This window comes from Anomaloglossus baeobatrachus, chromosome 2 (assembly GCF_048569485.1).
Source record: "Anomaloglossus baeobatrachus isolate aAnoBae1 chromosome 2, aAnoBae1.hap1, whole genome shotgun sequence".
Classification (NCBI taxonomy): Eukaryota; Metazoa; Chordata; class Amphibia; order Anura; family Aromobatidae; genus Anomaloglossus; species Anomaloglossus baeobatrachus.
Window position 1 is genome coordinate 232,863,540 of NC_134354.1, and position 288,358 is coordinate 233,151,897.

The following is a 288,358-nucleotide window of genomic DNA, read 5'->3' on the forward strand; positions in this document are numbered from 1 at the left end:
AAGTTGTTAACCCATCCGTGGGCAGGGATGGTGGGCCCGGGACCCGGTGGCTCTAGTGCAGGGGAGATGACGACCGCAGGGGGTGCTGGTGTACTCACTGTTAGTAAAACACACAAGTCTCTGGTAAACCAAGGTGGTGGTGGCTGGTGATCTCTATGCTTTTCCTGCACTGTTGTGTAAGGGGGTTTTTCCCAGTATAAAACTCAGGAGTCTGCTCCCGGCTGGATGTGGCCTAAGGAGCCGTGCCCGCAGACACTGGCCCGTGGGATCTATGGGCCCTGGCGGTGACCTCTTATCCCTAATCGGTGGGCTGTTGTCTTCTATGAGGGACTTTGGGTGGGACAGGACCTCTAGTCCTGGCCTCAATCGGTTAATTAACCAGTTGCACTAGTTTCTAGTTCATGGCTTCACGGTCCGAGTACCCCCCTTTTGTGCTACGGTTTCCGCGTCGGTTCCCCATGTCGCTACCGGCGGGCTACAACCCTGGCCTGGTCCACCTCGGTTCAGTTCAAGTTGAACGGTACCAGGGTAGGAGCCCTGATGCCTTGGCTAGGAGGCAGACGGTGGTCTCCGTCAGCAGGAGCCGTCTTCCTGTCTCCTGCTGACGGAGACCACCGTCTGCCTCCTAGCCAAGGCATCAGGGCTCCTACCCTGGTACCGTTCAACTTGAACTTCACTGCTGGAGCTACCCTTAGCTCCAGCCCACACTCCTCTCCAAACTGCTCATTTTCCCGCCCTGGACATGTCCCAACCACCTGGTCACGCCCACTGGTGTGTCTGTCTGTCCCTAAGGGGGGTGACTAGGGTTTTCAGGTTGGCTGTGTATTTCCTAATGAGGGAAGGTGTTATGCAGGGGCTTATTTGTGACTACCTGGTTTTGCCAGGGCGTCACACTTTTATATATATATATATATATATATATATATATATATATTCATAGTTTCATAGTTTTTAAGGTTGAAGGGAGACTCTAAGTCCATCTAGTTCAACCCGTAGCCTAACATGTTGATCCAGAGGAAGGCAAAAAAACCCCAATGTGTCAAATAAGCTCCAATGGGGAAAAAAATTCCTTCCTGACTCCACATACGGCAATCAGACTAGTTCCCTGGATCAACACCCTGTCATAAAATCCAATATACATAACTGGTAATATTATATTTTTCAATTAATGCGATCAGGCTCTGCTTAAATTTTACTTGTGAATCCCTCAATACAACATCATACGGCAGAGAGCTCCATAGTCTCACTGCTCGTACAGTAAAGAGTCCTCATCTGTGATTATGATTAAACATTCTTTCCTCAAGACGTAGCGGATGCCCCCGTGTTCCAGTCGCAGGCCTAGGTGTAAAGAGATCTTTGGAAAGGTCTCTGTACTGTCCCCTCATATATTTATACATTGTGATTAGATCCCCCTAAGCCTTTGTTTTTCCTAACTAACTAACCCCAAGTTTAATAACCTGTCTTGGTATTGCAGCCCACCCATTCCTCTAATAATCTTGGTCGCTCTTCTATCTACCTGTAAGATTATGCTATTTATAACCTTCTATACTTTTGCTAACAAGAAATGCATCCATTCCTCTCTTAAATTCATTCAGTGAGTTGGCCATCACCACTTCCTCAGGAAGAGAGTTCCAGAGCCTCACTGCTCTTACCGTGAAGAACCCTCTTCTATGCTGATGTAGGAATTTTCTTTCCTCCAATCGAAAAGAATGCCCCCTTGTTCTTGTCATAGTCCTTGGTACAAACAGATCATGGGAGAGATCTCTATATGGCCCTCTGATATATTTGTACATATTTATTAGGTCTCCCCTAAGTCTTCTCTTTTCTAGAGTAAATAGACCTAATTTTGATAACCTTTCCGTGTATTGTAATGCACCCATTCCATTTATTATTTTAGTAGCCCGCCTCTGAACCCTTTCAAGTTCAGTAATGTCTTTCTTCAGCACCGGCGCCCAAAATTGCACACAATACTCCAAGTGTGGTCTGACTAGTGATTTGTACAGAGGGAGAATGATGTTTTCATCTCGTGCCCCCAGACCTCTTCTAATGCATCCCATCACCCTATTTGCTTTGGTGGCTGCTGCCTGACACTGGGCACTCCAATTTAGATTCTTATTCACTAAGATGCCTAAGTCTTTTTCCATGTCTGATTTCCCCAGCAGTTTCCCATTTAGTAAGTAATCGTAGCATCTGTTTCTCCTTCCCATGTGCATAACCTTACACTTATCTGTGTTAAACCTCATTTGCCATTTTTCAGTCCAATTCTCCAATTTACTCAAGTCCATCTGTAGTTGCAAACTGTCCTCCTTTGTGTTAGCTACCTTACATAGTTTTGTATCATCTGCAAATACTGATATTTTACTCTGTAAACCATCCACCAGATCATTAATAAATATATTAAATAGTAGGGGGCCCAATACAGACCCCTGTGGCACCCCACTAGTAACCCTGGCCCAATCTGAGTATGCACCATTAATAACCACTCTTTGTTTTCTACCACTAAGCCAGCTACCTACCCATCTACACACATTTTCCCCGAGCCCAAGCTTTCTCATTTTACTTAGCAGTCTTTTATGTGGGACAGTGTCAAATGCTTTACCGAAGTCGAGATAAATGACATCCAATGATTCTCCTCGGTCCATGTGAGAGCTTACATCCTCATAGAAGCTGATCAGGTTAGTTTGACAGGAGCGATCCTTCATAAATCCATGTTGATATGGAGTTAAACAGTTATTAACATTGAGACATTCCATAATAGTATCCCTTAAAAACCCTTCAAACATTTTACCCACAACAGATGTTAAGCTTACCGGCCTATAGTTTCCAGGTTCCCTTTTGCACCCTTTTTTGAATATTGGTACCACATTTGCTAGCCGCCAATCCAGTGGAACAGACCCAGTTTCTATAGAGTCTTTAAATAAAAGGAATAGAGGCCTGTCTATCACATTACTTAACTCCCTTAATACCCGAGGGTGAATGCCATCAGGGCCTGGTGATTTGTCAATTTTAATGTTACTAAGTCGGTTCTGCACTTCTTCCTGGGTTAGGCAGGTCATACTTAATGGGGCATTTACATGATCACTCTGCATTTCCCCTGGCATATGCTTTTCCTGTGTGAGCACAGTTGAGAAAAAAGTATTTAAAACATTTGCTTTTCCCACATCGCTTTCTATGATTTTACCCTCATTATTCTTTAAAGGGCCAACACCATCAATTTTAATCTTTTTTCTGTTTATATAATTAAAGAATAGTTTGGGATTTGTTTTGCTTTCCTTAGCAATGAGTCTCTCAGTTTCTACTTTTGCTAAATATATTTGTTTTTTACACATTTTATTTTTTTCTCTATATATTTTTAATGCTTCCTCGCTGCCTTCTTGTTTTAGCTTTTTAAATGCCTTTTTCTTATTATTCATTGCCCCTTTTACATCCTTATTTAGCCACATTGGTTTTCTCCTGTTCCTAGCCCTTTTATTTCTGTATGGTATGGCTAGCTCGCAGTGGGTGTTTAATACCAATTTAAAAATTTCCCACTTATTTTCTGTGCTCCCATTTTTGAGGACATTGTCCCAATCAATTTGGCGAAGGTCTTCTCTAAGTTGATCAAACTTTGCTTTCCTGAAATTCAGCGTTTTTGTAACCCCCCTCCAAGGCACCTTACTAAAGGACAAGTGGAATTGTATTATATTGTGGTCACTATTCCCTAGGTGCCCATCCACTCGTACGTCTGTTATTCTATCTGGCCTGTTGCTTAAAATTAAGTCCAGAAGGGCTGCCCCTCTAGTTGGGCCCGGCACAAGTTGGGACAGATAATTATCCTTAGTTACTGACAGAAACCGGTTTCCTTTCTGAGATACACAGGTTTCAGTTTCCCAGTCTATATCGGGGTAATTGAAGTCCCCCATAATAATCACCTCATTGTGATTTGCTGCTTTGTCTATTTGTTTCAATAATACATTTTCAGTGGTTTCTGTTACATTTGGTGGCTTATAACAAACCCCTATGAGGATTTTATTAGTTTTCCCTCCTTGTATCTCCACCCATAGAGACTCCACCTCTTCATTACCCTCTTGAATATCTTCTCTTAGTCTGGGCTTTAAACTGGACTTTATATATAGACAGACTCCACCCCCTTTCCTTTTTTTACGATCCCTCCTAAACAATTCATATCCTTGCAGGTTAGCCGCCCAGTCATAACTATCATCTAACCATGTCTCAGTTATTCCTACTATGTCGTATTTCTCCTCATACATTACCAGCTCCAGTTCCTCCATCTTATTGGTCAGGCTTCTTGCATTGGTCAGCATGCAGGAAAGAAGTTTTGCTCCCCTTTTCTCAGCTTCCTTCTTAGTACCCTGTCTTGGGTCCTCTTTACGGCATCTAGTATCCTTGATTAGTTTGTCCTTCTGCTGCATGTTCTTGTCTGCTGTTTTTTCTCCCATCCCCTCTTCTTCTAGTTTAAAGCCCTCCTGATGAGTGTGGCAAGCCTTCTGGCGAACGTGTGTTTCCCAGGTTTTGTGAGGTGTATCCCATCTCTTGCGAGAAGTCCATCGTAGAGGTAATTCACTCCATGGTCTAAGAATCCAAATCCTTGCTGCCTGCACCACCGTCGTAGCCAGTTGTTCAAATCTAGCATCCTATTCCATCTTCTGACACCATGGCCATCGACTGGGAGGATTGATGAGAAAACAACCTGTACGTTCCGTTCCTTTATTTTCTTCCCCAGAATTTCAAAGTCTTCACAAATAGTTGGCAGATCATTTCTTGCCGTGTCGTTTGTTCCTACATGTATCAATAGGAACGGGTATTCGTCCTTGGATCCGAGGATAGTTGGTATTCTGTTGGCCACATCCTTGATTTTTGCTCCAGGGAGGCAGCATACTTCTCGTGCGGTTATGTCCGGCCTGCAGATAGTTGCCTCCGTGCCTCTTAGTAGTGAGTCGCCCATAACTACCACTCTTCTTTTCTTTCTGGACGCACTGCTTGTTGCTCCTGAGTGCTTTTGAGTGTCTTTTGTTTCTGCTTTTGTTGACAAAGTAACTTCTTTTGATGATACTGTGTCTTCTCCTGTAGAGACGGTATCATCCTGAGCTGTGCCATTTTCGTTCTCCAGCATGAGGGCTTCATATTGGTTGCTAAGCTGTGTGGGTGGTGCCGACCACTTGATCCGCTGGCTTCTTTTGGTCACATGTGTCCACTTTTCAGCCTCTGTATGTGTTCTGAAGCTTTTCTCACTTTCCATATCCTGAATTGTTGCTTCTGCCTCGTCCAAGAAGTCCTCATGTTCTTTAATTAGCTTCAAAGTTGCTATTCTTTCTTCCAGTCCCCGCACCTTTTCCTCTAAGAGGGCAACAAGTTTGCACTTTTGGCAGGTGAAGTTGAATTTCTTATGCGGCAGATCCGTAAACATGTAGCATGTGTTGCAGGTGACCATGTGGATTTTCTTCTCTTCCATAATGCTGATGTAGCGTATGACAGGAGAAAGTCGGTTTTGCGATGTCCTCAAACAGCGAGACCCGGCAAGTCCCAGCAATCGATCAGCTTACGGCGACTCTTCTCTTCTTAAACAGCTACAGTTATCACCACTATGAGATTGTGTTAAAACTATGCCACACTTATCTTCAGTCACCTCCCTTTACTTCAGTACCTCGCACTCTCAGCACCTCGCTAGCTCTGGCTGGTTTATATAGTTCTACAAGGACTACTAGAAGCTGCTAGAAGCTTCTAGAAACAGGTGTGGCTAATACTACTGACTAAATCACTAGACACACTTTTTTTTTTTTTTTTGCTTTTTCACAGTACCCCAGACAAACACAGACAACAAATCCCTAATGAAATTAAACAGTTACAGTTATCACCACTATGAGATTGTGTTAAAACTATGCCACACTTATCTTCAGTCGCCTCCCTTTACTCCAGTACCTCGCACTCTCAGCACCTCGCTAGCTCTGGCTGGTTTATATAGTTCTACAAGGACTACTAGAAGCTGCTAGAAGCTTCTAGAAACAGGTGTGGCTAATACTACTGACTAAATCACTAGACACACTTTTTTTTTTGCTTTTTCACAGTACCCCAGACAAACACAGACAACAAGTCCCCAATGAAATTAAACAGTTACAGTTATCACCACTATGAGATTGTGTTAAAACTATGCCACACTTATCTTCAGTCGCCTCCCTTTACTTCAGTACCTCGCACTCTCCATATATATATGTATATATATATATATATATATATATATATATATATATATATATATAAATGTTTGTATATAAATATACAGCACTATGCAAAAGTTTTGGGCAGGGCAAAAAAATACTGCAAAGTAACATTGCTTTGAATAACAGAAGTGTTAATAGTTTCATTTTTTTTCAGTTAATAAAGTGCAAAGTGATTGAACAAAACTTTTCTTCTCATGCACAAAGTTTTTAAAGAAACACAGCGGAGAGGTTGTTCCAAACATTTTGGGAGAATTAACTACATATCTTATTTGAATGTAGGATTGCACTAATCCTTCTGGCTCTTCATGTAATTCAACATAACACAAATTTGAAAATAGTAAGATCACAAGTCTGTTGGTTCGATATTGGGTAATTACTTCCATGACTTCTTGTTCTTCTTTACTCTTAAGATAGTTCTTAATGACATCGACTGTATGTCTATGGTCATTGTTCTACTGTAGAAAAAAATTAGGCACCAATAAAATGCCACCCTGACAGTAATTTCTGATACAGTTTCTCCTATAAAAATAGTTCCTGGTCCTGTATTATGGCAAGAGGAGTGGGAAATACTTTTATTCAATTGTTTATGTGATTCATACTGGATTGTGTTTTTATTTTTGTTTTTTGTTATTGTTGTATTTGGAAAATATTTAATAAAAAATTACTGACTGTAAAAAAAAGGAAGGCTATGTGTGCACTGAGAGTTTTTCGCGGCATTTTTGTGTGTTTTTCGGGTGCGTTTTTGTCCGTTTTTGGGCTCAGATTTGCATGCATGACTTTACTTCCCCAGCAAAGCCTATGAGTTTTCATTTTTGCTGTCCGCACACAACTTTTTTTTTTAGCTGTGTTTTTGAGCTAAAAAGAATGGACATGTCAATTCTTTCCTGCGTTTTTCTGCGTTTCCCCCCCATGCAATGCATTTGAAAAGCGCAACAAAACGCAGAGATCAAAAACGCAGGAAAACGCAGCCAAAAACGTACCGAAACGCAATAAAAACACATTAGTTTTTTACCTGTACGTTTTTGCCGTGGGTGCGTTTTTTGCATCTTTGTGTGTTTTTGCGGCCAAAAACGTACAAAAACGCAGCGTCAAAAAAACCACTGTGAGACAAGAGGAAAAAAAAGAGTATACCCTATGGGGATCACCACAAAAGGCTATGTATAAAAATATATAAACTTTATTACAAGGGCAAAAAACACATTACAATATTCAAATATTCAAGATATGTAAGTGTACAACACACACTTAGTGTAATTAAAAACATTTAAAAAGGCCAAAAGGCAACATTCTCCACCAAGCCAGAACCCTCTATAGCTTAGCAATCAATATATATACCAAGGTTAAATGAATTTCTCCCTTAGTCATCCAGAGAGCAATATGAACCAAATATTACAGTCATTACACAAATCCCATAGCCTAACAAATATGTTCAAAATATGGCAAAACAGGATTAGTACACAGACAGTCACAATGTAAAAACCCACAGTTTAGTGATGAGGTAGGTAAGCTTATTCTGAGGGGTGAAAAAGCAGGAGTGCAAATCTACGGTAAAAAGTAGACAAAAGGTACTAAGCATGACAATTTATAAATAATCATCCAGATTTTAGGGTTTATATCGATTGCTAGGTATTAGGAAATCAGATATAAAGTCCATATAGCACCATAGTTTGCACAGAATGGACTATACAGTTCACCCAGAGTATGACTAGACTAGCTATGAAGCCGAAAAACAAAAATGCAGTGCTGTGATGGTCAAAAGTGGCTGAATAATAATAAATATTCACAGCAGGTTACAGGTTGTGGATATCCACATAGGTGTTTACAGAGATAGAATAGTAGTATTCACACCTGACCTAGGTAGAACAATGAGCAGCATGTATGGCACAATGAGGGGCACTGCAGCCAGAAACTTGAGATGCTGCCCCCTGACTGCTGGCCCCTATGCATGTTTAAATAGAGGTCTCCCCCCTGGAAAGACACTGACCTGCCGCCCCCGCCTTCTGTGGTGTGACTGGCCTAAGCCCCGCCTCCTGGTTACATATCACTGTGTTGCCCTGCTTCCGGCCTCTCTGCTGCAGAACCCGGACCTGTTTGGGCAGCCGGACACAGGGACCCGCTCCTGGAGGCGGTAAGAGAGCTATCAGCAGGGAGGTAAGCGTTTCAGCTCACAGCGCTGTTAGCTGTGAGCGGCTGCCTCTCTGCTGAGGCACAAGCGATGTGTGCCGGTGAGCGCGGCGTTCTAAGGGAACTACCCGCCCGCTGGTCCGCTTGTGCTCGCCATTATTTAACACCCTTCCCCCCCCCCCCCCCCTCCCTCCATCCTCCCCTAAAATCAGCATGGAGGAAAGCGTCCTGCTCACGGCGCTTTTAGCTGTGAGCGGCTCCCTCCATGCTGAGGCACAAGTGACATGTACCGGCGAGCGGCGTTCTGAGGGAACTACCCACCCGCCGGTCAGCTTGTGCTCGCCGTCAATCTGCCCAAACCACCCTCCCCCCCCCCTTTTCAGCAGGGAGGGAAGCGTGCTGCTCATGGCATTGTTAGCTGTGAGCGGCTCCCTCCCTGCTGAGGCTTAAGTTATGTGTGCCGGCGAGCGGCGTTCTGAGGGAACTGCCCGCCCGCCGGTTAGTTTGAGTTGCTGTTAAATTTAAAAAGGAGCGCTTTGCGCGCTTTTTCTACGGCGCCGCCCGCCCGCCGCCCTATCACTGCCGGCACGGGGGGGGGGGGAGGAGTACGGGGGCGATCTGTGGGTTGGTGCGGTCCCTGTTGCAGGGGCAAGTTGGAAGCGCTGCAGCGGTGGGTGCGCTGGCCTGCTGGAGTAATGAGCTCCGCTCCCCTGTACCGGCCCCCCACCACCCCACATCTTCTCATATACCCCATCGTGACACTGTACGCACTGGGGCTGTAGGCAGAACAAACCGCCCCCCCCCCACCCACACCCTCCCTCCCCCGGGGTTCCGGCGTGGGATGGCGGCGGTTGGGATGACGTTGAACAACGTGCTATGCGGTCATTTGCAGGTACCCCGGCCATTGTGGTAGTCAAAACATGGTGCGGGTAGCTGCGGCGACCGTAGTCAGTCAGCCTCACGATAGCATCGGCGTGGGCATCGGGGCTCTGAGCATCGTCATGGAGGAAGAAGGAAAAAAAAAAAAAAAAAAAGTCACATCGGTAGAGATAGATCCCACCACTGCGGCGGATGGTCGAGGTCGCCGCGTGGCAAACGCATTCTCGTCCTCAGACTAAGTCTGGTGAGGTCCCGCTGCGGGACGAACAGCATCTGGGTACATTGGTCCGGACAGCGGAGTTGCCGTTGGAACCGGGCGTGCAATTTCCAGAAGTAGGGTCTGCTTTTTCCTGCATCTTCTGGTAAGTACCACTATGTGGAATTTGGGTGGGATAAGTGCCCCAGGGGAGGGGTAACGTGATGTCACCAGGCAACAGGATTCCCACCTAATTCTACATTCTTCTTACTGAGTTATGAATGACCAACACTGTGGATGGACGGTGGAAATCTCACACCCTGATATTAAAGGCAGTTGTAGTATCTGCTGTTACTGAATACTGTGGTCGGCATTCCACAACCTGACTGCTCTAACTGTAAAAAACCCTTTCCTATTTAATTTAAAAAAAAAAAAAAAAAAAAAAAAAGAAGTCTTGTGCCAGTCCTTTATACAAACAGGTATTTATGCATGAAAATGGGATCTCCATTATAACTTAGTGCTGTAGCTGAAAAGTTGCAGGTTTGGTACCTTTTCGCTGCTGGTTTGTGCTTCATCTTGACAGACATAAGTGAGCAAGTGATGTGCAAAATTTGCATCTTTATATTTTATTTAATTGCATAATTATGTCCACATGAATATCCCCTCAAAAAAAAAAAAAAAAATACTCAATTTTATTTTTTGATCTCAGTTATATAACTGACAAATGGCTATGCAATATTTTACCAGACGGAGATTATTCTAATATTATACGATAGAGGGTGCCGACTAACTATATTATTTGAAGCAATTGTATTTATATATATATATATATATATATATATATATATATATATATATATATATATATTATATAAAAAAAAAACAAAAAAAAAAACCACACACCTCTTATAGGATTTGCCTCTATTCGGAATGCTTGGCCACATGGAGACAGGTTTATTCACTATTACCCGTTACCTGGACGCTCTACACTCCATCTCTGGGAACCCACAGGGAATACTTTAACTTTGTAAGGTCGTGTCTACAGCATTAGTTTTTCCCATGTGCCTTTACCATGGCTACCAAGGGTATTACTAAGTGGCAGTGTTGGGTGGCCCGGGTTTTTGGTACATGTGTCCAACTTCAGGAGCGGTAAGTTTTAACTTGTGTTCCGTAACATGGAACCAGGATATGGGCGCCCCTAAATGGGGACCTGATGGTGTAGTGTAATTTCTCGTCAAGTGCCAATTGCCAATTTTTTTAAAAAAAAAAAAACAAAAAAAAAAAAAATGAAACCTTTATTTTATATAGCGCTCACATATTCTGCTGTGCTTTGCATGCGTTGTGGACGCTGTCCCCATTTGGGCTTACGGTCTGGATTCCCTACCTGTGTGTTTTTGGGGGTGTGGGAGGAGGCCGGAGTGCCCGGAGGAGACCCACGCAGACACGGGTAGAACGTGCAGGCTCCTTGCGGATGGTGTCCTGGGTGGGATTTGGGCCCAGGACCCCAGGGCTGCATCTGGCCACTGAGCCATTGTGCCGTGCCATAATAATTTCAAGAGCAGGAACAGACAGATTTGTAGGTGGATTATTTCCGGCGTTGCAGGGCCAGCTGTTTGGGATTATTTGCAATACAATGTGTTTATATAGTTATATATATATAAAAAAAAAAAAATAAAAAAAAAAAGAGTTCCCTATGCTGGGCCCGGCGGGCATGGTGCGGTAACCTAACTTTGATTGCGCCTTTCCCCCTATTTAGGTTCAGCTAAACAAAAGGGGGGGTAGACTGGGAAATAGGAGGATGACCAGTGGTTCGACGATGCCGGTGGGTAAAAGTCTTAACCAACTACAGCCCCCCCCTCAAATAAGTAATCAGGCTGTTTAGGTTTTTTGTGGCTTGGAATGCTTATGGGTCAACACAGGGTTGAAGTCAATACAGGCATTTGGTTTCCGGGTTAGTATCGCTCACCCTATTGCAATCCCAATCCCAGGTATTTTGGTAACTCCACCCACCAGCAGGATCAAGGCTGGGAGTGCGCAGCTAGATGGTGGGGTGTTCGGTGAAGTTAGGCTTATGATCGGGGCCCCCATTTTGCATTGACCTGACGGTTCTATGGTACGTTACGCAGCGGGTGTGTTTGGTGGCTGATGTGCGTGACGATTTCCCAAGCCACCCTTTAGTAATACACATCCTGTAGTATTCAGCGAACGTGCACCATTTTCGGTTGCAAGCAACCTGTTACGAGGTCGGTCTTCCCGTTTTTAAATTGTGGAACTTTACTGAAGCGATGTGGGTCTTGTGGGGTGTAAGTTATTTAAGGGTTGGATGATTAGCGGCAAGCGAGTGGATCACAGTAGGTCTATTCTTTTCTAGCCATGGATTATTCCAAAAAAAAAAAAAAAAAAGGGTGGGGATTGGATCGTTCGCCCCATTGCGAATCTATACCTTGATGTTTTGGATCTTTTTCCCTCACTCGGCGGGTGTCCCGACGTTGTCGGTTATGTCTCTTAGGCGAGCGGGCGTGATGAGACTAGTTTTTACCCACGACGACGGCCCTTCATTTTAGCGTCACGGAGTTAGCCTACATTTTGTTGGCTATTTTTGGTTGGTAATGTGACGGTTCCCCGTTATTTTGGTGTTTGCCAGCCGTGGTACCCGGTACGTACTCTACCAGAGTTGGGGCGTTCCAAGGCTTTGGGGGCCAGCATACATGAGAACAGTTTCAGTGGATTTGGTGACTGCAATTGAAATGCATTAAGAGGGACGTCAGGACTGAGTTGGTTTTTGAAATCTGGTTTTATTAGTCATGTAAGAAGATTCAGAACAGCGTACAGGGCTAATGTAAAATGACATGATTGTGATTTGTTTTTTAAAAAAAAAAAAAAAAAGTTTGTGGGTTTTGCCAGTACCTCCTTGGAGAGAAGAGGTGTTGGATGGTTACGAGAATTCTCTGTTCTGACATTGTTTTCATTTCAGATCCAAGTCGGCCTAGTGACTGGGTCCGAGGTTACGTCCATATATATTGGCTGTGAGGAGAGCGGATCTTCGCCTTGGTGGTCGGTTCCTTGTTCCCGTTACAGTGGATGTAATTGGAGAGGTTGCCGGAGCTTGGCTCAGCTGTGGGACTATCAGAGGCGATCAAGATTGCGTGAGCTCTCTTTTTCCAACCGACTTGGTGATACACATAGGCTTCAAGTATCTGGTCCAAGGCCGTCTAGCTAGGCCTCTTACCATTATCCGGTCAGAGAAGTACAAGTTTCCCTGTTTTAGTTCGGAGTGTTACAACGATCCGGTCGAAGGTAACCCTCTGGCCCAGGGGGCATGAGCTAAGGAAGAATGTGATAAGGATCTCTCCTGGCGCATGGTCGATCAGGGCCTACCCAAGTTGTGCTGTTAATAAAGTGTTTAAAAAAAAAAAAAAAAAAAAAAAAGAAAGAAAAGTTGTTGGTCTGGCACCGCCAGCTGGACAATATTTGGCTGTCCTTAAGCTTGGATGGGTATATCCCAAATGATGATGTTATGGATATGGTGGTTGCGGAAATGCCTGGGACGGCTCAGGTATTTTTTAGTTTTTGGGGGGGGTCGCAGCTTGCTGGTGCTGTGCTGCTCCTTGGCGGAAGGGGTAGGAAAAGTGGTGGTGAATTACCCGCGCCGGACGGCCGGAAGGCGGTACATTTACCTGAACCCCGTGATGTTGGCAAGTTAATGCCTGGTAAAAAGCTGCGACCAAATTTTATGCCAAAAGATGAGAGTGGTTTTTCCCCATGCCTCTCTCCAAAAAATGGAAAATTCAAATAAAAGTATTTTTAATTTATAAGAGAACGGTGTCGTGTCTTTCTAGGGGGGGAAAATGGTGGTAGTTGGGTCCTGGCAGTCTGAGGGGCACTGCAGCCAGAAACTTGAGATGCTGCCCCCTGACTGCTGGCCCCTATGCATGTTTAAATAGAGGTCTCCCCCCTGGAAAGACACTGACCTGCCGCCCCCGCCTTCTGTGGTGTGACTGGCCTAAGCCCCGCCTCCTGGTTACATATCACTGTGTTGCCCTGCTTCCGGCCTCTCTGCTGCAGAACCCGGACCTGTTTCCCACCCTCCCTCCCTTTTGTTTTTCCTATTTTGATTGAGTTTACGGTGTTTAAGTCGCAGCAGCGGAAGGGGTAGGAAAAGTGGTGGTGAATTACCCGCGCCGGACGGCCGGAAGGCGGTACATTTACCTGAACCCCGTGATGTTGGCAAGTTAATGCCTGGTAAAAAGCTGCGACCAAATTTTATGCCAAAAGATGAGAGTGGTTTTTCCCCATGCCTCTCTCCAAAAAATGGAAAATTCAAATAAAAGTATTTTTAATTTATAAGAGAACGGTGTCGTGTCTTTCTAGGGGGGGAAAATGGTGGTAGTTGGGTCCTGGCAGTCTGATTCCCTAAGTATGGCTTGTCAGACCTATACTCACTACCTGCAAATGTATGTAAAGCGCTGTGGAATTAATAGCGCTATATAAATGAATAAAATTATTATTATTATTATTATTACCTAGCCACATGGAACAATGTGGGGCTGGAATGCAGGGAGGATAGGTTCCGGTGCCATTGTAATAAAGTTTATATATTTTTATACATAGCCTTTTGTGGTGATCCCCATAGGGTATACTCTTTTTTCCTCTTGTCTTATACTGCCTTGTATACCGGGAGATCCCACTGGATGGTGCCTTTCCCTCTTCATTGTTCCCTAAAGAAACCACTGTGTGCGCAGATAGCCTTACTGCAATGTTTTTACATGCATTTTTTTAGGCTCCACATAAAAGTATCTAGAGAAAAAACTACTAAAACTGCACTGTTCAGCCCAGCGTCGGTCTGGCGTGCCGGGGTAGCGGGGAAAACGCCGGTAGACCCCAACCTTGTTTTCAAACTAATTTGTCCCCGGCAGCCTGCAGGGGCCCCCACTGGGTGTATTAACATCATCTGCAGCCGCGGCTCCTTAGACTGTCGGGCCGCCGCTGCAGGTGATGACACTGTATGCACTGCGGCAGGAGTCAGATTATGACAGTGCCAGTAGCTACAGGGGGAATGGGGGCGGTAATGGCCTGGAGGGGCACCTGGAAATTATGAGCAGCAAGCGCTGCAGGGGCAGAGCACAAGCTGCTTCTGAGAAGAAGAAAATCCATTCAGTGGTGGATCAGACATGACCTGCAGTGATGTCATGCTCATATGACCATATGGGAGGAGCCAGGCAGGAGCTGTCGACCAAGGAAGATGTGACCGAGGAAGATGTGCCCAGTGTGAGGGATGGGGGAAGGAGTGCAGGGTGAGTGGTATATGAGGGGTCCAGACTGTGACAGAGGGTTTTAAGGGATATTGTGTGTGTGATTTATGGGGTTTCAGTGTGTTTGAGAGAGGGGTGTGACGCCCCTGGACTATCAGGTCGTCACAGGGTATTGCACAATCTACCCTCCCGTGCAGTATCCACCTCCCTCTTGGTTATGAGTCCCTAACCAAATGGTGTTGCCTCCATCAGCTAATCAAATCCTAGATACACCCTGCACCACACCCACCAGACACACCAGTGGACGGCTTGAGTGGAATAGAGTCGCCCACCTGGGAGGTCAGGGAGGGGAGGTGAGGAGTGGAGTCAGTTGAGTTAGAGTAGAGTTAAGGAGAGGAGTGAGAGAGGAGCCTTCGAGCTGTGAGGAGCTCTGAGGAGGTCGGGAGCAGGGACTCCCATAAGAAAACTGTCTAGGTTGCAAACGGTGGTCTGGGCCTAGAGGAGTCGGACCCCCGGTCACAGGGGATCGTGATAAGGGGCTCGGATCTGTTGAGCAGGACAGCCGGCAGCCTTGCACCATCACCGGTCCAGGACCGAGGCACGACGGGGTACGTGGACCCTGGGTCGGGGAGCGGCTTCAGGCAACCTGATAATTTACCCGTGGAGAATGTAGCCTTCAAAATCCATACCCAACCGCTCCAAAATCGGGGCACTAGCGCAACGAGGGGGATAGGACTTTCCATCCAAAACGGTCCAGAAAATACCAAGCGTGAGCCCTGAGAGCAAGCTCCCACACTTAGCCATAGTGGGGAGCGGGACCCGGCAAGTTTCACACTACTGGGACCACCAGAGAAGTAAACTTAGTGCCAGGAGGCAGGTCCGGATCACCAGGCAGCACCATTGTGGACAGGACCTTAACTAGCTCCCCAGTTACCGCTCATCACAGGTGGCATCATAAGCTTTATAATCCCTTGTAAATACCCCCTTCATTTGAGAGGCCGCACGGCCCCTGGGTCCGGAGACTCTCGAGCCACTGAGAACCCGAATCCGAGCAGCTCGGCTGCTTCCACAGGGGCGGCACAGGTGTAATTCGGGGTACAGCCAGTCTGTCTGAGATATGCAGGGCATGAGGGTGCTTTGTGTGTGATTTGGGGCTGCAGGGTGTGTGCACCAGTCACAGCTGCGTAACTTGAGTGAAGTCCACACAGTAACCATATATCAGTAAGGATTAGGGAAATTGGGATAGCAGCAGTCAGAGCATGGGATGGGATTGGGAAAGCTGGGTGTTGAGCTGAGAGAAAGAGGCTCTCTTCCTCATCACCCAGCCTTTCTATATTTTGATAACCATCTTGTCCTCAGGTCCTCAGCTCCCCAGTTCCCAGCTTTCCTATTCTCTGATATCATGAGAAAGCTGGGTGCTGAAGACAAGATGGCAATCAGAACATAGAAAAGCTGTGTGGTGAGGAAAAGAACCGAGTGTCCAGAGTAATTATCCTGTACCCCAAGTGTCTTATCCTTTACCGAGAAATAAAGTGTCAGTAACCTGTACCCCCAGCGTCGGTGTCAGGATCCCGTACCCCCATTGTCAGTATCCTGTACCCCCAGTGTCAGTATCCCGTACCCCCAGTGTCAGTATCCCGTACCCCCAGTGTCAGTATCCCGTACCCCCAGTGTCAGTATCCCATACCCCCAGTGTCAGTATCCCGTACCCCCAGTGTCAGTGCAATTATCCTGTACCCTCACGGTGAGTGTTATTATCCTGTACCTCCAGTGTCAGTGTCATTATCCTGTACCCCGAGTGTCAGTGTCATTATTCTGTACCCCCAGTGTCAGTATCAGTATCCTGTACCCCCAGTGTCAGTGTTATTATGCTGTACCACCAGTGTCAGCATTATTATTCTGTACCCCCTATGTCACTACCTGTACCCCCAGTGTCAATGTAATTATCCTGTACCCTCACGGTCAGTGTCATTATCCTGTTCTCCGAATGTCAGTGTCATTATTCTGTACCCCGAGTGTCAGTGTCAGTCTCCTGTACCCTCAGTGTCTGTGTTATTATCCTGTACCCCCAGTCTCAGCATCATTGTCCTGTACCCCCAGTGTCAGTGTCATTATTCTGTACCACCAGTGTCAACGTCATTATTCTGTACCTCCAGTGTCAGTTTCAGTATCCTATAACCCCAGTGTCAGTGTCATTATCCTGTACCTGCAGTGTCATTATCCTGTACATCCAGTCTCAGTGTTATTATCCTGTACCTCCAGTGTCATTATCCTGTACCCTCAGTGTCAGTGTCATTATCCTGTACCTCCAGTGTCAGCGTCACCCCAGTGTCAGTGTCATTATTCTGTACCTCCAGTGTCATTATCCTCTACCTCCAGTGTCAATGCCATTACCCTGTACCTCCAGTGTCATTATCCTGTACCCCCAGTGTCAGTGCACTTATCCTGTCCCTCCAGTGTCATTATCCTGTACCCCCAGTGTCAGTGTCATTATCCTGTACCCCCAGTGTCAGTGTCATTATCCTGTACCCCCAGTGTCATTATCCTCTACCTCCAGTGTCAATGCCATTACCCTGTACCTCCAGTGTCATTATCCTGTACCCCTAGTGTCAGTGTCATTATCCTGTACCCCCAGTGTCAGTGTCATTATCCTGTACCCCCAGTGTCATTATCCTCTACCTCCAGTGTCAATGCCATTATCCTGTACCCCCAGTGTCAGTGTCGTTACCCTGTCCCTCCAGTGTCAGTGTCATTTCCCTGTACCCCCAGTGTCAGTGTCATTATCCTGTACCCTCAGGGTCATTATCCTGTATCCCCAGTGTCAGTGTTATTATCTTAGGCTATAAATAATTACTCTTCAGGGGGGCCTCTATATGTGATGATAGTACGGGAGGGGCCTCAAAATAATTATATGTAAAAAAAAAAAAGCCTGATCTGCCTATAGAGCAGTATTGTCAGAATACACAGGACTAGTAAAAGGTTTATCTAACATGTAAAACTATTTTAAAAACCATAGTGAAGACAAATATTCACCAGAGTCTCCACCTGGAAAAGTGTATTGGGTGGTAATGCTACACACCACCATATACTGACTCTTAGGGGTACTTTGCACGCTGTGACATCGCTACTGCGATATCGTCGGGGTCAAATCGAAAGTGACGCACATCCGGCGCCGGTAACGACGTTGCAACGTGTAAAGCCTAGATGCGCCGATAAACGATCGCAAAAGCGTCGAATATTGGTGATCTGTGTAGCGTCGGTCATTTTCATAATGTCGCACCAATAGGAGATACGATGTTATTCCTCGTTCCTGCGGCAGCAGACATCGCTGTGTGTGAAGCCGCAGGAGCGAGGAACATCTCCTTACCTACCTCCACCAGCTATGCGGAAGGAAGGAGGTGGGCGGGATGTTTACATTACATGTTTACATGTTGCTCATCCCCGCCCCTCCGCTTCTATTGGCCGCCTGCTGTGTGATGTCGCTGTGACGCCGCACGACCCGCTACCTTAGGAAGGAGGTGTGACGCCCTGGACTAGCCAGGTAGTCACATACATACCAACATACACACCCCCACCCTAGGCAGTTACAACAGTCAGACAAAAACCCTTGTTGCCTCCCTCCAGGGCCTGATGTCCACACCAGGTGGGGCGGAGCCAGGCAGTTGGCCCCACCCACCGAGGAGTTCACAGGCCTGGAGGCGGGAAAAGTGTCAGTTCAGTCTTGGAGGTGAAAGTGAGAGGAGTAAACACTTGAGGTGCCTGGGTAGGAGCCCAGGCACTGACAGCAAGGTTGGCAGACGGTGGTGGCCGTCTGTAGGAGTCGAGCTGTAGGAGTCGACTGGGGTCGGGCGTCGGCCCGCCGGTGCCGGACCGGGGAACGGAGTGAAGCTAAGCACACAGGCAGGGCCATCAGACCCCGACCAGGCTTGGAGCCGCCGTCAATAGTCAAATCCGAATGTGACAGGAACCCCAGGGGTTTCCTAACAACCAAGTCCCGATTGAAGGCAACCGTCCACCCAGAGAGGATATACAGCCACCTGTTACGAGGGGGATTCGGGGAAGCGTGCAAAGATGGGAAATGGACAGCTTCCGCCGGTCAAGGTCCACTGTGCGGTGTAAGGGACCGCTGCTATGGTCAGGAAAGAGTGAGCGGGTTGCTACTAGTGATCGTCTGGAATGTCACAGACGATCTATGTACACCGGTCCGCCCTAATCCGTGAGGGTTGTATGGCTCGGGGCTTCTCGATCGGTGTACCTGTTGCACGGGGACGCACAGAGGTGCCTACGCACGTGTGCCAGCGGGAGTCACAGGAATATGGCACGAGGGTAGCACAGAGGTGCCCACGCACGTGTGCTTTCAAGAACCAGGTGAGTCCGGTGGAGACTCGAGGAGCTCACCTGGGACAGGAACACGGCCTGTTGAATGAGATACTGCCGGAGCAGCAAGGCAGGGGCAAGACCTGCAAACCAGGTGCTGCCTGAGCAGCAAGGGCAAAGCCCACAAAAGATAATGACGTCTGTACAGTGGCGTGGCCGCACACTTCCAGACATAGACAGACGGCCGCACACCGCCATGAAGGCAGGGGGAGCTTTTAAGGAGGTGTAGCTCCACCCAAGGGCGGCCGCGAGATGGACGTAACCCAATCAGGATTTGTGACGTCTTGGCCCGGCCAGTCAGGATTCAGCACATCATCAGCCTCGTTATCGGGCCGTGTGATATCAGTGAGCGAATCAGAAGACGTCAAGTGGGGCACATACTCATCTTCCTGCCTCTGGGTCATAAAGGCGGGATCCTCGGTTTCACAATGTGCAGAGATAAGGGAAGTCTTGCTGCTTCCCTGACTATCCATCCTTTGCACACTGTGCAACCTCTCAGACCCTCTGTGATGCTGAGCAGGAGGGTTTGTGGCAGGCAAGGGATGGGAGACCGCTCCATTCCTTGCAAGGGGAGAACCACTAGGTGTCACCCTTATGCTGCATCTCTGAGGAGGCAACTCCTGCAGACTGCACAGTCTCCCAGACCTTTGGTGCTGCTGAGCAGGAGGGCTTGTGGCAGACAAGGAATGGGGGACCACCTCATTCCTTGCAACAGGAGAGCCACGAGGTGTAACAGCCACCGCCACAGGCTAGAGATCCAAGGGCCAGCGCCTGCAGGCAAAATGGGCACCTATACGCCGGGGAGCGGACTACCGGTACCGGTGGGCAACCACAGGAGTCAGAACATTTCTAAAAGGTGCAGGGAAAGACAGCCACCATCAGCCATCTGGGGAGAGCACAACAACAACACTGCTGCGGGATCCGTCCATCCGTGGTTCTGGGTGAATATTGCACCTGACAGGTTCCCTTTAAATCACATCCACTGTGTTTGTGTAACAGGGTGAAAATGTACATAAGATAAACTTGCATGTTTGTTAATGTGTATATATATATATTTATGCTATAACTTAAATGGTCACTAGAGGGCAGTCACACTGCTAGACAGTAAGAAGTTACATTAGGTTTCCCTGGTAACGTAGACACAGAGAGACGGTTGAAACATTTTCAGTCAGGATCTGAGGGACTGTGCAAGAGAAAGACGTCTGTCATTTTTCCGTGTTCGGATTTGTAGGATTGCCTGTTTTTTTTTTCTTTCTTTTTATGGACTGTTTACTTGTTTTTTTTGAGCTCCTACTGCCCCTGACGAGGGGAATTCATCTGAGTGAATTTTTCTCCAGAAACTGTTTGGACAAAATCAACTAAGAGTGAATCAGAAGCAGTCTGAGGGGACGGACGCCATCTTGAGTGAAAGACTTCAGTGAGTAACAATTGACCTGAGACCGATCGGTGTATAATAGTCAGTCAGGGACAGATAGATATATTGCTTCATCACACTGTCTGGGGCAGTGAGGTACCGAATATTGAATAGAGGTACAGGTATAAGGGTACATGTACATATATTTACTTGTTTCTGACTGTATATGGGAAGGTGGCCGGGTACCCTGATTGCATTGTAAACATAAGGGGAGGTGGTTGTAAGATTATACCGTTGGAGGGATCACGTGCCATTGTCTGTAGTAGTGCACCCGAGTAAGCCCCATTAATAGATAAGAGAGGGAGCGGTATAGTGGGGGAAATATAGTCCACTTCATCCCTACAGACCGGCACTTGAAGTCCTCCAAGTTGCATAAACTGTCATTGTTTATTCCGGTCTGTTGTGGCCCATACGTTGTAAGAGAACTGGTTTTTTTATATAAAGAAAATTGTTATTCACCATCTTTGTGTCCCTGGGTTTTCCATAGTGCCATCGTATCTTAATAGTCATAACGACTGGAATTCAGTCGTTACATTTGGACAGTTAGGCTGTGTGCCCACGCTGCGTTATTGCTGCTTTTTTTTATACTGCAAGGAAAAACGCATCCCAGCAAAGTCTATGAGAATCCCGACTTGCTGTGCACGTGTTGCAGATTTTTGCCTTGCAGGTTTTGGTGCAGAAAAAAATCTGCAGCATGTCAATTCTTTCTGTGTTTTTTCCTGCCTATATAATCCACTGCAGTGCTTGTGCTCGATCATTACAATGGATTATATCTTCACAGCACTGACGCTTCGCCTCACACACCATGCATCCGGCATGGTGTGTGAGGGTCTCTGTAGCTCAGTAACCCAGGATTGTCATGGTGACAACTCAGGGTTGCCATGGCAGCAATCAGGTCCCTGGGATCGCATTACAGGGACCTGATCTCCAGGGAGAGGTTCTCCCTGCCTCCTGAATGCTGTGATCACATTGATCGAAGCATTCAGGGGGTTAAACTACCGGAAGCGGAGCAGTCACCATAAATCAAAATGAACAACAGTGAGAATATATGAATACTATATAACTACATGAATATAATAATAGTCAAATGACCACAACTAGAACCAATTGGTAAGGATGCATGGACGAATATATAAGGACAAATCACAATTGTATTGCAAAGAAAAAAAGAGGAAACAAGCAATCATGCATATGTGAAGTCAGGTGGGTAGAAATTGGAGATATGCAGGTGGCAAAAATTATGACCAAGGATCACCGTAACACAACAAGATGCTAATATTACCAACAATATCATTCACCAACACTATGGCATCAGAAAATTCTATATATATATTTTATACTGTGCTATTAAACAATGGTAGCATCAAAATGGTCAATAATACAAATTGGATGTTAATTCAATAACAAAAACATATAAAGACAACAACCTTTTACTGCACAAAGCCAATATTAAGTCATAAAGACATTTTAGCACATAATTTCTCGATGGCGACCACACATTATTAAGATGCAGACTGTTATATGCAAATTCTGTGAATATAACTACCTAGCATGCCATGTGTGTGTGCCAAAAGGACCAATGCTAATAAAGATAGTGGGCTGTGTTACCTGGTGTCAAATTGTTGGTGGAGCGAATATAGTGGTGTCCAATCTGCACCCAAGGACCGGGGATCTAAAACAGATTGTTGGTGGATCAAGTGGAATAGTGTCCTGGCATGCACCCGACACATGTTTCGTCTGTCCTTCAGCCTTCGTCAAATTCCGTGACTAAGATGGAGAGGGAAGTGAAAGCCTGGTCCAGCTGTAACATCAGCCGGAGAGCCTCTGTGATCATCATGACCTAAAAAGACTCAGGAAAAAACTTCAGAAAAAAACACATGAAAAAAAACCATTCATTTTTTTCTGCTGCATTTTTCCTGTCAAAACACGTGGTTTTCTCTGCAGAAAATCTGCACAAAAATCTGCTAAATGGGCATATACCCTTAAAGACAACAGAATTTTTGTGGAAAAAAAAGCAGCAGAAGAAACCCCACAACATTTATGCTACATGTGAATACAGACCAGTGCTTTTTTTGCGGCGGTACGTGCCGTTATGGTGTACTGGAAAATCTGAAGAGCGCTGAGGGCCAGCACCTCTGGCTCTGTCCACATGGCTAATTTGTAAACTATACAAATTAGCCATGTGTGGAGTGGAGGCACAAGCAGAGCAGCTACTGGAGCTTCAGGACCTGCGATGATGTCACGTACATGTGACTCGGATGAGTGGAACCATGGAGTTTTGCCCAGCGGGAAAGAAGCTGGAGAAGATGGAGGAGTGCAGGGTATGTGAGAGAGGGGTGCAGAGGGCGGCAGGCTGTGCAGGGGGAAGAAGGATGCAGGGGGGATAGAGTGAGATCAGGGGTATGGAGAATTGAGAGATGAGGGGTATGGAGAATGGAGAGATCAGGGGGATTGAGGATGGAAGGAGCAGGGGGATGGAGGATGGAGAGACCAGGGGGATGGAGAATGGAGGGAGCAGGGGGATGGAGTATGGAGAGAACAGGAGGATGGAGAATGGAGGGAGCAGGGTTCATTGAGTTTTGTTTCGTCAAACCTGTCTTAGATGGATAAAATAATGCACTATTTCTTGGTCGATGCGGCTCTGGCACGCAAAAGACCCCGAACAGACGTGGAGACAGAAATAAATCAGATGATAGAGCAGAACGTGGCCACCGGTTCTTCAACTATCGAACCTGCATCAGCTAGTGTTAATGATCCTGATGAATTTAGTTGAAGTTTGTCGTTTCTTTTAGAATACAGCCTAGGTAAGTCGAAAACCATATTTTGCAAGTGAAAAAAATTGATTATACAGTATTAGTCATTTTTTATTTTTCTTTTGAAATCTGAATTACATAGTTTTTGATTGAAATTAGCATACAGACTACAAAACTGAATAATGAGAAACAGGGCCGCACCGTCCATTGGACAAGTTGAGCAGTTTGCTCAGGCGGCACTCTATTCAGGGAGGCAGCAATGCAGTCGGGGGGCGGAGCTGTATGAGGACTGCCGTTTTCCGCCGCCCAGTGCCTCAACAGGTAAACCGTGCATAGGATCTCCCGGCCGCCCGACAGCACGACAGCACCCCCTCCTCACTCCTCAATCTCGGCCCGGCCACCGGCTGACAGATCCCCCCCGCTCCTCAATCTCGCCCGCTGGCGCCTGACAGCGAAATCTCCCCCGCTCTTCGCCTCAGAGATGCATACCGGCAAAGCGCTGATACAGACTACGTTATATGTCTAAGTAAAGTGAATGAGATTTTATGATATCTCCACTCGCTAGACGTTCTTGAACTGTGCAGTTTTGGTGTTTTTTTTCCTACAAGTTTATCTGGGAAGCCTGAAAATAATAAGTAAAAAAAGACATTTTTAAGCGCAAAATCAAAGTTTTACTGTACTATTAAAAAAGCGGATTCATATCTGCACTAAATCACATCAGATAAGGGGGAAAACGCACAAAAGAAACTGAGAAAGCCAATAATCAGAGAAGTTTGTCATTGCATTGTGTGGTGCCGATACAGAAAATGTGCGGATATAAGGCCTGTTTCACATGTCAGTGAAAAACACAGACATTTTTCACTGATGTGTTAAACACGCATATGTCCCTCTGTGTGCCTGACACACGTGGGTTGTCCATGTGCACTCTGTGATAAAAAGTGATTGCACATGGACATAAACTCACCTGTCCTCACCTGCTGTCCGTGGTGCTGAAGAGTCCCACGGTGCTGCATCTGTCTCTCATTTCTACAGCTACTTCTGGGTCGGCTGTGTCGTGAATAATGAATATGGATGACAGTTGTGAGCCGTAAAGGGAGCAGCAGAGAAGAGAGGCAGAACAGAGCGTTGCTGCAAAAGGTGAGTTAAAAATGCTTTATATTTTCAATGTACAATTTTTTCTGGTACATGTTTCACGGACCACACCATAGTGTCGTCCATGGGACATCAGTGATGCCAGAAAAAAACAGACATGTCTCCGTGCGGCAATCCTGGACACGCATGTACGCCGCACGGAGACACGGTCAGTGAAAAATAACTGATGTGTGCACAGACCCATTGATTATAATGGGTCTGCGTATGTCAGTGATTCTGGTACACATAAAAACTAGCACATACGTAGCAGAATCACTGACGTCTGAAACAGGCCTAAGGCCTCTTTCACACGTCCATGCCTCCGGTACATGTATGGTCAGTTTTCTCACGTACCGGAGACACTGGCACACGTAGATCCATTAAAATCAATGGGCCTGCGCTCACGTGCGTATTCTGCCATGGACCGTGTGTACGTGTGGAGCATACGTGTGCCCGTGTGCTCCACACGTAGACATGTCAACGTTTTTTCTGGCATCACGAGTGTCACACGGAACGCAAACGGGTCACACGTAACACCAACGGACCACACGGATGTGTTCCGTGTGACATGCACCGGAGAAAACACATGTATCTGCGTGAAAAAACCCCCAACCTTTACTCACCTTCTCCAGCACTGCAGTCTCTGCCGCAGCTGTCACTTGCTTCCGACCACCGCTCATTATGCTCATTGCATATTCACTTCACTGCGGCCGGAAGCAGCAGCAGCGGGGAAGCGGCAGGACCGGAGACCGAAGATCAGCACCATAGAGAGCAAGGCCAGGCACAGGTGAGTAGAAAGTTTCCGTTCTCGTGTGTTATCACGGATAACACGGAGAACACACGTGAGCCATAAACACTGCTGACGGAGGGCAAAACGCACCTTTGTCACGTCCGTGAAAAACGTGCGTGGTTTTTGACGGATGTGTGAAAGAGGCCTAAAGCAGTGTAAAAAAACGCAGCATTTACACTGTGTGAATGCAGTCTCTGTTACATTTTTATTACATTTTTTTATGGTTTTAAGAGAGAAGTAATCAATTGCACCTTTTCTTTACACCATTTACTAACTACCATAAATAATTTAATTGCTGTGTTGTTTGGGTTGTTACGATTACAGGGAAACCAAATATATCCATGATATTTTCTGATATGGGATATATATATATATATACATATAAGCTATGAAACGCCCACGCTGGGGCTTGTAGGGCTCGCACGGTCACCAGGCCGGTGGTGTTCGGGGTCGAGCTGTGAGTGGCCCGACCCGGCTTCCGTGACCCCAGCGGTTTTCATTAAAAGGGGTTTCGACAGTCCAGTGTGACAAGGGGGTAATGGAAAGAGGGTAACGGGATTCCTGGGAGCACATCACCGGTTGCAGCGGTGACTGGGGTTTCGGTCTCCTCTGCCGTGGACCCCCTCTCCCTGCAACCCTTCTCTCCCCCAGGAACTGTATGAGACGGGAACTGGGTGTTGCAAACAACGCCACCCGTGATATGTGGCCAGGTGTTTAGACTACGCTGCAAAGTCTCTCTCCGGGGCAGGTATTACGGGCAGCTAAGATGGAATTGCTCCCCACGGGTGGAGCGGGGAAGCCCCGGGAGGTTGGTGAGAGCTGAGGGTGGTAGTCCACGGACGCAACGGGGCACAGGGCGGCGGCATTTACTCACAAGAGTGAGAGAGTCACTGAGTGCGGGTTCCAGTTCCTATTTATTCACCAGTCTTTTCCAACATCACACCCGGGTGCCGGTCCTCGCCATTGTAGCGTCCGGTCGGTCCCGGGCAGGTCGGAGGCAGGGTCCGGTAAGGTTATCTGAGGGTCTCTCTGTCGTGTGCGTTTGGTTGCCGTCCCTGTGGCATGAAGCTTCTTAGGGACTCGCCGCCTCTCTGTCTCTTTACCCTACCCTGGCAGCGCCCCCTTTGCTTAGCCACCACGAGGTACATTCTCCATGATCCCCCAGTACCTGTCCCCATTCTCTTCCTCCAGGTGTTCCTAGCCCTGGTCTGGCTGGTTCCCCTCTACAGGAGCTACCCCTGCAGAGGTACAAAGACACGGTGGTTGGATCCAAAGATCTCAAATTTGGACTCCTCAGACCAAAGCACAGATTTCCACTGGTCTTATGTCCATTTGTTGTGTTCTTTAGCCCAAACAAGTCTCTTCTGCTTGTTGCCTGTCCTTAGCAGTGGTTTCCTAGCAGCTATTTTACCATGCAGGCTTGCTGCACAAAGTCTCCTCTTAATAGTTGTTCTAGAGATGAGAAGGTGTGTCCAAACTTTTGGTCTGTACTGTATATATGTATATATATATATATTTGTTAAATAGCTCATTCACAATTGAATTATTTTAATTTTTACTTACTTTTGTAATTTTATTGGAAGAATACGGATACAATATAATCTGCTGGGGAGTCACAGTCTGCAGTGCGCCTTCAAAATTACAAAATTCTCAGTGACATCAGCAGAGCTTGTGACTCATAAATGTAGCTCAGAAATGAGAAAATTGCATTTTTACAATTAGAAAGAAATTTACATTTTTCCAATTGTTTTTTGTTTTTTCTTTTTTAGTAATTTATAGGAAGAAAACATTTTGATTATTTCTTCATCTCCAGAATACAGAGACATAGAAATACTATGTACAGATGTATCTCTATTTACGAGTATTATTTGCTTCTAGGTTTACTGACTGCACTACTGGTCAAGCATACCAAATTTTCCCATGCTCCTTTGTGTGGGCTGTGGCTAAGTGGTGCTAGAGCTACTGCCTACCAACATGGAGTTTCCAAGATTGAGTCTTGGGAAGATCAGAGAAGAGAATTGTTTATTTAAATTATGTATATAGGCACAGAAATTCCGGCCCTGCCCCGCTAGGAGAAGGAGCTACAGAGTCAGCGAGTGAGATGTAGTTGGGACAAATCTCTGACGTAGCGGGACTGAGCCCTCAAATCAAGACAGTTCTGCTGAATCTGGGATGGTTAAGAGCTATGCTGATTGGGATCTTCTTGGCTAAAGACATTACAGTGCTAAGAAGGTGGGACAGCGACACAAGGAAATTTATTTATTTAATTGTTTTGACAAATTACTGATTTTTTTCACCACTTAAAACAAAAACTATGCATGTTTGCTATCTCCTTAATCATAGTGACCTGGAGAATCATATTGCCAAGTCATTTCTACCATAAAATGAACACTGTAATTAAAAAAACCCAAAATGGTTGCACTTTTTTTTCGCTATTTCACCCCTGAGACCAGTTCAATAAAGTGTCTTATGCAAATCCTGTTAGTGGAAACTCTATTAAGAGTTTACATTTATAATTCCCTAGGTTAATGGCTAGCCTTCGGTCTCAGAGTGCCCAATTATCTAGGTAAGGAACACGTGCCACTTGTAGGCTCTTTGCCTAGAGCTTGCTTACTGAGCCCTGATCCTGGCCTGATTGCTGGATCTTATAAGCCTCATGCCGGCGTCACACGGTACGATATATTGGGCGATATGTCGTCGGGGTCACGTCGTTAGTGACGCACATCCGGCATCGTTAGATATATCGTACCGTGTGACACCTCTGAACGACTGTGAATGAGCAAAAATACTCACCTTATCGTTGCTCGTTGACACGTCGTTCATTACCATAATATGTTCCCACCATCTCTGCGCCGGTTGTTCATCGTTCCCGAGGCAGCACACATCGCTCCGTGTGACACCCAGGGAACGATGAACACAGCTTACCTGCGTCCCGCCGGCAATGCGGAAGGAAGGAGGTGGGCGGGATGTTTATGTCCCGCTCATCTCCGCCCCTCCGCTTCTATTGGCCGGCCGCTGTGTGATGTCACTGTGACGCCGAACGTCCCTCCCCCTTCAGGAAGAGGATGTTCGCCGCCCACAGCGAGGTCGTCCGAGAGGTAAGTGTGTGTGACAGGGGTTTAACGACTTTGTGTGCCACGAGCAACAAATTGCCCGTGACGCACAAACGACGGGGACGGGTACGATCGCTCGTGCGATCGCACGATAGATCGTACCGTGTGACGCCGGCCTCGGTCTCTCTGTTTTTCTCCCATGCAGCAAAGACAAAGCTACCTCTGATAGCAACATAGGAGACATCTGAGTTTTGGTCAGCGATTCGACCCTATGGTTTTTCTGAACTGTGAAATTTCTGTTTTCACTTAAGATCTGTTATGCTTTCCATTTATGCTACTATTGTGACCTGTTAAAACTATAGGATTATTAGAAAAATAATCCATGATACATATTGGAACCGAGCATTATTGAGAACACAGTTTATATTATATATTAAAGTCTGAATCCCAGGTTGATTATGAGATGGTGTGGGATCAGACATATTTTTTAAAACGTTAATTATTACCTATTTTGACCAGCAGGGGATGCTAGAGGATGGTGAATGTTCCTAGTTTTGCTCAATCAGGATTGTGGCCCACTATAGGTACCTGTATTACATGTTTTGTACTACTCTCTCTCACTGTCCTTTTTGTACTGTATTTCTCGATCTCTATCCATAGACAGCATGTATGAGAAGCTGGCTATATGATCTCAGTCTTGGACTTTTGACACTGCAGTATTTCAGAGGAAAACATATGTGACGCCCTGGCTAAAACAGGTAGTCACAGATAGGCCCCTACACAACACCATCCCCCACTTAGGAAACACACAGCCAACCTGAAACCCTAGTTACCCCCCTTAGGGAAAGATAGACACACCAGTGGGCATGACCAGGCAGTTGGACACGCCCACCCAGGGGTCTAGACAGCCCAGGGCGGGAAAACAGTAGCTAGTCTAATCTGTAGTTCAAGTGGAGAGAAGTGAGGGCTGGAGCTAAGTGTAGCTCCAGCAGAGGAAGTTCAAGTTGAACGGTACGAGGGTAGGAGCCCTGGTGCCTTTGGCTAGGAGGCAGACGGTGGTCTTCGTCAGCAGGAATCGGGAAGACGGCTCAGCAGAACCGAGGTGGACCGGGACAGGGTTGTAGCCCACCGGTACCGACACGGGGAACCGGCCCGGAAACCGGAGCATAAAGGGGGGTACTCGGACCCTGAAGCCAGAACCGGAAACCAGCGGCCTGGTTAATTAACCGATTGAGGCCAGGATTATAGGTCTTGTCCCACCCAAAGTCCCTCATAGAAGACAACAGCCCACCGATAAGGATAAGAGGTCCCCGCCAGGACCCATAGATCCCACGGGCCAGCGTCTGCGGGCACGGCTCCTTAGGCCACATCCAGCCCGGAGCGGACTCCTGAGTTTCAGACTAGGAAATCCACCTTACACATGTCAGTGCAGAGGAAAAGGATAGAGACCACCACCACCTTGATTTACCAGAGACTCGTGTGATTTATTGACTGTGAGTACTCCAGCATCCCCTTGCCGTCGCTACACCCTGCACCAGACACTGAGTCCCGGGGCAACCATCCCCACCCACAGAGGGGTTAACATCCAGCTGCCACTACATCTCCCCCGGGTGCCCCAAAACAGCAGCGTTGGTGTCCCAGCTCACCACACACCGTGGGTGGCATCACGAACTTAATACGGCCCAGCCCGTACATCAATGTCCCCCCATTTATTTGGCGTGTCCGCGAGACCCCCTGGTCCGGAGACACTCGAGCCACTACCCCAGCAAGCCTGGATCCGAGCAGCGCCGGCTGCTGGCACGGGGACGGCACACATACATTAAATGATGTCGGAAGTCTAGTTGGACAGCTTCCCCACGCATGATGCCACTGACTGACAGAGTTCTCCCTATACATGCAAGCAATAAGAAAGTCTGTGACTCTACGGAAGCAGGTGGGGAGAAGCCCCCAAGAACCCACCTGTGCACCTAGCCTCCTATGCAGTTTGGTCCTCAGCAGCTTTTAAAGTATGCTTTTCTCCAAAACACTGCAGCGTGACAGACTCAAAAGTACAAAGCTGAAGTTCAACAACCATTTCTGATACATGCTGTCTGTGGATCACGCAGCTTGTATCAGCTGTCAGGTTACCGTTAAGAGGATGCTCTGAAACTAAAATTTATTTTAATTCTAAATGCCTATTTAATGTCACAATCAAATCTCTTTTCTAATATACTTTAACATCTTCACGACATTTGATGTAACTTGTCATGATCGGGAAGGGCTTCTCACAAAATGACGTACAGTTTCCTCATAAGTAGTGATGGGTGGACTCGGACAGTAAAAGTCCGGATCCACGCGGGTTCAAAAGAACCCTAGCGCCAGGCCCGGTGTTCTCAGGGAATGGTAGGTAACGATCTGGATGCGGTCACCGGGTAATAAATAAATTAAAAGAAAAAGAGAAAATAAGAAGAAAGCAAGCACTTTATACTTACCGGTCGCCGAGCGGCTTTAACTCTGCTTCTGGGTCCGCTCATTCTACTTCTGGAGTCTCTCATTAGCTTCATGCATATGCACTGCTTTCCCCAACCACCGTGTTACGTCCCCACCAAAGTCCGCTCCAGAGCCTTCTGCTTCGATCATCATGCGACGCCGTGTTCTTGCCGTAGATAGGGCTGGTGGTGGGAGAGGAGTCGATGCCAGCGGCATTGGTGGGCGCAGGCTCCACTCATCTGCTGGGGTGGCTTTCCCTGGGACCTGCAGTACCACTGGCTGACTGTAGGTGGCGTGTATCTTCCAGCTGATGTTACCTTCATTCAGCTACAAGCAATGGGAAGACACCACATCCTTCTTATTCCCCCTCCTGTCTGCTGACCACTGCCAGAGATAGTTCTGTATTCCTGGTTCCTGTTCTGTTTGTATAGTGATTCCCGTGCACTGACCTCTGCTTGTTTTCTGACTATCCTCCTGCCTGTCGTTTTTGTACCTTGCTCCCAGTCCCAGATTTGACCACTGCTTTGTTTCCTCATTACGCCCTTGCCTACCGATTCTGTTCCTGTATTGCATTTCCTGGTTTTTGACCCTGCCTGACTATCACGGACTACAGCCTAACACAAGTGGTGATCTCTGGGGCTCTGTGTAATTCCAAATCCCTGTATGGGAGTTAAAGGGTTGCAGAGTTTTCGGGGTCCTGCTTTGAGAGCGGCTTCCCTCTAGCCTCACTTTACAGCTAGTCTAAGTCTGTGGCTCCAGGCAGGCGTTACACACCAGCAGTCCCAACGTCTCTGATTGCTTGCAGTCAGACAGCGCCCCCAGCCTGGGCAAAAGTGTGTCTGACTGCAACCAATCACAGGCGCTCTCTGTGTCCTGATTGGTGTAAAAATAAATAAATTAAAAAATTGGCATAGGGTCCCACCATATAATACAGGGTGCAGCTGGCAGCCGTGTGCGTTATTTTGTCTGTGTATCAAAATAAGAGGAACTGCATGCTCCATTTTTTAAAATTATCTAAATAAATAATTTTCTAAAACGGCGTGCGGTCCCCCCAATTTTGATACTCAGCCATGATAAAGCCAACAGCTGGGAGTTGGCATTGTCAGACTTGGGAGACCCATGGTCATTTGGCCCCTCCACCCTAAAAATTGCATTCTGCAGCTGCCCAGCTGTACCCAGTTCATCCTGATTGCCCAGGTGTGGTGGCAATCGGAATAATAAAGGGTTAATAACAGACCACAGCTGCCACTAAGCCCTAGATTAGTAATGGGAGGCGTCTATGAGACTCTTTCTCTTTATTAATCTGTAAGTAAAAAGAAATAAACACAAACACTGAAAAATCCTTCATTTGAAATGCAATAAAAAAAACACCCTCTTTCCCCAACCAATTTATTAACCCCCAAAAGACCCAGGTCCGACGTAATCCACACGAGGTCCCATGACAATTCCAGCTCTGCTACATCTGAAGTGACAGCAAGCAGGCATAGAATATAACCAGCCGCTAAGAACTTCAGGCAGAGAATGACTGACCAATAATGAGGAGACAGCTGGTCGACGCTTGAGCCTGCCTGTGCAACTCAGAAGCACCAGAAAAACCATTGTATGGAGTGTCAAAATCTGTAGTGTGAGCAGTGTCTAATACTGCCATGAAACTCAGCGAGTTTTGTGCCAATTTTTGTGTGACAATACCCTCTATGGTGGCCTCCGGACCCTCAGTACCATGTCTCTCAAGATGATGGCGATGGAGTGCCCTAACCAAATGCTCCACATGGATACCGAAGGCTGGTACCCAGGTTGTCTCCTCAGGACCATAACCCTGCCAGTGAACCAAGAACTGTAAAGAAAAAAAAAGGACATAAGAATCTAAAATTTTTCATATCTGAAACTCCAAGGAACCATCAACTAACACCGGAGGTGTAGGGACAGGAAGAGGGGGTCCAGAACCCATAAATTTCTTTACCAGAGATGTGGTGAACGTCATAGATTTTATATGATGTTGGCAACGCTAGATGGAAAGCCAACGGATTGATGACAGCAGAAATTTCGAATGTACCGTTGAACCGAGAACCTATATTAAGTTACGGCACTATAAGCCTAATGTTTTTCGTGGACAACCACACCAGAACTCACATGCGCGCGCGCACACACACACACACGCACGCACGCACGCACGCACGCACGCACACACACACACACACACCAGGCACATGTCTTATACTTTTAGCCCATGTTACAGAAGTGCTGCTGAACTTTCTCCCATGTAGATGATAGTGCTGAGCCCAACTGATCCTGATCAGATACCCCGGATGAGTGCTTCTCCAGAAATGTACAGAACTGGGGATGATGAACATAGACACAAAAGAAAGGAGATACCCCAGATGATTCATGGTGGTGATTATTGATAGCAAACTTGGCAAGAGGAAGGAACGAGGACCACTCTTTCTGATTATCTCGGACAAACAAGCAAATACTCCTCCAAATTCTGATTCATGCGCTCCGTTTGTCTATTAGACTGCAGATGGAACGCCGATGAATGAGACATTTTAATCCTTAACCGAGAGTTGAAAGCCCTGAAAAACTTGGCAATAAATTGAGTTCCTCTATCAGAAACAATACTAGACAGGACTCCATGGAGTCTGGTAATCTCACGTATAAATACATGGGCTAAAATTTTAGCATTGGGTAACAATGGTAAAGCAATAAAATGTGTAATTTTGGAAAACCTATCCACCACAACAAAAACGACTGTATTACAAGCAGAGTAAGGGAGACCCATAATGGACCCATAATAAAGTCCATGGAAATGTCCGTCTAAGGTTTGCATACTTAGGGGTACTTTGCACGTTGCGACATCGCTACTACTATATCGTCGGGGTCACGTCGTTAGTGACGCACATCCGGCGACTCCTAGCCTTGCCGGGATCCGAAAGGCCCCTGCCAATGGTGCTGGCTTCTCTTCGTATACCGCTCCGGCACCGCCGGGCCACCACCCGTCCACGGTCCTTTCGGCAACCTCCAAGCAGCCTCTCCTGCAGACGGTCACCGCCGTCTGCTAACCTTGCTGTTCTCAGTCCGGGGCACACACCCGGACCAACTTCATGCTTTCTCAACTGTCACTTTCTCTTCCACTTTTACTCCTCTCTCTTGCTCCTCTACCACTTCACTCTCAACTCTCACTCTCCCTAAACTGATCTGCCTGGTTTTCCCGCGTCCAGGGCTGTGAACTCCTCGGTGGGCGGAGCCAACCGCCTGGCCCACCCCCTGGTGTGAACATCAGCCCCTGGAGGAAGGCAACAAGGATTTTTGTGTAGCTTTGGTGTACCTATCCGGGGTGTAGGGTGTGGTGGTGTTATGACCTGTGACCCCTGGCTTGCCCAGGGCGTCACATTCCCCCTTAGCAAAATGCAGACCGTCCGCGGGCTGCCCGTCCAACACCGGTTTTATTTTTCTGAAAAGATAAAAAACACAAGACAAGTATAATAACTTCATCCCACAGCGGGAGGCACTTTTCTTAAACGTTACGGTAACATTTTAATGGTTGCTGCTGCCGCTCTCTCCCACCCAAGTAACCTGGCCCTGATGCTGCCCCTAAGAAACAGGCAGCACCCCTTGACCCCAGTCCTGAACCAGTTACCCGAGCGGGATCTGTCCTTCCCCTCCAGAGGGTAGCCACCGGTTCCTGTGGTGGCTGGGCCCCCAGCCTGCTCCACTGCGGGCCCTCCCTCCAACCTGCCTCTCCGGAGGCGGTAACGGTTAGCTGCAACAAAACATTTTTATTTACATGCCACTAACGTTTGTGGTTGCCCTGCAAGTTCTCGGGCCTGTTCATAGAGAGTTCCCTATGCAACTTTTTGAAGGGTCCCCACGGGGACAACGGTGCCGGCAACGACCGGTTCAATCACGGTGCTGACAATCAGGTTACTCCATCAGTTGATCACTTTCATTTTTTTCAAAACTTTCAACTTTTAAACACACACAGTGGTGGTCCCAACGGGGACGGTGCAACGGTGCTCCGCTGCCATCACTCAGAGTCCTCGACATCACCTGAGGGAGGGGGCTCGGCGCTCACACGGGACTCATGGCTGCCCCTTAACTTGGCATCCAGCGCGAACCACCCCCTCTCCCCACAGTGCCGGGTGTACTGAACTATGTCGCCCGGCATCAGGTTACGACCGGGGTGCTCCTCTGGCAGGTGAGCATTCACATCCCGCCGGGCTATAAACACTTCGGCCTCCAGGCCCGGTTCATAAATAAATCCATAGCCCCGGCGGACATCAAACCGCCTCACCTGCCCCTCATACAGCAGGCCCCGGACGCGGAAGGTAGCTTGTCTCAGGCTCTCCTTCTCCCGGATCATACGGGCCACCATCTCTGCCTTCTTTCTTTCTCTCTCACCGATTTCCAGGCCCAGCGGTATCGGCTCCCTGTCCCAATACGGCGCTGCTGCGAGCTCCGGCGCACGGGTCGGGCCCCGCGAAACCTCTCGGACGCTGCCCACTACTGTCGATCTGGGCGGCAGGTCCCGCGGTGTATTGGCCTTGGATGCCGCCTTGCAGCGGCAACCCGGCGCAACCTCAGCCGAGGTGTGGGGGATGGGCACAGGGGCTTTCCTCTGCTGGGCCTTCGGCACGGAGCGGGCTATCGGCTCCGGCTCGGGGACTCTCTCGGGGGACGCCTCCGGTTCGGTTTTCGGGGCTTTCCATGGCAGCACCTCCGGTCGGCTCCGGGCTCCGGCTGCAGGTCGGTCCGCCTGGGCGGACATGCTGGGTATCGCTACCGGTTGCGGTGGCAGCGGGCCTAGTGGCGGGGTCACGGCTTCCGGGACGGGTGGAGAGGGAGGTAGCAGGGCGAGAGGGTTTTGACCGGGTCCCGCAGCTGCGATGACTGGCCCTTCAAGGGCATCGGGTGTGGGTCACTCACCCTCCCTTCCTCAGCTTCCTCCTCGCGTCTCCGCACGGCCGCTATGACATCCGCCATGTCGGTCTCCCACTCCTCCATGAGGAGCTGCATTTTGACCTGCAGCCTCTGGTAGAGCTGCGCGGTCCGGATTTCCACCCACACCGCGGTTCCAGGCGCGGGGGCCACGGTGCTTCGGGACGGCATCCACATGTTGCTGGCGGCTTCTCCCAGGAACAAGATGGCTGCAGAGTCCTGGCGTCCCCGCTTTTATAGCCGCGGCTACATGCACTCAGTCGCCATTTCGTCCCCCTTAGCCTCTTTCCGGCCCCTCCTCTATCGGGGCGGGGTTTTGGCCTTCGCGCCTCTGCTACTTGAGAAGACGCTCGAGTGGGAACTCTTCGCGCCAAAGATGGAGGCTTCTGAAATTTTCCGGCCGGACACCTCCGGCGGTCACAAGGCGCACCTCTACCCAACGGCAGAGCGGTAAGATCCTGTTCGTGACGCCAAGTTGTCGCGGGCGGAGGAGGGGACGCTGCGCTCTCCCACTGCTCGGGTCCGGCTGCCGCTGCTGCTGCGGCCTGCTGCTGCTCGGTGGCTCGAGCGATGGGCCGGATCCCGGGGACTCGAGCGCTGCTCCTCGCCCATGAGTGAAAGGGGTTTGGTTTTTGGGATAGTTTATTGTCCGTGACGCCACCCACGGTTTTGGTGATTGTATGGACACCACCGCTGCTCTGTATGGGGATCCCGGGAGCGGTGACAGGGAGCAGCAAAGTTGTTGGTTCTCCCCTCCATGGGTAGGGGGTGGTCGTCCCGGGGCCCGGTGATGAGTTGGGGGATGAGGGATGGCGGGGCCGGTGCAGGGCTTGGTGGGGTGCAGGGACGCGAGGGCAGCGTTGTGCCTCACGGCACCGTGGTACTCACTCAGCCTGAGACGGGTACACAGTTCTCGGTAAAACACACGGCTGGAAAGACGGTTCCCACGGACGGCTGCTGTTGCTTTTCCCCAGTAGTTGACGGTGACGGTCCCTTTTCCTGCACCTAAGTCTATGTTGGTAGCGATGGGTTCCCACCGGTAACCCGCTCCCCGGCTTGGATATGGGCCGGAGGAGCCCCTCTTTGCCCACAGGCGCTGGCCCTGAGAAACTGGTGCCATGGCGGTGGCGGTGTCTCTCTCTAACGGTTGGACTGTTGCCTTCAATCGGGACTTGGTTGTTGGGAGACCCAGAGGTCCCCTTCACTGACGGATTTGGCAAATTCACGGCGACTCCTAGCCTTGCCGGGATCCGAAAGGCCCCTGCCAATGGTGCTGGCTTCTCTTCATATACCGCTCCAGTACCGCCGAGCCACCACTCGTCCACGGTCCTTTCGGCAACCTCCAAGCAGCCTCTCCTGCAGATGGTCACCGCCGTCTGCTAACCTTGCTGTTCTCAGTCGGGGGCACACACCCGGACCAACTTCAGGCTTTCTCAACTGTCACTTTCTCTTCCACTTTTACTCCTCTCTCTTGCTCCTCTACCACTTCACTCTCAACTCTCACTCTCCCTAAACTGATCTGCCTGGTTTTCCCGCGTCCAGGGCTGTGAACTCCTCGGTGGGCGGAGCCAACCGCCTGGCCCACCCCCTGGTGTGAACATCAGCCCCTGGAGGAAGGCAACAAGGATTTTTGTGTAGCTTTGGTGTACCTATTCGGGGTGCAGGGTGTGGTGGTGTTATGACCTGTGACCCCTGGCTTTCCCAGGGCATCACACACTCGTCTGTTTTTCACGCTCGTGTGAGCATACCCTAAGGATGAGATTTTATAAAATCTCATCCAGTCTTTGTATAAATTGACCGCCAGTGCACATTTGCAATCTAGAACATGCTGAAAATTTTAACTGCAGATTTCATCTTTTGCAATTCAAAATCCACATTGAAAAAAACACAATTTGGTGAATTTTTGTTGCTGGTGATTTTCATAGCAAATCAGTCTCAAAGAGTTGTTCCCATTCTCTGTACCGACTATCCTTTGTTTGATGAACTGTTATTTCTCTATGCTAATAGATCTGTTCTTACCATATAATTGACAAATACAAGAAAAGAACATGGCACATTACCAAATTGAGTTGTTTAAGACTCACCCTTCCTTGTCATAACACAATTCATTGGCATTAGGTATTTAATAATAAGCCTTTACATCAAAATGGTTTGACAAACATACTTTCAGTCAGGTGTGTCCAAACATTTGACTAGTACTGTGCCAAATATATTAATGTAGAAATAGAGGTTGCTGTATTTGTGCCAAATACTAATATAAAAATAAAGGATGCAAATCCACAAATAAGTAGCCGCATAAAGTAGTGTTACACAGAGCTGTGTATTTGTTGTGTACAGCTTCGCACAATTTTATATAATCTAATTACTGATAACTCAGGTCTACAAAAAAATTATTTTCAGGTGCCAATGTTTTTTTGAATGGATTTAGAGTATTTTGAGGGTGCTGCATTCAAACATCTCGTTATTTTTACTGACGTGATTCTAGTTTTTGGGCTAATGGACATCCATAAAAATAATGCATTTCCCCAATGCAACTCATGTGTTTAATAACAAATGGAAAATCTTTTGCGCTGTCTTTGACTCGGGAACCTGTCAGGTCCAATATGCACCAAGAACCACAAGCAGTTCTGGGCAGTGGCGTAACTAGAGTTTGATGGGCCCTGGTGCAAAGTTCGGTCCTGGGCCCCCCCCTCCACGTACACCGACACTTTGGGTACGGGATAATGATGCTGACACATGGCTCTAAGGGTGGTGTCACACATAGCGACGCAGCAGCTATCACGACCAGCGATCTGACCTTATCAGGATCGCTGCTGCATCGTTACATGGTCGCTGGTGAGCTGTCAAACAGGCAGATCTCACCAGCGACCAGTGACCAGCCCCCAGCCAGCAGCGGCGCGTGGAAGCGTAACTAAAGTAAATATCGGGTGACCAAGGGAAGCACTTCTCTTGGTTACCCGATATTTACCTTAGTTACTAGCGTCCGCCGCTCTCACGCTGCCAGTGCCGGCTCCCTGTTCCCTACACTCCTAGCCTAGTTAATTACCCGATGTGTACTCCAGCTACGTGTGCAGGGAGCAGGGAGCCGGCACTGGCAGCGTGAGAGCACACCACTTAGCGCTGACTCCCTGCACTCCTAGCCAGAGTACACATCGGGTTAATTACCCGATGTGTAGTCCAGCTACGTGTGCAGGGAGCAGGGAGCCGGCACGGGTAACCAAGGAAAGGGCTTCTTGGTTACCCAATGTTTACCGTGGTTACAGCTTACCGCAGGCTGCCAGAAGCCGGCTCCCTGCTCCCTGCTCGCTTCAGTTCGTCACTCTCTTGCTGTCACACACAGTGATGTGTGCTTCACAGCGGGAGAGCAACGTCCAAAAAATGAAGCAGGACATTCAGCAACGATCGGCGACATCACAGTAGGAGCAAGGTTGTTGCTGGATGTCACACACAGCGACAGCGACGGGTCACTGCTACATCACAGAAAATGGTGACTTAGGCTAGTTTCACACTTGCGTTCAGCGGAGTCCGTCACTATGGAAAATAGCGCAGTCCGTTAACGCACGCTATTCTCCATAGACTTGTATGGATGACGCACTGTAATGCAAGTGTCAGCGTTGCATCCGCCGGACGACGCAGCGTCGTTATTTTGACGCTGCGTCGGGCGGAAGGAACGCAGCATGTAACGTTTTTTTGAGCAGCGGAATCCTTTGGATTTCACGGCGCATGCTCTCTCTGGCTCCCTCCACCCGTAACCAGGGTACACATCGGGTAACCAAAGAACCCTGGTTACGTGTGCCGGGAGCCCGACACTTCCCCGCTCGGCTCCGCCCCCTCCCCGCACTCCGTATGTATACACACACACAATCGCACGCACACACACACACACACACACACAATCGCACGCACGCACACACACACACACACACACACACACACACACACACTCTCACACTCACTCACCTGTCCCCCAGCGATGCAGTCCCCGCGGCACTGACGTCCTCAGCCATGGCCCTGCTTGGCTCCACCTACTTCGCACTCCTCCCCCCGCTCCTGCTCCCCGCACACATTGTCGGCGACCGAACAATCAGCTGATCACCCGGTGGCCGGCTACCGTGAGTGATCGGCTGATCACCCGGCGGCCGGCTACTGTGAGTGATCGGCTGATCCCCCGGCGGCCGGCTACTGTGAGTGATCAGCTGACCACCCGGCGGCGGACTACTGTTAGCGATCAGCTGATCGTTCACAATAGTCTGCCGATGGTAAAACTGTAAAAAAAACCAAAAAACGAATTGCGTTGTTTTGCCGCATCCGTTGCATCCGTTGTGCCACTATATGCAACACATCCGTTGCATCCGTCACACAACGCAATGCAACGGATGCCGTTCAACGCAAGTGTGAAACTAGCCTTAGCAGCGACGTCGTTGTTGTCGTCGCTATGTGTGACACCACCTTTACCCTCAGCATACAGATTTCCCATGATCTGAAATCCCTCTATCAGCACCCAGATTTCCTATATTCTGATATCCATCTTGTCCTTGGCACCCAGCTTCCCCATGCTGTGCTATACATCTTTCCCTCAGCACCCAGCTTTCCCATATCAGAGCAGGGGAGCTGAGAGATGTATAGCAGAGCATGGGAAAGCTGGGTACTGAGGGAAAGAGCCCTTTTCCCTCAGCACAAAACATTCCAATCCCATGCTTGTATCTTTGTCCCCCTTGTATATAGTTCTTCAAATACAATAATGGCCCCTGCATAGCCTTCCATCTAATATATAAAGCTGAATGTGTGTATGTATGTATGTCCGGGATTGGCATCTGCACCGTCGCAGCTACAGCCACAAAATTTTGCACACTTGCACATCTGGACCCCGAGAGCATCATAGGCTATGTTGTGAGGCGAAATTTTAACCCCGTGTCTTCCAATTTACCAATCAATTTTGCCCCTATCTACATAATGGGGAAAAAGTGGAACAAAAAGTGTATTCGCACCATCGCATTTACACGAAAATTTTGCACAGACACCTCATGTGACCCAGGGAACATCGTAGACTATGTTTTGACAGGAAAATTTAACCCCGCGCTTTACAGTTACTCTCTAAAAAACATATGGAATATCCCAATAAAAAACATGAGGGAATATCCCAAATTATGAGCCATATAGTAAATACTCCACCAGGACACTTGCGTTGGCGGAATATATGCACCACTCGCAATAGAATTCAACAAATAGAGAAAAAACGAGTGTATATGCAGAAATTTATTTATTCAAAAAAAGGCACAAGCAAAACAGCAATAGAACAAGGATTAAAAACAACTACCACAAAATGAAGGGGGGCATACATGGTGAAGAAAAATACAGTATGTAGGCCGCCAGCAGTCATGGGAGAGATGAACGTGTGGTAATGTAGTACAAAGAGATACCAAGTTGGTTGGAAAATAGTAATACAATCAAATGTTCATCATCCCTATTAGCCGTGGGAAAAATAGGTGGTCAAAAGAGAAAAAAAAAAATAGTCAACCACTTATAGTCAACCAGTAACAGTAATTGGTAATATATAGCCGTGGTCAAGAGGAAATGCAAATTATAGTATCATTCTCTAGTCGTGACCTAGGCGTATGAAAATTAATGCATACACATAATAACCAAAGGCTTAATACAGTAAACAGTAATTAATGATATATAGGGGAAAGAGACACATGGGGAAAGAGACAGACAGACATGCAGACAGGGACAGAGACAGGCAGACAGGGAAGGAGGAGACAGCCAGAGACAGACAAAGATAGATGGGGAAAGACACAGACCTTGACAGAGACAGACGGGGAAAGAGACAGGGAAATTGAGACAGACAAGGAAAGAGACAGACAGAGACAGGCAGACAGGGAAAGAGACACCCAGGAAAAGACACAAAGAGACGGGGAGACAGACGGGGAAAGAGACAGACCTGGGAAAGAGACAGACCTAGAAAGAGACAGATGGGGAAAGAAACCGAGAGATAGAGACAAACAAAAAAAGAGACAAACAGAGAAAGGCAGACGGGGAAAGAGACAGATGGGGAAAGAGACAGACGAGGAAAGAGACAGACTGGGAAAGAGACAGGCGGGGAAAGAGACAGACGGGGAAAGAGACAGACCTGGAAAGAGACAGATGGAGCACATTACTTGGCCAATTTAGTTAAATCTGTGTGGAATATCTGTGGTATTGAAATATATGTTGTGAAATGCTTCTTTTAGCTTAGTTTTTACCTTTTAATAATTACATTTCTATTTGTTTTGTGGTATTTGTGTGCAGAATACATTTTTGTTAATACATTCTATTTTGTTAACAACAGTTTTTAACCCGGGCGAAGCCGGGTAGTACAGCTACTATAGTATAAAGGGTCCCACATAACCCTTCATATATTAGAATGCAGCTACATAGTCCTCCATAAATTATAATGCATTTCCCATAGTTCTCCATATATTATAATTCACCCCATAGTCCTCCATGTATAAGTAGCCCTCATAGCCGTCCAATTATTATAATGAATTTACTAAAGTTCTCCATGTATTATAATTCACCCCATAGTTCTCCATATATTATAAATCACTCCATAGTTCTGCATATATTCGAATGCACCCCATAGTACTTCATATATTATACTGTACCACATAGTCCTCCATGTTTTATAATGCACCCCCATAGTCCATGTATAACGTAGCCTTCATAGTCCTCCATATATTATAATGTAGCCCCCATAGTCCTATATGTATTATAATGCAGCCCCATAATGCCTTCATATTGTGTTATGCAGCCCCATACTCCTCCATGTATAATTCACCCATATAGTCCATGTATAAGGTGTCCGACATGTTGTATAATGCAGCCCCATAGACCTCCATGTATAATGCAGCCAGCCCCCCATGCTCCAAGTATAATGCAGCCAGCCCCCCTTGCTCCATGTATAATGCAGGCTGCCCCCCATGCTCCATGTATAATGCAGGCTGCCCCCTCTTGCTCCATGTATAATGCTGGCTGCCCCCCCATGCTCCATGTATAATGCTGGCTGCCCCCCCATGCTCCATGTATAATGCAGGCTGCCCCCCCCATGCTCCATGTATAATGCAGGCTGCCCCCCCCCATGCTCCATGTATAATGCAAGCTGCCTTCATGCTCCATGTATAATGCAAGCTGCCCCCATGCTTCATGTATAATACAAGCTGCCCCCATGCTTCATGTATAATGCAAGCTGCCCCCATGCTCCATGTATAATGCAAGCTGCCTCCATGCTCCATGTATAATGCAAGTGTGATGCCCTGGACCCCAGGGGTCACAGGTAATTACATCAGCCACATACACACACACCCCCACCCCCTGTGAGGTCACACACATGTCACCCGATTGGGAGACCTGATGCCTCCCCCAGGGCAAGTAGAGCACACCAGGTGGGCGGACTCAGGTGGAAAGACACGCCCACCGATTAGACTACTGTCCTGGGGCAGGAAGTTCAAACAGAAAAAGTTTGGAGTTGACAGTGACAGGAGGTGAAAAAGGAGAGAGACTGTCAGGGACGCGGGTAGGAGCCTGGGCCCCTTAGAGAACGTCAGGCAGGCAGGCGGTGGTGGCCGTCTGCAGGAGTACCGGTACAGCAACCGGCGGAACCGTACGGACCGGGCTTGGGTTGGAGCCCGCCGGTCCCGAACCGTGGAGCCAAACGTGTACCGGAGCACCAAACAGAAGAAGGGTACTCAGACCCCGTCCTAGCTTAGAAGCCACTGAGTATAGGCAAATTGACTGATTGCTGGTGGTCGGACCTCAGGGGTTCATCCACAACCAAAGTCCCGAAAGAGGGCAAAAGCCCACCGAGACCGGGTGAGCGCCACCACCAAGGGCCAAACACCCGATGGGCCAGCGTCTGCGGGCAACCGAGGGCTCCTCCGGCAGCTCAACGCCGGGGAGCAGGCTCCCACTGCTCAGGCAGGGGGGGCTGAAACAAAAACATTCAGAGGTGCACGGGAAAAGGGGCCACCATCAACCCCACAGGGGACCACAGCAGCCGGCCACGGGAACCGACCACTACCGAACTTTGGTTTACCAGTGACTCAGTGTGCATTAATCGTGAGTACACCAGTGCCATCTAGGCACGACACACTACACCGCGGCACGGCGCCCTGCACCCCGACTACAACAACCACCAACTTCTACAGTCCCCCACCGGGCCCCGGGACACACCGCCCCTACCCACGGAGGGGCTATCATCTCAGCTGCGGCCGTAACACCGATCCCGGAAGAGCCCGCCATTACCTCAGCCGCAGCGGTGGTGCTTCCCCCGTCACCATGACCCGTGGGTGGCGTCACGACCCGTTACCCGACCACCATCCTCCCACCGCCTACTTCCCCTTTAACAAGAGTGACGTGGCCCCGGTCCGGAGGCGCTCGTGCCACCGACAAACCCAAGCCCCGACCTCGAGTGGCTCGGCCCGAGCAAGCGGAGGAAGCGGCCGGGCCACTCTCAGGGCGGTACACAAGCTGCCCCTATGCTCCATGTATAATGCAAGCAGCCCCCATGCTCCATGTATAAAGCAAGCTGCCCCCATGCTCCATGTATAATGCAAGCTGCCTCCATGCTCCATGTATAATGCAAGCTGCCCCTATGCTCCATGTATAATGCAAGCTGCCCCCATGCTCCATGTATAAAGCAAGCTGCCCCCATGCTCCATGTATAATGCAAGCTGCCCCCATGCTCCATGTATAATGCAAGCTGTCCCCATGCTCCATGTATAATGCAGTCCCCCATGGCCTCTGGCCACCGTATATACACTGATTTAATAAAAAAAAAAAAAAAAACCAAAAAAACCCCAGCAAGTTCTTCTTACCTCTCTCCTCGTTCCAGCGCTGCTCCGTCCTCAGCTCTTCTCCTTCCTCAGCTCTCCTCCGTTCCCAGCTCTCCTCCGTTCCCCTGCTGCTGCCATCGGCGTCTTCCCGTCCTGCGCTCTGTGTTCTGAGCACAGCCGACGCACAGGAGTGACGTCACCGCGCAGGCACAGGGGTAGAATGATGGAGCATGAAGCTGCACTGGCTGCTCCACGCTTCATTGCTCCTGTGCGTGATGACGGGGGAGGGGGCCCGGTGCCGCCACCGCCGCTGACAACGGGCAGGGGGGCCCGATGTTAGCGGCGGCGGCCGCAGCGGGTCATATAGCGGCCGCGTGGTCAGGCCTAGATCAGCGCAGTTCCTCTCACAGAAAGGAGCTGGCCCCTAAGCTGCCGGGCCCGGTCGCAGTTGCGACCTCTGCGACCGGGGTAGTTACGCCCCTGGTTCTGGGTGCATATCGCTAATCCCTGCCTGTCAGTCCCTGTATACACTAGCATAGATAATGAGATCTTTAGAAAAACTATTTCTAAAGATTTTTTACCGTATGCTAATGAGCGAGGGAGCTAGTCTCATGGGCGTTAGTTCCCCTGGCTAGTCGGCTGCATTAGCATGTTAGTACACCCCTGTGGGCTCCTGTGGGCATACTAACATGCTAATGAATACGCAGCATCAAAGGATGATCTCACTCACCTCTCTGCTGCCATCTCCGCTCGATACTGGATTTCGGCTCAGTGCGCATGACCCTGGCTTCATAGTGCGCATGACCCAAACTCCGGTTTCATGCACACTGAGCCGAAATTCAGTGTTGGACGCGATGGCAGTGGAGAGGTGAGTGAGATCATCCTCTGACGCTGCACATTCATTAGCATATTAGCACGCCCACAGAGGCGTACTAACATGCTAATGGAGCCGACTGGCAAGGGAAACTGACTCCCAGGTGACTAGTCCGCTCGCTCATTAGCATATGGTAAAAAATCTTTAGAAATACTTTTTCTCAAGATATCTTTATCTATGCTAGTGTATACAGGGACTGACAGGCAGGAATTAGCAATATGCCCCCAGAACTGCTCGTGGTTCTGGGTGCATATTGGACCTGACAGGTTCCTTTAACAGTGTCTTAGTTAATGAAATATCCCATATAATTATTTTGTATTTTAATTTGTAGGCCTACAATGCTATAAAAGCGACTTTTTGAAGCCATAATTTAACTTTAAACTTGCTAATGAAAGATATCAACTACAGTAAAAGTTTGTAATCCCAGTCTTGGTTTATACCCAAAAAGTTCCAGTACATGTAAAATTATGACTTCATCAAGAATCCTGATCTATTCCTCTACATCTGTGGAGAGTACATGGTTGAAACACAAAGAAGAAATATCACAGACTTTGTACATTGAGTATACATGGATTATTTTGGAGCACAGCTTGGAGTTCAGGATAAGTATAGGGATACACATATGGTTTGCAAAACATGTGTGGAGCACCTATGACCAGTTGGCAAATAGCAAAAGAAAAAGTTTGAATGTTGGTGTGCCAATCGTAAGGAGAGAACCGAAAACCCACAGTGACAATTGTTATTTTCGTGTTGTAAAGATTAAAGGCTTTAATCATTACAAGAAAGCTTGGTGGGATTATCCTGCTTTTGAATCGGCGAGATGACCTATTCCACATGGCATTGACATTCTCATACCAGTGTTTACTAGACTACCAGAAAATCCACTATCAGAGTCTGAAGAGAGGCAGTGTCATGGGTGTGTCATGGGTGACAGACAGTCATGTGGTGTCTGGCAATAGAAGGTCACATCGTTTGGCTGTGCAAAATGCTCCCTGACTTTCTATTATTCCTGCTGTTAGTATTCATTGTACTAGGTATCTCCTCTGCTGGGTTTTCATCCTTTTCCCTTCAGGACCCTGCAGAGCTCCTCTTCCCTTCAGCTGTTAATCATCAGTATTTCCGCTTGGGTTTAAATACTTTCATTTTCTCTGGACTTATGATGGTGATATTCAGTTCCTTCACAAGCTCTAAATACAACCAGGCTGATTGCACTCATCTGTAGAATCATTGCTGCTCTTTTCTGAACTTCTTACTGAGGCATCTGGAGATAAGTTGCTCATGCGCTTTCCCCATGTGTGTGCTCCCTGTGTCTTCTTTAATGTTTAGTGGGGTTGGCAAAGAGCTCATCTCCCCATTCCCTATCTAGAGCCCAGCTTTAGAGTCAAGTGTCCGGCTTGGCGCATAGGTGCGGAGTCCAACTAGGGTGGTGAGGGACCCCAGGGGCCAACGGTAGGTTTGGTCAGGAGTCACCATCTCCCCCTTCCCTAGATGCAGGGTTTCCCTTCTCTTTCCTTTCGCCATTCACATGGTACTCGCCCGTACCTGGCGTGACATTATCACCAGCCATACAAAAAAAAAAACCTGACACCCTTTTTGTTTTTTTCTCATGGATTCCGTCACTGTCTTGACTGAGTGTCTGCAGGGTCTGTCCCTGGAGGTAGCTAGCAGACCTTCGGACAGTTGTTCAGCAGCAACAGCAATCACAGACTCCTAATGTTGAGGATTCTGCGGGTAGGCAGGTCCAGCCAGAGCCCAAAATTACACTCCCAGACAGGTTTGCAGGGGGTAGAGGCAAACATTTTGTCTTTAAGGAAGCTTGTAAACTGTACTTTAGGCTTCGGCCTTACTCCTCTGGAGATGATGAACAGTGAGTGGGGATTGTGCTCTCACTGTTGCAAGGGGATCTGCAATCCTGAGCTTTATCTTTGCTACATGGCTCTAGTTGCCTCCGGTCGGTTGATGAATTTGTTGAGGCCTTGCGTTTCATCTATGATGATCCTTACCAAGTTACTTTGGCTGAGTCCAGGCTGTGTCTCCTCCAGCAGGGGACTTGGTCAGCGGAGATATATTTTTCAGAATTTCATAGATGGGCACGTGGAATAACCTGACTCTTAGAAGCTATTTCTGTCAGGGCCTTTCAGAGAGGTTGAAAGATGCCTTGATGATTTATGAAACTCCTGAGTCCTTAGAGGCTGCCATATCCTTGGCTATACATGTGGAAAGACGCCTCTGAGATAGACTGGTTAGACCCACTTTCCGTGGAGACCCTATCCAGGGGCAGTACCCCATTGCTGGGGGAGTGATTTGGGACAGAACCATCACGCATGGGTTTGAAGGAGCCCATGCAGCTAGGGGGAGCCACTACTTTGTGTGTTCCCACTGAAATCCGCCAAAAGAAGGGGATTTGTATTTTTTGTGGTAAAAAGGGTCAGTTTATTGGAGACTGTCCCAGAGTTCCTAAGCAAAAAGGAATATCTGGAATGTGGCTTACCCTTGGTGGTATGGGGATGGACAATCAGGGTGTGGTTTGTCTTCCACATGTAATTATCACTATGTCCTGACAGCAGAGGTGGTGCTAGACAGCAAGACTGAGAAAAATTCTGTGTTTGTGGACAGTGGAGCAAGAGTCAGCATGGTGGATGCTCTATTTGTAAAGACTCATGGGCTTACCTGCAGTTTGTTAACTAAACCCATCTCCATCTATGCCATTGTAATGCTTCTGCCATTTGAGCTTTCTCGCTAATCTGGAGGTTATATTAAATGTATTTTGCTTTCTGTTGGTGCAGCAAGGGTTGATGTCAGTTTTCCCTTGCTGTAAGTTGCTACATTGAAACTCAGCTGCAGCCATTTATGGTCATTCCCCTCCCCCTTAAAAGGCCCATCAGCCATCTCTTCCTTGCGGTTGATAGAATCCCCTGCCATGGAGAGAGGGAGTCATTTGCAGCTTCTGGTGCAAGTGTTGCTGTTTGCTTGCTGTTGGTGTGGAGCTATCCTTTATCTAGTAGTTTCTTCCCTGCTTTGGTTTTCCCCCTTTACCATTAGTTGTGTTATACCTCTATGTTTGGGTGCAGTGTGACTGAGTTTTGGTTTACTCCCCTGTTTGTTTTTAGTGTGTGTTTAAACTCTTACGTCCTGGCCCTCCCCTGGGGTACTAGATTAGGGCTGGCCAAGAGCATCGCCAGGGTGGCGGCCCAGACATCCTCACCATCAGAGGTAATTCTGGGATTAGAGATAGCAAGGGACACCCTAGCCTGAGGGTCAATCAAGGAGCCTGGTTTCCCCCATTACCTCCATTGACTCAGCACCACTTGCTCAAGGATGCCTGACAGATAGTGATATAAACCTGAGGGTAGGACGCCTGTATTGTGAAGTAATTTCCTGCTATATTATGGAAGGCCTTCCCACTTCTATTGTACTGGGTCTACCCTGGTTGGTGAAACATAATCCTGTACTGGATTGGCAATCCAGGAAAATTGTGAAGTGGGGAAACTACTTTTTTGATAGTTGAACACTTCTCTCTCTGCGGTCTCTACGGAGACTTTAACTGCATTTTGTCTGGGTTTGACAATGCTTTTTCAGAGAGGGGGTGTCAGGATTTGCCTTCCCATCATGTATAGTACTGGCCCATTTGTCAGCTTCCTGAAGCAAAACTTCCCAAGTACAGATTGTATAATCTTTCTGGCCCAGAGTGACAGGCCATGAAAGATTACATTGCTGAGAGTCTTGAGAAGGGACATATCAGACCCTCTTCCTTGCCCGTGGTGGCAGGATTCTTCTTTGTTAAGAAGAAAGATGGGGGTCTCTGCCCTTGTTTGAATTTTTGGGAATGTAATCAGATTACTGTCCAAGACCCTTATTTTCTCCCTCTTATTATGGATCTATTCAATCAGATTGTGGGAATTAAATGGTTCTCCAAGTTGGACTTAAGGGAGGCTTACATTCTGGTTAGAATCAGAGAAGGGGATGAATGGAAAACAGCTTTCAATACACCTGAGGATTACTTTGAAAGCCTTGTCATGCTTTTGGTCTCACTAATGCTCCCGCCATTTTCGAGTATTTTGTGAATTATATTTTTCATCATTTTATGGTGGTTTATTTGTATGATATCTTGATCTACTCAACTGATATGCAAACATATTAGGTACATATTAAACAGGTATTACAGATCTTGAGAGATCTTGAGAGATAACAAACTGTACGCCAAACTGGAGAAGTGTGTTTTTACTGTCCAAGAGGTGCAATTTTTGTGATACCTATTGTCTGCTTTGGGTTTTTGCATAGATGCAGAGAAGGTCTGTTCCGTACTTGACTGGGATCATCCAGAAAATCTGAAAGCATTTCAGCGCTTTCTTGGGTTTACCAATTTTTACCCGAAATTTATGCAGAACTACTCATTAATTGTAAAGCCTCTCACTGACATGAGAAAGAAAGGGTCAGATTTCTCTAAATGGTTGAACTCTGCTCAGCAGGCTTTTTACTCTTTAAAAAGATGCATTTACACTGCACTTACAGTATACTCAGTCAGCCTGATGTTTCACAGCCTTTAATCATTGAGTTCAATGCATTTGAGGTGGGGGTTGGGGCTGTGTTGTCACAAGGTCTATCCCCTGGTAAATGGTGTCCAATCTGTGTGTAAGAGCCTGGAACTTGCCGACCATTATTGTTTTGGGTTTCTTAAGATCTTTTGAGTGCTATTCTTTTGTGTGGTGTCTGCTTTCCTTGGTGAAGGGTCTATCTGACCGACTGCATTTTATTTCCAATTTATTTTACTTTTTTACATGTACAGCTGTCTGGACTATATACATTTACTTTTTTAACTGTAACTAGAGCTTATTTTTGGAGTAAGGCTTATATTTCAAGCATTCTCATAAAATCCTGAAAAATCATGCTAAAGCTTATCTTCAGGGTAGGTATTACAGTTAGGTCCAGAAATATTTGGACAGTGACACAATTTTCGCGAGTTGGGCTCTGCATGCCACCACATTGGATTTGAAATGAATTCTCTACAACAGAATTCAAGTGCAGATTGTAACGTTTCATTTGAAGGTTTGAACAAAAATATCTGATAGAATTGTACACATTTCTTTACAAACACTCCACATTTTAGGAGGTCAAAAGTAATTGGACAAATAAACCAAACCCAAAAAAAAATTTTTTATTTTCAATATTTTGTTGCGAATCCTTTAGAGGCAATCACTGCCTTAAGTCTGGAACCCATGGACATCACCAAACGCTGGGTTTCCTCCTTCTTAATGCTTTGCCAGGCCTTTACAGCCGCAGCCTTCAGGTCTTGCTTGTTTGTGGGTCTTTACGTCTTAAGTCTGGATTTGAGCAAGTGAAATGCATGCTCAATTGGGTTAAGATCTGGTGATTGACTTGGCCATTGCAGAATGTTCCACTTTTTTGCACTCATGAACTCCTGGGTAGCTTTGGCTGTATGCTTGGGGTCATTGTCCATCTGTACTAAGAAGCGCCGTCCGATCAACTTTGCGGCATTTGGCTGAATCTGGGCTGAAAGTATATCCCGGTACACTTCAGAATTCATCCGGCTACTCTTGTCTGCTGTTATGTCTTCAATAAACACAAGTGACCCAGTGCCATTGAAAGCCATGCATGCCCATGCCATCACGTTGCCTCCACCATGTTTTACAGAGGATGTGGTGTGCCTTGGATCATGTGCCGATCCCTTTCTTCTCTAAACTTTTTTCTTCCCATCATTCTGGTACAGGTTGATCTTTGTCTCATCTGTCCATAGAATACTTTTCCAGAACTGAGCTGGCTTTATGAGGTGTTTTTCAGCAAATTTAACTCTGGCCTGTCTATTTTTGGAATTGATAAATGGTTTGCATCTAGATGTGAACCCTTTGTATTTACTTTCATGGAATCTTCTCTTTACTGTTGACTTAGAGACAGATACACCTACTTCACTGAGAGTGTTCTGGACTTCAGTTGATGTTGTGAACGGGTTCTTCTTCACATAAGAAAGTATGCGGCGATCATCCACCACTGTTGTCATCCGTGGACGCCCAGGCCTTTTTGAGTTCCCAAGCTCACCAGTCAATTCCTTTTTTCTCAGAATGTACCCGACTGTTGATTTTGCTACTCCAAGCATGTCTGCTATCTCTCTGATGGATTTTTTCTTTTTTTTCAGCCTCAGGATGTTCTACTTCACCTCAATTGAGAGTTCCTTAGACCGCATGTTGTCTGGTCACAGCAACAGCTTCCAAATGCAAAACCACACACCTGTAATCAACCCCAGACCTTTTAACTACTTAATTGATTACAGGTTAACGAGGAAGACGCCTTCAGAGTTAATTGCAGCCCTTAGAGTCCCTTGTCCAATTACTTTTGGTCCCTTGAAAAAGAGGAGGCTATGCATTACAGAGCTATGATTCCTAAACCCTTTCTCCGATTTGGATGTGAAAACTCTCATATTGCAGCTGGGAGTGTGCACTTTCAGCCCATATTATATATATAATTGTATTTCTGAACATGTTTTTGTAAACAGCTAAAATAACAAAACTTGTGTCACTGTCCAAATATTTCTGGACCTAACTGTATGTTTGGGGAAACGGGGTATTACCAAAGTCAACAAACAAAAGTAAGGGTAATTCCTCATACATTGTCTCAAATATATGTGTAAAAATTGAATTCAGTAACTGGACAATAAACAATGTCATTTTTGTCACTCGTGACCAATAGTTTAATACATGAGATTTTACAATGGCAAAGACAGGGACCAAAATCCACATGAAATAAATAACATTGTAGAACTTTTTCCTATATATACATTAGAAACGGTGTGCATATTGTCTCCTGACTGCAGCATAGAGTGTTATTGACTCCACAATCTTAGTGCTGAAGCCGTAAACACCTTGGCCATCGACATTCATTGTACTGTATTAAGTTGTAGCACAAGATGATGTATACTTCACATCTGTGGATAAAAATAATATTAATCTACTAGTATTCCCTGCAAAAGGTAGTTATTTAAAGCCTCTGATTTCTCATAAATGATTTTAATTACTGGCATAAATATTAAGTCGTCTGTACATTCATTGTTTAATTTGCAGAAAGCAGCATAAAATAATTACTTCTTTGCGCTTGCTTGCAAAGTCAACATTGGTCCAAAAAATCGTCAAGTTTTTACAGTGTCTTAAACCATTAAATGTTCTGGTACATACATAGTTGAGTTCACTGAAAAATATATTAGCATAAGTTTTCCATTTGCTTTTGTTTCCTTTATTCCATTTATAAGAGATCCTTGGGAGACACTGATAACATACGGTATTCATCCACAATAGGCACATCGAAATGGACGCATTAACAGTATCAGGACCGAGGTACCAGCAGGAATTCACTTTCCAAGCAGCTTTCAGTTTTTGAGCGAGAAACCACATCGTCACCTGAGTCAGTTTCTTTCTATTATTTTATTTTTTATTTTATAAGCCCTAGAGATAGCTGTTCCAGAGTTGAAGAGGGTAGATTTCTTGGCTTGAAATGGAGTTAGCAACTGTGCCTTGAAGACCCCAATATCATGATCCAATGATTTTAGAAGGAATAGAGCATTGTTTTGTCTGCAGAAGACCACTATTCAAATAAGTCCTCACAACGCTGTTTGGATTTCAGCCTGGAACATACTGCCAAACATAGCCTGAAAGAGAGATAAAATCAATGAAGTCAAAAGTACTAAGCAATAAAAATTAGGATTCTGATGAGTATTGGTTTTTATTCAAGAGATTCAGTTAGTCCATGGAAGATCCATGATGAGAAAATATATATAAAGTATCTCTTCTCCAGAAGGAAAAAAAGTTTCTCTTGAGTGTTATCTATAAGTAGTTAGCCTGTAAGATTGACTCATCAAAGAGCATTGAAACATGGCGAAGGGTCTGTGTTCACACAGACTGACTGGTGGCACTTACTAATCGACAGCCGTTTGTTAGCCAAACTGTACCGAAATGGCGGCAAAACCGTTTTTGTGCATTTTTTTGCCAAGAGATGTAGATTTGGTGCGTAAATTTATACACCATATTCCTACACCCTATCTGCATCTCCTGGCAAAAAAATCCTGGTCCCCATTACTAATCTAGGTCTTAGTGGCAGCTGTGAGCTGTCATTAAACCCCTATTATCTTGATTGCCATCCCACTAGGGCAATTGGGATGAGCTGGGTAAAGTCTAATGGATGCGACAATTCTGGGCAGCTGGTGGCTGCTATTTTCAAGCTGGGGAGGCCCAATAACCATGGGCCTCCCCAGCCTGAGAATACCAGCCCCCAGCTGTCGGCTTTATCATGGCTGGGTATCAAAATTGGGGGGGACCGCACGCCGTTTTTTTAAAATTATTTAAATAATTTTAAATAAAGCTGTATGGGGTCCCTATTATTCTGATACACAGCCAAGATAAGCACATGTGTTGTGAATTTCGTCTGTGTGGGTGATGTTTTGGAGCTCCCTCTGGTGGCCAGGAATGGTAGTGAAGCTGAGTCTGTGACTCAGACAGGTGTCGGCGTTAATTTGGAATTAAGGAAGTCCTATTGCAGACAAGCCTGGTATATATAGGAGAGCACTTTTTGCCTTGCTGGCTCCGGTGATAGTTGAATTTTCCTCAGTCTCTGAACCTGGCTTGCAGTTCTGTCTTCCCTGTCTTCCTGTGCTAGACCTCTGCAGATAAGTTTGCAAGCTTTTACTTTGCTTCCTAATTTACACCTAAGGGTGTTTGCTTTTCTTTTTGTTTTGTTTGGAATCAGTTTTCTTGCAGGTGAAGATTTGCTTTTCTAGTCTGGTGAGCATGGGGGTTCTGCCTTTGCTAGCTTTTCTGCACGAAAAGGGAGATTCTCCCTGTCAAACTTGATTATTTGCACTTTTGTATTTTTTGTGCTTTTTTTGGTATTTTGTTTCTCCCATTATTACAAGAGTACCTGATATAGTGGGGGTGAGGTCGTGTGACCTCCAGGGCCATTTTTACTATCAGGAGATTGGTATTTTTCTGCAGGTTTTTTTGTACTGACCGCAATCAGTTTCCTTTTCTTTCCTTTGTATCTAGGTAGTCGGGCCTCGTCTTTGCTAAATCTATTTTTCCTATCTGTGTATCATGTTTTCCTACATCACCATAATCTCTATATGTCGGGGGCTGCTATTCCTTTCGGGATGTCTCTGAGACAAGGTAGATTTCTTCATTTCTATCTGTGAGGTGTAGCTAGTTTCTCTGTCTGTGACGTGGAGTCTAGATGTTTAGGAACGCTCCATGGCTACTTCTAGTGTGATCTGATAGTTAGGGGATTGCAGTCATCTCAGGTTCCAACTACTCTTGTATTTCTTGGTATTTTTCTACTAATGGGATTTTTTTGTAATTTTCCATGGTTACCGGATCATAACACACATGGCTGGGGGTTTCAACCTGTAGCCATATTTTTTCATCTGTGCTGGGTATCATAATATGAGGGACCCTATGCCAATTTTTCATTTATTTATTTATTTATTTTTACACCATGATAAAAACGCAGATAACTTGTGTGAATTCCAAGCAGTTACTGACTGCAACCAATCACAGACGCCGGGACTGCAGGTGGGTGAGGAAAGCAGTGCATATGCATGAGGTTAATGAGTGGTCCTGGAAGTAGCGTTACAGACGTGCAGAAACTGGTAAGTATAACGCGCCTGCTTTAGGCTATGTGCGCACTAGAAAAGTGATTTTTCTCAAGAAAATTTCTTGAGAAACTTCTGGGAGTTGAAGATTATCGCACCTGCGGTAAAAAAACGCACCAAAACCGCGGGAAAAACGCATGTGTTTTTGCCGCGATTTTGCCGCGGTTTTTCCGCAGGTTGGGCTCTGCGGGTTTTTTATGCTGAACTGCAATAAATAATTAGATAATAGATAGATAATCGATAGATAGACAGATAATGGATAGAGGGAAAGATGGATAGATGAATAGATAGATAGATAGATAGATGAGAAAGACCTATATAATGTCCCACCCCTCTGCATATTCTAAGCTGGCACCCTTTAGTGACTTTCATGTGGCACTAAAAGGGTGCCTAGCCTTGTGTTTAGCCAAAAAATAAATAAATAATTAAAAAAAAATGACGTGAGGTCCCCTCATCTTTTGTAGCCAGCTAGGGTAAAGCAGACGGCTGCAGACCACAGCTGGCAGCTTCACCTTGCCTGGTAATACAAAACAGAGGGCACCCCACACTGTCATTTTACATTAAATAAATAATTTAAAACAAAAAACGTGGGGTCCCCCCAAATTGGATCACCGGCCAAGGTAAAGCAGACAGCTGGGGTCTGATATTCTCAGACTAGGGAGGTCCACTGTTATTGGACACTCCCCAGCCTAAAAATAGCAGGTTGCAGCCGTCCCAGACGTGCCAAACCTGGCGCTTCGCCTCAACTCATGCCGTTGCCCTGGTGCGGTGGCAAACGGGGTAATATATGGGGTTGATGCCAGATGTGTAATGTCACCTGGCATCAGGCCCTGGGGTTAGTGATGTCAAGCGTCTATCAGATACCCGACATCACAACCCAGTCAGTAAGAAATAAAAAATAGACAACAAAAAAAGTTTTATTTGAAAAAACACTCACCACATTCCCTCTTTCACCAATTTATTGACAAGAACAATCAAATCCGGGTCCGGCGTAGTCCAATAAGGGGGTCACATGCCGATCTATACCATAGTCACTGTCCCAGTCAATGAAGAACAGAATGTTCCCCATTGGCTGGGAGAGTAATGCAGTGACTTGAGCTAACATCAATAGGTCAGCCCAGGTCACTGCAGGGCATGACAAGTGCTGCTGTCAGGAGGTTAGATGAGATCATTACCTGCTGTGATGATCTCCTGCAGTCCTGCCATCAGCAGGATGTCACTGCCTTCTATGCCCGCCTCGTTCTCAGCAGTATCACAAGAGCCCGTGACGTCACTGCTAGTGATAGTTTCGGGCCGCGGGCATAGACGGCAGTGACAGCGGTGACGTCAGGAGGCAGGAGATCGTCACTGCAGGTAATGATCTCATCTCACCTCCTGACAGCAGCGCTCGGCATCCCCGCGGCTGCACGCACTGCAGGGTGACAAGCTGCTGATACTGCGGGCAGACACTGACACTGCAGTGCAGGCAGCCGTGGGGCTGCAATAGGACACAGACTGCACGGGCACCTGGAGGTCACACGGAAGTGCTTCTGTGCGGCATCCAGGGAGTGTGACGTGTGTGTGTTTACTCTGCTCCGCTTCCTCTTCTGTCATAATGACATCACTTCCTGCAAAACCGCAGGTAGCGATGAACATTACCGCAGGTAAATCGCGGCTATACCGAGGGTAAACCGCACATCATTTGCTACCTGCGGTATACCCCAGGTATTACGCAATTACATTACAGTGAATGGAGTGAAATACCGGGGGTATTCCGCAGGTACCTGCGGAAAAGAAGTGACATGCACATTTTCTCAAGAAATTTTCTTAAGAAAATCTTCAGAAAGAATTTTCTTGAGAAAAAAACGCAGTGTGCGCACAGCTATTTTTTTTCCCCATAGGTTTGCTTGGAAATGTCTGCAGGAAGATTACAAACATTTCTCAAGAAATTTCTGCAGCAAAACTGCGGGTAAAAACGCCTAGTGCGCACATGGCCTTATTCTTATTTTCTTTCTTTTTCCCTCTTTTTTTTTTTTAATTACCCAGATGGCCAGATCCGAGGAGTTACCCTGGAGTTTCCTGAGAACTCCTGGCTCGGGATCAGTGGACGGGTACTAGGTAGCCAGTGCGGATTTTTACAGTCTAGGTTTGCCCATCACTACTCAGGAGGCATGGGTATGTATGTAGTGCAATTAGTTTAAAAATGTTGATGAAGCCCTATACTAAAAGAGCTTTACAGAAAAATAATGCATGAATTTAAGTAAAGAAATAAATTTAAAAATTGGTCAAGAAGGTCTGTAAAGAATCAGTACCTTCAAAGATATGGAATCATTGTGGTCATTTAAATGGAATCTGACAGCTCAAAATGAGTGTTCAAAACAAGCACGGGCGCTCTGTCAACTCTTCATGATCTCAAACAGTTCGGTGTAACTTCCCACCTACTTGCTTGTTATCTATGTATTTTCGCCCTCCTCTGGCCCCTGTAAAGATTGGCGCAAATAGATCAAAAGCAAAAAGGTGGGAAGGTGGACCAAGGGCGTGTGGTTGGTTTGAACAGTCATTTTGTGCTGACAAGCTCTCTTTAAGGTTTCTGTCTAGCTGATAAACTTTATGTATATACGCATGAAGTCAGTTTTAACTACTTACCTTTTAAATAGCTCACAGCAGTTTAACTTTGTGATTTGACATAATTGTATTTTTTTTCATTACGTCAATCACATTGTTGATTAAAATCCTTTATTACAAGTCATAGCCATATAAGTTATACAGTAACGAAACACAAGGATTTTGAAAACTGATATTAGTATCCAGATTAATTTAAACAGTGTCCGCTATTGAGTTTATTTTCACTCACCTCTTCAAGATTTGGATAATCCTCGCTGATTTCATCTTGAGTGTCCTGCACACAAATCTCTGTGTCACCAGAACCCTGAAATAGATGCTGGTGTCATTATTGATGTATTGTAACATGTTGGTAGAGCCATTTAATTGAGAAGAAATATGATACCAGTAAAATATTAATATAAGTAGCTTACTAAGAAAGCATAAGTTAGGAAAAAGAAATTTCTATATTTCCTGAGCAAAGTTAGGTTCAGTAAAAGGACGTAGAATGAACAGATTCTGACTGAATGAATATTACTTGGAATAACTAATAAGATAGAGATCCTGACATGATATAAACTTTTTTTTAACAGTTTGAGAACCTAAAATATGAAAAATTTTGAGAAAAGTGGATGTATTAAAATTATTATTATTATTATTATTATTATTATTATTATTATTATTATTTATGTTTATGCCAGAAAAGTAGGTCAAATAACTTTGAATACTTGCAACATATTTGCACAATGTGAAGTTGCATAAAAATGTGGAACTTTTGACATTTTCATACCAGTTTCAAGAGGCTCTGCCGAAATGGGTCAGAATGGCATGTGTCTATGCCATTCATGGAAAGTGACAATATTTCTTACCCCAGAAATGTTACTCTGGTCTCTGACATGAGTAACATTTCTGGTGAAGTATACCGAGGCGCACACCACTGATAAGATACATCCAAATCATAAGGTGGCATGTTCCTCTAAATGAATTTGGTGCACCTCATTCCTGCAAGTGTGGTGCCCCTGAGGTCACCACAGAGGTACTGTATCTCAGTCAGAGATGTGGTGCCCCATCCTGGGTAAGGAAGAGGTCATCCACCGGTATGCATACAAAACACTGACACTCACTCAGCAACACCTCATTAGACCATGGTAAGGGCCCAGTGACAGCCCAAGGCCGGGCTGGAGGGTGGCGTCTATTTATTGGGAGCAGCCTTTAGAAAGTTAGACAGTCGAAAGGAGCAGTGGAGGAGTGAAGACCTGTGGTCTGGAGCTGGTGCAGCTCGGCCCAGGCACAAGTGAGAAGGGGCCCTAGAGCCCACGGGACGTGTGCCATATTTCCGTGGGCTCATTCCACATACCGACATATTGGAGTGGAGGGACTTGGCCACATACGAGGATCCGGTCCTTAGACTAGAGGAGAAGAACCAACCTGCTCATCTAGTAAAACTAAGGCTAAGGACACGTCTAGTACCAAAGCCAATTCCGCACACAAATCCACTGGCAGGTGACCACATAGGGCCAAGGGATAGAGCTTCAAGCCACCCGACAGGGTCCGCGGACACCAGCTCAGGGCACTGTGTGAGTAGGCGCGAGACAGGAGGGCAAGAAGTCAATGCAGGAAGACGACCAGGGAAGGAACATTAGAAGGGTGCAACGGTCTTAACCTCCGAACTACCCGGGATCGACTGGAGCTCATCACAGTGGAACCCAGAACTCCAAAGGCGGTCTACCTTGGAATCTGCTACAGTGAGTAAAAACCTTGAGACTGCATCCCTGTGTCGCTTCGTTATTCGCCTGCGCCTCCGGCCTGGCACCCCCACCATCACCGACTACTACTCCCAACCACCGTGGGGCCCATCTCTACCTGTGGAGAGCTATACTAACCAAGCTGCATCACCATTTGCCCCAGAGGTCCCATCCCGCAGCGTCAGCTATCTCTGGCCGAGTACCATAGGTGGCGTCACAAACTATTATCTCCCTTTTAACTGACACCGCCGGGGTCATGGAACCGGGCTTTGCAACTGCAGAGTCCCAGAAACAGAACCGTGGCTGACACGGCCCCGGTGTGGGTGTGTCACAAGCCCCTCATTAAGACTAGTTAGTCGTTTTGAATTGGGGCCACAAAGCTTTCATTGATTTAGTCCCTTTTCTGCTTTTTATGATCCATTCCTGGTTTAGCTTTTATAGGGGTTGTCCACTTTTACTTAGTTGAAAATTGGGTCACAATGATCTAACATTAAAAATCTACCAACCTACAGCCTCTTCTCCATACAGCTGCCATTATTCCCTTGGATTTCCTCTTGTAGTAGGGGTATAAGGTGACCATTGCAACCAGACGAAACTGCTGACCATCTCTTAAACCTTTGACCAATCATGTCTGCTTTAGCCAATCAGTGGCTACTGATCTTCTGCAGTGGTCACCTAACACTTCCCACCACAAGCATAAGTCAAGAGACTGGTAAGGGAGACTGGCAGCAGTATAATTTAGTAGCGGGAGATTAGTAGGTGCACATGTCTTTTTTTTTAATTTTTGAACTATCATAACCCCATTATTAAAGATAATGGTTAACTTTTTATTTAATAAGTTCGCTCAAGACTGGATCCTTAAAACAGGGAAAATATAATAGTGTATAGTTTATAATAATTTCTTCTAAATTTTGGCTCCAAAATACTGATTTGAAGCACTGACTAAATTTGCAGTTAATGGATGATGCCTAATCCCTGCTATGGGTTAGTTTGCTGGTGGAACGAAAGGCTAGAGACAAGAAACAGCAGAAGAAAAGTAGAAATAACACCACATTATATGATGCATTAGGAGGATACAGCATCTACATAGGGCCCATTAGATGTTTTCTAGTCTATCTCTATGGGGTTGTCCAAGAAGTAGACAACCCCACAAAAAATCCTTAAATTTCCATTGTCCAGTGAGAAAACAGTTATATCTGCTAACTGCACCATACAAACTCTTAAGCGGGCTTTACACACTGCGCTCTTGCTAGTGAGATCGCAAGCGATCGTACCCGCCCCGTCGGTTGGGCAAATCGCTGCCCATGCCGCACAACCTCGCTTACCCCCGTCACACGTACTTATCTGCCCTGCGACATCGCTCTGGCCGGCGATCCGCCTCCTTTCTAAGGGGGCGGTTCGTACGGCGTCATAGCGACGTCACACAGCAGGCGTCCAATAGAAGCGGAGGGGCGGAGATGAGCAGGACGTAACATCCCGCCCACCTCCTTCCTTCCTCATTGCCGGTGGAGGCAGGTAAGGAGATGTTCGTCGCTCCTGCGGTATCACACATAACGATGTGTGGTGCCGCAGGAGCGACGAACAACATCGCTAATAAGCAGAAAACGATTTTTTGTTTCAGGACGACCTCTCCGTGGCAAACGATTTTGACCGCTTTTGTGATCATTTAAGGTCGCTCATAAGTGTCACACACTGCAATATCATTAATGAAGCCGGATGTGCGTCACAAACACCGTGACCCCGACGATAATTCATTAACGATATCGTAGCGTCTAAAGCCCCCTTTAGTAATAACTAGATATAGAAGCAGTTTCTATTACTAAGGGTTTCTTTGATTTGAAAGGTGGTAAAAAATTTTATTTTTCTTGTGTCATTGGCTGCATTTTAACATATACAGTATATGAACCATAGGATACCTTCCCAGATGACGTTATTTGTCTTGTTCCTGTATTATTTGCCAGGGCATAAAGAACAGCATCATGTACAGTAAGGAAGAGGTGATCATGACTCAGTCCACCCTCACCAAAGACTCCACCAAGTTCAATGTCATCATATACTTGAGCTGAAAGAAAAAAGTATCAGACAAAAAATATAAAATATCATAACTTCATTTGGGAATCAGTCCACAGTCCTCGCATGTACTCCATAATTTATTGTTTGGTTTTGCCATTTCTATAGCACTATACAGCAGAGCATGGAGTCCCTCTGTACAGTCATGTAACTTCTCCACCAGGCACAATATTCTCCCCTAGGAGCAATAAGGAAAATGTGTTCATAACGTGGCATGCAATGCTGCAGTATTGCTGCTCAGTCCCATTCACCTAAAGGCCGCTTTACACGCTGCGATATCGTGACCGATATCGCTAGCGTAGGTACCCGCCCCCATTGGTTGTGCGACATGGGCAAATCGCTGCCCATGGCGACAACATCACACGGACCCGTCACACTACTTACCTGCCCTGCGACGTCGTTGTGACCAGCGAACCGCCTCCTTTCTAAGGGGGCAGTTCGTTCAGCGTCACAGCGACGACACAGCAGCGTCACTGAACCGCCGCCCAATAGAAGCGGAGGGGCGGAGATGAGCGGGTCAAACATCCCGCCCACCTCCTTCCTTCCGCATTGCGGGCGGGAGGCAGGTAAGGAGAGGTTTCTCGTTCCTGCGGTGTCACACGGAGTGATGTGTACTGCCGCAGGAACGACGAACTACATAGTTACTGCAGCAGCAACGATATTCGAGAATGGACCCCCATGTCACCGAAGAGCGATTTTGCACGTTTTTGCGACAATGCAAAATCGCTCATAGGTGTTACACGCAACGGCATCGCTAAAGCGACCGGATGTGCGTCACAAATTCCGTGTTCCCAACGAGATCGCTTGAGCGATGTCGCAGCGTGTAAAGCGGCCTTTAGTCCTCATTCAGACATCCATGAATCACATATATGTTCTGTCAGTTTTCACAAATAGAACACATACCCATTATTAAAGTAATAGAGACATGTCCAGTGTCTATGTCTCTGAGAAGAATCACAAACAGCACATGACCTGTAACTGACAATATGCCCTGTCCATAATGAACATTGTGATGTAAAGGAGAAACTGCAATTTATTTATTTTTTCACAAGTGCCAATTTTCTATAGTCTTTATCAAGGGTGTGGTGTCTTCAGGCTGCTCTGTATTAATAAACTTTGAGTCATGACCCTATGGAAAGACCATTAAAATGAGCACTTACAGTGCCTTGCAAAAGTATTCGACCCCCTTGAATTTGTTAACCTTTTCCCACATTTGAGGCTTCAAACATAAAGATAAAAAATTTTAATTTTATGGTGAAGAATCAACAACAAGTGGGACACAATTGTGAAGGTGAATGAAATTTATTGCTTATTTTAATTTTTTGTAAAAAATAAAAAACTGAAAATTGGTGCATGCAATATTATTCGGCCCCTTTACTTTCAGTGCAGCAAACTCACTCCAGAAGTTCATTGAATTCATTCATCTCTGAATAATCCAATGTTGTCCTAAATGACTGATGATAATAAATATAAGCCACCTGTGTGTAATTAAGTCTCCATATAAATGCATCTGCTCTGTGATAGTTTCAGTGTTCTGTTTAAAGCACAGAGAGCATCATGAAGACCAAGGAACACAACAGGCAGGTCCATGATACTGTTGTGGAGAAGTTTAAAACCAGATTTGGTTACAAAAAGATTTCCAAAACTTTAAACATCCAAAGGAGCACTGTACAAGCAATCATATTGAAATGTAAGGAGTATCATACCACTGCAAATCTACCAAGACCCGGCCGTCCATCCAAACTTTCATCTCAAACAAAGAGAAGACTGATCAGAGTTGCAGCCAAGAGGCCCATGATCACTCAAGGTGAACTGCAGATATCTACAGCTGAGGTGGGAGAGTCTGTCCATAGGACAACAATCAGTCGTACACTGCACAAATCTGGCCTTTATGAAAGGGTGGCAAGGAGAAAGACATTTCTCAAAGACATCCATAAAAAGTGTTGTTTAAAGTTTGCCACAAACCACCTGGGAGACACAACAAACGTGTGGAAGAAGGTGCTCTGGTCAGATGAAACCAAATTCGAACTTTTTGGGCACAATGCCAAATGATATGTTTGGTGTAAAAGCAACACAGCTCATCACCCTGAACACACCATCCCCACTGTCAAACATGGTGGTGGCAGCATCATGGTTTGGGCCTGCTTTGATTCAGCAGGGACAGGGAAGATGGTTAAAATTGATGGGAAGGTGGATGGAGCCAAATACAGGACCATGCTTACAGAAAACCTGTTGGAGTCTGCAAAAGACCTGAGACTGGGATGGAGATTTGTCTTCCAACAAGACAATGATCCAAAACCTAAAGCAAAATCTACAATGGAATGGTTCACAAATAAACACATCCAGGTGTTAGAATGGCCAAGTAAAAGTCCAGACCTGAATCCAATCGAGAATCTGTGGAAAGAGCTGGAAACTGCTGTTCGCAAACGCTCTCCATCCAACATCACTGAGCTCGAGCTGTTTGCAAAGGAAGAATGGGCAAGAATTTCAGTCTCTCGATGTGCTAAACTGATAGACGCATACCCCAATCGACTTGCAGCTGTAATCGCAGCAAAAAGTGGCGCTACAAAGTATTAACTTAAAGGGGCCGAATAATATTGCATGCCCCAATTTTCAGTTTTTTATTTTTTACAAAAATTTAAAATAAGCAATACATTTCATTCACCTTCACGATTGTGTCCCACCTGTTGTTGATTCTTCACCATAAAATTTTAATTTTTATCTTTATGTTTGAAGCTTGAAATGTGGGAAAAGGATGAAAAATTCAAGGGGGCCGAATACTGTTGCAAGTCACTGTATTATATACTCCAGAATCAAGTGGTTTAAGTAGAGTTCGGTGGCCCCTGTACGAAATTTGGACCAGAACCGCCCCCTTGCTTGTTGGGCAGATGTATGGCCCATTGTAGTGTATTAAGACCTATAAGGACATATGCATTGTCCCCACTATAGTCATGTCCCCCATCCTGTACTAATATCCTACATCTTGTACTAATGTCTCCCATCCTGGACCCATCTTGGTATATATGTGCCCCATCCTGGTATAAACTGTATATTCCCTATCCTGGTATATATGTTCCACATCCAGGGATATATGTCCCCCATTCTGGTATATAAATATGGATCATCCTGACATATCTGTCCTCCATCCTGGGCCCATACTGTATATTTGTTTTCCTGGCCCCATCCTGGTCTACGTGTCCTCCATCCTAGGCCCATCCCGGTGTATATATGTCCTATCCTGGTATATACAGTGCCTACAAGTAGTCAACCCCCTGCAGATTTAGCAGGTTTACACATTCGGAATTAACTTGGCATTGTGACATTTGGACTGTAGATCAGCCTGGAAGTGTGAAATGCACTGCAGCAAAAAAGAATGTTATTTCTTTTTTTGTTTTTTTTTTTTAAATTGTGAAAAGTTTATTCAGAGGGTCATTTATTATTCAACCCCTCAAACCACAAGAATTCTGTTTGGTTCCCCTAAAGTATTAAGAAGTATTTCAGGCACAAAGAACAATGAGCTTCACATGTTTGGATTAATTATCTCTTTTTCCAGCCTTTTCTGATTAATTAAGACCCTCCCCAAACTTGTGAACAACACTCATACTTGGTCAACATGGGAAAGACAAAGGAGCATTCCAAGGCCATCAGAGACAAGATCGTGGAGGGTCACAAGGCTGGCAAGGGGTACAAAACCCTTTCCAAGGAGTTGGGCCTACCTGTCTCCACTGTTGGGAGCATCATCCGGAAGTGGAAGGCTTATGGAACTACTGTTAGGCTTCCACGGCCTGGACAGCCTTTGAAAGTTTCCACCCGTGCCGAAGCCAGGCTTGTCCGAAGAGTCAAGGCTAACCCAAGGACAACAAGGAAGGAGCTCCAGGAAGATCTCATGGCAGTGGGGACATTGGTTTCAGTCAATACCATAAGTAACGTACTCCACCGCAATGGTCTCCGTTCCAGACAAGCCCGTAAGGTACCTTTACTTGCAAAGCGTCATGTCAAGGCTCATCTACAGTTTGCTCATGATCACTTGATGGACTCTGAGACAGACTGGTTCAAGGTTCTCTGATCTGATGAGACCAAGATCGAGATCTTTGGTGCCAACCACACACGTGACGTTTGGAGACTGGATGGCACTGCATACGACCCCAAGAATACCATCCCTACAGTCAAGCATGGTGGTGGCAGCATCATGCTGTGGGGCTGTTTCTCAGCCAAGGGGCCTGGCCATCTGGTCCGCATCCATGGGAAGATGGATAGCACGGCCTACCTGGAGATTTAGGCCAAGAACCTCCGCTCCTCCATCAAGGATCTTAAGATGGGTCGTCATTTCATCTTCCAACAAGACAACGACCCAAAGCACACAGCCAAGAAAACCAAGGCCTGGTTCAAGAGGGAAAAAAATCAAGGTGTTGCAGTGACCTAGTCAGTCTCCTGACCTTAACCGAATTGAAAACTTGTGGAAGGAGCTTAAGATTAAAGTCCACATGAGACACCCAAAGAACCTAGATAACTTGAAGAAGATCTGCATGGAGGAGTGGGCCAAGATAACTCCAGAGACTTGTACCGGCCTGATCAGGTCTTATAAAAGACGATTATTAGCTGTAATTGCAAACAAGAGTTATTCCACAAAATATTAAACCTAGGGGTTGAATAATAATTGACCCACACTTTTATGTTGAAAACTTATTAAAATTTAACTGAGCAACATAACTTGTTGGTTTGTAAGATTTATGCATCTGCTAATAAATCCTGCTCTTGTTTGAAGTTTGCAGGCTCTAACTTATTTGCATCTTATCAAATCTGCTAAATCTGCAGGGGGTTGAATACTACTTGTAGGCACTGTATGTCCTCCATATTGGACCCATCTTGATATATAGGTCTATCGTTGTATATATGTCATCATCCTGGTAAATATTGCTCATCCTGGTGTATATGCCTCCTATTTTGCCGTTGTTTTTTTAATGCATAAAACCCCCCAATTCTACTCAATTCTCCCTCCCCTTCACCAAGCATGCAGTGTCTTCTTTTGAGTCCAGCAACTGACTTTGGCATGTAAGTGATGACCATGTGCCTCCAGTCACAGGCGCACCGACTTCAGCTGCTGGTCTCTGATTAGCTGGCAGCTTGAATTGGTGTGCAAGGACCCGGGCGGGTCTCTGTGTAGAAATACATTACAGCTGAATGTGTATCTGAGGACGCACATCCAGCTAAAATTTGTGCTGGAGACAGGGGGCTCCCTCCCCCGCTGGTCACAACATTTATGACCGCAATTGTTACACCTTACCGAAATACAAAAAAAGGACAGTAAAGTAGCAAGAATAAAATAATAGCAAAAAATGGTCACATTTCACTTCATGACAAATCCACTATTTACCCCTCTATTGTAAATGTATTATGAAATCATTTGTGAAAATTCTTAACAAACCCTAACGAATGATATGCAAATATTTAATACCTTGTACATCTGCTAAATAGAAATTCACTCCGATCCTTTGGTAACTGGAACACAACTGTTGAAAGAGATAGAAATAAATGGATTCAATTAATACCGCTCATCACAGTACAGTGTCACATGCTCGCCTTCACTGCAGAGCGTCGCAAGCAGGAGCGATGCTCAGCTGTGACGAGCGATGAAACTCCGCCAAAAGCCCAGTCACTCAGGGAGATTGGGGCCACCTCGGTGATGTCAGGTCAACTGGAAGTTGATGTGACGGACTGCAATAGCGCTGCTCAGAGGCAGAATTTCCTGAACAAGGTATTTAGAAAAAGCCTTCTCTATCAGTTTTACATAGAGGTGGCCACTATTGCAGAGAAGTGAACCACCTCTTTAATAGCCTCTTAAAAGATAAGCCATTGATCCCAATATGACTACAAAATGATACTTTAGCAGCAAGGAAGTACCCTGCTTTGGGGAGTGACGATGCACTTACAGCTTCTTAGCCACTGCTGTATTCCTGAACTTGTGGCCAGTGTACTAGAGCAAACAACCTGTCTATCAGCCAATGAAGGTGCTGCTAGTTCAGGACTAAAGTAGAGGCTAAGAAGCTGTAAGTGCATCGTCACACCTCAATGTACTTTTAGACTGAACTTAAAATCACGATTAATTGCCAGTGAAATAGCACAAAATAAACATTAAGGGTTCAACTGACTTATGCTTTAAAGCCTACACAATCATATTAATGGTATGGGGGGGGATTTAAACATTTCTGACAGGTTCTCTTTATATAGGCATGACAGTAAAGGTGACCAATCCTCTTTAAGCCTCTAATCATAATAAAACTTAAGGGGGAGTATTAATCAATAACTGTATACCAGTTTTCTACCACTTAAGTTGAAGGCTTTTGTGTAAACCCATATTAGAACAAAAATGTGCACATTTTATGGTTTTCTTCCACGTACTTTTTCAAAAAAGCATTCAGAACTTTGGATAAGGCTATGACCAACAGCAACCTTACATTATAGCTTAAATATATGCTAGTTCATAGCTGGTGTTGATATTGGTTTGCATTGCGCAGATGTCACAAAGACGTGGCTCTTAAGAAATTTGGTTGACCTTATACTCCAGTGAGATTTTGATCAAGACTGTCTTGATCTTCATGAATTCCCCCTTTTGTGTGTCATAATCATAATTTTTGTCCGTCTCATAAATAAAAATTCAAGAAGCAATTTGGTGACTTTAATTAAGTACATACCTTTCCTAATGCTTTGATACCCATCAGATCAATGAAACACACACCACTCATGTCAATGATAACAGTATGGAAATGAACAATTGGAGGTGCCATGATGATGGGATCCTCAGTAGGAGCTTTGGTGGATACACCATTTGGAATAGAGACAGGTGTTGGTGACCCCACTGTCAGAGTATTTGAGGCTATGTAACTGATGGTACTGTTTGTGCCGCTCACTGTGCTGTTATTGTTAGAATCGGTTGGGGATGTACCATCAAAATCCTCTTGTAGCTCTTGCAGTGATAATGTCTGCATAACAAAGAAAACAATAAAGAATTAATATGCTCTCATGTGTTCTCCTTTTCCTGATAAACATGGTGATCTGAATGTTTGTCCTATATATGTTGTTTCTCATCTGTAGGAAGAATGTTATAGAGCAGGAAGAACCGATTGGAATGATATACATTTTGTTGGAAAAGATTCAGGATAACTTGTATTTTTTTCATTAAATTCCCTGGTGTTTGTATGCTTATGAGTCCAGTGGGCGTTCCTATTCAGTGACTGACAGTCTTCCCTGTATGTCTGTGCAAACAGACATAGCTGTCAATCACTAGGTAGGACCGCCCACTGGACTCATAAGCATAGAAACACCAGCGAATTTAATGAATAAAATACAATTTGTGCTAAAACATTTCCAACAAACCTATATATCATTCTGGTCAGCTTCTTCTCTATACCATGCTGGCCACAGATTGGAGTGCATAGACAATATGACAGCTTCCCTTTAAAAGAAATAAGTTTACCATTGAAGCTAGTGGTATCAGCTGTGTAAGTGCTACTACAATGATTGGCCTGTTTTGTAGTAATCCAACATGCCAGTGATCAGAAATTAAGCTATGAAGACACATGTAAATTAGCTCAGAATTGTACAATGGGGTGTGTGTATCAATGCATTGACAGACATACAACTAAATTCAATAGCATAGTCTGGATAGGTTCCATTTAAATCTATATATTACAGTGCAACATTGTGTGCAATTTTAATCTAAATAGGTCCAAAGTTTAGTGCCTGTAACCAGTTATCATTATATCATATAACTATTGAAAAATAGAGTTCTTATCTATATATATAATTGCCTTATTCTGTCTGTCTGTCTGTCTTGCTCCAAAATTGTGTCCTTACGGTGACAAACAACGGATTGGCCGCTCGCCTCGCCTCGGCTTCGGCCCCCCCGCACGGATTGGCCGTTCGCCTCGCCTCGGCTCTGCCCCCCCGCACGGATTGGCCGCTCGCCCAGGCTCCGCCCCCCCACGCATTGGCAACTCGGCCCCGCCCCGCCCCCCCTCACGCATTGCACGCTCACTCTGGCCCCGCCCCCTGCACGCATTCCCCAAAGCGATACGGAGCCCCGACTCCCAGGTGAGTGCTGTACCCCCGGGAGCCCACACCAGCGTACGCCGCCATGAGTGCTGTACCCCCGGGAGCCCACATCAGCGTACGCCGCCAACCCAGCCGACACATACCCTCGCATTGCTGGGGTTGCCGGCGTACGCTGGTGTGGGCTCCCGTGCGAGCGGGGGACGGGGTACGCTGGTAACCATGTCAAATTGTGTAGCATGGTTACCAGCGTACACTGGCTCCCAGGTGAGCGCATCAAGGTCCTGCAGCGGCGGAACACACACACACGCACACACATAAGAACAGACACACACACACACACACATCAGATCACACTCACACACACCTCACACACACATCAGATCGCATCCACACACACCTCACACACACATCAGATCGCATCCACACACTCACATCATCCCGTGATATCGCTTGCTTCTCAGCGGCGATACTGTGCGTGCAGTGACCTTCCAGGACCTGCCGGAGGATCACATGGCCAGAAGCATGTAGTACCTACGGATGTTGTGAGTGTGTGAGCGCGTATGTGCGATATCGTCAGTGTGTGTGTGCGTGTATGCGATAGTGTGTGTGCGTGTATGCGATAGCATGTGTGCGTGTATGCGATAGGATGTGTGCGTGTATGCGATAGGATGTGTGCGTGTATGCGATAGGATGTGTGCGTGTATGCGATTAGATGTGTGCGTGTCGGCAGAAGGCAGAGGAGCACTGCGTGCAGCACAGCTGCTGGGACCGCACACCGGAGGGCACAGGCAGAAGTGGGGTGTGAGTGTATGCTGTCTGATGTGTGATTGTGGAGCACGATGGGGGGTGCACAGCATGGGGGATGGAGCACGATGGGGGGTGCAAAGCATGGGGGATGGAGCACGATGGGGAGTGCGCAGCATGGGGGATGGAGCACGATGGGGAGTGCGCAGCATGGGGGATGGAGCACATTTGGGAGTGCGCAGCATGGGGGATGGAGCACGATGGGGAATGCGCAGCATGGGGGATGGAGCACGATGGGGAGTGCGCAGCATGGGGGATGGAGCACAATGGGGAATGCACAGCATGGGGGATGGAGCACGATGGGGAGTGCGCAGCATGGGGGATGGAGCACGTTTGGGAGTGCGCAGCATGGGGGAGGGAGCACGTTTGGGAGTGCGCAGCATGGGGGATGGAGCACGATAGGGAATGCGCAGCATGGGGGATGGAGCACGATGGGGAGTGCGCAGCATGGGGGATGAAGCACAATGGGGAGTGCGCAGCATGGGGATGGAGCACGTTTGGGAGTGCGCAGCATGGGGGATGGAGCACGATGGGGAGTGCGCATCATGGGGGATGGAGCACGATGGGGAGTGCGCAGCATGGGGATGGAGCACGTTTGGGAGTGCGCAGCATGGAGGATGGAGCACGATGGGGAATGCGCAGCATGGGGAATGGAGCACGATGGGGAGTGCGCAGCATGGGGGATGGAGCACAATGGGGAGTGTGCAGCATGGGGGATGGAGCACGATGAGGGGTGCGCAGCATGGGGGATGGAGCACGATGGGGGGTGCGCAGCATGGGGGATGGAGCACGATGGGGGGTGCGCAGCATGGGGGATGGAGCACGATGGGGGGTGCGCAGCATGGGGGATGGAGCACGATGGGGGGTGTGCAGCATGGGGGATGGAGCATGATGGGGGGTGTACACCTCCCCCCAAAACACACACACACACCGCCACACACGCACTGCACAACACACCACACACACACTGGGAACCACAAACACCGCCCTACACAGACACCCACACACACAGACACCGCGGCACACACAAATATACGCACATGCCGCACAACACACACATTGCACAAAACATACCTCCCACCAAAACACACACACACACACCCCACACCCACACAAACCGCGCAACACACACACACAACGCTACAGATACAGCGCTCCACAAACAACGCAACACACACAACGCAACACACAAATAACACCGCTCTCACCCCCCGCCACACCCAGACAACACCCAGAACATGTACAGCGCCCTACACAAACACTTTGTAATTACACACAACAACATCTATATATATATATATATATATATATATATATATAAAACAAAAATCATACATTAACTACACAATACGTAAATTCTAGAATACCCGATGCATAGAATTGGGCCACCTTCTAGTCCTATATAATGGTGTAATATGAAACTAAATAGCATAAGATTTTTTTTTTCATATACAACCTCTTCAGAGAGGAGGAGAGGAAGCCTAGTGCCAACTATTGGAGACAGCAATCCTGAAAGTCAATACCAACTCTTTAAAGCAGGGCTCCCTAACCTGTGTGTAACGCTTGTGGCCGGTGTAAAGGTATTAGTGGACCCACTGGACCACAGGGGGGAATTGGGCTTACCGTTTAGTGGGAGGTGCTTTACTAAGCACCCAACGCGAGGCAGGCGCCAGGTACCATTTCCGGGGCAGTGACTGGGAGTGTGGCAGCTAACCCTCAGACAGTTGACTGACTCAAGAATAGCTGGGTACAGGTGGGATGACTGAAGTAGGCTGGACAGGGGGGTATGGACAGGAATGGTGGGTTCGGCAGGGGTAGTCAGGTATGGGAAGGCAGATACTGGAGACGGACACAGGGATAACAGGACAGGAGCTCAGGACCTGACAACTAGCTAGGTAGCAGACTGGAACATTGACTGACTAACTAGAGGCGTTGTGCAGGCACCTCCCTTAACCCCTTCACGACCTAGTACATACCGGTACGTCCTAAATCATGAAGGGGTGATCACCACTGGCTGCTGCGATCAGTCAGTGGTGATCCCCGCACATGTCTGCTGATTTGAACAGCAGACATGTGCCTCGCAGGTGCAAGTGGATCCGCGATGTTAACCACCTGTTAACCACTTAAATCTTGCTATCAAAATGTGACAGCGCAATTTAAATGGCCGTGACAGGGAATGTTTCTTTCCCTGCCACCATTGTAGGCCCCATGATGTGATCAGAGGGAGCTGATGTTTGCCATAGTAGTGTGGCTCCCTGGACAAGCCAGGGGCCACAGAGAACAACACCAACACACCCCACACTCCCGGTCAGGCACATCAAAGTCAGACACAAAATCCTTGTTGCCTTCCTCCAGGGGCTGATGTTCCCACCAGGGGGTGGGCCAGGCGGTTGTTCCCACCCACCGAGGAGTTCACAGTCCTGGAGGCGGGAAAAGCAGGCAGATCAGTTTGAGAGGTGAAAGAGAGAGGAGTAAAGTGGCAGTTAAGCAGCCTGAAATTGGTCCGGGTGTGTGGCCCGGACGGATCAGCAAGGTTGGCAGACGGTGGTGACCGTCTGCAGGAGTGGCCTATCCGAGTTTACCGTAAAGACTGTGGACGGGCGGTGGCCCGGCGGTACCGGACTGGTATGCAAGGAGAAGCCAGCACCACCTGGCAGGGGCTTACGGACCCCGGCAAGGCTAGGAGTCGCCGTGAATTTGCCGAATTCGTTAGTGAAGGGAACCTTCTGGGTTTCCCAACAGCCAAATCCCGACAGAAGGCAACAGTCCAACCAAGAGAGGGATATATTCAAAGCAAGAAGGCCTGCGGAGACACCATCACATGTTTCTCAACGCTGGCAGGAAACTAGCCAGGTCTTTCACCGGGAAGGAACAACCACAGGAAGGGCAGTCTCCAGTCAAGGAGACCACCTATGCCAAACATGGTATCCATCCACAGACAGCCGTTTCGGGGTATTTGCCCCTCATCAGTGTGGAGTAGGAATCTGGCTAGTGGGACATTGCCTAGTAAAAGACTATGTGAGCAAGGATGGTTGACCTTAGGGAGATCAACATCCACCACTGCGGAGACACCATCACATGTTTCTCAACGCAGTGATTCTAGAGCAATGCCCCCTGGGAAATATTCAAAGCAAGAAGGCCTGCGGAGACACCATCACATGTTTCTCAACGCTGGCAGGAAACTAGCCAGGTCTTTCACCGGGAAGGAACAACCACGGGAAGGGCAGTCTCCAGTCAAGGAGACCACCTATGCCAAACATGGTATCCATCCACAGACAGCCGTTTCGGGGTATTTGCCCCTCATCAGTGTGGAGTAGGAATCTGGCTAGTGGGACATTGCCTAGTAAAAGACTATGTGAGCAAGGATGGTTGACCTTAGGGAGATCAACATCCACCACTGCGGAGACACCATCACGTGTTTCTCAACGCAGTGATTCTAGAGCAATGCCCCCTGGGAAATATTCAAAGCAAGAAGGCCTGCGGAGACACCATCACATGTTTCTCAACGCTGGCAGGAAACTAGCCAGGTCTTTCACCGGGAAGGAACAACCACGGGAAGGGCAGTCTCCAGTCAAGGAGACCACCTATGCCAAACATGGTATCCATCCACAGACAGCCGTTTCGGGGTATTTGCCCCTCATCAGTGTGGAGTAGGAATCTGGCTAGTGGGACATTGCCTAGTAAAAGACTATGTGAGCAAGGATGGTTGACCTTAGGGAGATCAACATCCACCACTGCGGAGACACCATCACGTGTTTCTCAACGCAGTGATTCTAGAGCAATGCCCTCTGGGAAATATTCAAAGCAAGAAGGCCTGCGGAGACACCATCACATGTTTCTCAACGCTGGCAGGAAACTAGACCTGGCTAGTTTCCTGCCAGCGTTGAGAAACATGTGATGGTGTCTCCGCAGGCCTTCTTGCTTTGAATATTTCCCAGGGGGCATTGCTCTAGAATCACTGCGTTGAGAAACACGTGATGGTGTCTCTGCAGTGGTGGATGTTGATCTCCCTAAGGTCAACCATCCTTGCTCACAACCAAGAGAGGGAGACACCGCCACCGCCAAGGCAACCGTTTCTCAGGGCCAGAGCCTGCGGGCAAAAGGGGCTCCTCCAGCCCATATCCAAGCTGGGGAGCGGGTTACCGGTGGGAACCCATCGGAACCATCTACCGTACATAGGTGCAGGGAAAGGCAGTCACCATCAACCTGCTGGGAGAAACAACACCGCAGCCGTCAGTGGGACCCGTCCATCCAGCCGTTTGTTTTACCGAGAACTGTGTCCTCATCATTGTCTGAGTGAGTACCACCGTGCCGTGCGGCACAGCGCTGCCCCCGCGACCCTGCACCTCGCCAGGCCCCGTAACCCACCTGCCATCCATCCCTACCCCCATCACCGGGCCCCGGGACAACCAACCCCCTACCCACGGAGGGGAGGACTAACAACAAAGCTGCTCCCTGTCACCGCTCCCGGGATCCCCGTCTAGAGCAGCGGTGGTGTCACCAATATCACCACAACCGTGGGTGGCGTCACGGACAATAACCATAAATCCCCACAATCAATCCCCTTTTCACTCACGGGCGAGGAACGCCGCTCGAGTCCCCGGGATCCGGCCTACCGCTCGAGCCACCACCGAGCAGCAGCAGCAGCCGGACCCGAGCAGTGGGAGAGCGCAGCGTCCCCTCCTCCGCCCGCGACAGTAGCACAGGATCATGTGATGATTACTGTCGCTATCATGACATAGTTCCTGTTCCTGTTATCAGGAGAATGAATCAGTGATCAGACTGCTGATTATTACGGGGACTAGTAAAATAAAAAAAGTAAAAAAAAAGTATAAAAAAATAAATAAATAAAAACACCTAAAAGTTCAAATCACCCACCATTCGCCCCATTGAAAATTAAAGGGCTAAAACAATATATATAATATATGTAATATACAAAATATACACATATTTGGTATCGCCGCTTTCAGAAATACTCGATCTATGAAAATATAAAATCAATTAATCTCATCAGTAAACGGCATAGTGGCAAAAACATTCCAAACGCCAAAATTACATTTTTTGGTCATTGCAAATTTTGCGCAAAATGCAATAACAAAAAAATGGTAACATTAAAATCATCAGTTTGAGATGCAAAAAATAAGCCGTCACTGAGCCCCATATGTCAAAATATGAGAATGCTACGGGTCGCAGAAAATGGCGCAAAAGTGCGCCACTTGTTTTGGACAAACTTTATAAAAAATGTTAACCCCTTACATAAAAGTAAACCTATACATGTTTGCTGTCTACAAAATCGTACCAACCTGAGGCATTAGTTTTACCATATATTGAACAAAATATCCCAAAAACAATTGTGCAATCGCACTTTTTTTTTTGAAATTTTTCCACACTTGGTTGTTTTTTTGCCGTTTTACAGTACACTATATGGTAGAACGTATGTTTAATGAAAAGTACAACTTGTTTTGCAAAAAACAAGCCCTCATATAGCAAGATTGACGGAAAAATATAAAAGTTTCGGGTCTCGGAAGAAGGGGAGCAAGGAAAAACAATGAAAAATGGAAAATTGCCTGGGGGTGAATGGGATAATGGGAGGATGCCTTAAATACACTGTTCCTCTCAGCCTACGGCACTTCCTTGAAATAGCACACCGGCCCTTTAAGAGAAGGACCGGCGTGCGTGCGTGTCTTAGGTGCACTCCCGGGAACCCTGTGCGGCATATACAGGGCCCAGGAGGTGAAGGAGGCAGCAGCACACGTGGATGGTCAGGGAGTGCGGGGGAGGACACGACCCGGCCGGGACGATGAGTAAGTCGGTGGTACACTGTGGATTGGGCGCCACATGTGGCTCGCAGATCTAGAATGTGTGGCTTGCTGCTGGGTGCATTACCAATCAGTTATGAAAAGGTTTACAGATAGTGACTTTTCTGAGTAGCCTCACAGAGAAGAGCAGATCTGAATGTGTATATACTGGTGGGGGGCAGTGGTAGGATATAATTGGTACACTGAGATAGGATGATACTGCCAGTAAGAAAGGTGCATGATGCTAAATGTAAAAGTGTATTGGGTGTGCTTCATCCAAGAATACCAAATGGGGGTGAAGTGGGAACCTCCGGAAGTAAGTATAATGCTTAGAAGTAAGGGGGGCACAAGATCTTGGTGTGCTTTTGGTGGTGAAGCTTTGGTTATCATTATACCAATAATGGGGGTCTCTGGTTGTCAATTCTGTGGGGGTGGTTAGGGTCCTGATTGTGACTTGTGGTCATCTCTTAGAACTGAATGTGGATCTCAGTGTTTGCTCACATCACATACGCCAAGCACAATTTGATGATAAAAAAATAAATTGAATTTCACTTGCATTGATTTTATTTATTGAGGCAATGCTGATCTGCAATTTTTTCGACTGTATTCAGCCAGAGAAAAAAAATATCACAGAATGCTGTATTTGGTTGTGTAAAATAGCTGAAACTCTCCAATGCAAGTCAATGGGTGCAAGAAAAAAAATCAGATGTCACACAGACCATCCATATGCCGTCCATATTTTACATTACCATTCTGAGGCATAAAACACTGTAAATGGTCCTGTAAATGATTGTTTAATCATAGCTGAAATGAAAAAAAAAACGAATTGCATGGATGGCATAAGGATGGTAGGCGAAAAATACTCACTCGCATAGCACTCACACCATATACAGAATACCACATGGATTTCACTCGTTCTATTCTCCTGGATGAAAATGGACGATTTATTATACGCAGATATGAGCGAACCCTCCAGGTAAGAAAGGTTGGGAGCCACTGCTTTAAAGGGTCTTGCCACATGACTTAGGATAAGAAGCCTAACCACACACTCCTTTTTTTTTAATCACAGACTTGCCTTGCTTTTCATGAACACGGACCCTCTTTGCCTTTTAAGTTCTTCAGCTTCGTGCTTCTTCAGGTATTTCTTCTTCGACAGATAAACTTTGCAAGGATCCAGTCCCGTCTAGAAGGTAAAGAAGATCATATCTAGATATGTTTGAGAATGCTATAAAATTCTAAAATACTAATAAAATCTAGTCTAATATTATAATAGTGACATATAATCTGAAAGTGACTGTCACCTCCTATCGCAACAGTCAATTTCAGGAGAATCAGAATTTAAATGATTTCCTGCAGCCATCAGACAATTGTACTTTCCTGAAAATGTACAGTATGTATACAGTATATGTTCAGAAGAAGCAGGAATTCCACTACTTTAGCTATATATTCAACATTCCCATATACAATGTACATACAGTATATTATGCTGTAATCCAGGGGTGCACAACATTTTTTTGGCCCACAAAGTCATTCTGAACCAATGTGGAGGCCGCACTAAATTGAAAGATGAGCTCCTGTGACAATAGTATATACCATAAATGCCTGATAGGTCCAAATTCTACTTACAGACTTTTACAAATCAGCATGCTAATAATACGGTCATAGAGTTGGTTTTTTTTTTACAAGGATTTAGAAATAGATTCTGCTCCTAAATCCACATTAAAAAAGCATCAAGTATTCTTTGAATAAGTTTGCAACTGATTTTAATGGGAAAAGCTCCTATACAGCATACAGAGCTTTTTTTCCCAACATTATTTTGAAAAGTTCACAGTAAAACTAATAGGAAGCTTAATCAATGGGTACATGAAGCATTTTTTGAATGTGGATTTGCAATTAAATACATGTCCAAATTCTCATAAAAAACTGTGTGAATAAGCTCTAAAGAAGAAGAGGTGGTGAATGCTCCTGGCTCTCTTCAATAGACAATGGGTTTTGTGCTTACAAGTTAATATTTCAGAACTCCCATAAACTACAGTGAAGCGAGACGCAGACAAGTAGGCCACCTGTCTTTCTGGAATGCTGAACGGATGATGAGGTTCCAGACAGTCCACCAATTAGTATTTACCAGCCATGCTCTTAAGCGGCTTACATATAGTTAACCTGTTAGGCAGGCATTTTTCTGTCCATATGGCATAGCATTCCGCATATGGCCACCTGGCTGTAGGTTCAGCACTCCTGTTTTAGTCTATCAATCCCACTTTCAATGTGTGATAGGACTTTCAAGTACTTTACTATCTGCTGCATGAAATAACAGAAAGCTACTGTTATGAAATTTACTATTAAGGCATATGGTTGGTGACCCCCCCAGAGAATGGTAATCATGTGCTGCATATGGCCTCCTGGCTGTTTGGATGTAGGTTCTGCACCCCTGGTTTAGTCTATCAATCCCATTGTCAATGTGAGATAGGACTTTCGGGTGTTTTACTATCTGCTGTATGAAATAACAGAAAGCTACAGTTATGAAATTTACTATTAAGGCATATGGTTGGTATAATCGTGGGACACCCGTTATGAACTGAATGGTAACCATCAGAGATGGGAGAATCGATTCACAAGTCACTGGTCCATCGGCTAGGTCAGGACTTTGTGACTGCTGGACTGAAGGCCTGTAAATCTCCTCTAACCTTCTGGCATTCCCAGCTTTTTTTTGATTAGCCAGTCATAATTATGGAGTGACGCTCCCCCAATGTCACATCAGCTCCGCTAATCAAAAGAAGAGCCAGGAATGCCAGGAGGTAAGAGGAGATTCACAAGTCTCCCGCCCAGCAGTCACAGATTACTGACCTAGGTGATGGACTGGAGTCCTATGAGTCCATTTCCCATCTCTAGCAGCAATGTGATAATAGAATATTCCTGCTGCTAAGAATGTAAAGGTATTACCTGGCTGGCTGCTGCTTCCCTCAGTGAACCTTAAAACGGTGGCAGGTTGATTAATTCAACAGCTGCATTCTGATAGGGATTGTCTATGATAAGACAGCCCATAAAGGCCCCTTTACACACTGAGACTTTCTAGCGATCCCACCAGCGATCCCAACCTGGCCGGGATCGCTACAAAGTCTCTGGTGAGCTGTCAAACAGGCAAACCTGGCCAACGACGCAACAGCGATCTGGACCTGCAGAACGACCTAGCAAGTCATTGGGGACGTTGTAAAGCAGCTTTTTGAAAGGGAAGTCGCTAACAAAGTTGCTGTAAAGTCCTTTTACACACTGAGACTTTGCTGCACAGCGGGAAACAAAGGACCAAACAATGGTCCTGAACGATTTGTAGCGATCAGCAACTTCACAGCAGGGGCCAGGTCGCTAATGTGTTTCACACACTGCAATGTCGCTGGGGAGGTCGCTATTGCGTCACAAAACCGGTGACGTTACAGCGATGTCGTTTGCGATGTTGCAGTGTGTAAAGCCACCTTAAGAGTACTGACCAAAACCCTTCTTAGTTTGAAGTCATCCCAGTGATTATTCTCTAATCTCCAGGAGAAATCCTTATTTTTCAGACTCATAAAGGGCATTTCTAAAAGGAGGGACTCTCTCAACAATGTCCACTTGCCAGAAGGAGGCTGTCCTAATGGGACATGCTGAAGTGACTAGCCAGGGAGGCCTCTGGCTGTGTAGTCGTGGCAGCACTATTTTCAAGGCACATCCCTGACTCCATCACTTCATTAATGTTGAGAGAGAGTATGTCTGTATCTTCATCGGCCGATACACAAAGAGGCTGCAGGCAACAGTCCAGATGCAATAAAAACGACATTTATTCACAACGATAAAGAGAAAAACACTCCGGTCAGCGGATTTCGGCAATATTAGTGGAGCTGGGGACAACCTGCCCAAACGCACCCTCTGATGGGGATATGCCCAGAGTACTCCTCCCACTCTTCAGCCAAGCATACACCGGACCCACACCGGCAGAATAGGCTTTGAGGTTGCGCCACTGGACTCCCACTCTTCAGCCAAGCATACACCGGACCCACACCGGCAGAATAGGCTTTGAGGTTGCGTCCACCTCCTTATCTCCGGTGTCCCCTGATGTTCCGCTCACACAATCGCACTTGCCGCTGCAGATGTTCACACTCCGCTGACCCGGATCCTCTCTCCCCACACACATTCAGACCTTGCCTAGATATCCGGCCGACTCCTCCTCCCCGGTGGCAACAGCCGTCCCACCCGGCCACTAGGGGGTGCCCTAACACAGCACATAACAATATAAAATTCAACACTTTTAATAATCACAATGCCGGGTAACTATGTTAAACTAGTAGGGGGTAGGCCCACCCACTACATGCCTCCCCTCTTAAAATCCGAGCCTCCCGGCAAGGCTCTTAAACACATAAAAACATAAACACATAAAAACCTTTCGGTTCAGTCCTCAACAGCGGCACCAGTTCAGCGGCGCTCCCGGTCTTGAGGGGCGCTTGATGGCGCAACAGCGCTCCCGGTCTCTGGATAGCGCCCGGAGGCTCAACAGCGCTCCCGGTCTTAGATGGGTGCCCGGAGGCTTCAGTAGCGCTCCCGGTCTTCGCTGGGGGTGCCCGGAGGCTTCAAGAGCGCTCCCGGTCTTTGCTGGGGCAACAAGCCCGTAAAACTTTACAACAACAGAGGAACTTTCTGCCGGTCTGGAACAACACCGGTCTCGGCAAGTGCTGGAGGCAACAACTTACTCTGGGGGCCAGGCTCTCTTCCATTCTTCCGCTTGAGCCTGGATGTAGGCCCCCAGAGATTGTCCCGGCTGGCGGCGGATTCGCCTGAAAGACACCGGGGCGTAGGGCGGTTCCTCCGGCACAGCTGCTGCAGCTCCTCTTGGCGGTGATGGCGTTTCTGCCCGGGACGGTGGTGGCGCGGCGGGCGACGCGTCCAGCATGAAAACCGGTCTGTTGTTGACATTTTGCGTCACCGCTACCACGGCTGGAACCCTCTCCGGATCGGGGGTCGGTTCAGCCACTGCCTCTGGGATGACAGCCTTGATGCGCCTGGGGTGAGAGGGCTCAGACAGACTCGGCCTAGCGTGACTCCGGCGCCGCTCTTGCTGCTCCTCCCACTCAATCTCCTCCTGCCACTGCTCCGCTTCCCGGGAGGTCGGCATGCGGGAGACACAGACAGCAAACAGGCCGCGGCTACCGGCGTCCGGCAGAAAGGTGACTTTCTCGCCCGGCCAAAGGGTGTGCAATCGCTTAGGGAGTCCTTCGACATCGAGATGAACCCGGTTATAAAAATAGTCATCCCCGGTCTCTACTTCTCGGATGAAGCCGTATCCCTCTTGCTGGTTAAACTTGACTACCACCCCGGTCACAAACTGCTGGGCTAACTTCTCGCCACCGGAACCGGACAGCATTTCCCGAACAATGGTCTCAGCCAGGAGCCGTTCCTGGACGGGGTCAGGCTTCGAGGGCGGAACCCTGGGATGCGACTTCTCCGGCGGGGCGATGATTGGGTCCCAGAAGAAGCCCAGGTGGTCCTCCTCTAGACGCCCGGCTAACTCCTCAGCCGACTCTGGCGCCGGGACAAATGGGGTGGCGGCGGCGTTAAGCTGCGGGGTGTCCCATGGGAAAGCAGCAACCCCCGGACGGCTTGGCATGGGCGGGGTAGCATAGGTCACCTTCACCTCTGTAATGGTGCTCCCGGTTTGAGCGTCCCATGAGGTCTTCCAAGAGACCTTGTCCGGTCTTGTAGAGCCTCCCGGCCCAATGGGAAGATCCGCTATCGCGGCCTCGCTAGCAGGGGCGAACCGGGGTCGGCCTCGGCCAAGGCTGATGAGGGCCATAGTCGTCGCCAACTCCGCAGGTTGCCCAAAGTTCTCCATCTCGGTTCTCAACAGAATCGCTGGTAATAGCGGTGGTGTCGACGCTAAGACTGGAGGAAGTGGAGGCGGGTCTTCGTTTCCCGCTTTTAAACGGACTCCACCCCCAACCTCACGCATCATCTTGACTCCTCCGCTGAGGTACTTCTTTTTCCTTTTCTTCTTCCGTGCCCTGGAGCTGGCGCCTCCCCTCTTTGGGCGGAGTACTCCATGCTTTCTCTTCGGCACCGGCCAGCCCCAGGCTCTTCTTTCGGCGCCAATTTTCCGCGCGCTTTCTGTTTCTTCACAGACGACGGCCATCTTGCCGCCATTTTGTGCCCGGTCCAACGCCTTGGGCACTTCTTCCTCCCACCATGGGACTGGGAATCTTCTTTCATAGTCCGAATTCCGTGCTTCAGGCACTACTTGGTCTTCAGACTCCTGGTTCTCCGGCAAGGGACTCGCATCCTGCCGACTACGCCACATGAAGTGACTAGCCAGGGAGGCCTCTGGCTGTGTAGTCGTGGCAGCACTATTTTCAAGGCACATCCCTGACTCCATCACTTCATTAATGTTGAGAGAGAGTATGTCTGTATCTTCATCGGCCGATACACAAAGAGGCTGCAGGCAACAGTCCAGATGCAATAAAAACGACATTTATTCACAACGATAAAGAGAAAAACACTCCGGTCAGCGGATTTCGGCAATATTAGTGGAGCTGGGGACAACCTGCCCAAACGCACCCTCTGATGGGGATATGCCCAGAGTACTCCTCCCACTCTTCAGCCAAGCATACACCGGACCCACACCGGCAGAATAGGCTTCAAGGTTGCGCCACTGGACTCCCACTCTTCAGCCAAGCATACACCGGACCCACACCGGCAGAATAGGCTTTGAGGTTGCGCCACTGGACTCCCACTCTTCAGCCAAGCATACACCGGACCCACACCGGCAGAATAGGCTTTGAGGTTGCGTCCACCTCCTTATCTCCGGTGTCCCCTGATGTTCCGCTCACACAATCGCACTTGCCGCTGCAGATGTTCACACTCCGCTGACCCGGATCCTCTCTCCCCACACACATTCAGACCTTGCCTAGATATCCGGCCGACTCCTCCTCCCCGGTGGCAACAGCCGTCCCACCCGGCCACTAGGGGGTGCCCTAACACAGCACATAACAATATAAAATTCAACACTTTTAATAATCACAATGCCGGGTAACTATGTTAAACTAGTAGGGGGTAGGCCCACCCACTACACATGCCGTCAACCAAATGTGGAGATGTCCTCTAAATGTTCTTTATTTTCCAGTATTTTCAATATATTCCATGTATAGATAATAGAAGGACAACTTTATCAAAGCATTTAGGAAAAGCAGACTTTTCTGATACAGATACTATTTACATTAATGAAAACAGTCTGTACCTTGAGATTTCTACATAAAATCCAATGATAGTAGTATCAAAGGCTTTCTTATTTCAATGTGTTATGCGCACACAGTACACTGATAAGTCATGGCCGCAGTATGATTGATGTAGTTTTTAGTATACACTTATCAATCTCACACCACATTATTCACAGTGTGAATGATGCCATAGCACTAAGCAATTAAAAATATAAATCGGAATATTAGAGTATCATTACAAACCTGCATAATAGGGGGCAGACGTGACAGTTGCATCTGAGCTTTCGTGTCTGATGAGCTCAAAAGTCCAATCTGCCACGTAATTGTTACCATTAATGGTACATGGATGGTGGGAGCCCTGTTCCATTGGGGCCCTATAGATCACATTATACCCTACTTGTCAGTCCATACATGGTAACATAAAATGCATTTCTGAGTTTACCTTCTTAATAACCTTTTGCCTGAATATTTCTGAATTTGCAAAATAAAGTGGAGAACAGTAGTTGACAATCTTGATCCCATCAATAGATTGAATCTGAAACCGAGAAAACAAGAAAAGTAAGTAAATACTGAAATTATTCAAATTAACACTCCACCGTTTTTTTTTCCACCACTGGAGCAGTGCTTTAAATCTAAAGGGCACTTTACACACTGCGATCTCGCTAGCGAGATCGCTAGCGAGCGTACCTGCCTCCGTCAGTTGTGCGTCACGGGCACATCGCTGCCCATGGCGCACAACATCGCTAGGAACAGTCACACATACTTACATGTCTAGCGACGTCGCTGTGACCGGCGAACTGCCTCCTTTCTAAGGGAGCGGTTTGTTCGGAGTCATATGCGACGTCACTAAGCGGCCGCCCAATAGAAGCGGAGGGGCGGAGATGAGCGGAACGTAAAATCCCGCCCACCTCCTTCCTTCCATATTGCCGGCAGCCACAGGTAAGGAGATGTTCCTCGTCCCTGCAGTGTCACACATAGCGATGTATGCTACCTCAGGAACGAGGAACAACCTTGTTACTACACAAACAACGATATTTGGTGTTTGAACGACCTTTCCAAAACCAATGATTTTTACCACTTTTGCGATCGTTGAAGGTCACTCGTACGTGTCACACGCTGCAATGTCGCGAACGACGCCGGATGTGTGTCACAAACACTGTGACCCCGATGATAAATCGTTAGCGATGTCGCAGCGTGTAAAGTACCCTTAAGTCTCCTGCCCCCTGTATTATATTCACCCTCCGCCATTTGTATCCTTTTTTCTGTGACACTCGGGTCCACAGAACCGTAACCTCTGATTGGCCAGAAGTCAGAAGTTATGTAACAAGTTCTCAATGCAACTCTATGACAGCCATAACAAGGCTCTCATAAAGTTGTATTGAGTTGTGACCTCTGGCACACTCCATGAAACACTGAAGATGTCGGCAGGTCACAAATCACCGACAACCGACTGAAGACACCCTGAAAAAGGTGAAGCCTCCAGAAGGTGAGTATAAGACCAGGGAAAATGGACTTACATTTAAAACACCACTCCAGAGGGGAAATACAAACAAACGCTGGAATGGTGCTATATTAGTATCATATTTATAATAGAGCATTCAGCTTATGACTTTAATTAGCTTATATTTGGGATCATTCACACATGAGTTTTTCTCCAGATATCACACTGACATCTTATATTCTATGGGCTTATGTGACGCCCTGGACTAGTCAGGTTGTCACAGGGTTCTGCACAATCTTTCTCTCCCCATGCAGGACTCAACCTTCCCATGGTTCTAGGTCCACATCTTGCAGTACTGCCTCCACCAACACCTACAAATCCTAGTCACACCTCGCATCACACCCTGTCAGACACACCAGTGGGCTGCTAAGCTGGAATAGGGTAGTCCACCTAGGGGTCAGACAGATTGGTGGAGGGGGGAAGTCAGTGAGGGAGGAAGTGGAGAACAGAGCAGAGCTGACAGGCAGAACAGTGGTAGCCCTCGAGCTGTGAGGAGCTCGGAGGGAGCTGGAGCTCCCAGGTGAAAAGCAGATTAGGTCGCAGACAGTGGTCTGGACCCGAAGGAGTCAGAGACCCGGTCACAGGAGATTGGGACTGGGTGCTTGGCTAGTCTTGGAGGCTAGCCAGCAGCCGCAGTTCAAAGCCGGGCTGGGACCGAAGGCACGTCGGGGTACATGGACCCTAGGTCGGGGAGAAGCTTCAAGTAACCCAGCAATTAACCTGCGGAGGACACGGCCTATATGGACTGTTCCCACGAAGCTCAGAGATCGGGGGCACTAGCGCAACGAGGGGGATAGGGCTTTCCAAGCAAAGCAGCCCACTGAAATCCCAAGCATGAGCTCCTGAGAGCAAGCTCCTCTGCTACTCTTAGCAGGGAGCGGGGCCCAGAAAGCTGCAAGCTGACGGGCCATTTGGACACTCTAAAATTACTGTGCCAGGAGGCAGGCCACAGACCACCAGGCAGTGCTGCAAGGGACGGGACCCGGACGAGCTCCCCAAGAGGGCAGCGGCACCCAGAGACTTGGTTTACCACGTTGTCGGCGTCTGCTTTCTTGCTGAGTGAGTACCTGATTAACCCCTGCAACCGGCGAGCCTGCGCTCCTCCTGCACTCCATTCCACCAACCAGGGTCCCGGGGCCTTTCCCTACCCGTGGAGGGTAACATCATCTAGCTGCCCTACTCCATCACCCCGGGTACTCCCAATGGCAGTGGCGGTACTCCCTATTACCACAGACCACGGGTGGTGTCACAAACTATATCTCCCCTGTAAATAGCCCCCTTCATTTGGGTGTGACCCTTAGCCCCGGGTCCGGAGACCCTCAAGCCACGAGTAGTGACATCCGGATCCGAGCGGTTCGACTGCTGCTGGAGTGGTACATTTAGTCACATTCACTAATTTTTATGATGGTCCTCATAAAAAAATGTAGACATGTCTTACATTGTTCTGATTTGTGGACCAAACTGACTCATTTAAGTAAGGGTTAATGTGAAAGTTCTGTAAGGATTTACTCAGACATTAGTTATTCATGTATGTGTTCTATCCAAGGTCTTCATGGAAAGACGTCATACCAGTTATCTGCTATGGAGTTGTTCACATGTCCATACATGTCGGTGTGTCAATCTCACCAATGCAAATCTATATCTGTCTGTCAATCTTACCAATGCAAATCTATGGGTTGGTGGAAAACTGGACAGTACTTTGGTGCCATCTGTGTCTGAATGGGGCCTTAGTGCTTTCATATACAGGAAACTTAAGCGGGCTTTTCACGCTGCGATATCAGTACCGATATCGCTAGCGTGGGTACCCGCCCCCATCTGTTGTGCGACATGGACAAATCGCAGCCCGTGCCGCACAACATCGCCCAGACCCGTCACACTACTTACCTGCCCGGCGACGTCGCTGTGACCGGCGAACCGCCTCCTTTCTAAGGGGGCGGTTCGTTCAGCGTCACAGCGACGTCACAGCTGCGTCACTGAACCGCCGCCCAATAGAAGCGGAGGGGCGGAGATGAGCGGGACGTAACATCCCGCCCACCTCCTTCCTTCCGCATTGTGGCCGGGAGGCAGGTAAGGAGACGTTCCTCGTTCCTGCGGTGTCACACGGAGCGATGTGTGCTGCCGCAGGAACGAGGAACAACTTCGTTACTGCTGCAGTAACGATATTTGAGAATGGACCCCCATATCACCGATGAGCGATTTTGCACGTTCTTGCGACGATGCAAAATCGCTCATAGGTGTCACACGCAATGGCATCGCTAATGCGGCCGGATGTGCGTCACGAATTCCATGACCCCAATGACTTCGCATTAGCGATGTCATAGCGTGTAAAGCCCCCTTTAGTCTATATTGCTGCTCAGATGTCCAGATTTTTTTTGTGGACAGAGTGATCTTAAACAAAGAAGTGAGCAGAGTTCACTTTTTCTGCCTTTGTATATACATTTAAACGACTGCCAATTGGTAAAACCGATCAGACCATGTAAATGGACGTTATGGGTCTGTGAAAAAAGTTGGATAGCACTCAGGAGGCGTCCTAGGTGCATTCTATTGATGCGTTGTTCACTGTCTAATGCTAGGAGAGGATTCAGAAACCACTGTCAATATTAGCATACAAAAAAAAATGATACTAAAAAAGGACACACAAGACAAACACTGACAAAAATTAGTTGTTTTTCTCATGTATGAATAAGGTGTTAATGGTCAGTGAAAATAAAAACACATAGCACATGGATGCCATCCGAATTTCAATCATACGCTTTCTAATTTTCAATGACTGGTTGCTAAAAGAAGCTTGGGATACCTCCCATGAGGTTTTATTTGTTTTTCAGACAGAAAAAAAAGTGTAAGACCTTATTCATGCTTCAGTAATTCTTTATATACCAGTTTTAATCAGTATTCTGATTCATTTGTTTTTGATCAATATGTGTCATTTTAACTATCTGTAAATGAAAAAAAGATTAATGAAGCTTTCCCAAGGTTCTCCTACAAACCAGTCATTGAAAAACGCATGGCACAGAGATGCCAGATGACCTGATGCCTATGTGATGTCTGGGTATAGTCCATTGTGCACACAGATGGCAAACAGATGCCAGATAAGCTGAGGTGTGTGTGACATCTGGGTACAGTCCATTGTGCCCACGAATGGCACACAGATGCCAGATGAGCTGAGGCCTATGTACTGTCTGGGTACAGTTCATGGGGCACACGGACAGCACACAGACGCCAGATTAGCTGAGGTCTGTGTGACGTCTGGGTACAGTCCATTGTACACACGGACAGTATGTGGACGGAAAACACAGCGGTCAGAACGAGGCCTTAGGCGGGCTTTGCACACTACGACATCGCAGGTGCGATGTCGGTGGGGTCAAATCGAAAGTGACGCACATCTGGCGTCGCAGTCAATATCGTAGTGTGCAAATCCTTTTTGATACGATTAACTAGCGCAAAAGCGTCATTATGGTATCATCGGTGTAGGGTCCGACATTTCCATATTGCCGGTGCAGCGGCAGGTACGATGTTGTTCCTCGTTCCTGCGGTAGCACACATTGCTGTGTGTGAAGCCGCAGGAGCGAGGAACATCTCCTACCTGCGTCCCGGCTGCAATGAGGAAGGACTGAGGTGGGCGGGATGTTTACATCCTGCTCATTTCTGCCCCTCCGCTGCTATTGGCCGCCTGCCGTGTGACGTCGCTATGACGCTGCACAACCTGCCCCCTTAGGAAGGAGGCGGGTCGCCAGCCACAGCAACGTCGCAGGGCAGGTGAGTGCATGTGAAGCTGCTGTAGCGATAATATTCGCTACGGCAGCAATCACAGGAGATCGCACCTGCAAAGGGGGCGGGTACTATCGCGCTCGGCATCACAAGCATCGGCTAGCGATGTCGCAGCGTGCAAAGCCCACCTTAGAGTGTATTGGGGTTGATTTGTCAAAAATGCCAGCTTTCTATTCTTACTACAAAGCACAGAAGAAAAATATTCAGTAAATCTCTTACCTTACTGTAGACTTTTGGGTTCTTATATAGATCAGTGGAGGTCACCTGACCCAGAGCTGAACCATTTCGACTAAATTGGGTGAAAGAAGGGAACAAAAATTGATATGTCTCTGAGAGTAGCTAGCTATTTTTGTCAATTTTGATTTTCAATCTATAAGCTAATATATTGTGCATCTATCTATCCATCTATCTGTCTGTCTGTCTGTCTGTCCATCCATCCGTCTATCTATCTATCTATCTATCTATCTATCTATCTATCTATCTATCTATCTATCTATCTATCTATCCATCTATCTGTCTGTCTGTCTGTCTGTCCATCCATCCGTCTATCTATCTATCTATCTATCTATCTGTCTCTTTGTCCGTCTATCTGTCTATCTAGCTAATCTCCATATGTAGCCCTATCAAAACAAAGTGGTAGAGGTATAATTAGTAGTCTTTTGAGTATGGAGAGGGACACGAGAAGGGGCAGTGGTATTACATGATAAACTGGTATTACATTTGATATGGAGTCCCATTGGTTCCATATTAAACCCTTGTATATACTATGTTGAATTTTTTTAAGGAAAGCAGCTAGGGAGCCATTCCTCAACCACAATGTTGCGTCCGGGCTTTATCATTTTATACCGTAACAACATAAAGATTCAACTTACAATTGTGTGTTAAAGATGACAACCAAGATGGAAAATCCTACACCGACTGCAACTCCATATGGAAGGCCAAGGATGAAGGTGGAGAGGAAACTCACAACCCAGACACACTATGAATACATAGAAGAAACGTGTCAAAATAATGAATACTTGTCATCACTTTAGACGTTGAGATACCAGGCTGGATGATAACTGACAGGTTTTTTTTTATGGTTCTTCTTAAAGCAAGAAAGGAACTGCACTTTACATAATGACTTGAGATTCTCTGGTAAGTCGTAGACAACACTAGTAAAGTAATAGTTATTACTATTGGTGGTTTGGCACATCGTTCAGACATAAGATCCGATAGGTCAACCATGACCTGAGTATAAGATGGCTTTATACATTTCCATAGTATAAGGTCTCACCAAAGCATATAAAATATCCATCTCAGTGCAAAATAACTAAAATAATGATGGCCAACATGTTTGACACAGGACTTCCAACAGTGGTCATCAATGAGCATCGAATGTTTTTTTCTTTCATTACTGAGGGAAGATGCCTGCCTCTTCCTGAGCATGATGTGTATAGGGTAGTGTGAGACTATTGCAGACATTTTGTAGACAGGCAAATGGGATTTTGGACTGGATGATTGCTTTAACAATGATGTAGCACCCACCATTTATTCCTGTTCATGACTTTTTTCAACCTGACCGGATATAAGTTCAACTAGTAGTTGTGTGCCGAATGAAACAGTGTTTTTTTGCCGTTATTAAAGGAAATCTGTCACCATGTTTGGCTATATGATCTGAGAAAACCATGATGTAGTGGAAGAAACCCTTATTCTAGTGATATGTCATTTACTGCGCTACGTTTTGCTGTTTCAATAAAATCAGAGTTTCATCAACTGGAGATTATCACTACAGGACGACTGACCTCATGCTTATTAGTCCAACCATGCTCCGAGCACTGGTTAGCAGCATCCTGTCATTATACATTGTGCACAGAAAGCCGCCAATCAGGGGAATGAGCTGAACAACTGAGCTCTGCTATAACTTCTGGAGATAAAATTGTGATTTCATCTCAATAGCTGCACCCAGTAAACTAAGTGATACATTGCTGGATTCAGGCTCTCAGTGAAGGTGTCGCAACGCAACCACATTCACATTCTTGGTGCAGCGGCACGCTCCTAAATTCCGATATGGGACAGCTGTCTCAGCTAAAGTCGCCATCTTTTTCATCTGAGTTCCATGAAAATCAAATTGAAACAATATTAAATGAGCATAGAATTGCTAGCGAGCTAGTTATTTATATGGCTATGCTCTTATGCCTACAGTACAAATCTCCAGGACTTTTTACCTTCCACTCGTGAAATATTTCTCATTATTTATTTGACCTATTACAAATCTGGAGTTAAACTGATAAGAGACAGAGCTGAGATCCAGACTGTTGACCGGCACCATTGAAATCATATGACCTTTACATAATATACCGAGAAGCTGCCTATAACAAATAATGGCTGTGTAATTCTTTCAGGCCTGCAGCATAGTGCTTTGTGAAATCTAAGAATCTTCTGATAAGAATTTATATACTTTCATACAAGCTACAGTGAAGAAAGACAGATCCTATTGGGATTGATGATGTCATGTTGTTATTTGGGTTGGGTTTACAAATTAAACCTGTGATCATTTTTTTGCAGTGATTTCCTACAATTCGAGAAAGCTGTTTAAGAAATTTTTTTCATGGTTTTTACGGACATAGGCAGATTATATAGACTAATCTGGACTAAGGCGTATGAGATGTATGCCAGTATATAGGGTCCTATATGGCATCTCACACTGTATATAGGGCTATTTCAGGGCTCATACTTTATATAGTGGCTATGTAGGGGCTCATGCTGTATATAGAGGCTATGTGTGGGGTTCATACTTTATGTAGGTCATATGTGGGGGTTCATGATGTATATAGGGTCTATGTAGGGGGCTCATGTTGTAAATAGGGGCAATGTGGGGGCTCATTCTGTATATTGGGGCTATGTGGAGGCTCATGCTGTATATAGAGAGTTATGTGGGGGTTCATGTTGTATATAGGGGCTATGTGAGGGCCCATACTATATACAGGGCCTTTGTGGGGGTTCATGCTGTATATAGGGATGGTCATGATCCAGGCCAGCTTTTTCCTGCTGTGGTTACACCCAGCTCTGGCCTGGTCATGTCACAGGTTAACTTCCCTTGCCTCGTTCTGCATCCCACGACACTATATATTGCCTCTCTACCTATGGCTCAGTGCCAGTGATATTTCTGCCTTGCAGCTTGTATACTGGCTCTGGTGAGTGTTCCCAATCTGTTCTGCCTCCCTGCTACTGTGTCCTGACTTGTACCCTCCCCCGTTTGTCTGCCTGTTCTGGTCCCTGACTTCCCTCTCCTGTCAGTTGTTTGTGTTTCCCTCTGCATACCTGATCTCCCGGCTTCCAACTCGGTTCTGTTTTCTGACTTGATATTGATCCTCCCTTTGCAGTGACTCAACTTTCCTGGCTAGACACTGACTGTTAGACTACTCTATTGCCCCCTGTTGGTTCGCCTGTTAACTGCCTGCTGAAGTTACTCTGCTGTACTTCAGCTGCCTTTCCGTTACAGTGTTTCTTTGTCTCTTCTTCACTGCTCTGCTGCCACCTAGTGGGGATTACGCTGTACTAGGTCTTACTAGCATTTGTACAGCATGACAGGGGCTATATCTGTATAACAAAGAAAGCATCCTGCAATTAAAATAATTAAGTAAAACAAATAAATGTATTGTATTCCTTAAAATCCATGATGAACAGAGAAAAATTGCTTAAAATCCATAAACAGATGTCTTGTCATAGGAGATCATTAGTCATATCTTACTTATGATCCCAAAAGGGTCATCTGTTTATGGACTTTGATCAATTTTTCTCTGTTCCTCATGGATTTTAAGGAATACAATATTTTTTTTTGTTATACTTAATTCTTAAGATTGCTGAATACTTTCCTCATTATTGGGACCTTGCTTCCTCTGGTGACCAGCTGGAGCAGATTTCCGAGCAATCCCTCCCCTCCTCACTTCCTTGTCTGGATTAAGACACTGACAGTGCACTGGTTGGGTTGATAAATATTGCTTTTATATTTCATATAGGGGGCAATATGGAGGCTCATGCTGTATATAGGGGCTATGTGGGGGCTCATGTTGTATACAGAGGCTATGTGGGGGGGCTCGTACTGTAAACAGGGCCTGTGTGGGGGTTTATGCTGTATATAGTTGCTATGTGGTGGTTCATACTGTACATACAGGCTATGTGAGGGCTTATGCAGTATATAGGGGCTATATCTGCTGGGATTGGGAGAGATCGGGAAAGCCCACATGAAAGTCAGGGAGCCAGCATATGACATACCAATACATCATGTGTCAGTTAGGGGATAAAATACAGCACTTCTGTGTGGACTGGAAGTCACTTTCTCAATGTAAGTCTCTCAAATGCTTACATTAAGAAACAGGTAAAATATATCTTTGTACCGTGTTAGCCAGTAGAGATAAATTGTTTAAAAGAACTGAGAGTCCTCAGGGGTTGATACCTTTTAATGGCTAACTGAAAAGATGGTAATAATAGCAAGCTTTCGAGACTACTCACGTCTCTTCTTCAGAAGAAGAGACCTGAAGACACCTGAGTAGTCTCGAAAGCTTGCTATTATTACCATCTTTTCAGTTAGCCATTAAAAGGTATCAACCACTGAGTGCGGACTCTCAGTTCTTTTAAACACTTTACATTAAGAAAGGAACTAATGGCTATGGTGTGAGATGGGAAGAAAAAACTACAATGACAACATGTAGAAAAGGACTGGAGAAGTGACTAAATGTCAGGAGACAATGACGAGTAAGCATTTTAATGTACACACGAAACATAAATTATTAATAGCTGACAAATTGTGAAATAAAATAAAACCACAGAAATGAGGCGTTAATTATAGTACTGAAAACCTGCACTTTCTGAAAGTAAACTTTGTTTCCCTCTAATGTGTTCTCATCTCAAGAACTTACACAATCAAGTTTGCTTTTCTTCCAAAGGTAAAAAGGGTCAGCAAGTTGCTTTAAAGAATTCTTTAGGTTCACTGCTATCAAAGCTCCTAGGACAGCCTGAAGGACACAAGCAACAATGGAAGGTGAAGTAAAACCACAGAAACACGTGGTACTGGTGGAGAGAAGAAGCAATATCATATCACATTTATACTGTAGTCATGTGCATAGAATTTCTTTGGTTAAAAGTTTGAAATATAATATATATATATACAGTACAGACCAAAAGTTTGGACACACCTTCTCATCTCTAGAACAACTGCTAAGAGGAGACTTTGTGCAGCAGGCCTTCATGGTAAAATAGCTGCTAGGAAACCACTGCTAAGGACAGGCAACAAGCAGAAGAGACTTGTTTGGGCTAAAGAACACAAGGAATGGACATTAGACCAGTGGAAATTTGTGCTTTGGTCTGATGAGTCCAAATTTGAGATCTTTGGATCCAACCACCGTGTCTTTGTAGAAAAGGTGAACGAATGGACTCTACATGGCTGGTTCCCACCGTGAAGCATGAAGGAGGAGGTGTGACGGTGTGGGGGTGCTTTGCTGGTGACACTGTTGGGGATTTATTCAAAATTCAAGGTATACAGAACCAGCATGCCTACCACAGCATCTTGTAGCGGTGTGCTATTCCATCCGGTTTGCATTTAGTTGGAACATCATTTATTTTTCAACAGGACAATGACCCCAAACACACCTCCAGGCTGTGTAAGGGCTATTCGACCAAGAAGGAGAGTGATGGCGTGCTACGCCAGATGACCTGGTCTCAACAGTCATCAGACCTGAACCCAATTGAGATGGTTTGGGGTGAGCTGGACCGCAGAGTGAAGGCAAAAGGGCCAACAAGTGCTAAGCATCTCTGGGAACTCCTTCAAGACTGTTGGAAAACCATTACCGGTGACTATATCTTGAAGATCATCAAGAGAATGCCAAGAGTGTGCAAAGTAGTAATGAAAGCAAAAGGTGGCTACTTTGAAGAACCTAGAATATGACATATTTTCAGTTGTTTCACACTTTTTTAAGTATTTCATTCCACATGTTTTAATTCATAGTTTTGATGCCTTCAATGTGAATCTACAATTTTCAGAGTCCTGAAAATAAAGAAAACTCTTTGAATGAGAAGGTGTGTCCAAACTTTTGGTCTGTACTGTGTGTGTATATATATACAGTTAGGTCCAGAAATATTTGGACAGTGACACAATTTTCGCGAGTTGGGCTCTGCATGCCACCACATTGGATTTGAAATGAAACCTCTACAACAGAATTCAAGTGCAGATTGTAACGTTTAATTTGAAGGTTTGAACAAAAATATCTGATAGAAATTGTAGGAATTGTACACATTTCTTTACAAACACTCCACATTTTAGGAGGTCAAAAGTAATTGGACAAATAAACCAAACCCAAACAAAATATTTTTATTTTCAATATTTTGTTGCGAATCCTTTGGAGGCAATCACTGCCTTAAGTCTGGAACCCATGGACATCACCAAACGCTGGGTTTCCTCCTTCTTAATGCTTTGCCAGGCCTTTACAGCCGCAGCCTTCAGGTCTTGCTTGTTTGTGGGTCTTTCCGTCTTAAGTCTGGATTTGAGCAAGTGAAATGCATGCTCAATTGGGTTAAGATCTGGTGATTGACTTGGCCATTGCAGAATGTTCCACTTTTTTGCACTCATGAACTCCTGGGTAGCTTTGGCTGTATGCTTGGGGTCATTGTCCATCTGTACTATGAAGCGGCGTTCGATCAACTTTGCGGCATTTGGCTGAATCTGGGCTAAAGTATATCCTGGTACACTTCAGAATTCATCCGGCTACTCTTGTCTGCTGTTATGTCATCAATAAACACAAGTGACCCAGTGCCATTGAAAGCCATGCATGCCCATGCCATCACGTTGCCTCCACCATGTTTACAGAGGATGTGGTGTGCCTTGGATCATGTGCCGTTCCCTTTCTTCTCCAAACTTTTTTCTTCCCATCATTCTGGTACAGGTTGATCTTTGTCTCATCTGTCCATAGAATACTTTTCCAGAACTGAGCTGGCTTCATGAGGTGTTTTTCAGCAAATTTAACTCTGGCCTGTCTATTTTTGGAATTGATTAATGGTTTGCATCTAGATGTGAACCCTTTGTATTTACTTTCATGGAGTCTTCTCTTTACTGTTGACTTAGAGACAGATACACCTACTTCACTGAGAGTGTTCTGGACTTCAGTTGATGTTGTGAACGGGTTCTTCTTCACCAAAGAAAGTATGCGGCGATCATCCACCACTGTTGTCATCCGTGGACGCCCAGGCCTTTTTGAGTTCCCAAGCTCACCAGTCAATTCCTTTTTTCTCAGAATGTACCTGACTGTTGATTTTGCTACTCCAAGCATGTCTGCTATCTCTCTGATGGATTTTTTCTTTTTTTTTCAGCCTCAGGATGTTCTGCTTCACCTCAATTGAGAGTTCCGTAGACCGCATGTTGTCTGGTCACAGCAACAGCTTCCAAATGCAAAACCACACACCTGTAATCAACCCCAGACCTTTTAACTACTTCATTGATTACAGGTTAACGAGGGAGACACCTTCAGAGTTAATTGCAGCCCTTAGAGTCCCTTGTCCAATTACTTTTGGTCCCTTGAAAAAGAGGAGGCTATGCATTACAGAGCTATAATTCCTAAACCCTTTCTCCGAATTGGATGTGAAAACTCTCATATTGCAGCTGGGAGTGTGCACTTTCAGCCCATATTATATATATAATTGTATTTCTGAACATGTTTTTGTAAACAGCTAAAATAACAAAACTTGTGTCACTGTCCAAATATTTCTGGACCTAACTGTATATATATATATATATATACACACAAACAGTATATATATATATATATGATCCACAATGAAGAGATGAAAGGTCGCACTCCAAAAGTCGAATAAAATATTTTTCTTTTTATTCCACGATCACATCAGGGGTACAGGTAGTGAGGGAGGATGAGGGTGTGCCACGTCGGACGACGGCAGCCGTTTCGCAAGTAACCTTGCTTCTACGGGTCCAGTGCATGCAAAGGTGCTGCATCCACCCTTAAATAACAGGTGAATTGGGTGCAGCATCCTTGCGTGAATGAAGTGCAAATTAAAAACATATACCAGCTGCACATATATCAAATTCACATAGAAACTTATTACATATCAATTCCAAAATGGATTATAAATAATCGTAACATACATGGGTATAGTTAGAGTAAAAAATTAAATATAGTGTTCATTATAGTTTAACCAGAGACATCTCAAAAAACACTATAAAAAACAGGCTTATAGGAAAAAACCAGCATTATAGGAACACTGACAAATCATTTTTGTCGTTCAGGCCAAGGGGACCGAGAGCATTTAAGTCTATAATCAATCTTGATTCCTTTCTAAGTAAAGAACGGTGCATATCACCTCCAGTGGGACAGGGATTAATTTTTATTACGCCTGCAAATTTTAAAAGGCGTGGATTACCACTATGATGTTCCTGCATATGGGCAATTAAACGTGGAGAACCTATCCCGGAGGTTATAGACTTAAAATGCTCCCTAAATCGAACATATAAAGGCCGAATTGTTTTACCTATATAATATTTTTGACAGGGGCAAAAAATAACATATACCAGATAATTAGACTTACATGTGATAAGATCTTTTATTTTGAATAGCTCAGTACCAATTTTTAAAGTGTCTCCTGTACAATGATATTCACAAAAGGGGCAGCCGCCGCACCTATGGTTTCCTTTGATTTTATTTCGGTCTAACCACGTACCTAGTTTGGGTGTAGTAATACGATTATTTATCAGAACATCTCCTATGTTTTTGCATCGCCTATATGAAATCAAAGGACCCTCGTTTGTCATTTCACAGAGATCCTTGTCTTTATTAATTAAATGCCAGTGTTTTTTGATGCTTGATTTTATTGCATCATACATAGAATTAAATTTAAAATTAAAAACGCATCTATTTGAACTTTCGATTTTTGTTTTTTTCGAAATGGCATTTACATTTTTATTCTTATTTCCACTTTTATTTTTGTATTCTTTATTCTTATTTTTATCATTTGGATCATAATTTAAGGATTTTTCGAAGGCAGAATTGATAACTGATATGGGATATCCTCGTTCTAATAGACGTTTTTTCAAGTCTGATGCTTGATGCAGAAAGGTTTCAGAATTATTGTGTACTCTTTTTAGCCGCAAAAATTGTCCATATGGAAGGGCTCTCTTTGTATGGGAGGGGTGCGCACTATTAAAATGCAGCAGAGTGTTCACTGCAGTTGGTTTTCTATATACTTGTCTGTCAATAATACCATCCGATATACTGAGTGTGACATCTAAAAAATCCAATTTTTGGTCCCCAAAAATATGTGTAAAGTACATGTTGTAGGAATTATCATTATTTAGATATGACACAAAATTTTCAAAATCCTGCGCAGAACCGTCCCATACAAAGAAGCCATCATCCATGTATCTGGCATATTTTTTTATATGTTTCAGATATGGATTTTTAGGACTGTAGATAAAGTCTTCCTCAAATGCTGCGAAAAAGAGATTTGCAAAAGTACATGCGGCGGGGGTACCCATCGCGGTACCCCCGCATTGCAAGTACCACTGATCGTCAAATTTAAATGCATTATGATGCAAAATAAAGCTTAAGGCTTCTGTGATGAAGTCTACTAAGATTGAATTCTGGTCAAAATTCAGCAAGACTCTCTTAATGGTCTGTACACCCTGATCCTGTGGGATAGGGGTGTACAGACTCTCAATATCCAAAGCGGCAAGAGAGAAACCTTTCTGCCATTGAAAAATATCAAGCATTTTAATTAGATCTCCCGTATCTTTTAAGAATGAGGGGATGCGGGTCAATAGTGGTTTAAGTAGCCATTCTAGGTAGTGAGATAAGGGCTCTGTCACTGAACCTATTCCTGCCACAATAGGGCGGCCAGGGGGGGAGACACTGTTCTTGTGAATCTTTGGCAGATAATACCAATGAGGTTTTTTCGGAAAGAGAGGGAGTAATTTTTCAGCAGTTTTTTTAGAAATAGTACCTAAACTGACATATTTATGTAAAAGGCTTCTACGTTTTTTAACAAAAGACCCAGTGGGATCATTAGATAATTTCTGATATACTCTTATATCTTGAAGTTGCCTATTGGCTTCTTGCAAATAGGCTTCTTTTGTTAATAGAACAGTGGCGCCCCCCTTGTCCGCTCTGCGGATAATAATATCTTTTTGTGACTGCAGGATTTTTAGTGCCGCGGTTTCCCCCCGAGTGAGGTTCTGAGGAGGAGAGGGGTATTTTAGAGCTTGTATATCTTTTATTACCAGCTCCTGAAATAAGTCTATGCTGTTCCCAGGGGTTAGTGGGGGGCAAAAGGTAGATTTTATCCCTTTATTAAAAAATGAAGAACTAGATGTAGGATTTATTTGGGTACTTACAATACCTGAAGAACCGGGTTCAATGTGACTGGGGTCCGCTATACTTAAAAGAACAGACGCATCTTTTTCAATAGCAGTATATTCATTAAGCCTTTAAGGGCTGTAGAAAACTGCATTTAAAAAAATTTTATAGTCAAAAGAAAAGCTTGCCCACTTCTGAAGTAACCGATTTACAATGTGAAATAGGTCCACTTGGCTTTTTTGGTACAAATAATGAATATACTGCTATTGAAAAAGATGCGTCTGTTCTTTTAAGTATAGCGGACCCCAGTCACATTGAACCCGGTTCTTCAGGTATTGTAAGTACCCAAATAAATCCTACATCTAGTTCTTCATTTTTTAATAAAGGGATAAAATCTACCTTTTGCCCCCCACTAACCCCTGGGAACAGCATAGACTTATTTCAGGAGCTGGTAATAAAAGATATACAAGCTCTAAAATACCCCTCTCCTCCTCAGAACCTCACTCGGGGGGAAACCGCGGCACTAAAAATCCTGCAGTCACAAAAAGATATTATTATCCGCAGAGCGGACAAGGGGGGCGCCACTGTTCTATTAACAAAAGAAGCCTATTTGCAAGAAGCCAATAGGCAACTTCAAGATATAAGAGTATATCAGAAATTATCTAATGATCTCACTGGGTCTTTTGTTAAAAAACTTAGAAGCCTTTTACATAAATATGTCAGTTTAGGTACTATTTCTAAAAAAACTGCTGAAAAATTACTCCCTCTCTTTCCGAAAAAACCTCATTGGTATTATCTGCCAAAGATTCACAAGAACAGTGTCTCCCCCCCTGGCCGCCCTATTGTGGCAGGAATAGGTTCAGTGACAGAGCCCTTATCTCACTACCTAGAATGGCTACTTAAACCACTATTGACCCGCATCCCCTCATTCTTAAAAGATACGGGAGATCTAATTAAAATGCTTGATATTTTTCAATGGCAGAAAGGTTTCTCTCTTGCCGCTTTGGATATTGAGAGTCTGTACACCCGTATCCCACAGGATCAGGGTGTACAGACCATTAAGAGAGTCTTGCTGAATTTTGACCAGAATTCAATCTTAGTAGACTTCATCACAGAAGCCTTAAGCTTTATTTTGCATCATAATGCATTTAAATTTGACGATCAGTGGTACTTGCAATGCGGGGGTACCGCGATGGGTACCCCCGCCGCATGTACTTTTGCAAATCTCTTTTTGGCAGCATTTGAGGAAGACTTTATCTACAGTCCTAAAAATCCATATCTGAAACATATAAAAAAATATGCCAGATACATGGATGATGGCTTCTTTGTATGGGACGGTTCTGCGCAGGATTTTGAAAATTTTGTGTCATATCTAAATAATGATAATTCCTACAACATGTACTTTACACATATTTTTGGGGACCAAAAATTGGATTTTTTAGATGTCACACTCAGTATATCGGATGGTATTATTGACAGACAAGTATATAGAAAACCAACTGCAGTGAACACTCTGCTGCATTTTAATAGTGCGCACCCCTCCCATACAAAGAGAGCCCTTCCATATGGACAATTTTTGCGGCTAAAAAGAGTACACAATAATTCTGAAACCTTTCTGCATCAAGCATCAGACTTGAAAAAACGTCTATTAGAACGAGGATATCCCATATCAGTTATCAATTCTGCCTTCGAAAAATCCTTAAATTATGATCCAAATGATAAAAATAAGAATAAAGAATACAAAAATAAAAGTGGAAATAAGAATAAAAATGTAAATGCCATTTCGAAAAAAACAAAAATCGAAAGTTCAAATAGATGCGTTTTTAATTTTAAATTTAATTCTATGTATGATGCAATAAAATCAAGCATCAAAAAACACTGGCATTTAATTAATAAAGACAAGGATCTCTGTGAAATGACAAACGAGGGTCCTTTGATTTCATATAGGCGATGCAAAAACATAGGAGATGTTCTGATAAATAATCGTATTACTACACCCAAACTAGGTACGTGGTTAGACCGAAATAAAATCAAAGGAAACCATAGGTGCGGCGGCTGCCCCTTTTGTGAATATCATTGTACAGGAGACACTTTAAAAATTGGTACTGAGCTATTCAAAATAAAAGATCTTATCACATGTAAGTCTAATTATCTGGTATATGTTATTTTTTGCCCCTGTCAAAAATATTATATAGGTAAAACAATTCGGCCTTTATATGTTCGATTTAGGGAGCATTTTAAGTCTATAACCTCCGGGATAGGTTCTCCACGTTTAATTGCCCATATGCAGGAACATTATAGTGGTAATCCACGCCTTTTAAAATTTGCAGGCGTAATAAAAATTAATCCCTGTCCCACTGGAGGTGATATGCACCGTTCTTTACTTAGAAAGGAATCAAGATTGATTATAGACTTAAATGCTCTCGGTCCCCTTGGCCTGAACGACAAAAATGATTTGTCAGTGTTCCTATAATGCTGGTTTTTTCCTATAAGCCTGTTTTTTATAGTGTTTTTTGAGATGTCTCTGGTTAAACTATAATGAACACTATATTTAATTTTTTACTCTAACTATACCCATGTATGTTACGATTATTTATAATCCATTTTGGAATTGATATGTAATAAGTTTCTATGTGAATTTGATATATGTGCAGCTGGTATATGTTTTTAATTTGCACTTCATTCACGCAAGGATGCTGCACCCAATTCACCTGTTATTTAAGGGTGGATGCAGCACCTTTGCATGCACTGGACCCGTAGAAGCAAGGTTACTTGCGAAACGGCTGCCGTCGTCCGACGTGGCACACCCTCATCCTCCCTCACTACCTGTACCCCTGATGTGATCGTGGAATAAAAAGAAAAATATTTTATTCGACTTTTGGAGTGCGACCTTTCATCTCTTCATTGTGGATCTTGTATCGCCTTTGCTTTGGGACACGCACCCAGGTCTCCACCTGCCTGAAAGCACAGCTTTGTCAGCCATACAGGGATCAGCGGTGCCCGGTATCCTCCACTCAGCTTTATATATATATATATATATATATATATATATATATATATATATGAATGTATATGTATACATATATAGATAGATAGTATCATATGAAATATTATATAATAAATAAGTAATATAAAAATATGTATGGTATAGAACTGAAAGGCACAGATCTACGTACCTTAGGAAGAGGTTGTAGGTAGGTGCCAAGGGCCAGCATTGTCACCATAACCACCATCATTACAAAGAAACTAGACATCTAAACAGAGAAAACCCACAAAAAGTTATGCTCTATGTTGTTTGTTATCCATACATGTTATGGGGTTTATCATGTGTGATTGGTCTTTTTACACTTCATACATTTATAAGGAGAACAGTAGTCTGTGACTTTGTACACCATCAGGATTTTCATATATAAAGTAAATCCAGTGCCATACTGGCGCTAGAATGCTGAATGCAATCATACATTTAGTTCACAGATTGCATGCTTGATTGCTGAAAAATCTTTAATCCAAGTTTCAGAAATGCACTGCTTGTCTGATTGGCGTGTGTAATGAGGCGGGGCTATGTGGGTCAGGTCTTGCATTCTTCATCTGACCTTGTATGCTGGCCTGGCCTTTTTCCCCCATCTCTGCCATTTTATTTATGTCCGGCGCATGCGCAGTATCAACTAGAAGTGTTTATTAAACTCTTTACTAAGATGGCATTAGAGTCAGCACCTGCGCATAGCGCTATCTCCGGTACCATCTTAGTAAAGAGTTCAGGAAATACTTCTAGTGGCTACTGTGCATGCGCCGGAAATAAATGAAATGGCAGAGGGGGGGGGGGGAAGGCCAGGCAAGCATGCAGGGGTGGATGAAGAACGCAAGACCACATAGTCCTACCCACATAGTCCCACCCCGATGCACACGCCAATCAAACGGGTATTTCTGCAACTTGGATTAAACGTTTTTCAGGACTCAAGCTTGCAATCTATGAACTCAAGGTATGATTGCATTCAACATTCTACCACCAGTATGGCACTGGCTTTACTTAATATATGAAAATTCTGATGGTTGGTTCCCTTTAGGTAAAACTACTATGCTGTTTTTAAAGAATTGGTGGTTTTGAATGGGTTAACATCTGGCACTAGCCAGTCGAAACCTACGGCATCATGCGGTCTGTTGCTCCCACAAAATTAGTTCACACACCTAGCCAGGACCACATCCTTCATGTAGCATGCAGGGGTATGAGAGTATAGCACCTTGCCCATGACTATGTAACGACCGGATGCCGATTGTTATGACTATTAAGATACGATGGCACTATGGAAAACCGACGGACACAAAGATGGTGAATAACAGTTTTCTTTATAAGTCTAAAAAAATTGACATAACCAGTTCTCTTACAACTTATGGGCCACAACAGCCCGGAATAAACAATAACAATTTATGTTACTTGGAGGACTTCAAGTGTCGGTCTGTAGAGATGTATATTTATTTTCCCCTTGGCTATACTGCTCCCTCCCCTATCTATTAATGGGGCTTAGGGGTGCTTCACACACAGCGAGATCGCTGCTGAGATCGCTGCTGAGTCACGGTTTTTGTGACGCAGCAGTGACCTCATTAGCGATCTCGCTGTGTGTGACACTGAGCAGCGATCTGGCCCCTGCTGTGAGATCGCTGCTCGTTACACACAGCCCTCGTTCGTTTTTTTAGTGTTGCTCTCCCGCTGTGACGCACAGATCGCTGTGTGTGACAGCGAGGAGAGCGACGAAATGAAGCGAGCAGAGAGCAGGAGCCGGCATCTGGCAGCTGCGGTAAGCTGTAACCAGGGTAAACATCGGGTAACCAAGGTGGTTACCCGATATTTACCTTCGTTACCAGCCTCAGCCGCTCTCACGCTGCCAGTGCCGGCTCCCTGCTCTCTGCACATGTAGCTGCAGTACACATCGGATTAATTAACCCGATGTGTACTGTAGCTAGGAGTGCATGGAGCCAGCGCTAAGCAGTGTGCGCTGCTCCCTGTACATGTAGCTGCAGTACACATCGGGTTAATTAACCCGATGTCTACTGTAGCTAGGAGAGCAGGGAGCCAGCGCTAAGCAGTGTGCGCGGCTCCCTGGTCTCTGCACATGTAGCGACGTTATGATCGCTGCTGCGTCGCTGTGTTTGACAGCTAAGCAGCGATCATAACAGCGACTTACAAGGTCGCTGCTACGTCACAGAAAATGGTGACGTATCAGCGACGTCGTTGTCGCTGTTGCTATGTGTGAACCCAGCTTTACCCGGGTGCACTACTACAGATAATGGCACGTGATCCCTCCAAGGATATAATCTTACAACCACCTCCCCTTATGTTTACAATTCAATCAGGGTACCCGGCCAACTTCCCATATACAGTAAGAAACAAGTGAATTTATGTACATCTACCTCTATGCAATACTCTGTACGTCACTGCCCCCGACAGTGTGATAAAGCAAAGGCAGAATTGTCTGTTATTATCAGCAGAATACAGCTTAACTTCTGATAAATTTCGGGTTAGAGCAAATGCCTCCGGATAAACAAGCAAGCACAGCTCCTTGTCAGCGAACAGTCTTTCAAAGAATAGTCTTCCTTAAATGTGTTTTTTTCCTATCTGTCTGTCCCTAACCGACTATTAGTACACCGATCGGTCTCAGGTCAATTGCTACTCACAGAAGACTTTCACCCAAGATGGTGTCGGTCTCTTTCAGACTGCTTCTGACTCTTAAGCCTGCTTTACATGTTACGATTCTGCATACGATATTGTATGCAATCGTAACCACCCCCATCGTATGTGCGGCACATTCAGTTTGTTGAATGTGCCGCACAAACGAGTAACCACCGTCACACATACTTACCCTTCCATATGACCTCGATGTGGGCGGCGAACGTCCACTTCCTGGAGTGGGAGGGACATTCGGCGTCACAGCGACGTCACGTGGCAGCCAGCCAATAGAAGCGGAGGGGCGGAGCTGAGCGGGATGTAAACATCCCGCCCACCTCCTTCCTTCCATATTACCGGCCGGGAGCCACAGGACGCAGGAAAGATCTGTTCATCGTTCCCGGGGTGTCACACACTGCGATGTGTGCTACCCCGGGTATGATGAACAATCTGACGTTCAATTCATGAGGAATGAACGACGTGCATGCGATGAACGTTTTACAGTTCAATCGCAATCGCACGTAGCTGTTACACACTGCAATGTACCTTACAATGCCGGATGTGCGTCACTTACGACGTGACCCCACCGACACATTGTAAGATACATTGCAGCGTGTAAAGTGGGCTTTAGATGATCTTATCCAAGCACTTTCTGGAGAAAAGTTCATTCAGATGAATTACCCTCATCAGGGGCAGTAGGAGCTCCAAAGAAAGAAACAGCCAATCCTATTTGTCCAGAACATAGGAGTTCAACAACCAAATCACTCTCTCGCAGTCCTCTTCCTGTCACTCTCCTCTTTCTCGTGCAGTCTCCAGATATCAACTGAACTTTTAACTGTCTCTATCTGTTTATGTTGCCAGGGAAACCTAATGTAACCCCTTACTGTCTAGCAGTGTGCCTGCCCTCTAGTGACAACCAGTGGCCATTTAAGTTATAGCATATATATGTCACGCTGTACTCTAAGACGTACAATAGCAGTACAGCGCAGTAATGTGGGACTGAGAGGATTCCTGAAACTATCTGAGAAGGTAGTTAGCTGGTAAACCACTAGGGGGCGTAAAAGTGGAGGAAACATATGAGCAGGGAATTCCCTAGCAGAGGTAATACTAGTCAAGCCCACCAGATGGCAGTAGAATCGTCAGAAAGCCGTGTCACAACATGAGGTCTTGTAAGTACACAAGGGCAAAGTCTAAACGTAGTCAGAGGGAAGCAAATCGTCAGTAGCCGGGAAATCAGAGCCTAGAAGCAAGGGGGAGTGGGAAGACAAGACAGAATAAAGGTAAACAGATAAGGAACGAACAGGGAGACAGCGGGAGAGACACTGATGGAAACAGACAACAGAGGAGGTTACCAGGTCAGGTGAACACGGAGGTCAGGAGGGGGCAGGGCAGACAACAGGTCACTCAAGAGCAGAACACAGCAGAGCCAGAAGTATCACTGGTGAAGTCCAACAGAAACAGTGCTCTAATAAAGCAGCCTGACCTCCAGAACGAGGCAGAAAGGATTAACCCCTAACGTGACTTGCATCAGAAGTCAAACTAAAACAAAGGCTCAGCTCCAGCTGAGCCAGGAGTCAATCATGACAATATATATATACAATACTTCATTAACAAACATACAAGTTTATCTTATGCACATTTTCACCCTGTTACAACTACTAACTCACGCCACGCTACATGTTCAGCTCTGTTCTCTGCTTATATCCAGCTGGTTTCAAATGATTATTGGGGATGCTAAAAGTCATACCCCATTGATCACCTATCCCATCATCAATATGTCAATACTGAACAACCTGTATAAGGATTGCACTTAAGCCTACTTTACATGTTACGATTTCCCATACGATATCGTATGTGATCGTAACCGCCCCCATCGTATGTGTGGCACGTTCAATTTTGTTGAATGTGCCGCACAAACGATTAACCCCGTCACACGTACTTACCCGTCCATACGACCTTGATGTGGGCGGCGAACGTCCACTTCCTGGAGTGGGAGGGACGTTCGGCGTCACATCGACGTCACGCGGCAGCCGGCCAATAGAAGCGGAGGGGCGGAGATGAGCGGGACGTAAACATCCCGCCCACCTGCTTCCTTCCGCATTGCTGGCCGGGAGCCACAGGATGCAGGTAAGATCTGTTCATCGTTCCCGGGGTGTCACACACTGCAATGTGTGCTACCCCGGGTACAATGAACAACCTCACGTTCAATTTATGATGAATGTACGATGTGCATGCGATGAACGTTTTACCGTTCAATCGCAATCGCACGTAGCTGTTACACACTACAATGTACCTTACGATGCCGGATGTGCGTCACGACGTGACCCCGCCGACACATTGTAAGATATATTGTAGTGTGTAAAGCGGGCTTTAAACTATATTATATTCCAATTTTTTTAAAGTTACGTAAGTATTTTTGGGGACAAAGTAAGCACATCCTTTTCAAATTATATCTTTTTATTGGGAAAACATTTATTTTGTGTTTATTTAGCCATTATGTAACCAATTTGGATGTATATATTATACTGTTTTTAGATATTTTATATTATTATTAGTAATCGTTATAGTTCTTTTTACAATAGATTATAGTTTGCAAAGGAATGTAATTAAGTGGAACCTTCTCTGTCAAAAAACATTTTTAACCTGCATACAGTATATGGGGTTTTATCAGGTAAATAGTATTCTAAAGCTGTGCAGCTGCTACACTATGGGTCCGGCTGCTGGGAGAAATGGAAATGTATTCTTCCCAGCAGCATCCAGACTTCAGTCATAGAGGCAGGGCCGCTGCAGCTTCAGTCTTTATCCCAAAACAGATTGGGTAAAGTCCATAGCAAAGGGCGTGCAGCCCACTCATCCCTACAAAGTCCCTCAAATCAGCAGAGGGGTGCGCAACATGTGCAAAAAAAACTTGAGGGTAAAACAAACTGCTTCGGCCATCTGAGGGCAACACAGGGGAGTCCTGGATAAAATTAGATCTTAGACCCCTGGCCTTTCAAGTACTTCAGTCTCTACACTGTTGCTCCCTACACAAGACCCCGAAACTTATGGTGTATTAGGCCTAGGAGTTGGTGTGCCGCCCCCGCGTCAGCAGCCAGGCTGCTCGGATCCGGACCCGGGGGTCGGGGTCGTGCGGCCACTCGGATAAAAGGGGGAGTATTTACATGGGACGGTATGGTTAACGTTTGTGGCGCCACCCGTGGTGCGTGGTAAGATGGAGTACCACTGCTGTGATTGGGAGTATCCGGTGGCAATGGTGTGGGCAGCTAGGTGTTTTAACCCCTCCACAGGTGGGGGATGCCCCGGGACTCGGTGAAGGTGATGGGGAGGTGCCGTTGGGATGGAAGGGTCACTTGTGTACTCACTCAGTCTTATAATGTTGACACCGACAACAATGGTAAACCAAAGTTCTGGACATCGCCCGCCTGCATCCCGTGCCCGTTGGTGTTGCCTGTTAGTCTGTGACCTTTGCTTTGGCACTTAGTTTTCTGGTTGGTCTCTCTAGTGTAAAACTAATCGGGTCCCGCTCACTAATAAGGCTAACTGGGTGAGCTTGCTCTCAGGGTTCACGCTTGTGATTTTCTGGACCATGTAGTGGGAAAGTCCTATCCCCCTCGTTGCGCTAGCATCCCGATTTTGGCTCCATCCTTGTTGGGTAAATTGTCATGATGCCTGAAGCTTCTTCCTGACCTAGGGTCCACGTACCCCGTCATGCCCTGGCCCCTGCCTGCCCAGTGATGGCACAAGGCCGCCGGCTGTCCTCCTCGACAGTCTGTGCCCCTTTGCACAATCCCCTGCGACCGGGGTCCAGCTCCTACCAGGCCCAGACCAACATCTGCCCTCTAGTAGTCTCAAGGAGCCCAGCTCCTGACCTCTCCTCTCGAGAGTTGCCGCTTCACTAACTTGTGACCTCTCTTCTTGAGAGTCACTGCTCAACTGACTGTCTCCTGATACTCCTGACCTCCCCTTCAACCAACCCTCCAAGTGGGTGACCCTATTCCACTCAGGTCGGCCACTGGTGTGTCTGGTGGGTGTGGTGCAGAGTGTTCCTAGGATTTTGATTAGCTCATTCTTGGCAAGACCAAAGGTCAGGGACCCGTAACCAAGGAGGAGGTGGATAATGTACAGAAGGGCAGATTGCACAATACCCTGTGATGACCTGATAGACCAGAGCGTCACATTGGCATTTCCTGTGGGACCAGCACTGCCACGTACTGTCTTTCAGCCTCCAGTTCTGTCTACACTCTGGTCATGTCTATCACAAACCATCCTGGGGACTGTCCTTCTTTATGAACTGGACCCTCTTGCAGAGCTGTCGACTGGGACAGCAGCAGAGGGATCTGGCTTTGAGATACACCCTGTCCAAAGTACGTTCCTCCAGCATCAAGTCAAAGCCACGTCTGCGATCATAGTAGACTACCATTTCCAGCAGCCGGCTCCCGATCGCTCCCCTCTTTTAAAGGGATATAGGTTTATCTCTTTATATTTCCTTGTACAGGTATTATATTGATAATAATGAATATTATTTGATGGAAAGGAAAAAAGATTCAGCTCACCTGCCAGCCAAACTGCTCAAATCCTTAGGGTGCAAGGGTCCGCTGGTAGGTCCACGCCAGCATGGGATAAGCAATAGCAAAATGGAAGGGAAGGATCCAGCACAAATTCCTTATTGATAAAAAAGTTTTTCTTATGCTTTATTGAAGTATTAAAAGCAAAAACAAAAAGGAGACCGAAGATTGGAAACATACATTAAAGCATGGGTGCTCTTAACGTGTTTCGGACTTTAAATAAAAACAAACTAAGTCCTTAGTCATAAGTGACCCATACTGTGCAGAGTACAGCTCTTATAGACTGACTAACAACATCTAAGTTAGTTCCACCCCTAACTTAGATCTTGTTAGTCAGTCTATAAGAGCTGTACTCTGCACAGTATGGGTCACTTATGACTAAGGACTTAGTTTGTTTTTATTTAAAGTCTGAAACGCGTTAAGAGCACCCGTGCTTTAATGTATGTTTCCAATCTTCGGTCTCCTTTTTGTTTTTGCATTTAATACTTCAATAAAGAATAAGAAAAACTTTTTATCAATAAGGAATTTGTGCTGGATCCTTCCCTTCCATTATGCTGTTGAATATTATTTGAGCATGCTCTAGGTGTCCTGTACATACAGTATGTTATCTGTGATAATTTATACTGATTCAGCTACATGATCTGTGCCACTCTGAGTATCCCCTTTTGTACTCTGGCTATTTTTGACAGATTGTTCCCTGTGTGCATATTATGCTTTGTATTAGGGAGACATTTAGGATGTCCGGACTGTCTTTTTTTGTGTTATGTTTTAAAAGATTTTTAAACTTTTTACTTAATAAAATTTTTTTTTTAATATATGTGGACATGTTTTTGATATATTGAGAATTGATGTGATACCAGTGCCCGTTTAGACACAAAAATTCCCCCTGTGTTTTTCTCTATATGCCCATTGTGTGGTGCATGGAACTGTTCATTATCCTTCTACTATTATATTGTAGTAGTGCAGACCCATTTTCTTTGTTTTTTCTAAGACTGCCACTTCCCGGGTCAGACGCTGTGCGAACTCTTTACTGTGGCTGTCCAGCTGGGCTCGTACCCACTACTTTTTTTCTTATCTTGGATCCCAACCTCAATCGATTCTTTCTGAGATTCTTTCTTACAGAGTAGTGAGGGACTCCCCCTCAGGGGCAGGTATTCTCAGGGGGTCGGGGCTTCTGGTGGAGTTCTTGGAAAACCTAACCAACTGGGCCTGTAGAACCTTCAAACGTTAGGTGACCTTCTCCACCAGGCTACCCAACCTTAGCTCTTCAGACATGAGGGTCATCAGCCTTCGCCATCGTCCTGATCCTACTCTGGCTGGCTTGCCATACCACAGGTCTTCATTCACCATCAGAGGTTTTTGCGCCATTGTATGACTCTTTTTTCTCTCAGATTTCCATTCACAAAATAGCACAGTTCAAATCACTCTTCAGTGTCCTGCATTACAGCTCTGCCTTTCATTGGGTGAAGTCTCACTATCCCATTGATTACAGGTCTCTGCTCATTCCCTGTTGTCACTCTACAAAGCGTGGACCTTCGCTCTCCACTTTACCCTGTGGGGAAGGGGACCTCTCACTCTGAGCTAACTCTTCCATATGCGGCTTTCCTCCCTCCGGCAAGTGTAACCTATTGAAAGCTGGCCATATTTTTGTGACCTTCCACTTCTCCGATGTTCATGAGGGGCGGGACCTCCTTTTCGCTCTGTAACACTGTCCGCCATCTTACAGTTTGTGCACAGGGCCATCTTGGACCGTTTAACAGTCGCCATCTTCCAGATATTCATAAGGCAAGGCTCGATCTTATCTACTATGCCAACTGTAGCATGGGACAGGGCAGTAGTCATGGGTCAGGTGCTCTTCTCTAATGCCCCGATATGCTAAATAAAAGATGGGGTTTTGTCTGGATGTATGGACTAAAGTCGTGGAAGTGGTACGCTCGTGCAGACAGCATGCTGCCATTGGCTTTGGCTGTCCAGAACCAGATGTTAACTCATTCAAGAAAAGAGACCACCAGTTCTTTAAAAACAAAATAGTAGCTTTACTTAAAGGGGTGTTCCCATCTCCAATATTTTATCTCAATATGTAGCAGGTGTAATAGGAAGAATATTAGCAAATACCTCCGTTTAGAAATGTAGTCTAGTTTTCCTGATAAGCTATTTTACTTACCGCATGTGCAGGTATGGCAGTAGCTTAGGTATCCATGGTTACGACCATGAGTACTAACTAACTATCCCTATATGTGTGGCCGTAACCTTGGAAACCTAAGCTACTGTAATGTCCTGCACATAAGGTAAGTGACATAGCTTTTCAGAAGAACTATACTACATTTCTAATTGGAGGTATTTGCTAATATTCTTATTATTACACCTACTACATATTGGGATAGGATCTTGGAGATAGAAATATCCTTTTAACAGTCCTTTCCTGACAGCTATGTACACAAGATAACAGGCACACAACTTTTCCATTGTCACAGAAAAACTTCAAATACACTTTCTTTACTTCCAGCTAAGTTGTTCCTGTACCTTCTAGTCTAGTTCTTTTCACCACTACCCAGCCTAGCACCACTAAACAGTTTGTGAAAGTAATTATGTCTTCCCACGGCTCCACGTCTGATTCTCCTCATAAAGAAGAGAGTTTCCCAATATGGCTGGATTCAAGCTTCAAGCCCTCTGATGCCTAGGGAACTCCCAACCAGGACATTCTTTCATCGTAAGACCTAGTCCATCTTGACCCATTACTTTTAGAAGCCATAAGCTACTTGGTGCATTTCTGTTAGACCACCCTTCTCCAAACCCTAACAAATAGGTCACTCTGCTCTATGGTCAGTCCTTGGACCTATTGCTGTCCTTCACGCTGGGATTCTACCACTCTCCTTGTGTCTCTGTCCTTAAGGATCACGCTGTCTTTGTCTTGGTCTCCTTGCTCCTTTTTCACCATAGGTCACCCACTGCATGCGGTCTTGATGATCATTCAGACAGGAGTTTATCTATCACTTACTGGGCCTTATCTGACCTTCCCACAGAAAATTGTCACATTCCCTGCATCCTAGCCACTCTCCTAATGGCTAGTCCCAATTATTAACTACTTCTGACCGTGCTGTCATACTAAAACATAACGCACTACTACACATTATGGAATTCCCATGACATATTTCTTCCACAATGACGCAAGACATAACTAATATTACAACAAAATGGGGGAAATGGGGGGAAAATGTGACCACCAGTCTAGCTCCTTACAAACATTGCAGAATAGCTGCTAACTAGTACTACACTTTATCTCCCATGCACTTGAATAGGAAATAACCTGCAATACTCTGCATCTTTTACTGTATTTCACAGAGAAATAATGTTAGGGATGTGCAATAGCAAAAAATATATTTATTTTAGTACATTACATAATTATATAAAGAAACCATTCTAATTATTTTCTACAAATATCCTATTTATGGGTTAGAATATTTTCTTTAACATTGGGTTTAACATTGGCTTTGTTGATATTTGTAGTGACAACTATCATGGACAATGGAAAATGGATCCAAATGATCTTGCCTCAGTGAAGAGACCTATCAATATTGTCACCTACCTGTGATTTTCCTCCAGCCCCATCCACTGCTAAAGTTACAGAAAGTGCACAGCAAATTACATGAATGAAGAAAAATGATCCAAAGAAATTGCTACAACCGAGGGCCAGCATTTCCTGTAAAAAAATAACATTGGTTATATTGGATACACTAATATAATGCATATAATGAGAAGTAAAGAGAAGGCATTTAGAAAATAAAAATGGAAATCACTTTTATAACTGGATCTATTTTTACATTTTTTTCCTAGAAACAGTGCCATTCTTGTCCATGGTCTTGGCTTGGTATTATAGCTCCGCCCAGCACAAACTCTTGAAAGTAGGAACAAACTTTATAATTTACCTGTGGACATCTTATCTGGTATAAAGCTGTATAAGATATGTCTTATACCAAAAGTTTAGAACTTGGTTAGTTTAATCCTTTTGCCCACAAAGGTTGAGCAATTTTCTCATAACATGTCCTTACAGGAGGCAATTTTGGCATAGGAAATCTAAATTCACTTGATAAAACAAACTACTGTATTCATGAAAGTCATACCTGGTTTGGGTCAACATCATAGCCATGTTTTCCGCCTAAAGTCCTGCCCATGGCAAGGTTAATCACATAGCCAACAATAGCAAGGGAGAATGCTGTGCCAATCATATCCCCCCATTGACTTACAGTAGGTAAGGTAGGGGAAGGAAAGCTGAAAATAAATAGACAGAAAATGACTGCTTTAGTAGTGTATATGTAAAGTAATATATGTTATGTATATGAAGGTGATCAAAATATTAAACATTGAGAAAAAGGATATAGCCGTTCTTTTAGACTACGCTATTATGAAAGAGTAGTAGTTCCCAGTGTAGTAATACTTCAAGTAGGATGATGGCAGGATGAGTTAGTCCGAGTTCATAGATAGCAAATATGCATAGTTTTTTTATGGTGAAAAAAAATACAGAAATTTGTCCAAAAAAAAAGAATTGAGTTTTTGTCGCCATTTTCTGAGACTCGTAATGTTCTCATTTTTTGAGTTATGGACTGCATGATGGCTTATTTATTGCGTTATAAGTTGATGTTTTTAATTATACCATGTTATTATTGTACTTTATTGCAATGTTGCGGTGGCCAAAAAAAAAAATTCTGGTGTTTTGATTTTTTTGGATTGGTAGGGGTCCGACACTTAGCAACGACACCGTTCAGTAATTATTTGCTCCAGTGTCACCGAATGAAAACAGATTGAACAGAACTGCTGTTACGTCCCCACCGGAGTCCACTCCAGTGACTTCTACTTCCATCACCAGGCGACGCCGTGTTCTTGCCGTCAATAGTGCTGGTGATGGGAGAGGAGTCGATGCCAGCGGCGCTGGTGGGCACAGGTTCCACTCATCCACTGGGCTGGGTTTCCTTGGGATCTGCAGTACCACTGGCTGACTGTAGGTGGCGTGTGTCATCCAGTTACCATCATTCAGCTATAACCAATGGGAAGACACCACACCCTTCTGATTTCCCCTCCTGTCTGCTGACCACTGCCAGAGATAGTTCTGTATTCCTGCTTCCTGTCCTGCCCTGTTCTGTTTAGTGATTTTGGTGTTCTGACTCCTGCTTGTTTCCTGACTACCATCCTGCCTGCTGTTTATGTACCTCGCTGTCCGATTCAGATTTGACCTCTGCTTTGTTTTCTGATTACGTCCTTGCCTGCCGATTCTGTCCCGGTTTTGCATTTACCGGTTCGACCCAGCTTGACTACTACTCTCATCGGACTGCAGCTTTCCACAGGGAGTGATTACCGGGGCCCTGTGTAATTCCAAATCCCTGTATGGGCTTAAAGGGTTTCAGGGTTCTAGGGGTCCTGCTTGGTGAGTGGCTTCCCTCTAGCCTGTCCATTACAGCCCGTCTGAGTCTATGCATCCAGGCAGGCATTACAACTGCAAAGCGCAGCTAAATTCATTGTGTAATGACTGTCAGATACTGCAGAATAGCTGCCATCAAAACAATAAAATTTGTTCTGCAGCACCCAGCTGAATGGACCTGTGGTTTGCAAACTCTGTTCAAGATATTTATATCTAGAGCAAATAACAGCTGATCGGTGGGTGTCCTGGGTGAACATCCACCAATCAAATATTTATGACCTTTCTGATGCTTATTTCACTGAACAAGTCCCTTAATTTATATGGTAATATAGTAGCATAGTTATAGGTTGAAAAACGACCTAGGCCCATCAAGTTGAACCTTCCTCCAATTATACATTTTTGTCACTAAATCATTTATAACCCACAATGTTGTGTGTACTGAGGAAATCATCCAGCTCTTTTTTAAAAGCTGTTATAATATGCGCCATTACTACCTCTTGCGGTACGGCATTTCGCAACCTGACTGTTCTAACTGTAAAGAACCCTTTTCTATTTAGCTGCTGGAATAGCCTTTTGTTCCACTCACAGTGAGTGCCCCCTGGTCCTTAGTACTGTCTTTGGAAGGAATAAGTCATGTGCCAGTGCTTTTGTGTTGTCCACACATGTTCAGTATTTATACATATAATATATATAAATATAATCGGTAATTCATGTATAGGGAAAGTGAATTCACCAAATTACCTTTAACTACTTACCCTAAAGGTATCTGTCCTACTATATTCATTTGATATCTGTCAGGAAGGTTAAAACTGCCAGAGACGGCTGTAGCAATTATGACCTAGAAGAAAATAAAAAGCCAATGGCTCCTGAGATACTGCGGTAATGGGAAATAAAATGAACACAAAGGGACATAGTTATCGATATTGTAATTCTTCAATTTATGTATACTGTGCCAAATATATCAAAGTGGTTCACGCTGTTTGATAACACTATCATATTTCAGGACTGTCAAGTCATACCAAGTGACTAAGGGGCATAATAAATATAGTTCAAGCCATATAATACAGTTTTTTTTGGCACAAATTATGGGTCATTTAGATTAATAAATATATCCCGATATATTTATATTCATTGGTAGAGATAGAATACATACTATGATGATCTCCATTGGAATAGGAAAGCGAATCTTATGCATGTATTTAAGGTTCAGCTCTTTGACGATGATAAGCAGCACTATGCTGACCAAAGCAAAGACCAAGGATGCCACGTTGGTTTGCGGGAGTTTCTTGCAGATGTCTATGAAGGTCTACAAGGAACAATATGCAAGGGTTTATTTTTATGGATAGGCTAATCTGTCATTTTCAAGCTGAGGTTAAGTAGAAATACTTACATAAATTATAGCCAGGGTACCACTGTATGGCGGCACTGTGATTCCAAATATATATTTAAGCACAGATATGAGAATTTGCAAGCCAGCTGCTGTCATAAAACCACGGATGAAAGATTCAGATAAATATATGGCTACAAAGCCAAACTGCACAAAGCCCAAGGCAATCTTAAATGGAAGACAGAATAAAGGAATCATTATAGACAATTACATATTTAATTAATTGACCAAATAATAACTTAAAATAGTTGTCCATTCTGCAGTTACTCTATGTACGAACTTCCCAGAGTGTGAGCTGTCAGAATTCTCCGGTGCTGGGAGCAGGCAGTTGTGTTACCACAAATATGTAACTTGCATACTTACTGACACATTCTAACTAGAAGTGCACAAGACCGCATACGTCTAGTTGGCCTGTGACTGTATGTATGCCAATCACATGCTTGTGGTCATGTGCCTGCCTGCGCCTAGCACAGGAAAATTCTGAAACGTTGCACACTGCGCACTGTGAGGAATCAGAAGTCTGCAATCACATAGAGTGACTGCAGACTGGCGCACAAAGCCTGGACAACCCTTTTAGTAAACCTTTAAATATACACATCCTATAAATGAAACTTCTTGTCCTATATGTAAGATTATACTGACCTGTATGATTGCTGTCAGACATGCCAATGTTGCGGAAACCTGCAGCCTTGCCAGATTCATCTTCTCTGTGTCTGTTATGGTGGCATTTGTGGTCTCATTCAGTTTCTGATAATCAGACTCTGGAGCAAGCTGCATACACACATTTCCCACTATTATACTAATGACAGCAAACGTTCCTATAATGAATTAAAAGATTTAGTTTATAGGGCATGACATAAAATCATGTCCCAGATACCAGAGGCCAACTAGAATGTCTTACCTGGCACCATCTGTGGAACTCCTCCCAAGAAGAAGTAAGTCACAAGGGGATAGAAGGAAGAGTACAGTCCATTCACAGGTGGGAGGTTAGCAAGAAGGGCAAAAGCCATTCCTGCAATCAAAATGAAAAGGACAAACTCACAAGATCTGTCTAAATGACAATGAGGATAATTAACCATATGTTTCTTGTAAAATAAAGAACCACCTAACCTTGTGGGACCTGAATGGTGCCAGCGCTGATACCTCCAAGCACATCTGGGAGAGCATATTCTTTTAAGTTATATTTGGGTACCCAAGTAAGTATAGGAAAGAAACTAAAGATAAGCGCTTTGAATTTGGCTGGCGTCCAACTGAAAGAAACATAAATAAAGAATAATATAAAAATGTGTTAAAAATTCTTTAAAAGTTGTTGTCTAATACAATGCCTCAAAAAGCATACTAATTATGTTGGTTGTTTGCATAAATCGGTATTAAAGGAGATTCTGGTCAAAGTACAAAACCTTTAGGGGAGTATAACTTTGGAAATCTTAAAGGTATGTATACATATTGTAAGGATTCTGCTCTGTCTGACAGTTTCAGCTGTCATAATGTGCCCTCTGGTATGAAAGTCGCATACAGTTAGGATTCCAAATGTTATGCTCCCCCGCAAACTTTGTACTTTGCCCAGAATATCACTTTAATATGAATAAAGGAATCTCTGTAATAGCATTTACACTGAGGCAATAGTTGCTGAGGATCTGAAAAAACCCAAACTCTACTCTGTCTAGTGAGAAGAAACCATTATAGGAGGCATCGGGAACCTGTAAGTACACTTTTACTACCGTTACATTGACGATATTTTAATCATCTGGACAGAGTCTGAGGAGCAGTTGAAGACCTTCCATGAACACTTTAATCAGTTTCATCCCACCATCAACCTAACACTCAACTACTCCTGCACTGAAATCAACTTCTTGGACACCATCATTAAACTACGGAACAATGAAATAGAGACATCCCTGTACAAGAAGCCAATTGACCGTCCAACATACCTGAAATGGGATAGTTTTCATACAAAACACATAAAAAACTCTCTTGTATACAGCCAGGCTATTAGGTACAATCGGATATGTTCCAACAGTACGGATAAAGACAATCACCTTGAGGGTCTCAGAAAGACCTTTCTGAATCAAGGCTACCACCCAAGAACAATGAAAACCAGATTACAATAGCCACCAGAATATCAAGAAACCATCTCCTACATTATAAAACTAAAGAAGAAAACAACCAGGTCCCTCTTGTAATCACCTACAATCCACATCTGGAGATGTTAAGAGGAGCTACACGGAAACTACATCCATTACTGCACATTATTGTCAAGAATCTGCTGATACTGAGTTGAATCCATGCGACCCTCAACTTTAACAAGATTCCCGGTGCCAGCATTGGCCACACAGCCCCAAAGCATGATGGAACCTCCACCAAATTTTACTGTGGGTAGCAAGTGCTTTTCTTGGAATGCCGTGTTTTTTGGCCTCCATGCATAACGCCTTTTTGTATGACCAAACAACTCAATCTTTGTTTCATCAGTCCACAGGACCTTTTTCCAAAATGTAACTGGCTTGTCCAAATGTGCTTTTGCATACCTCAGGCGACTCTGTTTGTGGCGTACTTGCAGAAACGGCTTCTTTCGCATCACTCTCCCATACAGCTACTCCTTGTGCAACATGTATTGTTGACCGATGCACATTGACACCATCTGCAGCTAGATGAAGTTGCAGGTCTTTGGATGTGGTCTGTGGATTGTCCTTGACTGTTCTCACCATTCTTCTTCTCTGCCTTTCTGATATTTTTCTTGGCCTGCCACTTCTGGACTTAACAAGAACTGTACCTGTGTTCTTCCATTTCCTTACAATGTTCCTCACAGTGGAAACTGACAGTTTAAATCTCTGAGAAAACGTTTTGTATCCTTCCCCTGAACAACTATGTTGAATAATCTTTGTTTTCAGATCATTTGAGAGTTGTTTTGAGGAGCCCATGATGCCACTCCTCATAGGAGATTCAAATAGGAGAACAACTTGCAAGTGGCCACCTTAAATACCTTTTCTCATGATTGGATACACCTGCCTATGAAGTTCAAAACTCAATGAGGTTACAAAACCAATTTAGTGCTTTAGTAAGTCAGTAAAAAGTAGTTACCTTTGTTATGGTTATTTATCGCTGTGGATTATAAATTGTACACACTATTTATGAGACAGTTTTACACTCTGGTCTTAATTATTGTTATTTCGGTGGGGTGACTCCTACCGAATGTACATTTGTGCTGTGGATTACTAACTTTTACATCATATATGGGACAGCTTTCTCTTTTGTCTCAACGAGTGTTATTTCGGTGGAGTTGTTACTACCGGATATACAGTGTCCTTAAACTGGGTAATGACAGGAGCCTAATATTAGCTCCAATCTTTGGTTGGTTTTACAACCGTTTATGTTGTGTGGTATATAAAAATTTTAACTTGGATATTAAAAGTTACATTTTAATTGTGACCACACTTGTTTAGTACCTTTGCTTTGCTGGTTATTGACTATTTGGTAAGCAGCGACACATCCTTACTTGATTTATATTCATTGGAATGGCAGGCTTTCTCACAACTGGCCTCGACACGGGTAACTGGGCACAAGAGGCCAAGGATATTTTTTCGGAGAAAGATTTGTCGCAACCCAAATACACTCCTACCTACACTGCTGCCTTCAAAGAGCTCACTAGAGTTTATAAAAATCAAATCACGTCCTGGTGGGAGGTTCAAAGTCTTGAAAATTATATAAAATCTGACATTGTTCCTCGCCATCTTAGAATCTCCCTTCTTCCAGGCCTCAGATATAAGAACTCTACCCTGTTGGATAAATAGGAGAGAGAGGCCACCAATAGCTCCGTACAGTTTATGAAGTTACTGTTGGAGGAAGAGAGATCCACACTATCTGTTCTTTCAACTCAATTGAAAGAGCAGATTGAAATCACAAAAAAGTTTTCCAGTGAACCGGATTTTGCCTCTAAGGAAGCATCTTTGCAGGGTCAATTAGAGAGGTTTCAGTATCACTTGAAGGAACGCAAGCATAGATATTTCGTCCGAGATTTGCAGGAATTCAAAGATAGGAGGGCGTATCTTTTTTCCACCTCCAGGAATACTCCTGCTGGCCTTGAGACAGATTTTTCTTCGACTGATACTGAGGCCTCGGACAGTGAAAAATGGAATAAGAACTCTAGGGGAAGGCAGCGTGGTAGAGGAGGGAGAGGAAGGGGTAGGGGGTTCCACAACGACAACTCAGGAGTGCGTTTTTTAGACCAGGGATATTACCTGAGGAGTCAATCGCGCCCATCCAATCAGACAGACAACCACAGGTCCTGAATTTATCTTCACGTGCTTTGACTACTGAGGAGATGTGCGTGCTGAGCAAAGGCCTTTCCTTTGTTCCCACTTCAGACTTCCAATTATTTGATGGTATTAAAGATCTGCATTTATTTGCTAGGAAGCTGAAGTGGCATAAACATTTTGTTAAGGAAGAAAAGCGCACTAGTAAAGAACTGGGGGTACCTGAGGCCCTTTTGGGAGACATACGCTTGCTTTATCATTTGTCAGACGTAGACCCAAACCTTTGTGGCGAAGGTCCGTTTACTTCTCTTAAGAACAAAAGCAGCCGTATGCCTCCTAATCTGTTTGATCAGTCCACGATAGATGTTTTGTTGAGCAAGTTTCAATGGATTTTGAGAATTTGGCCCGCCAGAAAAAACGCAAAATGTTTAATTTGACTAGATTAGAAGTGATGGCCTTGCAGACCCTGGAACGAGACCGCTCGATCATTATAAAAAGTTCTGACAAAGGGGGCAATATAGTGGTATAGGATGTGGAGGATTATAGGAATATGTGTTTGACTATTCTTGAAAACAACAGTAATTATAAGAAATTCAGAAACAATCCTCTCAATGAATTCAAAGCAGAACTTAAAATACTTCTATCAGAAGGTTTGGAAGCCAAACTCATAGACAAAAATGAATATGATTTCCTCTTCCCTCCGCATCCTACTTTGGCCACTTTTTATTGTCTCCCTAAGGTTCACAAAGGCCTCGCACCCCTTAAAGGTAGACCAATTGTGTCTGGGGTGGGAGGCCTTTGTCAGAACATTGGCACTTATCTTGATCATATCCTCAAACCTTTTGTGAGTGCTCTGAATTCATTCACTTTGGACTCTACTGATTTTTTGAGGAAGATTGACGATGTAGTGCTGGATGACGATACCATCCTGTGCTCTGTTGATGTAGAGGCCTTGTACTCCTCGATCGTGCACGAGGATGGATTGAGAGCGGTGGAATATTTTTTGAAGGGGCGTGGCTGTCACTTCGCTAGACACAATGCGTGGTTAATTAGACTGCTCTCTTTCTGTCTCATGAAATTTTTTTTTCTTTTTGACGGGTTCTTCTTCCACCAACTCAGGGGCACGGCCATGGGTTGTCCAGGTGCACCATCTTATGCCAACTTGCTCCTGGGTTGGTGGGAAGAGAACCTTATTTTTGGGGAGGAGTCCCCTTATGATTTGGATAGGATTGTGCTGTGGACCCGCTACATAGACAACGTGTTCGTGCTATGGCGGGATACCAAGGAGACGTTTTTACAATTTGTCTCCGAGATCAATCACAATCCTCTTGGGCTGGGCTTTACAGCCCAATGTGATGAGAGAGAGCTCTCTTTTTTGGACATTCTGGTGACAAAAAATGTTGATGGAACCCTAACGACCAACACATTTCGCAAACCCACTTCCTCCAATGCACTCCTACGTTGGGAGAGTAATCACCCTCTACCTCTTAGGGCAGGCATCCCCAAGGGACAGTATCTGCGAGCACGACGGAACTGTTCTACCCCCTTGAACTTCTCACGACAAGCGGAAGATCTACGCAATCGGTTTAGAGAAAAGGGATATCCGGATCACGTCCTTTCGAAAGCCTTCCAAACGGCACAATCCAGGGAAAGATCTAGCTTATTAGTCCCCTCGCACAAAAAGAATGAGACAATGGAGGGCAAATTTCGTTTTATCTCTACCTTCACCAATGGGTCCACGGAAATACGCAAGATTTTGGAACGGCATTGGCCAATCCTGAGAATGGACGTGGACATTGGTGATGTAGTAGGAAGCCATCCAAAGTGCACTTATAGGAGGGGCCGCTCTATCGGTGATAGGGTAGTCCACAGCCACTTCATTCGCCCGAAAGAGAACACCTGGCTACGGACTGAGCTTAGAGGGTGTTTTAGATGTAAGGGGTGCGTAGCATGCCCGCACATTGAGACCGGAAGGACCTTCTCTAGCTCGGTTACGGGTCATTTTTTTGACATCAGAAATTTCATAAACTGTTGCTCGAAGGGCGTTATCTACAAAGCAAGATGTGGCTGGGGACTTGAATATGTAGGTAAGACGAGGAGGGAGTTCAGGAGACGTGTGGGGGAACACCTCAGAGATATAGCCAACAAGAGGGATACTCCCCTGGCGAAACATATGGAAATAATGCATAATGGTGACATCTCAGGTTTGACTTTCATGGGGATCGATCTCATTAATTATCCGACTCGAGGTGGGGATTGGGATCGGTTGATCCTCTAACGGGAGTGTAAATGGATTTACACATTGAAGACCCAGACACCGCTGGGCCTCAATGAGACACTTAGTTTTGGGTGCTTCCAGTAGAACCTAGGGCCCTGTTAGGGACTCTTAGGGACAGCCACCGTGGAGCGGGGGCACCCGGTCCTTTAAGGTGTTGTTACACTCCGTTGGTAGGTAGGGGATTGATAGGGCTGAGTAGGGACTACTACAGGGGGCCCTTGTAAGAACATTTCATTTTTTTAATGAAATTCTCCCCTTCCCCCCCCTCAATAAACCCTTGTATGGGTATTTTATTTGCCACTTGCCTCATGTCCGTGTCGTCTGTACCTTTTGTGGGTGCCTGCCTTAATCCAATTTGTGTGTACTTTTGCTATTTAGGACAACTCTAGTATTTTGTATTTTCAATTCCTTCCTACATTACAAATTGAAATCCAACCCCCCCTTCACCCTCCCCCCCCCCGCCAACAAGTTCATGTTTACATGCCATGCCTCTTTTTAAACATCTTCTAAACACCCTCTCATTATAGTGATTCTTATATGGCAAGTATTTAGGGGCGTTTTTTCAGCCCAGATAATGTTTAGGTGGGCGTAATTTATATCCATGGCTCCGGTTCTATTATAACTATGGGCGTTCTATTTACATTGCGATAGCGGTCCTTGTGACCGGTCATGTGATGCGGAAATGGGCGGTGCCTTAATGACGTCCTGACTCAGGGCGCTGCATCACATGCCCGGATGTGCGCCGGGTAATTCCGCGCAGTTCCGGTCACATGGCACTATGGGTAATGACAAGATGGGTGGCGCCGGCATGACGTCACATGAACGGATCACATGACCGCCATATGCGGGGACGTCACCTAGTGACGGCTCTCCGTTTATGGCGCCGATTGGTCTCTAAGGGCCGGGCCTGAGTGACGTCCACCACTTATTGTGGTTAGACGCTCTGGTGGGTGGCACACCTTTCTGATCACTTGCCTATGGCTGATCAGTTCTGGTAGGGGGGTGTTACCCTTCCAGTTTGGGGGCGTTTATTATGATAAGTGGGGCGTTCCGCCCACAGGATATTTAAGGGCGGCAAGTTTGAAAGCCCAGTGCTTTATGCCAGCCCGGACACATGCTGGATGTCCGTCTTCTAAATGAAGGTAGGAAGGAGATCTTTTTTGAGAATGCTTTTGTGAACTCTTTAGTAGATCCTTGCATTGTTTAATCTGATTATAATGTTTATCTTTGCAGCTGTAATTTCTTGACCACAGTCCCCTGAGGATTAAGCTAAATTAAGAAACGTGTCGGGAGGTCTAAGAAAGTATCAGGTCAGATTGTTGCCAGTTAAGGGGTATTGTGAAGCTGATTGCCCCCCCCCTGTTACTGGGCAACTATTTTTGCTTCATTCTTTACAGTGAGACCTTTGTTATGGTTATTTATCGCTGTGGATTATAAATTGTACACACTATTTATGAGACAGTTTTACACTCTGGTCTTAATTATTGTTATTTCGGTGGGGTGACTCCTACCGAATGTACATTTGTGCTGTGGATTACTAACTTTTACATCATATATGGGACAGCTTTCTCTTTTGTCTCAACGAGTGTTATTTCGGTGGAGTTGTTACTACCGGATATACAGTGTCCTTAAACTGGGTAATGACAGGAGCCTAATATTAGCTCCAATCTTTGGTTGGTTTTACAACCGTTTATGTTGTGTGGTATATAAAAATTTTAACTTGGATATTAAAAGTTACATTTTAATTGTGACCACAATTGTTTAGTACCTTTGCTTTGCTGGTTATTGACTATTTGGTAAGCAACGACACATCCTTACTTCACTTAGATGTTTCCTTATTTTTGAAAGAAAAGCACATTTTTTTTCAATGAAGCTAACATTAACTTACCCAGAAATACACTCTATACATTGTTAATGTGGTAAATGCTAGCTTCAAACGTCTGTTTTTTAATGCAATATCTACATAGGTGTATAGAGGCCAATTTCCAACAACCATTTGTTTTAATGGTACATTGTGTTTGCTAACTGTGTTAGAAGGCTAATGGATGTTTAGAAACCCCTTGTGCAAGTATGTTAGCACAGCTTAAAACAGTTTTGCTGATTAGAGAAGCTATAAAACTGACCTTCCTTTGAGTTAGTTGAGAATCTGGAGCATAACATTTGTTGGTTCCATTAAACTCTCAAAAATGCCAGAAGAAGAGAACTTACATGTGAAACTCGACAGTCTATTCTTGTTCTTAAAAATGAAGGATATTCCATGCGAGAAATTGCCAAGAAACTGAAGGTTTCCTACAACGGTGTGTACTACTCCCTTCAGATAAGAGCACAAACAGGCTCTAACCAGAGTAGAAAGAGAAGTGGGAGGCCCCACTGCACAACTGAGCAACAAGACAAGTACATTAGAGTCTCTAGTTTGAGAAATCGACGCCTCACAGGTCCTCAACTGCAGCTTCATTAAATAGTACCCACCAAATGCCAGTGTCAATGTCTACAGTGAAGAAGTGACTCTGGGATGCTGGCCTTCAGGGCAGAGTGGCAAAAAAAAAGCCATATCTGAGACTGGCTAATAAAAAGGAAAAAGATTAATATAGGCAAAAGAACACAGACATTGGACAGAGGAAGATTGGAAAAAAGTCCCGACCAAGTATTGAGTGCATTTACTGTACATACTTTTCATATAAAACCGGAGGAAAAAGAGAGATAAGGCAACAACCATGTATAGAAAATCTCATTTTATTCATTAAAATACATATGAATTAATACAAAATTGCATAGATGGAAAAAGGTCAAAACTTGCAGTGGGGAAAGAGGGAGGAGGGTGTGTGGGGACAACCCCTGCCACACAGGACCAACCAATAGTAGTTGCTATTATGCAAAAACTGCGATGCCATTAATCACATGGAAGTATCGTGTGGTAATTTGTGGCAAGAAGAGCAGCCCAGAGGGAATATAGTAATTGCCAATAGTTGTCCAGGAGGAACGTGTGCCTGTATAGAGTCCCCCCCACCCCCCCAGGGACACACCGCAGTCCCAATATGAAATGGCTCAATCTCCGCACGGAGCCACAGACAAGGACAACCAAAGCTGGGATATATCAGCATCAGTATGCATATAAGTTCAAGCCTGGTGCACCGTGCAACTAACAGAGACATAGTGTGATTCAAACAGAAAGTTCCTGTAGTGGAACTGCGGCAGTGTAACCTGGGGAAGGCTATAGAACCATACACATATGTATGTGCAGTAATGATGCACAGGCTGGCAAAAGTAAATAGAAGTTCCCACTGGGACTGGTAAAGCCACAATAAAATGTTCGGTCTGACACCGCACAGAGCTGCAGGGAGCTGTAAGGGAAGTATAAGGGAGCAGTGTGTAAAGCAATAATATGCTGTCACTGTGCAGCAGCCTGGAGCGGTGCGCGGTCAGACGGAAACTACATGCGGTGGAGCAAAGCAGATAAAGGTACCTGATGGTTGCTTCTGAGGGCAGGGAAACAGCCTCCTGACAGCTGTTTCGCAGCATTGCTTTTTCAGAAGGCGCCAACATTTCTGAGTGTAAAATCATTTTTTTAGTTATATAATCTAATTTTCTGAGATAATGACTTTTGGGTTTTCATTGGCTGTAAGCCATAGTCATCAGCATTAACAGAAATAAAAACTTGAAATAGATCACTCTGTGTTTAATGACTCTATATAATATGTGTTTCCCTTTTTGTATTGAATTACTGAAATAAATTAACTGTTTGATGATATTCTAATTTATTGAGATGTAACTGTATATACCACCAAGAGTCCATACATTCTAGGTTCCCCCCACCACACACATACACAGATACAGACAGACACACACAGATGTATACAGAACACATTACACACACACATATATGTCTTTACACACATATATATATATACCACGAAGAGTCCATACATTCTAGGCTCTGCCACACACATAGAGGCACACACACACACACACACACACACACAAACTCTAGGCTGACACACACACACACACATAAACTCTAGGCTGACACACACACACATAAACTCTAGGCTGACACACACACACACACGCACACACACACACACACACACACACACACACACAGACAGACACACACACATATCCAATCACATCATTGCGCTGTCTGTATTATATAGGACGGCTCCTGCAGGGAGAGAATCTCTTTGTAACCTCTTATACTTTGATCAAGACATGGAGATTCTGAACAGAAAACTCCTTATACTAATTAAGAATTACCTAAACGTGTTTCATAAAATAGGGTTTACAAACTGCAGAGTCAGTAAGAACATTTTCATAAGATCATCTTCTTAAATATAATTTTTAACAAAGAGCTCCTACATACTTCATAATAAAGGTTTTTTTTTATACAAAACAAGTTACATTTGAACTATAAGCACCGTCCTGGTGTTCCATAATCTCTATGACAGCAGTTCCTGTCTTATGTTGTTATGGGGTCACTAGGGTGGTCACTAGTGGAAATTTTGAACTTGATGCCTTATTGCTCTGCCTGACTGATAACTGTCTACAAATCTAGGAATTAAGGAGGTACCCTATCCCTAATTACATTTTATATAATTGATTATTTATTAAATTTGTTAGTAAACCCATTATGACCATCCGAAAAATGACGCCTGCATGGAGTGCTAAGGTTGCTATTTAATTGCTATTACAAGGGTTTTAACCCTTTCATCTACGGGCAATTTTTCCTTTTTGTTCTTTTCTCCCTTTCTTCCAAGAGCCATAACTTTTTTATTTTCCATCCACATAGCCATAGGGCTTGTTTTTTGAGGGACAAGATATACATTTGAATGGAACCATTCATTCTACCACTCAGTGTACTGGAAAACAGGAAAACAATTCCAACTTCGTTTTTTGAGATTTTTTAATTTACCATCTTGATTTTATGGTAAAACAGACTTCACAATATGATTATCAAGGTGAGTATGCGTACGCAGATATTAAACATTTATAGTTTTTTGTTTACTTAAGTGGTAAAAAAAAATTTGGAAATTTGTAAAAAAAAATAAAATAAATAAAAATAAATAAATAAATATTGCTTTAGTCTCTATTTTCCGAGACCTGTCATATTTTCATTTTTCGGGATATGGACTATTGGGGGTTATTTTTTGCGCATTGAGTCAACAATTTACTGACACTAAATCGGGGCAGATATGATGTTTTGATTGCCTCTTATTGCATTTTAATTCAATGTGGCAACGGCCTAAAAAAAGTAATTCTGGTGTTTTGAATTTCTTCTCTTTATGCCGTGTACCAATCAGAAAAATTAACTTTATATTTTAATAGATCAGACTTTTATGAATGCAGCAATACCAAATATGAGTATTTTTTTATTGTTTTAATACTATTATCAATGTAGTTCCTGCTGTAGACAAGTGAGTGGGGGCCCTGGGCAATTGAAAACACGGGCGCTGATGTTTAGAGATGTGCTCAGTATTTAAGAATTAATCTATAATAATGCAGATTATTTGTCTGTAAAGAGAACAGATACAAGGATAAATAATTTCCAAAGTTTTATTGGGATGGTAGTAGTTGTGTTCATGCTACATTTGCTACACTAAGCGAAGGTACTGTATACATTTTTTAATATTTATATTAATCAATATACTACTATTACCAAAGGAAATAACTAAAGGTTTTGATATGCTGTTAGTCCAAGTATGCTCTGTCAGTCAGTAGGAAAGGGAATCTGTCATCGAGTTCTTGCTATGTAATCTGAAAACAGCATGTTTTAAGTGTTAAAAGACAGAATTCAGTGATGCATCCTTTATCAGACTGTGTGCTGTTGTTTACCTAGAATGAAAGTTTTATTGCAAGGTGGTCATCATCACAGCCCTGACTACAGATCACACTCCTGCTTGACCGAACAAACAGCCTCCTCTGATAAGCAGCTCACTGTCAATAAACAAAGTTCAGAAAGCTGTGGTGTGGGAGGGTTCAGCTTTCTAAGTTTTGCTACATGCTACACCTAAGAACTCTGATTGTGTCACAACTACTGTATCCAGTAAACTAAGTGATACATCATTGTAAACAGAGTCTCTTTTTCTAGCATATGCTCCTCTCACATGGGGTAGGAAAAACCTGAGGACAGATTCCCTTTAACTTTTAATTAGAGGGAAGTGTTGACTAACATACATGAAGACAGGACCCTATCTGTCATAGGAAGATGATGTTATGGGGTGCTTCTGTGACGCCCTGACAAAATCAGGTTGTCACAGAAAACTGCATCCATCTTTCAGATGCAGGATTCTCTCCTCCTTGGCCTTCCAACACAACCCCACACAGGTACATACACCAGCCACAAAAGCCTAGTCACCCCCGCAGGACAATAGGGACACACCAGTGGGCGGGACCAGGCAGATGGTGACGCCCACCTAGGGGTTCTGAGGTGTCAAGGGGAGGAAACAAGAGAGTTAAGTCTGGATGGTCGAAGTGAGAGGAGTGAAGTGGTAGTCGGGGGTTGTAGCTCCCGGACTACCGGAATACCTGAGCTGACTAGGTGGCAGACGGCAGAGCAGGGCCACAGGCGATGGAGATCCGGTCACAGGAGACCTTAAGTGGACCGGGGCAGGGTTGTAGCCCGCAGGTGCCAACAGCGGGAATCCAGTCCGGAGGCCATGCACAGTCTGGGTACCAGGACCCTAGGGCAAGGACAGCTGCAAGCACCTTTCCAATTAACCAGAAGGGGGCAAGATTTCAAGTCTTGTCCCACTAACAGCCCAGATAGAGTGAGACGGAAGCCCAATGTGGGGGATAGGGCGTCTGCAATTGCCTGCTAAAATCCCACATCTCAGTTCTCGCGGGCCACAGCTCCCACAGAAAAGTCACCGGGAGCGGACTTACCCCGTTTCATGCGGACTAGTCAACACACAAGAAACCAATCTAAGTGCAGGAGGAAGGACCCCTGTTCTGTCCACCGGTGTGCGGGACCCGAGCACACCCCTCCGGAGGCTACCAGTTGCCGGCAGTTGGTTTACTATCTGGACTCTGTGTGACTTTATTCAAAACAGTGAGTACACCAGTACCATCCGGTCCACCCCCACAGACTGTGCCCGATAACTCTATCTCACCGATACCTGGGCCCCGGGACAACATCTCCCCTACCCGTGGAGGGGATACCATCCTGCTTCCCTGATCCATCAGCCCTGGGCACCCCATACCAAGGCAGCGGCGGTGTCACCAACAATCACCGCAACCCACGGGTGGCATCAGTGACAAAGCTCTCCCCTGTAAATAAACCCCTTTTTTACTTGCAGGCGATGGACGGCTGCACGAGCCTCGGTCTGGCTGCCACTCGAGGCACAGCAATCGCCCGGATCCGAGCGTCTCGAGCAGCCCCCCTGCCGTGGTTTGTCTCCCGCCCGCAACACTTCTTCTAGTAATCAGCCAAAAGGACCCTAGGTATAGAAGGTGCCAGTGCCTCTCATGAGATTATTTGTTCCTTTGAGAGTCTCTCAATAATTCAATATCCTGAGGGACAATATCATATTTGGCTGATTAAAGCATTTATTCTAATTAGGGAATTAAGGAAGATAGCAATTAGCCAAATAAAGATTCAGGCTGATCTTATGTGTATTTTGTACCTTAACTGACTCTCAATGTCTCAGTGTATTGCATCTGATGGAACTTCAGCCTGTGTCCCCTGCAGTGGTTTAACTTGAAGCTTATGGTCCCCAATGGAAAATGTCTAATAGGAGCCCCAACTAATACACGTCTTTAATAGTATTTGACTTTTCATATAGGCCAAGGAAACTTTTTGTGCTCGCTAGGCTCCAGGCCACTGCTCCTATTATAAATACTCGCCTGCTCCTCTGCCTCCTGCTTGTTGTAGGTTTCTCCCTGTCAGCTTTACAAGCAAAAAGCAGGCTAAAGCTAAATCACACGGGATGTACTAGAAATTTAGCACACAACACATAATAATATATAATATATTTTTTTTTTATTATAGTACAGTTGGAATAAATCTGTGAGTTTGCACTTTTTATATGATGCATCCCAATTTCAGATCGTGCTGGCTCCTTTTTCCCTGTTATGACTGTAGTTATTCTACAATTTCTGGTGACTGACCATCACCATACCATGCACGCATGATTTTTGTTTGCAATGTATTCCTCCTGTTGGTAGCTGTTCACATTCAGTTGCCTCACCCCTTACCCCTTTCCACAGGCAATGCTAATTAAGCACCATACTTGGATCTGGTCCGCCTTTATCAATGGTTGCTGTCTGGCACTGGGAGGGTCAGTTCTGATATAGTCCGGGTATGTGTAGAGCTTGCTCCACATACTGGGACCTGGGCTGGCCACTATCCATAATTGCCTCTTTTGCAACATGGAAGCGGCTATATACAGGTTACAGGTATGTGTGCTCCATTATGGTCCTGCTTTTAACTTTATCTAGGAGGCCGCATGGCACATGAAATACATAATATAGGTTAGGACCCCCCTATTGAGATTTGCCGTGACGTTGGCAGGAGTGGCTCAAACAATTGATCAATTATTTGCTAAAAATCTCATTTTTTATTATAGTACAGTTGGAATAAATCTGTGAATTTACACTTTTTATATGATGCATGCCAATTTCAGATCGTGCTGGCTCCTGCTTGTTGTAGGTTTCTCCCTGTCAGCTTTACAAGCAGAAAGCAGGCTAAAGCTAAATCACACGGGATGTACTAGAAATTTAGCACACAACACGCATGGTAGCATGAACAAGCAATGTGAGTAAGGAAAGCTTTATAACGACAGTTAATTTCTATGTAGAACTATTTCACTGCTAGGTTATAAAGCAGAACTGTTACCTTTAGCTACAGAGAGTATGACAAGGACTGCACTTTTAGGCAAACTGGAGATGACATGACTTAGATGCCAATTTTTAAGGTATTAAAAATGTTTGGATGCAACTAGTGATGAGCGAGCGTGCTCCCCACTGCTTGTTACTCAGTTCAGCATCAGGGCTCTCAGGTACGAATCAAGTATCAAATATAATGGAAGTCAATGGGAAACTCGAACATTTTTAAACTCAGATGCTCGATAGAGTAACAAGCTATTGCAACTTATCTGGGATGTAAAATTACATGAAAAACTAGTGTAGTACAGCATTAAAGTCTCCTTAAAGCTTACATGATAAATAATAGAAATTGTTTAGCTGTTACCTGAACAATTTCCTTGCTTTCCCGCCCACTGGGTAGCTGCGGTTTTTCTTCTCATATTCTTCATTAAAAAGGTCAAGGGAGTACGTAGATCGATCAACTATGTATCGAGGACGAGCTTTATTCATGGTTTGCCTCCTATCAGTTGAGGTGACAGATATTCCTTTAATAAACTAAAATATAAAAAGATATAAAAGAAGGTTTCTATAAGTATATAAATTGAAAACTATATAATACAGTGTTCCTGATATATGTAAGCTCTGCGAAATACTGTATGTTAGCGCTATATAAAAATAAAGATTATTTATTATATTTATTTATATAATGAAAGGGTTTAAAGCTTTTTGGAAACATAAACTGTATAGTTATAAAATATAAAAAAAGAAGTCACGTAACTATGTCTAGTTTGCACTATTTTCTACTTCAATGAAGACAATCACAACTGTGAATAATAACTTTTTTTTTTATTTTGACTGCTGCAACTGCTGCTCCCAAAGGCAAATAAATCTGATAAAGATTTTCCGTTATCTGTGAACCTTTTGCTATAAACTCCTAGCAGGTGAGCTTATGTACTTGTTAGTTCAGCCATGCATTTAGTTTTGATTCCTTTACTAATGAAACACTATTGGTGATGTAAACAGTAGTCACTGATAGCGGTTCTTGTGATGAAACAGGTAAGCAGTCATAGGTATGCTTCATTCACATTCCCTGGCTGTGATATTATTTTAGAAGACGCTTAATTATAGAAATTACATAATAATTTTTGGTGAGGTTTCCAATTTTAAACATTTTTTTAGAACAATCTGAATCTTTCAATATTTCGGCCCCAAGCAAAGACATCATTAATCTCAAATACACAACCTCATTTAAATGGCCTAGGAACCAGATAACATATTTAGGAGTCCAAAGCACAAAAAACCCTAACATGCTATACCAGAAGAACTTTCTCTCTTTAATCAACAACACCAAGGCACTTCTTAAAACCTATGACATCCCCTACTTATCATGAGTTGGCAGAACCAATGTAGTTAAATCTTATATACTTTCAAAAATATTATATACTATGACTATGCTTTCAATTTACCTACCCCCCTCCTTCTTCATTTCCATCAAGCAAGTAATTTAACATTATGTCTGAAAGTACAAAAAAATCCAGGCTTCCTTATAGATTACTCATTCTACTTAAAAGCTCAGGGTGTGTGGGGCTTCCAGACATCCTATCCTATCACAAATTCATCCATATTAGTAGGTGGCTGAAACTGATCTAACACCATAAGCATGACCCCAATGTAGACCCTGAACTAATATTACTAGGAAGCCAAGCAAACAAGCATCTATGGTCAGCCAGTGTGCCACCAAGAGCCTCCATTTTAGATAACTCCACAATCACGACAAGGCGTAGTTTAGTCAAGACCCTCTCTCTCTCAAATTTAATCTTGGAAACGTCACCTATAGGTTCAATTCCTTATTTACTAGACAAAAATTACAAGAACGTATACGACCTCTTAGCAAATTTGCTGATACTTGCTATGTCTCAATTATGAGCTAAAAAAATTCCTCTGGAAAATTCCTGGCTGAAAGAGGCCTTGAAAAAACCTGGTAATGTTGTACAACAAAACATATAGATCATATACTGTATTAGAACAATTCAAAAGAACTTTCCTCCTCTCTTGAGATTGGAGATGGTTGGACCTCTTTGCCAAACTACCTTCCCCATCCCAAAACTGATATCTAAAATATATTCCCGTCTGATCTCTCCTACAGACTCCTTCAAACCCTTGTTCTTGCTTTCATGGCAAAAAGAACTCAACATCACACTAACAAAGTCACACACAAAGTCGTAGGGATCCTAGCCAACTCCCATGGTTTCTCTAGATGTATGTTATGCAGGAAAATTCATATAAAATCTTATCCTGATGGTATAGAACTCCAGAGGCGTTACATCTATTTGGATTGACCAACTCTAGTCTTTGCCAGAGGTGCAAAGCCAATACAGGAAACTGGTCTCACCTTTTTTGGGCACTGCCCGGATTTGAAGTTGTATTGGACAGATGTATACAATACACTGAAAAATCTAGGCATCTTAAAACAAGATTTGAAGGCAAAAGAAGTTCTATTGTCCTGCCCTGCGGTCAAGCTTTTAATCTCTCTTCATTGGAAGCAACCCTTTCCTCCAACTCTTCAAGAATGTAAGAAGGTTCATATGAGATATAGATTAGAGGAGCTTTCTTGTTGGGAGATGCACACAGATCCCACATTTAAAGAAACTTGGCCCAGCAAATATATTTTACAGACTTCGTAGCTATCCCATGTCATTGAGCAACCAATAATTTTTCACAAGACCATATAAATATTTCATCGTCATGTGTCTCCATACCCTTAGTTCTTCAAGTCCCTCCAGTTCATCCCCACCTCATGGATAAGCCTCATACAAATTCTGCCACTAAAATTGTTTGCCGCGATGAGTCCAAGTATTGTCACGTAATGTTTCAGGATTTCACATATTTTTCCAGTCTAAGCTCCCGCCTCTTCAGATTTCTGTTCACTTGTCTTAGTTCAAGTGCCACTGCATAAGTAGCTGGAGTGATGTTGTGTTTATAAAATCTTAAAAAAATAATTTTTAAAAAAAATAAATGACATCCTAATAATCCAAAAAATCCCTCAAAATCAACTTGATACTTTAACCCTTGTCTGGTACCATGAAATAAAAATCACTACTTGTACTAATCTGCATAGGGTCATATTGACCCCATGGTACCAAACAAGGACTTTTTAAATGAGAAAATATACCATAATATTTTCACTATATTCACTGTTTCATGTTGACATTGATGGCTGCTGGTTCTTTATATGTTTGGACTTTATACGTTTGCAACTATAGGCCAGGCACAATCTTGGGCTTTAAGGGGAATCTGTCATCAGTTTTTTGCTAATTCATCTGAAATCAGCATAATGTAGGAAAAGAGACCATCATTCCAACGGTGTATCACTTAGTGTACTGGTGCAGCCATTCTGACACAATCAGAATTCTGAGATGTAGGATGAAACAGAGCTAAAAAGCTAACCCAAGCCACAGATTTTTATGTAGATTGTCTATTGACAACAGGCTGCTTATCAGATGAGTTGGCATGGCTGGAGTGCTTGGGAACAGGCAGGTAGTCAAAGCAATGATAATGTCCTGGTGATAGAAGCTTCAATATAAGTAAACAGAAGCACACACCTTAATAAATAACATATCACGGAAATCTGTATTTCAATCCCTATCTCCTGCTGTCTTTAGATACATAGGAAAAACTTGCTGACATATTCCCTTTAAATGGTCACTGTCTTTTCAACAGTAGAGATGAGGGAATCAATTTGTATGACTCCGGTCAGGCGACCAAGTCAGTGGCTAAGCAGACACCGCGCTGAGGACACCAGAAGGGTAGAGATTTGTGGGCATCCTGTTTAGCCACTGACCTGGCTGCTGGACCGGACTTGCACAAATTGATCTGCTCATCTCTAATCGTTAGTATGAGCACATACAAGTGTCGCGGGCGGGGAGGACGCCGCTGCACTGCGCTCGCTAACGCTCGGGTCCGGCGCTGCTGCGATGGCTGTTCGGTGGCTCGAGCGGTGGGCCGGATCCGGGAACTCGAGCGGCGCTCCTCGCCCGTGAGTGAAAGGGGGTAGTTTTATTTGGGGATTTGGTCCGTGACGCCACCCACGGGTTGTGGTGAGGTTGGACACCACCGCTGCTGGTGACGGGGATCCCGGGAGCGATGGTAGGGAGCAGCTGGGATGTTGTTCCCCCCCTCCGTGGGTAAGGGGTTGGTGGTCCCGGGGCCCGGTGAGGTGACGGGGAGGCAGGGTTGGCAAGATGCAGGGTCGCCTGGACTGCGACTGGACTGGACTGGAATGGCAGCGCGGTGCCGGACGGCACGGTTGTACTCACTCAGCCACAAATGTACGCAAAGTCTCTGGTAAACCAAACGGCTGGATGGACGGGTCCCGCAGCCGGCTGCTGTGACTTCTCCCGGACGGTTGGTGGTGGCTGCCTTTCCCTGCACCTTTGTGTATGTTTGGTCCCGATGGATTCCCACCGGTAACCCGCTCCCCAGCGTGTATATGTGCCAGAGGAGCCCTTTTGCCCGCAGGCTCTGGCCCTTGGAACACTAGCTGTGGCGGTAGCTGTATTTCCTTTTGCTGGTCGGACGGTTGCCTTCAATTGGGTCTTGGCTATTAGGAAACCCCTGGGGTTCCGGTCACTGACGGATTTGACCTCTAATGGCGACTCCAAGCCTGGTCGGGGTCCGCAGGCCCTGCCTGTGTGTGCTGGCTTCACTTCGCTCCCCGGTTCGGTACCGGCGGGCCACCGCCCGTCCCCAGTCCTACGGTTCCGCGTTGATCTGCCTCTCCTGCAGACGGCCACCACCGTCTGCCAATCTTGCTCTAAGTGCCCGGGTCACACACCCGGACACGGTCAGTTTACTCCTCTCTTCTCACTCCTCTCTCTTCCACTTCCCTAACTGTTCTATCTTCCTTTTCTGCCTCCAGGACTGTGAACTCCTCAGTGGGTGGGGCCAACCGCCTGGCTCCACCCCACCTGGTGTGGACATCAGCCCCTGGAGGGAGGCAACAAGGATTTTGTGTCTGGCTGATGTGGCTGTCTCAGGGTGGGGGTGTGTGTTGTAGTACCTGTGACGACCTGGCTAGTCCAGGGTGCCACATTCCCCCTTGGTTAAATGCAGACCGTCCGCGAGCTGCCCGTCCATCACCGGTTTTATTTTTTTTCTTTTAACTGCAAAAATATAAAACATCAACAGTTTATGCATTTTAAATCTTCCCTTATGGGAACTTAAACGTTACAAACCACATAGACATACACTTTTAATAATAACGGATGGATGGCTTCCGCTCTCACACCCAAGAAACCTAGCCCTGATGCTGCCCCTAAGAAGTGGGTAGCACCCCTTGACCGCAGTCCAAATCCAGGCTGCCCGAGTGGGAACGGGTACGGTGCCTCGCACCCGGCTGTCACTTCAGAGGACCCCACGTCCATGGGGGACCCCTGACCCCCGGAGGATCGCCACCGGTTGCGGTAGTGGCGGGCCTGGGCCATCACTTTCCTCCAGGCTCATCCTCCAAACCTGCCTCTCCGGAGGCGGCAACGGAAAACATGCCCCAACTTATTTACAATCCCACCAGTTCGTGGGTGCCCTGCAAGTTCTCAGGCATGTCCATGAGGAGTTCCTCATGTCAACGGTACAAAGGGTCCCTGTGGGGACAACTTGCTGGCAATGGCCGGGTCAATCACGGTGTCAATCAGTTTATTTTCTCGGTTGATTCATTCATTTACTTATTTACTTGACAGGTAACGGTACTGGTGGTCCCAACGGGGACAACGGTGCAACGGAGGGACCGCTGCCTTATTTCAAGTCCACACCGCAGGCCGGAGGAAGGGACTGGGCCGGTTCTTGGGCCTCCTGGCCTCCTCTCAGCTTGGCATCAAGGGCAAACCAGCCCCTCTCTCCACAGTGCTGCGTGTATGTCACTAAATCGCCTGGGAACAAGTTGCGGCCCGGGTGGCCCTCTGGTAGCTGGGCATTGACATCTCGACGGGCCACAAACACCTCGGCCTCCTGGCCCGGCTCGAAAATAAGTCCATACCCCCAGCGGGGGTCGAATCTTCGCACCTGACCCTCGTATATCGGGCCTCGTACCCGGAAGGTGGCTCTGCGGAGGTTCTCCTTCTCCTGAATCGTGCGGGCTATCAGCTCAGCCTTCCGCTTCTCCCTCTCCGCAATTTCCCGGCCCAGCTGGCTCAGCTCCCTGTCCCAGTAAGAGGCGTCTGCTTGACCCTGCGCGCGGGTCGGGCCCCGCAGGATCTCCTTCACACTGCCCACTACTGGCACCCTCTGTGGAAGGTCCCGCGGTGTCATGGCCTGGGTTGCTGCCTCACAGCGACGACCCGGTGCAGCCTCGGCCGAGGCGTGGGGTATGGGTACAGGGGTCCTCACCTGCTGAGCCTCCTCCTCCTCCTGGATGGAACGGATCACCGGAGCCAGAACGGTACTGGGTGCGGTCACTTCCGATGCCGCCGGTACGTTTTCGCAGATCGACGCTGCCCTCGGGAGCTTCCACGGAAGCGGTGCTGGTCGTCTGCGGTCCTCGCCTGCAGGCTGGTCCGCTCGGGCAGACAGGCAGGGTTCCGCTACCGGTTGTAGGGGTAGCGGGCCTAGTGCTGGGGCGGCAGCAGCCAACACAGGCAGCGGGGGAGGCAGCAGGGTGAGCGGGCGCAGACCGGGCCCCTCAGCCGCAACGACCGATCCTCTAGGGACAAAGGGGCGTGGGTCGCTTACCCGCTCCTCCAAGTCTTCCTCCACCTCGCGTCTCCGTATGGCCGCCACCACATCCGCCATGTCGGCCTCCCACTCCTCCAGGAGGAGCTGCACTTGCACCTGCAGACGGCTGCTCAGTTGGACGGTCCTGGCCTCCACCCACGCTGCGGTGCCGGGCGCGGGCTCGGGGACTGTGGAGCTACCGGACGGACGGTGCATGCTGACAGCGGTATCTTCCAGGAACCAAATGGCGGCAGAGTCCTGGCGTCCCTGCTTTTATGGCCTCGGCTTACATGCGGCCGGATGCCATCCGTCCGCCCTTGGTCTTTTCTCAGCACCTTCTCTTCAGGGGCGGGGCTTCGGCTTTCGCGCCTCCACTGCTCGAGAAGACGCTTGAGCGGGAAAATCTTCGCGCCCAAGATGGCGGACTCTGAAATTTTTTGGCCGGACACCGCCGGCGTGGCACAAGGCGCACTTCTACCAGCCGGCAGAACGGTAAGATCCTGTTCGTGACGCCAAGTTGTCGCAGGTGGCGAGGACGCCGCTGCGCTGCACTTGCTAACGCTCGGGTCCGGCGCTGCTGCGATGGCTGCTCGGTGGCTCGAGCGGTGGGCCGGATCCGGGGGCTCGAGCGGCGCTCCTCGCCCGTGAGTGAAAGGGGGTAGTTTGGTTTGGGGATTTGGTCTGTGACGCCCCCCACGGGTTGTGGTGAGGTTGGACACCACCGCTGCTGGTGACGGGGATCCCGGGAGCGATGGTAGGGAGCAGCTGGGATGATGTTCCCCCCCTCCATGGGTAGGGGGTTGGTGGTCCCGGGGCCCGGTGAGGTGACGGGGAGGCAGGGTTGGCAAGGTGCAGGGTCGCCTGGACTGCGCAGCGCGGTGCCGGACGGCACGGTCGTACTCACTCAGCCACAAATGTACGCAAAGTCTCTGGTAAACCAAACAGCTGGATGGACGGGTACCGTAGCCGGCTGCTGTGACTTCTCCCGGACGGTTGGTGGTGGCTGCCTTTCCCTGCACCTTTGTGTATGTTCGGTCCCGATGGATTCCCACCGGTAACCCGCTCCCCAGCGTGTATATGTGCCGGAGGAGCCCTTTTGCCCGCAGGCTCTGGCCCTTGGAACTCTAGCTGTGGTGGTAGCTGTATTTTGCTGGTTGGACGGTTGCCTTCAATTGGGTCTTGGCTGTTAGGAAACCCCTGGGGTTCCGGTCACTAACGGATTTGACCTCTAATGGCGACTCCAAGCCTGGTCGGGGTCTGCCGGCCTGCCTGTGTGTGCTGGCTTCACTTCGCTCCCCGGTTCGGTACCGGCGGGCCACCGCCCATCCCCGGTCCTATGGTTCCGCGTTGATCTGCCTCTCCTGCAGACGGCCACCACCGTCTGCCAACCTTGCTCTTGGTGCCCGGGCCACACACCCGGACACGGTCAGTTTACTCCTCTCTTCTCACTCCTCTCTCTTCCACTTCCCTAACTGTTCTCTCTTACTTTTCCCGCCTCCAGGACTGTGAACTCCTCAGTGGGTGGGGCCAACTGCCTGGCTCCACCCCACCTGGTGTGGACATCAGCCCCTGGAGGGAGGCAACAAGGATTTTGTGTCTGGCTGATGTGCCTGTCTCAGGGTGGGGGTGTGTGTTGTAGTACCTGTGACGACCTGGCTAGTCCAGGGCGCCACACAAGAACTGATCTTAGAACTAAAATGCTTCTTTCTCCTATCAGCTCCCTGATGTGTCAGATTAACATTGCCTGTTGAAGCCTATGGATAGAGGAGGACTGAGGATGGGAGGAGCAGAGTAAGAGAAACGACAAAGGGAGACATAGACAGATCATGCTGCAGCTTTCTAGTAAGTTTTTTCTCACCCCATTACTGGATTCACAGGTTCATTGTTTAGTACTACTGTATCATTTCCTCCTTGCTGCTTTTGAACATGTGCTACATAGATACAAAACAAATAACCAATGAGAAAAATTGTATGAAAATTACCCTGAATAATAATGAATAAAATGCAAGTGCTTAATAACAGGGTACTTAGTATATACATTTTTGCAAAAAGGTAAGACGCCAGCCCACCTCGTCATGGTGTACTCATCTGGGACGGTCCCTAACCAACTAAAGTTAAAACCATTATATATACCTGACTTGTGTATCAAAACTCCAATGTGAATGGTAACAAGTGGTCAGCTGGGTCCCAGATTAAATACACAGCAAAGTGGGAAGCAAATTAATTGTTCAGCCACAGTATAAGGAGGGCTGCACCCCCAACTTGCAATAAAGCAAGAGAACAAACAAAAAAAAACAACTGAGTTGTAACGAAAAATCTTTGTTTTTTTCCTGTCTAGAGGCTGCCCTTTACATGTTTGTAATGTTGCATGGTTACTGATTTTTTGTTACAGCTCAGTTTATAGATACAAAAGATCAGGAATCCATAATGTTGTACATGCAGTATATGGGAGACATCCAAAAAGCTAGTCCCCACACACTTACAGCTCAGTTGTTGTTTTTTTTTCTTGCTTTAGTTGAAGTTGGGGGCGCAGACCTCCCTTTACTGAGGCTGAACAATTAATTTGCTTCCCACTGCACTGTGTACTTAATTTGGGACCCAGCTGACCACTTGTTACCATTCACATTGGAGTTTTGACATGACACAAGTCAGGTATATAAAATGTTTTTACTTTTTAATTGATTAGGGACTGTCCCAGATGAGTACACCTTGACGAGGTGGGATGGCTTCTTACCTTTTTGCAAAAGTGTATATACTAAGTACCCTGTTATTAAGCACTTGCAATTTATTTATTGATATTCAGGGTATTTTTCATACAATTGGGAGACGTCCAAGAAGCTAGTCCCCACACACTTACCCAGACGCAAATGAAAAGTAAAAATAGAGCATGGGAAGGAAAAAAAACTGTTTACATCTTACATTTCTAATTACATCTTTCTTACATTTCTTTTTATTAAGCATGTTTTTTAGATGACTGTGAAAATACTATATACTGTATATTACAATTCCAATAAATACGTATATTTACATGTCCATACACATATTGTAAAATGTTGTCAGAGTAGCACAATGGACACAGTGGGAACATCAGCTGCTGCTTCCAGAAGGATCACTGAGCGTCCTTCTGAACAGCCTGTGCAAACAGACATGACAACGCCAGGAGAGTGTACAGGCTCTCAGGTTGCACCATATCCTGAGCGGATATCAGTCTGGAAAAGTGGCAGTATTTGCTCGAGTTTTTCAGAGGGCACTGTGCATAGCCTATTGTGTCTATATACATGGGCGGGTGTGCATATTTAATACCCTATGAGGATATGGTGACAGAGCAGGGTAGGTTAATACTGGAACATAGCTATTACAACTGGACTGAAGAGAAGATTATAAATAATCAATGTGACAGTTTTATATTATGGTTTATCTCTGAATAAAAAGCTAAGTTTATGCTTTGTTTTGTTCGTACATTTCAGGATCAATAATCAAACGAAACTACTGCTACTAAAAGGGAATCTCCCAGCAGGTTTTTGCTATCTCATCTGACAGCAGCATGAAGTAGGGAAAGAGGCCCTAAATCCAACGATATATCTCTTAGGCCTGTGCCACACATCCGTGCTGCCGGCACGTGTTTGTCATTTTTTACACGTACCGGCGGCACGGAGACACTTTAACCAATGCTACCCTATGGTAGCAGGCACACACACGTAAAACCACACGGAACGTGTGTCCGTGTGCGTTTGTACGTGTGTGCGATTTTCAAAGCGCTGACATGTCAGTGTTTTCTCCGGCAGCACGGGTGTCACACGGCCCGCACCCGTACCACACGGGTGTAGTGTGGATGCGGTCCCGTGTGACACGCGCCGGAGTAAACACACATGTCAGGGAAAAAAATAAAAAACATTAACTCACCTTCTCCAGCCCTCCTGTCTCTGCCGCTGCTGCCTCTTGCTGCCGACCGCCGCTCATTAATCTCATAGAATATTCACTTCACTGCCTGGCAGCAGCAGCAGCGGGGAGACGGGAGGGCTGGAGACCGAGGATCAGCACCACGGACAGCAGCGCGGACAGCAGGGAGGACCAGGTGAGTATAATAATTACTGATTCTACGTGTGCTATCGCGGATAGCACACGTAGAACACACGTGTCACGCACGTACCAGAGACACGTACTTACCTGCACACAACACGCAGGGAAAATACGTGTCTCTCGGCACGTGCGTGAAATTCACGTGAGTGTGGCAGAGGCCTTAAGCTGGGTTCACACTAAGCGACAGCGACAACGATGTCGCTGTTATGTCACCATTTTCTGTGACGTAACAGCGACCTTGTAAGTCGCTGTTATGATCGCTGCTTAGCTGTCAAACACAGCAACGCAGCAGCGATCATAACGTCGCTACATGTGCAGAGAGCAGGGAGCCGCGCACACTGCTTAGCGCTGGCATCTTGCTCTCCTAGGTACAGTACACATCGGGTTAATTAACCCAATGTGTACTGCAGTTACATGTCACAGTGCAGAGAGCAGGGAGCCGCGCACACTGCTTAGCGCTGGCTCCTTGCTCTCCTTGCTACAGTATACATCGGGTTAATTACCCGATGTGTACTGCAGCCACATGTGCACAGAGCAGGAGCCGGCACTGGCAGCAAGAGCGGAGGCTGGTAACGAAGGTAAATATCGGGTAACCAGGGAAAGGTCTTCCCTTGGTTACCCGATGTTTACGCTGGTTACAGCTTACCGCAGCTGCCAGACGCCGGCTCCTGCTCCCTGCTCGCTTCATTTCGTCGCTCTCTCGCTGTCACACACAGCGATGTGTGTGTCACAGCGGGAGAGTGACAACCAAAAAATGAAGCTGGACATTCAGCAACGACCGGCGACCTCACAGCAGGGGCCAGGTCGTTGCTGGATGTCACACACAGCGACAGCGACGGGACGTCGCTGCAACGTCACAGAAAATGGTGACGTAGCAGCGACGTCGTTGTCGCTGTGTGTGACACCAGCTTAAGTTTACTGGGTGCAGCCATTCTGAAACAATCAGAGTTTTTAGATTTACCATGTAGCAGAGATCAGAAAACTAATCCCACCCACACCAGGCTCTCTATACAAAAAGTCTATAGAGAATGAGCAGCTCATCAAAGCAGGGGAGTGCCGGACTAGCTGACCTCTACATCACTTAGTCTGGCAATAATATTGTCCTGAAGCTAAAACAAGCATTGCATGTAAAAAAAAACCAGCACAGCCCTTATTAGAAACACCACTGAAATCTGTGTGTTAATCCTCAAAGCATGCTGTCTTCATATTACATAGAAAAAAATGGTGACAGATTCCCATTAAGGGGACTGGCACCAGAGACTTCTCTCTAAGTAATGGCAGTGCAGTGCAGGTGGGTTTTTAATTACCTTTTATATTGTCTACCTCCCCTTCATCATAGTCAGCTGGATGGGGCACAGCACTGAGCATTTTTGGCAGTGTAATTGTGGCGCCCCTGACCTGGTCAGGCACCACTGAGTACTGCACCCATGCTGGGGACAGTACAATACAGGTAATCCAGAAGGCTGACTGGGGTGTGGAACACAGGCGCATAGTGACCAGGTCTCACACATGTACCCATGAGAGGACCCCTGGGGATCCCAGGAGGGGGCAAGCCTTCACCTTCACTGGAATAGTGGAGGGGGTAGAGCCTCCATCTCCTCTCAAGGGGTGTGGTGGAGAGTCTGGTTGCTAGGTGGCGTAGGCAAGAACAGGAGAGGAGGAGCAGTGAGCCAGTGCAGTGTAGAGTCCAGGGAGCTCAAGTGAGGAGCAGATCCCTGGAGCTGTGCAATCTGACAGCGTCCGCGCAGTGGCTACAGACGGGGGAGAACGGTCAACTAGGAGTGCTGCCTGAAAGCCAGCTTCAGCTAGGGAGTGCAACGGAGTGGGAAGTAAGGAGACTGCTAGAGAGCACCAGGCCCAACCGGGCGGCAGATCCCGAAGCGGGGATAGATTCAACTTTCTTCTGCTAAACCTGCCGGTGTGGGGCTCTTAAAGCCCACACCACAACACTACAAAAGCCGCAGCCACGTAACCACAAGTTAGGGCCCATAGGTCATAGGAGGCAAGAGGCTGGAGTGGCCTGGTCCGGGGAACAAGCACACGGCGAAACAAGAAGGGGAGAGAGGCTTGGAGCATCTTCCCTGGGTGACCCCCATAGGGACTCAAAGTCGGGGTTACCCCAAACCACCAAGGGCTAAGGAAGGCGAGTCAGTAGTCACCCTCATAAAGTCAGCCTGAAGGATACCTGGTTCCACCTGGTTCGTCCCAGCTACGCCCGGGTTACTCACCCTGCCATCAAATGTGAGTAAAAACCCTGAAAGACACTCTGCCTGTGTGGTCATTCTGCGACTTGTAGTACTACAAACCTACACCGGGCCCTGGGGCTTGCCTCACTCTCAGGAGGCTACTACATCCGACTGCACCCACCATCAGCCCCAGGCGTCCCCTAACCTGCAGCGGCGGTCCCCACTGACCGCAATACTGAGAGTGGCGTCACGATCAAACAAGAAGATTTCCTACCAGTGACGGAGATCCAGCAACGTGGAGTCCCTGAAGGTAATGTACCGACACCGACACAACACCTGCGGGGCTTCACATAATCATGCCCACTATTAAGCCTCCTTCACACATCCGTGTCTCCAGTACGTGGGACGTTCGTTTTTACACATACCAGACACACGGACACATGCAGACCTATTAAAAACAATGGGTCTATGCACACATCTGTGTTTTGACATGGACCGTGTGTCAGTGTGGAGCACATACAGTATGTGTCCATGTGCTCCACATGGTGACATGTCAGTTTTCTGCCAGTAGCATGGGTCTCACACAGACCACACACTGATGTGATCTGTGTCACATCAGTGTGGCACATACTGGAGAAAACACAGGTGACACAAAAATAAAGAATTTTTATACTTGCCTGTCTCCAGCGCTGCTGTTATGTCCAAGTCCGCTCATTGCATATTCACTGCAATCACCGTGGAAGTAGCAGCAGCATTGCAGACAGCAGCTATGGAGATAGGTAAGTACTGTATACAATCTCATGCTGTCCGTGTGCTATCTAAATGTCACATGGATAGCATAGAGACAGCACACGGAAAACACACACGTGGACACACGCACACATATACGTACTTTCACCATGGACCATGCAAAACATGCACGGTCGTGTGAAGGAGGCCTTAACCTGATTGATATCCAGCTCAGCACATTCAAAGGCTGAGCAGGATATCAAATCAGTGATGATAAATTTCCCTTAATGAGCAACTGTCTTTTTTTCTCATAAGTTAATAGTACACATAAAAATAAGATACTTTGAAATATATCAGAAGACAGATTTTCCCATGAGAGATGAGATGATAGTGAGTGCTCACAGAGTTCTATGGAGAACTGTAACTACTGTTTCAGGAGAACTTGCAGCAGTTCCATGGAATTTTAAAAGCACCAACTGTCTTCTCTTATCTCAGTAATATAAAAATTTGTCTTCACTGAATATAGATTTGACTTATGGGTACAGGTTTGGACTGGCCTACTGGGGAACTGGTAGTGCCTTTACAGATGATGCCCGGTGAGGAGGGGGGCCCAGGGCTGGCCGGGGTACGTACTTTGCTTTATTATACCTGGGGCCGAGCCCCTCTTTTCACCAGGCCCCAGTCACAGCCACACTACTGATGGCTAATTTGCATGCGATGTACTTCAAACACCTCACATGCAAATTAGCCATGTGGACTGTGACTTCAGGGTCAGTGGGGCCTAGCAGGGCACGGGCGTGTCATTCCCCAGCCCAGCATGCAGCAGCATGATTAGGTAATCAAGCTGCAACCTCATCACACTGCTGTAGGCAACGCAGAGCCGCGGAGGTGGTGAGGGAGGACGCGGCACCCAGCTGGGAAAGCTAAGTACTCCATGAGCTGAAGACAAGAGTGGGATGATTACACGTGGTGGTTGGGGGGCCACTGACCCCAGTCTCTGCTTTGCTTCAGCAGAATGTGCATCCGAAGTCACACATCCAGCTGAAATGCATTGCGGCGCAGAGAAAATGCTGTTCAACGTGGGAGCCAGGGAGGATGAGTAAAATGTTTGTTTTTTTTTTTGCAAATATATATAAGGAAGAGCCCAGAAGGGGACATACATACAAGGTGCCAGATATATGTACCAGGAGGGGCCATGAGGTGGCATACATACCAGAAGTTGCCCAGGAGGGGCACATATATACCAGGAAGAGCTCAGAAGTGGACATATATACCAGGAGCCGGACATATGTACCAGGAGGAGCCCTTGAGGGGGACATATATACAATGAATGTCACGTATAGCCCAGGAGGGAACATATATACCAGGAGCCGGACATATGTACCTGAAGAGGCCCATAAGGGAGACGTACAGTCATATGAAAAAGTTTGGGCACCCCTATTAATGTTAACCTTTTTTCTTTATAACAATTTGGGTTTTTGCAACAGCTATTTCAGTTTCATATATCTAATAACTGATGGACTCAGTAATATTTCTGGATTGAAATGAGGTTTATTGTACTAACAGAAAATGTGCAATCCACATTTAAAGAAAATTTGACCGGTGCAAACGTATGGGCACCTCAACATAAAAGTGACATTAATATTTTGTAGATCCTCCTTTTGCAAAAATAATAGCCTCTAGTCGCTTCCTGTAGCTTTTAATGAGTTCCTGGATCCTGGATGAAGGTATATTTGACCATTCCTGTTTACAAAACAATTCCAGTTCAGTTAAGTTTGATGGTCGCCGAGCATGGACAGCACGCTTCAAATCGTCCCACAGATTTTCAATGATATTCAGGTCTGGGGACTGGGATGGCCATTCCAGAACATTGTAATTGTTCCTCTGCATGAATGCCTGAGTAGATTTGGAGCGGTGTTTTGGATCATTGTCTTGTTGAAATATCCATCCCCTCCGTAACTTCAACTTCGTCACTGATTCTTGCACATTATTGTCAAGAATCTGCTGATACTTAGTTGAATCCTTGCAACCCTCAACTTTAACAAGATTCCAGGTGCCGGTATTGGCCACACAGCCCCAAAGCATGATGGAACCTCCACCAAATTTTACTGTGGGTAGAAAGTGCTTTTCTTGGAATGCCGAGTTTTTTTGCCTCTATGCATAACGCCTTTTTGCATGACCAAACAACTCAATCTTTGTTTCATCAGTCCACAGGACCTTCTTCCAAAATGTAACTGGCTTGTCCAAATGTGCTTTTGCATACCTCAGGCGACTCTGTTTGTGGCATGCTTGCAGAAACGGTTTCATTCGCATCACTCTCCCATACAGCTTCTCTTTGTGCAACGTGCGCTGTATTGTTGAGCGATGCACATTGACACCATCTGCAGCAAGATGATGCTGCAGGTCTTTGGACGTGGTCTGTGTATTGTACTTGACTGTTCTCACCATTCTTCTTCTCTGCCTTTCTGATATTTTTCTTGGCCTGCCACTTCTGGGCGTAACAAGAACTGTACCTGTGTTCTTCCATTTCCTTACTATGTTCCTCACAGTGGAAACTGACAGTTTAAATCTCTGAGACAACTTTTTGTATCCTTCACCTGAACAACTATGTTGAATAATCTTTGTTTTCAGATCATTTGAGAGTTGTTTTGAGGAGCCCATGATGTTACTCTTCATAGGAGATTCAAATAGGAGAACAACTTGCAAGTGGCCACCTTAAATACCTTTTCTCATGATTGGATACACCTACCTATGAAGTTCAAAGCTCAATGAGGTTACAAAACCAATTTAGCGCTTAAGTAAGTCAGTAAAAAGTAGTTAGGAGTGTTCAAATCAAGAAATTGAGAAGGGTACCCATACTTTTGCACCGGTCAAATTTTGTTTAAATGCGGATTGCATATTTTCTGTTAGTACAATAAACCTCATTTCAATCCAGAAATATTACTCAGTCCATCAGTTATTAGATATATGAAACAGAAATAGCTGTTGCAAAAAACCAAATTGTTATAAAGAAAAAAGGTTAACATTAATAGGGGTGCCCAAACTTTTTCATATGACTGTACATACCAGGAGGAGCCCAGAAGGGGCACATATATACCAGGAGCCGGGCACATGTTCCAGGAGAGACCCATGAGGGAGACATACATACCAGGAAGTGCACGTTTATGCTAGACAGAGCCCAGGAGGGGGCATATATACCAAGAGCGGGACATATGTAATAGGAGGGGCCCATGAGGGGTACATATATATGAGGAAGAGCCCAGGAGAGGACAAATATGTACCAGGAGGGGCCCATAAGGGTCTCATATATACCAGGAATAGGCCAGGAGGGGACATATATACCAGGTGCAGGAACATATTTACCAAGAGGGGCCCATGAGGGGACATATATGCCAGAAGGAGGAAATATATACCCGGAAGAGTCCAGGAGGGGGACATATATACCAAGAAGAGCCCAGGAGAGGGACTGATATACCAGGAGCGGGGATATATGTACCAAGAGGGGCCCAGGATGACTGACTGAGCCCCTCCCACTGTATCAACGCTGATTGACTGTGTCCCCTCTCGCTGTATCACCCCTCACTGACTGAGCCCCCTTACCAAGTATCACCCCTGACTAACTAAGACCCTTCCCCCCCTGTATCACTACTGACTGACTGCGCCCCTTCCCCTGTATCACTCCTGACTGATTGTGTCCCCTCCCTTCCCTCTATATCACTCCTGACTGACTGCGTCCCCTCCCACTGTATTACCCCTGACTGACTGTGTCCCCTCTCGCTGTATCACCCCTCACTGACTGAGCCCCCTTACCAAGTATCACCCCTGACTAACTAAGACCCTTCCCCCCTGTATCACCACTGACTGACTGCGCCCCTTCCCCTGTATCACTCCTGACTGATTGTGACCACTTCCCCATATATTACTCATTTGACTGCACCCCTTGCCGCTGTTTCACCCGTGACTAACTGTGTCCCCTCCCGCTGTATCACCTCTGACTGACTGAGCCTCCTTTCCCCTGTATCACCCATCCCCTGACTGACTGCGCCCCTTCCCCTTGTATCACCCCTGACTGCCTGAGCTCCCTTCTCACTGTATCACCCCTGACTGAGCCCCCTTCCCCCTGCATCACCCTTGGCTGACTGCTTCCCCACCTGCTGTATCACCTCAGACTGACTTTGGCTTTCTTCCCCATCACTAACAAAATGAGGCTCTTCATGGAAAGTTATAGCCTTAAAAGTGACAGAGAGATTTCCGTAAAGTGTACAAGGGATGTGTGGGAAAGCTTTCTTTCGATATTACTCCAATGTCACTCATAACTGATGTAGGGCACCCATCACTTTTAGCACATATAGTCTGCACATTCTCATAATGTATTTGCTGCAGAATTTCTACAATGGAAATTAACAGCGGTAATAGCCACGCAAATATTGTGCAGATATTGATGCGTTTACTGGTATGCAAATGGATAATTCACCTTTGCCACTAACCTGTTCCTTTGTGGTAGTGAATATCCGAAGCATAAAGTGACACATTGTTCATGCCACATCTACAGCGCTGGACAATTCATGTAGTGGTAAATACACATCAGGGTACATTTCTCATTGAGTTTTCACCAAAATGTGGGTGCCAACTCTTTCTATAACATTAATGCACCAGTCCAGCATTTTGTATTTTTTCACCACTGGACTGGTGCTTTTAACCCAAGGTCTCTGCCACTGTCTTATACTCACTCTCTGGCAGTTTCACCTTTTTTTTTTCCTGTGGTGGTGCCATCTTGTGAGCGCAGCTTCTGACTGTCCGTAAATCATAAGTTACTTTACAAGTTCTCAATACAAGTCTTTGAGAGACAGAACGATGCTCTCATAGACTTGTATTGAGGTGTGATCTTTGGTTCCATGAAAAACTGGAGCAGCCGGCAGGTCACAAACTGCCAGAGACCAACAAGCTCAATGGCACTACAGGGGGAAGATGCCAGAAATGGAGTATAAGGGGTACTTTACACGCTTACATCGTTAGTGATTGCTAGCGATGTCGAGCGCGATAGCACCCACCCCCGTTGTTTGTGCGACATTTGGTGATCGCTGCCATAGCGAACATTATCGCTACAGCATCGTCACACGCACATACCTGATCAGCGACGTCTCAGGGGGGAGCTGTGTTCGGCGTCATAGCGACGTCACTGCGGCGTCACTAAGCGGCCGGCCAATAGAAGCGGAGGGGCGGAGATGAGCGGGACGTAATATCCCGCCCTCTTACTTCCTTCCGCATTACCGCTGGACGCAGGTAAGGAGATGTTCGTCGCTCCTGCGGTGTCACACATAGCAATGTGTGGTGCCGCAGTAACGATGAACAACATCGTACCTGTGGCAGCAGCGATATTAAGGACAGGAGCGACGTGTCAACGATCAACGATTTTGAACGATTTTGCGATCGTTGATCGTCGCTCTTTGGTGTCACACGCTGCGATGTCGCTACCGGCGCCGGATGTGCGTCACTAACGACGTGACCCCGATGATATATCGGTAGCGATGTCGCAGCGTATAAAGCACCCTTAAGTGTAAGGTCAGGAACCTTAGATGAGAACCCCCACTCCAGCGGTAAAAGAACAAAAGGCCTGGAGAGATACTTTAAGAAGTGTATTTCTTTGTATTATACCCTGATTTTAGCATGTTTTACCACTCAGCTGGTGGTCTTATATTTATTTCTATGTAGTTACATAGTCGTCCCCAAGAATAATTTTGTCTGGTGGCCCCAGGGTACTTCATTCCGACACTGTATGGGCATGTGCACACGTTAAGTATTTGGTGCCGAAACTTATGCACTATTTCTGTATTTCCTGGTAGGAAAAACAATGCAGCAATAATGTGTGTTTCTGCCTTGTTTTCGATGCATTTTTGCCACACGTTTTGGGTGAAATCTGCAGCAAAAACGCTACAAGAGTTGACATGCTGGATATATAATTCTGTACCAAATCTGCAAGGAGAAAATACTCAATGTGTATTAGGATTTTGGAGTTAGGAATTAGGATTCCCTTCAAGTTTTTTGACAAATCTGCACTCAAAATTGCATTAAAAAAGTTATAAAAATGCAGCCTATGAATTGAACGTATAATATCAAATAAATGAAAAAAACAAAACAATTTTCTCTGATTACAAAGTTGATTATTTTCATGTGTCCCATTGATGTATAAAATAAAAATTAAACTCTTTAACTTAAATGCCATTAAAAAATGCAGTAACTACTAAATGATGTGACTATGAAGTTACAGTTCAAACTAAACAATTGATCTAGGGAAGTGTATTTATTTACATCCTTTCTTCATGTTGATGGCATCATTAATATATTGTTAAAGTCCTCTTTGGCAAATATTGGTGGTGCCCTTTTGGTTCTACTGTTTACAAGATACAAGTGCATCTCAATAAATTAGAATAACCTCGAAAAGTTAATTTATTTCAGTAATTAAATACAAAAAGGGAAATGCATATATTATATAGAGTCGTTACACACAGAGGGATCTATTTCAAGTTTTTAATCCTGTTATTGTTAATGATTATGGCTTACAGCCAATGAAAACCCAAAAGTTATTATCTCAGAAAATTAGAATAATTACAACAAAACACCTGCAAAGGATTCCAAAGCATTTAAAATGGTCCCTTAGTCTGGTTCAGTAGGCTACGCAATTATGGGGAAGACTGCTGACTTGACAGATGTCCAGAAGGTAGTCATTGACACACTCCACTTGGAGGGTAAGCCACAGACGTATCTAGGACATGGGCTACAACTGCTTCATTCCTTGTGTCAAGCCCCTAGTGTCCAATAGACAATGCCACAAGAATCTTACCTAGGCCAAGAAGAAAAAGAACTGGACTGTTGCTCAGTCGTCCAAGGTGTTGCTTTCAGATGAAAGTAAATTTTGCATTTCATTTGGAAATCAAGATCCCAGAGACTGGAGGAAGAGTGGAGAGGCCACAATCCAAGCTGCTTGAGATCTAGTGTGACGTTTCCACAATCAGTAATGGTTTGGGGTCCCATGTCATCTGCTGGCGTAGGTCCACTGTGTTTTATCAAGACCAAAGTCAACGCAGCCATCTGCCAGGAAATTTTAGAGCACTTCATGTTTCCGATGCCGACAAGCTTTTTGGAGATGGAAATTTCATTTTCCAGCAGGATTTGGTATCCGTCTACACTGCCAAAAGTACCAATATCTGGTGTAATAACCACAGTATCACTGTGCTTGATTGACCAACAAACTCGCCTGATCTAAACCCCATAAAGAATCAATGGGGTATTGTCAAGAGAAAGATGAGAGACCCCAGACCCAACAATGAAGTCTATCTGAAAGCTGCTATCAAAGCAACCTGGGCTTCCATAACACCTCAGCAGTGCCACAGCTGATCGCCTCCATGCCACGTCGCATTGATGCAGAAATTCATACAAAAGGTGCCCCGACCAAGTTTGAGTGCATTTACTGTACAGACTTTTCAGTAGGCGCCAACATTTCTGAGTTTAAAATAATTTTTTCAGTTGGTCTTATATAACATTCTAATTTTTTGAGATAATGATTTTTGAGTTTTTATTGGCTGTAAGTCATAATCATCAACATTAACAGAAATAAACACTTTAAATAGATCCCTCTGTTTGTAATGACTCTATATAATATATGTGTTTCACTTTTTGTAATGAATTACTGAAATAAATTAACTTTATGAGGATATTCTAATTTATTGAGATGCACTTGTACATGTCATTAACTCATGGCAGGAATAAGACCACCAATTCTGGGACTAATGGTTAAAATATTAGACTAAAGGTGAGAAAACAAAAGTAATTGGCATTTTTCTAATAATGTTTTCTAATAGTTCCTATAGTCAGCACAGGATGATGTGGCATGGCAGGAGGTGTTTTTGCAGCGTAGTGTAATTATGCTATATTTGCACTAAAGCTTTGTCTCATTTTTATAATCGAATCGGAAGGCTTGCTTTTATTTTTATTGTAACTGAAGACACATGTGATTTCACACTCGTCAACCCGGGGAAAGATCAGCCAAAAACTAACAGGCGTGCTCATTACTTTATAGGTAGGGCTGTCTGCTTATCAATGGAAGCATGTTGGCTGACATCTAAAATAATGCGGAGAAGATTAGATGTAGTGTGAGAAGATTAAAACTTAAGACTTGTTCTAGTGGGGATGGCTGATTGTCAGCATTTTGCAAACAAATACTGATCTGCAGAGGATGAAAATGCTTCATTGTTGGATGATCCTCACAAATAAATCTAAGTTGAAACTCTTCCTTGCAAATAGGACATGTCTCATACCCACAGTAGTTAAAAGCTAGCAACGACTTTATATCTTTTATGCTTTCACCTTCATATTTCCCATATTTCCCATGGTTTTCTATGTATGGCTAGCCTTCTTTTTCTAGCAATGCTTTAATTTAGACATTTTCTAAAATGACGTCTTTTAGGATATGACCAGACCATATGATTCAACCTATAGTCGTCTAAAGGGTACTTTACATGCTGCGACATCGCTAGCGATTGCTAGCGATGTTGCGATCATTAGCACCCGCCCCCGTCGTTGGTGCGATATGTGGTGATAGTTGCCGTAGCGAACATTATCGGTACAGCAGCGTCACACGCACATAGCTGTTCTGCAACGTTGCTATGCCCGCTGAACAATCCCTCCTTCAAGGGGGAGGGACGTTTGGCGCTATAGCAATGTGACAAAACGGCCGTCCAATAGCAGAGGAGGGGCGGAGATTAGCGCCCGGAACATGCCGCCTACCTCCTTCCTTCCACATTGCCGGTGGACGGAGGTAAGGAGATGTTCGTCGCTCCTGCGGTGTCACACATAGCGATGTGTGATGCCGCAGGAACGTGGAACAACATCGCTACTTTCCAGACAACGATATTTGGTGTTTGAACGACCTCTCCAACATAAACGATTTTTACCACTTTTGCGATCGTTGAAGGTCGCTGGTACGTGTCACACGCTGCAGTGTCGCTAACGATGCCGGATGTGCGTCACAAACACCATGACCCCGACGATAAATCATTAGCGATATCGCAGCGTGTAAAGCACCCTTAAGTTGTCAACCTTAGTACCAAATGTTTCTAATACTTTCTAATCTTTATATCTTTATGGTTTTACCTTCATATTTTCCATGGCTTCTAAGTATGGCTAGCCTTCTTTTTCTAGCAATGGTTTACACATTTTCTAAAATTATGTCTTTCAGGATATGACCAGACCATATGATTCAACCTATAGTCGTCTAAGGGGTACTTTGCACGCTGCGACATCGCTAGCCGATGCTTGCGATGCCGAGCGCGATAGTACCCGCCCCTGTCGCACATGCGATATTTTGTAATAGCTGCCGTAGCGAACATTATCGCTACGGCAGCTTCACACGCACTTACCTGCCCTGCGACGTCGCTCTGGACGGCGACCTGCCTCCTTCCTAAGGGGGCGGGACGTGCGGCGTCACAGCGACGTCACACTGCAGGCGGCCAATAGAAGCGGAGGGGCGGAGATGAGCGGGATGTAGACATCCCTCCCACCTCCTTTCTTCCGCATAGCCGGTGGAGGCAGGTAAGGAGATGTTCCTCGCTCCTGCGATGTCACACACAGCGATGTGTGCTGTCGCCGGAACGAGGAACAACATCGTATCTCCTATTGGTGCGACGTTATGAAAATGTCCGACGCTACACAGATCACCGATTTACGACGCTTTTGCGATCATTTATTGGCACATCTAGGCTTTACATGTTGCGACGTCGTTACTGGCACTGGATGTAGCGCAGTAGCGATGTCGCAGCGTGCAAAGTACCCCTAAGTTGTCAACCCTAGTGCCAAATATTTCTAATACTTTCTAATCTTTATATCTTTATGGTATTACCTTCATATTTTCCATGGCTTCAAAGTATGGCTAGCCTTTTTCTAGCAATGCTTTAATTTACACATTGTCTGAAATTATTTCTTTTAGCATATGACCGTACTATATAGGTTTCTGCCTATATTAATTTAAGTTGTTGATCGTAGTGTCAGATTTTTCTAATACCCTCTTATATTTATTTATATATATATATATATATATATATATATACATATATATATATATATATATATATAGTATGGTTTTGCCTTTGTGTTTTCCATGGTTTCTAAGCATGGATAGCCTCCATTTTCTAAAAATGCTTTAATTTACACATTTTGTAATAAAATAATATCATTTAAGATATGACCAAACCATAGATTTCTGCCTATAGTCATCTAAGGTGTCGACCCTAGTGTCAGATTTTTTTATTACTTTTACATTTCTAGCACTACTATGGTGTAATAGTGTGAAGCCCCGCCGGTGCTGTATCGGTGCATACCTTCAGGGACTCCACGTAGCTGGTGCTGGTCACAGGTAGGAAATCTTCGGTTTTTGATCGTGACGCCACTCTCAGTATTGCGGTCAGTGGGGACCGCCACTGCAGGTTAGGGGACGCCTGGGGCTGATGGTGGGTGCAGTCGGATGTAGTAGCCTCCTGAGAGTGAGGCAAGCCCCAGAGCCCTGTGTAGGTTTGTAGTACCACAAGTCGCAGAATAACCACACAGGCAGGAATGTCTTTCAAGGGCTTTACTCACAGTTGATGGCAGGGTGAGTAGCCCGGGCGTAGCTGAGATGAACCAGGTGGGAACCAGATATCCTTCAGGCTGACTTTATGAGGGTGACTACTGACTCGCCTTCCTTAGCCCTTGGTGGTTTGGGGTGACCCCGACTTTTAGTCCCTATGGGGGTCACCCAGGGAAGATGCTGCAGCCTCTCTCTCCCCTTCGGTCGCCGTATGCTTGTTCCCCGGACCAGGCCACTCCAGCTGCTTGCCTCCTGTGACCTATGGGCCCTCACTGTGGTTACGTGGCTGCGGCTTTTGTGGTGTTGTGGTGTGGGCTTTGAGAGCCCCACACCGGCAGGTTTAGCAGGGAAAGGTGGATCTATCCTTGCTTCGGGATCTGCCGCCCGGTTGGGCCTGGTGCTCTCTAGCAGTCTCCTTACTTCCCACTCCGTGCACTCTCTAGCTGAAGCTGGCTTTCAGGTAGCACTCCTAGTTGACCGTTCTCCCCCGTCTGTAGCCACTGCGCGGACGCTGTCAGATTGCACAGCTCCAGGGATCTGCTCCTCACTTGAGCTCCCTGGACTCTACACTGAACTGGCTCACTGCTCCTCCTCTCCTGTTCTTGCCTACGCCACCTAGCAACCAGACTCTCTACCACACCCCTTGAGAGGAGATGGAGGCTCTACCCCCTCCACTATTCCAGTGAAGGTGAAGGCTTGCCCCCTCCTGGGATCCCCAGGGGTCCTCTCATGGGTACATGTGTGAGACCTGGTCACTATGCGCCTGTGTTCCACACCCCAGTCAGCCTTCTGGATTACCTGTATTGTACTGTCCCCAGCATGGGTGCAGTACTCAGTGGTGCCTGACCAGGTCAGGGGCGCCACATTCCCCCTTAGTTATCACCAGCACGTCCTCGGGCTGCAAGACAACATTTTAAAATGCATAAAACATTAAAACATGTAAAACATTTTTTAAAACCACCAGGTATCAGACATCACCACCCTCCACCCACAAGTCCGTTAACCCACCCAAAACCCTCTCAGGAGGCAGGTCACCGGTCCTGTTGGTAACCAGGTCTGGGCCATCCGTTTCCCCAGACCTTTCCTCCAATCTTCCTCTCCCGTTGGCCGCGACTTCAGCCACTTCTGGCAGGATGTAGAGGCGGCTTACATGGGCTGGTGGTTTCAGGGTATACCTGGCCTGGTGGATCCGCGCCTTCAGCCTCTTCTGGCAGGATTCAGAGGCGGCCTCCACAGTTGGTGCTGACCAGGTACCCTCTTTGTGGTGGTGAGCCAAGGCCCCATAAACAGGCGTGCTCTCTGGTCGCAGGTGAGCCAAGGCCCTATATACGGACGGACTCCTCCTGGTTGCAGACGAGCCAAGCCCCTAAACAGGCTGACTCTGGTGGTGGTGGTGCCCTTTTGGTGTAACTATTTACACTGCGAGAGTTTGTGGCTATAGCCAGTTCATAGCCTTAAGGTTTATGGTTTTCTCACAATAGTTTTTGTGGGCACATACTTAAACAATAACGTTGCAAACTTTCCAACTTGTCAAACTGGTCAAACTTTCGGTACTTCTTTCTTTACTTTACTCCTCTTTACCAGGGCTTTGGCCTATTGGGCTGCGGCACCTGCTGTTTTCTTGCTCCTTGTCATCCTCTGAGGTAGTTTCATCTGTAGGCTCTTTGTCTTTTCTTTCTAGATCTTCATCTGTTTCCTTTTCTGTATCTGTTTCTTTATCTCTGTCTTTTCTTTCCTCTTTGGGACATGGTGCTACGTCTAAGGCATAGTAGCCCCTTTCTCCTTGATGCAAGGTGAACTGTACTACGTCTCCAATTTTCAAATTTCTGCCTGAATGTCCTCTGGGCAGGTGGGCTTGAACATCTCTCCGATTCACAAATATGCCCTCTTTTATTCCTCTTACTACAATAAAGCCGTATCCGCTTTTCAAATTGAAGTCCTCTACAACTCCTCTGTAAAGGGGTCCTCTGACCTGGACTCTAGACCTTCTCAGTAATCTTTTCTCCTGCAGGTCTCTGGCTGTGACCTCTCTCTGCTCTGGAGACTGTGGTGTTGGAGGATACTTTGTTCTGCTGCGCCGTGTCTTGCGGGCTGGGTTCATGCTTGCGGGCTCCCAGGTGAGGTCTTTGGGCTGATCTTCATCTGCTGACGGTGTCAAGTCTTCCTCATCCCAGCGAGAATAGGGCAGCATCTCTGGCTCTGGGTATGGGTCCACTGCTGGTGGCACTGGAGTCAGCTCCTCAGCTTCCTGGCCTCCTCTCCCCCTTAGTTCTTCACTGCACTCTGGTTGTGGCAGTGCTGGGGATGGGCTTTCTTCAGCTGGTCTGGGCGGTGGACTCTCTGGCGCAGCTGCAGGGGTTGCCTGAATCTCCTTGGGGGTATACGGAGGGAGCAGGTACCGATCCACCATCTCTTGTGGGAACTGGGCCTCTAGGTCAGCCTTCAGCTTCCAGTATTCGGGGTCCTCTCCTATCAGGGTCTTCCTAGCAGGGACCTCTGTGGACTGGGGAGCGGTGTCTGCTCTGGCCTTGCAGGCCGGGGTAAATGGCGAGGTAATCTCCTCTTGGCGGGCCGTGCCTGGCATGGCGGCGGCCTGGTCTTGGCGGGCCGCGCCTGGCATGGCGGCGGCCTGGTCTTGGCGGGCCGCGCCCTGGATGGCGGCGGCCTGGTCTTGGCGGGCCGCGCCTTGGATGGCGGCGGCCTGGTCTTGGCGGGCCGCGCCCTGTATGGCGGCGGCCTGGATTGGCGTTTCTGTCGCGGCCGGTTCCTGGCGGGCCGGACTGGACACTGCAGCCGCGGTCTCACTTGGCGTCGCAGCCTCGATGGGGTCCGTGCAGGCTGAGCCGGGCGTCGCTGCAGTGATCGGAGCTTGGCGGGCCGCACCCGGCGGGGCTGCGGCCTGGTTCAGCATATCACTTGCGGCGCGGACGAGCGTCGCTGCTGCGTTGGGGTCTTGGCGGACCGGGTTTAGCAGGGTGGCAGCCTGGGTCAGCGTCACACCTGCAGCACGGATGAGCACTGCCGTGGTGGTCGGAGCCCTGCGGGACAGGCGGGGCATCGCTGCAGCGGCCTGGGCTTGGCGGGCCGCACCTAGCGTGGCTGCGGCCTCACTCAGCGTCGCCGCACCGGGCGCCTCCTCTGGGACCGCGGTCGTAGCAGCTAGGGTCGGGGCTCTTGTTCTAGCCGGGGCAACACCGGACTCACCCATCGGGGTCTGAATCGTCGTCGCCGCTCGATCCGGCAGGTTCCGCGCGGCTCTCTCCTCATAGATCCGGACCGCTGCAGCCATCTCCAGGAGCTCCCTGCGTTCCTCATTGAGCCGTCGCATAATCCTGGCCTCCAGCCGGTCGCAGAAGATGGCAAGCTCCCGGCACCACCAGGCAGCAGAGCCTGGCTCTGGGTATCCGCGTCTGGATTCCATTTCTGCTCTCCGCAGCAGCAGGTTTGTGGCTTCCCTTCTCTCCCGCCGTTTCTGGACGCTTCCGCTTTCATAGCTGGCAAGCTCCGAACTCTGCAGAGGATCTCTGGGTAGCCACGCCTCTTCGTGGGCGGTAACTTCTTCCAGCGCGGGCTGCTGTGGTTTTTCAGCGCGCTTTTCATGGTGGCAATATGGCGGCGCTTCCAATTTTTCAAGCGGACCGCCCAGGCACATGGTCACCTGTCTGAACAGGTCTAGTCCTTATCCTGTTCGTGACGCCAGATGTGAAGCCCCGCCGGTGCTGTATCGGTGCATACCTTCAGGGACTCCACGTAGCTGGTGCTGGTCACAGGTAGGAAATCTTCGGTTTTTGATCGTGACGCCACTCTCAGTATTGCGGTCAGTGGGGACCGCCACTGCAGGTTAGGGGACGCCTGGGGCTGATGGTGGGTGCAGTCGGATGTAGTAGCCTCCTGAGAGTGAGGCAAGCCCCAGAGCCCTGTGTAGGTTTGTAGTACCACAAGTCGCAGAATAACCACACAGGCAGGAATGTCTTTCAAGGGCTTTACTCACAGTTGATGGCAGGGTGAGTAGCCCGGGCGTAGCTGAGATGAACCAGGTGGGAACCAGATATCCTTCAGGCTGACTTTATGAGGGTGACTACTGACTCGCCTTCCTTAGCCCTTGGTGGTTTGGGGTGACCCCGACTTTTAGTCCCTATGGGGGTCACCCAGGGAAGATGCTGCAGCCTCTCTCTCCCCTTCGGTCGCCGTATGCTTGTTCCCCGGACCAGGCCACTCCAGCTGCTTGCCTCCTGTGACCTATGGGCCCTCACTGTGGTTACGTGGCTGCGGCTTTTGTGGTGTTGTGGTGTGGGCTTTGAGAGCCCCACACCGGCAGGTTTAGCAGGGACAGGTGGATCTATCCTTGCTTCGGGATCTGCCGCCCGGTTGGGCCTGGTGCTCTCTAGCAGTCTCCTTACTTCCCACTCCGTGCACTCTCTAGCTGAAGCTGGCTTTCAGGTAGCACTCCTAGTTGACCGTTCTCCCCCGTCTGTAGCCACTGCGCGGACGCTGTCAGATTGCACAGCTCCAGGGATCTGCTCCTCACTTGAGCTCCCTGGACTCTACACTGAACTGGCTCACTGCTCCTCCTCTCCTGTTCTTGCCTACGCCACCTAGCAACCAGACTCTCTACCACACCCCTTGAGAGGAGATGGAGGCTCTACCCCCTCCACTATTCCAGTGAAGGTGAAGGCTTGCCCCCTCCTGGGATCCCCAGGGGTCCTCTCATGGGTACATGTGTGAGACCTGGTCACTATGCGCCTGTGTTCCACACCCCAGTCAGCCTTCTGGATTACCTGTATTGTACTGTCCCCAGCATGGGTGCAGTACTCAGTGGTGCCTGACCAGGTCAGGGGCGCCACAATAGCATCAGCAGCAAGATTATCTTGGGAGCCACATGCAAGAGGCTCAAAAGCCACCTGTACATGTTAAACCACTATATGGGGAACAGTGTCCTAGTGCCTCTATGACATGTCAGAAGATTAGAAGTGGACGCAATACAAGTGGACATGAAATGTTTGGGCTTTTGAGTTCAATGTTAAGAGCAATTAGGTCAATGACTTGCTATAAACTCAATAGTCCGTAGTTGCCAACAAATCTTACCTTGCCTTGAACCTCATTGTAAGCCATGTTCTTGTCTTAGTTTTTTAGTACACCATCTCTAATCACCTGCCCGCATTATCTGGCCAGTGTTTGACAGCTCAGTGTCTCCAAGCTTTCTACACTATACAAAGAACAGATAGGAGTTCCAGAAATGACTGCACTCCCTCTGTCTGGCATCTGTGTAGTAGAGGCATGCAGGGTTTGGCTGATGTGATTGATGACAAAGATACATGACAATAATAACAGTACTTTATCTGTATCAGTTCCTGGCACATTTTCTGTGCTCATCAGAACAATAAAACCATTGTGCACATAAGCTTGCAGACTAATTGGTGACAACAGTGAGACTTTCAGCTAAAAACACGTCTTCAATCTTCAAAACCATTATTTAAAAATGCGTATGGCCTTTGTGTCCATATTTTGTCACATCTATAACATCTAAGCCTATTACCTTTCTTTGAAGATCCAATGTTAAAGGAGTGTTCGGGGAATAAAAATAATTGCTCAAGGGGCTCAAAGTATTTTACGAAATAATAACTACAGTCACCAATATCTCGGAGGGTCTGGTGCAATTCTCAACTTCTCCCCAATATTGTGCTCACTGATTTCAACCTAAACACATCAGACATGGCTGTAAGGAATTGCTCAGCCAATTGCCAGCTGAGGTAGATCACTGCTGTGGTCAGTGACTACTGAGCTGGTATTTCTGCCTGTTTCAAGAACATGACTAGGAATAGAGGCCAACAGGGAGTGAGTGAGCACCAAGGTAGGACCTGTGAGGGATCGGTGAGAATTATTTTTCTTCTATTATTTTTAAGCAATAATTAATAATACTCAGAATACTCTTCTAACCTGTTAAAAAATAAATAAGTAAATAATAAGTTTGTCTAAGGCCCACCTTACAGGTAATTGGTTGTTTTTCAGCCAAGGAAAAATTACAAGAGTCAAATGACTAGCACCAAAGTATGCTTCAAATGGGATTATCTTCTCGTGGATCATAAAAATTCATCAATCCAATAAATAAGAAAGAAGCACTCCATCCTTTGAGTATGCCTTTGGCTTTTATATGGTGCAGAATCTCAACACTACACTTGTTCTGCTTTCAGTTCTCTGGACGACATAAACATTAAACTTGTGTCTCCCAACAAACACTTCAGAGTCTCAATGTATCTTACATGATTTGGCTTCATCCTGACTTCCCTGCCTCCTGCTGGTAAGAGCTGACAGGAAGATCTAATCACAAGCAAGAGGCAGGAAAGACAGAGGCTGAAGTTACATCTTATAGGATACAATGTAGATTCTGCACACATCACTCACCGATAGTATTGGCTGTCAGTGTGAATAGGGAGTTGTATAACTGCAACAAATTTAAGACACCTATTCTTCAGGGATACACTGAGAAACAAGGAGGACATTACAGAACATCCACATAAAAGTCCATAATGAAATAGTTTAAAATGAATGGAAGCCATTGAACTGGGATGAAACTAATTTTACTATTGCTAGTAAATAAACTGTATATGTGCAACCCCCCCAGAATTATAGTTAAATTTAATACCTAATGATAAAGAGTGAAAATTAGATTAATCTAATAGCATACTAATTTTCTATTCACTTTTTTCAATTCAGTTTTACAAGATGCTAGAAAAAAATATGGACCCTCATTATTACATAAGTATTTTAATAAATTTGACTATACTACTGCCACATAACACATAGATTACTTACAGGGTTGGTTCACTACTCTGCAGTAGTGATGACATCTCTGTAAAGCTGATAAGGGAGGCTTTTTGTAAACACCTTGTGTTGCCAACTCAGCCTCTGAGCAGGGCTATCTTGGTCCGCTCTTCCCCATCGTGTGACCCCCGGGCCACGTGACCTCTGGGATCCAGTGATGTCACGTCAACTGTCAGTTGTTCTGATATCACCTCTACCGGCCCCAATCTTCGTGAGTGACTGGGCTGTGGGCAGCATTTCACCGCTCATCACAGCCCAGCATCTTGCGCGCTCTCCTTCAATGCAGATTGCCACAAGCAGGAGATATGCTGGGCTGTGACGAGCGGTAAAACATCCGCCCACAGCCCAGTCACTCATGGAGACTTGGGCCGCCAGCGGTGATGTCAATCCAATTAAAAGTTGACGTGACATCACCGGATACCAGAGGTCCTGGAGCCCGGGGGTCACGAGATGGGGAAGAGCAGACAGTGATAGCGGCGCTCAGAGGCTGAATTGGCAACACAAGGTATTTACAAATAGCCTCCCCTATTACAGAGATGTGGTCACTACTGTAGAGTAGAGAACCACCCATTCAATACAATACACTAGTGTGATAATAACAAAATTATAGCTTAATATATAGAGTGCATATCATGGCGTAATTATTGTCTCATACCAGTCTCCAGACAATATATCAACAATACAGTATATAAAAACCCATTTAGCAGTCTAATGAATTTGTCACTGTCAGATGTCACTCATTCGGTACACAGCCGTATTTTCAGTAATACTTTGTACATGTTATAGCTCATATGATCACTGTGTAAATCTGCATTTAAAGTATTGATAGAAAGGAAAATGGTAAAATTAAACACTGAGAGCAAACAAGGAAAACACAGGCAGCAAATTAAATTCCGACTTCTGCAAACAGATGAAGTAATTATATAAGATGTGGACAATAGCAGAGAAAGCAAAACACCTGAGCATTTGTCAGATATCTGTCCCAGGCTGATACCTTTCACTGTAGATATTATATGCATAAAGCTAACACTACAATGAAGAAGAATGAGAGGTCTTTGTATGCAAATAGGTTAGGAAGATAATAAATACTATCAGTATGGCAGGAAGAATACACCAATATTTCACTAAAGGGGCTTTACACGCAACGACATCGCTAACGAGATGTCGCTGGGGTCACGGAATTCGTGACACACATCCGGCCTCATTAGCAACGTCGTTGTATGTGAAACGCATGAATGACCGTTAACGATCAAAACTACTCACCTAATCGTTGATTGTTGACAGGTCGTTCTAATCCCAATTATCATTGCTGTTGTAGGACACAGGTTGTTCGTCATTCCTGCGGCAGCACATGTGACGCCCTGGACTAGTCAGGTCGTCCCAGGTAGTCACACACAACACCACACCCCCTCCTGATTAGGTGACATCAGTCAAACTAAAAACCTTGTCACCACCCTCCAGGTTTGATGTCCACACTAGGGGGGCGGAACCAGGCGGTTGGCTCTGCCCACCAAGGAGTTCACAGGCCTGGAGGCGGGAAAACACACAGACAAGTTGTAGTGCAGAGTACAGAGCAGTCCAGTTCACGGGCAGTCCTGTGTCCAGGCCTGCCAAGAGACTACCAGTTGGCTGGGTCGGAGCACAGTCACCATTGGCAAGGAGGCAGATGGTGGTGGCTGCCTGCAGGAGCTGGGATTACAGCCGGTGGAACCGTAGGGACCGGGGTCGGGCGGTGGCCCGCCGGTACCGAACCGGGGAGCCGATTGGAAACCGGAGCACCAGGAGGGGTACTCAGACCCAGACAAAGCCCCGAACTGACAGACCGAGTCAAATCAACTGATTGCGGACTGGACTTAAGGACCTATCCCACACAAGCCCCGTTAGAAGACAACAGCCCAACCATACAGGGTAAAGCCACCGCCAAGGCATAGAGACCCAAAGGGCCAGCGTCTGCGGGCAAACGGGCTCCTACGGCATATACAAGTCGGGGAGCGGACTACCGGTGTCTAGGCATAGGAGTCAAACATTTACACATAGAGGTGTAGGAGAAAGGCGGAAACACCAACCTATACTGGGAGAAGCTGCAGCCGGCTGTGGGCCCCGTTCATCTCTCCGTTTGGTTTACCATAGACTCCAGTGTGTTGTGTCAGAGTGAGTACACCAGTGCCTTCGGGCCGCGCCGCACCGCACCAGCGTCCAGCACGCACCACCCGCTCCCCCGCCTCAGCACCTCCCCTGGGTCCCCGGGACCATCATTCCCCTACCCACGGAGGGGTCAACACCAAGCTGTGCAACACCGTCCCCGGGACGCCTAGTAACGGCAGTGGTGGTGTCCATCTATTCACCACAACCCGTGGGTGGCGTCACGAACTTACATCCCAAACCAAACCACCACGGCCCCGGCCATGGAACTCCTTACCCAAGTCCCCGCGTGTAGCGCCAACTCCCTTGTAGAGCGACGTGACCCCCGGGTCTGTGAGAGGCTCGAGCCACCACCCGCTGTACGAGCACGGATCCGAGCGGCTCGGCGGTCACAGTCGAGCCCGCGGGGCGGTACACACACATTGCTATGTGTGACACCGCAGGAACGAGGAACATCACTGTACCTGCGGCTGCCTGCAATGAGGAAGGAAGGAGGTGGGTGGGATGTTCCACCTGCTCATCTCCGCCCCTCCGCTTCTATTGGGTGGCTGATTAGTGACGCCGAACAAACCTCTCCCTTAGAAAGGAGGCGGTTCGCCGGTCACAGCGACATCGCTAGGCAGGTAAGTATGTGTGACGGGTGTTAGTGATGCTGTGCGCCACGGGCAGCGATTTGCCCGTGACGCACAACCGACGGGGGCGGGTGCTTTCACCAGCGATATCGCTAGTGATATTGCTGTGTTTAAAGTGGCCTTTAGTGTCAGACTCATCATTGATTGCTACAAGCCAAAGAAGATATTTCTGCAGGAATTCTATTATGCATAACATCTGGGCCACAGTGCAAAACCTAAACGTAAGCCTACACCTGACTGGCATCTGCTTTTATAATAATAATAAGTTTTATTTCTATTGCGCCAACATATTCCGCAGCGCTTTACAATTCAGAGGGGACATGTACAGACAATTTGAGACAATACAAAAAAAACAACAAAAATTAAGATACCAGGAGGAGTGAGGGCCCTGCTCGTAAGCATACAGTCTATGAGGAAATAGGGAAGGCGCAAAAGGTGAATGGGGGAGAAAAGCTTGTTATATATGGTCCGGCCATCGATTTAAAAGGGTATTCAAAACCAGCTGCATGAACCCGTCATTGGCCAGAATTTATACAGGTACAGGGGACAAGAATTGGAAGTACATTTTTTGTTATGAAGCGCAGAAAGAGTCTAGATTAGATCAGGGCAGTGAGGTGATAGGCTAGCTAAAGAAATGTGTTTTTAGGGCCCGCTTAAAGGTGTGGATGTTGGGAATTAATCGGATTGCTTTTGGTAATGTGTTCCAGAGCATAGTCGCAACTCGTGAGAAATCTTGAAGACGGGAGTGGGAGGTTCGAATTGTTGAGGATGTCAGTCTTAGGTCATTAGCAGAGTGGAGGGCACGGGTGGGGTGATAGACAGAGATGAGGGAGGAGATGTAGGGCGGTGCGGAACCATGGAGAGCTTTGTGAGTGAGAGTGATAAGTTTATGTTGGATTCTATAGCGGAGTACAAATTGTGTAAAATTTATAAACATAAAAGAACTGAACTCCACTACCCTTCATAAACACTGTGAAGAACTGAGGTTGTGGGTTGTATTAATCACCTAGGCAGGTTAATGATGCAATAATTTTTATTTCTTCCTTACATGGTCTTATAGCAACGATACTCCTTATGCTCCTCCAGATGACAGATACTACGACTATAGCATGTATATCCAGCTCCAGCCAGCAACAATAATGCTTGTGCTAGTTCCTCAAATTCAGATGATGGATATCACGACTATAGCACATGTATCCATCTCCAAACTCTATAGTCCATCCATGGGGACCAGGACCTGGCTGCAACAACAGATCCCTTCTCTTCCACTTCAGAGCCCCAACTACTGACCAAACATGTGTCTCCATAATTTTCTACCTATTTTTGGGATTAGCACCCTGGATGAGGAAAGGTAGTAACATACCACCCCCTTAAAAAATTGTTTCATGTAACTCCAAGTATTGAAGGAGGGAAGTCTTTGGCCAGTTTGTGTGGGTTGTGTGTCTATTGGCCCCTTGCAGAGGGGAACAATAGATACACAACCCTCCACTATATGCAGGACAATGAATCCTACTGCAGGCATGGTTACATTAGAGTCCAAGGAGGCAAACTAATATGAAACACTCTTACAACCTCTTCCCCCTTCCAATTGTGTACAGAAAAGTAACCTTAAACAGACAAGCAAGCACATCTCAAATAAAAAACACAACAACGAGATTGAAGTAATCAGTGCTCCATGCTAGAAAAAGTCCTATAGTCTTTAGTATGTGGCCACCTCCTTATAGTCACATTTTGATTCTGCACATCTTTTATTAGAAGATCACAAGAACCATAATTTTCTATGGTTGTACATCCTGATAAAGCTGAGAAATGCTCACTTGGAGATAGTATAGAAAAACACATTTCTAGCAACACTACTATCTTATTCTAATGATTTGCTTAAGTTGATCAGACCTCTGTTGATTGTTTGGATTTGCCATCACTGTCCCATAAATATAACCCCTGTCCATATTCCATGTGATGGCATATAGATGACATAGACAAATACTAAATTTGGGACCCCATAATATGAGCTAGAAAAGAGAATTCCTCTCATTTATTTGCCACTGCTCCATTGGTTCTGGAATAATTTTTCTTTTGTGCCCCTCCGTTCTTTCCTGACAATAAAGATGCAAAATTTCCTTTCAACCAACTGGGCGTATACCAAAGAACTTCTCTGTAGTGTGTAGACTGATTAGTTTCAAAGGAGAATAAGCAAATGTAGCACCCAAGGATATGGGGTACTCAGTTCGTCTTGGGAATGTCACAATGGTCGCCGTTACCCGGTTCCGTGCCCTGGGCCCTTTTTGTAATGGGGATATTTACAGAGGATTGGTGAATAAAGTTTATTCGTGACACCACTTCCGGTGTTGTGGCTAAGTGTAGGGAGCCGCCGCTGCAGAATGTCCACGCTGGGGCTGGTGGTATTGGCAGCTAGTATGGTAGTCCCTCCAAAAGTAGGGTATTGCCCCAGCGGGTGTATGGTGCAGTGGGCGTCAGAAGAAGGGAGTCCAGACAGGTATTCAGTGCAATTGGTTTACTCACTTGAGATGTTAACTGGTTGACCAAGGCTGGCTGGTTTCACCTCCAGGTCCCCTTTGTCCCAGTGCCAGTCTGGTTCTCTGGTACCTTCTTCCCCTGCACATATCTCTGGTAAGTGGGTCCCTGTCATATAGAACACTATGGGTCCCCGTTCTGTGGTTTGTCCACTTCTGTTCTCCTGACAGTAGTGTGAACCCTGTTGGGATGGAGTCTCTGGTCCTGTCCCCAGTTCTCCCTTTGCTACTGTCTTCAGATTCTTTAGGGTCAGCAAGGTCCTTGATGGTCCCCTTTGCTGTGCAGATGTTAACAGGTCGGCTTGAAGGTCTTTCCTGTCCTAGGGTCCTGTACCTGTCGGTGCGTAGTTCCGGGAGTACTCCACCATTCTCTACCGGCAACCACCTCTCCTGGGTACCAGGTCACCATCAACCTGAGTCAGGATGTTGCTCAGACACACTTTCACACTCCTGCTGTCAACTCTCAACTCCCTGACTGACTGTCCACAGTCTGCCCCTCCCACCTGGTCAACTAGTAGACTGGAGTGGCTCGACCTCTAGGCGGATGTGTCGCCCGGGGACCAGGGGTACTCAGATCCGGGCCATGAGGTCACTTCTGTGGGTATCACGGTGGCGTGACCCGGTCTGTGATCCCAGGCTCCACAGTAAAAGGGGATTTGGTAAGGGAGATTGTCCGCCTCTGCCACGGGAACCTGCCAATACCCACTGGTGAGATTGGAACACCACTGCTGCTCTGGACGGGGATCCCGGGAGTGATGGTATGGAGCAGCTAGATGTTAGTCCTCCCCTCCGTGGGTAGGGGGTCGGTTGTCCCGGGGCCCGGTGAGGTAGGTGGATGGGTAGCAGGCGGGTTATGGGGCCTGGTGAGGTGCAGGGTCGCAGGGGCAGTGCTGTGCCGCACGGCACGGGGTACTCACTCAGCCAGTAATCACGACACAGTCCTTGGTAAAACACTCGGCTGGATGGACGGGTGCCCACAGACGGCTGCGGTTGTTGTTTCTCCCCTGACCCAGTTTGGTGGTGTAAGTCCTTTCTTCCACCTTCATGCACGCTCCTCCTGTGGTCCGGCTTCCAGCTGGCTCCCCGGTTCGGTACCGGTGGGCCACTGCCCAGCCCCGGCTACCTACGGTTCCACCAACTGTCTCCCCGGCTCCCTGCAGACGGCCACTACCGTTTGCCTGACTCTCTGCTGCACGAGGGCCCTAGGCTCCAATCCTAGGCCCCAGTCTGCGTCTGCCTCTCTGCAGACCTCCTCTCTCTTCCTCTTCTAGGACTTGACTCGGCTCATTTCCTGCCTCAGGCCAGCTAACTCCTGGGTGGGCGTCTCCATCTCCTGACTCCGCCCACCTGGTGTGTCAGTCTGAGCCCGAGGAAAGGAATCAAGTTTCACTAGGGATGTCTGCTGTGAAACTGCTGGGGGTGGGGGTGTGCGTGTGTTGTTACCTGTGGCCCCTGGCTTGTCCAGGGCGCCACACGGACATCCATTGGTCCCACCCTAGCTAAGTACCATTTTATGGGGGATTGTTGGGGAAAAACTGAGATTATTTGGGTTTTTGGTGTTACCGGCACTGGGGTTCTGGGTCCCTAAGGGGGTAGGCCCTGCATCCTGGTGGGGATGCAGAACCTTGTAGCACCCTGAGGGCTTCAGAGGTGCTACACAAACATCTACAGAGAAGGTTTGCGATATATGCCCAGGATGGTTAAAGGAAAAATGTGCACCCTTATTACCTGGAGGGTCATAACTTTTGAAAGAAGGAGCACAGAATAATAAGAAAAAGTGTTCCAGAATCAGTGGAGCACCATATGTAGGCTGAACTGTATTTAATTTTAGAAAAAATAAATAAAAATATCTGATGAAAGGTTCTCTTTGAGTCATTCCTGTGTAAAGGCCCCGTTACACGCAACGACATCGCTAACGAGATGTCGCTGGGGTCACGGAATTCATGACACACATCAGGCTTCGTTAGCGACGTCGTTGCATGTGACACGTACGAGCGACTGCTAACGATGCAAAATACTTACCAAATCGTTCGACACGATCAGTTTTCATTTAGGATGCAGGTTGTTCGTCGTTCCTGAGGCAGCACACATCACTATGTGTGACACCCCGGGAAAGAACAACATCACCGTCCGTACCTGCGTCCTCCGGCAACGAGGTGGTCATAACTTTCATGCGGCTGCTCTCCGCCCCTCTGCTTCTATTGGACGCCTGCCGTGTGACATCGCTGTGACGCTGCACGAACTGCCCCCTTAGAAAAGAGGCTGTTCGCCGACCACAGCAGCGTCATTAGGAAGGTAAGTTGGTTTGACAGGTACTAGCGATATTGTGCGCCACGGGAAGCGATTTGCCCGTAACGCACAAATGACAGGGGCGGGTGCTTTCACGAACGACATCGCTAGCGATGTCGCTGCGTGTAAAGCGCCCTTTAGACTGATAGCCCTTTAATGTTACATTCCTACTGCAGCGGCCACCACTTTCGACTAGATCCATTTTTACCAAAGAAAAAAAATATGTAACTGAAGATGTTTTTGGACTTTCCTGCAGAGATTAAGGATTTTGTATTTGCATTTTGCAATAGCATTAGACCCATACTGAATAATCTTAAAGACTCTGATCCAAAATTCAGGCTGATGTTCTGAATCTTTAAAGACCTCAAATAAACAAATTGGCAAAGAAGTAATTGGGAAGTGACTCTTACATTTCCAGAAATAGCTGAAAGGAATTCTTCTGAATAAGAAGAAAGTTACCGAAACCCTCACAGAAAGGTCTTTATCTAAGAAAATTATTGATAGTTGCATTTCATAATAGATTGTGTTATGTACGGTATATAGAATTCACTTATTGTGTAACAAATGGCTGACGGGATTCTACGACATCTGGTGAAACCTTAGCTCTTCAGCTCTTCTGTCTCCTCAAAGTGTTTTCATCAAACATAACAGACTTGGTGAACGATCACCGCTGCTGATCAAAGCACATGTTTAAAAATGGAAACTGATTGTTGTTCTTGGATAGCAAGGAAAGTAGTGGCAGTGTACACAATTAATTTATTCCTTTTTTAATGAACATTTAATTTTGTTTTACTATACTATTCATAGGAGGCAGCAGGGAAAATTTAGTGTTTTAAACCTGTTATTCTAACTAAGATAATAATCATCCAAGAGCCAATAGATTGCAGTTAGTTAGGCCTAAAACACACGTCATGAAAATCGGTGCGAGTGGGATGCAATAAAACATCGCATTCTACTCGGACCAATATTAGTCTGTGTGTCAGCGCACATGAGCGATTATTTTCTCAGCCCTAACCGGACCGATAAAACAATTGCAGCATGCTCTGACTGTAATGTGATCCAGGTTTCTCTCGCACCCATTCAAGTCTATGGGGTGAGAGAAAAATCGCACTGCACTCGCAGTACACAGTGTACCGCGAGTGCAGGGCGAGAATGGCAATAGCCGGCTACGGAGGAGAGAGGGAGATAAATCCCTTCCTCCCCTCCGCAGCACTGGCCCACCCCTCCTCCGTCCCGGCCCTCCCCTCCACATTGACGGCCCGTCCGCTCCTCAGTGCCGGCCCGCCCCCTGCAGCTGAGGTCCGATCGCATGATCGGACCTCAGTCGCAGTGACACTCGCATGACACTCGGCTCCTGCTGTGCTGCCAACGTGAGCAGAGTGTCATGCGAGGATCGCACTAGTGTCCCGTGTGGCCCCGGCCTTATTTGAACTCAAGAGAATGAAGGAAATACACGTTGGGCCTTCCCTGCACTCTATTCTTTTACCTGTATCAAAATAGAAAGTTAAGTGACAGCATTTTGTCATTGTAGCGTGTGGACTTGCCCTTAGGCCCCGTTCACACGCACGTGCCTCCGGTACGTGCTAGGTCCGTGCCCGTGTGTACCGGAGACACGGGCACATGTAAACCCATTAAAATCAATGGGTTTATATGCACCCGCGTGTTTAGCCATTGGCCCGTGCCTCCATGTGGAGCACATGTGAGCTAGTGTGCTCCACACGGATGCATGTCCGTGTTTCTACGGCAGCACGGGTGTCACGTGGCGTGCACACGTACCACACGGAAGTAGTTTGGATGCGGGCCCACGTGACACGCACCAGAGAAACACACGTGTCATTTTAACAAAAAACAAAAAACACAAACTCACCTCCACGAGTCCTGCAGTCTCTGCCGCGGCTGTCGCCTGCATACGACCCCCAGTGAATTTGAACAACGCATCTTTTTCACTGGGGGCCGGAAGCAGTGTCAGCGGGGCGTGGCCTGTGCCAGACGCTGTCAGTCAGTACCACAGACAGTTCCGGAAGAAACAGGTAAGGCGGGGCTTTCTGTTCTCCGTGTGTTATTACGTATAGCACACGGAGAACACACGTAGTGCCATAAACACGGCACACGGAGGGGAACACGCACCCTTGACATATCCGTGAAACACGTGCGTGATTTTTACGGACGTGTGAAGGGGGCCTTATACTGTTTATGTCATGTATTTTATGTGGAATACCAATTGTATATGTTGATATGGTATGCTGCTAGCTGGGTGCAGGTTACAAGTACAGTGTAATGCCCATGCCGGTGTCCTCGCACTCTCCTGCTGCCCTCCCCCAGCAAGATCGCCGATTCCCTCACCTGTCCAGGCGTCCTGCAGCAATTGTGCCACCCCTGCAGCAGTCGGACTCGGATTCGGGGTTGCTGTGGCTCAAGGGTCTCCGGACTCGTGGGCTTGCGGCCACTCAAATGTAAAGGGGGTATTTACAGGGGATAAATGTTCATGACGCCACCTGTGGGTTGCGGTATGGGGAGTACCACCGCTGCCAGAAGGAGTACCGGGGCAGATGGTGTGGGGGCAGCAAGGTGTCAGTCCCTCCGCAGGTGGGGAAGGTCCCGTATAGTGGGGGGGGGGAGGTTTGGTGATCGGATAGCTTGGCCTTGGGAAAGTAGGGTGCAGGGGGTCGAGTTACTCACTGCGGTAGTCTTGGTGCTGGATTAGGTGGAATAAGCAGACACTCACAGATGGTAAACCAAAGTCTCTAGGTACCGCAGTCTCTGCAGGGGGAGTTCGTCCAGGTCCCGCTCCCAACAGTATCACTTGGTTAGTCCGGAGCCTTGCCTCCGTGCACAAATTGATTGACCATTGTGGCCCCTTTGCTTGAAGCTTTCATGGCCCCGCTACCCGTGTGTATGGCAGCTGTGCTCTTGATGGCTGGCACTTGGGATTTTAGTGGGTTGTGTGCTTTGGAGAACCCTATCCCCCACGTTGTGCTGATGCCTTTAATCTCTGAGCTCTTGGGGAAAGTTCATAAAGAGACTATCCTCCACAGCTTAATTATCAAGGCGCCTGAAGCTCTTCCCTGATCTAGGGTCCTGTACCCCGCTGTGCTCAGTACCGGTAAGTTCTTTTTGGGCTTGCTGGTGCCGACAGTCCTGCATGACTATGTCCGTCGCACCCCTTTTTAACGTCACAGCTACCGGTCCTCGACTCTTGTGGTCCCGGACCACCGTCTGCGACCCAACCTGTCGCCTCCCTGGGAGCTCCAACTCGCCAGCTCCTCACTCTCTGAGGGCTAACACTGTTCTGACTCTAAGCTCACTTCCTCCCTCCCACCAGTCTGCCTGATGCCTAGGTGGGCGGCCGTGCTCCACCTTGACCAACCCACTGGTGTGTCTATACAGGTCATGGTGTCAGGTGTGGATGGGATTTCTAGTGCGGATGTTAGTGACACTGTTGTTCACCATTGGGAACCTGGAACCATGGGGGTATGCCCTGCACCCTGGGTGACCGGATGCAGTTCCCTGTAGCACTCTGATGCATTCAGGGGCGCTACACAATGTCCCTTTCCCATCCCATGCTGCAGCCTCATGGAGCATCTGTACTCATGACAGGCTCCAGGCTTTGGCTCCCTGCGTCCGGGCCCCCTTTCTTAAATGGCCAGCGTCTTCCTAACCCGGAAGTGCCTCCCAGGTCAGCTGGAGGTTGCAGGTATTTAAGGCAACTCTGCCCTTTTTGAGAGTTGCCTGGGCAATGAGTTACACTTATTGCTGTAGTCAGGTCCCCTAGCACTGTGCTGCTGCTGCTGTCTTATTGTGCTAGTTCTGTTTCAGATACTGTTGCTCCCGTACCCCTGGGGCCAGCCGACGCAACACCAGTCTTCCCGAGTAGCATGCGGACCAATACTTGCAGCGTAACACGTCCGCCATCAGGAGCTCTGGAAAAGACTAGGCTCAGGTCCATAGTCAAAGCCCCTCTGAATTTTCAGTATGTTGTGGCCCAGTGGGTTCACTAACATCACTGCTCGCACGGCCGCTGCCCCTGCATTCTTGGCTCAGCAAGAACATTGCTCATGCAAGGGAGGAGTAATGTCGACTCATGACCGTTCTACAGACAATGGATGCCTGACTGAGCTCTCTGCAGCTGGCAGATCCTGCCAGATCAATGCTCAGCTTTCCAGCCAACAACAAGAGATCTCTCGTCAGGAAAGCACTCAAGGTCAGGTGTTGGAGCATTTTGCCTCCATGGATGAACAATTGACGTCTTTGCAGAATGCTGCCAGTCAAGCTGCTACACCCCTTATTGGTGCCTTTGGGTCCGATTCCTCTTCCTTCCAGGAGTCTGCTCCCTCATCTCAAAAGCCTCCTTGACCTTCAACTAGCACATCTTCCGGCTGCATGGTCTACCACTCCATATTGTGTCCAACAGAGGTGTCCAGTTCACGTCTTGATTCTGGAAGGCCACTTGCAAGCTGCTGGATGTCACTCTGGATTTCCCGTCAGCCTACCATCCATAGTCCAATGGCCAAGTGGAACGGGAGAACCAGATTCTGATGAACTTTCTGCTACACTTTGTCAATGAGCATCATAGTGACTGAGTCAAGCTCCTCCCTTGGGTGGAGTTCTCGTATACCAAACACGTAAGTGAGTCCTCCGCCAAGTCTCCTTTTCAGATCGTGTATGGACAGCAACCCAGAATCCCGTTGCCAGTGGCGCTCACCTCCAGCAATCCTGCGGCTGATTCCCTCGTCAAGACGTTCTCCCACATCTGGGTGGAGACCAAGTTCTCCATGGAGCAGTCCTCCGTTCATATGAAGAAGCATGCGGACTAGAGACACCTAGACCCTCCTCCGTTGCGGAGACAAGGTATGACTCTCCAGATACTTCCGCCTCAAGTTACTAATCTACAGGTTGGGTCCCCTCTTTATAAGAGACTCATGAAAAAGGGGTGGCATGAGGGGGGTACCGCAATACCCATACCGGTGTCCTTGCACTGCCCTGCTCCCCTCCCCCAGCGAGGTCGATGATTTCCTCACCTGTCCAGGCGTCCTGCAGCAATGTCCTTTCCCATGCTGCAGCCTCATGGAGCATTTGTACTCCTGACAGGCGCCAGGCCTCGGCCTGTGGGGCACGCCCGCTCCACCCCCCTTTTCATAACGGGCCAGCCTCCTAACTCAGAAGTGCCTCCCAGGTCAGCTGGGAGGTTGCAGGTATTTAAGGCAACTCTGCCCTTTTGAGAGTTGACTGGACAATGAATTAGACTCATTGCTGTAGTCAGGTTCCCTAGGACTGTTGCTGCTGCCGGTGTCTCATTGTGCTAGTTCTGTTGCTTACATCTGTTTGCATTACAGAGTGCTGCTGCCATTATCTCTACCTGCTGCAAGCCACCCCTCCGGCCACCATTATCTATCCTGCCACTGCTGCCTCAAGCTGCCATGATACCACGTGCCCTGCTGTCACAAGCATCTATCCATCGATCTACCCACCCCGGAGGGATTCTGTACACCTGCTCCTGCAGGAAGCCAATACCAGAGACTGTAGCTCCCATACCCCTGGGGACAGCTGACGCAACACCAGTCTTCCTGAGTAGCACCCGGACCAATACCTGCAGCACAACACCTCCACCATCAGGGGCTCTGCAGAAGACCAGGTTCAGGTCCATAACCAAGCCCCTCCGGGTTTTCTGTGTGTTGCGGCCCAGTGGGTTCACTAACATCACTGTTTGCCCGGCAAGTATAACATACAGTAGAGTGGGACTGTTAAGAAAAGGCGCCAGCTAGCGGTTGAGCTGACACAGCGGCACAGTGAATGAAATAGAGTTAAAGGGGAAGTGACAGATGCTGGAAAGATAATTTATAATAAACAAGAGCACGAGGAGTTTTAGTGCAAAAATAGAAAATTTATTTTAATCTCAACAAATAACAGGAAGAGAGTAAAGGACATACTAAGCACAAGAATAGGGAAAATACCTAGGTCCCGTGGACCACCAATATCAGTATTAATGAAAATTAATAAATTAATACATTAATACAGTGGGACTCAAATTTTAGGTAGACCTAACAAGGTCACAGAGCATATTGTGAGCTAGGCAAGACACTAAAAGTATTCTATATCTGATATATACTTGTGGCGCCCTGGACAAGCCAGGTCGTCACAGGTACTACACCAACACACCCCACACCCCGGCTAGGCAAACCGAAGTCAAACACAAATCCTTGTTGCCTTCCTCCAGGGGCTGATGTCCACACCAGGGGGTGGGCCAGGCGGTTGGTCCCGCCCACCGAGGAGTTCACAGTCCTGGAGGCGGGAAAAGGGTTCAGTTTCGAGTTGAGTTTTAGAGAGTGAAGTGGTAGGAGAGGAGACTGACCGTGTCCGGGTATGTGGCCCGGGCACCCAGCAAGGTTGGCAGACGGTGGTGACCGTCTGCAGGAGAGGCTGATTGGAGTGAACCGTACGGACCGGGGACGGGCGGTGGCCCGCCGGTACTGGATCGGGGAGTGAAGAGAAACCAGCACGATTCAGCAGGGTCTACGGACCAGGCTAGGAGTCGCCGTAAAACCAGTCAAATCCGTTAGCGAAGGGAACCTCCGGGGTTTCCCAGCAGCCAAGACCCGATTGAAGGCAGCAGCTCACACTGTAGAGGGAAACACAGTCACCGCCAAGGCTACAGTTCCCAGGGCCAGAGCCTGCGGGCAAAAGGGGCTCCCTAAGCATCCATCCAAGCTGGGGAGCAGGTTACCGGTGGGAAGCCATTGGAACCGTAAACACAACACAGGTGCAGGGAAAGGCAGTCACCATCAACTTGCCGGGAGGAGAACAACCGCAGCCGCCTGTGGGACCCGTCCATCCAGCCGTTTGTTTGACCAGAGACTCTGTGTGAATTACTGGCTGAGTGAGTACTACCGTGCCGTGCGGCACGGCGCTGCCCCCGCGACCCTGCACCTCACCAGGCCCCGTAACCCGCCTGCCATCCCTAAAACCCTCACCGGGGCCCCGGGACAACCAACCCCCTACCCATGGAGGGGAGAACCAACATCCAAGCTGCTCCCTGTCATCGCTCCCGGGATCCCCGTCCAGAGCAGCGGTGGTGTCACAACTTCACCACAACCGTGGGTGGCGTCACGGACAATATCTCCCCAAACCACACACCAAACCCCCTTTCACTCACGGGCGAGGAGCGCCGCCCGAGTCCCCGGGATCCGGCCCATCGCTCGAGCCACCACCGAGCAGCAGCGGCAGCAGCAGCCGGACCCGAGCAGTGGGTGAGCGCAGCGTACCCTCCTCCGCCCGCGACATACTTATATAATAAAAGGCTGTATACAGTATAGTGTAGTATAGTATAGAATGCAAAAGGTCAATACAAAAGGCCTATATCAAGAAAGTATAAGTTTAAATGGAGTGCCTGTCTGCTCACAGCTGTGGTGCAGGGGAGCCAGATCAGAGAATTGTCTCCATCTGGGTCCCATGAACCCCAGCCATGCTAAAATTTAGGAATATAAGCAGTTGCTAAAAAGAGCCCACATGAGGTAACACATATAATTCATTATAAGTAAAGCAGTGCATTTACAAATAATCCACTCATAAGGGAGCCCCTGAGACAAGTAAGGATCAGCAATGTATAGTGTATATTAAGGAGTCTCAGCAGTAACCCATATATAGAGTGCGTCATAGGCAAAAGTGGAGCGCTTACCAAATCATTGAAGTGGTGCAGGGGAACCCAGCCAGAGGGGACCTCCGACGGCCGTTTCGCGGTATACTACCGCTTCTTCCGGGAGGAGTAAGATGCTGGAAAGAGTAAAGTTATGAAGTCTTGAGAGGAATCAGTAGAGAATAGGGTTCAAATGTGAGAAGACGTGGCCTAGGTGCTAGGGCCAGTCAGGGAACAATGAAGTAACCTTGAGAGAGGTCCGGAGTCTACGGCTCACCCCGGCGAGCTTAGAGAGTCATCTGGCTAGCCTTCTTGGGCCCAGAATTGGACGAAGGTGAACGGAGTCAGGGGGAAAGAGACACGGACCGCGAAGATTGAGCATGATACCCTAGATAGCGGAGGGAAATAGGTTGAGGAGTAGTACCCCAAACTGAGAGGTAGGAAGGAAAGGAAGCCATCTCTGTCATAATGTTGTAAAGAATAAAAGTGAACATTTCTGGTTTTCTAAGCAAGCTGTTGTGTTGCATGTGTTACTAACTGTCTATGACGGCGGGGCGGGGTGATGGGCACTGGCCTGAAGAAACCAGTAAGTGTCATGCACCCCACTCGCACAGAGAGTCCCCTTGCTGAAGGAGTGCGGCGTCTGTGCGCTCTGGGGCCGGCACCTTCCTTCATCATTACATCTTCTAAATTCAGTGCCATATGGATGTTTACTCAGTATAATTTTTTATGTTTGACTGTTTTACAAATCGTTCCAGGGCTGAGAAACATACACATACATTGGTTAGTTTTGTGTATTTTTGGGATACAACAGGACAAGAGAATATGGCTGGTAAATCATTTTCTCTCTCTCTTGGTCTCTCTTGCTTAATTTTCTAGAACATTTTGATTAAAAATTAGGCTGTCTTCCCAAATTAACTCCAAGATTCTGGTTAGAGGGTATTACCAGGTTTGATCCTCAAATTGCAGGTTTACGCTTGTTCTAACAAGTTGTCCAAACTATGTCCTGCTGAGGATTATCTCCTGAACTACGTCATATCTCCATGCATGTATTAATCTAATGTTGAATTCCTAATCATCTCAACAGAACCAAACTTGATGCAACAGCAGTTCTTAACTCTTTCCTTGCTGGAATAATTTTGGACTAAAGGTAATTTGAGACAGTATAGTACCAGAATAATTTTAGTTGTTGATAAAGATGCCGGGGCACATTTTTATCTAAATTAATGATACACCCCAGTCTAAGCAAATAAACTGCAGTGTACATTAGCTGAATATCAGTCACACATGCTGATTTTGACATGATTGCAGTCCATTTAAAATGTAAGGTGGTGTCCCAATTGTCTCCGAGCCAAATATATTTGGGGGTGAGAGATGTTGCACATAGAAGATAAGCTATAACCAGAGCTCTTTAACAGCAACTTTCTTCTTTTTCCATTTAAAGGGAATCTGTCAGCAGGTTTTTGCTACCTCATCTCAGAGCAGCATGTTGTAGGCAAACAGACTCTGAATCCAAGGATGTATCACATTGATTACTGGGTGCAGCGATTTTTGACACAATGTGAATGTTTAGATTTAGTGTTGCGGGCGGGGGCCAGACCATAGCTAGGGGGATGCTCGTGGATGCTCGGATCCGGGGCTTTACTGCAGCTCGAGTGGGAACTGGACCCGGGCTAGAGCAGCGGTCTGCCGCCCACAAGTGAAAAGCGGATATTTACAGGGGAGATTGTCTTTGACGCCACCCATGGGTTGCGGTGATGAGATGGTGGCACCGCCGCTGCCTCTGGGGACCGTGCCTGGGACTGATGGTGTGGGGCAGCAAGGTGGGATCCCCTCCACGGGTAGGGGAGTTGTAGTCCCCGGGCACAGTATCGAGTTGTGGTGGTGGCAGGGATTGCAGGGATCAGCACACTTACAGTTCGGTTGTCCTGGTGCTGGATGAGGCTGTATTGATGTGGAGGGTCAGTAAACACACAGTCTGTTTTGTCAACCAACTTGCCAAATGGCCGGTCACCTTTGGCGGGTGTCTTCGGGTCCCACGCCCAGATGTACAGCCAGGGCCCTTCTTTCCACACTCTCTGTCTGTCTATTTCTTGTCTGGACTAGTCCATTTGAACAGCCTCTGGATCGGGTCCCTCTCCCAGCACCGGTGGGCTACAACCTTGTCCGGTCGCCTCAGGATCCCCGCGACCAGATCTCCGTCGCCTGTAGCCCTCACCGCCATCTAGTCTGGTAGTCCAGGGCTCCAACCCCGGCTACCACCTTCTCCTGGGGAGCTCCAAGCTTCCCCTGTCAGCTTTCCACTGACTACAGCACGACTGAAACCTGACTCCTCTCTCTTCTTCCTTAGCTCCTCTCGCCCCCTCCCTCTTTCCTGGGGAGGGGGTGAGTAGGGCCTGATTGGCTGGTGTACATCTTTGTGGGGATTGTGTAGCTGCCAGGGAGAATTAACTCTTTTTGTGACTACCTGGTTTTGCCAGGGCGTCACATTAAGGATGTATCACATTGATTACTGGGTGCCGCCGTTTTTGACACAATGTGAATGTTTAGATTTAGCAACACAGCAGAGCTGAGAAAGCTGCCCCCACACACACAAGGCTCTACATAGACATTGCACATTGACACTGAGGTGTTAATCACAGGAGGAGGCATGCCGGACTGCTGTGTGTGTGACATTGTAGTACATCAATAATAATCACTAGGTGATAAAGCCTTTACTTTAATTAAACAACAGCACACAGCCTGATAAGAGAGGCATAGTTGATTTTTGCTTTTTATCTCTTACAGCATGCTGTCCTCAGATTACATAGTAAAAACAGGCTGATAGATTCCCTTTAAGGACAAAATAGTGCATGTTTATTGGAAGATCAGGAAGAAAAGACATTGTCAGATGTTAGGAAAAATATTATGTGTGTAGCCAGCCCTAGTGTGGCGTACCGTGCCCACAATCCCAGCACGTGGCATGGGTGCGATTGGAAGGCGTTTTTCTGGATTTATTCACTCTGTTTAAGGGCTCATAGAGTTGGGAGTAATTTTTCTTGCATTCAAAAAACGGTCGAATTTTAATCCGTTTTTGATCAGATTTCCATCAGAGTTTGTTCAGTGTGTCGGTTTTTACAATTAGATTTTCATAAAAAGTTTCCAGTATGAAAAAAAAATGATGGAGGCTTCTCAAGTTTCTCATAGCAAACAGTCCAGGATAAATAGACAAACACTGGTGGGATCTGAGTGCTGTCTGATTTTTTCACGGACCCGTAGATTTGTACATTGATCCATAAATCAGATACAAATCGGGCATGTATATGATTTTGTACAGCTCACTCTGTCCGCCAAAATATACAGACAAATGAATAGCCCCATACACTATAATAGTTCATGAAATACACAGATAGAGCTCATATGTAGTGATGAGCGAGCACTACCATGCTCGGGTTCCCGGTACTTGTAACGAGCAGTTGGATGCTCAGATGGGCACAACTCAAGTGTACCCAAATATAATGGAAGTCAATGAGAAACGTGAGAATTTTTCCAGGAAATCTTCCAGAAAAGTTTCCCATTGACTTCCATTATACTTGGGTACTCAAGTCGTGCCCATTCGAGCATCCAACTGTTCATTACGAGTACCGAGCACCCGAGCATGGTAATGCTCGCTCATTACTAGTTGAGTGAAAAACCATCTTCTGATTGAGTCCTTAAACTCACCTTTCACTCAGGTTGGAAAAGCGAGTACAATTCACACCTCCACATATTCCACATGCCATTGATACACAGCTGACTGCCAAATACTTAGTTCTGGCCCATAGTTACTCAGCACACATGCCCTGTTTTTAAACACTCCAGGGTTAACAGTAGGATTTGTATTTTTTTAGTACCTTTACTAAACAAAGTTTTAAGCTATAATATAAAATACAAAATAAGATGAGGTTTGCACGACCGAATAGTAAAAGTGTGCACGAGCTGCCTGCAATTTACAGGCAATTATGTCTAATAAATGACAAAGACTCACATGTGGTGTGATTTTGAAAGGATCCCTTGTGCACATTCGTCATATGTGGTGAGTTACGCACACAGACAGCACACGGAACAAAATACATCTGTATGAACTTAGTGAAAGGGAGACATAGTAGTAGCAAAATGTAACGTCTCTTCTGCTTCCTTAGGCTATGTGCGCACATGTGCGTAATTCATGCAGCTACGCTGCGCTTTGTAGCGCAGCGTAACTGCATGCGTCCTGCGTCCCCTGCACAATCTATGGAGATTGTGCAGGGGCCGTGCGCACGTGGCGTCTTAGAGCGCTGCGCTTCGGCCGCTGCCCGAAGCGCTGCGTTCTAGAAGTGACATGTCACTTCTTCCGTGTGCTTTGCCGGTAGCTCCTGCTCTGTCTATGGGAGGAGCTGCAGGCAGAGCGCATGGAATCGGCTTTTTTTTTTTCTCTATGGACATTTTCTGCAGCGATTTGAAGCGCACATGTGCTCTTCAGATCGCTGCAGAAAATTATGCAGTGACTGTACGCAACGTGCGCACATACCCTTAGGGTTATGGAAGCAAAGGATGCACTCTCAGATTTAGATTTATCTAGTAACCTTGTGAACCAATTTTTTTATTGTATAAAGCTTTATTCAGAAGTCTGTTGTATGAATACATGTTCTATATGTGTTTTTTACGGATAGAGTGTATGCCTATTATAGTCAATACGATTGTGTACATTTTTGTGTCACAGATCAAGATAATTCATACTGTGAAAGTTACATATAAGAGAAAAATGGCTTTCTAATTTAGTCCTATTCATTCTTTATACCTTTGTTTTTTGAGTTTGATTTCCAGAACTGCCATCCATTTACAGTAGATATAAAAAGTCTACACACCCCTGTTAAAATGCCATGTCTTCGTTGTAGAAAAAAAAATCATACAAAGGAGAATCATTCCAAAACTTTTTCTACCTATAGTCAGTACACAGCTGCCATCAATTATAATTATTCTGATTATCTCCATAGAAAGTTACTCTGATAGGATTTTCCTGACATTTTCTTAGTTGACAAGCTAGGGTCCCTAAATAGCTAACACAGCAAAGGGATATTATTGTGGAATGTTATCAGTCAGGAGAAGGTTACAGATTTTTTTTTTACAATGCATTAGATATATCATAGAACACTGTGAAGACAGTAATCATAAAAGGGCTTAAATTTGGCAAATCAGTGACATTACCTAGAACTGGACATCCTTCAAAAATTGATGAAAAGACAACAAAATTTGTCCGGGAGACAGCTAAGAGGCCTATGACAACATTACAGGATTTGCATGAATTTATAGTAAGCACAGATTGTGTACTACATGTGACAGCAATCTCACATATTGTCCTGAGTGGTAAGGTGGCAAGAATAAGACCTCTTGTGACAGATTTTGCCAAAACCTACATCAAGTCTGACAAAACCATGTGAAAAATCTGTTATGGTCTGATAAGATAAGGGTTAAACTTTTAGGCCATAATACCAACAAGTATTTTTGGAGCAAAGCAAACATTGTGCATCACCAAAAGAACAACATACACACAAGGAAACATGATAGAGGCAGTATGTTGGGGCTGTGTTTCTGGTAACTGGAACTGAGGATTTAGTCAAGGTGGAAGGAATTATGAACAGGTTCAAATATCAGGGAATTTTGCCTCCAAATCTTCAGGTTTGCACAAAAATCAGTATGATTCTGCACAGCTATACTAATGGCAGCATCCAGCCAATGAGAGGCCAGCAGCTGATGTCGGTATGTATTGCATCAGTTTTCAAACATGCATAGTGACTTTTAGGTGAGGGAGCTGGTCAATCATGGTCCACTGTTGATCATACTGACATTGCTAACATGGAGACATGTAAGAGACGGGTGAATCAGAACTAAATGAAAATGTCTATATCTCTGTGACTGTATGATGGATTTAAAATAATAAACTTGTGATCCATTGTCTTATTCCAGTGTAATCTACATTTTTCTTAATATGTAAATTAGCTGATAAGATCTATGAGCCGGATATAGATTTAACTGAGAATCTGCTTCCAGAGCATATTTTAAGTAAAAGGGGGCATTACCAGGGTGAAACATGTAAAGACTGACAGCCTGCTCTTCTGGTCTACATGTGTCCACCTCATTTCATTTAAAATAAACTCTGGAGGCAGGTACTCAGGGAGATCTATGTCCGGCCCATAGATCTTACCAGGTCGTTTCTCGGTAATAACACAATGGATCACAGATATCAAGGAATCGTTTTATTCAAGTTTCTATGACCCACATGCCCATATAAACAGCTTCGGACAGTTGACCCTACTGACAGATGCCCTTTAAACAATCTCTTTTATTAGATGGTCTCTCAACTCAGGGTTTATTACTAAACCATTTATAATCCCAAGTGATCTTCTATAATCTATGTTGAAATCTGGTAGCACCCCCACATAGTAGATGAAGTATTACACTATGAACATTTAAATTAATAGGCTGCCCTTTCTGTTTGTTAAATAAGATCCCTAAATGGAGGATCCCCTCCCTGTACTATCTCAGAATTCAAGTGGAAGATATTTGTGATAGGGTTTTCTATATCAGAAACCCCCTTTAAATATTTTCACAGTGCCAGTTGGGATTTATAACAATGTATCTTAAAAACTGGAGGTTTAGATTTGAAGGACAATAGTTTTATAATTTTTTTTTTTACTCTATTTAGTGTGCTTCTTTGCCAATTGGATCACTAGTAATGTGAATTACCTTGTCTGTTTGCCCATCTGGCACATTCTTAACATCTGTGGGTACTTTATTTTTTGCTTGTCTTTTTGTTTAGGGTATGTCCCCACATTATATTCTTCAGGGAGCTGCTCCTATTTCTAGATTACAGAAATGTTTCCCAATATAACACAAGTGTCCTCTTGTAATCAGCTCTCTTCACTCTATGACGTTACTCCTCCATTTAAACACAAAGTACAGTAAGATCACTTTAGACATTCAGTGGTTACTTGTCCAATAGAAATATTGAAGTTTGAAGTCTTAAAATACCCAAAGGTAAAAGGCCTCCATACAGATTAGAGTAACATTGGCCAAACCAACCGTCATCAACAGATTGGGCTGGCAGTATATTGTGTATAAATGATGTCGGTGAGTTAACGATAAAGCATGTCCAATTTCGGACTGATGATCATTTTCTTCTCTAACAAATAAGCCGCTGCCAGAGGTGTCTGACAGTGGCTTTTTTTTTATAGAGCATAAAATAGAATTCGGCAGAACAAGCCCTCCTGTTAATGGAACAGTAAGGTGCCATAGCTTCTATCAAACAATCGGGTGAACCACTGTTTGTCCAACAACGATCTAAAGTGTATTAAAACATATAAAAACACACTAAGATCTACACAACTTGCAAAAATCAACATTATCAATTTCTTGAAAGGGAAAGGGAATTTCCAGTTACAAATTTCATTTATGTACATACCGAAATTTAAATATAATTCTAGTTTCTAGAAAGCTATGGTTTATATTTTATTTTTGTTGCTAATAAAAACAGCATAAAGGTAGTCTCTGTCCGATGTTGAAATTCATTTATTTTTTTAGACAGTTTATTCAAGAAATAAGCATATTCAGTGTTGAATGTTATAGAACATGGGCTCTTAACCACTTCACGATCATTGATGTACCCATACGCCATGGTCTGGAATGGGTTCCCGACCTATGACATGTGGGTACGTTATTATGAAAATAGAAGAAAAAAAAGGTGCCACTCAACAGCTGTAAAAATACTTTTATTTTTTGATATGATTAAAACATAGATGCAGGAGGCAGGGAATCACTTAGATTAAATAGTAAAATGATCAATGCACATTTGCTCCCTTTTGTGAAGTCTGTGGTTTTTTGTTTACGGAGGCAATGTGCGGCTGTCACTCTGCTTCCAGGTTTTGATGCAGTTTCAGTGTGTTTTTTGCCAGGAGATGCAGATTTAGTGCAGAAATGTCTGCACCCAAATACTTAATGTGCACACATTGCCTAATCCGGAAATCCGACATTGATTTCAATGACTTCACCTGAGGGTACAGCTGGGATGTTGTGGGAACCTCCAGCTGTGGGATTAGGTGAACTCAGTGACATCACCGCTCACAGCTGCGGCTCTGTCAGTGTGTCCCTGATGCTGTAGTGATCGGTCACATTTTCTAATGTAACTGTTCACTGTGATCTCAGATGTAACATAGCCTGGATCATTGTGGGACACCGTATGAATTATGCCAGACTTGCAGGGGTGTTTTGGGGCGCTAATAAATTGCAGAAAGCAAGTGTTTTTTGTTTGCTTAGTTTAAAGAAATTTTCTGTGTGTTTTGTTTTTATTTCTTTTACTTACAAGGTTAGTAATGGGGGGGTCTCATAGACCCCCTCCCTATTACTAATGGCAGCTGTGATTTTTTGACAAATCACAACTGTCATTAACCCCTTATATTACCCTGCCACTGTACCAGGGCAGTTGGGGTCAGCCAGGTAATGCTCTGGAATTGGTGTATCTAATGGATGCAACAATTCTGGGTTAGCTGTGGGCTGATATTTTTAGGCTGGGGGTCCCAATAACCATGGGCCTCCCCAGTCTGAGAACACCAGTTCCCAGCTGTACGCTTTATCTTGGCTGGGTATCAAAATAGGGGGAACTGGGCGGCACAGTGACTCAGTGGTTAACACTGCAGCTTTGCAGTGCTGGGGTCCTGGGTTCTAGTCCCACCAAGGACAACATCTGTAAGGAGTTTGTATGTTCTCCCTGTGTTTACGTGGGTTTCCTCCGGGTTCTCTGGTTTGCTCCCACACTCCAAAGACATACTGATAGGGACTAGATTGTGAGCCCCAATGGGGACACTGTTGCCAATGTATGTAAAGTGCTGTGGAATTAATGGCGCTATATAAATGAATAAATATTATTATTATTATTATTATTATTATTATTAATAACTGCACACTGTTTTTTAAATCCATAATTTAAATAATATAAAAAAAGCAGCATGAGGTCCCTCATCTTTTGATACACAGCCAAGATAATGTACACAGCTCGGGGATGGAGGCTGTAGCCGCGTGACCTTATCTGTGCTGGGTATCAAAATACGGGGAACCCCAGGCCATTTTTTTTCATTTATTTATTTATTTTAACACTCCACAACCAATCATAGATGCCAACATGCCGACAGTCTGACCGCAATCAATCAGACACTGTCAAAGACGCTTGGCGAGGAAAGCAGTGAATATGCATGAGAGCTAATGAGCAAACTGGGAAACAGCATGACAGCTACGTGGGAGACTCAGTAAGCATAATTCTCCTGCTTTGAAGCCCCCTAGCAATTACTAGCACCATTTTACAGCACAGAAGCTCAGATGCCCATAGACTTACATGAGCATTGGCATCTGGGCTCATGTTTGGGTTCAATTCCGGTCCTCAACTGGACTTTTTTAAAAGTCCGGCCAGACACGTCAAAACCGAACATCTGGGGATTCGCCCATCTCTAGTCCTAATACTAATAGCAGCTTTGAAATACAAGTCAGTGCATGTAAAAAAATAGTTATTTAGCAGAAAATATATGTTGATATGTGCATAGACACTGAAATTAGCAAAAACTATATTTTTATATATAAATAATGCATATATCATATGATAAAATAATGATGATATGATACTAATGCATAACAATAATATGTTAATTCTCAAAACATATCCCATATAAAGTTTAACCTGCATAATAGAAACTTGTAATAGGGAAAAAAGCTTGAACTGTGCTTAAGCACAAATAGCCGCTCTCCCCCCACATATATCATCGCATTCTCAACTGTTAAAAGCAATGATGGAAGATGGAACCCATTCGCTCCCTCCTGCATAATTCTGACTCTGATGTCTCAGCACAGCAGGCGCAATGACGTCACTATTTCACGCTCACTCTGCTGAGCAGTGAAGGGCGAGCACGACCGAGACCAGAGCAGTGGGTGAAAGAGGAGAGGTGAGTATTTAGTTATTACTTTTTTATTGTGAGACTCTTTCTACTATATGGAGTACTATATGTTGCCCATAATACTATATGAAGAACTATGTGCGGACCATAATTCTGCATGGAGGACTTTGTGGGGCCCATTATTCTGTATGGATGGAGGACTATGTGGGGCCCATTATTCTGTATGGAGGGCTATGTAGGGCCCATTATGCTGTATGGAGGGTTATGTGGGCCCATTATTCTATATGGAGGGCTATGTGAGGCCAATTATTCTGTATGGAGGGCTCTGTGTGGCACATTATTCTGTATGGAGGGCTCTGTGGGCCCCATTATTCTGTATGGAGGGCTATATGGCACACATTATTCTGTATTAAGGACTATGTGGGGACTATTATTCTGTATTAAGGACTATACGGGGCCCATTATTCTGTATGGAGGACTATGTGGGCACATTATTCTGTATTAAGGACTATGTGGGGCCCATTATTCTGTATAGAGGGCTATGTGGGCCCCATTATTCTGTATGGAGGGCTATATGGCACACATTATTCTGTATTAAGGACTATGTGGGGCCCATTATTCTGTATGGAGGGCTATGTGAGGCCAATTATTCTGTATGGAGGGCTATGTGGGGCCCATTATTCTGTATAGAGGGCTATATGGCACACGATATTCTGTATGGAGGGTTATGTGGGGCCCTTTATTCTATATAGAGGACTATGTGGGTCCCTTGACTAGGTTGGCCAGCATCTTTGTCCAAGTTTTTAATTTTAGCCCTCCGTGTATTTGAGTTTGACATCCCTGCTCTACAGTCAGAGATCAGCAATAGCAAAGACCAGTCAGACAATAAGAATCCCAGAGATGAGCCTTTTGGGGACACAATCATCTATACAGGATTATCTCATTGAATCATAGATACAGTACTTATTTGGCATAGAAGAGGAAACGAGAAGTCACAAAAATATATGACCTATGCCAAACGGAAAGCAGCTTGAGTGGTTTGGAAAACTGCTCAGTTGAAGAAATATGTTAAGGGAAACCTATTCATATAGGGATTGATGCAACCCTTGTAGGAAACACCAGGGCACCTTAAAGACTATTTACTTATTAAATACCTCCTGAAAGAAAATTCCTTGTGCTATTATGTCATTATTGGACTTCACTCGCCCTAAGTAACTACCTGTGATCCTGTAATGTGTTTGAATAGGGACTCCTGATGAGTGCCCAGTGCCTTTTAAGCTACAATACACATGTTAGTGATTAATAAAAAAAATCATGATTTATATTTTTTTTAAAACATGTATGAAAACCCAGAGAATTATTATAAGACATACACCATATAAAAGGGATTTGATCACTATGTGCCCTGATCACGTTGACTCAACTGCATTTACAACACAGTGCTCTCATACACCTAAAGGGGTGTTCCAGGCAAAAATATTTATCCTCCATAAAATAGATTGTTGAAGTCTGATCTTTAGAACATACACAGATCTCTAGATTAGGATACAATGGCAACAAGTTTGAATGGCGTAATGAACAAGCATGTGCTTTGCTATTCCATTCAAACTGTAGAGGTGCAATGGGAACATAAATGACAGAAAGGTGATGGATCATCTAGGATCTTCCCCAATCAGGAGAACAGGTTTCATGAAATTCAGAGAATTGACTTCAATTGCATGCATCCCTCTGCAGTAAAGATTATGGAAATGACAGAAAAGATGGAGGAATACTGTGGTTACATAACTCCTATAAACTTCAGTGGAGAGAGCTGAAGGCAATATTAAACACTATCTCCAGATACGTGCAGGCCTAACCTCCACACAATATTCAATAATTGGTTAAAGCAGCACTCCCATTAACTTTTTTTGTCTAAAAATGTGTAACTGTTAGTGTCTGCTAATATACTCACCGATCGCTGTCTCCTCCCGTATCCTTGTCGGTTCCATTGCTCTTCTGATCACGTGAGGGCAACTCAGACTTTCCGGATCACACTGCCCTTTATGGGAGGGCCAGAAGTCTCTTTTACAATCCTATGGAGCCTTGTTTTGATGCTCCATAGGCTTACATTGTAATACCAGTTCCGTGTCACACAGAGTGCAGCACCATCCGGAGTCTGAAGAATAGTGACTTCACTCAGAAAACGAGGGGAACTCCGCTGGATACTGGAGAAGACAGCGATGGGTGAGTTTATTAACACACCAAGAATACACACACATTTACACAAATTTAGGAGAAAAAAAGTTAATGGGAGGCTTGTATAAAATCAGAATAACTCCATAAGAATTGTTCTTACAATATTAGAGTAGCTTACTTTGAAGCATGAATTTTATTTGTTCCAAAATGTGATCTGAATTTAATACCAAATTGATCATAATTTTCATTTTTACCATGCCTTGTTCAACCCTCATGAACCTCTTAGTTACAGTTGTCCTTTTTCAATCATACAGGCGCATAAAATATATGACTAGGGTGCCATTGACCCATTAGAGGAAATTATTTTGAAGGTAGGCTGTCCTGAACAATGATGTTACCATGGGCATAACTACCAGAGTAGAAGTGATAGTGTGACGCCCTGGGCAAGCCAGGGGTCACAGGTAATTACATCACCACGCCCTACACCCCGGTTAGGTACATCTAAGCTAGACCCAAAAACCCTTGTTGCCTTCCTCCAGGGGCTGATGTTCACACCAGGGGGTGGGCCAGGCGGTTGGTCCCGCCCACCGAGGAGTTCACAGTCCTGGAGGCGGGAAAAGCAGACAGTTTAGTTTGAGAGGAGTTGAGGAGTGGACAGAGATGAGTTTGAGAGGTGAAAGTGAGAGGAAGGAAAGTAGTAAAGGAGCAACTGACTGACTGCGTCCGGGTGTGTGCCCCGGGCGAGACAGCAAGGTTAGCAGACGGCGGTGACCATCTGCAGGAGTGGCCTATCGGAGTTGCCGTAAGGACCGTGGACGGGCGGTGGCCCGGCGGTACCGGACCGGTACACAAGGAGAAGCCAGCACCATTGGCAGGGGCTTTTCGGACCCCGGCAAGGCTTGGAGTCGCCGTGAATTTGCCAAATCCGTCAGTGAAGGGGACCTCCTGGGTTTCCAAACAACTAAGTACCGATTGAAGGCAACCGTTCAACCATGTGAGAGGGACGCCGCCACCGCCAAGGCATCAGTTCCTCAGGGCCAGCTCCTGCGGGCAAAGTGGGGCTCCTCCAGCCCATATCCAAGCCGGGGAGCGGGTTACCGGTGGGAACCCATTGGAACCAACAGCAGTACTTAGGTGCAGGGAGAGGACAGTCACCGTTAACCTACCGGGGAAAGCATCCGCCGCCGTCTGGGGGACCCGTCTTTCCAGCCGAGTGTTTTACCGTGAACTGTGTCATCGTCTCAGGCTGAATGAGTACACCCGTGCCGTGCGGCACAGCGCTGCCCCCGCGTCCCTGCACCTCGCCAGGCCCCGCAACCCGCCTGCCACCAACTATCCCTACCCCATCACTGGGCCCCGGGACAACCAACCCCCCTACCCACGGAGGGGAGAACTAACAACTCGGCTGCTCACTGTTACAACTCCCGGGATGCCCGTCCAGAGCAGCGGTGGTGTCAACCCTATCACCACAACCGTGGGTGGCGTCACGGACAATAATCCAATCCCCCACCATAAATCCACCCTTTTCACTCAAGGGCGAGGAGCGCCGCTGGAGGCCCCGGGATCTGGTCCACCGCTCGAGCCACCACAGAGAGTAGCGGCCAGACCCAAGCAGAGGGAGAGCGCGGCGTCCCCTCCTCTGCCCGCGACAATAGCAGCTGCTAAAGGGTTAGGCAACTAAGAAGGCCCACCTCCACACAAATGTGAAGTCACTATGGATGATGGAAAGCAAGAGTGGGAAACTAAATGCTAATCACTGAGATCAAGCAAAAGAGGAAAATGCACAGTGGAGGCTAAGTCATATATTTTACATTTTTGCTTGAAAGTTTATTAACTTGAATTTTTTTTTTTGCTTGACCTTTAAGGGGCTTGTTACTATTGTAGGGAAACAGCTCACTTGGCGGCATTTGAGGTAGGCAAGCCACACAGAAGAAAACTAAATGGCCTTTCTTGGCATATAAAAAGATACACAGACCTAACAATGTTAAATATAGGGACCCCCATACAGCAGTATGAAAAGTCATGCTGGGCAAAACTCTAGCCCAGTTTGGTCAATAAGACCATTGCACAGACTCAAACTAACAATGTAAAAGTAGGAGAACAGGAGTCAAAAGGTGCCAATAAAGTAAATGTAATTTTATTAGTTACAATAATAAATGTGCAAACAGCAAAGAAGAGGATAAAATCACAGAGGGGTGTGAAGATGCATAGTCAGGATCAACAAAGGCAGAGGGGGGATGTCAAGGCAAGCATAATAGAAAAAATATACATATAAAGTGCATGTGCATAGATACATGTAATAGCCTGCTCAGACACCCCCAAATGCATTAATAAAACATAATTCAATCCAACGGATGTTACAATAAATACAGAAAAAAGTGGCCAATGCGTGTTAAAGTGGCTAGTGCATGATCCTGAGAACGCAAAGAAGAGGCTCCCCCATACCCCACCAACGTACGTTTCGCCTGTGTGAGCACCGTGCTCAGATTCGGCTTCCTCAGGGAGGGAGAAGGCAGCGCTGCCTTCTCCCTCCCTGAGGAAGCCGAATCTGAGCACGGTGCTCACACAGGCGAAACGTACGTTGGTGGGGTATGGGGGAGCCTCTTCTTTGCGTTCTCAGGATCATGCACTAGCCACTTTAACACGCATTGGCCACTTTTTTCTGTATTTATTGTAACATCCATTGGATTGAATTATGTTTTATTAATGCATTTGGGGGTGTCTGAGCAGGCTATTACATGTATCTATGCACATGCACTTTATATGTATATTTTTTCTATTATGCTTGCCTTGACATCCCCCCTCTGCCTTTGCTGATCCTGACTATGCATCTTCACACCCCTCTGTGATTTTATCCTCTTCTTTGCTGTTTGCACATTTATTATTGTAACTAATAAAATTACATTTACTTTATTGGCACCTTTTGACTCCTGTTCTCCTACTTTTACAGACCTAACAATGGCACTTCAGTTTTACACCTGCATACAAATCCAAGCATGGAGACTTCCCACAGGAGAACTTCTTACCTCCACACACAGATGACTCGCCCACCCCAGGGCTATGGGACACCCGGTGCCGGACCGGACTAGTCCGGTGGTAGTCAGTGGTGGCTGGGCCCGGCTCCGTGGCCCTGGTGGGTGTCAGTTGAATATGTGGCTTGAATTAAAGTTTGTGTTCGTGACGCCACCTGTGGTCTGCGGCTACTAAGCCGCCGCTGCTGTGTGAGGCCTCCGGGATGATGTTATGGCAGCAATGGTAGTACTGCTCCCCACAGGTGGAGCAATGCCCGGGGCACGGTTGGTGTTTGTGGAAGTCTATGGTGCTGCGTGACTAACACGGTGCAGGGCCGACCAGCAATGAAAGAAACAGGCACAAACAGTAGTCTCTTTACCTTCTCCTCTTTTACTCGGCAGAAACTTAGTCCAGGGAGACCGTCACAGATGGTAAAGATGATCCGGCCGGCCTGGAAGTGCCTGGGGTGATCTTTGGCCAGTTGAGTATGAGGCCTACTCCTTAATCTTTCTCTGCTGTGTTAGGACACTGCACTTTGGGTTTGCAATTGCCCTCTTGCTGCTGGGACTTGTTGTTCGTCCCCTTTTCTGTGTGGTAGACTGCGCAGGCCCTCTCTGGTGCTTCTCTGCTGGAGTCTACACCGGGCCCTTGGGATGCAGCTGTACCTTCAGATTGCTTCTGGGACAGGGGGCTTACAGCTCTCCTGCCCTCCGGATTCAGCTACCAGGGATGGATTTTATGCCCTGGCAACTACAGACTCCGATGTCCGAGTCCCTGCTGTGCCTCTCTGCTCCCCTTGCTTCACTGGGCCAAGCTATCCCAGCTCTAGGCCCCAGTTTACAAGGCAGCACTACTCTGCGTCTGCACACTTTCACTCCTGTCTCCAGACTAACCCCCACTTCCTCCTTCCAGCCAGACTTAAGGAATGCTCCCTGAAGTTACAGGTTCAGAGCTCCCCCTGCTGGCCGGAGGGAGAACTGCGGTTGGTGTTACACTTACTGGCCAATAGATCTCCCAATTACCTCCAGGCTCAGCATTAACCCTTTGGGAGGGCAATGCTGTTGTGGCGACCAGGTCCTGGGGCGCCACACTCCCCCTTAGTTAAATTCAGTACTCCCGGACTGTAGAAACAAACATGACATCTTAGAACATTTCATCCCATTATGGGAGGCGCAAATACTTTAACGTTACAACCTTAAACATTACTATAAGAGTCCAGTGTGGCTCCCTGCCGGGTGTCCATTACACTGCTCCATGGGGGACCCGCCGCGTTCAAACCCCCAACGTAGGCTCTGGGCGTGCGTCAGAGCATTGATGACCCCACTCTATGCACGCCGGACGGGTTTTTCTTCAGGGGTGTTGAGCACACTGGTGCTAACTATGAACAATTTAGGTGTTGGCCACCCATAGTCCAGTGGCCCAATTGTCCATTTTCGCAATCAAAGAAAAAGAAAACATTTTGTACACAACATGACAGACATTTTGCATAACTATTTACATTCTAATAAGTACTCTTTCCCTTATACAGTTGACTCCCTATACCTTAGAGGGGGTTGTCCCCGAGTGCTGCGCTGGGACCTACGTAGCTCTGGTGTTTGCCCCTGACTACGTGGTGCGTCTTCTATCTCAGCACTACAGGTGGGCCTAACCCCCATAGGTAAGCGTGATGGTTGCCTTTGTGATCTAAGAGTCGCCAAGGGTATGACAGGTTCACCACTGACAGGGGGTTGATCCTCCTGTTCCACTGCTGGCGTGTCATCTCGTGCTGGAGCGGACGATTCTTTAGGTGGATCCGGAACCTTTTCCGTTTCTGGCTCGACCAACTGCGGAAACGTCAAAACTGGTACCACTATGGCATTGTTTATTCGGGTCCAAGTTTTGGGGAACTTTCCAAGGATGGTTTGAATCATCTCCCCTTCTTTCTCTTGACTTTGGGGACTTCCTTGTACTCCTTCCATTTCTCTTTGGATTCTGCACCGTTCAGGGCACGCTTTCAGGCGGTCTCGGGAAATTGCTTGATAGGTCTTGCCTTCATCTTTGCTTATGAGGCATACCTTACTATTGTCAAAGTTGGAGGGGATAATGGTGTAGGGCTCGCTTTCCCACTGATCATCCAATTTATGCGCCTTCCGCTTCTTCTTGAGGACTTGTTCTCCAGGTGCTAAGGGAGTTGCTGGGGCTGTTTGATTGTAATGCTGTTCTTGTCTCGTTCTTGCTTGAGACAGGCTCCTCTCTACGCACTCCTGGACCTTACGGTACCGCTGCTGCCGTTCTGTATCCCAATCCTCTATTTCTTGAACCGCCTCAGGCGACACAGTCCCCATCTCAAAGTCTACAGGCAACTTGCCTGGTCTGGCTCGCATCAGGTAAGCGGGGCTGCAGTTGGTCGAATTCACTGGGATGTGGTTGTACAGGTCTACCAGATCTGGCAACTTTTCTGGCCATTGGTTCCTTTCCTCCAGCGGTAGGGTCTTCAGCATATCAATAACCACATGGTTCATTTTCTCGCACAGTCCATTGGTTTGGGGGTGGTACGGTGTGGTTCGGATTTTCTTACAACCGTACATGTTACAGAACTCTTGGAACACTTCAGCCTCGAATGCAGGACCCTGATCAGTCAGTACCCTTTCCGGATAGCCGTGAGGTCGGCAAAAGGATGCCTGGAACGCTCTAGCTGCTGTCCTGGCTGTCTGGTCCTTCACAGGCACTACTACCAGGAAACGAGAGTAATGGTCCACAATGGTGAGGGCGTACACATAGCCTGACCGGCTTGGTGTTAACTTCACGTGGTCCAGGGCCACCAACTCCAGGGGCTGCTTTGTGACAATTGGCTGCAAGGGAGACCTTTGGCTGGCATCGTCTTTCCGCCTCAGGTTACACGGGCCACAGTCTCGGCACCACTTCTCGATCATCTTTCTCATGTGCACCCAATAGAACCGATCACGGAGTAGGGCCTCCAACTTCTTCCACCCGAAGTGTCCTGCGTTATCATGATACGCTGCTAGGACCATTGGAGCATCTCTCTGCGGAACCACTATCTGCCAGACAAGTTCATTTGTTCGATAGTTGACATATCTCTTGCAGAGCTTGCCTTGGTAGGTGAACAGTCGTCCCCTCTCCTTCCACAGCTGCTGGGCTTCCTCTGGAGCGTCTGGGCCAAGATGGGTCTCAGCTTGCGCTAGCTTCTCTTTGACCAATCGCACGGCCGGGTCACCGTTCTGTGTTTCTTCCCAATTATGGTGGAGTAAGGGGTTGACCGAGACCCCGTGCTGGCTTGAGCGCTTCACTCCCACAGCATGCTCACACTGGGACACACCTTGGTGATGGAAAGCCGGTAACTCTATCTCTTCGAGTTCATCCATGTCTTCTCCAGACTCGGGCAAGTGAGGCATTCTGGACAGCGCATCAGCATTGTTATTCTTCTTGCCAGCCCGATACTTGATAGTAAAGTCAAAGTTAGACAGCCGGGCCATCCATCGCTGTTCCATCGCACCTAACTTGGCTGTTGCCAGGTGTGTCAACGGATTGTTGTCCGTGAAGATGGTGAACTTGGCCGATGCCAGATAGTGCTTGAAGCGTTCAGTCACTGCCCAAACAATAGCGAGGAACTCCAGCTTGAAGGAACTGTAGTTTTCTGGATTCCTTTCTGTGGGCCGAAGCTTCCTACTGGCGTACGCTATCACCCTCTCTCTGCCTCCCTGTACCTGGGACAGAACTGCTCCCAGTCCCACGTTGCTGGCGTCTGTATACAGTACAAACGGTTGGCTGTAGTCAGGGTAGGCCAGAATTTCTTCTCCCGTGAGAGCCCCTTTCAGCCGGACAAAGGATGTTTCCAGTTGGCTGCTCCATTCAAATGGAGGGCTCTGCTTCTTAGCCTGCTTTGGCTGGCCCACCAGGAGATCTTGAAGGGGCGCTGCTATCTTGGTGAAACCATCAATGAACCTTCGGTAGTAGCCCACCAGTCCAAGGAACTGCCGCACCTCCTTCACTGTGGTGGGTCTTGGCCAGTCCTTGATTACAGTGACTTTCTCCGGATCAGGTGCCACACCTTCTGCGCTGACCACATGACCCAGGTACTGTACCTTTGGCTTCAAGAGGTGACATTTGGACGGCTTGATCTTCAGGCCATATTTCGACAAGGATTCAAACACTTCTGCTAAGTGCTTCAGGTGGTCCTCATAAGTCTTGGAGTAGACTATTACGTCATCCAGGTACAACAGCACGGTTTCAAAGTTGTGGTGGCCCAAGCAGCACTCCATCAACCTTTGGAATGTCCCTGGGGCGTTGCAGAGCCCGAATGGCATACAATTGAACTCACAGAGGCCCATTGGTGTCGTGAATGCAGTCTTCTCCTTGTCCGCCTCTGCCACGGGAACCTGCCAATACCCACTGGTGAGATCCAAGGTGGAGAAATAGTTAGCTGACTTTAAGGCTGTTAGTGACTCCTCTATTCTGGGCAGTGGATAAGCATCTTTATGTGTAATGCGGTTAATTTGCCTGTAATCTACACACATTCTCATTGTACCATCTTTTTTCTTTACGAGCACTAGTGGAGCTGCCCAGGGGCTACAACTATCTCTGATAACCCCAGCCTCCTTCATTTCCCGTAACATTTCCTTGGCACACTGATACTGTGCGGGGGGTACAGGGCGGTATCTCTCTTTAATGGGATGATGATCACCCGTGGGGATTTGATGTTTAACCCCTTTCACCTGCCCAAAATCTAGGGGGTGTTTGCTGAAGACCCGCTCGTACTCCTGTACCACCCGGTAAACCCCATGCTTTTGGTGCGAGGGGGTGGAGTCGGTGCCTACATGTAATTTTTGGCACCAGTCTTCCGGCTGCCCCTTGGAGCCATTGTCTTCCGCCTGGTCGGACGGGATCAAGGGTTCCACTGCTTTAATGGTATTGTTACTGACAGTGTACAGTTTTGCTACAGTGGCGTACCGGGGCAATTTGGCCTCCTCCTCCCCACAATTCAGGACACGGACGGGCACTCTCCCCTTGCGGACGTCCGCTACCCCTCTGGCTATCAGGACTCCAGGCCTACTGTCTGAATACACTGGTTCTACCAAGGCATGGTAATCCTGACCCTTGAGGCCTATTGCTGCCCGACACCATATCAACATTTCACTTCTTGGGGGTATTACAATGGGGAGGGGGTCACTTACCCTCACACTGCCAATTTCTCCTCCGGCTAGCTCTACTTGCTGCCTCCTCATCAGGGCTCTGATCTCCCTCTGTAGGACACGCTGCTGCCCGGAGCTGGCAGTTTCAGACGCCTGTTGCAACAAAATTATCACTTCGGCAATACAATTTTCTATCACATTTGTACCAAGGGTTAGCAGTGGGTCAGATTCTTTGCGATCTATATCTACAATTATCATCCCCTGACATGGCAATTCCACCCGCCCCACTTTAATGGTTACTTCTTTGTACCCAATTTGAGGTAAGGGCTGACCATTACTGGCCACAATCGTTAAATCATCATCTGGGCCATGGTCAATGTCTGAATCAGCCCAATATCTTTTGTACAGTTTGTGGGGGATGGTTGTTACCTGGGACCCCGTATCCAGGAGGGCATTCAAAGGGATCCCATCCAGCACAATGGGAAGGACCGGGCGTCCTCCCACATACTTGCTGCGGCTGGGGTTTGAGCCGGGCTTCCTCACACCTGGGGGTTGGCTCCTGGCCCCAGGCTCGGCCCGTTTAAAGGACAGCGTCGTGCAATGTGGCCCGCCTGGTTGCAGTGGCGGCAGATCGGTTGTCCTGTTGAATCATACCGGTCTGTGTCTCTGCCTCGGGTCGGCGGAATCCTCCTCTGTCGCATCCATGGGACGTCTTCTGGGCTGGAGGCCAACTCGATTTTTGCAGGCGAGGGGGTCATTTGTAGAGACTGCACGGTCTTGGCAAGGGCAGCCACAGTCTTGGTCAGCTCCTGGAACTGCTGTCTGAGCTCTGCAGTGGGATCCTTATCCAGGGACTGCGCCTCAGCCCCTGCAGTGGCTCGTGTTGCAGGCACCACCCCGGGGTACGTGATAGCAAGAGGCCGGAGGGGTACTGGGTCATTCGGTGTAGATTCTCTCAGTACCCTGATGGCCTGGTCCTTAAACTTGGCAAAGTCCAGAGCAGGGTTCTGCAGGACCAGGATACGCAGCTGGGTCCTGTGGGCATCTGACAGGAGCCCCTCTATGAACTGCTCAGTTAGGAGTTTGTCTTCTTCACGTACACTCTCTGGGTCCACCTGTTTAACTGCTTTCAGGGCCTCCTGCAAGTTTAAGGCATAGTCCCTTATGCTGTCCGTGGCCCGTTGCTTGCACCCAAAGAATCTCATCTTTATCTCTGCTGCGGTGCGGGTGTCAAAAGTACTCTTTAGCTTGGCCAGTATCTGGGCTGCTGTCTCTTTATCTGTATCAGGCCAGGACTTCGCTTCACGCTGGGCTGCGCCGGCTAGCTGTCCCATTACTATGCCCACCTTCTGGCTCTCAGTCAGAGGATACACCCGGAACAAGCTGTGCAGGCTTTCTCTGAAGTCACTCAAGGTATGGGACTCCCCGGAGTACTGCGGCAGCCATTCTGCTCCTGGTATGTACGGCATGGTGATCGGCATTACCGGCGCTACAGTGGGGGCTGGGGCGACGGCGACTGGGACTACTTCGGCCGGTGCTGCGGCGCCCTGGGCGATGGCAGCCACCTGCTCTCCCTCGGAGTCGGACATCTTCCTCCCCCTTAGTGAACCTTACCAGGCTCCGTTCACTTTTCAAATTTTCTTCCGGGTCGCGCGGGGTTAACAGCGCTCTGCTCTGATGGCGCGCTCCCTTCGCGCTCTTTGTCAGGCACGCCCCCCTTCTTCCTGCGCTCGGCGCGGCTAATGGCGGCGGCAATTTACAACCAGTACACAGTCTTTTACACAGTTCTTCAGGCGCACAGTACCCGGTGTGACCGGGCACGAAATCCTGTTCGTGACGCCAAAGTTGACTCGCCCACCCCAGGGCTATGGGACACCCGGTGCCGGACCGGACTAGTCCGGTGGTAGTCAGTGGTGGCTGGGCCCGGCTCCGTGGCCCTGGTGGGTGTCAGTTGAATATGTGGCTTGAATTAAAGTTTGTGTTCGTGACGCCACCTGTGGTCTGCGGCTACTAAGCCGCCGCTGCTGTGTGAGGCCTCCGGGATGATGTTATGGCAGCAATGGTAGTACTGCTCCCCACAGGTGGAGCAATGCCCGGGGCACGGTTGGTGTTTGTGGAAGTCTATGGTGCTGCGTGACTAACACGGTGCAGGGCCGACCAGCAATGAAAGAAACAGGCACAAACAGTAGTCTCTTTACCTTCTCCTCTTTTACTCGGCAGAAACTTAGTCCAGGGAGACCGTCACAGATGGTAAAGATGATCCGGCCGGCCTGGAAGTGCCTGGGGTGATCTTTGGCCAGTTGAGTATGAGGCCTACTCCTTAATCTTTCTCTGCTGTGTTAGGACACTGCACTTTGGGTTTGCAATTGCCCTCTTGCTGCTGGGACTTGTTGTTCGTCCCCTTTTCTGTGTGGTAGACTGCGCAGGCCCTCTCTGGTGCTTCTCTGCTGGAGTCTACACCGGGCCCTTGGGATGCAGCTGTACCTTCAGATTGCTTCTGGGACAGGGGGCTTACAGCTCTCCTGCCCTCCGGATTCAGCTACCAGGGATGGATTTTATGCCCTGGCAACTACAGACTCCGATGTCCGAGTCCCTGCTGTGCCTCTCTGCTCCCCTTGCTTCACTGGGCCAAGCTATCCCAGCTCTAGGCCCCAGTTTACAAGGCAGCACTACTCTGCGTCTGCACACTTTCACTCCTGTCTCCAGACTAACCCCCACTTCCTCCTTCCAGCCAGACTTAAGGAATGCTCCCTGAAGTTACAGGTTCAGAGCTCCCCCTGCTGGCCGGAGGGAGAACTGCGGTTGGTGTTACACTTACTGGCCAATAGATCTCCCAATTACCTCCAGGCTCAGCATTAACCCTTTGGGAGGGCAATGCTGTTGTGGCGACCAGGTCCTGGGGCGCCACACAGACAGCTAATGAATTCACCTGGACTTTCTTATGTCCACCATACCACACCCCTTGGTTGCGGATATGTGAACAGCCAGTCCAACCCAAGTATCTGACTACTCGTAAACCTGGCCCTTATCAGCCCTATTAACTCTCTCAGTACTATATGAACTAGAGCTAGCTTTAAGGCTTACATTACAGAGAATAACTACCTTTGTGATACTGTCTGGCGGCCATCTAACACTATGTACAGGCACAATGAACCAATGAAGGATCCATATACAGTATGAATGTATTAATCTTGTAATGTTGGTGCTTATGCATTGATAATTGGTTTATTTCTCATTATTCTTTGCTTTCTAGCGATATAGAGCCTAAAGAAAGGGGTATTAAAATCGATTTGTTAGCAGATTTCATCATTTATTTTTCAACAGCTTTCCCCTTTGCAGCTTGATCTCTATTTTGCAATTGACTATGAGCTGGTGGATTCAGACAAACTGCTATGATGTGTCCCATGCAATAAACATAAAGAAAAATGGAATAATGCTCTTCTTTCATTTGGTAGCATACAGATAAAAGCTGCAGAAGCATGGAGGTTAATATACAGCAACACTGAGTAGTTAAATAGATACATAATTGGGGACACTTTCAAAGTTTTCCCAATTTTTCCGACTGACTGACCTTCATTTCTTAAAGTAATGATGGCCACTCGTTTTTCTTTACTTAGCTGCTATTTCTTGCCATAATACAAATTCTAACAGTCTATTCAGTAGGACTATCAGCTGTGTATCCACCAGACTTCTGCACAACACAACTAATGGTCCCAACCCTCTTTATAAGGCAAGAAATCCCACTTATTAAACCTGACAGGGCACACCTGTGAAGTGAAAACCATTTCCGGTAACTACTTCTTGAAGCTCATCAAGAGAATGCCAAGAGTGTGCAAAGCAGTAATCAAAGCAAAAGGTGGGTACTTTGAAGAACCTAGAATATAAGACATATTTTCAGTTGTTTCACACTTTTTTGTTACGTATTTAATTCCACATGTGTTAATTCATAGTTTTGATGCCTTCAATGTGAATCTACAATTTTCAGAGTCAAGAAAATAAAGAAAACTCTTTGAATGAGAAGGTGTGTCCAAACTTTTGGTCTGTACTGTATACCCTTCTGTAACTAATAAATAAAAGCATAATGCATATAAAGAAACATGTGGTACTTAGTGCAGTGTTTTTGATCAAAAAAGCGTAAAGCCATCCCACCGTGACAAGGTGTACTCAATCGGGACAGTACCTTCTTAGTGGCCCCCTTCTGTAACGCCTGCCTGGATCAACAGACTCAGATGGGATGTAATGGACAGGCTAGAGGGAAGCCACTCACCAAGCAGGACCCCCAGAACCCTGAAACCCTTTAACCCCTATACAGGAATTTGGAATTACACAGGGCCCTGGAGATCACTACCTGTGGAAGGCTGCAGTCCGATGAGAGTAGTCGTCAGGCAGGGTCAAACCAGGAATAGCAGAACAGGGACAGAATCGGCAGGCAAGGACGTAATCAGAAAACATAGCAGAGGTCAAATCCGTATCGGGCAGCGAGGTACATAAACAGCGGGCAGAAGGGTAGTCAGAAAACACGCAGAAGTCAGCACACAGGAATCACAAAACAGAATAGGGCGGATCACGAGCCAGGAAATCAGAACTATCTCTGGCAGAGGTCAGCAGATAGGAGGGGAACTAAGAAGGGTGTGGTGTCTTCCCATTGGCTGTAGCTGAACGCTGGCAATTTCAGCTGGAAGACACACGCCACCCACAGTCAGCCAGTGGTACTGCAGATCCCAAGATAACCCAGCCCAGTGGATGATCGGAGCCTGTGCCCACAGGTGCCGCTGGCATCGACTCCTCTCCCATCATCAGCATCATCCACAGCAGGAACACGGCGTCGCCTGGCGATCGGAGCAGAAGTCGCTGGAGCAGACTCCGGTGGTGACGTAACACCTTCTTAGTGAGCTGGGCATTTCACTTAGTGCTTCCCATAGCTGTGTGTCCAATTGGGACCCAGCCACTCTCTGCCCTTATTCAGATTGATGTCTGTTGACACATGGTGAGGTTAATATTAGAGTGTAGGTACTGTCCTGATTGGGTACACCTTGTCGCGGTGGGATGGCTTTACGCTTTTTTGATCAAAAACAGTGTTTACTACGTACCCTATGTTTATTTATATACATTATATACATTATGCTTTTATTTTAGTTACAGTAGGGTATATACCATATATGTTCGAATTATTTTCATCTTTGGGTTTCTTTCATATTCCAACTAGACAAGCACTGCCTAACTCAGTACAAGTGAATTGAGTGATGCCACGCATGTCTAGTGCCCAGAGGTGCACTTGTGGTTACGTAACCAATCTCGATGTGGACACGGGAAAATCCTAATAGAGTGCAGTGCTCTCAATGTGAAATGAGACGTCTACAGTCACATAGGGTGTGGGCAGACTTTTAGCAACAGATCAGACAACCCTTTTAAAGTAAACCTATCAGTGCAATATGCACCCAGAACCACAAGCAGTTGTGGGTGAATATTTCTAATCCCTGCCTTACTGTATTTAGTAGTATATGTAAAGAGATCTTTAGAGAAAGTATTTCTAAAGATCCTTTATGATAAGCTAATGAGGCCAGGACCAGTCGCAAGGGCGTGATTTTCCCCCTAGTCTACCCTCTTAGCATGTTAGTGTGACGCCCTGGGCAAGCCAGGTTTCACAAGTCACAACACCACACACACCCCACATCCCTGCAGGAACACCAAGGTCAGACCAGAAACCCTTGTTGCCTTCCTCCAGGGGCTGATGTTCACACCAGGGGGTGGAGCCAGGCGGTTGGTCTCCACCCGCCGAGGAGTTCACAGCCCTGGAGGCGGGAAAACCAGGCAGATAGAGTTGAGAGTTGAAAGAGTGAGGAGTAAACAGTTGAGTTGTAGTGAGAGAAGGAAGAAGTAGAAGGAGAAAAGTGACAGCAAAAAGCCTGAAGTTGGTTCGGGTGTGTGCCCCGGACTGAGACAGCAGGGTTGACAGACGGCGGTGACCGTCTGCAGGAGAGACTTCTCGGAGGTTGCCGAAAGGACCTGGACGGGTGGTGACCCGGCGGTACCGGAGCGGTATACAGGGAACAGTCAGCACCAGTGGCAGGGGCCTTTCGGATCCCGGCAAGGCTGGGAGTCGCCGAGTTTGCCAGATCCGTCAGTGAAGGGGACCTCCGGGTCTCCCAGCAGCGAAGTCCCGAGTGAAGGCAACCGTCCAACCGTGAAGGGGAGACACCGCCACCGCCAAGGCACCAGTTTCCCAGGGCCAGCGCCTGCGGGCAAGAGTGGGGCTCCTCCGGCCCATATCCAAGTCGGGGAGCGGGTTACCGGTGGGAATCCATCGCTACCAACATTGAACTTAGGTGCAGGGAAGAGACTGTCACCGTTAACTGCAGGGAACATCAGCACCGCAGCCGTCCGATGGAACCGTCCAACCAGCCGTTTGTTTACCGTGAACTGTGTCATCATCCTTGGGCTGAGTGAGTACCTCAGTGCCGTGCGGCACAGCGCTGCCCCTGCGTCCCTGCACCTCCACAGGCCCCATAACCCGCCTGTCCACCATCCCAACCCCATCACCGGGCCCCGGGACCGCCAAACCGCCTACCCACGGAGGGGCAAATCAACAACTAGCTGCTCCATACCACCACTCCCGAGATCCCTAGACAGAGCAGCGGTGGTGTCCACACAATCACCACAACCGTGGGTGGCGTCACGAACTTTAATCCAATCCCCCACCAACAAATCAATTCCCCCCTTTCACTCACGGGCGAGGAGCGCCGCTCGAGACCCCCGGGATCCGGCCCACCGCTCGAGCCACCACAGAGCAGCAACAGCTGGACCCGAGCAGTGGGGTGAGCGCAGTGTTGACACCCTCCTCCCCGCCCGTGACATTAGTATGCCCACAGAGGTGTGGTAACACAATACTCAATGCACATTGCCTCACATCATCAGCGGTGACATGCTTACCTATGTCGGCTGTCACCGCCTCAGAGACTGGGCTTAGGGTCAGTGTGCATGATCCGAAGTCCTGGCACTTTGGGTCATGCGCACTAGACCTCTCTGAAACCGGGACGCGTACATCCAGCTTCATAGTGCGCATGACCGGAACTGCCGGGCATTCTGATTATGTGCCCTGACCCTAAGCCTTTTTTTTGTATTCAGTACAAACAGGGAGTGGCCTCCTTTTCAGTGAGCTGGGCATTTCATTCTGTGCATCCCCTGACTGTGTGTCCTGTTTGGACCTGGTCACTCTCAGCCCTTAGCCACATTGAGGCCGATTTTAGACCCATGGTAAGGTTTTTATATTAGAGAGTGTAGGTACTATCCCAACTGGGCACACCTTGACGTTTGGTGGGATAGTTTTATGCTTTTTTTGATCAAAAACAGTGATTACTAAGTACCCTATGTTTACATGCACTATGCTTTTATTTAGTTACAGCAGGGTAAGTTTTCACAATTTTTTCCTTGGTTTCTCTTTGTCTTATGGCCAGTGGGAACATGGTCTCACAAGCTCCATGTATACCATCTCATACTCCAGCTCACTTTTTTGTTTTTATGTAGTTTTTTTGTATTCAGTACAAACAGGGAGTGGCCCCCTTTTCAGTGAGCTGGGTACTTCATTCTGTGCATCCCCTGACTGTGTGTCCTGTTGGGACCCGGTCACTCTCAGCCCTTAGCCACATTGAGGCCTATTTTAGACCCATGGTAAGGTTTTAATATTAGAGTGTGTAGGTACTATCCCAACTAGGTACACCTTGACGTTTGGTAGGATAGCTTTATGCTTTTTTTGTTCAAAAACAGTGTTTACTAAGTACCCTATGTTTACATGCACTATGCTTTTATTTAGTTACAGCAGGGCATGTTTTCACAATTTTTTCCTTGGTTTCTCTTTGTCTTATGGCCAGTGTGAACATGGTCTCACAAGCTCCATGTATACCATCTCATACTCTGGCTCACTTTTTTTTTGTTTTTTTGTTTTTTTTTGGTTTTATTCTGATTACCGTATGTGCCCTGACCCTAAGCCTGGCGTCTGACACATTGACAGCGGACATCGGTATGCACATCAATGCTGATGAAGCTGGGCAATGAGCATTGAGTAGCATATTAGCACGCCATTGTGGGTGTACTGACATGCTAAGAGGGCGGACTAGTCATGGGAAAAAAACACCTTTGCGACTAGTCGCTGGCCTCATTAGCATATCGTAAAGGATCTTTAGAAATACTTTTCTTTAAGATTTCTTTATCTATGCTATTATATACAGGGATGGTTAGGCAGGGATTAGCAATATACACCCAGAACTGCTTGTGGTTCTGGGTGCATATTGCGCTTGACAGGTTCACTTTAAGTTTAACTTAAAAAGCATAAGCCTGCTTAATTTTCTACATGGAAAATCTGTATAGTTTGATGTTGGCTTTTACCTTATAGCATCCAAGAAACTGTCATCTCATTACATATAGTATTAAAATGATTTTTCCTTCCACTGCTAAATTAAAATGACCTCACAAAACCATTATTGAAGGCACTAAACAGTTAACACTTCCCTTTTCATATCATATCAGTCCCATATCACTTTTTCCAGTTATGAGTGTTTTGCTCCTTGATAAGACTGAGTCATGTGTAGAAGTCACTTTGAAAGAGTCCTTCCTAGGAAATGTGTTACTAACCCATTAACTACTGGAAAAGGAATGATGAAAGAGTTAAAACATAAGGATTGGGAACGAATCGGTGTATTAGGAGGTGTGGAATCTTGCTTTTTTGGACCTCCTATTTGTCATCATATGCCTATAGCAGCATTACGGCTAGTATTATGGCCAGTCAACACTATTCGGCACTGGATCATTTCCTAATCTTTTCCTATAATAGATGGATCCTGACATTCAAACTGATAAAAGTGTTTCCAATAAGAATCAGTCTTCAAATGTGAAAAATACTAATGACCTTCAGTCGGGGGCATAACAACTGCGGTCGCAGAGGTTTCAATTGCGACCGGGCCCGGCAAGTTAGGGTCCCGGCGCCCGCCCTGCAGATCAGCAGCCGGCTCCTCTCTGTGAGAGTGGAGCTGCTCTGTTCTGTGGCAGACCATGCGGCTGCTATATGGCCCTTGAGTCAGATGGATCCGGTGTCAGCGGCGGCACCGGGCTCCCCTCGCCCATCATCGCACACAACAATGAAGAAGCATGGAGTGGAGCGCTCCACTCCATGCTTCGTCATTCTCCTCCTGTGCCTGCACTCAACATCTCAGTACAGAGCACGGTGATGTCCCCACTGTGCGCTGCTGCTGAGACTGCAGAGCGCAGGATGGGAGGACGCTCTGACCGGAGCAGAGGGGGAAATGAAGAGAGTTGAGGATAGAGCAACGAGGGAATGAGGATAGAGGTGAGGATGGAGCTGCGGGGGAATGAGGAGAGGTGAGGACTTGTTGTTTTTTTTTTTTATCAGTGAGTAGGTGGTGGCCAGAGGCCTATGGGCTGCATTATACATGGGAGTCTATGGGGCTGCATTACACATGGAGGTCTATGGGGCTGCATTATACATGGAGGTCTATGCGGCTGCATTATACATGGAAGTCTAAAGGGCTGCATGATACATGAAGTCCTATGGGGCTGCATTATACATGGTGTTCTTTGGGGCTGCAAAATACAACATGAAGGACACCTTATACATGGACTATAGGGGTGCATTATACATGGAGAACTATGAGGCTGCATAATACAATATGAAGGACACTTTATACATGGACTATAGGGGTGAATTATACATGGAGGAGTGTGGGGCTGCGTAATAGAATATGAAGGACACCATATACATGGACTATAGGGGTGCATTATACATAGAAGAATATGGGGCTGCATAATACAATATGATGGTCTACGGGACTGTATTATAATACATATAGGACTATGGGGGCTGCATTATAAAACATGGAGGACTATATGGTGCATTATAATATATGGAGGTCTACATGGTGCAATATAATATATGGAGTGCATTATAATATATTGGGAACTATGGGATGAATTATAATACATGGAGGACTATGGGAGTTGCATTATAATAATTGGAGGGCTATGAGGGTTACTTTATACATGGAGGACTATGGGAAATGCATTATAATGCATGGAGGACTATGGGGGTGCATTCTAATATATGAAGGATTATGTGGGACTCTTTATACTATATGGAAGGCTATGTGGGGGCCATTATTGTATTTGGAGAACTATATTCGAGGGGGGACAAAGATACAAGCATGGGATGGAAACGTTTTGTGCTGAGGGAAAAAGGCTCTTTCCCTCAGAACCCAGCTTTCCCATGCTCTGATATGGGAAAGTTGGGTGCTGAGGCAAAGATGTATAGCAGAGCATGGGAAGCTGGGTGCTGAAGACAAGATGGATATCAGAACATAGGAAAGCTGGGTGCTGATAGAAAGAGGGATTACATATCATGGGAAACCTGGGTGCTGAGGGAAAGAGCCAAGTGTCAGCATCATTATCCCGTACCCCAAGTGTTGGCGCCATTATCCCATACCCCGAGTGTCAGTGTAGGTGTACGTGGAGGGGGGCCCAGGTCTAAACTTTGCACAGGGGCACATCAAACTTTAGTTACGCCACTGCATTCAGAACATTTAATATAAAAAGAAGGAAGGAAAAACACTGTTAATTTTATATTGACTCTACATAGCTTGGTTTTCTTTCGCTTGTGGTAAAGATTCAGTCTTGAGTCTTATTGCTATATACAGTATATATATATACTAATATATATATATATATATAAAACAAATTATATATTTCTGTATACGTCCGTTTTTAATCATACATATATTCAAGCTCGGACTGGCCTGCAGGAGAACAGGGGAATCCACGGGTGGGCCCCTCTGCTGGAGTGAGCCACTTACCCCCTATTATGAGCAGTGTTTGGCCATATTACATTATTCCTTTGTGGCCTGCAATATTGCATAAATGTAACACTCATATTAAATTACTGTGTGTATACTAATGCAACAATAAGGTAATATTAACATAGGAAGAAGATTCAGGCTCCACCAAGTCCTGTTTGGGTTCTTCACTAATTCCTGAGGTTCTACAACCATAACATGCACATTAGCTGGAGATGAGAAAAAGGTTTGCACTACCTTTGTACCATATCAACTTTGTTGCAGGAGAACCAAGGCAATGCAAACATTTACTGCCAGTTCGATTGCAAACTTCCTGGGCTCTTTTTGCAATTAATAGCCTCCCTCACTGATATAATATAGCAGCATGACGTAGGACGATATATCATGCAAAGCCTAATGATTAGGCCTCATGTGATGTCTTGACGTCATGGTGGCCTAGTAATCACAAAAGGAGCCTAGGATGTTGGCAACTGAAGTGCTGGCAAAGGAAGTTCACTCTTCGCTGGTACGGCAGCCATGAACAACCAAAGTAGTTATCGGACCTAGTTAGTGCCAATCTTTTTTGCTCATCTCTAGCACTAACAATTGCGATCAAAGCAAATCAGATAGAAAAATCATCAAGCCTGTAGCAAATACCTTGGACTAATTTGTCTTATTTTGTGGTTTTACTTCTAGCCTCCAACATCAATTAAAAAGATTTGAGAAGTATTTTCATAAGTCCAACTTTAAAAATAATCTAAGACATCACAAATGTAAAGCGCCATGGAATAAATGGTGCTATAACAAATAATAATATCGTAACAATATTTCAAATAACATTGGTTAAAAGATTTCACCCTGGACCTACTAGACTCAGTTGGATGCCGTTCTCCAAAACATTGCCCTACATCCTGCTTTACCGCACCCATCGTTTCTGTATTATAAGTAATTTAATATGAACACGTTCTAGAATAAATATTATTTGTACACAACTAATTTTAATGGAATATTATTATGCTTAGTTGTTGCCCCCAAAAAAGTGCTATAAAAAAACGAATCTGATGAAGCCAAGGTAAAATTGCTGGTGAAAGGTTCCTCCATGCCTCAAGAACCTTGGATAAAAGGAGAGAAAGATTGAACAGGAATATGCCTTCAAGTCCCGAGATGTGTGACTGAAGAAAGTGGAAAAGAGATAACCTCAGAAGTATAAGGAGGAGATAAGAGGCAAGCTTATTGATATCCCTACGCTAATTATGTAGGAACGTGTTTGCATTATAATGATCTTCTTTACCCTTGAACTTTTCTCACTTTTTAATTAAGCATTGATCTAACTAATTACACAAATATTACTTATATCACAGTCTTATTTATGTCTTGTGTAATCTTTTACCATACGTGAACCTGGCAGGCGTGACTACAAATGATCAGCACTAAATATTTATGGGAACCTGCAATACTTATGTGAAGCAGGAGGTATGAAGTCTAATGTGAGGACTATTGCAGGATTATTAAATCCTTATACATGGGTTCAATATGCAGGAAAGTGGACCTTCTCAAACAGGTGACACTTGTTTCCCAATGTCTCTATATGAAATCATGATTTGAAAATGAGCTAAAACCTGCGCAGAAGGGGAAGGTAAGATGATTATGTCCTAAATCTGTGTTTAATGAAGAAATGGGACAACATGTATATGAACCTGTCAAGGAAGACGACATGTGCCTGTGATGTTAACCGTCTACCAAATACACACATATACAAAAGAAGCAAATGCATATGTTAGCATCATGAATTAACTATGCAAAAGTATTCCTTCTCTGTTAATATTTCTTTATTCAAAATTACACATTTATAATGCCAGCCTTTTAATCTCCATGTTTATCTATTGGGCTAGTTTTCAGATAAACTTTATATTTGCAGTGATACTAAATGATTCTAAAGACAATTGACTATGTATTTAACTGGATATATACAACTATATAATGGAAAACAATATATTTATATAATACGTGATATAGAAGTATAAATATTATGCACATAAATCTGAAATAAATCTGTATATTAGGTCAGAATGTTAGAAATGTGACTCTGGCAGAGCTCTTACCTGGCAGCCTAGTATCCAGAGTGTCAGCTCACCAATAGGTTTAAGGTGTGCTAGAGGCTACTGGAGTGGAGGTACTTGAGGTGGAGGGAGAAAGTAAGTGAAGCGCACTCCTCTCTGATCTCAACTGACTCATTTATAAACAGTGGCAAATAGGGAGGGGGGAGGTCGTAAGGAGCTGTGGATTGGCTGCACATGAGAGGTGATATGAATGGTATAACAGGGCTTAAGCCAGGAGATAGGAAAAACTGATAAGAAGAGAAGGGGGTGGAATAGTGAATGGAGGGGGCAGTGGGGAGAACATAACAGCCCTCTTTTTGTTCCTACATCAGCCCTCCCACCCCTTTGCTTCCTTTTCTGCCTTGATCTGATTCTGAAATTTCCTAAATACATTCTAGGACAATAGACCACATTGAGTACTCCAAAGGTTTCCCAAGAATTAAACTCCAGGTAAAGGGAATAGAGCGGTAGGGATAAAGGCTTAGAGGGGACGCTGTCAACTAGCCCCCCTCCCTTAGCTGGCTGTGAATGCACTTCATGTTCATCTTCTTGTCCACAATTCCCGAAAGAAAGCATTGTGGTCAGCCCACCCAAAAGCCCTGTCACATACACAAGGCATGGTGCTAGGAATCATCTGCTCACCTTACAACTCCCACAGAGAGAGTAAAATTGGCACCCAGCCTTTTCCAGTTTACCATTCTGCTCCATATAAAAACTGACTAGTGTTTTCGGAATTTAGCTGTGTCCATATGCAGTCGATAATTCCAGTAAATTTGTCCAAAACCTAAAATCACAAATGTATTCTCTATTATATCTGAATTGTATTGATTGTCTCATTACGTCTTTGATACTATACAGTATATATGTATGCTTCTTCTTGTTTTCATGTTTTTCATATCAAACAATTCTTGAACTTGCAAATTTACACTGCTCAGCCATAACTTTAAAACCTCTTCATGAAACTATAACAGTTCTGGTGCATATCATGGCTTGAACTAAACAAGACATATGGAGATGTGCAGAGATATTTGCCACTAAGATATGCCCCCCCCCCCCCCTGTAGTTATATCTATATAATAGACTTCAAGGGGGCAGGCAAAGTGGGGAGCACAGAGAGGATGACTATGCTGCATTGGTAAAGGGTGTTCCCAATAAGATTGAAATTGATGACCTATCCATACGACAGGTCGTTAATCTCAGCTTGGTGGTGGCCAACAACCGCTTAGATGGTATAACACCTGTTAGTGGCCGGATGTGAACAGTGTACATATCGGAACTTCATTATTACATCCCAGTGGAGCCACATACATAATCAACCACTTGTGCCTCTTGGACATACACTATATTAGTGATGTACTGTATGTATATATAGTGTTTACACTCCTACTCATTGAAATTGCAACACCAAGAAGAAAAAGTCATGGAACTATGGAAATCACAGACATGTTACTGATGTCATATGCAAATAATGAGAAAATGGAAACAACATTTTAAAAACATCTCAATTTATTCAATAACGGCCATGAGCTCCATACATAGAAATGCATGTACTTACATGCTTTGGAATGCTTTTAATGAATTTGAAAGAATGTTTTTAATATGTGTTATCTGAGGAATGTTCTGCCACACGGAATGCACTTGGGCAAGAAAATCATCATGATCCACTGCTGGCAGCTCATTTTACAATTGCTGACTAATGACATCTTGTGTGCTCCATGGGAGACTTGCCTGGAGACGCTGTAGGCCATGGTAGCACGATTTGGTCAATCAGGCTGCTCATAGTTGCACTAGCAACATGCGACGTGGCATCATCGTGTTGATAAATGCCTTCTGGGACACTTTGGAGAAATGGGCATACCACTAGTTCCCTGAGCAAGTTAATGACGAGCTGCTAGTGTACCTGGACTGAAGACTAGAGGGGTCTGGTCACTGTACATTATGCTACCACACCACTTAATCTCAAGAGTACCAGTGCGAGATTTCCTCGTTAAAGCCTTTTTATGTCATTTCCCTCATGGTCTGCATGTTGTGATCCATTCTGTGCTGCAAATTACATAAAATGTCACTTCCTGAGTGTAAGTCATTAAACAGTATCTACACCAGGGGCCTCAAACATGCGGCCCCTGAGGCTGTTTCATACTGCACGCAGGCACTGTAGACCCCTTGACGATTGCAGCACAGGGGGCTGCTAACATTGGTGCTTTATTACAGTTCAATGTGAGTCGTTGGACGCACATTCATTTGAAATGTGTTGCTGGCGTCATGCAGAGGCAAGCTCTCTGCTCAGCTATACCAATGCCAGCCGTTGCTCCATCAGAGGCCAGCATCAGACATCATATGCGTATGTCAGTTGCTGGACTCTGATTCGCTGGTGGCTGGCAATGGTATAGCTATGCAGACAGCTTGTCTATTCATGGCACCGGCAATACATTTCAATTGAGTGTCATTCAAGGACGCACATTCAACTAAAATATAAAGCTGATGGCACCGAGGGAACAGAGTACAAGTGAGAAGAATCTTATTTTTTAATATTTTTTTTATGTGTATGTGGCATAATAGGGGACATTACTATAAGAAGGGGACCAGGATAGGGTATTACTAAAAAGTAAGGACTAGTATTGGCAAATTACTAAAAGAAGGGGACCAGGATGGGGCATTACTACAAGGTGAGGACCAGGATAGAGACATTGCTATAAGATGGGGACCAGGAAGGGGACATTACTACAAGATGGGGACTAGGATATTACATTCCTACAATATGAGGACTAGGAAGGGCACATTACCACAAGAAGGGGACCAGGATGGGGCATTACTACAATATAAGGACCAGGATGTGGACATTTCTATAAGAAGGGGACAAGGATGGGGCATTAATACAAGATGAGGACCAGTATAGGGACATTGCTATAAGATGGGGACTAGGAAGGGGACGTTACTACAAGATAGGGATGATTAAGAAGGACATTACCACAAGAAGGGGGCCAGCAGGGGGCATGAGTAGAAGATGAGGACTAGGATGGGCACATTACTAAAAGAAGGGGACCAGGATGGAGCATTACTACAAGATGAAGACCAGGAAGGCATTACTACAACAAGGGGACAAGGATGGGGAACATTACTACAAGAATTACACCAGGATGGAACACATTAGTACAAGAAGGGGACCAGTATGGCCACATTACTACAACAGCATGAGGATGGGGCATTACTACAAGATGAGTACCAGGATGGGGCACATTACTACAAAAAGAGGAAGAGGATGGGGCATAATTACAAGATGAGGACTAGGATGGGAACATTACTACAAGAAAGGCTCCAGTGTGGGACAATACTACATGATGGAAACCATTAAGGGAAACAGTACTACAAGAAGGGGACAAGGATGGAGCACATTATTACAAGTACGGGACCAGAATGGTCACATTAAAATCAGTGGAAGATGATGGGGCATTACTACAGAATGAGGACCAGGATGGGGCACATTATGACAAAAAGGGGACAAGGATAGGGAACAATACTACAAGAAGAGACCATGATGTAACAAAAAGGGGACCACATTAGTACAAGAGGATGAAGATGGGGCATTAGTACAAGATAAGGACCAGGATAGAGCAGTTTAATACAAGAAGGGGAACAGGATGGGGACATTACTACAAGAAGTGGACTGGAATGGGGCATTACTACAAGATGAGGATCAGGATGGGGCACATTACTACAAGAAGAAGACCACAATGGGGCACGTTACTACAAGAAGGGGAACAGGATTGGCACATACTACAAGAGGACCAGAATGGGGATTTACTACAAAATTAGGACCAGTATGGGGCACATTACTTCAAAAAAGGGACAAGGATGGGCACATTACTACAAAAATTGGATCACGAAGGGGCATTATTTCAAGAAGGGGGCCAGGATGTGGCACATTACTAGAAAAAGAGGACCAAAATGGGGACACTACTACAAGAAGGGGACCAAGATGTGGAACATGACGAGAAAAAGAGGACCAAGATGGGGACATTATTACAAGATGAGGACTAGGATGGGAATATTACTACAAGATGAGGACAAGGATGGGGACATAAGTACAAGATAGGGACAAGGATGTGGGACATTTCTACTAGATGGGGACAAGGAGGTGGCACATTACTACAACATGGTTGCCAAAACTACTACAGGGTGCTAATTGTAAGAAAATATTACTTACAAGAAGGGGTTGAAAGGTAAAAAAAAATAATTCAAAATAAAGCATGAAATAAATGTTATTACTAAAAATGCTGTTTTATATATAAACTAAAATAAACAAAAAAAGTGCATATTTGTTATCGCCACTTCCATATTGAGCAAAGCTATAAAATTGTACCATAACCCATACAATGAATTCCATTTAAATAAAGTATAATAAACAGGTGAAAAATGTTTAAAAGAAGTGATAAAAAAAAATGTGGTATCACTTTGTCCTACACTGAATGCGGCTCCCCAAATTCATTATTTTTTCTATGTGCCATATACCCAGATGAGATTGAGACCCCTGATCTGCAGAAACCATCTGAAGGTATTTGCATAATATTGGCCTAAGAGCCAGACATCCAGCTACAGGTGTTCCATTGACCTAATACCATTGCTCACACAGGCTAACATAGTATGAAGTAAGACAGCAATAGAGACTGAAATGGAGGTCTAACTTCAGCGATGAGTTGGCTTTTATCTTGAATACCATGATAGCTGGAGATTGGTCTGGAGACCATGTGGGCAATGTCATGAGGAGGCATGAGAGTGTCTTAGGAGCTATTTTTCATCACAGGATTCCAGGCCATGTATTGATCGTGCTACTGTGAGCAAAACTCCCCAAACACTTTAGATAGCTCTCACCCGAACAATGCTTGGCCAATGGTTAGGCCGATAGCTATCTTACCCATATGTCCTATACACAGCGCTTTCTCTGCCAAGTGCTCTTGTGTTTTCTATGAGACATCTGCTACCAAAATTAGACATGCTGGATCCTTATTTCCCGCAACATCATATGTATGGAAGGAGAGTTGTTGGCCCCCATACACATTCTATGGTTCATCCAATGTTAGTCTATTGTGTAAGTTGGGGGTCTGAACTTGCTGTTTCATTGCTAACATTTCTTACTGAAAATATATTTTTTTTCTTTCTCAAGAGTGTAAAATTCTCTGAATTGTTTTTAATCTGGACTTCAAGCTTTGCCACTTTGAAGACTGGATTATGAGGAGAGCTCACAATGTGATTTGTATAACATTTATCTTGGGAATATATAGTTACATGCCATTCTTTACTTGGGAAAGTGCCATTTGGAATTGGATTAATGTGTTCTCAGAAAAGACAAACTTCCAGAATGGTTGTTGACATACCTACTAAATCATTACCTGTATGACTCAAGAGCCTTCATCTTATAATCCACAAACTCAAGGTCTCATCATTAATAATCCTGATGCCTGAATATTAATTGCTCATAAAGGCCTAATCATTTCAGAAAGCAGAAGTATTAGGAGGTTTCCAAACTCTACGTAAGCGGTATCTTTAGGTAAACACAATTAATTTTAATATTAAACTATTTATAAAACTATTTATAATTTTATTGTATTAACTGGCACTAACAAAACGGGAAGTTTCCTAATCAGAAATAGATTTCCTTGGTCACAGACCCCCCATGATCATTAATAACAGTAATTATGCTATGTGTTCATTATTCTAGCTTGGTTGAACAGATATAATTTGCTGTGTTGCCAATTCAATGTCACTAATGCAGATTTCATTAGAAGCAGCAAATCTTAGTTATCAAGCAAAAGAAACAGATGGGTTGCGTATGGAATTATACGCAACTACGGTACTTTTCTCATAGATGTATTGTTATCCTTGTTTTTACTATCGCATGTAGGATCCAAAATTTTACAAAAAAAGTACATTACTTTGCCATCAGACCATTATCCAAGACATCCTTCTTCATGTATTTCCCCATTTTCTCCATGTTTTGCAGAAACATCTTGATCTGGCTTCAAAACAGCTTAAGATTCCTTAATATGAAGCTAACATTTATAAGAACCTACAGTATTCATCTTGGCTATCACCTAATTAAAAGGCCATTCTCGACTTCTTTGCTTCAGGTGCGCAATGCTGCAGGCTCCAACTTCTTGCTCCGCTTCGGAAGATTGATAGTTAATCTTCCTGCTGGTCCAAACTGTGTGCTCTTCCGGTCTGGTAGGTTAGCAGTTTGCAGTGATCCGGCCACCTTCTCAGTGGTTTGAGTAGGCTCTTAAGCATGCCTAAAGCGAGTCTGCTAGCGGTGCACGTTCCTTACCTAGGTAGCACACTTGGAATTATGGTTGATCAAGAAGGGTTCAAACCTGTCATTAGATAGCAGAGTATGAGGGCACCGTGTAAGACGCTATGCTACACTGTGCCATTATATGTATACAGAGCAGCAATTTGTGTCTGAGGAAGACCTAAATATAGGGGTCGAAACATAACATTTTACATTTTTTGGATTGCTTCTATATTAAAATCCTTGTATCTATTTTTGGTGTACAACATTTTTCGTACCTTATCTAGGTAACCTGTCATTCGGAGACCCAAGGGTGGCCAGTAATCTAGGCAATGAGCACATAGTTAAAGGATGCAACAAAATCTGTGGAAAGGAAGCAAAATAGGGTCTTACTTGGGTATACATCAGGTTATTAATAGGTAATGAACTCACCTAGGAGGGTTGTGATAGTCACAACCCCTGTAATCACATAGCAGATATGGCGCACAGCCGCAGCCTCGAATAGAGACAGTACGTAGAATGTGGAGAAAAGTCGGGTTTATGCCGTGTTAACACCAAGATGCAAATTTGATCAATTCAACTCTTTTATTCTTGTACAGGTCTACGCATTTCAGAGATTTCAATCTCCTTCATCAGGACAAAAATGTTGAGACCTTTTGTGTTTTCACACCAGTTTCACACAATTTTGGCAACGTGGGGGGAGCTGGGGTTGAACAGGGTCAGAACAGGGGAGTGACGCCACAGGTTATCTATTTTATGATGAGCTATAGCATACCTTATGCCACAAATCTTACACCAGTGTCTCACTGGAGTAAGATTTGTGGCAAGATGTGTGACGCCCTGACAAAATCAGGTTGTCACAGAAAACTGCATCCATCTTCCAGATACAGGATTCCCTACTCCTTGGCCTTCCAACACAACCCCACGCAGGTACACACACCAGCCACAAAAGCCTAGTCACCCCCCCCAGGACAATAGGAACACACCAGTGGGCGGGGCCAGGCAGATGGTGATGCCCGCCTAGGGGTTCTGAGGTGTCAAGGGGAGGGAACAAGTCAGAAAGACTTGAGCAGAGGAAGTGAGAGGAGTGAAGTAGTAGTCGGGGGTTGTAGCTTCCGGACTACTGGACTACCTGAGCTGACTAGGTGGCAGACGGCAGAGCAGGGCCACAAGCGATGGAGATCCGGTGGCGGGAGACCTTAAGTGGACCGGGGCAGGGTTGTAGCCTGCCGGTGCTGACACCAAGGATCCGGTCCGGATGCCGTGCACAGTTGGGGTACCTGGACCCTAGGGCGAGGACGGCTGCAAGCACCTTTCCAATTAACCAGCAGGGGACAAAATTCCAAGTCTTGTCCCACTAGCAGCCCAGATAGAGCGAGACAGAAGCCCGGGGGATAGGGCGTCTGCAAGTGCCTGTTAAAATCCCAAGGGTCAGATCTCGCTGGCCACAGCTCCCACAGAAAAGTCACCGGCAGTCGACTTTCCCCATTTCATGTGGACTAGTCAACACACAAGACAACAAAACAGAAGTGCAGGAGGAAGGGCCCCTGTCCTGTCTACTGGTGTGCAGGACCTGAGCATACCCCTCCGGAGGCTACTGGTTTCCGGCACTTGGTTTACTATATGTGTCGCAGGCGGAGGAGGGGACGCTGTGCTCACCCACTGCTCGGATCCGGCTGCTGCTGCTCAGTGGTGGCTCGAGCGGTGGGCCGGATCCCGGGGACTCGAGCGGCGTTTCTCGCCCGTGAGTGAAAGGGGGGTTGGTGTGTAGTTTGGGGATATTGTCCGTGACGCCACCCACGGTTGTGGTTAAGTTGTGACACCACCGCTGCTCTGGACGGGGATCCCGGGAGCGATGACAGGGAGCAGCTTGGATGTTGGTTCTCCCCTCCGTGGGTAGGGGGGTTGGTTGTCCCGGGGCTCCGGTGAGGGTTTGGGGATGACAGGCGGGTTACGGGGCCTGGTGAGGTGCAGGGTCGAGGGGGCAGCGCTGTGCCGCACGGCACGGTGGTACTCACTCAGCCAGTAATCCACACAGAGTCTCTGGTCAAACAAACGGCTGGATGGACGGGTCCCACAGACGACTGCGGTGGTTCTCCTCCCGGCAGGTTGATGGTGACTGCCTTTCCCTGCACCTGTGTTGTGTTTACGGTTCCAATGGCTTCCCACCGGTAACCCGCTCCCCAGCTTGGATGGATGCTGAGGGAGCCCCTTTTGCCCGCAGGCTCTGGTCCTGGGAACTGTAGCCTTGGCGGTGACTGTGTTTCCCTTTACGGTGTGAGCTGTTGCCTTCAATCGGGTCTTGACTGCTGGGAAACCCCGGAGGTTCCCTTCACTAATGGATTTGACCAGTTTTACGGCGACTCCTAGCCTGGTCGGGGTCCGTAGGCCCTGCCGAATGGTGCTGGCTTCTCTTCGCTCCCCGGTCTGGTACCGGCCGGCCACCGCCCGTCCCCGGTCCTTACGGTTCACTTCAATCAGCCTCTCCTGCAGATGGTCACCACCGTCTGCCAACCTTGCTGTACTTGCCCGGACCACACACCCGGACACAGTCAGTCTCCTCTACTACCACTTCACTCTCCAAAACTGAACTGAACTACTTCTCCCGCCTCCAGGACTGTGAACTCCTCGGTGGGCGGGACCAACCGCCTGGCCCACACCCTCGTGTGGACATCAGCCCCTGGAGGAAGGCAACAAGGATTTGTGTTTGACCTAGGTATGCCTAGCCGGGGTGTGGGGTGTGTTGGTGTAGTACCTGTGAAGTCCTGGCTTGTCCAGGTCGCCACATATGGACTCTGTGTGACTTTATTCAAAATAGTGACTACACCGGTATCATCCGGTCCAGCCCTGCAGACTGTGTCCCAGCACTCCACCTACACCTGGGCCCCGGGACAACACCTCCCCCACCCGTGGAGGGGATACCATCCTGCTGCCCCGCTCCATCAGCCCCGGGCACCACATAACAAGGCAGCGGCAGTGTCACCAACAATCACCACAACCCACAGGTGGCGTCACTGACAAACTCTCCCCTGTAAATAAACCCCCTATTCGGTTGTGGGCGACGGACTGCTGCACGAGCCCGGGTCCGGCTTCCACTCGAGCCACAGCAACTGCCCAGATCCAAGCATCTCAAGCAGCCCCCCTGCCGTGGTCTGTCCCCCGCCCGCAACAGATGCACAAAGGAGAACACCACTTTTCAGAGACCCTAGATTAATTGCAAGGCGAGCGCCTCTATAAGTGGTTGTTCACTACTTGTACAACCACTGCTCATTCCCCTTGTTTGCTCCAGAAAAATAAATAACCCTATACTCACCTCCAGTTCCAGCAATGTCTGTAGTCGCATTCCCGGGGTCCATGTGACCTTGTAATGACACGTGGGTCCCACGCCCAATCAGGGCCGGCTTCTTGCACGTCACCTTCGCATGTTCGAGTAGAAAGTCAGCGCAGTGCTCACATCCTGCTCAAATGTCAGAAGCTGGGGAGACAGATGCCGGGTGCTGTTTGGTTGCAGGGCCCACATGTCATAACAATGTCACATGGGCGTCAGTAATGCGGCTCAGATATCGTTGGAACCGCGGCCACAACGGAGGGGAGAATAGGCTTATTTAGTTTTAGTTTTTTGGGCTAACAAGGGGAATGAGGTTGTATAAATAGTGGACATTGCCTTTAATGAATTAGGAGTGTCTGACTCAAACATGCTCCTCATCAAGACCATCATTGTTCATGCCGGTGCTTGGGGCTTGAGTGTTATTAAATCTGAGGTGCAGGAGTTTCAAAATTTTTTAGACTTTTATTTTGAAACGAAGAGTAGACGAAAAAATGTACAGAGACTACTATTACAATATACAGTAACTTAACTGTGCTACTCTATAGCCTGATAAGATAAGGATCACTAATGGGGTGATCCAGCACTTAATCAATTCAGTGCTCAAATATGCTGAGGCTAATATACAAAATACTGTGCATCAGCACACTGCCATTATTGAATACATCTGCTTCACTATTGCTATATAAGTAAAAAATGGGAGGTACTTTAAATTTTGTAGATCAAAAAGCATATTATCATTCCAACCAGTGGCATAACTAGAGTCTGATGGGCCCTGGTGCGGAGTTTGAGCCTGGGCGCCCCCCATATGTTCATAAGATAAATGGGCCATTGTAGAATTCTAAATCCTATAAAGACTTACATGTTGCCCCCTCTCCCCCTTCATTGTGTAGTAATGCCCCTCATCCTGAACTAATTTTCCCCATCCTGGGCCACTTCCTGCTAAATATATCCCCCATCATGGTAAATATGTCCACCATCCTGGTAAATATGTCCCCCATCAAGGTATATAGCCTCCTCATCCTGTTATATAGCCCCTCATCCTGCTATATAGCCCCCTCATCCTGGTATATAGTCCCTCATTCTGGTATATAGCCCTTCATCCTGGTCTATAGACCCCCTCATGCTACATAGCCCCCTTATCCTGGTATATAACCTCCATCATGCTATACAGCCCCCTCATCCTGGTATATAGCCCTCCATCCTGGTATACAGCCCCCATCCTGGTATATAGCCCTCTCATGCTTGTATATAGCCCCCTTCATGCTATATCGCCCCCTCATCCTGGTATATAGCCCTCCATCCTGGTGTATAGCCCCATTATCCTGGTATATAGCCTCCATTATGCTATACAGCCCCCTCATTCTGGCATATAGCCCGCATCATGCTATATACCTCCCTTATCCTGGTATATAGCCTCCGTCATGCTATATAACCCTCTAATCCGTACGACACACAGTAAAAAAAATAAACAATTTTACTCACCTTCCCCGTTACCCTGCTGTGATGCTGGTATTCTGGCAACTGACCAGTGTGTAAGCAGCGCAGTGCATGACATCAGTGTCATGCACAGCCACTTACAGCATCGGCAGCTGTCAGCATATTCTCTGCTCCCCATGTCCAGGATTGTGTGTGTGGGGAGCAATGAATATTCATGGCCTTAATCGGTGGCCTGCACATCGCAATGTCGGGACCCGATGGATCTCTGTGCTGTGATGTATTTCAGCTGGATGCATGCCCTCAGAAACACATCCATCTGAATCAGGGGCAGGGGCCGACGGGCCCCCTGCACCCCCGGGCCTGGTCGCAGTCGCGATCCCTGCGACTGTGGTCGTTATGCCCCTGCATCCAACCACGACAAGATTGCGAACAAGACTGGTTCCTATCTTTTCCTCATTCTCTTTGAGGCCTGTCTGGGCACATGGAGAAGTCAAGTATTGGAGCTAGGGACCACTGATATGAGGCTTTCTCGGCGTGTTTAGATGGTTTTTACACTTTTTGATCAAAGAATGTTAATCAAGTACCTCATGCTTTTATAGTGGAGTTAATGTATTCATTAATTGCAGTGTGCTGACACACAGTGTATGTACAGTATATTCGTTTACAGAATACATGTCCTATCAGTACTTTTTGTTATGGAATTGATATTATTATTATTTCTTTTTAGAGCACCGTTGATTCCATAGTGCTGTTCATGAGACAGGGTTACATACAATATGCAACTATAAATTACAATGAACAAACCAACAATCGAAAACTGGTACAGAAAAGAGAGGGCCCTGCCGTAGCGGGCTCACAGTCTACAGGATAATGGGGAGAGCGACATTATGTTGGGGGGTGGCGGCAGCTCCAGTGGTGGTGAAGTGGCAGCTCCTGTGGTAATGAGGTGGCAGTGGGGTCATTGTCAGAGTTAAGTTTCAAGTTCTGCATGAAAGTTCCGAATGTGGTGGATAATCGGAAGTATTTGAGCACAGAATTCCAAAGGATGGGGGATACTTGGGAGAAATCTTGGCAGCAAGCAGGTAGTTTATTCTCACTTGGGAAGAAGAGGTTGGTAGGGTGGGTACGGGATTTTGTTAACCATGTAATTCTGCTGTCCTTCTTGGGATATATTAATTCCCCCCTTTTTCTATTGCAATCATTGCCTATATATACTTGGGTGCACTAGTTTATTAAAGAGTAATTATTTTGTATAATTGTGTCCAAAACTATCAAATTTTGCAAAATCACTTTATTGGAAGATTTGTCTCCATGTAACAAAATGCATGTAAGTGGCTCCTGCTTTTCTCCAATCTATTTTTCTCGAATGTATTTGTTTGGAGTATAGATGATGGTAGTGAAAGAGTCAGCTCTGCACTTGTGTCTACCTAACCATAGAGATAAGTGAGCTGCAGGAGAATACTCAGAGGGGGTACAAGTGAAGACTCTTTATTGCCATCATCTGTGCTCCAAATTATTTTATTCTGAGGGTTGGAAGCCACTTAAAAATCCCCTTCTAAAATGATTTTGTCACTAGTCACTTTATGGAGAAGTCAGGGTCAGATACCAGACAAGCTCGTCAAGGAATAAGGGGATAGCCAGAGACGTAGCAAGGTCATAATCCGGAGTCAGTTTACCTAGAGGATAGCATATCAGAACCTAGGGACAAGGCAAACGGAAAGCCAGAAGAGGTGCAAGGTCTGGCAGCAGTAGATCTGTAGCGCCCGGGGCTCGGCTGGCTGCCGAGCCGCTCGGATCCGTGCTCTTCGGTGGGTGGCTCGAGCTCCTCACGGACACAGGGGCCACGTCACTTTTGAAAGGGGGAGTTGCTGGCGCTACGTGAGGGGTGGTGTTCGGTGGAGAGGTCCACGGCCGGGGCGACGGTTGTTTGGGGATTAAGTTCGTGATGCCACCCACGGGTTGTGGTGAATGGATGGACACCACCGCTGTCGTTGACTAGGCTCCCGGGGACGGTGTTGCGCAGCTTGGTGTTGACTCCCTCCGTGGGCAGGGGGATGATGGTCCCGGGGGCCCGAGGAAGGTGCTGAGGCGGGGAGGATGGATGATGATGCTGGGACGTGTCAGTGCGGTGCGGCGCGGTGCGCGGCCCGAAGGCACTGTTGTACTCACTATTACAAACATGCTGGAGTCTCTGGTAAACCAAACAAGATGGTGGATGGTGCCCGCAGCCGGCTGCACTTTTCCCCCTTTTCAAGTTGGTGGTTTCCGCCTTTCTCCTGCACCTCACTTTTGTGGTAAATGTTGACTCCTTTGCCTGAGCAACGGTAGTCTGCTCCCCAGCCTGCTATATGCCAGTAGAGCCCATGTGCCCGCAGACGCTGGCACGTGGGGTCTCGATGCCTGGGTGGTGGCTTTCTACCCCTATCGTTGGGGTGTTGTCTTCAGTCGAGTCTTAGGTGGGAAAGGGCTTAAAGTCCAGTCCTCAATCAGTTGATTTGACTCAGTCCAGTTGTTTCTGGGCCTCGTACTGGGTCTGAGTACTCCTCCTGGTGCTCCGGTTTCCAATCGGCTCCCCGGTTCGGTACCGGCGGGTCACCACCCGTCCCCGGTCCTTACGGTTCCACCGGCTGTAGTCCCAGCTCCTGCAGGTGGCCATCACCATCTGCCTCCTTGCCAGAGGTGACTGGGCTCCAACTCAGACACCTGGTGTTAGACTGTGGCAGACCTGGACACAGGTCTGCCCTTGAACTCCACTCCACTCCACAGACTGAACTAAGACTGTGATCCCCAAGGGGAACTAACTGAACTCTTTCTCCTGCCTCAGGGCCTGTGCACTCCTCGATGGGCGTGGCCAACCACTTGGCTCCGCCCCCTGAGGGAGGTGACAAGGTTTTGTAGGTTGGCTCCCTCTGCGTTGTCATGGGCTGGCCTTGCCCGGTTTCGTAACCCTGAGACGTACAGAAGGGAGGGAAGGCGGTTGACGGGAGGCAGGATGGAGGAAGGGGGTAATAGTGATGGTTAGGAAACTCTTTTATGATCATGACGCCACCTGTAGTACGCAGCCAGGGATGGGCCGCCGCTGTGAGTGCTGCTCCCGGGGCTGATGGTGAAGGTCGCAGCCGGGATGGTGTCGCTCCCCGCAGGCTGAGCGGGATTACCCCGAGGAGGATTACGTAGTAAGGAAGGGGGTGGTGGTAGTCCCCATTAGCGCCGCAGTGCTGGGCGATGGCGCCGGCAAATGAGGGACAGAGGCAGGGGCTGTGGTTCCAGGTCTTTTACTCACAAGTAGTTCAGGCGCTGCACCAGAGTACCGATCTCTGCCACTATGGGCTTCAGCCGATCCCTGATAGTTGGCGGTCAGCGCCGTTGCCCGTGAAAGTTTTTCTAGTGAAGTGTACCTCGGTTGCTATCCGGAACCCGGGCCGAGCCTCCTGATCCAAGCCATGCGCCCACGAAGAGAGAAACACTAATGCCAGTTGTCTGTGTGAGATGTTATCCCAAGCTGTGCCTGGGAAAGTCTGCTGTAAGTGTGATGGTTGCGCCTACTTCTACCCCATGTGGTGCCCGCCCCCGGTGGCTGTCCTAGCGACTGGGGAAAGTCCCATAATTCATGATGGCTAACCACCCTGTCTGCCCTAATCCAATCCCCTGTGGGAAGGCACCTTACTGTTCTATGTGTGTGTTTTGTGAAAGCACTGGCACTTAACCCCCTCCTAACCCGGGATAGATATTACCCCTGAAAAGTGGTGTAATACCCTGTGGCGCCTGAAGCCCAGGGGCGCCACATTCCCCAGTGGCAAAAACCAGCACTCCGGGGCTGCAACATTTTTCAGGAATTACCGCATTTTGTTATGCATTAAACCAAACAACATTGCTTCCCTTTTTGGGAGACACAGCAAATAAAACATTTCAAACATTTCAACTTTCTCAAACAAGTCATATCAATTTTTCAAAGTGCAGCAAAAAAACCCCAAAACATTCTGCATATCAAAAGCATAAACAATGATTCTAATTATTCTTGCTGAGCTGCTAGTGTTCCCAGAGGGTCGATCCCAGCCCACTAGCGTTGGTTACTTATAAGACATCCTCGAGTAAAATGTCCAGCCCTCTTACAGGGACGACAGATAGGTATCAAAACGTCCACCGTACCAGTTGTAGACTTCCTCTCAGGGACTGCTCCAGAATGATCCTCCATAGTAGTCTTTTGCAGCGATTGGATTGCGACTACCTCTGGCTTCTTTTTATCACGGCTGTCCAGGTGATAAAACTGCCAAGGCCGAATCCCTCCAGATTTCGGGGAAACTGAAGGTGTCATCTTTACTGCTGCAGCCAAGTGGGATGCCACAGACAGGTCACAGGGCCCATCCGCATCTTCACCCCGCAGGTACAGTATCGGCACATTTTTATCTTTTCCTTCCCTGGTAGTGTCCAGTTTCACAGACGTCAGGGTTGCAGGGGCTGGAACAACCTGATCCCCCACATTAATTGGTAGATACTCCTCTTCAGCGAACATATTATTTTTGGTATTTGTTCTCTGATTGATTCTGCAGTGGAACTCCTGTTCGCACTCTTTTCTGTGAGCTCCACCCACAAAGGCACGCCCCCTCTGTTCCAGCTCTTTGTAGCTAATGGCGTATACTGATTTTGTTAATACGCCACATACAGTCCATAAACAGAAAGTTCAATAGGCGCACAGTACCTGATTGTTGCGGCCACGAATATCCTGTTTGTGACGCCAAATGTAACATCCCGGGGTTTAGGGGGTTTTCACCTGACACGTCGCTGGGCCGGGGGTGCAGATGCTCTGCTTCTGGCCTGGCCTGGTTTCGTGACCCCGAGACATACAGAAGGGAGGGAAGGCGGTTAACAGGAGGCAGGACGGAGGAATGGGATGGTAGTGATGATTAGGAAAGTCTTTTATGATTTTGATGCCACCTCTGGTACTTGGCCAAGAATGGGCTGCCGCTGCAGGTGCTGCTCTCCGGGACTGATGGTGAAGGTCGCAGCTTGGATGGGGTCGCTCCCCATAGGAAAAGGGGGATTACCTCGGGGAGGATTACGGAGAAAGGACGGGGGTGGTGGTAGTCCCCGTTGGTGCCACAGCACTGGGCGCCAGCGCCGGCAAATGAGAGGCAGAGGCAGGGGCTGTGGTTCCAGGTCTTTTACTCACAAGTAGTTCAGGCGCTGACCCAGAGTACCGATCTCTGCCACGATGGGCTCCAACCGATCTCGGATAGTCGGCGGTCACCGCCGGTGCCCGTGACAGTCTTAATAGTGAAGTGTCGCCCTTGGTTTCTATCCGGAACCCGGGCTGAACCTCCTGCTGCAAGCCACAGGCCCACGAAGAGAGAAACACTAACTACAGTTGTCTGTGCGAGATGTTATCCCAAGCTGTGCCCAGGAAAATCTGCTGTAAGTGTGATGGTTGTGCCTACTTCTACCCCATATGGTTTCCGGCCCCCGGTGGTTGACCTAATGACTGGGGAAACTCCTATACCGTGTGATGGCTAGCTATCCTGTCTGCCCTAATGCAACCCACTATGGGAAGGCACCTTACTGTTGTATGTATGTGTTTTGTGAAGGCAACGGCAGTTAACCCCCTCCTAACCCGTGATAGATATTGGCCCTGATAAGTGGTGTAATACCCTGTGGCGCCTGAAGCCCAGGGGTGTTACATTGCTAACGTCCTAAAAAATTAGGGGCCCAAGTCACAAAGTACATGTCTCCCCATACAACCTCCCACTGAAAAGGAATCTGTCAGCAGGTTTTTGCTACCTCATCTGAGAGCAACATGATGTAGGCAAAGAAATTCTGAATCCAATGATGTATCACTTAGTGCCGCCATTCTGACACAATGAGAATTTTTAGATATAGTCATGTAGCAGAGCTAAAAGAGCTGCCCCCGCCCCCATCAGGCTCTCAATAGAGACTGTACATTCACAATGAGGTTTCAATCAGAGGAGGGAGCGTGTTGGATTGCCGTGAGTGTGACATTGTGGTCCCAGCAATGATAAGGGTTCTGCTGCTAAAAACAATCATAGCAAATAAACAACAGATCGGACATGGACAAGACAGGCATCAGTGAATTTCCTGTGTTAATCTTCGCAGCATGCTAACTTTACCTTACATAATAAAAACCTGCTGACAGCTTCCCTTTAAAAGAAGATTTCTATATATATAATTACAGAATACCACTGTTGCTAACCCTAAAACACACCATACAAAGACCAATATTGCCAAACGTACTACTATACATGGCTAAAATAACACTGCTACTAATGATGAGTGAACTCGAACTGTAACGTTCGAGATTCATAGAGGACACCCAGTGTCATGTGATCAAACTTGAACACAGACTTCTCATGGAAGTCCATGGTCAAGTTCAGAGTTCAGATGCTGTACATATGCTAATAAAGTTTGTTGAAGGCTGCAGCGCAGACAATCAACAAGCTTTTTAGCTGTGGGCAATTCCGCACCCATCACAGCCATGCTGAGTACTGTCATGGCTATGATTGGCCAGTCACATCCATCACGTCATGAGATCTATATAGGACCCGGTGATGAGATGCTCCACACACACTGTCTTCTGGAAGTTGACAAAAGCAAAGTGCCCCCCATGCACATTGTACACTTACACCCTTAGTGCCTTTCATGGGGCACTAAAGGATGTTTTTAGCCTTGCTTAACTTATAAATTTTTAATAAAAACCTCTTGGGATCCCCCCATATTTGATATCTAGCTAAGGTAAAGCAGACAGCTGTGGGCTGCAGCCCTCAGCTGTCTGTTTTACCTTAGCTTGTTATCAAAAATAAGGGGGACTCCAAGCCATTTTTAAAAATTATTTATTTATAAATTAATAAATAATTAATAAAAACCGGTGTAGGGGTCTGCCGTAATTTTGATAACCAGCCAAGGTTAAGCAGACAGTTGAGGGCTGGTATTATCAGGCTGTGAAGGCCCTTAGTTATTTTTCCCTTAGCAGCATGCAATCGGGCCAGAAGTGGCTCATCCATTAGATGCGCGAATTCTGTTGCTTGGCTATTCCCGATTGACTTAGTATGGTGGCAATGGGGGTAATATTTTTGGGGTTGATGTCAGCTGTGAATTGACAGCTGGCATCAAGCCCAGGGGATAGTAATGGAGAGCTGTCTATCAAGCACCCCCATTACTAACCTGGTAAGGGTACAGCTAAAAAACACACATATTGGAAAAAATAGAGCTGTTAGAAACACATGATGGCTGATTAAATCAGTCATAATGTGCTGAGAAAGATGCATGCTCGCATTTCAAAGGTTGTGAAGGAGCTATTGGCCCTATATATAATATGATGACCCCCATTTCTCCCTATACACCATGCTTCCCTGAATATAAGAGAGGGGAATATTTTTTTCTTCTTTGAAAAATGTGCTAGGGCTTATTTTTGGGGGGTGTCTCATATTCGTCTGCTGTATTGGTGCCCAAGGATCGCACCACAATCCTCGGTACCACACATCACGGGTGGCGTCATGAACTCTAAACATAATCCCCTGTAAATACCCCCCTTCATTTGAGTGGCCGCACGACCCCCCGGGTCCAGATGCCCCTCGGATCCGAGCAGCCCGGCTGCTGACATGAGGGCGGCACACATGCGCACTACAATACTTTGATCTGCCCTGCTCAGGACCTGAATGCCGGCGAGTGTGTATGACGTCGGACGCGTCATGCACTGCGGCTTCAGAAGGACGACAGAGACAGCGACAAAGATGGCCGAAAGAGGCGACGCTGGCATCGGAGGACGAAGACGCCCATTTGAGCCACATCCACCACAGCGACCGGTTTAGGTGAGTATTATAAAGTGTTTTTTATGTTCTACACAGCAGTCTGGGCTCTTATATACAGCATGTTAGAATCTATATATATAATTGCCTTATTCTGTCTGTCTGTCTGTCTTGCTCCAAAATGACGTCATTAAAGTGACAACCGTCGCATTGGCCGCTCGGCTCGGCCCCGCCCCGCCCCCCGCACGCATTGGCCGCTCGGCTCGGCTCCGCCCCCCACACACATTGCCCGCTCAGCCCCCACCCCCGCACACATTGGCCGCTCGGCCCCACCCCTCACACACATTGGCTGCTCGGTCCCGCCCCCCGCACACATTGGGCACCTATATCCCTCCCACCCAGGACTACTCCACCTATTAGACACCTCCCCCCAGGACTACTCCTCCTATTATACTCCTCTCCCCCCAGGACTACTCCTCCTATTATACTTCTCTCCCCCCAGGACTACTCATATTTTACTCCTCTCCCCCCAGGACTACTCCTCCTATTATACTCCTCTCCCCCCAGGACTACTCCTCCTATTATACTCCTCTCCCCCCAGGACTACTCCTCCTATTATACTCCTCATCCCCCAGGACTACTCCTCCTATTATATTCCTCACCCTTCAACCCTATTCCTCCTATCATACTCCTCACCCCCCAGGACTATTCCTCCTATTATACTCCTCTCCCCCCAGGACTACTCCTCCTATTATACTCCTCACCCCCAGGATTACTACTCCTATTATACTCCTCTCTCCCCAGGACTACTCCTTCTATTATACTCCTCTCCCCCCAGGACTACTCCTTCCATTATACTCCTCTCCCCCCAGGACTACTCCTCCTATTATCCTCCTCTCCCCCCAGGACTACTCCTCCTATTATCCTCCTCTGCCCCCAGGACTACTCCTCCTATTATACTCTTCTCCCCCCAGGACTATGTGACGCCCTGGCAAAACCAGGGTGTCACAGAGCCTGCAGAAATCCAGCAAAGTGCAGACCATTCTCCTCCTCAGTAACCTGATCCCACACCAGTGCAGCAGGACAGACACCCCCCCAGTGTAAGAGCTAAACAGAGCAGCAGGGGAGGGGCTGGAGCAGAGTGAGTGAGGAGAGTGAAGAGAGCAGACCAGGGGAGGATAGCTCCTGGCTGCTGTAAGGAAGGGAAGTGTGAGAAAGGGGCCTGAGGTGACCGGGGCAGGGTAGCGGCCCGCCGACATCAAAGGAAGACCCGGATCACTGCAGGGGGAGTGGGCTCCCCGTTCCCGACTGAGGAAAGAGAGTGGAGAACAAGGCAGGAGAAAGAGGCATCTGGCTGCAGGGCAAGAACAGGGGTCTGCTGTACCGTGTGTGGGATCCCAAAAACACACTCCGTACCGAAGGCTGCGGACACCGGCAGTTCCTAGTTTACCAGTGACTCTGTGTGGTTTAATCGTGAGTACAACAGTGCCATCCGGCACCGCGCTGCGCTGCACCGCAACCCTGCACCCGGCCAAAACCCATCCTGCGGAATCCTCCTCTCTCCTATCGGGCCCCGGGACCACCAGCCGCTACCCACGGAGGGGTCAACACCTAGCTGCTCCCCGCCATCCCTCCCGGGAACCCCGTCACCAGCAGCTGTGGTGCCCACCATCACCACAACTCGTGGGTGGCGTCAGAAAGAAACCCAATTCCCCCTTTCACTCAAAGGCGAGGAGCACTGCTCGAGCCCCGGGTCCGGCCTGCTCGAGCCACCGAGGAGGAGGAACCGGATCCGAGTAGTGAAGGTGCGAAAAGTGAAGCCCCACCCCTGAAAAGGCGAAGTTCTGTAGAAATACCAAGGGGGGCAGGTGAACCAGCTGCTGCTGATGTCCGCGGGAGGAGAAAAGGAGTGGCGGGGCCTGAAGGTAAATCAGCTAGCCAGCAGGCGGCTCCCACTCCGGTCGCAGGAGCGGACATCCCGGGGATGCCAGCAAGCCCAGCGGCACCCACCGAAGGACCCGCCGGTGGTGACGACCATGTGGCGGTAGCGGAGCAGGCACCATTAGGCCGCCTGGCTGCACCTGAGAGGCTGGAATCAGAGAGCAGCGACCCCGATAGAAGCATCCCAGTGGCTACGTATATCCCGCGGGATGGCGGGAATGGCGACCCGATGGCTTTGTTGCCCAGAGTGTGCCACAACGGTGCCGAACCTTAAAGCTGCAAGTTAACCTCTGAAGTTCCAGTTTTAAAGTTTTGATTGTTTATTCCCTGAGGCCGGTTCACCGTACCCGCACCGCAGGTGGTGGAGAGAGGGGTCTTTCGGACAGTGTCACCAGGAGTGAGGTGGCATTGGGGACCCAGGCGGACCTGTGGTGGACTGGGGAAAGTGGTTGGAGAAAGGCTGCGACAGCAGCAAAGCCCAGTAGTTAATGGGTCCCCCGTTCCGTATCCGTTCCCGCTTGGGTGGCCTGGGCCAGTTCCCGTTTCCGGACTGGGGAAAAGGGGTGCTGCCTGCTTCTTAGGGGCAGCATCAAGGCTCAGATTGTTTGGGTGGGAAAGCGGGAGGACCGGGTCCCGTTCCAATTAATACCATTGTATTATTGTTAGTATGCTTGTAACCCTGTTTTATCTTTTTTTTTAGTTCCCGTTCAATAAATGTCGGTGCCCGGACAGCCCGAGGACGAGCTGTGTTTTACCAAGGGGGTGTGTGACGCCCTGGCAAAACCAGGGTGTCACAGAGCCTGCAGAAATCCAGCAAAGTGCAGGCCATTCTCCTCCTTGGTAACCTGATCCCACACCAGTGCAGCAGGACTGACACCCCCCCAGTGTAAGACTCTGTGTGGTTTAATCGTGAGTACAACAGTGCCATCCGGCACCACGCTGCGCTGCATCGCAACCCTGTAACTGGCCAAAACCCATCCTGCAGAATCCTCCTCCCTCCTATCGGGCCCCGGGACCACCAGCCCCTACCCACGGAGGAGTCAACACCTAGCTGCTTCCCGCCATCGCTCCCGGGAAACCCGTCACCAGCAGCGGTGGTGCCCACCATCACCACAACCCCTAGGTGACGTCACGAACTCTCCACATCCCGAAAGAAACCCAATTCCCCCTATCACTCGAGTCGAGGGTGAGGAGCGGTGCTCAAGCCCCGGGTCTGGCCCGCTCGAGGCACCGGATCTGAGCGCGATCTCCCCGAGCAGCCCCCCGCGACAGGGAAGCTGGCCCCCGCCCCCGACAACTACTCCTCCTATTATACTCCTCTCTCCCCAGGACTACTCCTCCTATTATACTCCTCTCCCCCCAGGACTACTCCTCCTACTATAAACCTCTCCCCCCCAGGACTACTCCTTCTATTATCCTCCTTTCCCCCCAGGACTACTTCCCCTATTATCCTCCTCTCCCCCCAGGTCTACTCCTCCTATTATACTCCTCTTCCCCCAGGACTACTCCTCCTATTATACTCCTCTCTCCCCAGGACTACTCCTCCTGTTATACTCCTCTCGCCCCAGGACTACTCCTCCTGTTATACTCCTCTCCCCCCAGGACTACTCCTCCTATTATACTCCTCTCTCCCCAGCACTACTCGTTCTATTATACTTCTCTCCCCCCAGGACTACTCCTCCTATTATACTCCTCTCTCCCTAGGACTACTCTTCCTATTATACTCCTCTGCCCCCAGGACTACTCCTCCTATTATACTCTTCTCCCCCCAGGACTATGTGACGCCCTGGCAAAACCAGGGTGTCACAGAGCCTGCAAAAATCCAGCAAAGTGCAGACCATTCTCCTCCTTGGTAACCTGATCCCATTATAGTCCTCCTATTATACTCCTCTCTGAGGGGTGCGCAGCATGAGGGATGGAGCACGATGGGGGGTGCGCAGCATGGGGGATGGAGCATGATGGGGGGTGCGCAGCATGGGGGGATGAAGCACGATGGGGGGTGCGCAGCATGGGGGGATGAAGCATGATAGGGCTGTGCAGCATGGGGGATGGAGCATGATGGGGGTGCGCAGCATGGAGGATGGAGCACGATGGGGGTGCGCAGCATGGGGGATGGAGCACGATGCGGGTGCACAGCATGGGGGATGGAGCACGATGGGGGGTGCGCAGCATGGGGGATGGAGCACGATGGGGGGTACGCAGCATGGGGGATGGAGCACAATGGGCGTGCACACCTCCCCCCAAAACAAACACACACCGCTACAAACGCACCGCACAACACACCACACACACACTGGGAACCACAAACTCCGCCCTACACAGTCACACACACAGACAACGCCGCCCACACACAACACCCAACACACAAACACCGCGGCACTCACAAATATATGCACACACCGCCACACACACACACTGCACAAAACATACCTCCCCAAAACACACACACGCACCCCACACACACACACACACAAACCGCGCAACGCACACAGCACCACAAACACACAACGCTGCAGACACACAGCGCTCCACAAACAACACAACACACACAACGCAACACACAAACAACACCGCTCTCACACGCCCCCACACCCAGACAACACCCAGAACATTTACAGCGCCCTACACAAACACTTGGCAACTACACACAACAACATCTATATATATATATATATATATAACAAAAATCATACATTAACTACACAATAAATTCTAGAATAACCGATGCGTTAGAATCGGGCCACCTTCTAGTGTTCTATATTAGAGCCCACTGGTGGTGGTCTCAGCTTATAGGGCAAAAAACTGTTGACAGGTTCCCTTTAGAACATTTTCTCTCATTATTCTGGCATTTTAGTTTTGGTTTCTAATTGACCTAAAACAGAAAAAGGTATAGTCTGATTTCATGTCAGATTATGAGAAACACATGCATACTGTATGTGTCTTTTTAGATAATGTATGTAAACTTCTGGTTTCAACTGTGGTATGATGGCCCCCACAAACTGTTCTACACTTTATTATGGCCCCTACAAACGTATAATATAGAAAAATAATAAAGATTTTACTCACCTGATTCTGGCACGGCAGCCTCAATCTCCTCTTCTATGGTGGTCTGCAGAATCAGCGCGATGCAATGATGTCATTGTGCTGCCTGTGTGGGCACCCTGATATCTCGTAAACTGCAGGCAAGCAGTCTGTGGCTTAGGAGAGGGACAGTGATAGAGGCTCGATGCTCTACACAGGATTGAACTCTACCACTGTCAGAATTCCCCTTAAAGTAGTACATAAAAGTAAAAAAAAAATGGTTTACCCTTATGGATAATACATTTTATTACTTTTTTAATTCAATAATCTATGAGTCACATGCGCATAAATATGAAAATCGCAATGAGTAGTTAAAAAGTTAAATAGCTGCTGTTCTATGAAATGCCCCAGATGGGCACACAGGAGTTCAGTGTCAGTCTATTGTTTTTTAAAAGCTCATTATCTACACCTTTACTACAGCTACTGTAAATCCCATTCCGAGGATTAACATGACAGAGACACATTCCAGATCAGTGACTATGTGAGGTGAGGTGAGGTGCTTTACTCTATATAAGTCTGGACAACTAAATCCACAAGCACAAAGCTTCTCATTTTTTATTTATTTCTTGTCGTAACTGTAACACTGTGGTCAGGGCCGAACTGGGACCAAAAAGCAGCCCTGGCACCCAAACCCCACCAGCCAACATACTATGACACGATCCACGAATCTTGCATTTACGTTCTCATGCTCCCACCACTCAATTAATAAATTATTTGAAGGTCCACATGTGAATGGTGCACAGTGCGTATGATCGACCACAGCTCCATTTACATGGTGCTCGTGAAAGCTACCTTTATCGGGATTGTGGAGGTGCCAGCAGTAAAATCTGCAGAGAACAGAAAGTCATACCCTACCCAAAAGATAGGGGATAACTTCCAAACTTGGCATAACCCATTTAAACAGTTTTGTCAAGATTTACCGTACTTTTATTAGCCAATAGGAATGTAGAAAATAATAAACCAATAATGACCCTTCCAAAATCTAATGCAGCCTATCCGACAACAGGACAGGAGAAGTGGTACTGTGTATTGTATATATACAGAATAATACAGATACTAAGTATTAGGCTATGTGCCCACGCTGCGGAAAATGCGCGGATTTTGCCGTGGATTTCTCGCGGAAAAGCCGCGGATTTTCCAGAAATCTGCAGCACAGCTACTCCCCAGCCATTTCTATGGCATTTGGGAAATGCTGTGCCCACGCTGCGGATTTTCGTGCGGAAAAATCTGCAGCATGTCAATTATTGTTGCGGATTTCTCCGCAGGGTCCCATATACTTACCTGCCTTGATAGAGACCCGAGTCACTTTCTCCGTACGGTGTAGCGGCAGCGGCAGCAGCGCGGTGGATCCAGCCAGGTACAGGAAGGAAGAGGTGGGTGGGGCCTGCACGAGCTCCGGTCATGTGACAGCCGGAGCTAGTTCAGGCCCGCCCACCTCCAGCACAGTGAACCAGACGCTGCCTGACAGTGACCCGGCTACCGGAAAGCGAGGTGCTGCATGATGGAGGTAAGTATGAGCACCCCGATCACTGCAGCACTTGTTCTGCATTGAGGATGCAGTGCCGAAGCCATGGTACTGTATCCTCAATGCAGAATGCCCGCACCATATCCGCACGACATTCCGCTGCATATCCGCAGCATTGAAACAGAGAAAGTTCTGTTGCGGATTTCTGGGAGGACCTGCGGAATGTCTTGCGGATATATCCGCAGGACAATGTCCCCGTGGGCACATAGCCACACTCAATACAGTATATGAAAGACTAGGAGTGAATAAGGACATGTAGTCGGAAACTAGTTCCTCTACTTAAGTATTCACTGGATTTTTCTTTTAATTCCCGAATGAACTAATGTATTTTAATATGGATTAAAATAAAGAGTTTTTACTTTTATTACAACCTGGACTTGATTGCTGGATATCTTGCTTTTTCCTGAGAATTAAGGCCGCTTTACACGCTGCGACATCGCTAGCGATGTCACTAGTGATAGCACCCGCCCCCGTCGTTTGTGCGTCACGGGCAAATCGTTGCCCGTGGCGAACAATATCGCAGGTAAGCGTCACACGAACTTACCTTCCTAAAGACGTCGCTGTGGCCGGCGAACAACCTCTTTTTTAAGGGGGCGGTTCGTGCGGCGTCACAGCGACGTCACACAGCAGGCCACCAATAGAAGTGGAGGGCCGGAGAGCAGCTGCAAGAACGACACTCCCACCTCGTTGCCGGAGGACGCAGGAATGCTGTTGTTCGTCATTCCTGGGGTGTCAAACATAGCGATTTGTGCTGCCTCAGGAACGATGAACAACCTGCGTACAGAACGAGCAACGATATTTTGAAAATGAACGACGTGTCAACAGTCAACGATTTGGTGAGTATTTTGGATCGTTAGTGGACGCTCGTAAGTGTCACACGCAACGACGTCGCTAACGAGGCCGGATGTGCGTCACAAATTCCGTGACCCCAGCGATATCTCGTTAGCGATACACCCAGTATACAGGACAGGAGAAGTGGTACTGTGCAGTGTATATGTAGCGCCCCTGAGCCACTCAGGGCACTACAAGGAACTGCATCCTGTTGTGGATACAGGACCTACCCCCTGGGACCTGGAGTAGCAGTGCCGATACCACCAAAGCACACCCAAAATCCTAGTTCTCCACTCCACACCGGGCATAGAGGGTTAACCATGTAGGAGATGGTCGCCATGGAAAGGAACGAGTCCCAGGGTTAGCCAGCCTGGTGGGAGGGGTCAGCAGTAAGTCGGGAGTCTAGAGACGTGTGGCATACAGAGAGGTGTGCGGATGTGCCTGAGCTGAGTCCGTGCAATGGTGACCCCGGGGGCACGGGAGAGAGGTCGCCAGGTCAGGTAAGGGACATACCGCTGGGACCGGAGCACGAACGGGGCACAGAGCCCTAGATCAGACGCCAGTTCTACACAGCTTAATAAATACCTGCCCGGTGAGGACACCTTCATGGACTTCACTGAACCAAATAATCTGGGGGCATCAGTAGTAAACTAGGATCGGGGTTCAGACACTTACCTCCCCACAGGGTTCGCACAAACCGCCATACGGAGAAGGAGATTGTACCCCAAAAGGGACAGCCGGGCCCCAAATGCTCAAATGCTCCATGCTACGGGGACCCAACCAACAGAGAGTACCGGGGACAGAGCAACCTGGGTCACTACATTGGCACTGATACTCCATGGGACCTGAACCAGCAATCCCTGGGTCTGAGTAAGTAGATACTGTTAAAGACAACCTGCTGTGGTCTCTGTTATTACCCTGTCACATCTCCCAGGCATGGCTCTACCTGCGGAGGGCCTACCACCATTGCTGCAACCACCACCAGCTCTGAAAGTTCCCACATTCAGCAGCGGCGACTCTTCATCTTTAACCGCAACCCGCAGGTGGCGTCACTTGAAAATGAACTTTTATCTCCCCTGTAAATACTCCCCTTTTACAAAAGAAGCCCCAGGGCAACGGCCACCAGAGTGACATTCCCATTTGCAAACACCCAGGACTAAGTACCCCCTTTCCTGGGTGCGACATATATATACAGAATAATACAGATACTGAGAATTACAACCAGTATACAAAACAGTATACGTGGTACTGTGCAATGTACAGTACATATATACAGATTAATACAGATACTGATAATTACTACATGTATACAGACAGGAGAACTGGTACTGTGCAGTGTATATTTACAGAATAATACAGATACCAAGGATTACACCCAGCATACATTACAGGAGATGTTGTACCGTGCAGTGTACATATAAAAAATAACACACCTTCTCACTCAAAGAGTTTTCTTTATTTTCATGACTCTAAAAGTTGTAGATTCACATTGAAGACATCAAAACTATGAATGAAAACATGTGGAATGAAATACTTAAAAAAGTGTTAAGCAACTGAAAATATGTCATATTCTAGGTTCTTCAAAGTAGCCACCTTTTGCTTTGATTACTGCTTTGCACATGTCGAGGGCGGGGGCCAGCTTCCCCGTCACGGGGGCTGCTCGGGGAGATCGCACCCGGATCCGGTGCCTTCTCCTCGGTGGCTCGAGTGTAGCCGGGCCCGGAGCTCGAGCAAAGCTCCTCGCCCACGAGTGAAAAGGGGATTTGGGATGGATAGAGTTCGTGACGCCACCCACAGGTTGTGGTGATGGTGGGCACCACCGCTGCTGGTGACAGGGTTCCCGGGAGCGATGGCGGGGAGCGGCTGGGTGTTGACCCCTCCGTGGGTAGGTGCTGTTAGCCCCGGGCCTGGTGGCTGGTTGGATTCCCGTAGGATGGGGGCTCGCAGGGTGCAGGGTCGCGGTGCAGCGCGGCGTGGTGCCGGATGGCACTGGTGTACTCACTCAGACACAGATGGACAGAGTCTCTGGTAAACCAAACGGCTGGATGGACGGGGCCGCAGCCGGCTGCAGTGTTTCCCTGGATGGGTTGATGGTGGCTGTCGTTTCCCTGCACCTGTATTTGTATGTTGACTCCAATGCCTGGTCACCGGTAGTCTGCTCCCCGACGTATATGTGCTGGAGGAGCCCCTTTGCCCACAGACGCTGGCCCTTTGGATCTTTAGCCCTTGGCAGTGGCACTTATCCGAAATGGTTGGGCTGTTGCCTTCAATCGGGCCTTGGTTGGGAATGAACCCCTGAGGTCCAGACCGCAATCAGAGAATTTGACTAGAGGTTGGCTTTAAGCCTAGTCGGGGTCTGAGTACCCTGCTTGGTGCTTGGCTCCAATCGGCTCCCCGGTTCGGTCACCGCCCAACCCCGGTCCTACGGTCCCGCTGACCTTTGCCAACTCCTGCAGACGGCCACCACCATCTGCCGACCTTGCTGGAAGTGCCTGGGCTCTGACCCAGACACACACAGTTCTTACTCCTCACTCCTGCCCAGGACTGGACTCTTTGACCACCACTGGACTAACTAACTATGTTTTTCCCGCCTCCAGGCTGTGAACTCCTTGGTGGGTGGGGCCAACCACCTGGCTACGCCCCACCTGGTGTGGACATCAACCCTGTAGGGTGGCAACAAGGATTTAATGTTTGACTGGTGTGACCTGTCCAGGGAAGGAAGTGTATGGTATTGTGTAGTGACCTGTGACCCCTGGGGTCCAGGGCGTCACATTCCCCCTTGGTTTAATGCAGACCATCCGTGGGCTGCCCGTCCACCACCGGTTTTATTTTTTTCTGAAAAGATATAAAAAACCACGGGAACAAAACATGTAAACATTAAGCAGTACTTTTCATTTCTTCCCTTACGGGAGGCACATTCTTGAACCGTTACAAACGGGAACATTTTTATTAATAACAGGGAACGGGTCCATGTCCTTCCGCTTTCCCACCCAAGCAACCTAGACCTTGATGCTGCCCCTAAGAAACGGGCAGCACCCCTTTTCCCCAGTCCGGAAACAGGAACCTGGCCCAGGCTACCCAATCGGGAACGGATACGGTGTCTCGCACCCGGCAGTCTCTCAGGGGCCCCACGTCCAAGGGGACCCCTGGCCCGGAGGATGGTCACCGGTCCTGGTGGTGACCGGACCCCAGCCTGCTCTGCTGTGGGTCCTTCCTCCAACCAGCCTCTCCGGAGACTGGCAGTTGCAGGAAGGGCAAGTGGAGGGAGAATATTTACAAACCCAATAGTTTTTGGGTGGCCTGCAAGTTCTCGGCCTTATTATTTGGGGAGTGGGGACAACAGGGGCAACATCAGTCCCAACAGGGACGGGCGCTTCAACAGCTCAGCGCTGCCATAAAACAACTGTAGGTCCCAACGGGGACTTGCTGCAGAGTCGCAACGGGGACAGGTCTTTTAGCAATGGGAATCCGCTGCCTATTTTTCATTGTGAGACGGTGGCAGGGAAGCTCGGATGTGCAGCTGAGCACTCAGGTGCGCCCTTTTTCCTCCTGGGGCTTGGACCGAGATTTGTGACATCTGGGACCCATGGGTCTCACCATGAACGGGCCCTGCCTCCTGGCGGGCCAGCAGGTCTGGGAAGGTTTGATCCTGCAGGGGCATTTTCCCCGAGGTGGGCCTCTCGCTCACCCGCACCACGGCAGCCATCTCTTCTATCTCCTGCTTCCAGCCCAGAGCTTGCTGCATCGACTCGACCCTGACCTGGATGCAAAACTGCACCAACTTTCTTTCCAGCCACGTCGCCGTTCCCGGCGGTAACGGGCCCCATGCTGCCTCAGCCTCGGCGTCTGGGGCGGGCACCGCTCCTGCGGCCCACGCGGGAACTGTAGCTTCTCCTTTTCCGCCGGCGGCCTTCTCTGTAGACGGGTGCCCTTGGGCTGGGACCGTGGCCCCTGTTGTTGGCGGGGACGTCAGCGGTCTGGGCGGGGAAGCAGCGGCGGCCGGCGCGGGCACCAGGGGAGACCGTATAGGGGCCGGGGGCATACCGGGCCCCTCAGTCGCAGCAGTCGGTCCCTCAAGGACATAGGGGCGTGGGTCACCTACCCGCTTCTCCAGAATGGTCTCCACCTCGTACAACCGTGCGACTGTAACCAGCTCCCCTACCTCGGCCATCCATCGATCCATCAGGCGGCGCATTTCCACCTGGTTGCGGCGACACAGCAGCATCGTTTGGGCCTCCAGCCAAGCCGGTGTTCCGGGCGTTAGCTCCGGGGCTTCAGGCTGGCTGGACGGGGTAGACATGTTGTACACACGGGTTCCAGGAACAAGGCGGGTACAGAGTCCTGGCATCCCTGCTTCTTATCCCCAGGATCACATGGGGCTTAATCTTCGCCCGCCCCCCTTGGTCTTTCCACAGCACTTCACCTTCTCGGGGGCGGGGCTTCACTTTTCGCGCCTTCACTGCTCGGGTAGACGACTTGAGCGGGAAATCTTCGCGCCCAAGATGGCGGATCTTCAGATTTTTCAGCGGGACGCCGCTGACGGGAATCACAAGGCACGCTTCTACCGGTAAGTAGACTGGTTCTATCCTGTTCGTGACGCCAAGTTGTCGAGGGCGGGGGCCAGCTTTCCTGTCGCGGGAGCTGCTCGGGGAGATCGCGCCCAGATCCGGTGCCTTCTCCTCAGTGGCTCGAGCGGGGCCGGACCCGGAGCTCGAGCAGCTCTCCTCGCCCACGAGTGAAAAGTGGATTTGGGATGGATAGAGTTCGCGACGCCACCCACGTGTTGTGGTGATGGTGGGCACCACCGCTGCTGGTGACGGGTTCCCAGGAGCGATGGCGGGGAGCAGCTATGTGTTGACCCCTCCGTGGGTAGGGGCTATTGGTCCCGGGGCCCGGTGGCTGGTTGGATTCCCGTAGGATGGGGGCTCGCAGGGTGCAGGGTCGCGGTGCAGCGTGGTGTGGTGCCGGATGGCACTGGTGTAGACACAGATGGACAGAGTCTCTGGTAAACCAAACGGCTGGATGGACAGGCCCCGCAGCCACCTTTAGTGTTTCCCTGGATGGGTTGATGGTGGCTGTCGTTTCCCTGAACCTGTGTTTGTATGTTGACTCCAATGCCTGGGCACTGGTAGTCTGCTCCCCGACGTATATGTGCTGGAGGAGCCCTTTTGCCCGCAGACGCTGGACCTTTGGATCTCTGGCCCTTGGCGGTGGCACTTATCCGAAATGGTTGGGCTGTTGCCTTCAATTGGGACTTGGTTGGGAATGAACCCCTGAGGTCCAGACCGCAATCAGAGAATTTGACTAGAGGTTGGCTTTAAGCCTAGTCGGGGTCTGAGTACCCTGCTTGGTGCCTGGCTCCAATCGGCTCCCTGGTTCGGCCACTGCCCGACCCCAGTCCGACGGTTCCGCTGACCTTCGCCAACTCCTGCAGACAGCCACCACCATCTGCCGACCTTGCTGGAAGTGCCTGGGCTCTGACCCAGACACACATAGTTCTTACTCCTCACTCCTGCCCAGGACTGGACTCTTTGACCACCACTGGACTAACTGTCTATGTTTTTCCCGCCTCCAGGCTGTGAACTCCTCGGTGGGCGGAGCCAACTGCCTGGCTCCGCCCCACCTGGTGTGGGCATCAACCCTGGAGGGTGACAACAAGGATTTAATGTTTGACTGGTGTGACTGTCCAGGGAAGGGGGTGTATGGTGTTGGGTAGTGACCTGTGACCCCTGGGGTCCAGGGCGTCACAGACACTCTTGGCATTCTCTTGATGAGCTTCAAGAGGTAGTCCCTGGAAATGGTTTTCCAACAGCCTTGAAGGCGTTCCCAGAGATGCTTAACACTTGTTGGCCCTTTTGCCTTTCACTCTGCGGTCCAGCGCACCCCAAACCATCTCCATTGGCTTCAGGTCTGGTGACTGTGGAGGCCAGGTCATCTTGCGTAGCATCCCATCACTCTCCTTCTTAGTCAATTAGGCCTTACACAGCCTGGAGATGTGTTTGGGGTCATTGTCCTGTTGAAAAATAAATGATGGTCTAACTAAATGGAAACCAGATGGAATAGCATGCCGCTGCAAGATGCTGTGGTAGCCATGTTGGTTCTGTATGCCTTCAATTTTGAATAAATCCCCAACAGTGTCACCAGCAAAGCACCCCCACACCGTCACACCTCCTCCTCCATGCTTCACAGTGGGAACCAGGCATGTAGAGTCCATCCATTCACCTTTTCTACAACGACACGGTGGTTGGATCCAAAGATCTCAAATTTGGACTCATCAGACCAAAGCACAGATTTTCACTCATCTAATGTCCATTCCTTGTGTTCTTTAGCCCAAACAAGTCTCTTCTGCTTGTTGCCTATCCTTAGCAGTGGTTTCCTACCAGCTATTTTACCATGAAGCCCTGCTGCACAAAGTCTCCTCTTAATAGTTGTTCTAGAGATGAGAAGGTGTGTCCGAACTTTTGGTCTGTACTGTATTCAGAATAATACAGATAGTGATAAATACTACATGTATACAGGACCAGAGAAGTGGTACTGTGCAGTGTATATTTACAGAATAATACAGACGCTGAGCATTACATGCAGTATACAGGACAGAAGTGGTACTGTGCAGTGTATATATATATATGGAATAATACAGACACTGAGAATTATACCCAGTATACAGGACAGAAGTGGTACTGTGCTGTGTGTATATATAAAGAATAATACAGATACTGATAATTACACCATGTATACAGGACAGTAGAAGTTTACACAACATTCACCCCTCCACAATATACTATATGCTACGAACAAGTATATAAACAGCTCCACAGTACATATTGTATTGAAGAATATAGAGTAGAGCTGTATATATACTATATAGGTTTTTGCACCCAGTTCGGACTTAGAATGGTGTTCCAAACGTTATTCCTATTTGTTAGTATTTTTTCGTTTGTGAACCCTCCCCAACCACACCTATTGCCAATCCATATCATACGCATAAATAGCCTGGGTCTCAGCTTCCCATACACGGTAAGTTTTTTAACTGCATGAGAGGACACACACAAGCTAGGGACCCCAACGTAGAGAAATACTTTGGCGTAGTGTTGGGGCTCTATTGCATTGATCAATTCAGTAGCTAAATTTCTCTTGATTCATATGTTTATGGCAGTAATGCAGATTCCATTTTTCACATTTTCACTCTTGCATATAGCTATTGGATTTTTCAAGTCAGTATTCACACAGCAGTTTCTGCTTTTCTGCTATTTCATGTATTCCCCTTACGTAGTCACTGGTGTGCATACCTTATCTCCCCATAGTGATGTTTTTTTAGGTTTTTGCACCCAGTTCGGACTTAGAATGGTGTTCCAAACGTTATTCCTATTTGTTAGTATTTTTTCGTTTGTGAACCCTCCCCAACCACACCTATTGCCAAACCATATCATACGCATAAATAGCCTGGGTCTCAGCTTCCCATACACGGTAAGTTTTTTAACTGCATGAGAGGACACACACAAGCTAGGGACCCCAACGTAGAGAAATACTTTGGCGTAGTGTTGGGGCTCTATTGCATTGTTCAATTCAGTAGCTAAATTTCTCTTGATTCATATGTTCATGGCAGTAATGCAGATTCCATTTTTCACATTTTCACTCTTACATATAGCTATTGGATTTTTCAAGTCAGTATTCACACAGCAGTTTCTGCTATTTCATGTATTCCCCTTACATAGTCGCTGGTGTGCATACCTTATCTCCCCATAGTGATGTTTTTTTAGGTTTTTGCACCCAGTTCAGACTTAGAATGGTGTTCCAAACGTTATTCCTTATTGTTAGAGAGATAGAGACAGACAGGGAAAGAGACAGACAGAGACAAACGGTGAAAGAGACAGATAGAGACAGACGGTGAAAGAGACAGAGACAGACGGGGAAAAAGACAGACAGAGACAGACAGTGAAAGAGACAGACCTGGAAAGAGACTGACCTGGAAAGAGACAGACCTGGAAAGAGACAGACCTGGAAAGAGACAGACCTGGAAAGAGACAGATGGAGAAAGAGACAGACAGACATGCAGACAGGGACAGAGATAGGCAGACAGGGAAGGAGGAGACCACCAGAGAGACAGACAAAGATAGATGGGGAAAGACACAGACCTTGATAGAGACAGACGGGGAAAGAGACAGACAGAGACAGGCAGACAGGGAAAGAGACAGACAGCAAAAGACACAGACAAAGAGATGGAGAGACAGACGGGGAAAGAGACAGACCTGGGAAAGAGACAGACCTAGAAAGAGACAGATGGGGATAGAAACAGAGAGATAGAGACAGACAAAAAAAGAGACAGACAGAAACAGGCAGACGGGGAAAGAGACAGACGGCGAAAGAGACAGACGGGGAAAGAGACAGATCTGGAAAGAGACAGACCTGGAAAGAGACAGACGGAGCACATTACTTGGCCAATTTAGTTAAATCTGTGTGGAATATCTGTGGTGTTGAAATATATGTTGCAAAATGCTTCTATTCTGTAGCCATCAAAATTCAGTTTGGTGCTTGTTCACAAACAGCCACCGCCTCCTGCTCCAAGGCATCATTATTTAAACACCACCTGCCTGAACCTTGTTCCGCCCTCATCCATGTTTGCTGGTCTGGCACTGTGAGGGCCAGTCCTGACATTGTGCTGGTGTGTGTGGTTCTGCCATACACACTGGCACCTGGGCTGCCTTTATTCGCGGTTGTCAGTCCTGGCAGCATGGGAGCGGTTCAGACATGTCTCAGGTAAGTGGTGTCTTCATATGGTCCTGCTCATTATATGAGACCCTTTGGTACATAATAATTTATAATATAGCGTTAGGGACCCCCCTATAGAGATTTGCCGTGACGGGGCAGGGGGGCTCAAATCATTGATCAATCATTTGCTAAAAATCTCATTGAATTTTTACAGTAGGAACGAATTTGTGAATATTACACTTTTTATTTCTTCATTGTTGCAAGCCATTCCTAAGCAGTGCTGGCTCCCCTCTCTCCTTTTTCGTTTACTGGTCAGGTGGTCGACCGCCACCATGCCGTGCACGCCCAGTGTGGTTTGCAAATTCCTTCTGTAGCCATCAAAATTCAGTTTGGTGCTTGTTCACACACAGCCACCGCCTCCTGCTCCAAGGCATCATTATTTAAACACCACCTGCCTGAACCTTGTTCCGCCCTCATCCATGTTTGCTGGTCTGGCACTGTGAGGGCCAGTCCTGACATTGTGCTGGTGTGTGTGGTTCTGCCACACACACTGGCACCTGGGCTGCCTTTATTCGCGGTTGTCAGTCCTGGCAGCATGGGAGCGGTTCAGACATGTCTCAGGTAAGTGGTGTCTTCATATGGTCCTGCTCATTATATGAGACCCTTTGGTACATAATAATTTATAATATAGCGTTAGGGACCCCCCTATAGAGATTTGCCGTGACGGGGCAGGGGGGCTCAAATCATTGATCAATCATTTGCTAAAAATCTCATTGAATTTTTACAGTAGGAACGAATTTGTGAATATTACACTTTTTATTTCTTCATTGTTGCAAGCCATTCCTAAGCAGTGCTGGCTCCCCTCTCTCCTTTTTCGTTTACTGGTCAGGTGGTCGACCGCCACCATGCCGTGCACGCCCAGTGTGGTTTGCAAATTCCTTCTGTAGCCATCAAAATTCAGTTTGGTGCTTGTTCACACACAGCCACCGCCTCCTGCTCCAAGGCATCATTATTTAAACACCACCTGCCTGAACCTTGTTCCGCCCTCATCCATGTTTGCTGGTCTGGCACTGTGAGGGCCAGTCCTGACATTGTGCTGGTGTGTGTGGTTCTGCCACACACACTGGCACCTGGGCTGCCTTTATTCGCGGTTGTCAGTCCTGGCAGCATGGGAGCGGTTCAGACATGTCTCAGGTAAGTGGTGTCTTCATATGGTCCTGCTCATTATATGAGACCCTTTGGTACATAATAATTTATAATATAGCGTTAGGGACCCCCCTATAGAGATTTGCCGTGACGGGGCAGGGGGGCTCAAATCATTGATCAATCATTTGCTAAAAATCTCATTGAATTTTTACAGTAGGAACGAATTTGTGAATATTACACTTTTTATTTCTTCATTGTTGCAAGCCATTCCTAAGCAGTGCTGGCTCCCCTCTCTCCTTATTCCTATTTGTTAGTATTTTTTCGTTTGTGAACCCTCCCCAACCACACCTATTGCCAATCCATATCATACGCATAAATAGCCTGGGTCTCAGCTTCCCATACACGGTAAGTTTTTTAACTGCATGAGAGGACACACACAAGCTAGGGACCCCAACGTAGAGAAATACTTTGGCGTAGTGTTGGGGCTCTATTGCATTGATCAATTCAGTAGCTAAATTTCTCTTGATTCATATGTTCATGGCAGTAATGCAGATTCCATTTTTCACATTTTCACTCTTGCATATAGCTATTGGATTTTTCAAGTCAGTATTCACACAGCAGTTTCTGCTATTTCATGTATTCCCCTTACATAGTCACTGGTGTGCATACCTTATCTCCCCATAGTGATGTTTTTTTAGGTTTTTGCACCCAGTTCAGACTTAGAATGGTGTTCCAAACGTTATTCCTTATTGTTAGAGAGATAGAGATAGACAGGGAAAGAGACAGACAGAGACAAACGGTGAAAGAGACAGATAGAGACAGACGGTGAAAGAGACAGAGACAGACGGGGAAAAAGACAGACAGAGACAGACAGTGAAAGAGACAGACAGTGAAAGAGACAGACCTGGAAAGAGACAGACCTGGAAAGAGACAGACCTGGAAAGAGACAGACCTGGAAAGAGACAGACCTGGAAAGAGACAGACAGACATGCAGACAGGGACAGAGATAGGCAGACAGGGAAGGAGGAGACCACCAGAGAGACAGACAAAGATAGATGGGGAAAGACACAGACCTTGATAGAGACAGACGGGGAAAGAGACAGACAGAGACAGGCAGACAGGGAAAGAGACAGACAGCAAAAGACACAGACAAAGAGATGGAGAGACAGACGGGGAAAGAGACAGACCTGGGAAAGAGACAGACCTAGAAAGAGACAGATGGGGATAGAAACAGAGAGATAGAGACAGACAAAAAAAGAGACAGACAGAAACAGGCAGACGGGGAAAGAGACAGACGGCGAAAGAGACAGACGGGGAAAGAGACAGATCTGGAAAGAGACAGACCTGGAAAGAGACAGACGGAGCACATTACTTGGCCAATTTAGTTAAATCTGTGTGGAATATCTGTGGTGTTGAAATATATGTTGCAAAATGCTTCTATTAGCTTAGTTTTTGCCTTTCAATAATTACCATACATTTCTATCTATTTGTTTTGTGGTTTTTGTGTGCAGAATAAATTTTTGTTAATACATTCTATTTTGTTAACAAGAGTTATTAACCCGGGCGAAGCCAGGTAGTACAGCTAGTACATTATATAGAGGAAAGTGCCAGCTGTCTCAGTATTAATAGTAGTGAGAAAGGGTCACCACTGAGCCAAAACGTTAAACTGACAGTTGACTTTTTGCAGAACATATATCACACAATAAACCACAAAAATGAAAATCTTGTGTATATTCATATGTGTCAGAAATATTTATTTGTAATATATCTATTATTTTTCTGGGCACCGGCTTTATTTGGTTGCAGGAAAGCTTCTCCATATTTAACTGTCACTGGGATAAATCATCAATATCATTGTTGGAGTCCCACACCCGGCACCCCCTCTGATCAACTGTTATTTGCCCCAGTGGTGGCTGGATGTTAACACATGGACTGGAGCGGCAAAGCCAGTTACATTGAGTGTATAGTGGTAACTGCTATGTACTGCTCAACAGCTCTGGGTATTACACAACAGCTTCTATTAACAATAAAATAGCGCTATTTAGCTCCCTTTCTGCACTATTTAGCTCTCTTTCAGTGTGTATATCTGCAGCTGAAGCAAATATGATAATTTTTTGGGGCTGATGGATGTTGAATATGTCATCAATATGTGATCACCAGACATTTTTAAGCACCAATACTTTAGACCATTGACCCTTGAGTCTCTTGCAAATTTATGATCTGAAGGGAGGAGTTTTTAAGAATGTTGAGCACTGCTGCTCTTTTAGATTTTGAATTCATGACTTTTATATTTCAAGACACAATTTTCAACTTAGGAACACTGTTAATGTGGCACTATTACTACGATGCTGAAGACACGACACACATCCAGGAGAGATATAATGCAAGGTGGTTTAATGCAACGTGTTTCAAAGTGTTAACCCTCTTCTTCACCAGGAAATCCACCAGTATGATCTACTGTGCTTTTTTTCCCTCCAGCTTTATATACAATTTTCAACTTAGTATTAGCCATCTGGAATTGTAGAAGAGATTAAGGAATAAATAAACTTTATTCTAGTTTTATAGTTTTGCCCAGCATGGAAAGTGATCAAACTTTGCAAATCTGTTACAATTCTTCCTTCTTCCCTCAGTGAGTCTTGGATGCATTGACTGTTTGCTGTACTACATAATTAGGGCATGCTGAGCTATCAGTTTGGTTAGTGACAGCTCAGTCATCCAATCTTGTGCTGGTTTCTTCAAATTTTAACTGTCCTCTGTGATTGCCTAGCTATTAAGCTGAGCAGGTAATTCTAAAACACTGTCAGTTGCAGCATTCTGCTCAGTGGTGCTTGTTGTGCTAGTTTATCTACACTCTGTAGTTAGATCTGTGACGCCCTGGACTAGCCAGGTAGTCACAGGTAGGCCCTTGCACAAACACCTCCCCCCTTAATAAGGTGACAGCAGCCAACCTACAAAACCTTGTCACCTCCCTCAGGGTTTGATGTCCACACCAGGGGGCGGAGCCAGGTGGTTGACCACGCCCACCGAGGAGTGCACAGGCCCTGTGGACTCAGTTAGTTCCCCATGGGGATCACAGTCTTAGTTCAGTCTGTGGAGTGGAGTGGAGTTCAAGGGCAGACCTGTGTCCAGGTCTGCCACAGTCTAACACCAGGTGTCTGGGTTGGAGCCCATATATTCAAAAAATGGTCTGGCTCACTAGTATGGTGCTCAGGAGAAAAAAGTCCATATATATAGAAGAAACTCCGGCACACTATGATGTATCAATTATATTTTATTTTCATAAATTGATGGTTCAGATATAAGTAACGTTTCGGCTACTGCCTTCTTCACAACTGAAATTTATATAACAAGACATAATAGAAAAATCAGTACCAATATTCATTCATTTTCCATATTGATATCAATCAAGTAACATACAACATTGCAATAAATCATTTTACCTAATTGATGTATTTGAATAATATCTGAGAAGAACATCAGACGCATGAAACCATTTGTATCTGGGAAAATAATAATAATGCCCACATTTTAGGAATCATAAGTATCAAACAGAATATCCTAATAAATATATTAGGAAAAAGTTCATATAAATTATATATATGTATATATATAATTTATATGAACTTTTTCCTAATATATTTATTAGGATATTCTGTTTGATACTTATGATTCCTAAAATGTGGGCATTATTATTATTTTCCCAGATACAAATGGTTTCATGCGTCTGATGTTCTTCTCAGATATTATTCAAATACATCAATTAGGTAAAATGATTTATTGCAATGTTGTATGTTACTGGGTTGGAGCCCAGTCACCTCTGGCAAGGAGGACGGTGGTGGCTGCCTGCAGGGGCTGGGGCTACAGCCGGTGGAACCGTAAGGACCGGGGACGGATGGTGGCCCGCCGGTACTGAACCGGGGAGCCGGTTGGAAACCTACCTAAGACCCGACTGAAGACAACACCCCAACGATAGGGGTAGAAAGCCACTGCCCAGGCATCAAGACCCCACGGGAAGCGTCTGTGGGCACACGGGCTCTACTGGCATACAGCAGGCTGTGGAGCGGACTACTGTTGCTCAGTCAAAGGAGTCAACATTTACCACAAAAGTGAGGTGCATGAGAAAGGCGGAAACCACCAACCTGAAAAGGGGGAAAAGCGCAGCTGGCTGCGGGCACCGTCCACCATCTTGTTTGGTTTACCAGAGACTTCAGCGTGTTTGTAATAGTGAGTACAACAGTGCCTTCGGGCCGCGCACTGCGCTGCACCGCACCGACACGTCCCAGCATCATCATCCATCCTCCCCGCCTCAGCACCTCCCTCGGGCCCCCGGGACCATCATCCCCCTACCCACGGAGGGGGGTCAATACCAAGCTGCGCAACACCGTCCCCGGGAGCCTAGTCAATGGCAGCGGTGGTGTCCATCCATTCACCACAACCCGTGGGTGGCGTCACGAACTTAATCCTCAAACAACCGCGGCCCCGGCCATGGACCTCTCCACCGAACACCGCCCCTCAGGTAGTGCCAGCAAGCCCCCCTTTCAGAAGCGACATGGCCCCGGGTCCGTGAGGAACTCGAGCCACCCACCGACGAGCACGGATCCGAGTGGCTCGGCAGCCGGCCGAGCCCCGGGCGGTTCACATCCGCTTCTTCTGGCGTCACGAACAGGATTGAACCCATCCACTTACCTGTGGAAATGTGCCTTGAAGTTATCATCAGCGGAGTCCCGTTGAAAGATTTCAGAATCCGCTATCTTGTCACTGTCCTGTGGCGCGAAGTTTCCCGCGCAAGCTGTGTTCTCAAGCGGAAGGGCGTGAAAGTGGAGTCCCGCCCCCTGAGAACAGAGTGGTGCAGAAAGAGAGCGGAGTGCCCCGAAAAGACCAAGGGGGAATGGATGGAAAGATGTCAACGTTCCTGGACAGGAGCGGAGTGGCGCCCACCGCTGGAGCGGTGGGACCCAGAAGGAGTAGAGGTGGAGTAGCCTTTGAGGATGAAAACTGCGGCCCGGGCGAGCTCCCTGCCGGAACCGCTGCTTTGTTGGAGCGGGAGCTGGGTCGATTCTGCGTGAAGGTGAGGGCACAAAGTTTGCAGCAGGTGCTTGACTGGAAGGCGGAGGTCCGGAGGATGGTTGCCATGGTGTGGGCCCAGGAGCAGAGGGCCGCTGCAGCCATGCAGTGCCAAGATAAAGCCACGCAGACCCCCATGTCGTCCCTTATCAGCTGGGAGCTGGAGCCCGCCAGTACCGTGACCAGTGAGCCCAGGGTAGCGCAGCTCATGGAGGAAGAAGTACCAAGTACTGCCGTCATTCCTGCTGGAAGTTTACAGCTCAGGGAAATACTGCACCTGGAAGGGAAGCCCGATAACCCGTCCGACGATGGCACAGTGCGGTCCCCTGCTATGGTGAGAACCGCCGCAAGTTAACCTCTTCAGTTCTGACATTTTGAAGTTTTAAAGTTGCAAGTTTTAAAAGACCCTGCAGTAAACCTCCTGCCTTTGTTGAACGTCCCCATGTTCCCGGGAGACACCATCCAGCACACGGGTGGAAGGAGGAGGACCTTGCCCGACTTGTTGAACGCCGCTGTGGTTGGAGTCCCAGAGGGTGCCTTCAGGGGTCGGAGCCCCTGGTGGAGGATGGCAAGGAGTTAAAGGAGTGAGGACTGTTCCCGTATCAGAGCCTGGTTTACTGTACCCGCACCACAGGCAGTGAGGACGGGGTCTTTCTGGACGGTGTCACCGTGAGTGAATGTGGCATTGGGGACCCATGCTGCCCTGTGATGGACTGAGGCAAAGTGACTGGAAGAGGCTGCGTCGGCAGCAAAGTCCCATTTGTAAATAATCCCTGGATCGCCCTAACCCGTTTCACAACCTCCGGAGAGGCAGACTGGAGGATGGGCCTGCGGGAAAGTGATGGCCGAGGCCCCGTCACCAATGCAGCCGGTGGCAATCCTCCGGGTCCGGGGGTCCCCTGGACATGGGGCCCCTGAGAGACAACTGGGTGTGGAACCCTGTACCCGTACCGTAAAGCAACACCTGGGCCCGTTCCTGGACTGGGGAAAAGGGGTGCTGCCTGTTTCTTAGGGGCAGCATCAAGGCTAGGTTTGTTTGGGTGAGTGACAGAAGGACCAGGTCCTGTTCCCGTTGTTAATAAAAATGTTATATGTTTGCAACGTTCAAGAATATGCCTCCCGTAAGGGAAGATTTCAAAACATGCTCAAAAATTGTACAAAGTTTATTATCTTTGTAAATATGTTTTACTCTTTTTTAGTTACAAAGCAACAAAATAAACCGGTGGTGGATGGGCAGCCCACGGACGGTCTGCATTCAACCAAGGGGGAATGTGATGCCCTGGACTAGCCAGGTAGTCACAGGTAGGCCCTTGCACAAACACCTCCCCCCTTAATAAGGTGACAGCAATCTGCACCCCTGGCCTGGCGACGAATCAGGTGAAAACCCCCTTGATCCCGGGGTGTTACAGCAACGCCCCTGATGACAACCCTAACCCAACCTCTCGAATTCTCGTATTCTCACCAATAGGGGGAAGGAAACTAGAGCATGTTTCAGATTCCACAAACAAGTGTGCTGAAAGAAAGAATGTACAAAATAGAGAGTAAGAAAGTAGAATAACAAAAAATATTTCCAAAACAGACTAAACAAAATGTCAAACCTACAATTTCTGATCCAGATGCAAATATTTGGAATGGCATTTTTAAAGTAGCAAACAATCAGATATTAAAAGCTTAGTGCATTGAGTAGAAACAAGTGATATGACAAGTGATTGGAGCTTATCCACAGATACAGTTTTCTGTATGACAGATACAGTACTTACTGTGCACAATAACATGATTCATTGGCTTTTAATGGGGTCTGTTGGGGTACTTTCATTTTGATGGCAAAAAAAAACCATACTGCATATAATTTTTTTTGTTATCAAATATGACAGAATTGCCAAAAGAGAATTTATACCAACTAATTCAGAGGAAAACAATGGCAACTTGTTCTGCCATAATAAAAGATAATACAGATAAATAAAGCGCTGTTATGCTGGTTGATTGCACCAATTAAAAACTTTATGGCTTTATTGGATTTTGATTTAGACAGCAAAGTTGATAAGAGAGAAGCTTAATAATAATCTGGTTTTCATGTGTGGTATTTTCTGTATTAATGACGAGTGAAGTTGTAAAGAGACAAAAACATTGATAGTGTTATCCTCAGGTTATTATGAATTTGTGACAAATATTACAATGACTCAATTTCTTGACAATACCTTGCTGCCTTCACTACTTAAGGCATCTTTCACACGTCCGTGAAAATCACGCACATTTTTCACGGACGTGTCAAAGGTGCGTATTGCCCTCCGTGTGCCGCGTCTATGTTATACGCGATAACACACGGAGAACAGGAACTTTCTGCTCACTTGTCCCTGGCGTTGCTGTCTGTGGTGCTGATCCACGGTCTTCGGCCCTGCTGACTCCCCGCTGCTGCTCCTTCCAGCCCACAGTGCAGTGAATATGCGATGAGCATAATGAGCGGGGGTCGGAAGCAAGTCCCAGCAGTGGCAGAGACAGTAGTGCTGGAGAAGGTGAGTATAGAAATTAATTTTATTTTATAGGCACGTATGTTTTCTCCGGTGCATGTCACACGGATCACATCTGTGCGGTTCATGTGCGGTCCGTGTGACACCCATGAAGCTGGAGAAAAACGGACATGTCTACGTGTGGAGCACATCGGCACACATATGCTTCACACGGACACACGGTCCATGGCAAAACATGTACGTGAGCGCAGACCCATTGATTTTAATGGGTCTACGTGTGCCCAAGTCTCCGGCCCGTGAGGAAACGGACCAAACACGTGCCGGAGACACGGACGTGTGAAGGAGGCCTAAAGCAGTTTCCTAGGCTTAAGATATTGATGGTATATTTTAAAGGCGTTGTCCAAGTAGTGGTCAACCCTTTTAAGGCCTCTTTCACACATCCGTGCCTCCGGTATGTGTGACATCCATTTTCACACATACCCGAGACATGGGCACACACAGACCCATTAAAATCCATGTGTCCATGTGCACCCCCATAGCCCATGTATAAGGTAGCCTCCATAGTCCTCCATATATTATAAAGTAGCCCCCATAGTCCTATATGTATTATAATGCAACCCCATAAATCTTCATATTATATTATGCAGCCCCATACTCCTCCATGTATAATGCACCCCTATATTCCATGTATAAGGTGTCCTTCATTTTGAATTATGCAGCCCCATGCTCCTCCATGTATAATGCACCCCTACAGTCCATGTATAAGGTGCCCTTCATGTTTATTATGCAGCCCCATAGACCTCCATGTATCATGCAGCCCCATAGACCTCTATGTATCATGCAGCCCCATAGACCTCCATGTATCATGCAGTCAGCACCCCCCAAGGCCTCCATGTGTCATGCAGCCAGCCCCCCCTCCCACGCCCTCCATGTGTCATTCAGCCAGCCCCCCCCACGGCCTCCATGTGTCATGCAGCAAGCCCCCCCAAAGGCCTCCATGTGTCATGCAGCCAGCCTCACCATGTACTAACTGATTTATAAAAAAAATAAAAAAACAAGTACTCACCTCTCTTCTCCTTACACCGCTGCTCTGTCCTCACCTCTACTTGTTTCACCACTGCTCGTCCTCACCTCTGTCCTCGTTCCCCCGCTGCTCCAGTCGGCTTCTCCATCCTGCGCTTTGTGCTCTCACCACACACAGCAGTCGCACAGGCATGATGTCACCGCGCAGGCACGGGGGAAGTGATGATGCATAGAGCGGCACCGGCCGCTCTATGCAATAACATAGCAGTGTGCAATGAGGGAGCCCGGTGACGTCGTCGCTGACACCAGGCTGGGGGGACCGGTGTCAGCGGCGGTGACCGGGTCATATAGCGGCTGTGTGGTCTACGACAGAACAGCGCAGCACGTCTCTCACAGAAAGCAGTTGGCTGCTGATCTGCCGGGCGGCCGCGGGCCCCTAACCTCCTGGGCCTGGTTGCAATGACGACCCCTGCGACCTCGGTAGTTACGCCCCTGTATGCACTTGATGTTTGTATTCACTTCCTTGATAAAGTTCCTGTGTTAGGACCAAAAAGTCGCCACATGAGCTAATAAAGTACACACTTTTTATTTATTGATGAAGTGCTGCCTTTTTTTGTTTACATTTATGGATTATGGGATGTTTGGCTTGCAACGTTTACTTTTTTTTTTGCATTATTGTGCTTCTTCATTTTTCCTCTCACCTCTCACTCTGGAGGAGCTAGAGAGATCCACAGTTAGGTTGGAAAATCTGTACACAAGACAACTATTGGTCATATACTGACTGCACAAACCTTTATGGAAAAGTGGCAAGAAGAAAGAAAGACATTTTTAAAAGCAAGTCAAAAGAAATCAGGTTTTCAGCTTGCAAAAAATCATGTAGGGAGCATAGCAAACAAGTGGAAGAAGGGGATCTGGTCAGACGAGACCAAAGTTGGAATTTTTGAACTAAATGCAAAATGCTATATGAGGGAAAATTGACTCTACACATCACCCTGAAGACACCATACCCACCTGTGGTGGTGGCAGCATCATGCTGTGGAGAGACTTTTCTTTAGCAGGGACAGGGAAGATGGTCATAGTTGATGGTAAGATGGAGGAAAAGTGCAAAAGACTGGGCATAGGTTCACCTCATAGCAGGACAATCCTAAACATAATGCCAGAACTACAGTGGATGGTTTAGATCAAAGCATATTTATGTGTTTGAATGGCCCAGTCACAGGCCAGACCTAAATCCTACAGAGAATCTGTGGCAACTAGACATGAGTGATGTTCGATTTCGAACCGTTCACCAATTTCAAATTCAAGTGATTTTGGGTGATTTGCTTCGAGTTCGGCCGATCGAGTTACCGTTTGATAACGGTTCGATTACCAAAAGCGTGGCTTTTTGCAGTAAGGCTATGTGCGCACGTTGTGTATTTGCATGCGTCCTGCGTCCCCAGCAAAATCCCTCTCTCTTTCCTACTCACCGATCACTGGCGCGGCGCTGCACTGCTGTCACAAAGGTCCCTCGGCTTTTCCTCTTTTGAAAATGGCTGCTGCTCATTATTCAAACTGGTATTCCCTGCTTTCCCCGCCCACCGGCGTCCATGATTGGTTGCAGTCAGCTGTCTCACTGCAACCAATCACAGCCACCGGTGGGCGGGTCTATATGGTGCAGTAAAATAAATAAATAAATAATTTAAAAAAAAAAACAACCTGCGGTCCCCTCAATTTTGATGTCCCCTCAATTTTGATACTAGCCAAGATAAAGCCACACGGCTGGAGGCTGGTATTGTCAGGATGGGGAGCGCCACATTATGGGGAGCCCACCACCCTAACAATATCAGCCAGCAGCTGTTGAGGATAAAGAATTGAGTATCCAAAAATACTTAATTCAGCCATTTCATAGACTCAGGTATATAGTTTAGTAAGATGTAAACTAACACACATATCTATGCATGTCTTTGTTCTCTTTTATTCTTTTACTAACACGTTTATATAAGTATATTGCATATTCAGTGTATTTTCCTTAAACTCAGTATATACTAGAATATATATATATATGTATAGCTTGAAGATGGCCACCATTTCCTGTTCTATACCCAAGACATGGACAAAAGAAATTCCTGGAAGCCTGGATTGACCAATCCAAGGGGGATATGCAGATCTCTCTACGTCATGAAGCCCTGACCTACGATATTTGATTGGACTAAAACTTTTGTTTACACCCCTTTTACTTCGTGGTCTAATTGTCCGAGAATAAAGATTTTCAGTCTTGCCTCAGCCTTGGTCGTGAGAGGAAGAGTTTTAATTGATTTCCAATTAATTATTATTCTTTTTCGCCGTGCACAAACGACATTTTAATTCGGAACAACGATCAGATCGAGGGATCACTTGTATCCCACATCCCCAACAAATTGGAGGCACTGCTGAGAAACCGTAAGAAAGATTGGCCGAACTTCTATCTCGGATCCGAGGGATCGTTTCCTAGTACCCACAGGCCGCCGAAACAGGAGCTGATCACTCAAAATCGCAGGTAAGTGTCATATATTATGTATATGAGTACTGCCTGCGATTTCGGAGATTTGTGGCGAAAGGTCTGATCCCTGAACTGAGGAAGTGGTTGACGCTATTGACCCTTAGCGGGCTTGAATCTTTCGCCGGTAGTCTAAGAACAAAGAGACGGACCCAGACCCCATAGCGTCATAGGGTCCGTGGGTCATACGATCTGATTGTTTGTTTTCTTTATTGCTAATTGTGAACGGTGTTTTTAGCTTCATAGATAGCTTGTAGATTCTACGCTCTGATCTAGTTTTCAAAGAGTTAATTGCCTGTAGTTTTTTCTTCTTCGCTGTGAACAAAGGAAGAAGGGGGGTAGACAGGGACTGAGAGCGGGAGTTGTATTACACGCTGTGTCTGCAGTCTCTTAGACAAAGAAATCAGGGGGGTTGATAGTGAAGAAATGCAGGCAGTGGGTGATTAACTAAGAGGAAAGTTTGTGTGTGTTAGAAAGCGGGGGGGGGGGGGGGTTGATAGAGCCCACATAGACGCAGCCGCTGTCTTTGTTCTGTGGAGGAGAAGGGGGGTGGAAGAGGGAAGAGGCAGACACCGGGTGTTAAAACAGCGCAGCTCTTTGGAGCGAGGAGAGAGGAGGGGTCAGTGGGCTAATATACAGGAGGTGGCTGCAGCCTTTGTATAGTAGAGCAATCAGAGTTGTAATGATTTGAAAGAAAGACAAGTGTTATCTTGGTTTGGATTTGAGAGAAATTAACTAGTTTATGCGTTTTTCAGCATTTTGTAATCGTTGGTTTGTTTTTGGAACAGAGAGATAAGGGAATTGGCGTGTCCCCCAGTGTTTTATTTGTATATATAAAACACATCGATTTCTGTTTATAGCCGGAAATAGGAACACGTGGAGAACGGTATTAGTATCCACGTGTTGGACGCTGAAAAGTGCGTCCTCTTACACGGAAAAGAGGGGGAGGGATTCCGGTGGTGGAGAAAAGTGTTTTGAACCAGCGTATTCCCCTGAGTATTAACTCATGCACTGCTATGTGAGACACCGGTAATAGGGACGCGTGAAGGAACGGTTTTTGTATTCACGCGTTGGACGTCTAAGTGTGTCCTTATTGCATAGTAGGGAAGTGGGAAGAGGGTTCGGTTGGAACGGTCGGTCCAATTTAGCACTATGTATACTTTGTTCAGAAGGAAAACGGTTCTTCCGGAGGATGCCGAGAGCGCTAGTATTCTAGTTGGAAAACGAGAAGGGAAAAAATATACGAAAAATTGTAAGAAATTGTGTAAAATTGTTGGATTACCACCAGGTGGCAGGCTGCAGCCCAGTGTATGGAAGTCTATATTGACCGCCAATAAGGGGATACTTGAAGATAATAATCTGTTAGATACAGCAAGGGCTTGGTTTCGGACAGCTGCGGTGTTACAGAAAGAGGGCTGGCAGGAGATTGAAGTGGACCAAGGAGATGTTAAATTGTATGGTTATGTTTTAAGTGAAAAATCAAAGGTTCAAGTGATGGATTCACAAACCTCATTGCCGCCGTCTTACAATAGCTCCGCGGCCGATTCAGGCGTTGGTCCAGGTGGATGGATATGCCCTGTTTGTGATTGCCAAAATCCTGATTATTGTGGTGTTTGTTATAATTGTGGAGGACAAAGACCTCATTCACTGCCTGCTATAGCTTACAGTCCCCCCCTTTACCCCCCTTTGCCTGTTGCTGTTTCTGACGTCACTAAATGTCTTCCTTCAACTGTGACCCATCGTTCTCCTTCTCTAGGAGCTGCTGTATCCGGTATTAACCAAACCCCTCCTTTGCATGCTGTAATGCAAACTAGTTTAGAGCCCTTAAAAGTAACGCCCCTGGCACCGCCCGTAGCTTCTGCCCCTCCCAGTACACCCATAGTGTCCCAACATGGCAATACTCCCGGAAGTCAGATGCCTGGAACTTCCTGTGGTGGCCATCTTGCTACACCTCATAAACCACAATTACTTTGTCCAGTCATCACCCCAGCCGGCACCTATTATAGCCCGGTGCCTGAACCCGGTTTGCTTTGTCCCAATCTTTCAGCATCCTCAGTGGCACCTCCAGTTTTGCAACCTCATAGGCCCCTACCACATACTACCCGTTCTGCACTGTCACATGAGCTTATTGATCTGGATCCACCCGGACAGGAGGGTGTTACTTATGCACAGGACGGTGTGGCTTATGATAATCCCCATACAGATGGAGGATCACAGGATTCATTTTCTACCATATCCGAGGAGTGGGACCCTGTCTTTCAGCGTTATCATGCCTGTGCCAATGGCACACTCCTCCTCTCAGTTGGAAAAGGAGACATCACTACCATGTCTGTAGGAGCCGTGGTTAATCCTGCCAACGGCCACCTGCGCCACAGTGGTGGCCTAGCTGCTCGCATAGTCAAGGCTGGAGGCGAATCTATTCAACGTGATTCAGAAGCCCTAGTACGTACACAAGGCCCTGTCCAACCAGGACGTATTGCTATTACAGGCCCAGGCAACTTGCCCTGCAATCTAGTCATTCATGCAGTTGGCCCACTTTATGATTCCAATCAACATGACACCAGTTGCCGGATCCTCCGAGAGGCAGTCGAAGCAGCCATTCTACACGCTTCCCAGGCCTCTCAGGCCCAGATGCCTTTACGGTCAATAGCCTTGCCCGCCATTTCGGCTGGAATTTTCGGATTCCCTATCCGAGCTTGTGCAAACGAGATTGTTAAAACCATAATGCCCCTAATCCATGGCCAGATGTTGAATTTGCAAGAAATTCGTCTAGTCGGAAGTTTGGAAGCGACTGTTAAGGCACTCCAGGATGCCCTCCAAGGATATGTTCGCCCATCCAAACCCACTATCATCTCCAGGAAACTACCTATTATGGTTGAAGATGCAAGTGATGATCAAGTACCAGTCCGGACACAGAAAGCCGTACTTGATAAGGACGACTCAGAACCCTTGATGTACATAAAGTTTACTCCTGGACAGGCAGCAACCTTAGTCTCCACACTGCCAGACCCAGAGGCCCAACCTATGCCATTTTACCGCCGTATCGTACAGATCCAGAAGATGTACGCAGCTACATGGCAAGATTTAATGTCATTGGCCCAAATTAAAGCAGGAGACTCTTATTGGCCAGTCATGGAAGGGGCCCTGAATGATTCTTGCCTGTCTTCTGAAGAAACCTGGCAATCCGGTGTCACTTTTTGTGAACAGTTGAAATCCTGGGCACAAGATCGTTTATCTGATCAAGCCACCAGCCTTAAGGATGTAACTCAAGATCAAGCAGAGTCAGTTGAAAAATACGCTTCCAGACTCACCCAGATGTTCGCAGACCTCGGATTCTCACAACAGATTAAACCACAGGCTCAGCTTTTGTCACAAGCCTTTGTCGCTGGTCTGAGGGAGGAGCTTAGGAACAATATAATGAAGACTCGCCCAGAAATTGAAAATGCTACCATGACAGATGCTATTATTATTGCAAAAAGCTTCCAGAAGAATATGAAACCCTCCAAGAAGGCGATGGTTGTCCTGGCGGAAGAGGACTCTGAGAACCCTCAATACGTTATGTCTAATGTATCACCATTTCCTATGCAAGTATACCCTCCTGCCATCCATCAGACTACAGCTGAACCTTCACCACAATTTCAAAACTACCCTGACCAGAGAGGAGTCAGAGGCCCTTGCTTCAGGTGCGGAAGAGAAGGACATATCAAACGGGATTATCGAGTGCCACCTAATAGGTATTACTCTCGGAACGGTGATAAAAGACAACTAAGGAGACCATATCTGGAATCTCAACAAGTTGTCCAGAACCAGGCCCAACAACAGCCACAATGATGGTCAGGCACGCCTGAACCTACCATGGCTTCTACCACAAGTGCCTTTTCTCCTTGCTCTGCAGTCACCCTACTGGTAGATGAGAACCCAATCAAATTCATGGTGGACACAGGTGCGGCCAAAACTGTTATTAGACAACAAGACTTACCATTGTCAGTTCCTCTTACTTCAGACACTTTTACTTGTGTTGGTGTAGATGGCACACCAACTAAAAACCAACTTACAGTGCCGGTCCCAATCGGTCCTTTCCCTGAAGTTTTGACCAGACTCCTGGTGTCGCCTACCTGTCCCATTAATCTTCTGGGTGCCGACCTCTTACACCGTTTCCGAGCCAACATCAATTTCGACTCCGATGGCATGACGGTAACTTTCTACAATCCCAATACACCGGAGGGAATTGAAGACGTGTGTATTGTCTCAGCATTGCCTATGATGCTCTTGTATCGAGACGATCCCTTGTATGGAATACCTGACAGTGTTATAGCTCTTATACCACAGTCTCTATGGTCAACGGGTCCCGAAGATGTTGGCCGTCTGCAAGTACCTCCCGTTATGGTGCGTCTTAAACCTGGGGCCCAGCTTCCTCGAGTGCCGCAATATCCTCTGAAATCCATCCAGGAAGAAGCACTCAAACTGCAAATATCAGCTCTCCTTGAAAACGGTGCCCTCATTCGCTGTGTTTCGCCATGCAATACGCCATTGTTTCCTGTCAAAAAGAAGACATCTAAAGGAGAAGCTCCTAAGTTTCGGTTAGTGCAAGATTTGAGGGCCGTCAATGCTGCTACTCTGTTGGAAACCCCAGTGGTACCTAATCCACATACTCTTCTTGGACAGATCCCACCCTCAGCGACTGTTTTCACTGTCATTGATCTTGCCAACGCTTTCTTCAGTGTACCTCTACATCCGGACTGTCAATATCTGTTCGCTTTCACCTTCCAAAGAGGCCAGTATACATGGACAGTCATTCCACAAGGAGCACAAAACAGTCCCAATCAGTTCACCCAAGCAATGTCTATCATTCTCTCACCATGGCAGCAAGAACATCCAGAAGTGGCTCTTTTACAGTATGTGGACGATCTACTCCTCTGTGCTGGGAGTGAACAAGACTGCTACGACTTCTCCGTATCTTTGCTCCAGTTCCTTGCAGCCCAAAATTGTAAGGTCTCTAAGGCAAAGGTTCAGTGGTGCCAACCCAAAGTCGTATTCCTTGGTCATTGTATTTCACCAGGCTGTAAGCATCTTACGGAGGACAGGAAAGAGGCCATTGATGCTTTATCTTTTCCCAGGAATATCAAACAACTGCAAGCCTTCTTAGGCCTCATCACTTATTGCAGACAATGGATACCAGACGCTTCCAGGATCATGCAACCGTTGTACGATGCTGTCAAGACCAATCATATCACATACAACGACTCTCCTGAGGATTATGACAAACGAAATTGGGCTTTCGAGAAACTCAAAGACGCCATCTTAACAGCCCCAGCATTGGGCCTTCCGAACTATGCTTTGCCATTTACTCTTTTTCTTCATGAGATCGATGGCCATGCCTCTGGAGTGTTAACACAAGACCATGGCTCCAGAAAACGCCCAGTTGGATACTACTCTTGCAGACTTGACCCTGTGGCACGGGCCTCGCCCACCTGTCTTCGTGCGGTCCATGCTGCACATCTTCTTCTTGACAAAACGGCCGACATTACCCTTGGCCACCCCACGGTGGTTCAAGCACCCCATGATTTGAAGGCGATTCTTGACCAGACTCAACCAAGACACCTGTCCGCCCAACGTCACCTTCGTCTTCAGTGCTCCCTACTACTTCCTGACAACGTTACTCTACAGCGATGTACCACCTTGAATCCCGCCACTCTTCTTCCGCTTTCTAGGGGGGACTACCCCATATGTAAGTATGAAGCCCATGAACGCTGCAGCTCCTGCGACATGGTTGACGTCCCTGTTTGCAGCCATGATTGCTTAAAGGAGATGGAAAAGGAAACTACTACACCTTGTCAAGTATCTGAAACACCTTTGCTGGATGCAGATCTTACTTTGTGGACAGATGGTTCTCGGTATGGGGATGGCGGCAAGTTCTACACGGGATTTGCTGTGACCACTCTGGATCAGCCAATTACATCGGGAGCCATACCATCCCACATGTCAGCACAAGAAGCAGAATTGGTAGCTCTCATCAAGGCATGTGAAGCGGCAGAAGGGAAAAGAGTCAACATCTATACTGACAGCAGGTATGCCTTTGGGGTTGTACACGATTTTGGACTGCTATGGTTGCACAGAGGACTCATTAACTCAACTGGAACTCCAGTGAAGAATGCGGTACTTGTCCAGAGACTGTTGCAGGCAGTTCAGATGCCCAGAGAAATAGCTGTCATGAAGGTCAGAGCGCATGGACGGCTGGACAGCCCAGAAGCACTTGGCAATCATTATGCTGATGAACTAGCGAAGACGGCAGCACGAGAGAAACCGGAAGAATTGGCGGATATTCTACTTATGGTAATAACCAGGACGGGGAAGACTACACAGCCAGAAGACTCAGGCAATAAAGTGGGGAGGACTCCATATGATAAACTCATATCGGAACAGATCCATGCTCCATATGATGAAAGACAAGAATGGAAGAAGATGGGAGCCAAAGTGGATTGGAAACTATGGAAGCTCGAGGGTCGAGTCTGTCTACCAAGAAGAATGTTCCCTGCAGTAGTAGCATGGGCCCATGGTTGTACGCACAGAGGGAAGAATCAAATGTTGGCACTCATCCAGAAGTTCTACTACGCACCAGGAATTTCCTCAGCAATATCCGCGTACACCAGAAGCTGCCAGACTTGCATAACATGTAATCCTGCACGAACAGAGAAGACACCACAAAAACATCTGGCGAAGCCTCTTTATCCATTTCAAAGGATACAAGTGGACCACATACAACTACCCAAAGTGGGGAAGTACGAGTATGTTTTGGTAGTTGTCGACATCTTTTCCAGTTGGCCCGAGGCCTACCCGGTAGTCAACATGACTGCAAGAGTCACAGCTAAACGGCTCATCACGGAAACCGTGTGCAGGTTTGGAATGCCAGAAGTCATCGAAAGCGATCAAGGACCAGCCTTCACAGCTAACATTTACCAAGAACTGTGGAATATGCTTGGAGCAAGTCTCGGACTGCATACTCCTTATCATCCCCAGAGCAGTGGGAAAGTGGAAAGGATGAACTCAACTCTGAAAACCAAACTGCTCAAGGCCTCACAAGACAGTGCACTGCCCTGGACAGAACTTCTCCCTATAGTCCTGTACCATGTCAGAAACACCCCTGTTGCAAAACATGGCCTAACCCCCTTTGAAATACTTTTTGGTTCCGTCCCCAGATTAGGGTCCTATTTCCCTCAAAATTTGTCTGACCACCATGACTCAGTTGTGCAGTTTGTTATTGAACTAAGTCGAGAGTTAACTAAAACACATGCAGCAGTTTTCTCTTCTCTTCCAGATCCTGACACAGATCTAGCCACCCACACATTGAAACCAGGAGAGTGGGTGATGGTTAAAAAACACGTCAGGAAGAATTGTCTGGAGCCCAGATACGAAGGCCCGTTCCAGATAATCCTGGTGACTCCTACCTCCGTGAAACTTGAAGGCAGGACAACATGGATCCACGCCTCGCATTGCAGAAGGGTCGATCCACCAGAGCTGCACTGAGTGTCCTGCTTATACTTATCCTTTGCACAAAATCTGTGTGGTCTCAGGCCACTGTTACTAAAACAAATGATGTGGTTACGTTTTGGTACAATAGTTCGACACAAGTTGTCACTTTTACATTTGATTACTGTGATATCGTGAAATGTCAACTAGGACGGACCCCCAAATGGGATGTCAGGCACACCTGAGACAGGGGCAACAGTACATATGTGTTACAGGAGGTGGATATGGAGACACATGTAGCTCATGGAAGGCTGTTGGGTGGAATACTGGTGAAAATTGGGGATACAAACCATGTGTAGCCTTAAATAAACGGGATGAGAAAGGCAGATCTTTACTTACCAGGATGACACTCTCCCATGCACCAGCCACTAGAACATGTACTACGAATAACCAGTGTAACCCTTTAGTTCTCAACATAGAACACCCCCAATCACAGGATGAAGGTATATACCTTCTGGGTACATATATAAAGGGTGGACACAATGGTTGTATGCAGTTGGGAAAATTTAGGTTATCACAGATGACAAAAGTTCTACCAGTATTTCGAATGCTTACACATATTCAGACCTTTCACAGTATGGTAGCCATAGCTAATCCCACCATGGAAGATGTATATGCAGTTGAACAGGGTTATACAGACACCAACCTGTGGTTAGAATGGATGAAATATACAGTACACCAAGTCAACAGGTCAGACTGTTATGTATGTGCAGGAGCCAGACCTCATTTAGGAACTGTCCCACTGAATTTAGATTACGAAGCTGAATTATGTCTTGTTAGTCTGTTTACAAATATGACTGAGGGTAATGCATGTGAAGAATGGAAAAAGAGATACCCGATAGTAGCTAAGGCCTTCTCCCCTGGGAAAGGCATTACTATATACCCTGGCAACTATACCTGTTATAATGTGAGTGGTCAGTGGAGAGATATGGGTAGATTTCGAGATGGGTTCTGTGGGTCCTATAGCAATCTCACCCATGATCACTTAATTAACCAGGTACAGTCCGTGGCAGATGTGTTTTGGATTTGTGGGGATATGAAAATTCGATCACGAGTAGAAGGAAATTGGACGGGAGAATGCACTTTAGCTAAGGCACTTATGCCTATACACATAGCCCCCGCTGACCACACTGTCAAAGAAAATGACTTTATAGCACACATCAAAATCAACTTACGGACTCGACGGGGTGCAGATGATGACCGTACCAATAGAAATACACCTAAAGGCTCTTTTGACCCACATGTTTACATTGATGCTATTGGAGTGCCTAGGGGGGTCCCTGACGAATATAAAGCTAGAGACCAAGTCAGGGCGGGGTTTGAATCCATTATCCCCATAATTACTGTAAATAAAAATGTAGACTGGATTAACTACATCTACTATAATCAGCAACGTTTTGTTAATTATACACGTGACGCCTTACAGGGACTGGCAGAACAACTAGATCCGACTTCCATCATGGCTTATCAAAACAGAATGGCTTTGGATATGATCCTCGCAGAGAAAGGTGGAGTCTGTAAAATGGTGGGGGATGTTTGTTGCACATATATACCAGATAACACTGGAGTGGATGGGAAGGTCACCTTAGCTATAAAGAAACTTACTACACTGTCTGAAGAATTAAAGAAAAATTCAGGAGTGACCGACCCTTGGGGAGATTATTTTGGATGGACGAGTTCCTTTAAAGGCTGGTTGATCCAGATAGGGACCGCCTTAAGTATAGTATTAGTTATATTATTAGCCATTCTGGTTTGTGTAATTCCGTGTTTGAAGAAAATATTTTCCAAAACAGCTGAAGTAACATTAGGAGGGACCTTTCCTTTACTCGAAACAGAAGACCTAGATATGACAGACGACATGCCCATAAAGACCAACACGACCCTCTCCCCCAGTTACAAAACGATTCTGCTAGAATAAACTGTTAGAAGAGAGGACTTAGAGAACCTTGGGACATGGGAAAGTCCAACTACAAAGGGTGAGGACTCGCCTAGGAGTCCTTGGTCTCAAACCGGTGAAAAAAACCACTTCCCCTCTCCACCCATGCCTCAATGTTCAGTTAGGCAGGTTTTCCGATAAGTCTTTCTACCTCTCTTCCTAAGGGAACACAGTACCCTTAGAATTCAGAAATGGCAGAAGTAAGTCTTTAGGGGGGACTGTTGAGGATAAAGAATTGAGTATCCAAAAATACTTAATTCAGCCATTTCATAGACTCAGGTATATAGTTTAGTAAGATGTAAACTAACACACATATCTATGCATGTCTTTGTTCTCTTTTATTCTTTTACTAACACGTTTATATAAGTATATTGCATATTCAGTGTATTTTCCTTAAACTCAGTATATACTAGAATATATATATATATGTATAGCTTGAAGATGGCCACCATTTCCTGTTCTATACCCAAGACATGGACAAAAGAAATTCCTGGAAGCCTGGATTGACCAATCCAAGGGGGATATGCAGATCTCTCTACGTCATGAAGCCCTGACCTACGATACTTGATTGGACTAAAACTTTTGTTTACACCCCTTTTACTTCGTGGTCTAATTGTCCGAGAATAAAGATTTTCAGTCTTGCCTCAGCCTTGGTCGTGAGAGGAAGAGTTTTAATTGATTTCCAATTAATTATTATTCTTTTTCGCCGTGCACAAACGACATTTTAATTCGGAACAACGATCAGATCGAGGGATCACTTGTATCCCACATCCCCAACACAGCTGCCCGGAATTGCCGCATCCATTAAATGCGACAATCTTGGGACTCTACCCTGCTCATCCCGAATTGCCCTGGGGCGGTGGCAATCGGGGTAATAAGGGGTTAATCATGGCAGGCGTCTCCCCAAGATACCTCCCATGATTAATGTGTAAGTGAAAGTAAATAAACACACACAACGAAAAATCCTTTATTTGGAATAAAAGACAAAAAAACCCTCATTTACCTCTTTATTAATCCCCAAACAACAATCCAGGTCCGAAGTAATCCACACGACGCTTTCAGCTCTGCTACATGAAGCTGACAGGGAGCGCCGTAGAACACAAGCGCTCTGTGTCAGCTCTATGCAGCAACCGAAGTGAGCCACGCTGTCACCGGAGACTTCACTCAGGTAGTGCCTGCGGGTGATCTCTCTCTCTCTCTCTCTTTCTTTCCCTCTCTCTCTCTTTCTCTCTCTCTCTCTCTTTTTCTCTCCCTTTCTCTTTCTCTCTTTCTCTCTCTTTCTTTCTCTCTTTCTTTCTTTTCTCTCTCTCTTTTTTTCTCACTCTCTTTTTCTCTCTCTCTCTTTTTCTCTCTCTCTTTCTCTCTTTTTTCTCTCTCTTTTTCTCTCTCTCTCTTTCTCTCTTTGTCTCTCTTTCTTTCTCTCTTTCTCTTTCTTTCTCTCTCTCTTTTTCTCTCTCCTCTCTCTCTTTCTCTCCCTTTTTCTCTCTTTCTTCTCTCTCTCATTTTTTCTCTCTTTTTCTCTTTCTCTTTCTCTCTCTCTTTTTCTCTCTTTTTCTCTCTTTCTCTCTCTCTTTCTCTTTTTCTCTCTCTCTTTCTCTCTCTCTCTCTTTCTCTCTCTTTCTCTCACTTTTTCTCTCTTTCTCCCTCTCTCTCTCCTCTTTGTAGCGGAATAATCCACTTCTGGATTCTTTACTGCAATACAGAGTCCCGGTAAAGAATTTAATTTAATTTAATTTATTTAGAATTTTAAATTATAATTATTATTTATTTATAATTATAATTTAATTATGGACTGAGGGGAGGAGCTGGACATCAGCTGTGAGCCACGGGACACACCTCTAAAATCGGAGCAGTTCACGGAATGAGGCTGCATTGCGCTCTCCTCTCTCTCCTTTTTCTCCTCTCTCTCTTCTCTCTTCTTTCTCTCTCTTCTCTCTCTCTCCTCTCTCTCTTCTCTCTCTCTCTTCTCTCTCTCTCTTTTCTCTCTCTCCCACTCTCTCTTCTCTCTTTCTTTTCTCTTTCTTTTCTCTCTCTTCTCTCTCTCTTCTCTCTCTCTCAGACCTGGCAATGATCAGCTGATGCGGTCACCTGACGGCATCAGCTGACACTATAAGTCGAGCGGTGAAGCCGGCTTTTTACCGCCCGGCCAGCTAAACTATCAGCTGCTGCTGTCGGACAGGAGTCTGCACAGAAGTGTGTAGTTTTTTGGGGTTTTTTCACTGATGCATCAGCTGACTGTATAAAAGCCGTTAATGCAATCAGCTGCTGTGTCATGTGATTCAGACCCTTGAACTTGACACATTATCTGATCGCTTTGCCTTCCAGCAAACTGATTAGATGATATTGGATCCTGATTGGATGGCGCGGGACCCTTGACCCAGGATTACTGCGGAGGGGGGTTCTTTATTTCAATAAAGATGGAGTCACTAATTGTGTTGTGTTTTATTTCTAATAAAAATATTTTTCTGTGTGTTGTGTTTTTTTTAATCTGTACTAGGAATTCATGGTGGCCATGTCTAATATTGGTGTGACACCATTAATTTCGGGCTTAGGGCCAGTCGATAATATACAGCCAGCCCTAACCCCATTATTACCCAGTGAGCCATCCATCACCAGGGCAGCTGGACGAGTTGGATACAGCGCCAGAAGATGGTGCTTCTATGAAAGCGCCATTTTCTGGGGCGGCTGCGGACTACAATTTGCAGCAGGTGTGCCCAGAAAGCTTGGGCACCCTGCACTGCGGATTCCAATCCCCAGCTGCCTAATTGTACCTGACTGGACACAAAAATTGGGCGAAGCCCACGTCATTTTTTTTCTTAATTATTTCATGAAATTCATGAAATAATTAAAAAAAAAGGGCTTCCCTATATTTTTGGTTTCCAGCCGGGTACAAATAGGCAGCTGGGGGTTGGGGGCAGCCCGTAGCTGCCTGCTGTACCTGGCTAGCATACAAAAATATGGCAAAGCCCACGTAATTTTTTTGGGGGTAAAAAACTCTTGCATGCAGTCCTGGATGGAGTATGCTGAGCCTTGTAGTTCTGCAGCTGCGGTCTGCTGTCTGTCTGTGTGGAGGAGAGGAGACAGCAGCTGCAGAACTGCAAGGCTCAGCATCCTCCATCCAGGACTGTATGCTGGAGGGAGAGGCAGGGGGAGTAGAGCTGCAAGGCTCAGCATACTTCATCCACTAGTGTATGCAGGAGAGCAGGCAGCAGCTGCAGAACTACAAGGCTCAGCATGCAGCATCCAGGACTGTATGCTGGAGGGAGAGACAGGGGGAGCAAAATTACAAGGCTCAGCATGCTCCATTCACTACTGTATGCAGGAGAGCAGACAGCAGCTGCAGAACTACAAGGCTCAGCATACTCCATCCAGGACTGTATGCAGGAATTTTTTGCCCACCAAAAAAATGACATGGGCTTCGCCATATTTTTGTATGCTAGCCAGGTACAGCAGGCGGGTACGGCTGCCCCCAACCCCCAGCTGCCTATTTGTACCCGGCTGGGAACTAAAAATATAGGGAAGCCCTTTTTTTAATTATTTCATGAATTTCATGTAATAATTAAAAAAAAACAAAACGACATGGGCTTTGACCCATTTTTTTGTCCAGCCAGGTACAACTAGGCAGCTGGGGATTGAAATCCGCAGCACTGGTTGGCCCGAGGTTTCTAGGCTCCTCTGCTGCGAATTGCAGTCTGCAGCCGCCCCAGAAAATGATACTTTCATAGAAGCGCCATCATCTGATACTGTATCTAACTCTGCCAGCCGCCCTGGTGACGGGTGGCTTGCTGGGTAATAATGGGTTAATACTAGCTTTGTTTTACTAGCTAGTATTAAGCCAGAGATTCTTAATGTTAGGCAAGTTTGTCCCGGCCATTAAGAATCTCCAATAAAGGGTTAAAAAAAAGACACCACACAGAGAAAAAATACTTTAATAGAAATAAATACACAGACACACTTAGAGACTCCATGTTTATTACTCCTTGTCACCCCTCCACGATCCTGGTCTTCTGTCTTTTTTCTCCTTCAATCCATGCAGCTCTGCTACATCAGACAGCACTGCATGGGAGGAAGAATGCTGCTGCTCCCGTGCAGTCTAATCACTCAGTGAGTGAGCAGAGGCTGCAGGTTGTAAGTGGTGATGTCACCACTGCCACCGTTGAAATAGCAATCTGACAGGCGGGTTACTATAGCAACGGTGATGTCCGATCACCTGATTCCCGGTGCCGCTATTCACCGGCTGTGGCATCCAGTCCTTGCATGTGGGCTGACTCTGTAAAGAGCACCGACATGCAGGAACGGGGAGAGAAGCATGTGCCCAAGCTAGTCGCCAGTACAAGGAGATGCTTGAAAGAGCACCGCGTACCGGAGAGATGTACTTACAGGACCTAGCATGACCTCTAGCCATGTGACCAGTCTGTAGCCAATGAGATAATACACACGTGACTGGTCACATGCTATGACGACGTCACGGAAGGTCCTATCATCAGTGCTGGTTACCGGGAGGGCGCAGCGATGATCAGAAGGAAAGACAGAGTGCAGGACGCATCACGGGGACCTGTAAGTATGATGGCAATATTTATTAACTGTATGTGTACATGTATAATGTGTTTGTATATGTTTGTGTTTGCCTGCCATTGTTTTCAATGGGGTTCGAAGGTGTTCGTAGAACGTTCGCCGAACACACCCACCGTTCGACGAACCAAACTGAACTTGAACACTAGGGGGGTGGCTCAACACTACTGGCAACACTTGAAAATTGCTGTTCCAGATGGCTCCATCCCATCCCAATGACCTAGAGTTAATTTGTAAAGAAAAATGTTTAAAAATGTCAGCCTCCAGATGTGCAAAACTGGTAGAGACATCCCCCAAGAGACTTGAAGCAGTAAATGCAGCCAAAGGTGATTCTACTAAGTATTGACAAAGGAGGGCTGAGTACAAATGCAAGTCACAATTTTCATATCTATAGTTTTAAAATGTAGTGTTGGTATATAAAATAAAATCCCAATAACATACATTTAAGTTTGTGGGTGTAACTTGATAAAATGTGGATAAGTTCACAGGGTATTAATACCTTTTCAAGGCACTGTAGATTTTGGAAAGATGATAACTTATTCCAACCGGACAACTCCATTAAGTCACTTGCCGTAGATTTTATATGACTTTCCTCAATAATCACATTAATTAAACTAAGCATTAATAAATATAGAAAAAGAGAAGTAAATTCAGTCATTCACTACTGCACTAGACTTTAATAACACTAGTTGTACTAAATAAGCATAAAAATAAATCTCATTTCTTGACATCACATAAAGTAATAGAAGTTCATATTCAAAACCTGGCAAAACAAACTGCTTTTCCTCTCGCTGACTGATATCCGTATAAATTCCTTCACTCCAGGGGCCTCTTTAATTAAATGAAGATTTAAAAGAATATCAATGTATAATCCAATTAGAACCGAGGCTACTAGTGACTTAAAACTTAATGCAGGAAAAACATTGTATAAGTCGTTAACTGACAGAGAACAAACTACTAGAAGGCAAAGTAGATATAATTTCTTTATTAACCATTTAACAGTTTGGCGTGGGTTAACTTTTAAAGCGCAATAATGTAGATACAGCTATTATATTAAATCTAAAATTCCCTAGCTAAATGACACATGAAATCTGGCTTTATATGGTTGTGTGGTAAAATAATATGATGAAAAATAAAACACTGTGATCCTATATTAAAAATGATGCAAAGTAAGAAAATCGGTATGTTGCACGAGGAACATGGACAAACACTGTGAACCAGCGTGGAAAATCCAGAAGTAGTAGAAAACTCAGCTCCAAATTAAGGTAAAATTTTAACCCTTTATTTTAAGGTTGGTGTTTAGACATATCAGCTTCGACAAAGGACGCAGTGGTATCTGAAATGTGTACCTCTTAGCCATCAATCTCTCTGGTTACCACATTTAGCTATCATGGAATCTTCTTGAATTTTAGTTCACTCTCTTGGATATGGATTTTAATCCTAAAATAAAGGTTTGGATTGTTCCCTCAATTTGCAGCTGAAGTTTCTCAACTATTAAAAAATTATGTTTCTGCTAAATGTCTTCTTTAACTCCTTTAAATACTGGTTATTTTCACTTTTTTTTTTTTTTTTGCATCTCTTCATCTCCCTCTTCTAACATCAATAACATTTATAATTTTTCCACTGTCATATGAAGGATTTCTTTTGTGGGTTAAAGTCATGTAAAAAAAACATGATTAACTTGCAGATATGGGGTTAATTTGCAGGTTAATAGCATTATAACAGCCTGGCCATGGGGCGGACGTGAAGTTTATGCCTCACGGCAGCCTTAGGCCTTCTGACATAGAAGCACGGCTTAAAGGGCACTTTACATGCTGCGATCTCGCTAGCGAGATCGCTAGCGAGTGTACCTTCCACCGTCGGTTGTGCGACACGGCCAAATCGCTGCCCATGGCGCACAACATCGCTTACACCTGTCACACGGACATACCTTCCCTGTGACGTCGCTGTGGCCGGCGAACCGCCTCCTTTCTAAGGGGGCGGTTCGTGCGGCGTCACAGCGATGTCACATGGCAACCGTACAATAGAAGCGGAGGGGCAGAGATGAGCGGGCGGAAGATCCCGCCCACCTTTTTCCTTCCTTCTTTTCCGGTGGACGCAGGTAGGAGATGTTCGTCGTTCCTGTGATGTGTGATGCCGCTGGAATGACGAACAACAGCGTACCTGCAGCAGCAACGATATTATGAAAAGGAGTGACGTGTCAACGATCAACAATTTTTGACGTTTTTGCGATCGTTGATCGTCGCTCCTAGGTGTCACACGCTGCGATGTCGCTAACAACGCCAGATGTGCGTCACTAACGACGTGGCCCCGACGATATATTGTCAGCAATGTCACAGCATGTAAAGCACCCTTTAGTCACTTCTCAGTTCATAGTCAGTGTTGGTGGTAATTGTGTCCCCAGTGCTAACTGATAGCTGGCTCTAGATTGCATCAGTGCTGAGCCAGCTGTCAGTGGCGGGGCATGGTTCCAGCCGCTGCTCATTATGTACTGAGTGGTGACTGAAGCCACGCTGGATCTACTTCTATGCCTGAAAGCCCAAGGCTGCCAGGAGGCATAAAGTTAATTGCCTCCAAAGAACCGTGCTCACAGTGCGACAGCTGTATGGATTTAGAAAGCTACTAATGTGCAGGATAACCCTATATCTTCAGGTTAATAACAATTTTTGATATGACAGGTTGCCTTTAAGTTGTAGTTTTGAATGATACTATATTACCCCACAATATACTTTATTGAGTAGAATGGAGGAAAAAAATGTCACTATTACTAAGGTTGCAGGTTCACTGTGTGATGGACACATTAACTTTATTGAGGGTAAGTACAGTTATTCTGATATCAAACATAGGTTTTAGGTTTTACTGCTGTTAAAATAAAAAAAAAATGTTTTTTTAATAAATAGTTTGGTTTGTGTTGCCATATTCTGAGATCCATTCAGTAATCACCCTTTTGGGATACATACAGGTGTTTGATCACTTTTCATTGCATCTTTTAAAAAGAATGCATGAAACTTGGCTTGTCTGGCATTATTTTTATATACCCTTCTCTCAGAATAAGATTTTTTGTTTGTACCTTCTAGGTCTTTTTTTATTTTTAGGAAGGGAAAAGAGTATAATTTGTAATTAACACTAGTTAACCCCTTCAGTGAGTACTGTAAAAAAATAAATAAAAAAATGTCAAAAAAACTGTCTTTTCATTATAAAGCCGACAAAAAAGTTGAATAAAATGCAATCAAAAAGTCGTATGTAAATTGTATGTATTCTTACTGACCCAAAAAATAAAGCTGCCTTATCACATTTATCACATGGTAGGAAATAGCTGAAAAAAAACAAATTGGCGCACATCGAGTCTTATGCGAGATTAAAGTAATGGTATATATGTGGATATGCTCACCTGGACTTGTTGTAAAATGGTAACAACTAACATAAATACATGTAGAAAATGCCTGCAGCAGGCCCCAAAAATTGGGTCAATCATACAGGAGAAGAAAGGGTAACTCGAACGCGCTGCTGTGGAGAAATCAGTCAGATATGGATGGCCAAGGATTGGATTTATTACTACGTGTTTCAGAGAACACAGGCTCCTTTGTCAGGGAAATCACAGATGTGGTGTGGATAGTAGCTAAACTTAAAAAAACCTATATAAATCTGGTAACGATATAATGGTACTGACCTGAGGAATAAAGCCTCAAAATCACATACCGCGAGGTGAATGACGTAAAAAAGAAATAAATAAACATAATTCATCAACTGCTGTTGAATTCTTTATTCTGCTTCCCAAAGATCGCAATAAGGCTCAGCTCACATTTATCCTGCTCTCTACGCTGAGTGCTTATACCGGGCATTACGTGTAAATCTCTAGAAAACGTGATTCCGACAAATTCCCAACAGAAAATTCACTGTAATGAGGCAATTGGAGTCACTTTGAACTGATGTCTGGCCTGAGGTTCAGCTGTGTCTATCCTTTTAGGCATTTTTTTAGGCATGCACTAAAGTGCAGTCACCAATATTTTTGTGTATCTTTGAAAAGAAGGACGCTGAATAGAGGCCAAACAGAGTCTGGAATAACTCTGCTGCCTTGTTAATGTATGGGTCCATTGTGGGATTTCACTTGAATCATGTATTTCGGAAAGATGGAAACCCCGATGTAAGTGCATAGAGTACAGGACAAATGTGAACTGATCCCACATGTTCTGAACACCAAATTGTTACCAAATACCATTCAACCCAACCAAGTCCCAAGTCAGGTCCGTGATCTGTTCACAGAAATATAGGGTGCTTCCATGTTACTGGTAGTACAAAGGCTCTTGAAATGTGCTATGGTCCCCCCAAAAAAGAAATCCAGCAAAATCTGCATCCCAATTCCAAAAGCTCCCCTTCTTTTTGAGCACCACAATGTGCCTTAACCACAGTTAGGGTATGTGCGCACGTTGCTTTTTACCTGCTTTTTTGCTGCTTTTTCTTCTGCGCTGTTTAATGCCAAAATGGATGTGTTCTTCTATTCAAGCAAAGTCTATGGGAATTTGGGTTTCTTGTTCACACTATGTTGTTCAAAATGCTGCCTTTTTGTGGCAGAACTTTGGTCAAAAACTCAGCTTTGCAGTGCAAAACCCAAATGGCAAAAACAATTGACATGTTGCTTCTTTGAAAAGCTGAGTTTTTGACCAAAGTTCTGCCACAAAAAGGCAGCATTTTGAACAACATAGTGTGAACAAGAAACCCAAATTCCCATAGACTTTGCTTGAATAGAAGAACACATCCATTTTGGCATTAAACAGCGCAGAAGAAAAAGCAGCAAAAAAGCAGGTAAAAAGCAGGTAAAAAGCAACGTGCGCACATACCCTTAATGTCTAAATTTTTGCATTAATGTAATAAGGAGAGCCTGCTTAATTTACAGATGAGTTGCAATTTTTCATTCTGCAACAGTCACAGTGTTTGACTCCATGGGTGTTTTCCAGAGACAAAATCGTCACTACACTAATAGATTAATTTCCAGAGGTGTGTAATTTCCAAAATGGAGTCACTTGAGGGGGTTTCTGCTGTTCTGACACTTAGGGGCTTTTTCAAATGGAGTCCGCAAACTGTTCTAGAAAAATGTATGCTCTAAAAGTCAAATGGCGCTCCTTCCCTCCCGAGGCCCTGCTGTTTGGCCAAATAATACTGTACGATCACATGTGGAGTATTGTCACGCTCAGCAGAAATTATATAACACATTAGGGGCTCTTTTTACCTGTTCCCCTTGTGAAAATTGGAAATCTGGGGCTAAAACAACATTTTAGTAGTAAAAATTTAATTATTTTTTTTTACTCCTAGGCGAGCTCATTGAGGGATGCTGTTTGTAAAATGGGGTCACTTAGGGGAAATTTCTGCTGTTCTAGCACCGGAGGAGCTTTGACAATGTGACATTGCACCCACAAACCATTCCAGCAAATTCTGCAAATTCTGAAGTCTATTATGGTGCTCCTTATATTCTCAGTTTTGCACTCAAAAGTAGTTCCTGATTTCATGGAGGGTGTTTGCCAATTAGGAGAAATTACACAATAAACTGTGTGGTCCATTTTTTTCGTATTAGTCTTCATAAAAATTAGAAACCTGTGGCTAAAACAACATTTTAGTGAAAAAAATTTAATTATTCTTTCCTCAACTCTCAATATTATAAAATTCGGTGTCACACCAGTGGTGTCAATATGCTCACTGCACTCATAGATTAATTCATTGAGGGGTGTATTTTATAATATGGGGTCAGTTGTGTAGGGTCTGCTTTTGTGGCTTATCAGGTGTTCTGCCAATGGGACATGGCACCAACAATCGATTACTACTAAATCTGAACTCCAATATAGTGCTCCTTCCATTATGAGCTTTGCACTGTACTTGAAAAGTTTTTGACCACATATGGGATACTGGCAAACTCAGGAGAAATTGTGTAACTAGTTGGATGGTACTTTATCTCCTATTATTATTTTTGAAAATTAAAAGTTTGGGTCCAAAACAACATTTTAGTGGAAAAAATAGTATTTTAAATTTTCACGGCCCAATGTTATACAATTCTGTGAATTAAAGAGGGCTTTACACGCTATGATATATCTAATGAGATGTCGGCGGGGTCACGTCGTAAGTGACGCACATCCGGCATCGTTAGTGATATCGTAGCGTGTGACAGCTATGAACAAGCAGAAATACTCACCTTCTCGTTCATCGTTGACACGTCGCTCATTTTCAAAAAATCGAACATCCTGTTATTCATTGTTCCCGAGGCAGCACACATCGCTCCGTCTGACACCCCGGGAACAATGAACTGCAGCTTACTTGCGTCCCGCCGGCAATGCTGAAGAAAGGAGGTGGGCGGGATGTTTACGTCCCGCTCATCTCCGCCCCTCCGCTTCTATTGGCCGGCCGCTGTGTGACGTCGCTGTGACGACAAACGTCCCTCCCCCTTCAGGAAGTGGATGTTCGCCGCCCAGGTTGTTTGGAAGGTAAGTACGTGTGACGGGGGTTACAACATTGTGCGACACGGGCAAGAAATTGCCCGTACTGCACAAACGATGGGGCGGGTGCGATCGCAAATGCGATCGCACGAGAAATCGACACATGTAAAGCAGCCTTAACTGAGGGTTAAAATTGCTCATTACACCCCTAGATGAATCGAGAGGTGTAGTTTCCAGAATGGGTTCACTTGTGGTGGGTTTTTGCTGTTTTTGAATGTCAGGGGATTTTTAAATGTGACATGGTATCGCAATCTATTCTAGCCAAAATGACGCTCCAAAATTCAAATGGCACTCCTTCCCTTCCGAGTCCTGCCGTGCGCCCAAAACAATAATTTTCTACCACATAGTGGCCATTTTCTACAGTTACCCTTGTGAAAATGAAAAATTTGGGGTTACACCAACATTTTTGAGGGTAAAATGTTTTTTTTTCTTTTTTTTCATTTTCATGACTCAATGTTATTAAATACTGTGGAGCACCTGTGGGTTAAACATGCTCACCACACATCTAGCTAAATTCTTTGAGGGATGTTGTTTCTAAAATAGTGTCACTTGTCCTTGGCTATCTATACCAGTTAATTTTGCACTTCAAAATTCAAATACTGCTTCTTCCCTTCAGAGCCATGCTGTGTGCCCAAACAGTAGTTTTCCACCACAGTATTGGTATTGGTGTACTCAGGAGAAATAGCACAAAAAATTACATGGTTCATTTTCTGTTACCAATGTTACCAATGTGAAAATGAGAAATTTGGGATTACACCAACATTTTGTGGTAAATATGATTTTTTTTATTTTTACGGGTCAATGTTATAAAATTTTGTGAAGCACCAGTGAGTTCAAGTTGCTCACCACATATCTAAGTTCCTTGAAAGGTGTAATTTCCAAAATGGGGTGACTTGTGGGGGGTTTCTACTGTTTAGGTACATTAGGGGCCCTCCAAATGTGACATGGCATCCACTATCTGTTCTAGCCAATTTTGCGCTCCAAAATTGAAATAGCGCGTCTTCCCTTCTCAGTACTGTCAAGCACCAGATTTCCACCACATATGGACTATCGATATACTTTGGACAATTTGCACAACAAATTGTAGTGTCTATTTTCTTCTTTTACTTTTGTGAAAATTAAATAATTGGGGCTAAAGCAATACAATATTTTTCTGGGCAAAAGTAAAACTTTTGTTTTTTTTTCTACATGTGTCTAATTCCTTTGAAGTACCTAAAGGGTTAATAAACTTCTTGCATGTGGTTTTGAGCACTTTGAGGGGTATGGTTTTTAAAATCATGTTACGTTTGGGTATTTTCTGCCACCTAGACCTCTCAAAGTCACTTTAAATTTAATATGGTCCCTAAAAATATCGGTTTTGTAAATTTTGTTGGAAAAATTCGAAACTTTTAACCCTTCCATCTTCCTAAAAAAAAATAATGTTTTAAAAATGGTACTTATGTAAAGTAGACATGTGGAAAAAATTATTTCTTAATGATTTTGTGTGATATAACTTTCTGGTTTGAAGGAATAAATATTAAAAATTCAAAAATTGCTACATTTTCAATTTTTTTTGTAAAATATTTGATATTTTCAGAAATGAACGCAAATCATATCGACCAAAGTTTACAGTAAGTAACAAGTACAAAGTATAACAATCTCAGAATCACTGGGAAATGTTGACTCATTCCAGAGGTATTACCTTACAAAGAAATATTGGTCAGAATTGAAAAAATTTGGCCTGGTAAGGAAGGCTCGGGGGTGAAGGGGTTAAAAACTCTCATGCACACAGCTATGAAAAATAAGTGCAGTGTAAATTGTGGATTTGAGATCTAGAGCAGAGGTTCCCAACTCCAGTCCTCAAGGCACACCAACAGTGCATGTTTTCAGGATTTCTTTAGCATTGCATTAGCATTGCATGGGTGTTGGATTCAGCACCTTTGCAGGTGATTAAATTATCACCTGTGCAATACTAAGGAAATCCTGAAAACATGCACTGTAGGTGTGCCTTGAGGACTGGAGTTGGGAACCTCTGATCTAGAGTATATTAATCCATGCTGAGTGAATCAATATGAACTTCATACTTTGCGGTGCAAAGGGTAAAACGTGTCTCCTCATCCCTTGCACACTCTTTGGAATGATACCCACAGTGGTAAATACCAATGTAGGAGGACTAGAGATGAGTGAGTACCAAAATATTCATAATCGCTATACTCGTAATGAATACTTTGTAATATTCGCGTATTCGCTCTGAATAGCGAGTACAATGCAAGTCAATGGGAAATGCGAGTAATTTTCTGCTGGACCCAACAAAGAGGTCTCGCAGCCTGAGGAAAAGGCTGAAGTGGATGGGAAAGTGATGAAACTGAATGGGGAGAGCCTGGAGAATACTCATCGATCACCATCGCCACTGTCACGCTGCTCCCATTGCCTCTCATTCTTCTTCCAGGGCCGCTCATTAGGCTCATACATATTCACTGCTTCTCCCGACCACCGGCATCTGTGATTGGTTGCAGTCAGACGCGCCCCAACGCTGAGTGACAGCTGTCTGACTGCAACCAGTCACAGACACTGGTGGGCGGGTATATATCGTACAGTAAAAAAAATCAATAGTTTAAAAAAAAACAACAGCGTGCAGTTCCCTCAATTTTGATATCCAGCCAAGTTAAAGCCCCACAACTGGGGGACTGGCATTTTCAGAATGGGGAGGCCTATGGTTATTAGACTCTCCCCAGCCTAAAAATATCAGCCAGCAGCTGCCCGGAATTGCCGCATTCATTAGATGTGACAGTCCCAGCACTTTACCCAGCTCTTTCCGATTGCTCTGGTGCGATGACAATTGGGGTAATAAGGAGTTAATAACAGCCCATAGCTGCCACTAAAGGCTCTGTCATACACAGAGATAAATCTTTGGCAGATCTGTGGTTGCAGTGAAATCATGGACATATTGTTCCATTTGTACACAGCCACAAACTTGGCACTGATTGTCCACAATTTCACGGCAACCACAGATCTGCCACTGATTTATCTGTGTGTGTGACAGGGCCTTAAGTCCTAGATTAGTGATGGCAGACATCTATGAGACACCCCCATCATTACTTTGAAGGTGTAAGTAAATAAACACAAACCCCCCAAAAATCCTTTATTTGGCTATTTATTTAGTGCATCAAAAATGCACTAAAAATGCACCAAAAACGCACCACGGCAAAAATGCATTGCGTTTTTACTGCGTTTTTGCCCAATGCATTTTTTAGTCAAATCTATTGACTGGAAGGGCTCAAAAACGCTGCAAAAATGCAAAAAGAATTGACATGCCTCATCTTGGGTGCATCTTGAAAAATGCAGGCAAGATACAGCCAAAAAAGATGCCCAGTGTGGACAGCAAAATAGAAATGTCTTTGCCGGAGGAAGGAAATGCATGCATTTTGGTAAATCTTTGTGATGTCAAAAACGCACCAAAGATGCATCAAAAGATGCCCTGTGTGAACGTAGCCTTTGGAATAAAATACATAAAGCACCCTCTTTCACCACTTTATTAACCCCCAAACACTCCGAGTCCTAAGTAATCCCCACGAGGTCCCACAGCGATTCAGCTCTGCTACATCCCTGTCCTGAAAAAACAACCACTGATCTCGTGGAGACCAGTCAGAGAAAACACTGCCGGCAGCCAGTGAGGGCGCTCAACACAGTGAAATCCTAGGTGCATTGCCCCCTGGGAATTATGCAAATCAAAAAGGTCCGTGGAGCCTCTGTTAGGAGTCTCGACATGGAAAAAATAGCCAGCTATCCCTCCAGGAAGAACCTAACCAAGAAGTGTCTTTTTAGGAGACCACCATAACCACCATATGAAGTGGCCCTTTTAGTCAATATCAAGCTCTTCACGAGTCTACAGATATGACAAGGGAAATACCAGGCCAGGTATCCATCCACAGACAGCTGTTTCTGGGTATTGCCCCTCATTAGTGTGGAGTAGGATTCTGGCTAGGTGGGAGCAATGCCTAGTAGACCAAAAAGACAAAACAATCACTGATGTCAGGGAGACCAGCCAGAGAAAACACTACCGGCAGCCAGCGAGGGCACTCAACACAGTAAAATCCTAGGTGCATTGCCCCCTGGGAAGTATGCAAATCAAAAAGGTCCGTGGAGCCTCTGTTAGGAGTCTCTATGGGGAGATAAGGTATGCACACCAGTGACTATGGAAGGGGAATACATGGAATAGCAGAAACTGCTGTGTGAATACTGACATGAAAAATTCAATAGCTATTTGTAAGAATGAAATGTGAAAAATGGAACCTGCATTACTGCCATGAATATATGAATAAAGAGAAATTTAGCTACTGAATTGATCAATGCAATAGAGCCCCAACACTACGCCAAAGTATTTCTCTACGTTGGGGTCCCTAGCTTGTGTGTGTCCTCTCATGCAGTTAAAAAACTTACCGTGTATGGGAGGCTGAGACCCAGGCTATATATACGATGTGGATTGGCAATAGGTGTGTATGGGGAGGGTTCACAAACGAAAAACTACTAACATTAAGGAATAACGTTTGGAACTCCATTCTATGTCTGAACTGGGTGCAAAAAACCTAAAAAACATCACTATGGGGAGATAAGGTATGCACACCAGTGACTATGGAAGGGGAATACATGGAATAGCAGAAACTGCTGTGTGAATACTGACATGAAAAATTCAATAGCTATTTGTAAGAATGAAATGTGAAAAATGGAACCTGCATTACTGCCATGAATATATGAATAAAGAGAAATTTAGCTACTGAATTGATCAATGCAATAGAGCCCCAACACTACGCCAAAGTATTTCTCTACGTTAGGGTCCCTAGCTTGTGTGTGTCCTCTCATGCAGTTAAAAAACTTACCGTGTATGGGAGGCTGAGACCCAGGCTATATATACGATGTGGATTGGCAATAGGTGTGTATGGGGAGGGTTCACAAACGAAAAACTACTAACATTAAGGAATAACGTTTGGAACTCCATTCTATGTCTGAACTGGGTGCAAAAAACCTAAAAAACATCACTATGGGGAGATAAGGTATGCACACCAGTGACTATGGAAGGGGAATACATGGAATAGCAGAAACTGCTGTGTGAATACTGACATGAAAAATTCAATAGCTATTTGTAAGAATGAAATGTGAAAAATGGAACCTGCATTACTGCCATGAATATATGAATAAAGAGAAATTTAGCTACTGAATTGATCAATGCAATAGAGCCCCAACACTACGCCAAAGTATTTCTCTACGTTGGGGTCCCTAGCTTGTGTGTGTCCTCTCATGCAGTTAAAAAACTTACCGTGTATGGGAGGCTGAGACCCAGGCTATATATACGATGTGGATTGGCAATAGGTGTGTATGGGGAGGGTTCACAAACGAAAAACTACTAACATTAAGGAATAACGTTTAGAACTCCATTCTATGTCTGAACTGGGTGCAAAAAACATCACTATGGGGAGATAAGGTATGCACACCAGTGACTATGGAAGGGGAATACATGGAATAGCAGAAACTGCTGTGTGAATACTGACATGAAAAATTCAATAGCTATTTGTAAGAATGAAATGTGAAAAATGGAACCTGCATTACTGCCATGAATATATGAATAAAGAGAAATTTAGCTACTGAATTGATCAATGCAATAGAGCCCCAACACTACGCCAAAGTATTTCTCTACGTTGGGGTCCCTAGCTTGTGTGTGTCCTCTCATGCAGTTAAAAAACTTACCGTGTATGGGAGGCTGAGACCCAGGCTATATATACGATGTGGATTGGCAATAGGTGTGTATGGGGAGGGTTCACAAACGAAAAACTACTAACATTAAGGAATAACGTTTGGAACTCCATTCTATGTCTGAACTGGGTGCAAAAAACCTAAAAAACATCACTATGGGGAGATAAGGTATGCACACCAGTGACTATGGAAGGGGAATACATGGAATAGCAGAAACTGCTGTGTGAATACTGACATGAAAAATTCAATAGCTATTTGTAAGAATGAAATGTGAAAAATGGAACCTGCATTACTGCCATGAATATATGAATAAAGAGAAATTTAGCTACTGAATTGATCAATGCAATAGAGCCCCAACACTACGCCAAAGTATTTCTCTACGTTGGGGTCCCTAGCTTGTGTGTGTCCTCTCATGCAGTTAAAAAACTTACCGTGTATGGGAGGCTGAGACCCAGGCTATATATACGATGTGGATTGGCAATAGGTGTGTATGGGGAGGGTTCACAAACGAAAAACTACTAACATTAAGGAATAACGTTTGGAACTCCATTCTATGTCTGAACTGGGTGCAAAAAACCTAAAAAACATCACTATGGGGAGATAAGGTATGCACACCAGTGACTATGGAAGGGGAATACATGGAATAGCAGAAACTGCTGTGTGAATACTGACATGAAAAATTCAATAGCTATTTGTAAGAATGAAATGTGAAAAATGGAACCTGCATTACTGCCATGAATATATGAATAAAGAGAAATTTAGCTACTGAATTGATCAATGCAATAGAGCCCCAACACTACGCCAAAGTATTTCTCTACGTTGGGGTCCCTAGCTTGTGTGTGTCCTCTCATGCAGTTAAAAAACTTACCGTGTATGGGAGGCTGAGACCCAGGCTATATATACGATGTGGATTGGCAATAGGTGTGTATGGGGAGGGTTCACAAACGAAAAACTACTAACATTAAGGAATAACGTTTGGAACTCCATTCTATGTCTGAACTGGGTGCAAAAAACCTAAAAAACATCACTATGGGGAGATAAGGTATGCACACCAGTGACTATGGAAGGGGAATACATGGAATAGCAGAAACTGCTGTGTGAATACTGACATGAAAAATTCAATAGCTATTTGTAAGAATGAAATGTGAAAAATGGAACCTGCATTACTGCCATGAATATATGAATAAAGAGAAATTTAGCTACTGAATTGATCAATGCAATAGAGCCCCAACACTACGCCAAAGTATTTCTCTACGTTGGGGTCCCTAGCTTGTGTGTGTCCTCTCATGCAGTTAAAAAACTTACCGTGTATGGGAGGCTGAGACCCAGGCTATATATACGATGTGGATTGGCAATAGGTGTGTATGGGGAGGGTTCACAAACGAAAAACTACTAACATTAAGGAATAACGTTTGGAACTCCATTCTATGTCTGAACTGGGTGCATATCATACGCATAAATAGCCTGGGTCTCAGCTTCCCATACACGGTAAGTTTTTAACTGCATGAGAGGACACACACAAGCTAGGGACCCCAACGTAGAGAAATACTTTGGCGTAGTGTTGGGGCTCTATTGCATTGATCAATTCAGTAGCTAAATTTCTCTTTATTCATATATTCATGGCAGTAATGCAGGTTCCATTTTTCACATTTCATTCTTACAAATAGCTATTGAATTTTTCATGTCAGTATTCACACAGCAGTTTCTGCTATTCCATGTATTCCCCTTCCATAGTCACTGGTGTGCATACCTTATCTCCCCATAGTGATGTTTTTTAGGTTTTTTGCACCCAGTTCAGACATAGAATGGAGTTCCAAACGTTATTCCTTAATGTTAGTAGTTTTTCGTTTGTGAACCCTCCCCATACACACCTATTGCCAATCCACATCGTATATATAGCCTGGGTCTCAGCCTCCCATACACGGTAAGTTTTTTAACTGCATGAGAGGACACACACAAGCTAGGGACCCCAACGTAGAGAAATACTTTGGCGTAGTGTTGGGGCTCTATTGCATTGATCAATTCAGTAGCTAAATTTCTCTTTATTCATATATTCATGGCAGTAATGCAGGTTCCATTTTTCACATTTCATTCTTACAAATAGCTATTGAATTTTTCATGTCAGTATTCACACAGCAGTTTCTGCTATTCCATGTATTCCCCTTCCATAGTCACTGGTGTGCATACCTTATCTCCCCATAGTGATGTTTTTTAGGTTTTTTGCACCCAGTTCAGACATAGAATGGAGTTCCAAACGTTATTCCTTTCTGTTAGGAGTTTCGACATGGAAAAAATAGCCAGATATCCCTCTGGGAAGGACCTAGCCAAGGAGTGGCTCTTTTTAGGAGACCACCATAACCACCATATTAAGTGGCCCTTTTAGTCAATATCCAGCTCTTGACGAGTTTACAGATATGACAAGGGTAATACCAAGGTCAGGTATCCATCCACAGACAGCTGTTTCGGGGTTTTGGCCCTCATCAGTGTGGAGTAGGATTCTGGCTAGGTGGGAGTAATGCCTAGTAGACCAATAAGACAAAACAATCACTGATTTCGGGAAGACCAGCCAGAGAAAACACTGCCGGCAGCCAGCGAGGGCGCTCAACACAGTAAAATCATAGGTGTATTGCCCCCTGGAAGGTATGCAAATCAAAAAGATCTGTGAAGCCTCTGTTAGGAGTCTCGACATGGAAAAAATAGCCAGATATCCCTCCGGGAAGAGATATCTGACTATTTTTTTATTTGCATACATCCCTGTCCTCTCACAGCGACTCCCAGCTATGAGTGCAGACAGAGCCGCACCATCAGAATGAACTCAGGTGAATCCCTGTTGTCACAGCTGTGGGCCCCGCAGTATGGCATGTGTTGCAGCAATAACATTACGGGTTAATCGCTGTGAGATTCAGTCCGTGACTGAAGTGAGCCGTGCGATCAGCAGTGATGTCACTCAGGTGAGTCCTCCACCTGCGGCTCCCTTCAGTCGCGGCCTGATTTGTGGTCACATATGGAGGACCCTAGCTGTGACTGAAAATCACTCGAGTGACGTCATCGCTGATCATGTGGCTCCCTTCAGTCACTCGGGTGATTTGCTGTCACGGGTGGAGGACTCCCGATGTGGCTGTGGCTAACCTGACTGACGTCACTAGTGACCTCGCAGCTCACTTCAATTGCTGCATGGAGCTCACGGCAGTCTTGTTCTATGGCGCTCGCTGTGAGCGTCAGATGTAGCAGTGCTGGAAGCGTCGTGGGACCTCATGTGGATTACTTCGGACTTTTATTTCAAATAAAGGATTTTTGGGGTGTTTGTGTACATTTACTTTCAGTTACAGATTAATGATAGGGGTGTAGCATAGACATCTGCCATCACTAATCTAGAACTCAGTGGCAGCTATGGGTTGTTATTAACTCTTTATTACCCCGATTAACACCGCACCAGGGCAATCGGGAAGAGCTGGGTAAAGTGCTGGGACTATCACAGTTAATGGATGCAGCAATTCTGGGTGGCTGCTGGCTGATATTTTTAGGCTGGGGAGAGTCTAATAACCGTAGGCCAACCCATTCTGAAAATACCAGCCCCCAGATGCAAAAAATGTGCAATTCCACAATTTATTTATTTTGACCTATGACGTACTGGTATGTTATAGCTTGTGAAGGGGTTAATAATGACAAATTCACTAACAGTAATAGAATCACTTGTGTATTACTAAGAAAATTCTGGTCTACATATTGATCAGCTGCAACAATAAATTTGCTTGCTAACTATTATGCAGGTCTGACTAGTAAACATTTTTGTCCGCTAGGGACATAAGGATCACAAAACCTCTGAAGATGTCCCGTGGTATCTGGTACATGTAAGCTGCAAGGTGGGACCTCCATCGAATGCATTTGTTTTTTCAGAAGATTCTGATCCATCTCAAATATGGAAAATTTAAAGGCCAGGTTAACAGTTTAAAGTCTTTGGGGCCGTTTCATTGAACAGTAGAGTAGATACATACGGCACTTCTGGCAGTGGTGCACAAGTAGGTTCCAAAAACCATCTCAAATGTAGAGAGTTGGCACATGACCTGAACCCCAATGTACAGTGGTGAAAATACGTATTTGATACACTACTAATTTAGCAAGTTTTCCCACCTACAAAGAGATGAGACGTCAGTCATTTTTATCATAACTACACTTCATCTGTGAAAGATAGAATCTCAAAAAAAATAAATCCAGAAAATCACATTGTCTGATTTTTAAATAATTAATTTGCATTTTATTGCATGAAATACAGTAAGTATTTGATCACCTACTAACTA

At 46.3% G+C, this 288,358-nt stretch overlaps 1 protein-coding gene across 1 annotated transcript; it reads right to left on the reverse strand.

Annotated features, from left to right (window-relative positions):
* Nucleotides 1-51,951: 51,951 nt before the first annotated feature.
* On the reverse strand, nucleotides 51,952-210,795 carry SLC26A9 (solute carrier family 26 member 9). Its single transcript, XM_075333686.1, has 21 exons — nucleotides 210,712-210,795; nucleotides 131,542-131,711; nucleotides 116,940-117,079; nucleotides 116,731-116,841; nucleotides 116,472-116,647; nucleotides 115,833-115,997; nucleotides 115,596-115,748; nucleotides 115,198-115,280; nucleotides 113,151-113,298; nucleotides 112,616-112,729; nucleotides 101,982-102,059; nucleotides 93,370-93,465; nucleotides 89,341-89,447; nucleotides 88,688-88,757; nucleotides 83,642-83,734; nucleotides 77,043-77,150; nucleotides 68,006-68,293; nucleotides 66,769-66,823; nucleotides 61,160-61,305; nucleotides 57,752-57,826; nucleotides 51,952-52,926 (listed from the first exon to the last, which is right to left on the reverse strand). Exons 2-21 carry the CDS (start codon nucleotides 131,664-131,666, stop codon nucleotides 52,879-52,881), a joined length of 2,379 nt encoding a protein of 792 aa, XP_075189801.1. The 5' UTR covers nucleotides 131,667-131,711; nucleotides 210,712-210,795; the 3' UTR covers nucleotides 51,952-52,878.
* Between the last annotated feature and the right edge of the window lie 77,563 nt (nucleotides 210,796-288,358).

Excerpts from the sequence above, each read along its gene's own strand:
- SLC26A9 (XM_075333686.1), bottom strand. The coding sequence starts at position 131,666 with ATGAATAAAGCTCGTCCTCGATACATAGTTGATCGATCTACGTACTCC. Across the intron at positions 112,730-113,150 it reads ATGATGTTGACCCAAACCAG|GAAATGCTGGCCCTCGGTTG; the intron begins GTATGACTTTCA and ends ATTTTTTTACAG. Across the intron at positions 89,448-93,369 it reads AGAAAAGCAAACTTGATTGT|TGTGTCTGGGTTGTGAGTTT; the intron begins GTAAGTTCTTGA and ends ATGTATTCATAG.